The 245,848-nt window shown below is 36.2% G+C and overlaps 2 protein-coding genes across 3 annotated transcripts; both read left to right on the top strand.

The window, feature by feature from the left end:
- The first annotated feature begins 57,034 nt into the window (after positions 1–57,034).
- Positions 57,035–212,987, top strand: COBLL1 (cordon-bleu WH2 repeat protein like 1). Of its 2 annotated transcripts, none has more exons than XM_037848748.1 (15): positions 57,035–57,227; positions 57,923–58,040; positions 150,988–151,176; positions 163,925–164,126; positions 165,800–166,028; positions 171,988–172,085; positions 172,204–172,440; positions 189,882–190,035; positions 190,484–190,549; positions 191,714–191,788; positions 194,568–194,802; positions 195,875–195,969; positions 200,474–202,044; positions 205,004–205,180; positions 211,677–212,987. In XM_037848748.1, exons 1-15 carry the CDS (start codon positions 57,218–57,220, stop codon positions 211,761–211,763), a joined length of 3,543 nt encoding a protein of 1,180 aa, XP_037704676.1. In that variant the 5' UTR covers positions 57,035–57,217; the 3' UTR covers positions 211,764–212,987. The 2 variants fall into 2 exon arrangements, with proteins under 2 accessions (XP_037704676.1, XP_037704677.1); XM_037848749.1 differs by lacking the exon at positions 57,035–57,227 and adding an exon at positions 57,406–57,790.
- LOC119543900 (39S ribosomal protein L18, mitochondrial-like) lies at positions 78,665–79,661 on the top strand. The gene has a single exon (XM_037848751.1). The coding sequence runs from the start codon at positions 78,908–78,910 to the stop codon at positions 79,424–79,426; it is 519 nt and encodes a 172-aa protein (XP_037704679.1). The 5' UTR covers positions 78,665–78,907; the 3' UTR covers positions 79,427–79,661.
- Positions 212,988–245,848: the final 32,861 nt, after the last annotated feature.

Below are 245,848 nucleotides of genomic sequence, written 5' to 3'. Positions count from 1 at the left end.
CAGCCACACCAGGAAATCAATAGCCCTACAAACATACTGGGCCATATATGCCGTTTGCTAAAAACCCAAATATACAATATAGTTAAGTAATGTGGAAATTTACTAACAAAGTTACCTCTGGAAGCTTCATATACATACATGCATATGTATATGTATATGTGTATTTAGTTTGTATAAATACATATATGTATATTTAGTTTGTGTTTGCTTGTTTGCCAAGAAAAGGCAAGAGTCAAATGGGAAAGTATTATTAGCATCCAAACATAAGTATTCAAAATGAACTTAAAAGCCGTTTATTTTTTATTTTTTTTAATCATCATTTTATTGAGATATATTCACATACCACGCAGTCATACAAAACAAATCGTACTTTCGATTGTTTACAGTACGATTACATAGTTGTACATTCATCACCTAAATCAATCCCTGACACCTTCATTAGCACACACACAAAAATAACAAGAATAATAATTAGAGTGAAAAAGAGCAATTGAAGTAAAAAAGAACACTGGGTACCTTTGTCTGTTTGTTTCCTTCCCCTATTTTTCTACTCATCCATCCATAAACTAGACAAAGTGGAGTGTGGTCCTTATGGCTTTCCCAATCCCATTGTCACCCCTCATAAGCTACATTTTTATACAACTGTCTTCGAGATTCATGGGTTCTGGGCTGTAGTTTGATAGTTTCAGGTATCCACCACCAGCTACCCCAATTCTTTAGAACCTAAAAAGGGTTGTCTAAATTGTGCATAAGAGTGCCCACCAGAGTGACCTCTCGGCTCCTTTTGGAATCTCTCTGCCACTGAAGCTTATTTCATTTCCTTTCACATCCCCCTTTTGGTCAAGAAGATGTTCTCCGTCCCACGATGCCGGGTCTACATTCCTCCCCGGGAGTCATATTCCACGTTGCCAGGGAGATTCACTCCCCTGGGTGTCTGATCCCACGTAGAGGGGAGGGCAGTGATTTCACCTTTCAAATTAAAAGCCGTTTATTTTTAAAGCCTTTACCCTGTCCATCTCACCCACCTAATGTTGAAATTCTCATACAGGACATTCATCCTCTTCTAGAAAAACTCCAAATATCAGTAACTCTCCTCCACACTAGAAACCTCTGCCCATTTCAGATACGTCTTTTTTTTTTAATATTCATTTTATTGAGATATATTCACATACCATGCAGTCATACAACACAAATCGTACATTCGACTGTTCACAGTACCATTACATAGTTGTGCATTCATCACCAAAATCAATCCCTGACACCTTCATTACCACACATGCAAAAATAACAAGAATAATAATTAAAGTGAAAAAGAGCAATTAAAGTAAAAAAGAACACTGGGTGCCCTTGTTTGTTTACTTTTTTTGCTTGTTTGTTTCCTTCCCCCATTTTTCTACTCATCCATCCATAAACTAGACAAAGGGGAGCGTGATCCCCATGGCCCCCCCAATCCCACTGTCCCCCCTCATAAGCCACATTTTTATACAATTGTCTTCAAGATTCATGGGTTCTGGGTTGTAGTTTGATAGTTTCAGGGATCCACCACCAGCTACCCCAATTCATTAGAACCTAAAAAGGGTTGTCTAAATTGTGCGTAAGAGTGCCCACCAGAGTGACCTCTCGGCTCCCTTTGGAATCTCTCTGCCACTGAAGCTCATTTCATTTCCTTTCATTTCCCCCTTTTGGTCAGGAAGATGTTCTCCATCCCACGATGCCGGGTCTACATTCCTCCCCCGGAGTCATATTCCACGTTGCCAGGGAGATTCACTCCCCTGGGTGTCTGATCCCACTTAGGGGGGAGGGCAGTGACTTCACCCACCAAGCTGGCTTAGCTAGAGAGAGGGCCACACCAGATAGTTCTTAATGACTGAAGAGAAAGAGGGAGAATGAAACCACTTTCCCCGTTTACCAATTTCTCCTAAATTTTGTTTTGTGACATCCACAGAATAAGTATTTTACTTGGTGTTTTAGTTTTGTAGGCTGCTCAAGCAAATATCATGCATTGGGAATTTATTTGCTCATGGTTTTGAGGCTAAGAGAATGACAAATCAAGGCATGATCAAGGCAGTGCTTTCTCCCTGAAGACTGTGGTGTTCTGGGGCTGGCTGCTGGTGATCCTTGGTCCTCAGCTTGTCACATGGCAAGGCTCATGGTGGTATCTGCTGGTCTCTCCCTTCTCTTCTGGTTCCATTGATATCAGCTTCTGACTGCTCTCTCTGTGGCTTTTTCTCTATCTGTCTGAATTTCATTGCATTAAAAAGATTCCTGTAATAGGATTAAGACCTATTCCAACTGAGGAGAGCTACACTTTCAACTGAAGTAACCTCATCCAAACATCCTATTTATAATGTGTTCACACCCACAGGAATGGGTTAAATTTAAGAACATGTTTTTCTGAGGCATATACAGCTTCAAACCACCCCACCTGGTTTATTTTATTAATACCTAATTTGTTACCAAAGAAAAGTAAGAAAACCTGATGCAGAGCTAGATATGTAAAGAAAATGAGTGGCATTAAAGTGCTATCCACTTGCTAAATGTGGGTTAAGAAATTGGCTTGGAGATTTTGAGAATTCAGTGAACAGCAGGAGGCATAATTAGTTACATAGTCCATAAGATATCATGTATTTTTCAGGAAAAGAATATTCTTGATCCTGTGAGAAATGTTTCTTATGGTTACCTCTAGTAATGAAAGCATTCTCAATGTTTTCATTATAGGAAATGCATTTCAGGTTTTACAAGTTTATTTCATATATTGTAGCCATTGTTAGCTGAAAATATCTCTATGATGGATAGTTCAAGACAAGCAATTCTAAGTTAAACATAGCATTACTATATGACCCCAAAATTTCACTCACAGGTATCTATTCAAGAAAATGGAAATATATGTCCAAACAAAGACTTGCACATGAATGTTCAGAGCAGCATTATTCATAATAAAAATGCAGAAACTACTCAAATGTCCACCAACGGAGGAAGAGAGAAACAAAATATGGTATAATCCATACAATGGAATACTATTCCATAATAAAAAGGAATGAAATGCTGAAAGATGAACTTTGAAAACATCATATTAAGTGAAAAAAGACCAATTATTGCATGATTCCTTTTATATGAAATATACAGAAAAGTGGATTAGGGGTTTCCTGGGAATGGGAGTAGAAATAGGGATTAACTGTAGATAAACATGAAGGACCTTATTGGGGTGATGGAAATGTTCTAACACTAGATTATGGTGATGGTTGTGCAATTATGTAAATTTACTAGAAATCACTAAATTGTAAATTTTAAACAGGTGAATTTTGTAATATATAAATTATATCTCAAAAATGCTGTTTAAAAAAAAACAAATTATATGTCCAGGCTTAATTTATGGAAAGGTTTGAGAATACTTATTGAGGTGCTTTAATTATTAATCCTTCAGGCAACCTCCTTAAATACACTCTCTCTCAACTAATCTTTGTGTTGACCATCACAGAGTGTAAGCTTGTACTCCATTCCTAAGTAATTTGAGTGCAGCTATTCTGGGTGGCTGATTAAAAAATAGTTATAAACTCTTGTAGTCAGCCAGTATGCTAAATAGTTAAGTTAGCCAGTAAAATACCTTCATTTATTTATCAAATTCATTCAATAAATATTTATTGAACACTTACCAAGCATTTGTTCTAGGTATTGGGCATACAGAAATTAACTACACTGCAGATTTCCTATACTTTAAAATGCTTACATTCTGATAGGGAATGCATGCATTAAACGAGTAAATACTGCATGAAATAATTTCAAACAGTGATAGATGTTATAAATAAAATGAAATGGAATAAAGAGATAGTTTTCAGTTGTCTTTTATAGGGAAGGCTTTATAGAAGAGTCACTAGTTGAGCAAAGCCCTGAATGGTGTGAAAGAGCAAGCCAAGGGAAGATGTGGGGAAGAGGCCTCCAAGCAGAGTGCAAAGCCTCTAAGGCAGGAATGGACTTGGCCACATAAGGAATGATAAGAAAGCCAACAGCACTGGGGAGCAGTGAGAAAGGGAGAGGAAATGAGCTTGGAAAAAACAGTCAGAAGCCAGATCACAAAGAGTCTAGTAAGCCATGTGTGGTGGTTTGAAGCTGTACTCACCCCAGAAAAAAAACATGTTCTTAAATCTAATCCATTCCTATGGGTGTGAACTCATAAGTAACCTCAGTTAAGGTGTAGCCTGCGTCAATCAGGATGGGTCTTAATCCTATTACTTGAGTCCTTCAAAAGCAGAATGAAATTCAGACAGAGGAAAAGCCACAGAGGGAGCAGCCAGAAGCTGAAGTCAATGGAACCAGAAGAGAAGGAGAGACCAGGAGATGCCACCATGAGCCTTGCCATGTGACAAGCTTAGAGCCAAGGATAGCCAGCAGCCAGCCCCAGAACACCACAGTTTTCAGGGAGAAAGCATCACCTCGATGATGCGTTGATTTGGATGTTGTCTTAGCCTCAAAACCATGAACAAACAAATTTCTATTCTTTAAGAGAAACCATTGCATGACATTTGCAGCCTAGGAAACAAAACACCATGAAAAGAAGATTTTATTTTATTCTAAATTGATGGGCTTTGAGCTAACAGAATGTTTGTAAAATGTCATTCAGGCTGCTCTGTGGTATATAGAGTTTAGCGGGCAAGAATAGTAGTGAGGCGAGGAGTCCCTAGGCCATTGGAGTGGTAAGAGAAAGTGGCTTGGTTTAGGGTGCTGCCATGTGCAGAATGTCTATAAGAAAACAAGGATTCATTTTAGAAGAGTTTATCTGAAAACCTTCTTTGTGGCAATAATCATATAGCAGAGTTGGATACTAAGGCAACTTCAAGTACCCCCAAATCTAACTGTTTCATCTGTATATAGCTGTGTACCTATTAGCTAACCTCTCTGTGCTTGAACTTTGTCTTCCATAAAATGGGCCTAATAGTACTACTTATGGCTTGAGATGGTTTTGAGAATGAAAAGCATTAATAAATGTAAATTTCTTGAAACATAGACTTGCATATAGAAAGTATGAATAAATGCCAGCTATTATTAACTTTCTATTCTCTGTGTTTCAGAGTGGTAGACGGGAAGCACAAATAGAAGTCTTTCAGAATTTGCATTGTCATTAAGGTATTGTGTGAAAAGAAGGATAAGAAGATATCCTGTTTTACCCCACTGGTAAATATTATTTCATCTCTGATGAGCCACTCCTACTGACTCTGGTCTCACAGTATTAAGAATAATACTGTATTATTATTAAGAATAATAATGTCTCTACTGAGCTTAATTCAGTTTAGTTTGTGATTTTTGCCCACAGAGTGAAAACAGAGAGTCTTTAAACGATACAAGCAGAATTTTGTTATCCTAATAGATTTTTCCTCACAGGGAGACATCAGGGTATTTCCTTCCCTCTCCCGTCGCGCACTGAGGACTCTCTGACAGTGCCCATGTCTCCTCCATGGCTCTGGCTCCTGCTGGGCACCACCCATGGCAGCCCAGGGGTCGGCACGCACCCCCCCCCCCCCAAGGAAAAAGGTTGGAGCCTTGAGCACGCAGCAGCCTGCGTGACCACAGCATGGACACTGAAGGTCATTGAACCTAATCGCTGTTGGCAATCAACTTTCAAGAGACTCAGCTGAGGTTTCCTTGCAACCAAATCTCGCGAGGCTCTGCTGAGCTATATGAGGCACTCCTCTTCTCTTGTTTGCAGGGATCCTTGGCTTCCATTTCCTAGCAGGTCAACATTGAGAAAAATTCTCCTGTAAGTCAGTCCCTAATTAAAATTCATGGGAACTTTTTACCTGGCATGTTCTTTGGTCTTGGGGTTGAGTCGGGCTGGAGCACCACCTTCCACCTTGGTCCCAGAAATCACTGGGCCATCCCCGTCAAGTGTTAGTCCCCACCTGAGACCACCTGAGTGGTAACCACATACACTTATCTATTGTCCTTCCACACCTAGGGTGACTGGAGCATCTTGCTTTATAATCTCTGATTGCCTCACCGTGCCTTGTTTGGCTTCTCTGTTTTCCATCATCTGTGTGCTCAATTGCCTGTTTTCATTTCCCTCTATTTGAAAATAGAGGGGAAAACATCATCTGTGTGCTCAATTCCCTGCTTTCATTTCCCTCTATTTGAAAAATTGAGAGTTGTTCCTATTTTCCTGGCTGGACACTGAATGAGAGAATATCCATAGACTTGATAAAGTGGAACCTGACAAGGAGCAGAGCCCACTATCCTCAGCATTATGTAAACATTTGAAGGCAGAAATTTTTTGGGGGGGGTGGAGGTATGCTTTATCTACCATGAGCTTTCAAAAAATTTTAAATGCATAAACTTTTTAACAAAGATATTAGCTGCTTATTTTTAAAGAAAAACACAGAAAAGTATTACAAAGAAATCTGTAAAAAAGTATTACAAAGAAATATCACAAGGAATTATTACAAAAGTATTACAAAGAATTCTTTTTCTCTTAATTACTATGAATATATCTTTTATTGTACTTATGCACTTCACAGTTTTTTTTGGTTATTGTTTGAGGGGGAGATGGGGAGGAGCGGTATTCACATTTAAGCCGATTAATTTTCACCTTATTAGATTTGAGCCATTTAAATAACATAGATTCCAATTAAACATTAATTCTTTGAAAGCAGAGCTTGAGAGAGGTGGGAAGAAGAGCAATGAGAATCTATTAATCGAGACTCTCCTTTTAACTGAAAGACCGGCAGGAGGCAGTGACAGTTACTCAAGGGGAAGGAACAAGCTGCCTTTGTAATCTGAAGGTTTTCTGCTAACATGGAACAAAAAAAAAAGGAAAAGACAGGGAGAGAGTGGGAAAGAGAGGGAGAGAGAGAAGTTCCTTTGAAACATACTGAGACATCCAACCTCATTATTCTACCTTAATTCCCAACTCACCTCTCTTCAAAGGCATATCTCTTAAGCTTTCTCTTCCCTATCCTTGAGCACAAAGGAAGGTTTGTACACAGCAAAAGGGAACACTAGGCATTGTCCACATGATTTTAATTAAATCTTATCAAAATCATTTCTACACATTAACATTCTCTACTAGATAGGTCTTTCTCTTTTTTTCTTCTCCCATTCTTTCCCCTCTTCTTTCTCCCCTTAATTCTGTGTCTCTTCCTTTCTCTCCTCTACTACATCCTTCTTCATGTTTCTTCATTTAGCATAAACATGGTCCCCGATATTCCCTCAAGTTCCAACCCCAGTTCTGATAACCATTCCTTTTGTTCCCCACAAAATTTCTTCAAAATTTATCTACACTCACTTTCTAGCTCCTTACATCACTTGAAATCTAGTCATCATTGCCATATTTTAAAATTTCAATTGTTATTTGAAAATCAGTAACAATATTTCAGTGTCACCAAAAATTGACAGAACTGATAATAGCAATGCTATAGTTTTTTTAAGGAAAATTCTTCAGCTTTTAGAAGCAAACTATGATGTACAATATCCAAAATATAATTCATCCACTATACTCAGACCATAATGAGGTTTGTCTTAGTATAATACGGTTTCTGTAGATTATCAGAATAACTCAAGTTGAACCAAATTTGAGTTATGTTGTGATTGATTGACTTGTCAAGATCATAAACTCGCTATAATTGAGCTTTGGCCTTCTCCTAAAATAAATTCTTATTGCCACTGTCAGTCATTCCAAGAAGAGAACTTGGGGTGGGAAGTGAGTCTTAGGGGAAGGAGGTCCTATATTAGGGTGGGGAAAATCAATGTCCAGTCTTTCTCCAGAGCCTGCAGTCTGTGTGGGCTTAGAGAGCCACAGAAATCCTGGGGGTGAGGGTGAGATCCCAGGTCCTGTGGAGGCCAGGATAGAGAAAGCAGGAACCCAGTGGGTCTTGGCCAAACAGTTGTAAATGTTCTGCTTGTTTTCCTTCCATTGCCTTGCTCCCTACTCTTTTTTTTTTTTTTTTTTTTTTAAATCATCATTTTATTGAGATATATTCACATACCACGCAGTCATACAAAACAAATTGTACTTTCGATTGTTTACAGTACCATTACATAGTTGTACATTCATCACCTAAATCAATCCCTGACACCCTCATCAGCACACACACAAAAATAACAAGAATAATAATTAGAGTGAAAAAGAGCAATTGAAGTAAAAAAGAACACTGGGTACCTTTGTCTGTTTGTTTCCTTCCCCTACTTTTCTACACATCCATCCATAAACTAGACAAAGTGGTGTTTGGTCCTTATGGCTTTCCCAATCCCATTGTCACCCCTCATAAGCTACATTTTTATACAACTGTCTTCGAGATTCATGGGTTCTGGGTTGTAGTTTGATAGTTTCAGGTATCCACCACCAGCTACCCCAATTCTTTAGAACCTAAAAAGGGTTGTCTAAAGTGTGCATAAGAGTGCCCACCAGAGTGACCTCTCGGCTCCTTTTGGAATCTCTCTGCCACTGAAGCTTATTTCATTTCCTTTCACATCCCCCTTTTGGTCAAGAAGATGTTCTCCGTCCCACGGTGCCAGGTCTACATTCCTCCCTGGGAGTCATATTCCACGTTGCCAGGGAGATTCACTTCCCTGGGTGTCTGATCCCACGTAGGGGGGAGGGCAGTGATTTCACCTTTCAAGTTGGCTTAGCCAGAGAGAGAGGGCCACATCTGAGCAACAAAGAGGCATTCAGGAGGAGACTCTTAGGCATAAATACAGGGAGGCCTAGCCTCTCCTTTGCAGCAACCGTCTTCCCAAGGGTAAAACTTATGGTAGAGGGCTCAACCCATCAAACCACCAGTCCCCTATGTCTGTGGTCATGTTAGCAACCATGGAGGTGGGGTAGGCGAATACCCCTGCATTCTCCACAGGCTCCTCAAAGGGGCACTACATCTTTTTTTTTTTTTTTTTTTTTTTCCCCTTGTTTGTCTTTTTTCTTTTTTTTTTTTTTTTTTAACTTTCCCTTCTTTTTTCAAATCACCTGTATGAAAAAAAAAGTTAAAAAGAAAACAAACATACAATAACAGAGCATTTCAAAGAGACCATAGCAAGGGAGTAAGAAAAAGACAACTAACCTAAGATAACTGCTTAACTTCCAACATGTTCCTACTTTACCCCAAGAAAGTTACATAATATAGCAACATTTCAGTGAACTTGTTCCTACTACAACCATCAGAAATTAACAGACCATAGTCATTTCTGGGCATCCCCAGAACGTTAAATAGCTTATCTGTTCTTCCTGGATTATTGTTCCCCCTTCCTTAATTGCTCTCTACTGCTAGTTCCCCTACATTCTACGTTATAAACCATTTGTTTTACATTTTTCAAAGTTCACATTAGTGGTAGCATATAATATTTCTCTTTTTGTGCCTGGCTTATTTCGCTCAGCATTATGTCTTCAAGGTTCATCCATGTTGTCATATGTTTCACCAGATCGTTCCTTCTTACTGCCGCGTAGTATTCCATCGTGTGTATATACCACATTTTATTTATCCACTCATCTGTTGAAGGACATTTGGGTTGTTTCCATCTCTTGGCAATTGTGAATAATGCTGCTATGAACATTGGCGTGCAGATATCTGTTCGTGTCACTGCTTTCCGATCTTCCGGGTATATACCGAGGAGTGCAATCGCTGGATCGAATGGTAGCTCTATATCTAGTTTTCTAAGGAACTGCCAGACTGACTTCCAGAGTGGCTGAACCATTATACAGTCCCACCAACAATGAATAAGAGTTCCAATTTCTCCACATCCCCTCCAGCATTTGTAGTTTCCTGTTTGTTTAATGGCAGCCATTCTAACCGGTGTTAGATGGTATCTCATTGTGGTCTTAATTTGCATCTCTCTAATAGCTAGTGAAGCTGAACATTTTTTCATGTGTTTCTTGGTCATTTGTATTTCCTCTTCAGAGAACTGTCTTTTCATATCTTTTGCCCATTTTATAATTGGGCTGTCTGTACTATTGTCATTGAGTTGTAGGATTTCTTTGTATATGCAAGATATCAGTCTTTTGTCAGATACATGGTTTCCAAAAATTTTTTCCCATTGAGTTGGCTGCCTCTTTACCTTTTTGAGAAATTCCTTTGAGGTGCAGAAACTTCTAAGCTTGAGGAGTTCCCATTTATCTATTTTCTCTTTTGTTGCTTGTGCTTTGGGTGTAAAGTCTAGGAAGTGGCCTCCTAATACAAGGTCTTGAAGATGTTTTCCTACATTATCTTCTAGGAGTTTTATGGTACTTTCTTTTATATTGAGATCTTTGGTCCATTTTGAGTTAATTTTTGTGTAGGGGGTGAGGTAGGGGTCCTCTTTCATTCTTTTGGATATGGATATCCAACTCTCCCAGCCCCATTTGTTGAAAAGACCATTATGGCTCAGTTCGGTGACTTTGGGGGCCTTATCAAAGATCAGTCGGCCATAGATCTGAGGGTCTATCTCTGAATTCTCAATTCGATTCCATTGATCTATATGTCTATCTTTGTGCCAGTACCATGCTGTCTTGGCAACTGTGGCTTTATAATAAGCTTCAAAGTCAGGGAGTGTAAGTCCTCCCACTTCGTTTTTCTTTTTTAGAGTGTCTTTAGCAATTCGAGGCATCTTCCCTTTCCAAATAAATTTGATAACTAGCTTTTCCAAGTCTGCAAAGTAGGTTGTTGGAATTTTGATTGGGATTGCATTGAATCTGTAGATGAGTTTGGGTAGAATTGACATCTTAATGACATTTAGCCTTCCTATCCATGAACATGGAATATTTTTCCATCTTTTAAGGTCCCCTTCTATTTCTTTTAGTAGAGTTATGTAGTTTTCTTTGTATAGGTCTTTTACATCTTTGGTTAAGTTGATTCCTAGGTACTTGATTTTTTTAGTTGCTATTGAAAATGGTATCTTTTTCTTGAGTGTCTCTTCAGTTTGTTCATTTCTAGCATATAGAAACATTACTGACTTATGTGCATTAATCTTGTATCCCGCTACTTTGCTAAATTTGTTTATTAGCTCTAGTAGGTGTATCGTTGATTTCTCAGGGTTTTCTAGATATAAGATCATATCATCTGCAAACAATGACAGTTTTACTTCTTCTTTTCCAATTTGGATGCCTTTTATTTCTTTGTCTTGCCGGATTGCCCTGGCTAGCACTTCCAGCACAATGTTGAATAACAGTGGTGACAGCGGGCATCCTTGTCTTGTTCCTGATCTTAGAGGGAAGGCTTTCAGTCTCTCACCATTGAGTACTATGCTGGCTGTGGGTTTTTCATATATGCTCTTTATCATGTTGAGGAAGTTTCCTTCAATTCCTACCTTTTGAAGTGTTTTTATCAAAAAGGGATGTTGGATTTTGTCAAATGCTTTTTCAGCATCTATTGAGATGATCAATTGATTTTTCCCTTTCGAGTTTTTAATGTGTTGTAATACATTGATTGTTTTTCTGATGTTGAACCATCCTTGCATGCCTGGAATGAACCCCACTTGGTCATGGTGTATGATTTTTTTAATGTGTCTTTGGATTCGATTTGCAAGTATTTTGTTGAGGATTTTTGCATCTATATTCATTAGGGAGATTGGCCGGTAGTTTTCCTTTTTTGTAGCTTCTTTGCCTGGTTTTGGTATTAGATTGATGTTAGCTTCATAAAATGAGTTAGGTAGTGTTCCATTTTTTTCAATGTTTTGAAAGAGTTTGAGTAAGATTGGTGTCAGTTCTTTCTGGAAAGTTTGGTAGAATTCCCCTGTGAAGCCATCTGGCCCTGGGCATTTATTTGTGGGAAGATTTTTGATGACTGATTGGATCTCTTTGCTTGTGATGGGTTGGTTGAGGTCTTCTATTTCTTCTCTGGTCAGTCTAGGTTGTTCATATGTTTCCAGGAAATTGTCCATTTCTTCTACATTATCCAGTTTGTTGCCATACAGTTGTTCATAATATCCTCTTATAATTTTTTTAATTTCTTCAGGATCTGCAGTTATGTCACCTTTTTCATTCATTATTTTGTTTATATGGGTCTTCTCTCTTTTTGATTTTGTCATTCTAGCTAGGGGTTTGTCAATCTTGTTGATCTTCTCAAAGAACCAACTTTTGGTGATATTTATCCTTTCTATTGTTTTTTTGTTCTCTATGTCATTTATTTCTGCTTTAATCCTTGTTATTTCTTTTCTTCTACTTGGTTTAGGATTGGTTTGCTGTTCATTTTCTAGCTTCTTCAGTTGATCCATTAGTTCTTTGATTTTGGCTCTTTCTTCCTTTTTAATATATGCGTTTAGTGCTATAAATTTCCCCCTTAGCACTGCTTTTGCTGCATCCCATAGGTTTTGGTATGTTGTGTTCTCATTTTCATTCGTCTCTATATATTTAGCAATTTCTCTTGCTATTTCTTCTTTAACCCACTGATTGTTTAGGAGTGTGTTGTTTAACCTCCAGGTATTTGTGAATTTTCTAAGTCTCTGATGGTTATTGACTTCTAATTGTATTCCATTGTGGTCAGAGAATGTGCTTTGAATGATTTCAATCTTTTTAAATTTATTGAGGCTTGTTTTATGTCCCAGCATATGATCTATTCTGGAGAAAGTTCCGTGAGCACTAGAAAAGTATGTGTATCCTGGTGATTTGGGATGTAATGTCCTGTAGATGTCTGTTAAATCTAATTCATTTATCAGATTGTTTAGGTTTTCAATTTCCTTATTGGTCTTCTGTCTGGTTGATCTATCTATAGGAGAGAGTGATGTGTTGAAGTCTCCCACAATTATTGTGGAAACATCAATTGCTTCCTTTAGTTTTGCCAATGTTTCTCTCATGTATTTTGTGGCACCTTGATTGGGTGCATAGACATTTACGATTGTTATTTCTTCTTGCTGAATTGCCCCTTTTATTAGTATGTAGTGGCCTTCTTTGTCTCTCAAAACATCCCTGCATTTGAAGTCTATTTTATCTGAGATTAATATTGCTACACCTGCTTTCTTTTGGCTGTAGCTTGCATGAAATATTTTTTTCCATCCTTTCACTTTCAATTTCTTTGTGTCCCTGTGTCTAAGATGAGTCTCTTGTATGCAACATATTGATGGTTCATTTTTTTTGATCCATTCTGCGAATCTATATCTTTTAATTGGGGAGTTTAATCCATTTACATTCAACGTTAAAACCGTGAAGGCATTTCTTGAATCGGCCATCTTATCCTTTGGATTATGTTTGCCATATTTTTCCCTCTCTCTATTAATATCCTTTATTGTACCCATACCGAATCTCTTTAGTACTGAACCTTTCTCCAAGTCTCTCTGTCCTGTCTTTGTTTCTCTGTCTGTAGGGCTCCCTTTAGTATCTCCAGTAGGGCAGGTCTCTTGTTAGCAAATTCTCTCAGCATTTCTTTGTCTGTGAAAAATTTAAGCTCTCCCTCAAATTTGAAGGAGAGCTTTGCTGGATAAAGTATTCTTGGCTGGAAATTCCTCTCTCTCAGAATTTTAAATATATCGTGCCATTGCCTTCTCGCCTCCATGGTGGCTGCTGAGTAGTCACTACTTAGTCTTATGCTGTTTCCTTTGTATGTGGTGAATTGCTTTTCTCTTGCTGCTTTCAGAACTTGCTCCTTCTCTTCTATGTTTGACAGTGTGATCAGTATATGTCTCGGAGTGGGTTTTTTTGGATTTATTCTATTTGGAGTTCACTGAGCATTTATGATTTGTGTATTTATGTTGTTTAGAAGATTTGGGAAGTTTTCCCCAACAATTTCTTTGAATACTCTTCCTAGACCTTTACCCTTTTCTTCCCCTTCTGGGACACCAATGAGCCTTATATTCGGACGCTTCATATTATCTATCATATCCCTGAGGTCCATTTCGAGTTTTTCAATTTTTTTCCCCATTCTTTCTTTTATGCTTTCATTTTCCATTCTGTCATCTTCCAGGTCACTGATTCGTTGTTCAACTTCCTCTAGTCTTGTACTATGAGTGTCCAGAATCTTTTTAATTTGGTCAACAGTTTCTTTAATTTCCATAAGATCATCCATTTTTTTATTTAGTCTTGCAATGTCTTCTTTATGCTCTTCTAGGGTCTTCTTGATTTCCTTCATATCCCGTACTAGGGTCTCATTGTTCATCTTTAGTTCTTTGAGTAGCTGCTCTAGGTGTGTCTCTTCTGGTCTTTTGATTTGGGTGCTTGGGCTTGGGTTATCCATATCGTCTGGTTTTTTCATATGCTTTATAATTTTCTGTTGTTTTTGGCCTCGTGGCATTTGCTGTCCTTGATAGGGTTCTTTTAGGGTTTGTAGACCAGTTGAAGTCCTTATCTCTAATTTATCAGATCTACAGCTTCGTGGAGTACACTTTCTCTAACTAACCAGCAGGTGGCGTCCACGAGCCACCTGTTCTCCACAAGCCAGATCTCCCCTGCTTAGCCTTTTTGGTGAGTGGGGGAGTGAGTCTTGTGGGGCCCAACTGGTGTCCCAAGCTTGCGTGTGTAGTTGGTGTTGCCTGCCCTGTATGTGGGGCGTGTTTCTGGGCAGTCGGGGAGGGGGGGTGGCCCTAACAATCAAATCTCCCTGATGATCCTAGAGTTTTAAAGCTACTGCAATAGTCTAATCCTTCAGTTCAGTCCTGCCACAGTTTGTCTCTGCCACTGACCCACAAGTCTTTGGTATTGGCGTATGGCTCCTGAGACTTGCAAGTGGGCCCCTCTTCCAGGCTGTGCACCCCGGGTCCTCTGTTGAGGGATGACTGTGCTATGTCACAGGTGAGTGCCGTCCCCCCAGGGCAGTTCTGGGCTGCTGGGCTGTGTTGGGAGGCTCCCAGTCTGCTCAAATGATGGCTGAATGGGGCTCTGTTAATTCACACTGCTCCCCCTTCCCAGCTCTGGGACATTCAGCTGAGGTTGCAGGGAAGGCTAATGTCCACGCCCAGTTTTGTGGTGTGTGCCTGTTATTTGAAGCACTTCCATCACACTGGGTTGTCTGGGGCAGCTCTGGGCTATGGGGCTGGCGATGGGCAGGAGTGTTTCCTGTCCACCAGGATGGTGGCTGTGAGTGGACACCCCCCTTTTCTTGGGAAGTTGTGTTGTTTAGTGAATTTTCTCAGCCACTGGATTATTGCCTTTTGTCTCAGAGCTCTCTTATTTCTGCTCTTGACTTGACGTGCCCAAATTTCAATTCTTTGAAGCTTTCTGTATTGAGCTTCTTAGAGTAATTGTTTTAGAAAAAGCAAAAATTATTTAAAAAAAAAAAAAAAAAAAAAAAAAAACGGCCCTCCTCAGAGATCTAATGGGTTATTGAAATGCTAATAGACAAAGCAACCAGGGCCATTAAGGAAAGGTGCCCTGGGCAGAGAGATCAGCCTTGCTTCGGGATTTTCATATGCGCCTCAAGGCCTGATCTCCGCCCTTCCCCTTTCTGTGTTCACCAGAACTCCAAAAATCCTCTGCTTTTACTTTGGAGCTTCTCGTGTTGTTTTCCTTCTATGCCCGTCTCCTCTCTGCTGGGCTGGCTGCTCTCAGAGTCTCTGGTGTCTGGCCTCAGTCTATCTATGGTTGGAGTTTGAATCAGTAGAATGAGTTTCCGATGAGAGCAGCCACTGCAATTCTCCCTTCTCCTTCCTGGAGCTGACAGCCCCTCCTCCCCCGGGACTGAGCCTGGCAGGGAGGGGCGCGGGTCCCCTGGCCGCAAAAACTTACAGATTTCGCTGATCTCAGCAGTTCCACGTTTTCATGAGTGTTGTATGAAGTATGCCCAAAGACAGATTGCTCTGTGGTGTCCAGTCCACGCAGTTCCTGGCTTTTTACCTACTTTCCTGGAGGAGTAACTAAAACATACAGCTCACCAGTCTGCCATCTTGCCCCGCCCTCCCTACTCTTTTGATATGTTTTCTTTAAGGTCCTGATCTCAGTCGAACAATGGATAATTAGGAAAAGGTCTGAGCCTCTGTATGGAGTAGGGGGATACAGGTGAGAGGAGTGTCCCCCTGCTGGGTCTGGAATGGTGCCTGGCCACAGTCTCCTGTAGAGCAGCCGTGTCAGCAGCAGCAACTCAGGGGAAAGGTGAGAAGCTGAGAGCAGAAGAACCGGAGGGCCTTGTTTCTAAGCAGCCCTGAGGCAGTAAGCTGAGAAACTCTCAGAAAAAGCTGGGGGAGATGGTTTCTGGCAGACTGAATCGGAGCTCAAGTCACTGATGTTTGAGTTACATTTATGGCCTTGTCAAATTTAAAGAAAATTCAGAAAAAATCCACAGAAGACTCTGAAAATAGAAAACAATATAATGAATTATAGATATTTTAATTTTACATAATAAACATTAATTCAATTTTTTATTTATATATAGGGAAGGACAGAAGCTGCACACTGCATTCTTAAGGAATTTATAATCTACCCAAAATTTCCAAAGAAAAATAGGCAATCATGAGGGTCTTTAAAGTATCACAGAATTTTATGGTAGTACAGAAGAAATAACAAAATACATCTGATGGGGGAAATCAGGAATGGTTTCATGAAGGAAGCAATGTCAGTGTAGTCAAAAGGAGCATTAGGGAGACACAGACTTAGGTATGAATCCTATTTCCATCATACAATTCCAGGAATTGTATTCAGCTATGAGTAACCCATAGGTTAACCAAAGTGAGCTTCAGTATTTTCACCCAACAAGAACTTCTGGACTGGTGACAGTGAAGGGCAGTGCAGCAGCTCCCAGGGCTCTTTGTATCTGTTTTTTGCTCAGCCATCCTTCGTGTTTGTCTCTCTCAGCCTTATGGTCCTAGGATAGTTCCTGCTTCATCAGACATCTCAGCCCTGCTTCTTAAAGAATGAGGAAGGAAGAGACAAGGTGAAAGGTGCATCATCAATAACAGGAAAGCAAAGTGTTGCCCCAGCAGACTGCCATTTAAGACTCCAACTAGGACTACGTCACCAGGTCACGTACTCTTTGATATAAAGGATGCTGGGATTTGTAGTTTATTATTTTTTTTTCCTGTTGTTTTGTTTATCTAGTCGCACTGTTAAACTCTGCCTCCCCTTTACCCCCCAAAAATAAATATAATCAGCATGCTGTTAATGAAGAAGGGAAGAAAGAATATTACCAGAATGTGCCACTTATCAGCTGTGCAGCTTAGGGTAAATCACTAACAATCCCCAATGCCACTTTATTCATCTGTGAAATGGTTACAAAAATGTATGCCTATTAGGGATTTGGGTGAAGATTATAGATAATGTATGTAACTTGTTTAATATAGCCTTGACCAGTTAGGAGTACATGGCAAATTGTGTCTGCTATTATTATTGGTGAAGTTAGTTGATTTGTTATTTGGGACTTGAAGAATGAGTCAGATTTCAATAGGTGAATAATGGAAAATGATATTCTAGATGAAAGAAACAGGATGGCAAAGAGAATTACCAAAAAAAAAAAAAATACATTAAAAAAACTGTGTGTTCAGGAAATTTTGTACAGTCCAGTTTAACAAGACTGTCATCATATGTAAGAAAAGTGGATGGTAAAGCTAGCAAGTTAGGTTAGAACCGGGTGATAAGATGTGTGTTGCCAGAGAAAAGAGAAGGGAGGCATAAGAGCCACGTCAAGACATTTGAACACAGTTTGGCAGAAAATGTGGAACCACTGAAGTCTCAATGCAGGGTAAAGTGCACTATGCTTTATGAGGACACTCTGGCAGTGGTGCATAACACATACTTGGGAGCTGGAGAGAAACCAAAGCAAGGAGTGGAGTAGGGAGATGATTAATATCCAAGCAAAGCACAGTAAAGCTTTAAGTAAGATAGTGACAGCAGAACGGAAAAGAGAGACTGATTAAGGAGTCATTTTTGAAGCATGAATTACAGAATTTGGCATCCAATAGAATATTAAAGTTCAGGGAAAGATGATGCCAAGATTTTGAACTTGTATGACGTGGAGTTTAGTGGTGTCGTTACCCAGGGTGGAGGATAGAAAGGGCAGGGAGAAAGAAGGCCATGTAAAAAAATGGAAAGGGGGCATAGAGACAGAAAGTGAATTATAAGCTACTGGGGCAGAGAGGAGAGGACATGGGGAGTTAATGCATAGTGGGTGCAGGGTTGTCTGGGTTGAGGGGAAAGTTCTCGTAATGGATGGTGGTAAGGGTAGGACAGCATTGTGAATGTGATCATTCCCACTGAATCATATGCTTGCAAGTGGCTGAGATGGGAAAATTTGTTGAATATGTGTTTCCACAATTTGAAAAAAAAGTGAGAGGGAAACTCAAGAGACAAGGACAATTAAATGCAGTACATAATCCTGGACTGGATCTAATAAAGGAAGCGTAAAGGCCCCAAAGGACATTATTAGGACATATGAAAAAATTGGAATATAGACTGTAAGCTTTCTATCAATGTTAAATTTCTTGAAGTTGATAAAGTACTTAATGTCGATACATAAATGAATATCCTTGTTCTTAGGACTTCCATGTACATTAGGTGTTTACGCAGTATGATGTATAAAACCTACTTTCACATGTTTAGAAAATAGATAAATAGACAGACAGGTAGACTGACCAACCAATAGAATGCTATGGCAAAAGTAGCAATATGTTAAAAGTTGGTGTATCTGGGTATCTGGGTGGAAGTATGTTGGATTTCTATTTGATTTTTGTATTATTTTTTTCAACTGTCCTTAAAGTTTGAAAGTATTTTAAATTAAAATTTTTTAATTGAAAGGAAAGAATAGAGAGGAGAGTTGAGGGGACAGGGGAGATGGAAAAATACCAAGAAGCATTATTAAATGTAAAATAAGATATATAAAATGTCTACATTCTATGGCATTGTTTAGTCCCTAAAAGGAAATTTCTCAGGCAAATTAGTGTGTCTATGAATCCTACATTCCTAATCCTAGTCCTGCACTAATTTGGCTGTGTGGGGTGGCACCATCCATGTACATTTTAGAACACTGATTTGCTGTTGTAACTTTATTAACATAGAAACAGTCCAATAGTATGCAAATGGGTTCCTGATGGAATTCCCACTCCATAGATTTTCATTTCTGGTTAGGATGCAAAATTATTCATATGGAATTATTTGGGTACACTTTGCTTTTCCTAGAGGCAGAGGGATAAGTTAACTTGTCTCTTGATGTTGCTTGTAGTGTTCTAATCCTGTGACCATGGGCTCTGGGCTCAGTTTCAGCAGTTAATGGTCACAATGGGTAACCCGATGCTAAAGCAGATGGGAATCTTGGCTGGAATCAAGGCACTTTGTCACTCTTAGAAGAATGGAGTAAGGAACATTAACAGTTGTTTGCTTATCAGTTTTTAGTGCCAGACATTTAAAACTGAGCAGGAAACACCTTTTGAAAAATCAAAATTCAAGAACTCTAGAATTTCATAGAGTGCTTTCATCTCCATTTCTGGGACATTTGGTCATTTGGATTTTAGCATTTTATATAACCTTAAACAATCTAAATACATACTCAAGATGACAGAAAGGGACAATTAGATTCTAGAATCTTATTTTCAAATAATTATTCTATAAATGATTTTAATGAAGGCTTTTATACAAAATAACTCTTTTCAGTAAAATATTTCAAGTAAAATATTTCAGTAAAGTAATACTTCATTTTAAACCTCAGGAACTCCTTTAAAATTGCTGTATATATTTTCTCTATTATTTTGACTTTTTTCAGAGATAATCATTTCTCCCTTAAATGAAGTCACAGGAATTTGCTATATATATACACAATTTGGTACCTGTTCTACCTGATTCACATAATTAGCATTGATATAAAAAGGCACAGTTTTATTTATGCCGAATTATCTCAGTTGTGTGATTAGGACTAAATAGTTTCAGGAGTCAAACTCGTTGTAAAGAAATTCATATTAGAGGGCTGAATGAAAGATCATCTTTTTTCATCTTTTTGAATTTTATAATAATGTGAGGTTACAGATCTTATATGCATATAGCATTTAACCTAGAAGCAGTAAAAGGAAAGTGCTAAATTGGGCATATAATGATACTCATAACTCTTTGTGGAGATCCTCAAGTTAGCAGCTGTCTGAGAAAAAAAGCAAGCCATCCTCTTTCCACCCTTCATATTCATGGAAGTACTCTATTAGTTTTTGAATCTCACTCTAAGATTTTCAACTGCTGAAGTAACAATGCCTTGAATAGAACTCTTCTTGTAGAGTTCTTTGACATAAATATTACTGAAGGCAATAAGAGCTATCAGTTATAATCTTGTTCCACATTCCTATGGGCAAATATTTTCTAGACTTAAAAAGTAAAGGTAAAGTCAAGGGCATTCAGTTACAGATTAATTTTTTTAACTCTAAGTTCAATGTTACATTCATTACCTTTTCTTTACTAACTTAAAAGTCGTGCTCAACATGTATTAAAAGATTTGAGTCTGTAAAACCCAGGTTAGTGCCTCAATCAAGGTATCATACCTTACAAGCAGCTTGCTTAATAAACTCATTTGCTTAGCACATAGTGCCAAGTTAAAGGAATTTTAAGAACGTGGATTGAATTGCTTTAGTAGTTCTCATTACGACCTACTAAATTAAATTACACTTCAAAATACAGCTGAAAAAACTCTGTAACTGGGGCTGTTATAGCTAATAAAAAGGTTTCAATCTTTAATATCCATCTCTGGAAAATTTATTTTCATGAAAGTGAGCTCTATTTGCCAAGTGCTAATGAGACATTTGTAGGGCTACAAGTTTGTTTTTGGATTCTTAAGAAATTCACAAGAAAAACAGCAAGCTCAGAGCAGTGTGGAATATGGACAGGATTTCAATTAGTGTGTGTCCAATTAGTGCTATTGATCTTCAATTACAGGCCAGAACCTGCACTAGGACATTTAATTCCCCAAACATGGTGGGGTGTGAATGGTAATCCCTACTTCACTAATGATGAAATTTCAGGATTCTGAGATTTAATTAGATGTTTTGTCCATAAAGCTTAACAATAGCAAAATAAGTTGATGCTGTTTGCACCTTGCATTGGGGCCTAAGGATAAACTAATATATGATGAAATTTTAATATTTATCATGAATTGGTTAATGTATTTATAAATTGGTCTAACATTATTGGCAAACAAATGAACTTAAACTTGAGTAAAATGAAATTTTGGCTGTGAAAATGAAATAGATGGTGGAACTTCATATATCCCTATATAAAGTCATTTGAATGTTTGAGATCAAATACTACTTGTAACTAAAACAATTAAAATATTAAAAATGACAGGAAAACTTTGGTTATATTTTCTTTAAAATTGGGCAGCATATACTTATTTAATTTGTTGTGAGGTCTCCATGATAATATGCATGGGAAATATCCATAATAATAGTCCTAGAAAACATATATTGTACTTATTGCATGCCACATATGTCCTAAATGAATTAACTCATTTACTATAACAACCCTTTGGTTAGAGACTAATATTGCCCTAATTGTAGAGATGAGGAAATTTCTGCACAGAGAAATTAATAAACTTTTCAAATTTACACAACTAGCAAGTGACAAACCATCCAAAGGGCCTCCCTCCACAATAGAGCCCTTTAACTGCTACTATATATTGCCACACATTTGAATTCCCCACTATTTCAATGACCTATGAAGTAATTATCATTTTAATAGTTGCATATTGGCATTGCAATCCCAAATTCCTAATCCTTAACTGGCTACATAAATGGAGAACTGAATTATGGCAATTTAATTCAACACATATTTATTGGGATCCTGCCGAATGCCAGACACTCTTCTTGATTTTTAGGATATATCAGCCACCTTTACACGCTGAAGTGGTGGAAGACAGAAAGAAAAAAAAAAGATTCTTTGCCTGAATTCTCCATTAAGCAGAGCCTGAGACAAAGACTTAATTAAATATAAGTAGCTAATTTAGCAGTATCATCTCAGTGGACCAGAGTTATATCATCTAGGTAGATAAGAGTTAGGGACAGGGGGAATAAACGAGGAACTGTGGAAAAAAATCCATTAATAGATGCAATGAGTTGGGCATCACTATGGGTGAATAGATGTTCTGTCCCATGGGACCCATTGTGAGATGCATCCCAGGAACTTCTGTCTGAGGGAAGAAAGAGCCCATCCCGTTAGCTGATGATGGTAGACCTACAGGTTAACTCCCCCACTCAGGTTACACACCTCCCAAAGGCATTCTATAAAAACAGGGAAGCCCTGAGACAAGAGGCCGGCTCTGTCTGGTTGCAACTACATGAAGCTGGTCAAAACCTGCATGGAACTGGTGGTAACTGATAGCTGGAATCATAGCTGGAGCCAACAGGATTTAAAGTGGTGCACAATATGTGTTCAGTGCAGAAATGAGAATGTGATAAATGCTACTGATAAAAAATGCTACTGATAAAGCAGTTTCAGAGGGATTGGTAACGGGGGGGCCGGTGAAAGAAGTAGGAGGTCACTTAAACATTGGTGGGGGTAAGCTCATTAAGAAGGTGATATTTGAAAAATGACTTGAAGGTAAAGGAGAAAGCCATGCAGATATTTGAAACTTAAACAAAAATAATTTTAATAATTGATAAATTATTAAGAACTGACAAGTAACTTCATTCTATAATCTTTTGACTTTAATATCTCTGAGGAAGGATTTTAATTGTCTGTTAATTTTTTATGTTTGATTCTCAGGCATCCCATTGAGTTCTGTCAGTTTTCTCTGTGTGTACTCTGTGTTTTACTCTTCTGTCAAGTTACTCTGTGTTTGGGCTCCTGATCTACAGATCTAATTGTTGACTTAACATATCCACTTGGAATTATAATAAACATCTCAAACTTACTCTCAAAATTAAGTTCCTGATATCCCTCTCATTCCAAAGATGCTCATTTTGCTTTTCAAATTACTGGGACCAAAATCTTGGTGCAATCCTTGACTCTTCTTTCTCTTATTTTCTACATCGGTTTGTTAGCAAATCCTGGTGGCTGTAAGGTCAAAATATATCCAGAATTTAGCCACTCCCTCAAACCAAAGTCTTGGTTCAAGCCACCATCCCCTCTCACCTGTATTACTGCAGTAACTTCCTCTGGTCTTCTTACTTCCCGCCCTTACTCTTCTTCAGACTGTTAAAACTTATTTCAGATCATGTCATTCCTCACTTGAAAATTTTCAGTGGTTTGTGACCCACCCAGATTAAAAACAAAGTCCAGCTCAGTCCCTCAAGATCCTACACAATCTGACTTCTCATTACTTGTCTAACCTCATCTCCTACTCTTTTCTTGTTCAAAGCAGACACAATTCCTCCTCTTAAGCCTTTGAACTTGATATTTTTCTCTGCCTGAAATGTTCCTCCTCCATTCCTTAATTCCTTCAGATTTTTCGCAAAAGTCACTTTCTCAGTGAGGTCTTCCCCTATGGAGAATAGCACAACCACCTCCTCTAACACTCCTAATTGCCCTTCCTTGCTTCATTCTTCTCCTGACATCTGTGATCAAATACTTTTCTTATCTCTCTTGCTTATTGTCTGCCTCTAGCACTAGCATGTAAGCATCTGAAACTGTGCCAAGCACATAATATATGCTCAATATATTTTTACTGAATGAAAGAATAAACAAGTATTTCCAGAAGCATCAATTTGCCTCTGGGATGGTTGTGATGATTACAGTAGAAATCCAAAGAAAAAGAAAATGGGACAGGGTTGGGGGGAGGGGGAGTGGAGCGTTATTGCCTAATAAGTACAGAGGTTCTGTTTGGGGTGATGGAAAAGTTTTGGCAATGGTTGTGGTGATGGTAGCACAACATTGCAAATGTAATTAATACCAGGAATTGTATATTTGAAAGTGGATAAAATGGGAAATTTTAAGTTATATATATGTTACTAAAATAAAAATTGAAAAAAAGTAAGTTCAGCTTTTGACAACCAAAATGTAACTTTCAGTTACATAGCTAGTCAATAGGCTTAGTATCAAAATTTGTTGAGAAAAAAATGATTTTTAAATTCCTTTAGCTTCTGATAATGTATAAAGGACAAGGTTAAGCAAATTGTATGGCAGAGTTTTATTATAGACCAGAGGGAAGTGGAAAACCATAGTCTGGCACCAGCAAGTTCCTTTCAGAGAGAAAGAAGAACCAGAAAGCTTTCCCCCTTTCAGAACAGGTGATAGCAGGAAGGAAAAGAAAGCCAGAGAAAAAAGACCCTCAGATGTATATTATGTTCTCCCTATTTCTCTCATGGTTAAAATACTGGGCTAGTGGGATATCAGGTTGAGAGGAAAGCCAAAAGCAAAAGAGCTTTGGCCCCATCTCCCATTTGGTAACCTGCGAGTAGGCTACCAGGAGACCAGTCTCAGGCTGCTATTGGGGCTGAGGGAGTGGGGTTAAAACAGTGTTGAGGCAATGGAGGGAAGTAGTTAAACAGTTATTCCTCAGGCAGTAGTTCTGGCTCCCAAAGCCTACCTACAGATGCCATGAAAGGGACTCAAAATTTCACGCCTATTTCAAGAGGGCATTGCTGGCACTTCAGAGGTTAGATAGACGCTTACTCAAGGGGTTGCTTTGGGGAGTCAAGGCTGCCCTATAGCTGAGAACTTAAAGGTGGGTATCCAGGCCAGCAAGTCAAAACCATGTCCAAAACAAATGAAGCATCTGTAGTGCTGTCTAGAACCAAAGTGGGAAAGTTAAGAGAGGGAAAAAACAATGAGTTTCCAACTTACTCAAGATAAACAGACCACAATTTCCTAGCCACATATTTCATCAGTGAACACCAGTAAGACAACCATGGACCAGACTAGACTGACCACAAGTCAATGGATAGCATCCACTGCAAATCCAAGAGTCAGACCAGGCCAAAGACCATCATGAAAGAGGCCAGAGACCCACTCTGCTCCACCCCCTCCAGTGAGGACCCTAAACTTTTCCCTCAAGGGAAAGAAGCAGGCACAGAACCAATAGTCCCGATAAAGAATTGATCTTTGAATTGATCAAATGTTTACCTAATCAAATTGTTTTAACTAGAAGCAAATTGTCTAACCAGGAAGAAGCTGATTTACCTTTAATTGGCAAAATGAAGTTTTGATCCCTCTCTCAGTCATACCCTCTGAGTGAACTGAGGGCTCAGGAAAATTATATCAGCTATAGACAAACAAAAAACCACTCATTCTTTGCACATCTGTGTAATAATGAGTGAATTTTCAACTCCATGTCTGTAGCTAGTGCATCGTCCCTTCCCTCCCTAACCAGTTCTGAACTAAAATACTCATCTAGAACCAATCTAACCAATTCTTCATATTTTACTTCATACTAATCATTGTAGGGTCAGTATAGAATTTGAACCCAGTCCAAAAACTTAGAGTCTACACTTCTGAGAAAAGACATGTGGACAGAAAAAATAAGCTTTTATAATGATGGAAAATTTGGCTCTCAGTATAATCATGAGTGTGTTAAATACAAAAAAACATAGAAAAGATATGCACATAGTTTAGACTACTTTCTTCTTCTTCTGTAGTTCCAGTGAAATTCAAAACAGACTTTACTCCTTATTAAACATGCAGACAACCAAAATCCAAAGCAAGAACTGACACCCTAAACTGTTTCCAAATCAAACATTACCAAATATATTGCTGTTTGACTTCAGGCAAAAAGAATTAGGATATCTTTTAATAAATGTAATACCTCTGAATGAAAATATTTTCTTTGAAAACAATGTAAAATAACTTGCTTTAATTCTATATTCATCTGGGAAAGAGATGTTCAATTAAATCTATAACATAATCTCAGCTTTGCATTGATCTTGTAATACAGGAATTTAACCTGTCGTTTGCTGAATCTATTTGCTATTTTTTAAATAAAAATAGGGTGTTATATCCTGTTTTCATTTTTTTTTTTTCAGTAACTTATTAGGAATGGATTCTGGCTAAGCAATTAAGCTAATGCCATAGCAATTACTTAAATTATAGACTGAAGCCTAAGAGTCATTGGAGAAAATTGATGGTCATGAAGACTTAGTGACAAATGAAGACCAACTATTCTATCCAAATTATAAAATCTCTCTCCAGAATAAGACAGGCAGGAATAATTGAAATACATGTGACAAAATATAAGATGATCTGGGTATTCAAGTCATTTAAATATTGTAACTAGTTTTAATAAGTACTTCAAAACAAAAGGCATTCTATAAGGAACCCAAAGGTAAAGAAAGATACTGTTTTATTGTTTCTTCCAGGTGCAATTTACTGAAAATATTTAGATCATTTGTCCCCCTAAAATTTGTGTTTTTTACTATTACTCCTTACTAACCAGCAATGGAAAATACATTGTTATGTGCACAAACCCATTCCAGATACACATGGTGCTCTCTCAACTATATAATTGAGAATGACCAAATTGGTTTGATATTCACTAGTGTATCCATTAGATAAAACTCCAGTATAACAATGGAAGGATACATAATCTCTTTTTTGCTTCAATTCCAAGGTTTAATAATTGTTCCTAATAATTTTAAGATATAAACTTTGACTCAATAAACCTGGGAGTTCCCATGTCTTCAACTAACCCAATTATTAAAGATTTAATTCAACATGTGTTTGAGACAAATTCTATATTGTTTTTCAAAAGTCCATACTTACAGAAGCCAAGCTTTGGCTGTTGTCATTTGATTCCAACACTTCCCAGAATCTTAGAGATGAAGAGTAGAAATTTGGCCATAGATTTAGAGAGGGATCAAATTACTATGCGTAACATAGGGTGCTAAAGGGTGGGGTGAGCATTAAAAAATAAGGATTTAAGATTTTTTTCCAAAGGCCAAAATAGGGTACCAATCTGAGCCCAAGTTGGAACTAAAGGATAGCAGGTCATGCCTGAATTGTTAATTAGGCAGGACACACGAGCCGTTTGCCTGAGCCCTGGGGGTGAGAGGACGTCCAGATAGAAGCTGAAGGAGCTTCTGAGAAAGGCAGGGGAGACAAAAGGCATTCTAGCTCACTGGTGTGACACACAGCCTGACTCCAGGGTACTGAAGTCTCCAGGAATGGTTACCTCTCTGGCATCTTGAGGACTTTCAGATTTGAGACCACCAGCGATCAACATCCATGATCCAGAGATGTATGTGCTTGTGGTAGGGCTCTGAAGCATCATGTTGGAGAGCTCTTTTCGTTAAGTACCTTTGAGGGGAACAGAATCTATGAGAGAGAACTACAACTGAGCAACATAAGAAGACTATTCATGAGCTCATATTAGACAATCATACCTTTAACCCCAAGAACTCCAAGAAAAACCAGCGCACCTATTTGAGGGGGTAGACCTAAAGCATTAGCAAAGATAGACACAAATCAGCAAAATATGGGTTTTTAACTGTAACATGACCATTTGTACTCAAGGTTGTGGAATCTTGTGAAAGAAAACTATTAGGAGAAAGAATAGGTTGACCTATTTAGAGAATTTAGACCTAATGAAAAGGTAAACTTATATTGTTATATATTTTATAAATCTAAGCCTTTTCTTTTATCTTATGACCTATGGGGGACTGATTGGAATTTTGATGGGTATTTGTTTTTATTTTGTTTTGCAGAATATTTTTAAAAATTTTAAACAAGTAAACAATGGTAGCTTTCAGATGGCATTTTATTACATCTTCCTTCCCCCACTGCTGTTCAGAACATTAGAAGAAGGGGATAGGGGTGGTAAAGGAATTGGTATTTTTTCTGATTCTTGGCTTAGCATTAACAAAATTTAGATTTGCCCAGATGACAAAATAGGTTAGAGTGTTTTTGTTTTACTGGGTTCTTTATTAGGTGAGTCAGTGGTTAATAACAAACAGTGGATGTTCATGAAAATGTTGGGGTGAAAGCAGTCTGTGAAGCAGCTCCATTTTGAAGAGTCTTTCAAAGTTTTAATTCCTTTAGTTTAGAAAGTAATTCCTGGGGGGCTATTGTTTTCAGGCATTGGGCCTTCTATGAGGTTGTACCAGTTTGAATGTATTATGTCCCCCAAACGCCATGTTCTTTGATGCAGTCTTGTGGGGGCAGATGTATTTAGTGTTGATTAGATTGGAATCCTTTGATTGAGTGTTTCCATGGAGATGTGACTCAATCAACTGTGAGTGAAATGTTTGGATAATTTCCATGGAGGTGTTACCCTGCCCATTCAGGGTGGGTATTAATTGGATCACTGGAATACTTTAAAAAAGCCACACAGGCCCAGATACTTGCTATAGCCAAGAGGGACACTTTGAAGAATGCACAGGAGCTGAGAGAGGAGCTGCAACTTACAGAGACATTTTGAAGACAGCTGTTGAAAGCCGAGTTTTGCTGATGTTTTGAAGGTACTAGCCCAGAGTTTGCCCTGAGAAGTTGACACAGAGACATTCTGGAGAAAGCCATTTTGAAACGCAAAATGGGAGCAAGCAGACGCCAGCCACGTGCCTTCTCAGCTAGCAGAGATTTTCTGGATGCCAATGGCCATCCTCCAGTGAAGGTACCCGATTGTTGATGTGTTACCTTGGACACTTTATGGCCTTAAGACTGTAACTGTGTAACCAAATAACCCCCCTTTTTATAAAAGCCAATCCATTTCTGGTGTTTTGCAAAACTGCAGCATTAGCAAACTGGAACAGAGGATAAGGGTCTTCTACCCATTTGTCTTTGGGTCTCTGTACAATATTTTCTGAGCCCTGAGTCATCTGGTTTTACAGATATCATATTATAAAGAGCTTCTTGAGGCTACCAACTCAATACCTAAGACACATGAACATGTATGATGTACATATATAAATATTCTGACTATTACAAATAAATTACTCCTTCATAATTTCACACACAACACTATCCACAAAGGACTTTTTCAGGGAAGTTGGAATCATTAAAAATATTAGCAAGGGGGATTCTGACCTGTTTCACATTGCTCTCAAATCTCTCTCAACCCTGAAGAAGATGCTGGGTTCTGAATACCAACCTCTTCCCCAATTTACAGCTTCCCTGCTCGGGCCTCATGCCTGCCACCCCCATAAAAGATTTTAAAAGAGAAACAACAGTGAAAGATTTAGCTACACCCCGTTTTCTTTTCTTTTGAATTCTTCCTGTTATAGTCACACTAAATCATTGTTTTCTTTTGAAGAACCAAGCAGGTAATAACAATTTATGTTCTGGAGTAGCTTCTTTAAAAAAGAAAAGATGTAGCTCCTCTGAAACTCCTATTTTGTGGTTCTTTGTTCTCTTTTTTTTCCTTGTCAAGGTGTCCCATTTTTAAATTCACAATTGTATTATCTCTCAACATCATCCACAGAGTACAAAATGCCCTACATTAGCACGGAACAAATACTGTTGTACTATGTTTGGAAGATGGAAATAAACGTTTGAAAATGCTTGTATTTATTGAGAGCTCAAAAGGGAAGAGGCACTACAAAAAAGACATTTTTGTTTACGAAGATGATGTTATTAATCATTCTCAGTAGAAATATCAGCAATAAATTATTACTCAAACAGTGCTGATAAAATTACACAAATCCACCTACAGTTTCATACATTCTGTTTTTTGACTACTGTCCAGAATTCATTGTGATGTTAGTGATTCTAAAACAAAGTAATCCGTGCAGAGAAGAATCTGTTGCCTAGTAAAAGAATATATGTCACTGGACTTGTTCATTGCCTTTCCCCTAGAAATTTATACTCTAAACCATTATGCTATGAGATTTTTATCAAATTTACACAATATGAATATTAAAAGAAAGACAGTTTGGTATGGCATAATAATGTGATAATTCGCTACACCAGCGGTTGGCAAATTTTTTGTCTAAAGGTCCATAGAGTGAATATTTTAGGCTTTGCAGTCTCTGTGTCACAGCAGCTACTCAATTTGGCTGTAGCATGAAAGTAGCCATAAATAATCTGTAAACAAATGAGTGTAGCTGTGTTCCAAAAGACCTTTATTTTGGATACTCGATTTTATATGATTTTCATGTCACAGAGTATTAACCTTCTTTTATATTTTTCAACCATTTAAAAATGTAAAAACCACCCTTAGCTCACAGTAGCCCATTATTTGCTGACTGCAGCATTAACTCATAAATAAGGCAAACTTGAAGAGGACTTCTCCAGCTGGCATCTAGGAGACATGGGGATGGGGATGCTGTCATGGAACACTGCAGCCAAATTAAACACTAGCAGTTGCTATTACATTCGCTTTTCATTCGTTCCCAGGTATTCTGAGCACTTACTATGAACAGATCACTATGATAGGTTTTTTGAGTGTGTGACCTCAAGGAATATATAATATCAAAAAGAAATTAGAGAAGTGCAAAATAAAGACAGTACAAAGCAGAATGAGTAAGAGACTATGCAGTTAACAGGAAGGAGAAAGCACATCTGTTCAGGGGTGTGGTGTTGATATTAAAGAAACCTGCATAACGAAGGTAGGATTTGAACTGGGCTTATTGGAGGGCTACAATACCAACAAGAAATATTGAAAAAGGACATTCTAGTTAGAATTTGGCTAAGCAAGCCCTGTGCTTCTGTTCAGATCTCCTCTTTTCATAATAAATAATTTTATCCTCTAATAATCTGTGAATTCAAATTTCAGAAAGCACAAAGAGAACTACTCTAGGCACCCCCCCAAAGCCCTAAAAAGCCTCTGTATATTCACAAAAATTCTTTGTTTACTGATTGTTACACCCCCCAAGATCCGTCTCACTCCCTATTAAATTCAACCATGTCTAGACCAATGAATTTCCATTTTGTGCCTGTCTGCATAATACTTCCATAGTCTTCCAATTTGTGCTGTGACTTTTGTATGTAAATAATACTAGCTATATGGGGATGTTTTTGCCAAACAAAAAGAACATCATAAGTGCTGTTGAAATAGTTAAGATTTTTCATTTGTATATATTTGACTTCATGAATCACAAAAAACAAATATCTGGATATTATATTACATTTTCCCCCAACTTCTAGAACTTGTAAGATACTTAAACACTGAAGACAATCTATTCCAAAATATTGTTACAGCACATTTAATCCTAGAATTTACTTTAAAAAAGCCCATTTTGCACACCTATTATACTCATTTTCAAGATTTACCTGTATTTCCCCTGACATTATTCTTTAAATTAGAGAATGTAACTAACCTTTGAAACTCTTATTAAAAGCACTCACCCTATGTTATGCAGTGGTATGCAGTGATGTTAATTTCCCCCAAACACTGCGTTAGCTGCATTCCACACACTTTCAGGGGATGAAATTTTATTATCACAAAGTTTGAAATATTTTCCAGTTTTCCGTGTGGTTTTTCTTTTTACCTTTGCACTATTTAGAAGTGTGGAGTTTAATTTCCAATTATTTAAGATTCTCCTTAAATACCTTATTGTTACTGATTTTTAGTTTTATTCCATTGTGGTTAGAGAAGACACTGTATGATTTCAAATCTTTCAAATATATTGAGGCTTGTTCCATGGTTCAGCATATGTTCCATCCTGGTGAATGTTAACATGTGCACAGTAAAATGTGTTTTCTGCAGTTGCTGAGGATGGTGTCCTATAAATACCAATTAAGTCATAGTGTTTTTGAGTATTGCACAGGTCATCTATTTCTTTACTGACTTTTTGTCTAGTTAATTAGAACTAAATCTAATATATCTCTTTTCTTCTGTCCCTGTCAAGTTCTTATAAGTGTCACTTAAAGAAAATAAAAAATTAAAAAGGGAAAGGAAAGAAAGCAATGCAAGAAAACAATAACTAGTTTTAGAAGGAGTCTAGAATAAAAAGGAAAAAAAAGAATGATTCATATACACTTGTTTAAAAATGGCACTTTGGTTTTGTGGTTTGGTTTGCTTTTTTGGTAAGAAGCTGGAGGCTTTCTTAACCAAAGAAGCTTAAACAGCCAAAGACATCAAAGAGAGCTATCCTTGCGTTCTCAGCCAAACCTATCCCAGTTAACAGCCAGCCAAACTGTGTCAAGTTCACTGACAGCAAGACAAGTAGGAAAAGGATATGTACAAATGGAAGTGAGAATGGAAACAGCCGCTCAGAATCGGAGCACTGGGACCAACTTTCTACCTCTTTTCTCTCTCACAAGATGGAAACAAGCAGTATTGATGGCCCTTTCTCTGTTTTGCCAAGAACATGCATATTTAGTGCCTCTGGAAGGATAGCAACTTCATTCTAATCCCCATAGGCTCCACCCTGTGAGTGGCAAGGCAGGGAGTGGGATGGAGGGGAGGTGCTAAAGTAATCTTGCTGATCCATGTTTGTCTTTTGAATGATTCAGTCCCCTTCAGGTAAATGTTCAGTTTTTCAGATTTCTAGCTCTCCAACATGGACTCTAGGCATGCAGAGGCTGAGGTGAACGCATGGAGGAAAAGACAAGAAGGACACAGATCCCCACCTGTGGTGTCTTCTGATCCTTGCTGATCCCTGTACTTGTTACCACGGTGATGCGCCTGGGGCTTATTGCATCTTGGGGCATCCTCATATCCTGACCCCAGGCCAGGCTATTGGCACCCGGCTCTCTGGGCACCTTCTAGGAGCCGTGGCCAAGGAGGACTGCTGGAAGGCAGAAACACTGTTGGGCTCACTCATCTCACCAATCCCTTCACCAAAGCCAAGCTGGCTCCTACTAGAGGACTGAGCTTGCAGGCCACAAGCCTCAGTGTTCTCAGGTTCTCTTATAATGATTCGAGTGTTTCTAACACATTCCCCTTATGGGAATTTTCACCTTTGAAGAGGGAAGATGAGGACAAGTATATCTGACTTTCCCTTCTTCTTCTGTTTTCCTTACCCAAGGAAATTCCCCTAGGGTGGAATATCTAAGTTTTCTTCTTTCTCTTCCACTCTGGCAAACACTTTTAGGCACAGCTTCTTTCTTCACAGAACACTGCCTGACAGCTTAGTCTTAATGGTAGTTGTTGTGTATCTCTATTTTGATAGCAACTAAACTCCACTATTCTATTCTGAGGTAGAAACTTTCTGATATGAGGCTATCAGGCATGTGCTCAAAATTGCAGCTGCTATGTCACCAGGATTTGGAGATGACTAGGCAAGAAGATCAATGTATTATGCCAAATATAGTGTTTCCGTAATAGATGTTTAAAAGTTTCCAGTATTTGGGAATACACTTGCTTTCAAAAGTGGGGTGAAAATATTTATGGGGGAGAATGTGCAGTTGATTCTGTTTTCCTCCTAAAACATAGATGAGATTATGGAATATTTGAGAATGAGAACTATTTCAATAAATGCATATCAAAATGCCTCAAATACTTAAATTATATTTATTAGAAAGTCACACTTATAAACATTTATTCACTTATTTAACAAATACTTATTGAGCACCTACCATGCTCTGGGCAAGTTCAAGGAGCTGGACATAGAGCAGTGTAAAAAGCAATCAGAACCTCTGCCCTTACAGAGCTTTCATTTGAACCAGGGTGCTATACACTAAACAAGCATATAGGCATAAAATATAATAGCCTTAGAACTTAATACACGTTCATTAGAACCACATAGAGATGCTTTCCAAGGTAGTACTATTGTTTTGCCTGATAGGAGATAAGGTGATCTTTTTAGTTTTTTAGTGGAGTTTAGTTGCTATCAAAAAATATCTGCTGATGTCCTGCCTTATTGGCAATGGAGAGTCTAAAATGTCTTTCCTGGTCACTGATGATAATAAAGTTATTTCTTGTCCCCAGATGAAAAGATATACAGCTTTTCTTGCAAAAGCTTTTTCTTTTTTGGTTCAAATTTTGGTGAGCTACACTCTACTGCTTACAATAATAAGTGCTAGCTAAATGTTAGCTTGGATTCTTTATTCAATGCCGTCACAAGGAAGGTGATATGGACCAAATTACATTAATAGAGTTAAGGATTGAAGAAGTATTGCTGAGAATAGGCAGGAGTAAGCAAAAGTTCATGAGAAAATGAGATCATAGTGAAGGGATAGAAGACTTCAGGGGAGACAAAATTTATGAGAGAATGATTAACTATTGTTTTAAGGTTTGTTTTGTGCCTATTTTTATAGGAATGTGCAATAACATGGAAAAGAAGCTTATACACATGAGGAATTTTCATCCATCTGATCTGATAGATACTTTCCCACTGCTACTGGCTGTTTTTCTTTCATAGATTTTTTTATTATTTCATCTTTGTATACAATAGCAGAACCACATGGTTAACCACTCCTATGAGATGAGAGAGAAGTTATCTACATGGAAAGTCACTTCCTCTTGTTTTTTGTCACAAGACAGAATTTAAAAAGTGAGCTTAAACCAGTGTAAAGGATCTCAAAAGTTGCAAATATATTTCCATCATATATACAATATATATCCTTTATGTAAATATTTACGTATCTATGGTATAAGCTAGACACTTGTCTTTGGCTAAATAGCATCCACAGTATGATTCCTGGGAGAGGTAAATTAACAATGAAATTACATAGATGATTATCATGGAGAGATTATTATCCTAAACTACAGCTAAAATTACACCAAGGTTAGTCTTTGGCTGTATTAGTCATTTAAGTAGTAAACATTTACATAACTAGTAGACAAACAAAAGATAGGTTGTTTTGGTTACAGATTATACATATCAGAACTGGCCCGTTTTCATTGGTGACTTTTCACATTCTGAATCATGATTATTCATAATTATGTTAAATACCAGTAATCATAAATTGGCAGGTACAAATCAGTGATGGTGTGACTATGACTCATTTTCACATGTGCCTTGCATATAGCAAGAATCTTTTGGTGGAGAGAAATATTTAAGTTGGCAAAAAGAGGATATTAAACATTAGGGTCAGAATATCTACCTGAATTATCACAATTGACCTTTTAAAAATCTTATGATTAATCCTTGGAGTTAGAAAAGTTTGCTTATTAAGTTTACAACAATAAATATGAAACAATATTTGCACAACTCTCCCTCTCAAGTAGTCAAATACCTAATATGTTGTAGTACTATGTGAAGAAAAATTATCATAATCTCTCTAAAAGGACCTGCCTGTTTCATATGTATATAGGATGGTTGTACAAGTAAAGAAATTCACATTTTTTTTGTTGAATGAATATTAGTTTAGAAAAAAGGAAAATGTCTAATATTTCACATTTCCCTAATGGGAATAATAACAATTAAAATAGCAACAAGATATCTATCTGCCTTTTAGTTTGCATTAGGAACTTTTTAAGTATAGTTATAATATAAAATAACACAATCTCCTATAATGGTACAGATGCATTTTTTTTACACCAGTGAAAGAATTTAAGACAAATCTTGGTAACACAAGTCCAACAAGCCTCTATCTTATGGGGTAGTTGAAAAGGACCAGGCTGTGGGGGAGGGGGACATTACTACTGCCTAGAGAAATAAAAAGGATTATAATTACAATCTAATTATAAAGAAATTATGAACAATTGTATACAAACAAATTAGATAACCTAGATAAAATGGACAAATTCCTTAAAACAGACAAATTACCTACGTTGACCATAAGAAGAAATAGATCTCAAAAGATCAAGAACAATAAAGAAATTGAATCAGTAATCAAAAACATCCCATCAAAATTTGAAGACATCATCTTGAGTGAACTAAGCCAGATACAAAAGGACAAATATTGTAGGATCTCACTGACTTGAAATAATTAGAATAAACAAATGCATAGAGTAAGAATCTAGAATATAGGCTACCAGGAGATGCGATGGGGATAGGGAATGGGAAGTTAAGGCTTAAAATGTGCAGGGCTCCTATTTGGAATGATGGAAATGTTTTGGTAATGGATGGTGGTGGTGATGGTAGCACAACATTGTGAACGTAATTAACAGCACTGAAATATACATCCGAATGTGGCTAAGAGAAAAGAGGAAAGGTTGGATTGTATATATGGTAACAGAATAAAAATTTGAAAACAGACATAGAACTACACTACACAATCAGTGAACCCAAGGTTAAACCATGGACTGTAGTTAAAAGTGCAATTATAAAAATGTACTATCATCAATCGTAATAACTGTTCGACACCCATGCAAGGTGTTAATAATAATATGGTGGTATATTGGAATCCTGTATTTTATGCATGATTGTTCTGTAAATCCACAACTTCTCTAATAAAGAAAAAAAGATGGTTAAAAAAGAAAAACAAAACAAAAAACTCTCCTGTTTTGGTTTGCTAAAGCTGCTGGAATGCAATATACCAGAAATGGGTTGGCTTTTACAATGGGGATTTATTAGCTTACAAATTTACAGTTCTAAGGCCATGAAAATGTCCAAGTTAAGCATCAACAGGATGATACCTTCTCTGAAGACAGGCCACCAGCATCTGAATTCCTCTGTCACATGGGAAGGCACATGGCTGGCATCTACTTGTCCTGGGTTTCATTGCTTTCAGCTTCTGGCTTCAGTGTCTTTCTCAGCTTCTGTGGGTATGTCCTTGTATCTCAGCTTCTCTGGGGCTTCTGTGAGCTCTCTGGGATTTTTCTGTGTGTGTCCTTTATCCTCTTATAAGGGGATTAAGACCTACCTTGAGGGGGGTGTGACACATCTCAATTGAGTAACATAATCAAAAGGTCCTACCCACAAAAGGTCTGTACCCACAGGAATGGATTAAAAGAACATGGCCTTTGACTCCCAGGGGCGTAAATCTCCCTGGCAACACGGGACATGCCTCCCCGTGATGAGTCTGGACCCGGCACCGTGGTTTGAGAAAGACTTCTTGACCAAAAGGGGGAAGAGAAATGGAAAAAAAGTAAAGTTTCAGTGGCTAAGAGATTTCAAATAGAGTTGAGAGTTTACTCTGGAGGTTATTCTTATGTATTTTATATATACATAAGAATATACATATATATATATATATCCCTTTTTAGTTTTTAGTGTATAAGAATAGCAGAAGGAAATACCTGAAACTGTTGAACTGCAATCCAGTAGCCTTGATTCTTGAAGACGAGTGTATAACTGTATGGCTTATATGGTGTGACCATGTGATTGAGAAAACCTTGTGGCTCACATTCCCCTTATCCAGTGTATGGACAAATAAGTAGAAAAATGAGGACAAAAAAGTAAATGAATAATAGGGGGAGATGGAGGGATGGAATATTTTGGGTGTTCTTTATTACTTTTATTTTTATTTTTATTCCTATTTTTATTTTTATTACTTTTTTTTGGAGTATTGAAAAGGTTCAAAAATTGATTGTGGTGATGAATGCACAACTATATAATGATACTGTGAACAACTGATTGTATACTTTGGATGATTGTATGGTATGTGACTATATCTCAATAAAATTGCAGGGGAAAAAAAAGGAACATGGCCTTTTCTGGAGAATGTAACAGCTTCAAACCAACACTCCACCCAAAAAAGAAAATCCTGGTGGTTTTACTGGTGAATTTTTCCAAACATCAAAGAATTAACACCAATCCTTCTCAAGCTCTTCCAAAAGATTGAAGAGGAGGGTAGACTTTCTAATTTGTTCTAACAGGCCAGCATCACCCTAATACCAAAGACAGGTAAAAATGTGACAAGAAAAAATCCATTATGAATATAGATGCAAAAATCCTCAACAAAATAGCAAACTGAATCTAACTGCACATCAAAAGGATAATACACCATGGTCAGGTAGGATTTATCACAGGAATCTAAGGGTGGTGAAACATAAGAAAATCAATCAATGAATTACACCACAGTAATAGGATGAAAGAACAAGAAGAAAAAAAATGGTCATCTCAATTGATGCAGAAAAGGTATTTGACAAAATCCAGTTCCCCTTCTTGATAAACACATGCAGAAAACTTGGAATAAAAGGGAATGTTCTCAGTATGGTAAAGGACATACATGAAAAACCCACAGCTAACATCACCCTCAATGGGGAAAGATTGAAATCTTTCCCTCTAATATTAGGAACAAGACAAGGATCCCTCACCATTGCTATTTAATATTGTACTGGAAGTGTTACCCAGAACAATTAGGCAAAAACAAGAAATAAAAGGCATCCAAATTGGAAAGGAAGAAGTAAAACTATCCCTATTTTGAGACGACATGATCCTATATATAGAAAATCCCAAAGAGTCTACCAAAAAGCTACTAGAGAATCAATGAATTCAGGAAACTGGGCAGATACAAGATCAATACACAAAAATCAGTTGGGTTTCTATACACCAGCTAGGAAAAGGACCAGGCCTTTTGCCAATAAAGATAATAATTTTGGTAACAAATCACAGCATATAGAGACCTTTCTGAACTTTTTCTTTAGAAAATCTTTAAACTTAACAGAGTATAAAAGTATGGAGACATGGATAGCTAAAGAACTCATCTGATGGCACTAAGCCCAATATTACACAATAAAAGTTTAACTACATATTTAATTTAATGTGTGGCTGGAAAAGAATAAATATCATTCTCTTCTATTTTGTCTAGCTAATGCTTATTTTCTTTACATATCTTAGGTGAGGGTAGTCATGGATATTTGATGAAAACATTTGGATGGAGTGTGGGGCACAAGTTTAAAAGAAGATATGTTTTTTATTTGTGTATTATGGGCTGTGGACTTCTTTGCTTGGATGTAAAATGCTCTGAGTCAGCTATTACTCTCTCTCTCTCTCTCTCTCTCTCTCTCTCTTTCTCTCTCTCTCTATACATACATAAGTTCACTATTATCATCTTCTACTAAGAGGATATTATAGTGCTGTGCTATATCACCTCAAGTTTGTGAAAACGATACTAGTGGCTCATCTTTAATATACTATAATATTCCAAAGTTCTTTCTGCAATTGTGATGATGAGTTTTTATGACTATTAAAGGAGAGAATTCTACAAATTGCTTAACACAGTGCATGGAACCTAGAAGTCTTCAATATATTGTGGCAGTTATTTCTTAGCTTCTTTGCAGAAGACAGATGGCTTGAGATTGTTTAAAGATGTCCTAAACATTGCATATTAAATGACTGTAAAGAAGACAACTTAGAAGACTTAAACATTCTTTTAAGAGTCTTGTCCTTCCCAGCATGGGCTGGCATGATTTATTATAATTCATTATGTATTCATGTTGTTCATGGTTGCATCAGAGATGTCTGTTCCTACATGCAGCATTTAGTTCTTTCATGCACTAAATCTGAGTTTCTCTCAGACCAGAGTTCTCTGAGTGCAGCCACACACAGTCTGCCAGCACAGAGTTGGCCTAGGAGGACAAGTTTGTTTTTTTTGTTTTTTTTACTTTTTTGGGAGTCACAGCTTTCAAATTTAGTTGAACTTTTAAATTCTTAAATGGAAATTCTCCAGTATTTTTCCAGGTTTTCAAATATGATAAGGCCATGATATCAAAGAAATAAGATTTTTATGAAAATGTATATGCTTTTATCTGCCTAAAACTTTTCCTCTTTGGAATTATAAATGTATAACTTGAGTCAGAATCTAATATATACATGCTACCACCTGTCTTAGCCTCAAGTTCATTTCAACTCCAAGAGAGAAAAATCTTTGCATAGCTTACGACTAGTTTTGTTTTTTATTTTTTAATAACTAGAATTCATTAAGCTTGCTGTGTCAGGAACTTCCTGAGTTTCTTGTTTTGCCTTTTTTTTTTTTTTTTTTTTTTTTGAAATAAATTTCAAACTTACAGGAAAGTTGCAAAAATTTTACAGAAACAACACATAGAACTCCAAAGAACCACCCATTCAGATACCCAGATTTACCAACTATTAACACTTTGCCACATTTGTTACATAATCCTTTCTGTCTATTTATCTATCTACCATCTATTTACTTAACTATTTTCTAAAACTTTGACAGAAGTTGCATACATCATGCTTCTCTAACAACACTTCCAGAGAACATTTTCTGAGAGCAAAGACACTCATGTAAGTTAACTTAAGTACAGCTATCAAGTTCAAAAAATTTAACATTGATATAAAACTAACAGTCCAAATATTCATTAGATATGATGTAATTCTGATCTTGGTTTAACCCCACTAAACATTAGTGTACAGAGGTAAAGGGACAGCATCATTTCACTTTCTCCCCAAAAGTCTGCTTTGGGAAGCTAGCAATTTCCCTTTATCCTTTCTTGGGGTATATGTGGAACTCGTAAGGCTATTTCCCAAATATTTGCACATTACACATTTTAAAAATTATCGTTTGTTGAATGCACTGGCCTTTTATATGATATACACATCTGATATTTGAATTCAATGTCCTCCCTGCGTTTTGACAACATTTTTTTCTTCAATTTTCTAACAATGATTGCCCCTTTAGACTGGGTTCCATGTTGTCTCTTACATCAAGAGTTCATTTCAACTGCTACACACTGGTTCATGCTACTTCCAAATCCAGGAATGCTTTTTCAGCTGCATTTCATCTGTCCAAAGTTACATCCACTGAAGACTTTCTCCTTCTTACATTTCCACAGATTTCTTCCTTATCAGAGTTCAGGAGCACCTGCTTTCTGAGCAGCCTCTTGCACGTAAGAATTCATTGTGTACTGCTCTCATTTCATGTGTATGTCTCACCAAATCCATGTAAGAGCAAGCTGCTTGAAGACAGGAATCTTGTTTCATCTTTCTTTTATGTTGTCAATTCAATAAACATATGATGGATCTTATATACTTTAAATTCTGTGCTAAGCACAGCGGACATTGACATCCTTAAGAAACTTCACAATTATTCAGTATTTACCCCCAATTTCTATGTCAGGGTCATTTGAGGGGCATTGCAAATATTTTTTAATATGGCTTACCTCAGAAGTTCTCAAATTTTGAGGTGTAATTTACACCTAGGGCTGAAGGTCAAGGTGAGAGGGGATGTGAAGTCTAGGAATCAATATTTTAACATGTACATTAAGTGATTTTGCTGATCAGCTAGGTATGAAAACCTCTGCAATCGATAAAAACTAAATCCTAGAACATGTCACAGAATTATTAAATTTGATAATTGTTGCCTTAGCTATACTTCTCTTAACCACCTCTTTAAGAAGGATTTTATTAACATAATTATTGGCCAATGATAAATTAAAACATTTGAGCTTTATATTAAATATTAGGTTTACCCCTTACTCTGAGAATTTGGTCATGGTATATTCTCTTCAAGACTCAAAATGGGGATAATAATAGTGTAAATCATCACAGCAGGTGCACTTTTCAAATTCCATGTATGATGTTTTGTTTAGGCCTGGATATTAATATTTAATGAATGTATTTTTATTAAATATCTAAAAAGCAAATGCAAATAAATAGTAAATGTAAGTAAATAGTAAATATCTAATGTCTTAATACTGTACTACATTCTCTGGCAAGTAAAAATCATTACTAAAATACTTTCTATATGACACTAAGATAAAAACAGTTACCAGACCTTACAAATTTTCCCATCCCACCAAAACAATAGTCCCTTGGTGTATATACATTTAGTAACCAAAAACCCAATAAAGCAATGCATATTTAGTATAGTCACCTGTTAGTTTTACAAAATAAAAGTAGCTTTAATCAACTTGAATTAAAATAATTATAGACAAATATTGTTTGTCTAAATTTTCATCAACTTATTAAGACAAATAGTATGAAAATGAATAGCATTTTGTTGTATTCATTTTTTTAAACAATTAAGACATTTAATTTTCCACTTAAGAATTCAGTAGGTTCAGTGCTTCAATAAAGAAATCAAGGATTCAGTTTCTTTCATACTCCTGCTCTGCCATCTCCAGGGTAGGAGAGCTGTCCTCATGGTCACAGAATGGCTGCTGCAGCTCCAGACATCACATCTTCATAGTAGCCAGCAGTCTGACAGGGAGGTTATTGGTACGTAGAGCTTTTCATAGTCTGTCACGAAGGAAGGCAATGGTAAGACTGGCTGCTTCCTTCTGACACTAAATGAATGACAGGAGCAGAGATGGTGTCTTGTATGTAATATCTTCAATACTCACAATCAGCCCCACTCTACAATGATAACTGAGATGCAAAGAGGTTGAGTGACTTGCCCTATTTTACAGCCAGAAAATGGAGGAGCTGGAATCCAAACTCCAGGCCTTGAATTTCATCTTCAAGATTCATGGGTTCTGGGTTGTAGTTTGATAGTTTCAGGTATTTACTGCTAGCTACTCCAATTCACTAGAACCTAAAAAGAGTTGTCTATATTGTGTGTAAGATATTCCAATTCACTAGAACCTAAAAAGGGTTGTCTATATTGTGCATAAGAGTGCCCACTAGAGTGACCTCTCGGCTCCTTTTGGAATCTCTCTGCCACCATAGCTTATTTCATTTCCTTTCACATCTCCCTCTCGGTCAAGAAGATGTTCTCCATCCCACGATGCCGGGTCTAGATTCCTCCCTGGGAGTCATATTCCACGTTGCCAGGGAGATTCACTCCCCTGGGTGTCTGATCCCACGTAGCGGGGAGGGCAGTGATTTCACCTGCCAAGTTGGCTTAGCTAGATAGAGAGGGCCATATGTGAGCAACAAAGAGGTATTTGGGAGGAGGATCTTAGGCAGAATTATAGGCAGGCCTAGCCTTTCCTTTGCAGCAACAGTCTTCCCAAGGGCAAGTCCAATACCCCTGCATTCTCCACCAGCTCCTCAAGGGGGCTCTGCATATTTTTTTCACTTTTTTTTTAATTAACTCTTTTTTTTAAAATCAATTATATAAAAAATAAAAATAAATTTAAAAAATTAAAAAAAAATACCATAAAAAAACATTTCAAGCAGACCATAACAAGGGAGTAAGAAAAAGACAACTAACCTAAGATAACTACTTTACTTCCAACATGCTCCTACTCTTCCCCAAGAAAGTAACCTAATATAGGAACATTTCTGTGAACTTGTTCCTACTATACCCATCAGAAATTAACAGACCATAGCATTCCTGGGCATTCTCAGAATGTTAAATTTACCCACGATAGCTTATCTGTTCTTATTGGATTATCGTTCCCCCTTCCTTAATTGCTCTCTATCACTAGTTCCCCTACATTCTACATTATAAACCATTTGTTTTACATTTTTCAAAGTTCGCATTAGTGGTAGCATATAATATTTCTCTTTTTGTGCCTGGCTTATTTTGCTCAGCATTAGTCTTCAAGGTTCATCCATGTTGTCATATGTTTCACGACATTGTTCCTTCTTACTGCTGCATAGTATTCCACTGTGTGCATATACCATGTTTTATTTATCCACTCATCTACTGAAGGACATTTGGGTTGTTTCCATCTCATGGCCATTGTGAATAATGCTGCTATGGACATTGGTGTGCAGATATCTGTTCGTGTCACTGCTTTCAGATCTTCCAGGTATATACTGAGAAGTGCAATCACTGGATCAAAGGGTAACTCTATATCTAGTTTTCTAAGGAACTGTTAGACTGACTTCCAGAGTGGCTGAACCATTATACAGTCCCACCAACCATGAATAAGAGTTCCAATTTCTCCACATCCTCTCCAGTATTTGTAGTTTCCTCTTTGTTTAATGGCAGCCATTCTAATTGGTATGAGATGGTATCTCATTGTGGTCTTAATTTGCATCTCTCTAATAGCTAGCGAAGCTGAACATTTTTTCATGTGTTTCTTGGCCATTTGTATTTCCTCTTCAGAGAACTGTCTTTTCATATCTTTTGCCTATTTTATAATTGGGCTGTCTGAACTACTGTCATTGAGTTGTAGGATTTCTTTATATATGCAAGATATCAGTCTTTTGTCAGATACATGGTTTCCAAAAATTTTTTCCCATTGAGTTGGCTGCCTCTTTACCTTTTTGAGAAATTCCTTTGAGGTACAGAAACTTCTAAGCTTGAGGAGTTCCCATTTATCTATTTTCTCTTTTGTTGCTTGTGCTTTGGGTGTAAAGTCTAGGAAGTGGCCGCCTAATACAAGGTCTTGAAGATGTTTCCCTACATTATCTTCTAGGAATTATATGGTACTGTTTTTTATACAGAGATCTTTGATCCACTTTGAGTTAATTTTTGTGTAGGGTGTGAGGCAGGGGTCCTCTTTCATTCTTTTGGATATAGATATCCAACTCTCCCAGCCCCATTTGTTGAAAAGACTGTTATGTCCCAGTTCAGTGGCTTTGGAGGCCTTATCAAAGATCAGTTGGCCATAGATCTGGGGTTCTGTCTCTGAATTCTCAGCTCGATTCCATTGATCAGTATGTCTATCTTTGTTCAAGTACCATGCTGTTTTGACAACTGTGGCTTTATATAATAAGCTTCAAAGTCAGGGAGTGTAAGTCCTCCCACTTTATTTTTCTTTTTTAGTGTCTTTAGCAATTCGAGGCATCTTCCCTTTCCAAATAAATTTGATTACTAGCTTTTCCAAGTCTGCAAAGTAGGTTGTTGGAATTTTGATTGGGATTGCATTGAATCTATAGATGAGTTTGGGTAGAATTGACATCTTAATGACAGCCTTCATATCCATGAACATGGAATATTTTTCCATCTTTTAAGTTCCCCTTCTATTTCTTTTAGTAGAGTTATGTAGTTTTCTTTGTTTAGGTCTTTTACATCTTTGGTTAAGTTTATTCCTAGGTACTTGATTTTTTTAGTTGCTATGAAATGATATCTTTTTCTTGAGTATCTCTTCAGTTTGTTCATTTCTAGCACATAGAAACATTACTGACTTATGTGCATTAATCTTGTATCCCGCTACTTTGCTACATTTGTTTATTAGCTCTAGTAGCTGTCTTGTCGATTTCTCAGGGTTTTCCAGATGTAAGATCATATCATCTGCAAACAATGACAGTTTACTTCTTCTTTTCCAATTTGGATGCCTTTTATTTCTTTGTCTTGCCGGATTGCCCTAGCTAGCACTTCCAACACAATGTTGAATAACAGTGGTGACAGCGGGCATACTTGTGTTGTTCCTGATCTTAGAGGGAAGGCTTTCAGTCTCTCACCATTGAGTACTATGCTGGCTGTGGTTTTTCATATATGCTCTTTATCATGTTGAGGAAGTTTCCTTCAATTCCTACCTTTTGAAGTGTTTTTATCAAAAAGGGATGTTGGATTTTGTCAAATGCTTTTTCAGAATCTATTGAGATGATCATTTGATTTTTCTCTTTTGATTTGTTAATGTGTTATAATACATTGATTGATTTTCTCATGTTGAACCATCCTTCCATGCCTGCAATGAACCCCACTTGGTCATGGTGTATGATTTTTTTAATGTGTCTTTGGATTCGATTTGCAAGTATTTTGTTGAAAATTTTTGCATCTATATTCATTAGGGAGATAGGCCTGTAGTTTTCCTTTTTTGTAGCATCTTTGCCTGGTTTTGGTATTAGATTGATAATACCAACCTAATACCAATGTAATACGAAGATAATACCAATCTAATCTTTAGTATGAGATTGATAATACTTCATAAAATGAGTTAGGTAGTGTTCCATTTTCTTCGATGTTTTGAAAGAGTTTAGGTAAGATTGGTGTCAGTGCTTTTTGGAAAGTTTGGTAGAATTCCCCTGTGAAGCCTTCTGGCCCTGGACATTTATTTGTGGGAAGCTTTTTGATGACTGATTGGATCTCTTTGCTTATGATTGGTTGGTTGAGGTCTTCTGTTTCTTCTCTGGTCAGTCTAGGTTGTTCATATATTTCCAGGAAATTGTCCATTTCCTCTACATTATCCAGTTTGTTGGCATACAGTTGTTCATAGTATCCTCTTACCATTTTTTTAATTTCTTCAGGATCTGCAGTAATGTCACCTTTCTCATTATTTTTTTATTCATTTTTAAAATGATTTCTCCAGATATTCTTTCTTAAAGGATTTCAAAATATGTAGTTGATTTTAAGATCAACTGAAGGTCTGAAAGACTTTATCTGTATACTGTACTTTTCTTATAAAATAGTACTTTTGGAAAATGTCATTCTAGCATGGTTGATTATTGTTATAAGAGAAGTTTTATGAATATTCCAGTTCATGTTTACTCTATTTGAGTTTATCATATTTACTAAATCTAATATTATTGAGTACTATTAATTACTTAGAATGCTATTAATCTAATATTAAAATAACTGGAAAATCATGTGATATTCCTTAAAGCACTTACAAATAGTTCTTAGTAATAAATAAGCTAGTGCACTGTATTCTTAGTAAAAACATAGGGACTTAAGTACTACTGTTCCACTAATTTGTGTTTCCCTGGGCTAATCATATAATAAATTTGAGCAGCATTTTGGTCATCTTTAACATAAGAATAATTACACCTTTTTCTTGGCTTTATAAGAGGGTTGCAAGAATTAATTACATCCTTAATGTATATACAGCTCTTTAGCAACTTACAAGGAAATACAGTAAATACTAAATATATTAGTATCATTACATTAGTAGGAGATTTTCTCTTTCTTTATGGCTTATTGGAAGATGCCATGTGTTGGTGTTTTCATATATTTAATAAAATCTCCTTTATAGAATTTTAAGATCTTTTATTTTTGAAATTATTTCATATTTCTAAGACAAACTTTTATAAAAAATATAATTTGGAGTTATCTACAACTAGTACTCTTGCTAAATAACACAGGACTTAGCAACAAATAATCTCAGATTTGGAGAATAACTTAAACATTGATCCAACCTCCCATTCAGGACAAGTGTCATTTCTATCACTTTCCTGATCAATTGACTTCTAAACCCTACTTGAACTTTTCCCAAGGACCACTTTGCAAGACAATACACTGCTTTTAAAAAATCTGAAAACAAGCATGCAATGAAGAAGATTAACAAACCAAAAGTTGGTTCTTTAAAAAGTCTTATAAGATTGACATACCTCTGGCAAGAATAAAGAAAGAAGACATAAAGAAACAGTATTTGGAATGAAAAATGCAACATAATTACTACTTTTGTAGAGATTGAAGAAATAGAATATCATTATCAACTTTATGTTGTAAACTGATATGAAATGATTAAATTAGAAAACTTAGATGAAATGGATAAATTTAGTCAAAGAGTAATGGAGAAGCTCCACCAGGCAAGATGGACCAAGAGTCTCTGCCTAGTTTACCAGAAAGCCCCCAAAGTGACATTTCTGTCTGCCCCTCTGTGACTGAAGCTGGTCAGCATACTAGCACTTTAGCCCTAAAGTCTTGGATTTGTTTAAGTTACACACAAAACGGAATACCTAGTGATTGCCAGGGGCTGGAGGAGGGGAAAGGAGTGATGAAAATGACTTGAAACTAAACAGTGGTAATGATTGCACAACAATGTGAGTGTACTGAATGCCACTGAACTGTGCACTTTAAAATGATTAATGGCTAATTTTATGTTATTTGAATTTTACCTCAATTTTAAAAAATGATGGGAAAAAAAGACATTACAGGATGCATGCTAACAATCTAAAACTTCAAATTTAGATCAGAGTAAGGACTATAAAATGATTCTAATTCTTATTTTTCTTAGCTAGGATTTTACTACACTTAAAAAATGACTTTAATTATTGACCAGAAGTACTCTGAAAATATGTCTTGGGGAATAGCTGCTTTTCAGCTCTGGCTAACAATGGTGACCGACTGAGCTACATTTGTTTTAGCAAAAAGGGAGCTCTGATTTATAAATGAGGACTTTCTAAATTCTGAGAGAATAAAGCAATTCAGAGCCTAGTAACTAGATTCAGATGCTTCCATTTTAAATGATTAGACCTGCATCAAAGACTGTTTTGGTTTCTTATGAAATTATGGTTATGAAATATGGTTATTTTTCTTTTTTGAAACATGCCACTATAACTTATTCTTTCATAGGAGTAATCTGTATACTCTATAATTGTTTGGATTCAATTCCCATATTAGCCTGTAATTAAGTGTGTGCCTTTAGAAAAATAAAATGATACCTTTATGGGTAGGGTTGTCAGATAAACTACAGGGTGCCTAGGTAAGTTTGAATTTCAGATTAACAACAAATAATTGTTTAGTATAAATAAATGCTGCATGGTAGATACTTATACCAAAAAATATATATTCATTGTTTATCTGAAACTCAAATTTAAGTGGATAACCTGTATTTTTATTTGCTAAACCTGGAAATTCTACTTGAAAGTCTCAGTTTTCAAATAAATGGATGGTTTGAGCAGACATTCTCTAAAGTCTTTCTCAGATTTAATGTGGTATGTTCTGTTTAATGTATATTAAAGTTATTATACTTATTCTTCATTCAACCTCTGCAACACAGAATATCATACTATTGCATCACCATCTTATTGATGAAGAAATTAAAAATCCAAAATTATTTTTCCTTCAGATATGGGATAATGCATTCACACTAACAAAACTATGACAATTGCTGAATGTGTAGCTTCACTGAATTGACTTGACTTTGCAATTTAAAGGCATGCTAATGTTGAAATAACTCAGGTAAACTTATAGTTTTTTTTGCTAGATTCTGATAGCCAGTGTCAGCTGAAACATAGAACTCAGAAATGGAAGATTTGTATTAGCAAGTATCACCGACCTACTTTTTAAATTCTTCAACTTCCTGTAGCGCTATTTAAGAAAAAAAGAAGTGACAAATTTTAGAAAGACTTGGAGGGCAGCTATTGGGTGTTGAAATACTGTTAGCCATAGAAAGCTTGTTCTATGGCATTGACAGATTGCAAAATTTATAACATGCATAAGAGTCATGCCTGAAGCTATAAAGCAATACTTAATCCAATGCAGAATATATAGAGAAGAAAATAGCCTTACATTTACCATATGAAAAGCTATATTTTAATAACATCCCAAGTAAAATGTTATTGATTGTCACAAATAGTCTCAATGCAGCCAAGGGATTCAGAGCTTAAAAAATGATGTGGCTATATATTGTTTTCTTTAGCAAGAAAGAAGAACTTAATCAGAAAGAACATCTTAATCTCATTTTCATGGATTTGTTCTAAAAATAATTACATATTTACTCAGCACTTTCTGAGATCTCTGTGTGAAAATATTTGTTCCTTGATGTCCCAAATCATCTACTTTACTTATTACAACAGAAAATTATAAAGATCTGGGAAATATATATTACTATCCCCAAAATATATAAAGTAGCTCCTGTAAACATGCAATATATATAAACACACCAAACAGGAAAATCACCTTACTCAAGTAACTTTATCTTCCTACCTATTTGTCTTGTGATATCTGATAAATACTGTAAGCCCAGAAGAAAATACTTCAGTCAAGAATGTTCTGCATAGCACCTTCTAGGACATTTTTAATTGCAGATATAGACTGGAATGGTCAGACTGCTTCTAAATGCCCTCTATGCCAAACATTCTGCTATCTATGTTAAATGTGTTATTTCATTTAATTTCTCCAATGACCCTTTAAAATAAGTATTATTTTCCTGTTTGCTAGATGAGCTTCAACAAAAAGAGCTAAAGTTCACATGCTTACATATATACATTCAGTTTAAAACTCCATCCTTTTCTGCTTTCCTATAACATCTTTCCATTCTACTCCAGGCACTGCAGCAAAATAGCTAAAATAATTAATAGTGTTCTTAAAAAAACATGTCTGATATGTACTAGACACAGTAAATTTGTACACAAAACATGAACTTTTGGAAATGTGCTCTTTTTATCACACTATGTGTATTTCACATACCCATTTTGTGACTTCTTTTCCTTGTCTGGCTGCTTTTGATGTGCCCAGATAGTTTTTGTTGTTGTTATTGTTTTTGTTTGTTTGTTTGTTTGTTTTTGGAGAGGGGATGGAAAGTATAATTTACTCAGCTACAAATCTCACAGGATGGGCCTCAATGGGAATACAGAGGGGTCTGACTCAACTTACCTCTCTTCTGTTAGGTTTTCCGAGTGCCTGGGTTGTTCTGTGATTCCACAGTAGTACATGGACTATTAACAAGAATTCATATTTTACAACACCTCTGTTCTTGGCCTGATCAAGGATAACTCTTGGTGCTGACTGCTCACTCCAGAATGCATCTGAATTTCTGATCACTCCCCAAATTTTCTCCTATATCTTTTGCCTCCCAGAACTTTAGATTCCCTCGGTGAAACTGGAAACATCCAGTTTACCGAGTCTCCCCAGACTGAAGTAAGCCCTTTGGGACAAGGCAGTTTTAGGCAGCCTGTATCCTCACAGCTGACCCAGAATTCAGAGATGGGAAGAGATGTTCTGCAGGCTATGCACACAGTATTATTTATTTGCTGTGGGCAACTCTTTAAAAAGACAAAAGTGCTATGCTTGCAGCAGGTTATTATTATGTTACTGAAAAATAAAATGAAAGAAATAGCTTGTGATCCTACTTTCGCTACGTTACTAGTATCAGGGGCTTCGGGCTAGTCATTTGCTTCAGTTTCTAGAACTGTAAAACAGGAATATGAATGTCTATCTCCATGGGCTATTAAAGGGCTCAAATTAGATTCAGTAAATGGGAACTCTTTGCAAAGGGCTATAAACTGTGAAATCTTAAGATTCCGACACTGAATGACTTCCCAAGGTCAACACAGAGTATGAACTCCCAAGTTGGAGCAGGAAGTCTCCTGCATTATAGACTGCACGTTGATCAAGGTGCAGGTTGCTCGCTTTTGTGACATCTTTAAGAAAAGTATTTCCTTTATCCTTACTGGATGCTTATTCTACCCTTGAATTCTTTGCCAGGAACTTTCCTAATATCACCTAGATAGTGGCAAAACCAGGGATGTGAACCCCAAATCTATCTGGCTTCAGAACTCATAACCACCAGAATATTTAATTAACCACATATATGCTCAGGCTCACCCAGAAAGGGCCAAGGAGGGGGTGGGGAGCCCTGCCAGACTGGAATATGCTAAGACTTGTTAGGTTTTACGCCTGGAAAGTCAGAGTCAGTGGCCACCTGGCTCAAAGTTGCACATTTTGAGATACATGGAAGCTGACAAGCAGTAAAGAGCTTACCAGGCTCTTCAAGACTTATTTAAAAGGGAGAAATGCAGCTGCTAGTCATAGTTAAAATTTAATAGGCAAGGTTAAAAGGTTAAAACATCGAGGTTTAACTAATTGTGTAATTTCATATACAGTATAATTTGAATTAAAAATTTTTGTCATTAGCCTGGTTTTCTTTAGAAAAGAGGGGAGATATCTATATTTGAATGCTGTTTGAATTTCAAATCACTCGGATACTTTTAATAGAAGTAACACTTTAATGACTTAAAAGGGTTTATTCACTTTCAGTGGGTAAGCAAATTACTGCCAACCAGTAAGAGAATGATAGAATTCAGAAATACAAATTCATTTGGACAAAGGGACATCTTAAAGAGGGAATGAGAAAGTTGATTTTGATAACTTGATGATGCTATATCAGAATCTGTAGCTTGAAATTTTAATGGACACCGACAACTCTGTCCTTGTGTAAGGCCACAGTATTAAATGTTTTACACGTCTGCAAGCCTATGCACAATTCTCCAGGCCTTGCCTCTACCCTGGAATGTGTGTGTGTGTTAATAAGGGAGTCTGCCTAGAACTGTACAGGATAATATACAAATATAGCACCATTTATAAAGGACACAACTTACTAAACTCAGGTATTTCTGCTTTTGATAATTAGGATTGAATAGATGCTTAATTTAATTCACTTCTATTAGAAGTGAAGTTAAGGATCCTGCTCTGATTATTGACCAATTTCCTTTAGATTTTTACTTGATGAAATGCCACAATATTATTGTTGATTAAGCCCACTGGTCTGTGAACCTTTGAAGGGCAGAAGCAATATCTTTGCCACCTTTGTTTCTCTAACCTATTGCTTAGTACCTCAGGCATTCAATAAATGTTCTCTTTACTGAAATAAAATTTAACAAATACATTTAATAAAATGAATATATAATCTGCTTGGAAAATACACAGTGGTTTTTTCACTTTTCAAAATATGAAATCTGATGAGTGAAAAGACATTAAAATTGACAATAAATCATATTTGTTGGTTCTTTTAATCTCTAAAATGCTTGGTTGTAAATGAGCCCCCCCCCCCACGAGAGACAAAAAGCATACATAATGTGACACATTTAAAATCCTAAACATAGGACCATGAAAAGTGTAATTTACATTTTTACTTTTAAATTAGCATTGTTCTTATTTTCTTCAAACTTTGGTACAGGTAAATTTTAAACTTCTTAGAAGAAAAACAGGGATTTACTTTATAATTTAGGAATGACTTTTCTTTCTTTTGATTAAGAGTATAAAAATAGCTTGTAAAAAATGTAATATCCTCTACATTCAAATACTTCCAAAACATATTTTGATTTACAAATCTTAAAGAGTTACCACTTCATTTGAGTGTATCATTTAATTAATATATTCTGATATAAATCTGATGCGCATTCTTTATGTATAAAAAATGGCTACAATTACCATGGTTATTAAAAACTACATAGACAATATGGCATTTATTTATTGTATTTGTTTTAAACAAATTTAATTAACAATTGCTCTTGAAGTAATATCAATGAACAAAATTAATTCTGTCAGGTTTTTTTTATAATTACATACATTGGGCATTACATTAAACATGGAATCATTTAAGACTGTGCATGATTCATCATATTTTCTTTTGTATAGTACTGTCTTCAGTGCAAAGAGGACAAAATAATTTCCAATAAAAAAAATCAAGATGACTTTTCATAAAATAACTATTTCTGTATTAAGGGAACGATAATATTTCAACAAATGTTTATCTATTGGATTTATCTGTCCTCACCTATAAATGATTGTCAGTTTGAAAAAAATGGCATTGCAACCAGATAATAAATAGGAATAAGAAAGGGGAAGAGCAGGTATGCCAATGAGATAATAGTGACTAAGTAAAAATCCTGGCCCAGAATTTCTGGCAGCCAAGAAAATGAAAGATGTTCTGGTACTTTGGAATAGAGCTCTCTTGGGGTGTGTTTATGTAGAGAACACTGAACAACAGTGTTATGTTTTAACTCCTATAGAAGTACTGTGTAAATTATAAAAGCACTAAACAAAGATGAAATATTAAGCTATCATGTATATATTCCTGAGTTGGGAATAAAGTCATAATGCTGACTTTTAGCTTCCTGTTGTCATAAACACTTATAAATAAAGAATTTAACAGAAAACATGTTCACCTAATATTAAATAGCTTCTAAGAAATACAAAGCCTGAGATAAGAGATTCATTAGAATTGAATATTGCAGGTGCAACAGCTCTGATCTTCAACACAGGCACACACAATCTAGTAAGATATAAAATAAGCCCTTCCTTTAGGATCTAACAGGCAAAGGTGAAATACATAGGAAGATATTAACCACTTCTGAACTGTGATTTTTCAGTTTTAAAGGAAACTTTTCAATGTTATTTACATCTGAATAAAAACATACTTAAACAGTTTTTAAAATTTTCATTGTCCCAAGTACTTTACAAAAATATTTAGACAAACCTCAGTTTTACTTTTACAATTGCCTACTTTAACTCATAAAAAATATAATATCCTTTAGATTTTTGTTCGATTGATTGCCACAAAATTATTGTTGATGAGCCCACTGGTCTATGAACCTCTGAAGGGCAGAAGCAATATCTTAGCCACCTTAACCAGTGTACATCTGCTTCTTTTTATATAAGCACATACATATTTATTACATATGTAGACCGTCTTCCCTCATTTACACTCTCCAGCAAAAATCTGAGGACTAGATTATCATTTAAAGAGATATATAGCTAACCGGACCTTCTTTCTACCTGGTGTTTTTGACACTAACCCCATCAGGTAACCACATGGAGAATGAATCTCTCCCTGGCAGGACAAACTCACCTTTCATCTATTCAATTTAAAGTTGTCTACCGGCCCCTTTGGGTTGAAAAAGCCTTCCCTAACTCAAGGTCCCACATTCCTCTTAGGATTCTTCTGAGAGATGGAGCCCTTAAGGATTCCTACACTCCATTCCTTCCACAAATATTTGCAGAGAGCCTCCTGTGTTGAGACTGTGCTTTCAGGACACAAAGGATAAGATACGGTTCCAGTTCAGTATGCTCAGACTCCTCTGAGTCTGCTATTGCATGAACAAATAACCAAGACAGTGTCCTGTCACCTATACAGGGCCTATGGCAGGCTCAGGGAAGGGAGCTGCTAATTCTACCCATGCAGTCAGGAAATTGTTTCAGAAGAGATAATACCTAAGCACATGCATTAAACAAGATTTGGTGGAGGGAGGGAAGAGAAGATTTCCAAACAGAGGGAGGATTTCCAAACAGCAAAAGCTGGGAAGCCTTGGCAATTTCGCAACTGTTCAGCATAACTAGAGGAACTGATGGAGAGGGGACTGTTTTCTTTCTTTCTTCTTCTTTTTTTTTTCCTTTTTCATTTTATTGAGATATATTCTCATACCAGATAATCATCTAAAGTGTACAATCACTGGTTCATGGTATCATCATATAGTTGTGTATTCATCACCACAATCAATTTTTGAACATTTTCATTACTTCCCCTCAAAATTAAAATAATAAAAATTTAAAAAAGAACACCCCAAACATCCCTTATCCCTCCCTATTATTTATTTATTTATTGTCTTTATTTTCTTACTCATTTGCCTATACATTGGATAAACGGAGTGTCAGCTGCAGGGTTTTCACTATTATACAGTCACACCATAAAAGCTATATAGTTAAACAATCATCTTCAAGAATCAAGGCTACTGGATTACAGTTCAACAGTTTCAGATATTTCCTTCTAGCTATTCCAATCACTAAAAACTAAAAAGGGATATCTACATAACACATAAGAATAACCTCCAGAATTACCTCTCAACTCTATTTGAGATCTCTCAGCCACTGAAACTTTATTTTGTTTCACTTCTCTTCCCCCTTTTGGTCCAAGAAAGCTTTCTCAATCCCACGATGCCAGGGTCAAGCTCATCCCTGTGAGTCATGTCCCACGTTGCCAGAGAGATTTACACTCCTGGGGGTCATGTCCCACATAGAGGGGAGGTCAGTGAGTTTACCTGCAGAGTTGGCATAGAGAGACAGGCTACATTTGAGCATCAAAAGAGGTTCTCTGGGGGTGACTCTTAGGCATAATTATAAGTAGGCTTAACTTCTCCTTTGCAGGAACCAGTTTTGTAAGGGCAAGCTCCAAGATTGAGGTCTTGGCTTTCTAAATTGGTAGTCCCCAAAGCTTGCAAGAGTATCAGGAATTCCCCAGGTGGAGAAGTTTAATATTTCCACATTATCCCCAAGTCCCTCAAGGGGGCTTTGCAACTACATGTTTCTTCTCTGCCCCAATTATTCTGGGATGTATGGAGGCATTACACTAACTACACTGTACAAACTAAAAAGATCTCACTCTAGGGAAGTGTTTTCTACCATCATATAAAAAGATAAGTAGCAACTATGATTACTATTGTAGCCAATGACCTAAGTAACCAGCAGACTGCCGTGGGCATTGTTTAGTACCAAATGAGAAGAAAACAAGTCCTAGTGATTTTGAAAGTTGTCAGTACATGACTATACCTAAGGAAGACTAAGTAAAGCTGCGCAACAAACCACCCCAATACTTGAGCGACTTAACCCAAGAAAAGTTTCTCTCTTGCTCATGGAAATTCTATTATAGACCCTGGCACTCTCCAGGACAGCTGTACTCAGACTAACAGTTTAGCATCTGAGGATTCTTCAGGCTTGTGCCACCTCCACCTTAACATGTGCTTCCATGATTTCAAGAGAAGAGAACACGGAAACTCAAGCACTGGCTCTTAAATGATTACACCAGGAGATAACATACTTCATATCTGCTCATATTTCCCTGACCAAACCAAGTCACATTATCATACCTAATTTCAATGGGGATGAGAGTTTAATCCTTATCTATGTCTAGGACCAAAAGGAGAACTGGAAACATTGGTGAACATAGAAAACGCCTTTAGCAGTTATGAAACATTATGCAAATATTTTGCTTCAGATTAGCCTAATGGGGTCAATAATATTCTTATCATGTTATAAGCAAAGATTGAAACTAAAGTTTTCATCTTGATCTCGTGACTGAAAGTTATAGACTTTAAGTAGTTTCACTCTTACTCAATGTTTGCATCACTTTCTGTGTAAGCAACTGTAAAAGCTAGTCTTTCAGCAGAGTAACTGTGTCACAAAATTGTTTTACCTGAGTTACTGTTTAAACACTGAAATCCAAAAGTATTTAAATGAATTGATTTTATTAATATTATTAATTAAAATACTGAAAAGCAACTTTTCCTGATATAGTTCCAGTACTATAATTCAAATAAGCCATGTTTTTTTTGATATGTAAAGATGCACTGAAAGAAATATATTATACACAGAAAGGAATACTTAATGAAACCCCATAACAGACACATGATAGATTATTAGCTATTTAGTAATTACTTAATTTCAACAATTTTTTTAGTTGCTACAATGGATAAACAACTAAAGGAGCCTTTAGTCAAGCACTGCTTCTAGGTATCAATTTAAATTTTTACACCTACCAAATGTTCCCCTATCAGTAGGGTGAAGTGGCAAACACAGAGCTGTTACTTGAGGCTGTTACTACACTAGGGGCTGCCTTCAGAATGTTCCTTCATGTAACTTCTCTTCCTGTGTTCCAAATATTCAAAATAGTCTTATTTTTAAGCTGTAGTTTTAAGTTGATTAAATTAATTTCAGGTTATTACCTAAAATCAAGCTTTTGGACCCCTCCAAATGGCTTGCACCTTAAAACAACTGCACTTATTATAAATTTATTTATACGAGATATGCAGATATACCTGTTCAGGTGTAAAGAATCATCTAAAGAGGCTGCCTGTGGGAACTAAAACATACAACACATTCCTGTGTCTACGTCATTCTTTTATTCCTATAAAACTTCCAAGAGAAAAGGTGAAGAATATCTTTCATTCTATTCTTAGTTTATAGATCATCATCAGACATAACAATGTTACAAGTTGTAGTTGTTACTGGCCTTAGAAAATATTCCTCTGAAGATAGGGCAAGCTTAAACCTGTCACGATTAGAAAGATTAGAAAGATCACAGGGTCATAGGTACGCTTTTAACAGAGTAGCAAACTTAGAGGTCAAGTTAAAAACAAAAACAAGAACATCTGGACATGGAAGGTCAAACTGCTGGGAGGGCAAGCTGCAGGCAAGGTTCTGCGAGTTTCCCTGCCCTCTTCCGCAGAGGCCCGGGTCCTCGGCCTTCAGGTCCTAGCAGGGCAAGTGCACTGTCTCTCCCCACCTGTCAGGCTCGGGCTCGCCAATCTTCCCGAGGCGACGCCCTGGTGGTGGGAATGGGAACACTTCGCCAGCGAGCTTCCTTTCCGTTTGAATTTCCAGCTGGACCCCAAAGACTCCAAAGCCCTGGGGGAAGGAAATTCCAACCCGGTCCTCGCCCACTCCCGCCCGGATTCTCTCTTCGGCTCGCTGCCTCTCTCGCCTCGATGCCGCCGAGCTTCGTCCCCACTTCTGGGTGGCGGCTCGGCGGAGGTGGCAGCGAGGTCCCGGGCTCCGGGCAGGGAAATGGGGCAGGGTGAGTGAGCGGGCTTGGGGAGAGGCCCCACAGCGCCCGGCTTTAACGCTGGGGCACCCCGCCCACCGGGCAGAGGGAGGCGCTGACTCGGCCCGGTCCGCGACTGGGCTGGGCCACCTCAGGGCTGCCACTTTCTCCTCCATTCAAGTCCTGGCTTGAGAGCCAAACTGCTAGCGCGCAGAACGGGGGGAGGGAGGAGTGGGAGAGGAAGCTGCGGAAGAGAACAGGCGAGCCACTGTCTCCTTTTGAAAAGAAAGTAGGAGCCCTGGGTGGGAAAAGAGAGAGTCACACTCCCAGCTATTTCTCGGGAAAAGTTTTCCCAGGGCGTTTTGTTTGTGCAAACTCGGCCTAAGAAGCCCGAGACTGCGCTGTCGGCGTGGCGGCAGTGCCTCTGCGCCTTGCCCCGCTCCTCCGCCTCCTCTTCCCAGGCTGGGCAGCTCCTCTCCTTCCCGCACAGGAGCCAAATGGCTACCCAGTAAACCCCACCGGGCGGGGGCTGCAGCGCCGCCTGCGGCCGCGAGAACCTGTGGCGGCGCCCGCGGGCTGGGAGCCGGGGCCCGCAGGTGGGTGCGCACCGGGAGGAGGGCCGGCTGGAGCTTGGGTGGCTCGGGCGGGCTTTTGACGTGCGGCCAGCCTGGCTCAGGCCTCGGGAAGGCGCGCGTCCCGCCCTGACCCGCCGGCCTCTCCCACCCCAGCAGTGACGCGCCGACTCGGAGCTGGAGCTCGCGCTGCGCCCAGCCGGGCGATGGACGGCGGAGTTCCGCGCGCTCAAGACACCCAGGCGGCGTCTATGCCGTCCGCCGCCCCCGCAGGGTAAGCCCCGAGAGCCGAGAGCCGCGCAGCTGCTCACCCGGGAGGAGGAGGAGGTCAGCGAGGCCTCAAGCCGTTTACCTGGCTGGCGTCTTGCTGCCTTTTCAGGGGCCTGACTCACTGATCGGCGGGGCACGCGGGCGAGGAGGCTGCTTCGTCCTGGCCTCCTCGGAGGCTGCCTGGGGTGGGGGCTCTGGTGGTTTGGACTGCTTTAGTACCGGGGCTGTGCTGGCTTACTGAAGGCCAGCTGAATGCCAGGATTGGGTGAGGAGTCTGGGAGCAAAAATTTTAACAAAGGGCCCCTTGTTGGGGCTCTGGAGGAGCAGCTGACGATACCTGTAAGTGAGCTCCTGGGAAAGGGGAAAAAAAAAGTTTCCTCGGCCGAGCTTTGAGGCCCAGGAGGCGAGCAATGCCAAGGTGACTGTAGCAAGGGGCTTTCTGCGAGCGGGTGGAGGGCGATGGGAGGGTGTGCCAGCTGTCAGCCCGCGTGACAGTTCCGGGACCCGGCCGGGTGCGCGCCTCTGATTGGGGGTGTGTGTGCTTGTGGCCAATTGCTGGTGCCAAAGCCAAGCGCAAAGTCAGACTGCAAACAGCTGTACCTTTTAATGTCTCCTCACGTGTTTGAGGAAAGATTGGAGGGGAAGGGGCTGTCACATGGTGAGTTAATATTAAATGAAGCATGTCTTCCTGCCAGATATGCTAATAATCACAGTGCTAAGCTTTGGGTAAACAGTAATGAGAACAGGTAGTTCTGAGAGAGATGGAGAGAACCTGAAAATAACCTTCGTCTTGGTAAACAGTGAAGCTGTAACACGGGTTGCCGGTTAAGCTTTTGAAGTGGGAAACCCCTTTGATGTAGTGTAATTTTTCCTTCCAACTCAAAAGTTTCTTAACTTTCATAGTTCATCTGAGTGCAGAAAAGCCTTAAAGAGAACATGAACATGCTCGACCTAGAGAAGTTAAGGAAAACTCGACATGGTATCTAATGAATGCGAGTTGTACAGTTTTCCTGATTTAAGAGTGTAAAAGTCATTTTTCCCTCTAACATGACAGGCATTTCCTTAGGAGCAAGTTACAGCATGTTTATTCATCAGAGACCATGCAAACATTGGCAGTTGTCTAGAGGAAACGTGGAAAAGTCTCAAAGCAACATGACTAATTGAAAAGATATTTAGGATAATGCTTACATAGAGGAAACTTTGAGTGTAAAAATTAGTTCTTTCATTTTGCTCCAATTAGCTATCTTTTTTCTCTGCAAAGAGTGTTATCGCTGTTGACTTTTATGCTTTTCCCAGTTGTTTTTATTGTTTAGATATTATCATATATTCTTCCATATCTAGCCCCATTAGGATACATGAGTAAAGAAATATGTTGGTAGAAAGATATTGAGCATCAAGGAAAGCAAGTCTCAATGGAGCTGTAGAGTTAAGTAAATTGAGGATGAGAGCAATACTGAACTGTATTCAGGTACCACAAAACTAGATATAACAATTAAATTGGTGGATTTGACAATAGATTTAAAAGTAAGGATTAGGTTAAGATGCTATTAAAAAAAATGATAGTAAGTATATCCACATACACAAAATATACCCACAGGTATTGAGAAATCAAATGAAACTTCTGAGTAAAGTGTCATGTGAGACCTGTTGGCTCTGGGATAAGAAGTGGAAAGAGCTTTCTAGTGACAAGCATGATTGAAGTGAGGTACTTTACTTTTGAGAATTTAAAGGCTTAAATTGAAATTCTTTGCTTCAAAAGAGTATACAAAACTGCTTTACCTAAGTTCTCAAATAGGAAGAAAATGTTTAAGGACTTTGGCCCCCCCTCCCCAAATTTAAGTGTGGAGAGCATTTGGAAAAAAAAAGCTTCAGTGTCGTACCTAAAATAACACCCAGTCTGTCCTGTTACCTTACATTTTTCTGTTCAGAGCAGTAATCACTATCTGAAAAATATAAACACACAAAATTTCTTTACTTCATCTATCTTCCTCCACTGTCCAGCTGTCCCTTGGCCTATCCCCAGCTCTGAAAAGTGCCTTTTATGTAATATTTGTTGAATGAATGATTGTTTCTCTTTCTTGAAACATCCAGACCTTTAAAAAGGTTTTAATAGAAGGGAAATTATCCTAGATGTGATTATCTGGTAAGTGGCAGGGAGCAATCTCAATCATTATGTTATAGTAATTTGGAATTAAATTTCTTGCTTTAACTGACTCATAACTCTAATAGCCTGTGAGTCCTAGTCTAGTCCTTATCCTTGTATGTTACTGCTCTAAAACTTCCTCTGTAAATTTCCAAGTTTTATATTGTGGTAGCAGGCCATCTTAAAGAAACTTGGTGCAATTCTGTATTTTACAAATCAGACCCTGAATCCCAGAGACAATGAGTGACTTTGCTGAGGTCCCAGAGCAAATCAGTGGCAAAACTAGAAGGACCCAGTTTGTTGCATTAATTGCTTAAATCCTTTATTGACCACAGTACGATGTAAATAAATTAGACCCCTCTCAGTATCAAACAAAAATATCCATTTTATATGTGTTCCATCTTTCAAGGTCTTGGGCATTGAAATGAAACTAAAGATTCATCTCAAAATCCATTGACAGTCACAAAGTTTTGGTTGTCTTTTGACTGAGATTAAAATTTGCATGAAACTATATCTATAAAATGCATATATATGTATTCATATATAATACATACACATTCATATAAAATGTATATGTATTAATAATATGTTTTCAAATATAACTTATAAACATTGATTTAATTTGCATAGCTACCAAGATGTAAATCATCATAAAGCATTTTTATATTTTATATTAGTATCATTTTCCAAAGTGAAAATACTGTATTTTTTGTTCTTGTAAAATTTTGCGTTTTTTGGAAGAGAGCAACACTTTCAGAAACACTCGTTTGACAGCTGAAATTCTGTTTGTTGGGAGAGGGAGGTGGGTGGGAGCAACAGGCCCAAAGTAATTTCCCTTTCTCCCACGGATACCCAGTTAGTAAAGTTACCTGTTTCCTGTCTTCATACTTATCAAAGTGATGTTAATCTCTTAGAAGAAGCAACATGGTTGCTGAATTCAACTAGGTACTCTGTCTTTAGAACTACTAGTTCTTGTGCTTTTTACTCACCCAACCAGATTCACAGTTTATTTTTTTAAGTCTAGAAAATTTAAATGTGAAAGTTTAGTTGATCTTGCTTTGAGGGAGCTCAGTGTGTTGATTCTGAAGCAGACTTTCAGGAATAAACAGGAAAAACAAGCTCACTTCTTTGTAATTTGACAGCTTTAGGGCTATGGAGTTAATTGAGTGATAGTAAAAGTTAGGGAATTATTTGGAAGCTGCATCCTTTTTTTTTTTAAATGCAATTTTATTGAGATATATTCACATACCATACAGTCATCCAAAGTGTACAATCAGTTGTTCACAGTATTCTCATATAGTTGTGTATTCATCACCACAGTCAATTTTTGAACATTTTCATTACTCCAAAAAAATTAAAAAAATAAAACGTAAAGAATACCCAAAACATCCCATACCTCCATCTCCCCCTATTATTCATTTACTTTTTGTCCCCATATTCTACTCATCTGTTCATATACTGGATAAAGGGAGGTTTTCACAATCACACTTTTACACCAAATAAGCTATATATTTATACAATTGTCTTCAAGAATCCAGGCTACTGGGTTGCCGTTCAACAGTTTCAGTTATTTCCTTCTAGCTATTCTAATATACTAAACACTAAAAAGGGATATTTATATAATGCATAAGAATAACCTCCAGAATGACCTCTCAACTCCATATGAAATCTCTCAGCCACTGAAACTTTATTTTGTTTCATTTATCTTCCCCTTTTGGTTACTTTCTCAATCCCACAATGCCAGGTTAAGGCTCATCCCCGGATTCCACATTGCCCAGGAGATTTACACCCCTGGGAGTCATGTCCCACATAGCAGGGAGGACAGCAGCTGCTCTTAACCATTTATATGGACACATTATTGGTTCTAAGGTTTTACTGATTGCATAAACTGAGTTATTGATAGCTGTCATTTATAGAATTCTTGGATTTTGAATGACCTAGCCGAGGTTTCAACATTAGAATCACCTATGGAGCTTAAAAACAACAACAAAACACCAACATAATCATCATGGTCTCATACACCTACCCTTTCTGATTTTAGTTGGTCTGGGGTGGGTCAAGGGCGTGGGTAGTTTTGAAAAGCTGCTTAGTTGATTCTAATGTGCAACCAGAGCTGAAAACCATTGATTAATTAGATGTCAACTGAGATGGAGATAAAACCATAAATGGCATAGAGACTGCCATTAATCATTTTTAAGGAACTCAAGATTTTAACTTTCAGCATTTACTTTTCATTACTTTGTAAAAATGGGGATATTAACCCCATTTTTACACTTGAGGAAACTGAGGCTCAGAGAGCTTAATTAACATACTTAAGTCTACACAATTCATAGATACAAGAAATGACCCCAAGCCTATGTCCTTAACTGCTGGGTCTGCTGCCACCCAGTATGTTTGCTACCATGTATTATAATAAATGGCTAAAAAATATTTTTACTAATGCCATAAAACTACTTTTGAAAGTGGCTTTATAGATGCATTGTCTTGAGTCTTTTTATATTTATATTTTATATATTTGTAAAACTCCTACAAATTCTAACGCATATGAAAGAACGCAATGCCTAGCATTTAAAAGGAACTCAATCATTGGTTTGTGTCCTCAAGATCATAGTCATTGGTTTAATGCATTTAGAGCAATTTAACTTAACTTATAGTAAACTGGCTGCCTCCTTTTTTTGTATGACAAAATCTGTACTTACTTTTGCTACTAGACGGCTATTAAATGTATTTATAGAATAATTTAAAAAGTAGGATTTTTGATTACCAAAAAAGAAAAATGAAATTAAGTCAATGCTAACTTCTTCAAAGTCTAATTTCCTCTGAATGAGTTAAAGGATAATTGAATAATAGTATTATGACCTTGCTTTATAATTGAAATGGCAGGTATATTTATATAATAATAAAAGCCAACCTCCATGTTATTGAGACAATTGTTTTTCATTTAGTTAGTTATTTAAAAATTTGCAAGTCCTTATCATAAATAAAGCACTTTTCTCTAGGCTGTAGGAGATTGGTTCCTGATCTCAAGAATTATACTGATGAAATTATCTGCAACTATGCAGGAAAAAAAAATGAAGGGACGTGACAGTGTAGAACTTTGACACTGGCTTAAAAATGTGATATTTATGCTTATAACTTAAAATTCAGTAACTTGGATTCCTCAAGAAGTTAAACACAGAACTACCATATGACCTGGCAATCCCACTTCTAGGTATATACACAAAAGAACTGAAAGCAGGACTTGAACAGCTATTTATACATCAATGCTCATAGCAGCATTATTCATAATAGCCAAAAGGTAGAAGCAACCCAAGTCCAAATGATGAATGGATAAATGAAGTATGGTATATCCGTGCAATGGAATATTATTTGGACATAAAAAGGAATGAAGATCTAATATATGCTACAATGTGGATGAAACTTGAAGACATCATGTTGAATGAAATAAGCCAGACAGGTATTGTTTGATTCCACTTACATGAAATAGCTAAAATATGCAAATTCACAGAGACAGAAAGTAGAGTACAGTTACCAGGGGCAGTGAGGAGGGGGAGTGTGGAGTTTAATGCATAAAGGGTACAGGATTTCCTGTTGGGGTGAAGAGGTAGTTTTGGTAATAGACGGGGTTATGGTAGAACAACATTGTGAACGTGATTAATGCCACTGAATTGTGTGCTTGGGAGTGGTTGAGATAGGAAATTTCATGTTGTATAATATATGCTATTTTTAAAACAAAGACTAAAGAAACAATGGCAATTAAATGCAATACAAGATACCGAAGTGGATCTAATAATGGAGGAGAAAAGACTGAAAAGGACTATATTGGGACAATTGAAAAAATTGGAATATGGACTGTTTGCTTTATATCGATGTTAAATTTCTTGAACTTGATAGCTGTACCTAAGTTACATTAAGTGAGTGTCTTTGTTCTCAGGAAATGTTCTCAGGAAGTGTTAAGTGTTAGAGGAGCCTGATGTATGCAACCTTCTCTCAAATGTTTAGAAAATAGATAAGTAGATAGAATGATATAACGAACGTGGCAAAAAACTAATAGTTGGTATATCTGGGTATCTGGGTAGGAGGGTACATTGGAATTCTGTGTATTGTTTCTGTATTATTTTTGCAACTTTCTTGTAACTTTGAAATTATTTCAAAATAAAAAGTTGAAAAAATAAAGAAAAAAGAATGCAAAGGCCTGACTCTCATGGATCAGCAAATTATAGTCTGCAGACCAAATTGAACTCTCCACCTGTTTTGTAGAGTTTTATTGGCACACAGCCACACTCTCCATTTACATATTTCTATAGCTGTTTTTACACTACAGCTGAGTAGTCTGGACAGAGACCAAATGGCCTGCAAAGATAAAAATAAATACTCTCCGGCCCTTTGCAGAAAAAGTGTCAACCCACTGGCCTATCTTATGAAATCAGTAAGTGATATAGTGGTTATTAAATTAAAAATTTATTTAGTGCAGTAAGTAGACTTTCTAAATATTGAATTTAAATATAAATTAAAACAAAGTGATTTATATTCTGTTAGCATTCAGCAAGATATATCTTATAGTAAAGAACTTAGCAGAATGGAGAAGAGTGGTTGTTTTTTTTTTTTTTTTCCAAGTTAAAACTGGTTTTGCCCCCTTGACAAAAATTTAAGAATTTTGACATTTATACGTTATTGGGATTTTAGTTTAAAGAGAAGTTTTAGACTTCCATCCTAGAAAAACTTTTACAAAACATGACTGATATGGTTGAGATATCTAGAAATAAATCTGTCCTGGAAGAGATGGACCAAGCAAAAAGTAGGAGTTCCTATTTAGTTTTTTGAGCTTATACCTATTTTATAATTCAAATTGTCTTTATAATTTCTAGCAAATGTTTCTGTTAAAGATTTTTCATATCCTTAAGCTTTTAGCATTTTAAAATTAGTATGATAATGGTAAGTTTTTTTTGTTGTTTTTTTTTTTTTAATGGCTTTGCTGTGGTAAATTTTTCCCCATCTGTTAGAGTAAAAACAAACTGAAAGTATGGGAGAAAGAAGTTTCCCATGACTATTTATAAAGGGCCAAATGTCTTTTGCACACAAACTTCATATCTAAGGAATGAATCCCTTGGAAAAGGCTCTCAAAGACCAGTCGTTTTGATCACATTAGAAAAATGCTAGGGTGAGCTTGGGTTATCATTTTTTCCCACATAGTTTAAGTTCAAAATGCTATTTATAAACGTAAATAAGGAAAACTATTTATTGACTTGAGGAGTAAGACAGCTATGGGGTTGAATTGTGGAGCAGCTGGGCAACAAAATGCTTTATTTGGGTAGGTCATCCTTAAGTATAAGACAGTAAAGAATGTTAAGACAAGGAAATCATCATTTAAGCTCTATCTATAGAAAATTGAAAATTTAGGACTATTTGTAACTTTTAATTACATTTTAAAGAGATATAAAGCTTTACAAAGATCAGATTTGCTGAATTTCACAGGCATTAAATTAAGCTATGTGCATGCCTAGTATTTGTGTTGGTTAGTGCCCTGATTAGATCTGTGTGTTTCTGCACCATTATGTCCTCCTCAGAGATAAAGCTCAGAGGAAGGCCTTCAGGAATTTTGTGAAGGAAAAGCACAGTAGACTAGAATTGGGTTGGTTTCTTAGCTTTGCCTACTCTCTAGCAAGAGTAGCCCCGTTAAGGCTCTCAAGAGTGTGGCTGTGTGTAGTGAGCCTGGATGGCCGGATGGCCAGGTGACCAGAAAGAACTGCCTTCTGAGTCTCTCATCTTAATTTCCTCTAGTTTACCCCTCTTCCCATTGCAACCCCCAATTGCAATCAGAGCATTAGGAATAATATTAAAAAATGTTTTTTAAAGAAGCATGTCTTAATGGATCGGAAGTTTTCCTTTGTAATCGACTCAAACTTGTAGAAAATTACTTTAGACATTCTTAAAATGGTGTAAATACCAGCTTTTGGGGGGATTTGATTCATGAAGATAACTGAAGTGTTTCAGAGGCAAGCCCAGCAAGTTGGGCTGAATATGAACCCGAGTTATTAATAGCTTTGGTCCAAATTTTGGTTGTGCCTGTAAAATGTTTGAGTTTTTTGGGTGATAAGTTGGTTGGCTTTAAATAGGGTTAAATGGCAAAGACATCTGAATATGTTTTTTAAATGGCAGCGTCACTGGTAAAAGGTGCGTACTTTCTCAATGTGATTAATTTGAGACTCAACACCAAGTAATTTGTTTGCATTCTGGTGTATTTGTTAAAACTAAGTGCACCATTCATTTCACTTTGTAGCCTGCCATCACAGCTTCTGCTTTTACACCAAGTTATATTTGTAAGGAACTAGAGTTAAGATTATCAAACCTAAGTGGGACATTTATATCCATTCCTTGAGGATTTCCAGCTCGTTAACCAACCTTTACACGCATATACACATACTATTATTTCTGGAGAACTGGAGGTTAGGACATATTAGATGAGCCCAAGGGGAGTAGCGATGATAGGAGCCAAACTTTTAACAGCTGCTACAGTGATATATCAGTTCATATGAGCTGGAAAAACAGGAAATTGAGCTGCTAGATATGAAAATGGCTACCACCCTTCCATTCTCAGCCTGGACGGATGTGCAACATTTTTTAGACCCATTGAGTCAACAGTAGTCAAAACAATTATTGGAATCATTGCAATTATTTTCTTCTATGCTCTAAAGTGGATGTTGATCATATACAAGGTGGAAGTTCTTTGTTTCTCTCCTTTTCTTTTATTCCCGATAGCCCATTGCTTTACTAGAATTGGGAGACTGGATTACTGCCTTATTGGACAGCATCTGTATTTCTGTGTCTTGTGGCTTCCCAGTCAGCTCCCGTTGTTTCATGGTTCAATATTCGGTTCTTCATTGGCAGCAAAACTCCAGGGCAAAGTGTCCTACTAGACTATGGGAGTGGTTTATTCCCGTCTCTTGCCCCTATGTAAGATGTATTGCTTTCCATTTCCAGAGAGCAACAAGATGCTTTCACTTAAAGCAAAAATTGCTTTTGCCACTATTTGGGAATGCAAAGCTGAAAATGGTGGAAAAGAATGTTAGCAGGTAAAAAGAAACTAATTTAAGTTGTGATCCTATGCAACCAGTATTCCATCTGTAGTATTCTTGTTCTCTTTTTCTCTCTAGTAGGATAAGTTTTACTGTTATGGTTTATTACCTATGAACTTTTTTCCTTCTAGAAAAGTTAGGTATGCCATTGTTTGAATGAAAGAGATTAAACAATTGTGATCTGATGGGAAACACACTGACATTTTAACTGAGACAAACTTTGTGTGTATACCCTATTACAACTGTAATTTACTCCACTTTACCATATACCATTTTTGAAGTACCATCTGATAGGAGCAATGTTCAAGAGTAATTCACACTTTTTGTTATGTGGTTTGTGATTCTGTATATAAAAATACTGAAAGCTGGAAATTCATTCTTAAGGGATACTGAGAAAAAGTAGTCCTGCAGTTTGTGCTGGTATCCTCATGAAGACCGGGAACACATTTCCAACTAATTTAGTTCTGTGGTAATAAATAATATAGCCTTGAATTTATTTAAAGAAAATTTAGAGTTTGCCAGCCAAATTCAAAATTTCATATACATGTTTGGCTACACTTTTTGGAATTTTCATTTTTTGTTAATTGTAGTTATATATGACACTTAGCAGATAATGCAAGCTTGACTTGGTGGCAATTCTCGAAGTTATCTGAAAGTGTTGAGTAAATACTTGCTATAATTTCTGGTAACCCAAATTCCCTTTTTTTTTTTTTTTTTTTTTTTTTTATTCCCCCAAATATCAAGCACATCAAAAGTTGAAATTGGCAGTAATACAGGATTTAAATGCCATGGATTGGGGGCATACAATTTCCATATCACTGTAAAACCTAAGTAAGTTAGAGACCAGGTTTCTGGAATCCCACAGATTTCTGGAAGAATTCTAAACACAGCAGTATTCCAAATGTGTCTGATATTAAAGAAACAGCCTGAAGGCACCAAGAAATAATGTGCCTTGCTAAAGGTATTCACAGTTTAGGAGGCAGGAAGCAGTTCAGTGATAGTTTTTCAATTCCATCCTATTTTAGCACCTATCAGTCTGTATGTACAAGGTATTTCATAAGATTTCCTATCAAAAAATTCTGAAACTTGGCCATTTTGTTTTAATAGTTAAAGGCTATCCAAAACGCCTTGTTCTCTGAATCAAATATAGTCAAAACCTTCTGTTTATCATGATGATCATTCATTTTTACTCTGTGGGTGCAGCATGATTTGTGTGAGGGGTAGTTGGGAGGGATGAGTGAGGAACACATCTCAATTTACTTACCACTCTGTGCTGAGGCATCATGGAAGGTTTTGCACACATTATTTCCATGGCCTAGGATTATTTCTTCAGAATGATAGTCACCAACTTGGACCTCTGTCAAACAGTGAAAATGAAAGGAAAGGAGAATGAATAAAAAAAGGTTGAGGGTAGGGGGTGGAACATTTTGGAGTTGAGAATGGAGGCTTTTTCTTCCTTTATCTTTGAGAACCAGCCAGCTTCTTAAATTTAACACTGCTAGTGAGGAAATAGTTTTCCTAGATCAATATATTTAAAGCTCTAAAATTAGCTATGTCAAAGCAGAAATTTTTTGAAAGTGTTTATTTTTTAAAAAATGTGTTAAGGTAAATATTTGGGAGAGATGGTATTAGCCTGTTCATTGCAATTTAATTTATTATTTTATGTTTAAATACATTAAGTGTATTTCAGTTGTGTGTATAATACGCATTTCCTCTCTTTCCTGGGCCATTTGTGATCTGCTTACATTTTTACACTACTGCTTCATGGGAAAAAAATTAAATTTCATGGGTTATAAAGGGGAGAATTTTCCTGGGCCTTTTCCTTCTTTGATTAGCCAATTAAGTGCATGCTGTGCTAGATGGAAATGTAGAGATGATTACATTTTTTACTGGAGGATGTGATAAAGAAAGTTCCAGAAATCATGCAAAATATCTGCAATGAATGGGAAACGGGAGAACAGAACAGTCCCTGGATGGTGGAAGAAAAGGAGATTGTGCTAAAATAAAATGCAAAGTGGCACTGCCACTGAATTAGCAGTTTGAGGATTGACAGCTTAAACCTATTATGTTCACTTTGAAACTCTGGTACTGTTAGCTTGTAAAATACTTCTGCGATCTTAGGTTATTAGAAAGTATTTTTTGCCAAGGACTCTAACCTATTCAAAAGTGCCATGTGTGCTTTATTTCTTTCTTCCTTTCTTCCCTCCCCTCCCCTCCTCTTCCCTCCTCTCCTCTCCCTCCCTCCCTCCCTCTTCCTTCCTTCCTTCCTTCCTTCCTTCCTTCCTTCCTTCCTTCCTTCCTTCCTTTTCTTTCTTTCTTGAGATTTTCTGTCCTAAAGCAAATTGATAATCATGCCACTGACAATAATTCTTTACAGTAGTGTTTATGGGTTATTTCATTCATTCATTATTTTTCTAACAGGTAATATATTCTTATGACACAAAATTTAAAAGATAAAAATGACAGGACTGTGAACAAACTCTTTCTAGCCTCTGACTCCTGCCACCCACATTTTCTTCCTAGAAGTAATCAGTGTTACCTGTTCTTGAGAATCCTTGTAAGATACTCTGTACCAGCACACCCCAATGGAAATATGAGTCACATATGCAATGTTAAATTTTATAGGAGCCATATTTAAAAAGTAAAAAGAATTTAATTTCAATAATGTTATATGGTGCAATGGTTAAAATGAATCTAATCCTATCAAAACAATAGTTGTCTTTCACAGAAAAATATTTTTCACTGTGTCAAATTAGGTTCTAATGAATTGGAATAGCTAGCAGTAAATACCTGAAACTATCAAACTACAACCCAGAACCCTTGAATCTTGTAGACGATTGTATAAAAATGTAGCTTATGAGGGGTGACAATGTGATTGGGAAAGCTATGTGGATCACACTCCCCTTTGTCCAGTGTATGGATGGATGAGTAGAAAAATGGGGGAAGAAAACAAACAAAAACACCCAGTGTTCTTTTTTACTTTAATTGTTCTTTTTCACTTTAATTTTTATTCTTATTATTTTTGTGTGTGTGGTAATGAAAATGTCAAAAATTAATTTTGGTGATGAATGCACAACTATATAATGGTACTGTAAACAATTGAATGTATGCTTTGTTTTGTATGACTGCATGGTATGTGAATATAACTCAATAAAAATGAATTAAAAGAAAAAAAGAAATTCAGTTCAAGTGCCTACTGACTACTATTTTGGACAATGCATCTTGATACACACTTGAGAAAATGGGTATCTATGTGTATGTGTTCCCTCTCTTTATACACAATCAGTGCTGCTTTGTACTTTGCTTTTTTAACTTAATGTATCTTGGTAATCATTACATTTCATTACATTTAGGGTTTTGGTTTTTACTAGTGACATATTATGTTCTGTAAAGATGAACCATAGTTTATATAACCAGTCTCCTATTGATGGATACTTAGGCCTTTTGCTATTATTAGCTGATCATTTTAGCATCCTTTATGCAGTTTGAAATCTGTGCTAATACTTTTTGGTCAAATTCATTAGTCTGGGAGCCGTAAAAGACAGAGGCCATACTCTCGACTGCTTCTTTTCTGTATATTGCTGGGTTTAACTCAGTGCCCTGTGTGTACCCAGACACACAATGATCAGCGTTTGGATGGGTGTTATTTGAGTTTGTGTGAAGGGAAATGCATATCTGGAACTTGAGTGAGAGGTCTGTCTTGGAGATGGAGACAAGTGAATTACTTGGCAGCTGGAGTGTTAAAAGCTCGGTTCCATATTTTGCATAACTAAAAGCTCAGTTATGCAAAATATGGAACTGAGAACTTTGTATTCATTTTTGTGGCAATTACCAATGAATTGTTGCTTAGACACCATTAAATGCCACATCCTTACAAGGGCTGTTGTAAATCTCTCAGCACTCTACTTTAAGATTCCATTCTTGGTTTGAGTTCTTCTTTTAACATTATTCCCTGCAGTGGTATTTATGAAAGAAATATGAAATTCATTAGTAGTATAAGTGAAAATTTTGAGTTATGTTCTTTCCATCTCATGCTTACAGAAAACAGAAAGCTCTGGTGGTCCTGGGCAGAGCTGTTTGCGTAACAGGACTTAAGGGCTGTATTATTATTCATAGCCTAAATATTCCTATTTGAAAAATTACAGCAGAGTAACATTTGATTTATAGAACAGGTTATAGGGGTTGAGAGAGAAATAATTAGACATTCGTTGTGCAAGTGCATTAGAATTTTACTCATTTGTGCCAAAACCCTGAAATTGAAATTGTCAACAGCCATGCTGTTTTGAGTCAGGACTTCTGTATATAGAGGAAATTAGCCTTTTGATGTGAACAATAACAGGCTGAAGAGTAAGCCCAAATAGTGAAGGGTGTTTTCTACCAGCTCATGACACAAGAGACTGAGAATTTACAGGTACCATGAATGGAAGGAATTAAATTGTCAAATAAGTGCCCAGGAAAGAAAAATCCCATATGAATGCTCCTTTATCCTAGTATTTTTGGGTGTTACACTTCGAAATGAATACAAAACTGCAAATATTATAGTGGCAAATAGGTTTTTCCACTGTTTTTGTTTTCTGAGAATGTTTTTGGCAACAAATTGGCATTTTACATTGTCCCAAAATAAGATGAAACTCCAAGCCAGAAAAAAGCTTGAAGAAATGATAATGTGTGTGCAGCTCACCCAGTGCTCCACAAAGTATTTAAATGAGCCTATACATTGAACCCTGCAGCCTACCTTACAGTTGTCTGATGCAATGAACCACTGCACTTGGCACTCTAGCATTTAACAGCATTTTGGATTTGGTTTCAAATAAAACTGGTCCAGCCAGGAGTGAAACTAGCACTCTACAGCAGCTGTGGTAGAGTGGGCTTCTAGAGGCTCTGCTCTGCCACTTGCTGGGTTAGATGCTTTCACCTCACTGAACCCTGGTTTCCTTTGTGGTGGAGGAGTATAATATTACAAAATTAAATGAATTAAAGTGTGGCAGCCACACTAGCACATACCAGGCATCCAGTTTATATTTGTTAAATTTTAAATATTATCTAAATTTTTGGAAAATAGCATATTGTTATGCTGGCATCCTTATTACACTTAGTCAGAAGAAAGGAGGGAGGGGACACTCCCTGTTCTCATTCTCATCTCCTGGTAAGTGGAGGATGGGCTTGGCCAGAAGGTTCATAAGTTCACTGTGAAAGTTCCCATGCTAAATGCAGCTAACTTATTCTTGGCATGCTGGGTATAAATATCTACTGATCTTAATGAAAATCACATTCCCTTTGAAAGGAGAAAAATGTCCTTTCTGAGATTAGGAATATGCTACCAAGGTGATCGTAATTTTGATTGTTTCCTCACTTCATTGTGTGACTTGTCTTACCTTTTAATAATTCACTTTTTTCCATTGTAAAATGAGAGTACCCCTGGCTGCATTTCTTTGATTTTGTTAGGATTGATAGGCAGTGACTGAAAATTTTCAATTGTAATGTCATATACAAAAACATCATTATTCAAAAATGGGTGTCAGGATGTGAGACACCATTCTAATCATAGGCTATCATGTTTTGAAGAGAATTTTCTTTTACACAAAGATTAAAATCACATCTTCTACCCTCAACAAACAAGAAATTGATACATTTTTCCTTACCACAAATGCTGTAGAATTAAGTGGCAATCTGGAAGCTGACTCCTCCTCTCTTTAGTTGACTGTGACCACTTTATTTAGTCCAGGGAAGAGAGTGGGCAGCACTTCTCCAAAGTGGTTTAAAGCTGTAACCCTTTCTGGGCTGGTAGAAGCATGATGGCACTGTCTGAAAATTAACCCTGCATGCTCTTCACTGAAAGCCTTTAGTGGGGCAAATACAGTTAAATAGATTTACTTATTTATATTTTTTGGATTAGCTCTTTGTTGTAATATAGGAATATTTTCCATTTTCTTGAGGTAATTTGGATGTCAAAGAGGAAAGAGTAACTCAAAATTTCTTAACATAATTAAGATCTACTTTTTTTTTTTAGTAATAACAAAAATTTCCAGACAGGAAATGAATTATACCCATGCATGGACTCTGTACTTGTAAAGTTTTTGAGCATTGGGGTGCCCTTGGTAAATTAACCTTTAAATAAATGTGTTTTACAACATAATATGTAAAACAATATGGAGCCTTAATTGCATCAGAGATTGAATGGATATTCAATAAATTCAGTACAATGTCTATTAATGAAAAAGACCTGGGCATAGTAATTTAAAAGCAGTGGCCAGTGACTTACCATTATTGACCACCGACTATTTGCAGGAACTGTGCTAAATGCATGACACACACTATTGCATTTAATAGTCACAATCACCCTGTAAAGTAGATGTAGTTGTTATCCTAATTTTACAAACGAGGAAACTGAGGTTTAGAGAGTAATTTGTCCAGGGTCTTGTGGCCAGTCAGTGGTAGATAGGAGACTAGAACCCAAACCTTATTTGAAGTCTTCAATCTTGACCACTTTGTATTCTGCCTCCAGGAACTACCAGGGGTGACAAAGCCAATAATATAAATAATCGTGGGTGGGACCTTAAATGGGATAACCATTTTTTTGTTGTTGCTGTTTTTATTTTATTGTTTTCTTATTACAGAATTGACAATTATCACAGAATATTCAAAAGTGGAGAAAAATGTAAAGAAAAATCATTATCCATACCACCTGGAGATAACCATGTTAACAAGACTTTGCATTTTAACATGTCCTAATATGGGTTTTGAATAAGATAGAATTAACTTATTTTCTATAAGAGCAACATTCGTGGTCAAATATTCTGGGAAATGCTGGGTTAAACAGAGTTAAACTGTTTTCTCCTCTAAAGGACTTAGAGGTTTTAATATCTGGGCTACTAAATTGGAAATATGAAAGATAATATTTTCCAAATTTATTTGTCAGAACAACTCTAATTTATATTTCAAAACCAGTGTTGTATCAAATAAAGTTTAGGTAATGCTGTGGAGAGAATACATTCTTCTAGATTTTTTTGATAAGCATTTAGATTTTTATTTCTATATAATATTTTTAAATTTCTTTTCTCCAGGATTATATGGTAGGTCTTTTCAATTATTTAAAACTCATTTAAGATTACTTTTTGAAACAGTTGTTTTGCCAGTTTGGATGTATTATGTTCCCCCAAATGCCATTATCTTTGATGCAATCTTGTGGGAACAGACCTTTAGTGTTGATTAGATTGGAATCCTTTGATTGAGTGTTTCCATGGAGATGCGACTCAATCAAATGTGAGTGAAATGTTTGGTTGTATGATTTCCATGGAGGTGTTACCCCGTCCATTTATAGTGGGTGTTAATTGGATCACTGGAGTCTTATAAAGGAATTCACAGACAGAGGGTCTCAAAGCAACTGAGAGTGACATTTTGGAGAAGAGCTGCAACTAGAGAGACAGTTTGAAGATGACCGTTGAAAGCAGACTTTTGCTCTGGATAAGCTAAGAGAGGACAAACGCCCAAGAGCAACATTTTGAAGAATGCACAGGAGCTGAGAGAGGAGCTGGAACTCAACCAGGGATCAGCAGATGCGAGCCAGCTATGTGCCTTCCCAGCTAACAGAGGTTTGCCAGATGCCATTGGCCTTCCTTCAGTGAAGGTATACTTGTTGACGCCCCAGCTTGGACACTTTTATGGCCTTAAGACTGTAACTTTGTAACCAAAGAAACCCCCTTTATAAAAGCCAATCTATTTCTGGTATTTTTGCATAACCAGCAGCATTAGCAAACCGTAACAGTTGCATAACACACCATGGGTGTATATATGTCTGTTTACATTTTCTTTGTAACCTTTCACTTGTTATTAAACATTTGGACTGTTTCCAGTGAAATTATTAACTGTAAAAGGGTTATGAGTTTTAGGTTTGGGTGAATGTGGTTCCAGAACTGATTGCAACAGTGAGGATGCCAGCCCCAGGGTTTGTTATGCAGCTAGCAACTGAAAGCCATTACAAGTTTCAGAGCAATTTGGGATGGACCTGTGAATTGCTGTGAGGAGAGAGACATGCCAAAGAAAGACTTTGCTTAGGGAAAATAGGAGTCATCAAGCTCTTACAATGTGCTGTCAAGTAGGGGTGTGTGTGGAATTACCTAAATGGTTGGGTTAGTGCAGCCAGTGTGGTCCAGTGGCTAGGAGTGGTCTCTTCCCAGCAGCTCTGGGGAGGCCTGGAAGCAGGGGGAGGTCTGGTTGGTTATTAATCTTTCCTGTGGTCAAGGGAGGTGAGAGGGTTGGGACTTCTCAGGCTCCTTTTAGAGGTGAAGAAGCTGGGCCTCTGGACAGATGTGAATTTTGAGAAGGGGAGCTTAATTTGGATTATATGGGGAGGACTGAATTTGAAGCTACTAAATAGATACTCCACTGTAACAAGAACAAGAAGTCTTCCTGAGCGAATAAGCAATTCATTGATTTCTTTTTTCCTTTTCATTTAACAAATACTTATTGAAAGCCAACTATGTGTCAGGCACTGGGCAGAGCCCTCACTTACCAGCGAATTCTATTGAAAATATTACTACATAGTGCAGGGAAATTATATTCATGGAATAAAATCACTGGCTAGAATGAAAACATGGGCCAATCTTATTAAAAATACACATCTTTTAAAAACCTCCAAGGCAGTATAAACGATACTTTCTCTGTGCAGTTTCAAATACTTTTTTTTTTTTTTTTTTTTTTTTGCCTTGGGATACATTGTGGCTGGTTCCTCAGATGTCTTAATGAACTTTTGCAGCAAGTTCATATTAATATAGAATGTGCAAATGTGTATGTGCCATTCTTCCACCTCCACAGAAGCCCCCTCCCACCCACCACCCACCCCTTACCCCTCACCCCCATACACACGGATTCGTTTTCATTGAACTCAGGGAACTTGGAGCAAGAGGTGCTAGGCTCTGGCCTGTTCCTTCTTTGCCTGGGGCCCCAGGGCCCTCAGCTCAGCAGGCAGAGGGCAGAGCTGCCAGTTTTAAATCAGGCAACAGTGCAGTTATTCTTCTCCTGACCAGACACCATCAGTCATCTCTTTTGTCGTAATTATGATTTTTTTTTTTTGTAATGACAGTCAGGAGGTGCTGGGAATAGTCTAAGGAGACAGGCTTGGCATTTCAGAGAGCCCTAGGTTTGAATCCTAACTCAGCCATTAATGGGTATGAAACTTTGGACAAATTATCCTCCTTGCAACCGTGTTTTTGTCATCTGAAAATAAGAATAACCCACTTATCCTATAGGCTTATAGTTAGGACTAATTGAAAGCATTTATAAGTAAAACCATTAAATAGTGACAAGTAATAAACTAATTTCCATTATTGTAATTTAATGATTAAATGTAGCTCAATGATTAAAGTTTTTGAATATCAGCCACATGAAAAGTGCACAGGATTGGGTTAGCTGCCCACTCTCATTTCTATGCAGTAAGTTAGTAGTTGATATTTGGTTTAGGATCAGCATATTTCAAACAAAAACAATGCTGTTTTGTAACTCATTAATTAATTCATAGAATGTGATTCTCTGTAAGCAGGTTTTGCAGCTTTTAATCATTAGGAAAGGCTCTACCTGGTAAGATGTGGAGATAGTGAGCGCACAATGTGTATATTGTAAGCCTTTATTCCCTTTTCCTCTATGGAAGAAAATAACTAACTAACCAAATCTGTTCTTTCACTGGACTTTATTCTTAGCGAAATTTCCTAATGAAAAAACTTTATATATTAGCCTTCAATTTAGTCCCCTCTTGTATATGAAGGCTAGACTTCATTTTGTGCCACCTATATCTGCAGCAGGTGTTCTTTCTATTAAATACTGACAAAGCAATAAAATTCATTGGTCATGACTCATTTTATGCCTTGTGCAGGAAGATGCAGTAGCAGAACACGGGTGGGAACCACTGACTACATAGTCTTCCAGTAGTCACATAAATTCCACATCTGCAAACTAGAAATAGTCTCTTTACATTACAAACGATATGTAAGGTGAAACTCACTTACCTTGATGATATGTCTTTGGTAATGTGTCCTGAAATGATTTGGTTTGCATAGGTTATTCATTTCCTTTCTAAATTCTTGGTAAGGTTAATTCTCTTGACTGTACAGATTCTCTTGGGTATGGAGTATGGTGTGACATCTGCATGAAGATATGCTTTCTCACTGAGTTTTGTCGCACCATCTTCACGTCAGGCCAGATTCATTTCCACATGCATATTCATCCAATTAAAAATCATCAGTGCCATTTCTGAAGGAGGACAGATTATGAAGTTGATCATAATGTAGAAAGCTGCAATTTTTCTCAATTAAAGCTGCCCAACCAGGTACCATTGGTCATAAACTATTGAAAATTGGTGAGAACCCTCAAGATCATGGAGAAAGAAGGTATGATTGTGGAAGAAAGTGTTCACCTTTTGAACTGGTGTGTTTTCTAACAAAGGCAAGAATTCTCCTTGAAACTGGCTTTTATTTGAATAGTATGAACCCTTGTCACACATCACTATTTTCTTTAGAGGATTAGGTCATTTTAAAGAATTGTAAAGTATCAGAAAGTTACATGAGAGTACTTGAATATTTTAAGAACATAACAGTATTTTGCTGATTTTAGGGTCCATACAGTTAAAAAAAAAAAGTCAAGTACTAAAACTAGCTATTCATTTCCCCCCTCTCTGAAACAACTAAACAAAACCCTTTAAAAATCTTCCAGCTTTTTAAATCAAGGATGTACTTTAAATAAAAGTCATTGAAAATCTGGCCTCAGGACTATAGGCAGTAGAAACATATCAACTTCCTGAACAACTGTTTCCTTCTCTACTTAATATTCACTTTGTGTTTGACACTTTGGCATGTTTCCTGGCATGCCTGAGCCTTCATCACATTTTTTCCATTTTTTAATTTGATTGAAAAATCAGTTTATACATTTTCAAACCTTGGTTTCTAATTTGATGGGGGAAATTATATCCAGTTGTTTTAAATTTGCATTATTAGATGATTGATGAAGTTTGGGAAACTATTAAGATATTTAACTTTCATTTTGTTTTTCTCCTACAGATTCACTTCATACCCTTAATTTTATGTTTGTATGTGCATATTTTTATAATTGGTTTCTTAAAAGCTCCTAATATGTAAAACATTGATTTTGTTTCATATGTTCTAAATATTTCTCCAGTTTTATCATTTATCTTGTAGCTTGGTTTATGGAAGTATTCTTCTGCATTCAAGTTACATTTTATTTTAGACAAAATCTATGTATTTTCCTTTGTCTTGCTTAGAAATGCATGTGCGTCATGAGATATTTAAACTATTCCCTTATCTTAAATTTATGATAGATTAAGTATTTGACTAAAACAATCTGAAGTTTTTTCTTTTATGGTATAAGATAGGGTCTAAATTTTAAAAAAGGCAAATGCCTCAACATTATCTGTTGAATAATTTGATCTTTTCTCAACTGATTTGAAAGGGCACCTTTATCATATACTAAATTAATTTTTTCCATGGATCTGTTACTGCTTTTTCCACTGCTTTTAAAAATCAGTCCAGGCGAGCCTAATGCATTTTCCCTGAGTTAATATGTCTGCGCCGGGGGAGACTCTGAGACACCCTTGAGGAACAGGAGGCCAGGCTTTCCCGAGGCTTTGCCTGAGGTCCCCTGGTTATGGCGCTTCGCTCGCGGCCCTGGAAGTTGTTCTCGGTTTGCAGAAACCCCGAGTTTGGGTGCGCAGCCCTCTCAACCGGTGGCAAACCAGCGGTGAAGCCTGACGTGGACTCTCTGGAAAATGAAGCTGTTGCCTCAGAATTCACCAACCGGAATCCCCGGAATCTGGAACTCCTAGCTTTAGCCAGGAAAGAGCGGGGTTGGGGGACAGTGTGGCCCTCCCGTGAGTTCTGGCACAGGTTACGAGTTATAAGGACTCAACATCATATTGAAGCATTTGTTGAGCATCGAAATGGCCAGGTTGTACTTTCAGCATCCACTCGTGAATGGGCTATTAAAAAGCATCTTTATAGGACCAGAAATGTGGTGGCTTGTGAGAATATAGGAAGAGTCCTGGCAGAAAGATGCCTAGAGGCCGGCATCAACGTCATGGTCTACCAGCCAACTCCTTGGGAGGCAACCTCAGACTCGATGAAACGGCTACAAAATGCTATGACAGAAGGTGGTGTGGTATTATAGGAACCTCGGAGAATCTATGAATAAAACAGCAACATTAATTGTTTTGAACTTGTACAAAACTTCCAGCCATTACAGTCATCAAAAGAGAACATCTGGAAAAACAGCCAGCTTGGCTGTTTTATGACAATACTGAAACAGTGGGATATAAAGAGCGTGTGGCCTTCTCTTGGTGGTGGTGGTGGTGTTTTAATCAAGGGACCCTCTCTTGGACCTGAAAAAGCTATTTGAGCAAAGTAGTAACCAATTATAATTAGCTTTTGAAGGACAAATGAGAAGTTGTTTACAAATTTAAAATAAAGGCCTATTATGGAAAAAAAAAAAAATCAGTCCAAAAATTTTACTTGCAGTGTCTTTATGTTTCAGTGATCTGGTAGGGTAAGTCATAACAGTAAACATTCTTTTCAAAATTCTCTTGGCTGGTATCAGGCATTCTTTTTTCCAAGTAGAATTTAGAATTGAGAATGCAAATTAGGTAGTTCTATTCAATCTCTACATAGTGGAGAGTTGTTATTTCTACAATATTGAACCGTCTTATCAAGGAACATGTTCTTAGCACTATTTTCTGCCCCCAGGGTCTCATTTCTCTTTCATAGTACAGCATATTTTACCATTAGGAAAGTATTCCTTCATGGGTATCCTTGGTTAAGAGAAAACCATCTTGAGGACTATGGAATTAACTGGATGTCTTTAAGTTACTTTATCAACGTGGTGTAGTGGAGTGCTTCTCCAAGTATGGTTGGTCCCCAATCACCAGCATTAGCAGCACCAGCAGCACCTGGGAGCTTGTTGGAACTAGAGATTCTCTGACCCACCTAGACCGACTCACTCAGAAACTATGAGTGTGGATCCCAGCAATCTGTTTCAATAAACTCTCCAGGTGATGCTGATGTATGTGAAAGGTTAAGAACCATTGGTCAAGTGGGCAAAGCATAGGCTTTGGAGTCATGCAGTGTAAAACCCCACTTGACCCCTTTATAGAATGTGATTTTTGGCAAGTTGCTTACATATTTAATCTCAGTATCCTCATCTGTAATGTGAACTTTTATGAGAATTATCTCTTGCAAATAAAGGGTGTAGATGCTCAGTAGCCATCATTGTTGATTTCCAAGAAGCTAGGACTGAAGTAGTGTACAGTTTAAGTATTAGGCAGTGGTGGAGGTACCTAGGGGGTGGAGGGAAAGGTCTGGAAAATGAGGGCTGTTTGCAGGTTTTGATGGGTTCTAGATAATTGGTGATTACAAGAAGGGCATAAAAATCCCTGGTGTGGGGCAGTGAGGAAAAAAACACTTTTGTTCAAGGTTGGCACTTTTTAAGTGGGCACATGCGCAATAGCATGCTATAATCCAAAATCCTGGATTCCATATTAAAATGCATAGGATTAAGTTATTAGAGTTCCATGGTTGCTGTGTTGAATGAAGTAAAACATTTCCTGTATTTCTTTAGTTTTAAAAAAATCTGTCAACATACATTTCTAAGAAAAAAATTGAGAATACCCCAGAGAAATAAGGATTAGTCGTCATTTAAATGATAAAGATGAATAGGATGCAAAAGTAAATATGTTATCAGTTATTGGGAAACAAGAAAATGTTGATTTTATTTATTCAGCATATGTGTTGATAAATTACTTCATGGTGGGATTTAGGTGTGGCTCATGAGCAGTTCATATTTGGGTGCTATATAGCCAAATGAGGTGGCACTGTCTCTGGCAAGACCAGGAATAAAAGCAGCCACCCATGTCTGTGGGAGCCTTGAGACTTCCTGGAAGAGGGGATGCTTGAGCCGATCTTGAAGGACAAGTAGATCCTACTCTTAGAGAGGTATGTAGAAAATGCTGTAGGAACTCAGTGATTAGTTCTGCCTGGGGCACCAGGGGTCTTAGAGTAGAGGTGACTTGGAAGATGTACAGCAGTTGTCAAGCCAGAAAGTGGAGAAAGGTCATCTAACATCTAACCAGAGGCATAAACACACCAGTGTGCCAAGAATGTTGAAGGATGTGGAGTAGTCCAGCATGAGAGAATTTGGGCTGATCAGGAACAGGTGAGGCTACAGGTGAAGTTGGTCCAGATTGTCCAAGTTCTTCTTAGGTGATAATGGAAGACATTTACATATATATATATGTGTGTGTGTATATGTATAATTTTGTTTTGGAGGAACAGTATTTCTCAGTTTATGCTGGATCTTCTCTTTTTGTAACCTATGCCATTACATTCATATCTGATAAGGAAATTTAGGTTAGGAGTTCAGTAAAGCATTTGTGTTTCAGGTTCATGAAACACAATTTTAGTCTGGGTCCTGTTCAGCCTTTCTCAGCATGAAAAACTTCCAACTGTGTGTTCAGCTCTATTTGGTTGTTAAATTAATCCAGACAAAGCCTCTCTTTCCCAGTGGATGTAGCCTGGAATTATTCTTGCTACCTGGAACCTTGTTGTTTATGGTACTGTCAACATCTGTGTGCCCAGGGATTCCTCTCTTCCCCACTGAGTCCATGTGTTTGCTCAGGCTTTGTGGTAACTGTGTTTTGGACCCCTTGGGCTAGCTTTTTCTAATCTTTTCCCCTTGGGACCTGTGACTGTGACTTTTCCCTTGGGAACTATATTTCTGTGTCCTCAATAACAGGCTGTGAGCCTTCTGTGATTCAGAATGTCCCCCATCTGAAACCTTGGAAACATCACCAACCTACAAATATAAGTACGATCAGTGCATGGAGACCTTGGTTATTGTGTTTCATATACCAGATCATACCCCTTGGAAATTGATGGTAGCTATTACTGAACCGAATCTGCCTTTATCAACCCTTTAGGGTTATTGGAATTGCTGATCACACAGGCTGCTGATCAGTCTCTCTTGTTCCAGCCCCACTCAGCCTGCCTTTGACTTTCTTGAATGGAAGAAAAGTGTTTGTACGTTATAAGGTATACACATTTCTAAATCCTTGGGGTTCTTATGATATAATGTCCTTTCTTCTTTCCGTTTCGTGATGTCCTCATTTAGGCCTGCACTATTTTGATACCCACTTCCTGCCCCAAGTTTTTATTTTTTAAGATTTAATATACTACAGGAATATTTCCAAAGCCTGTGTCAGTTCACATCAAATTGCCCTCCGTCCCTAAAAGTCTTTGCTGCCTAAACAATAAATGCCAGGTTCTGTAGCAGGCACTGAGAATGCATGGATGCCTGCTCCTAACTTTCCATTCTGACCTGTCTTCCTTGACAAACTCCACCTCTCCGCTTTTCAGACCAGGAGGACAGACTCTGGCTTCCCCTGCAGACTGGGGAGTTCCACACCTCCTTGCCTTTGCTCAGTATTTCTCCAGTGTGGAATTCTACTGACCCAGCTCACTGCCCAGAGGAATCCACATGTTAGTTAAGGCCCCATTCCAAATTCTTCCTTCTCCTTGAGCTTTCACAGATCCTGAAGCTGTGTATATTAATTCTTCTTCACTTTTGCTTTTATACTTGCCTCTAACTCTATCAAAGCATATATGACTTGTCTTCCATGGTAATTTTGTTTATAAGCTCATTTTCTCACTAAATTGAAAACTTCTTGAGAGCGAGATTCATCTTTTTGTCCACAGTAGCACTTGCTCACATTGCTTCTTCCATAATAAGTTTTCAGTAACTATGTCAACATTAGGACTTTGATGGTCTAAGAAACTGCACTTTCTGCAGAGAGGGGTAAAGTGGAGGAATTTGATTTTCAAATAGTTGTCTATTTCTTCCAGCCCTTTCTACCCCTCTTCTCCCTCTTGTACATTTCAAGCAGAGAAATCAGGGTGATCACCCCAGGATGTATGAAAAGGAATGATTTAGGGAGATTGAATCTTCACAGGCTTTAAAACAATTAGAGTAGTTGGTAATGCTTTGTTTGAAGATTGCTTGAAAATGGATCGTAATCATTATCATTTATTGATGTTATTTACAGGAAGTACTAGGACAGCATTTTCACGTATACTGGTTTACCTCATCCTCTCAGCAATCCCATGGGGGTTCATGTTTTATCCCTTTTTTGCAGAGGAGGAAACTGAGGCTCACACAATTTTTAACTGAGGTTAAATAAGGGATTAACTTCTGAAAAGGTACTTTACTGTCATCCCTGGGATTTTCTTTCAAGTTGATAATATCCATTATGCAAGTTTTGATGTTACCATGTTCTCATTTGACAAACTTAATGTGTTATATTTTCTCAATTGAGAAACATATCACTGGAAGTTAAGCAGCTTTTGTTCAGAGTTAGTGGGAACTTTCTGCTAAATTAATGCTTGAACCTTAATATCAATCCTGCTGGAAACATGAATGCATTGATTGGTTTTATCGGCAGTTTTTTAGTTAAAAATATCTTCACATTCTACAAGAGATTTAACTGTTTCTTTGCCTTCAGTTATTTTGCTTAATGGGCAGTACCAACAAGTGTAGCAGTAATGATGCACATAATGCCACTGGAGCGTTGTTGCCATGTACGCCTGGGACCATGCTTGGGCATGTGAGCAATGACAACCGTGTAACAACTGTCAGCTGGCCAACAGCAATTGTAAGATGTCATTGATTATAAGACATATCAGGATTTCAGGTGTATTAAAATTTGGAAAAATGTGGTTTAGATTTGGTAAATTCTGGTATTTAGGGCCACCGTTGTACATTTTGTGCATGAGGAGCTCAAGGTACAGAGTTTGAGGTAGAGACATAGAGCTCTTTGGGGTCAAAGCTGAGAGTAGACACTGGGTTTCTGTCTGCTGGTTTGAAGTTCTTTTTATAATATTCCTGGTTGGAGATGTGTTGCTCTTAAGAGGAGGTGTTGCATGGTAGAAAAAGCATTGGCACTGTGGTTAAACACACTGGTGTTTGCATTCTGGTTCTGCACTTACCAACTAGTGACTCCGGGAGTTACTTAACATTCTCTGCATCTCATTTTTCTCAGATGAAAGATGGGATGATGATACCTCCTTCAAGGGACTGTTACAATGATTAAATTAGCACTCACATAAAACATTGGGCACATTACTTCTCTTCCAGTCAGTCTTTAAAAATGTTTTTCTCTTTTTTCCACCCTTTCCTCTTAGCCACTTTAAACCTGAAGTTCTTCCTTCATTCCAAATTAAATCTCTTGCCCAAAGATACATAGTTATAACTCTTGACATTTTAAAGATTCTCTATCATCTTCTGAAATTCTGTGGTCCATGAATGTGGAGTAAGTGTCCTGGTATGATCAAAAAGTCCAACATGAGTTTGATCATTGTCATGTGCTCTCTTTCATACGTATGAAAATCTATCTGGTGATATTAATTTGATGTTTTATTTTTTTCTAAGATAAGTAATATTTCTGAATATCTCAAAGTAAAATGAGATATATGATTTTTATTATTAATTTTGCCCACCCTCCACAAGCCTGAGATAGATAATTTTTAATGAGGTATTTGGCATTTATTTTAATGATTTGATTTTTTTTTTTGTTAAAATTGCTTACTAGAGAATTCAAATGGCTATTACCAGAATCATGTAGTTCTTTAAATTCAAAATCCTACTTCTATTTTATGATATTAATATCATGTGAATGTATTTCTTGCATAAAATTTCGAGCTGAAGTGTGTACTTATATTTGTAAGATTATATATCATAATCGGCAATTCACAATATAAGAATGATTCTAACTCTGTGTATTTCAAAAGTAAAACATAATTTTGTGGTATAGCTAGTGAAAATAATGGAGTATTACAGTCACCAAAATTGGGCTATTTATTCAGATACTGTTAAATAATAAATAGTATTTGTATATAACATTGAAGTAAAATTATATAGCAGCCCAAGAATATGCTGTCTCCTCTTTTCTTACAGGGACATCAATACATTTCTATTTTAAATTAAGTGACAGATCTCTGAATGAAAGAACCACAGGTTTTTTGGCTACTTTTTATATTCTTTAGAACCAAACATCTCAAATACACTAAATGATAAGCTTGGGTACTTAGAGATTAAATATCTTTTGGTCATTGTTATCTTTGGAATATTATAATACTCAGACTTGGCTTTTACTTTTTGAAAGACGAATTCTATAATTTTGAAATATTTTACATTTAGCTTAGGCAACTAACTGTAGTTAGACCACAAAATGATTTTTATATTCATCTCCTGATTTTACAGATGAGATATAGGGATGCCTAGAATGACTCTTTAGGAGCCAGTACTTTGCAGTCAATGGATATTTTATCATATAATGTAGAAATAAGAATTTATTACAAGATTTTATATTTAATGGGGCATATTTATTTCCTTTGTAGTTGGGTATTTTAAAAATGATTATATGACTGTTGTTTAACATACCTATCAGAATATTAAAGTATAAACTACAAATATAGCTTTCAACTTTGTGACTTTTACAGAGTGTGAGAATAGATTCCGGCTTTAGTTTCTTAAAAATTCATCAGGTATAAATTTTGATCAAGTAATTTAAATGATGGACTTTTTCCCCTAAGTTAACAAACACTGTTTTAGACAAGAATGGGAATGTTTAAACTATTTCATGTATTGGTATTTTTTGAGGATAACGTAGCCTAGGAAAGAATTACTGAGTGTTGCTCTAGGGCTGTTTTCTAATGTACATTGAGGATATTTATTGAATGTTGTAGAAAGTTTTACATTGTTTAGCTATAAAAGAAACATTGTTCTTACTTTTTAAGAATATGTGAGTGGGGCAACAAACCAGCTCTTTCTGGTCAAAAAGACTTCATTTTACTTAGTGTTAATCTCTCTCAAATGTGGTGATGGGGAAGAAACTCTATTTTAAAGTACTATGGACTTGTGTATTATTTACTTAAACACAAAAGTTTAAACATTATTTCTAATGCAATAATATAGTTTTTTGCCTTTTCAGTGGACTTTAATACTTCTAAAAATTTTTGCAAAAATGCTGAAGTTATACTGTACCTCAGAAATGAACTGAGAACAAGTAAGTAGATAATATAAGGTCAGACCAGTTTAAACAGGTGCCAGAAAGTTCAAGCATTTTTCTCAAATGGTGCTAGCAAGTCCCTGTCAGATTTTATTTAACATTTATTCTTAACAGATGTGGCTATTTGGCTCATCAAACCAAAAGCAGATGCTGGAAGTAGTGATTTAGTATAGTGGAAGACTATTACAAATGTGACATAATAGCAGCAAGTAGTGATGGCTGAAAAATAGGAGATAGAAGATAAACTGTTAAAGCTAGATTCAAGGATTCCGTAAACCTAAGAATAACAGTCTGTACATATCAGTAGGTTCCTAAGGTGTTAAATAATTCAACAAGGATATAGGATTAAAAATATTTACCAAGTTAAAGAAACCATAAAGAATCAAGCTAAGGTAAAATTATGTTTAGTATATTTCGTTTAAGAAGGTTGTAAAACTAATTATTCACTGTGCTTTAAAATGTTAATAGTTAGCAGTGAAATATTAGGAGCTTTATCATTGAACTTAGGAATGAGTCAAAATGTCTGCCATCACTCACTGTATAACTTTTTTTCTTAAAATTCTAGATCATGCTATTAGATAATAAATGGCAGTAAGAAGTACACAGATTTCAAAGGAGTATTTTCTTTCTTTTCCTTTTTTTGTTTGTTTGTTTTTTTTTTTTTTTGGTTGTTTTTGTTGTTAAATAAACTACCTAACAACACATAAGGAAATTAAGATGATATTTTTAAAAAAGATTTAGGAAGTTGTCTAGATATAAAAATTAACATGGAAAGATCTCTAGCTTTGCCTCTTTTTTAAATGTAATTTTATTGAGATATATTCACATAACATACAATCATTCAAAATGTGCAATCAGTTGTTCACAGTATTGTCACATAGTTGTGCATTCATCACCACAATCTTTGAACATTTTCATTACTCCAAAAAATAAAATTAAAATTAAAATAAAAAAGAACATCCCAAACTTCCCATTCCCCTCTTCCTCCCATTGTTCATTTACCTTTTTTTTAAAATACAGTTTTATTGAGATATATTCGCACACCCTACAGTCATCCATAGTGTACAATCAGTTATTCATAGCACCATCATACATTTGTGCGTTCATCACCAGAATCAACTTTTGATCCTTTTCCTTACTCCAAAATAAAAATAAAAGCAAAAAAGAACACCTAAATCTTTCCATCCCCTCCATCCTGCCCTATTCATCTAATTTTTGTCCCCATTTTTTCACTCATCTGTCCATACAGTGGATAAAGGGAGTGTGAGCCACAAGGTTTTCGCAATGACACAGTCACACTGTGCCAGCTACAGAGTTATCCAATCATCTTCAAGAATCAAGGTCACAGGTTGCAGTTCGACTACTTCAGGTATTTCCCTCTAGCCATTCCAACACACTAAAAACTAAAAGGTGATATCTGTGTAGTGCATAAGAATATCCTCCCAAGTGACCTCTTGACTCCATTTGAAATCTCTCAGCCACTGGAACCTTATTTTGTTTAATCTCTCTTCCCCTTTTTGGTCAAGAAGATCTTCTCTATCCCATAGTGCTGGGTCCACGCTCATCCCCAGGAGTTGTTTCCCACATTGCCAGGGGGATTCACAACCCTAGGAGTCATGTCCCACATAGGGGAGAGGGTAGTGAGTTCAGCTGCCAAGTGGGCTGAGAGAGAGGGGGCCACATCTGAGCAACAAAGAGGCTCTCTGGAGTGGGGAGAGGAAGGGGAGACTCCTAGGCACTGTTGTAAGTAGGCTTAGCTTCTCCCTTGCAGTAACTTCCAGCTTTGCCTCTTAACCCACTTTATGTCATCAACATCTGCCTTCCTGATCAGCAGGATCTATAAGGGAGGAAGGGTAATATAAAATGATTCACTGGTATGAGGAAGAAAATATTAGTACCTCTGTTAATATGCAGTTTTCAAAACAGCGAGAGGTTAAGCTAGTTTCTGATATTTGAAATGTGGATAGGCACTTGGAACCTGAGTTTGTGGGTCAGATAATCCATGGGTGGTGTTGGACTCATGCAATGGGAAGAGAAGGTGATCTGGAGTGCAACTGAATTTCATCTTGCTATATGCTTATAATAACCATATAATGGTTACTATATTTCAGCCTATTGCAGTTCACATGTGGCTGGTGATGTTGAGCAAGTTGTTTAAACAGGTCTGCAAAGAAATTGCTACTTGAATATAAGGAAAATACATGCACAAGTGAACAAGAAGGTAGCAAAGCTGACAGTTGTCATCTTAGTATAACCTTTTTGTGAGCCAGGGTGTAAGAAACAACAAGATCTCATAAGAGGTAGACCTAAAAAAACAGGCTATTTGAAATACATTTCCATCCACTTTTACTAATAATATATGATTAATAAATAAAACATTAAATTTTTTTATTTTATCATACTTTTCAATTTCATTTTTAAAAATGTACCCATGAGGAGGGTTGAGCCCTCTACCACAGGATTAGCCCTTGGGAAGACTGTTGCTGCAAAGGAGAGGCTAGGCCTCCCTATAATTGTGCCTAAGAGCCTCTTCCCGAATGCCTCTTTGTTGCTCAGATGTGGCCCTCTCTCTCTACCTAAGCCAACTTGAAAGGTGAAATCACTGCCCTCTCCTCTACGTGGGATCAGACACCCAGGGGAGTGAATCTCCCTGGCAACGTGGAATATGACTCCTGGGGAGGAATGTAGACTCGGCATCGTGGGATGGAGAACACCTTCTTGACCAGAAGGGGGATGTGAATGGAAATGAAATAAGCTTCAGTGGCAGAGAGATTCCAAAAGGAGCCGAGAGGTCACTCTGGTGGGCACTCTTATGCACAATATAGACAACCCTTTTTAGGTTCTAATGAATTAGGGTAGCTGGTGGTAGATAACTGAAACTATCAAACTACAACCCAGAACCCATGAATCTTGAAGACAATTGTTTAAAAATGTAGCTTATGAGGGGTGACAATGGGATTGGGAAAGCCATAAGGACCACACTCCCCTTTGTCTAGTTTATGGATGGATGAGTAGAAAAATAGGGGAAGGAAACAAACAAACAAACAAAAAGACAAAGGCACCCAGTGTTCTTTTTTACTTTAATTGCTCTTTTTCACTTTAATTATTATTATTGTTATTTTTGTGTGTGTGGTAGTGAAGGTGTCAGGGATTGACTTTGGTGATGAATGTACAACTATGTGATGGTACTGTGAACAATCGAATGTACGATTTGTTTTGTATGACTGCGTGATATGTGAATATATCTCAATAAAATGAATAAAAAAATGTACCCATGAATACAGTTGTATATGTTATTTATAATTATGAATTACTATACTAAGTCTTTTTTCTTTTACTGATAAGAGTTATGTGATCTAGTAAGTTTAGAGCATTCTCATATGTATTACTCCAAGTCTGTCTCATCTGGTTTTCCTGCCGCCAGTCTTGCTTCCTTCTAATCCTTTCTGTATATTGCAGCCAGGGAAAGCATTCTAAAATGCAACTTATTATCTAAAATGCAACTGTCACTATCTTGCTTAAAACACTCATTTCTTCCTTTTTATTGTAATGCTAAGTCCAACAGTGGTCCTGCAAGATATGCTGATAGGAGTTCTGCCTTTCTCTCCAGCCTTACCCCATCCCATCCTCATCCCTAAGGGTCTTTTTCTCATCTGTGCCTGTAGCACCTTCATCTCTCCCTTTGCTGGCTGGGTGTTTCTTATTATTCAGGTCTGCTGAGCTGTAACTACCTGCAGGAAACCCTTTCTGCCTCTTGACTCTAACCGGAGGGGGGTGGGGAGGGCAGTGTGCCCTCATGTCGCCCATTGCCCAGCATGCTTGACTGAATTGACTGAGACTATCGCTGTTGCTTGTCTCCCTTGTGATAATCTTCTGCAAGTATCTATAGCACTTACCACTGTGACTGTCCTATTGTGTGTAATACATATTTGTGGTTAAATAAATTGATTAAAACCATGTTTTATAAAGAAAGTGATATGGGAAAAGAAACATTATACAAGGTTAATTGGAAAAAGATACAATCATTTAAAATAGTTAAAATAAATGTTGCTTTCTAACTTCCTTCAAAGGTTTTGGTCCTTGTTCTTTGATCGAGTTTACTAACCACAATGATAAGATTGCTAAGGCTTTAAATAGAGAAACATTTTAAATTGTATTTGAGGAAGTATTTATGCCATAAAAACTGACTTAACTATATTGTAACCTATCTTTAAGTGGCAACTTTTTTTTTTTTTCCACAAAGAGAAGGACCATTTAGTGCCGATCTTATGTTTATTGCCTGATTATTATTTATTTGGTTTTGGACAACTTTTAGTCATGACTTCCATTAATTCATTTCTCTGTTTTGCTTCCTCTTTTCTGCCCTCCATTCCTTTCACTTATATCTACAAGAGTTTGGGGAGATACAGCTTATTTTACATTTGAGTATTATTTTATATATTCTTCCCAATTTGTTAGTAGTAAATCTAATAAAATGTCTCTTAAGGAATTGTGTAGACTTTAAAAAAAGTTATATATCAAAATAGCAGCCTTTCAAAGAATAAAATCTCTTATTATTAAAATAAACTATCTCAGAATTCAATTTTAATTTAATACAAATTCCCTATATTCTACATCACAGAGCAGTTATATTCTCACTTTCTCCAGTGCATCATCCCATGGCCCTCACTTGGAAAGCTCCTACTAAACACTGACTGATGAATGATGCAATGGAAGCTGGACTCACAAACCTTCTCTTGACTTCTGTAAACTACCTTTCCTTTGCTTTTTTCCTGCTGTATTAGGCAAAATGACCTCAGTTTTTCCACATTTAGGTCATCTCTCACCTTCAAATTTATTACTGACAGGGGCATGCACACTTTGCATTGTGGGCATTGTTCAATCTTAACCTACTTTTTAGAGGTACATGTTTGACCTATTGCCCTTATGTTAAATATTCCTGTGTTAAGCTGTTATCACAAGACACCTTATAGGATTATGATGGGTGCTTACCAGGTGTCAGGTACTGTACCAAATGCTTTCCCTGAATGTAACATTTGTTGCTTACTGTGGGGTTTACAAGTATAGAAGTCTTCTAAGTTTTTTTTTTAAGATTATTAATAATTTTAATTTCTCTACAAATATGCTGGTTTTTTTTTTGGTTAGCATTCATTTATGAATAATCTGCTATCTAGATAATTGAAAGTTGACTGTAAATAACATAAGTATAAAGAACATTAAATAGTTTACCTCTAGTTTTTTTTGGCATACATCTTGATATGTACTTCCAAGTTCTAAGCTAAAATAGACTTTCACATTTACATCAAGTATAACTACAAAGAATCAGGGAAGTACATCTTTATTGTGTTTTTTTTTTCTTTTCCTTTTTGATCTTTTTCTAAAAATACATTTTACTGAGATATATTCACATACCATGCAGTCATACAAAACAAAGCGTACATTCACTTGTTTACAGTACCATTATATAGTTGTGCATTCATCATCAAAATTAATTTTTGACATTTTCATTACCACACACACACAAATAATAAGAATAAACATCAAAGTGAAAAAGTAATTAAAGTAAAAAAGAACACTGGGTGCCTTTTTTGTTGTTGTTTAGTTTTGTTTTGTTTTTCCTTCCCCCATTTTTCTACTCATCTATCCATAAACTAGACAAAGGGGAGTGTGGTCCATATGGCTTTCTCAGTCATATTGTTACCCCTCATAAGCTACATTTTTATACAATTGTCTTCAAGATTCATGGGTTCTGGGTTGTAGTTTGATAGTTTCAGGTATTTACTGCTAGCTATTCCAATTCATTAGAACCTAAAAAGGGTTGTCTATATTGTGCGTAAGAGTGCCCACCAGAGTGACCTCTCGGCTCCTTTTGGAATCTCTCTGCCACTGAAGCTTATTTCATTTCCTTTCACATCCCCCTTTTGGTCAAGAAGATGTTCTCCATCCCATGATGCCAGCTCTAGATTCTTCTCTGGGAGTCATATTCCATGTTGCCAGGGAGATTCACTCCCCTGGGTGTCTGATCCCACGTAGGGGGGAGGGCAGTGATTTCACTTGCCTCCTTTTTAATCTTAAGGGATAAAACTGTTATTCAAAGGAATAGATGACTGTAAGAGTTTGCACTATAGCATACTTAGTCTCTGGAACCCATTGTTCTGCTAGATATAAATACAGTATGTTCATAGGTGTGCTGGTTTGAATGTATTATGTCCCCCAGAAAAAGCCATATTATTTGATGCAATCTTCTGGGGCAGACACATTAGTGGGGATTAAGAGAGGACAAACACCCCAAGAGCAACTCTTGCTCCGAAGAAGCTAAGAGAGGACAAACACCCCAAGAGCAACTAGGAGTGACACTTTTGAGGAACTGCAGCCCAGAGAACATCCTGGGAGAAAGCCATTTTGAAACCAGAACCTTGAAAGCAGATGCCTGCCACATGTCTTCCCAGCTAACAGAGGTTTCCAGACACCATTGGCCATCCTCCAGTGAAGGTACCTGATTGCTGATGTGTTACCTTGGACGCTTTATGGCCTTAAGACTGGAACTGTGTAACCAAATAAACCCCCTTTTATAAAAGCCAATCCGTCTCTAGTGTTTTGCATTCTGGCAACATTAGCAAACTAGAACAATGGGTAATGGAAATAAACATTATTTACGTGTGCAATTTCCTTCTCCTTTCATGGATACTTTCAGTTTAAAATACAGTAGGGGCAGGAACAAACAGGAAATAATGTAGCAGTCTAGAGATCAGTAAAACCCATTCTATGTTTAACATTTGATTTATTAAATAAAATACAGTACAATTTATTTTTTTGTATGTACAGTTGTATGAATTTTAACACTTGTACAGTTTCATGAAAACACTATCACAGTCATAATATAGAACAGTTCCATCATTGCAAAACCTTTCTCTTGCTATCCCTGTGTACATATCCTTCCCCATCACTAACACCCAGTGACCATGGATTTATTTTCTGTCACTATAGTTTCACTTTTTGAGAATGTCATAAAAATGGAATTGAACAGTATGCAACCTTTTGAGACTATCTTCTTTCACTCAGCCTAATGCCTTTGAGATTCTTTCAACTTCTACATGTATAAATACTTCCTTTTTATTTCTAAGTAGTATTCCATGGTATGGATGTTCCATAGTTTGTTTATCCATTCAATCATTGAATGACATTTGGGTTGTTTCCAGTTTTTGGTGATTATGAATAGAATATTCATACAGGTTTTGTGTGAGCATAAGTTCTTATTTCTCTTGTATAAATACCTAGGAGAGGGATTGCTGAATCATATGGTAAGTGTATGTTTAGCTTTGTAAGAAACTGTCAAACTATTTTCCAGAGTGGCTGTACCATTTTGTATTCCATGAGCAATGCACAACAGTTCCATATGCTCTACATCCTCGCCAGCACTTTGTATTGTCAGTGTTTATTTTAGCCATTCTAGTAAGTGTGTAGTAGTGTCTCACTGTAGTTTTAATCTGCATTCCTCTAATAGCTAATGATGTTGAACCACTTTTCACGTGCCTACTTGCCATCTGTACATCCTCTTTAGTGAACTATGTTGAAATCTGTTGCCATATTTTTAATTGGGTTGTTGGTTTTCTTGCTGTTGAATTATCAGTTCTTTATATCTTTTAGATACAAGTCCTTTGTCTGATATGTGATTTGCAAGTATTTTCTCCCAATCTGTGGTTGGTCTTTTCATGCTCTTAACTTTGTGTTTTATAGAAAAAAAAGTTTTTAATTTTGATGAAGTCTAATTAATCAATTTTTTCTGTTATGGATTGTACTTTGGTATCTTCTCTAAGAAGTCCTTGCCTAACTCCAGGGAATAAATATTTTCTCCTATATTTTCTCTAAAACTTTTATAGTTTTTCAATTTTTATTTAGAACTGTTATCCAATTTGGGATAATATTTGTTTAAGGTATAATGTTTAGGTCTAGGTTCATTTCTTGGCATACAGATGCCCAATTATTGCAATATCATTTGTTAAAAGACTATCATTTTTATATTGAGTTGCCTTTGAACCTTTGTAAAAAAAATCAGTTGTGCATAATTGGGTAGGTTTATTTTTAGACTTTTATGTTCTCTATTTATATTTATGTGTCTGTCCCTTCATCAATACTACACTGCCTGGAAGTCTTGAATTCAAGTAACATGAATCTTTCAACTTGTTCTTCTGTTTTCAGAATTGTTTTGGATATTCTAGTTTCTTTGATTTACTATATAAATTTTAGAATCAGCTTGTTTATAGGCACAAAAATGTTGCTGGGATTTTTATAGGAGTTGGGTTAAATCTGCAGACCAATTTGGAAAGAATTGCCATTTTTACTGTATTCAGTCCTCTAATCCATGAACGTGGTATGCCTCTTCATTTATTTAGATCTTTTATTTATTTCATCAGTGTCATGTAGTTTACAGAATACAGACCCTGTACATATTTTGATAGAGTTATACCTAAGTATTCATTTCTTGTGGTATTTTTAAATTTGTTCATTGCTATTATATAGAAATACTATTGATTTTTCCAAGGGATTGGGGAAAACACAAAAGGGGATTTTTCCTCTTCTCTCTGTGCTTTGGGATACCCCTTTCTGGAGCTTTGATGGTGAACTACAGATGGTGAACTACAGAGCTTCTCCTTACAATCTCTTTTTGTCCAGTGCCCACTTCTGAGTTTTGAGGCTGCCTTGAGTGCACACTAAAGTATACTGGAAGGAAAAAAAATGAGAAACTAGCTGCCATTTAGGTGGTACTTTGAATTCTGGTCTTCTCCAAACTGCCTGCTCCAGTTTACTTTTCACAGTCCTCAAATTTTGCTGCATGCATTCTGTCCAGGTTTTATAGTTACATTTAGCTGTACAGACCGGATGGAGTGTGCTTACTCCATCTCACCTAAAATTGGAAGCAAGACCAATCTCTTTTCCTGTGTCTGAAACTAAATAATTTTAATCCCATCTCAAATTTATTTTGTATTAGCAGGCAATCCATCTTTGTGTTAAGATCTTGTGACATTTCTCACTGTTCTGCTTCCTGTCAGGAATATTATAGTACAACTTTTTTCCCAGCTCTGATTACCAAGCTCTGATATATTGTCTTGAAATTAGGGAAAAATTATAACACTTTTGGCTTGAGTAGTTGTAATTAAATATGTAATGTCAAAATAATATATTTGTGTCATTTTCTGTTAAGAGAAGTTATGGTTGTATCTTAAAAATTATGTTCTAGTTCCTTAAGACTGTTTCTTCTGGCAGCATTGGCAAATGTTGAAGAATGACAGACTGATATTTAAAAAAAACCTTTTTTTTGGTAAAATTGATATCAAACATTTTTCTTATATCACAAGGTAAATGAGATGTAGCAGAAAATATTTTAAAGAAGGAATAATCTCCCTTAAGTTTCATGGCAGTATTAGAGATTTTATTTTTCTCTTCATTACTTTAAACATTTATCTAGCTAGAAATTCTGCATTGAGATAATTGGCAGCTTTTGTGTTGCAATTGGGACAAAAACATTTTTGAAAGTATGTTGGCACTGTGTTTCAAGCATGTTTTAGGTATGCCAAGCACAAGCTCATTTAACTATGGATTTCTGACCTAATCTCCAGCAATAACTGATTCCTTTCCATTTAAGTTGTAATAATGCTCTAGCCCAGCATAGTAATTTTGAGAAAGAGGTATATAGTTTTGTTCCAACCTTACTTATTTTATTACTGAAAATATTTAGTAAAATTTGTGTTTGCCATTGTACCTTCTTACATGGGGAAAAAGACAGCAAAGAAAAAGTCAATTTAGTAGTAGAGGAAGAAAGAACTCATCAAATTTTTCAAAATTGATAAAAAGTGTTCCCTTCTTGCATTTATGTGAAGAAAAATGTCCCACAGTCCAGAAAATATGATCAAACCTGTTGAAAAGACTAGCTGATAAAATATTCATTATGCCTTGTTTTAGTGAAGAATAGGATCTGAAAGGAGAAACGAGTACAGTCATGATGAAAGAGCATGGTCTTCGGAGCCAGGGAGAAATCCAAGCTCTGTCACTAAAATGGTGGATAATTTGCTTAATAACTGGGTTTCTTCTCTCTTTTGTTAGGTACAGTTGATTTACTTACTTAATTCATAGGCTGTTAGGTGAATTTAACAAGAACATTTATAAAGGGACCCAAAACTATGCCTGAATGTACTGATACATTCGTTAAGAAATGGTGCCTTTATTGCAAAATAGTTAGAACAATAGAGTCAGTCACTCAGAAAGCTCAGTGCTTTTGGAAAGATCACCTGCTAATGTTCAACCATGCTGAGTAGTAGCAACAATGAATAGTTTATTTAATAGGGTATATAATTTTTGGCCAGAGTACTTAAGCTTGCATGTATTTCCTTAAAGCTGAGACACAGATGAGTAATGGGTTTAGAGTAATGGGTTATAGTAGCCTTGCATCTGTGATTTAGCAGGCTCTTTTTCATCTTCCTTTAAATTTTCTTTTTGATGTACATGAATGTTATCTCAGAGTGACATAGATGTTTTAGGGTCCATCTCATCTGATCACGTTAGTATCACTGAAGGCTCATAGAGGATTGTTTGGGCCTTCTAGTCTATAAAGTGAGCCTATGAAGATATTGAGTCAATAAGAGGAGTGACAGAATAAAAAGAAACAGACCAAGTGGTGGTTATATGGATTCCTCATGGCATGTGCCTGAGAAAACTGACCATATTATTTGGCATCTTTAGCATTCTGGGTCCAATACGGAGATAGAAACTGCACAGTCAGTTAAATAGAATGTTTAGTATAAAAAATTATTAACTAAGGTAAAAGAGTATAAGATATGAGGAACTCTCATATGGTACCTTAGGGTTGAGAGAGAATAACCAAGGAAGGACGAATATGCAAAGGGTTCAGACTTCCTTGGAGGTGTGGTTCAGCCCACTGGAGAACACAGGAATTTGCAGGTTTGGCCAGGTTGGATCTGGTCTGGAGTTGCTGGACAAATAACCTACTCTTGAGCAGGTGGTCAGCAACTGATGGCATGGGCATGCAGTAGGAGTCTGAGCACTGGAAGGTATAAAAGTCCTTCAGAGTGCATGGACAGTAAAAGAGCTGATGGTACTGTTTGAACTCCCTGGCCAGGGGAGGTTGTGTGCACACTACACAGGACATTCCTAGGGAGTCTGCCCACCAACAGAGGCAGGAGATCTCCAGAGTATGCCATCTCTGGGGCTTTGGTTTCTTTATGTAGTTCCCACTCCATTTTCACATTGGCTCAATTGCTCCTCAAACTTTATTCTAATTAGATACTTTGTCCTAATTATAGGATCCAATCTGGAACTTTGCTTTGCAGTTGGTTCAGTGTCTTCAAGGAATGCCCACTATGACACTGACTTTCTGAAAAACCAGTTCAGTTGCTCTGCAAGATACTGCACCTTTTGGATTTTTCTGGTGGCTTCCTTGTGGTAACATTAGCTTGTTTTTGAATCTGTATACAGAAAAGTTATATCTGGGCAACATGGATTTGAGTGAAATGGTTTTGGGCTAGAATACCTTATAGGTGAGGTCATGTATTGCACAGCATGTCACATTAGCACAATATCCAGAGTGGCCTTCATCAGTGTGGCGTACTCCTTTGACCATGATGTCAAGACTGCTTTTTAAGTCATCCAACCCTCTATTTCTTACATTTGATATCACCACATATTGAAGAATCTTAGTTTTTCAACCTGATAAAAGCTGTATAATTTTCCTTTAAAAGTTGGTTTTAAGTGTCTTTTGAGTTAAACGTTGAAATGAGAGCCTTAATTTTTAAAGGAGACATACATTTTAAGGTTGTCTGTACACTATTTGCTTATCAGGGCTTTTTCCAAGATCAGACATATTATTTTAGGCTGCTTATTATAGGGTCTTTGGTCTCAAGAAAATAATAGATATTTTGGATGTACTTTCTGTAAATTGTTTTAAAAAATATCTAGTATAGCAATTTGAAGCTTGTAAGAGTGCAATATCTGTAATGAAGATAGTTGTATACTTCATTTAACTAGAAGGTGGTCATTGGTCAGTCTAACTACTGCAGGAGAAGAAAGTTACATTTGAAATGGTAAGTTTAATAACTATAATGAATAAATAGAAATGATTAGTAGTAATGCTATAAAAAACAGTTTTAATGACATTTTGTTCATTTTAATTTACTAGAATTTGAGGAAATTGCGTATTTTTATCAAAAGTGAAAAAAGTACCATTTTGCTACATTAAGTGTTATAAAAAGTAATGCATAAAGATATCCTTAGTAAGGATTAAAAATCTCTCTCTATATATGTATATATCATATATATATGTGTGTGTGCAGATGACACACATATACATAATATTCCTCTTCTGTTGCAAAATTTTCAGTTTATATTCAAGCCTTTTGAGTGCTTGAAAATAGTGATTTTTAAAAACCTAACTCTAAAGGATCTCTCCTCCTTAGAATGTTATTATAAACTAGTTACTTTAAAACATCTGGGGTGGTTTCCCTTTCAAAATAAACATATTTGATTACTTGATATGTGCAACCAACTTTTCTCTAGGGATGAAGATGAGAAGAGTCTGGAAGGAAGTGAACTTAGTGAATACTGGTAACTGTGATAATATTTCTCACAATTCACTTTTGTTTTTATTGGCTCCTGCTGTTGGCATTGATTTAAAAGGTTTACAAATTCATATTCTTTGCTTTTCTTAACAATACTAAGTCTCAAACACTAGTACTTGTTGGGTGGGGAACATATTTGAGAGTTGAACAATGTCTTTTAGTCTTATATGTAAGTGGTGTTGACCTAATAGGAAAGCCCTAGAGCACTCCAGGACACTGGGCATGCCTTTGAACCATCAGCCTTTGCATGGGAGCATGAAATTGCCTTATGATTCCTGGGGAGGTCAAGTTCAAGAGCTGCATAGCCCTAGTTAGCCCTGTTTTTTCTCTTCCCTTCCTCTTTCATGGCATGGTTCTTCAGAAGGGTGCACCTGACTGCACAGTGGAATTTGCCAAATGGTATGAAATTTGCTGTGCCATCAACCTGCCTAGTAAAGGGTCACCGAAATGTCAGAATCTAAAAATAGTATTGTGTAATTCTTCAAGGGTGTGCCTGCATTTTTGCTCATCTGATTTTTGTGTCCCCCCCCCACAAATGCCTTTATTCTCTGTACTTCTGACAAGCCTTACTAGGGACTCTTGAGACCTAAGATAGCCCCCAAACTCAAGGACATTCTTTTAACATTTAAGAGGGAACATTTAGACCAACATAGTTTGCTTTTATCTTACATCTATGGAATGATTTACAGTATGCCTATTTTAAGCCTCCAATAATGCTGTAAGAATAGGTACTGCTATTACCAGGATACAGATGAGAAAGCTGTGGCTTAGCTTCCATTCCTTCAGTTTTAAGGTTTGCATTTTTCCTTTCAAAGGAATTGGTACTTTAAAAAGACTGATAATTCTTTTGATAAGCAAAGAGTTCTGCTTGTTACTTCCCTCAAATTCATTCTGCTTCTCCTAACTAGGTATTACTTATGCTTGTAAATAGACCAGGTGACTTTCGGGGCTCTAATCATGATTAAATAATTAATCTTTGAAATAACCTATGTAAAAGCTGTTTTAACCATCTTGCAAAACTTTGCATAGTATGAATTTTCACACATGTATTTTTAATCTTTAATTTAAAATTTCTTTTTTAATACATAATCTTAATGATTTTCATATTTCATAAGTTTACAAAGGAATGTACTTTTGGTCTTACAGGTTTTCCAGATAAGCAAAATGATACTGATCTCAGCTTGCTATAAAATAGGCACTTAAGCTTGGTTTTGAATTACTGAATGCTCCCCCATTCAAATGTGTTTCTTACTCTGTGACATGCTAGGATGATTTATTTGTTTATTTTTTACATTTTATTCACTATCACACTTAGACCCATTGATATTGGAAAGGAACTTCACCTAGAGTTTAACATGAAAACAAAAGCCTCTCCAAGTAGAACATGTTTCCAAATCTCTAGGGATTTCAATCATTTAGCTTTTAGAAGATGACAATAATGATCTGATGCAAGAGCACAGGTAACAGGTCAAAACATCATAATGTGTGTGAATATATCTCAGTAAAACCACATTAAATTTTTTTTTAAAAAGTAGTACTTCATCCTGAAAAACAAATCATAATGAGCTCTCATCTGTTTTTCTCTAGTATTTTTTTTCAGCAAAATAAAATGTATATCATAATTACATGTGAAAATATTTAAAGTTACAGTTTAAAACTAAATTTATCAAATTTGTTAAGTTCCACTTTTTTGGTAGTGCTAGAAATCTAAGATGGTATGAGGTCCCCCTTTCTATTTTTATTTTTATTTTTATTTTTATTTTTAAAGAAACAGCTGAAACATTTCCTTAAAATAAACTATCAGGTAACTGCATTTTGTTCCGTCTGGAAAACAGTTCATTTTCACAAGTTAAATGGTATAGAAATCACTCCTGAGGAATAAATTGTGTTTCAGAGTTGTGAATCATATTGTATTGGGGGTGGGTTGGGTCCACAGATTAAATTTAATTTCTGCTCCTTGGTGGGAGTCCTAGGTGTTGACCATCTCAGGACAGATGTTTGAAAGTAAGAAGATAAGGTTGGGTTTCTTCTACGTCTCTTCTGCCCCTCCCCCTCTCCTTCTTCCTTGAAGTTTGGTGACGTTTTGGGTTAGGGATGTTTATGGTCGGAACTGTAGGGTGTGTCTTCCAATGGAATGTCCACTCCAAGGAGAAACTCCAGGATATAATGAGCCAAGAAAGCAAATTAATCTCAGGGTGGAGCAGCAGTAGATTACTTAATCTTCCTAAATGTTGATTTTAGGGCAGGTGTGTTTGAGGGGCAAGTTCTTCATGGGGAAAGAGTCTAGATGTAAAGAAGTAAAAAAGTGATGTTTCACAAATTTAGATATTGCTAGTAATTTTATGGAACCATAAAAGCTTTTAAGAGGCTTGAAAAGGGAAAAGTGTTTTTGTTCTTTTTCTTTTTTTTTCCCCTCATAACATCTAATGCTTGTTAAGATACTTTACATGTATAATTTAATGTAAACACAATGTGACTGCTACTTTTCAATTTGAAAGTTGAAGACATTGAGGCAATTACTTGGGTTAAGTAATTTGCCCAAGGTCACATAGTGAATAATCGAGTCTGATATTTGCCCCAGGTCTTTTGAACTTAGGTTATTTCTAAATCATGATCCTACTGGTGACAAGTTGGCCAGTTCTAATTATGTGATAGCCAAAGCCAACTGATTTCTTAGGAGTCAGCAGGAAGGAATTGGTTTAGGATGTATAACTACTCCTTAATTAAAACACCAAATCATACTTATTGATGAAGGCATGGATTAAAATAAAATAAAACAATTGAGCACATCACTTTTTTTGATATTTTAATATAGATAACATGTTATATTTAAAAAGCTAGCATTTTTTAAACAGAAAAGAATTTAATATAGGGAATTTGATGCTTACAAAAGTGTTGGTTGGCAGTTGGGGCAGCAGGACATAGGCTAGTCCTTTGTGTGTGGTGATGCCATCTGTCTGGCTTAACAGGTGAGCCGCTGCTTCGCTGCTGTCAGGGAGGTGAGGAAGCTACCCAGAGAGCTCAGCTGTGGTCCAGGGAACACTAAGACATCTCTACCACAAATGGTGGTCAGAAACCACCCTGTGCATGTTGGATTCATCCCAGCAAAAACTGAGTGTCCCATGCTCTGTTTCTTTATACCCATTAAATTAGTAATGGATAGTGGAAGAGTGTTGTTGCAGCAAGACCCAATCTCTCTGTGACCTTACTTGTCTCCCTTCTTCCTAATCTCATGCCTTCGAATCTAATTAGCAGCCTCCTACTTGCTAGGGAACCTGGAAAGAGAAGTATTAGGCTCTTGGCCTCTTGTCGTACAGGAATGCACACAGGAAAGAAGTTGGTATGGAGGTGGAGTAGCAGTCTGCTATACCCACAACACACAAAAAAAATCATACCAGTGGGGTGAGAGCTTGCTTTGTTTTTCTATGGCCACATTTTCTGATCTTCTCACCCCTAGTCCTCATTAAAATGTCACCTTCAGCCTTTCTGGTCATGTGCCATGTGCCAGATTTTTCAACTTCCTTCCTGGTGTTCAGAGTGGGTAGATATAGAGGTGACCAGTTTTTTTGTTTGTTTGTTTGTTTGTTTTTAAGTATACCATTACAGAGTTTCTCAGTGGATAAAATACTTTGAAGGTAAGTATTAGATTAATATATGCAGTTATACTTTTTTATTTTGAGGAAATGTGTTTTATAGCAAGTGGGGCAAAGGATGCTAGAGCTGTTAAGCTCTAGCTCTCAATCCCAAAATACTAGAAAAAAAGCAGTTAACTGTTAACAGATAGAATAATGTTCTAGAGTCTATTATGGCTTTGGGAAAATATTCTGCAGAGTGCTTTTTCAAAAAATAAGCTGCAGAGAATCAAGTATACTCATAAAAATGCATATTTTCTCTGAATGAAAATCAATTTTGATGTGGGCTTTACTGGAGATTTCTGATAGGAGTTATCCTTTGCTGAGCACATTATAAGTTGATATTTTAAGTGATACAGAAGTGTGAGTGAAAAAGAAGGAAGCTATGTCTAAGCTAGAGTTGTGTCCTTTGACATTGTTTTTCAGTCAGGTTCCTAAAATAATCAAACATTTAGTTGGTTTCTAGAAAGACATAGATAATCCCTCAAAGCACATTTTCTCAGTAATCGATGATATACTGTATAAGCTATGTTTTCTTTTCTGGAGTTCCTCCTGTAGTCTTTCCATTTTCTTCTTTACTTATCTTCCTAAAAGCTTTTATATTTAGTGGTCAAGTATAAGATGCCAGTGTATAAGCTAAGGGAAAAGATTGAATAAGGAGGCCCTTTGTTCATGCTTAATTATAAAGAGTATTTGTATTTCATGTCTTTATCCTGATATTTATAGTGTTTTTATTTCCCTCATCTGTTTCCTCTCAATGCATTTGAGTATGGGGCGGGGGGAAACTGTGGTAAACTAAAAAAACGCAGCTGGCTGTTTTGGGTTTATTCAGTTATGTAATCGGCCCAATGTGTATAAAACATCGACCAACTTAAGTGCAGAAGTAATTATATTATAAAGCATTCACACTAAATTACCCATCAAAGTCTTCTTCTCTGGGTAAGTCAACACAGGGCTGAGAAGCAGAATATTGAGGTTAGAGGAAGGGGGGAGAGGTAAGGTTTGTCTTCTCAGAGGGATTAGCATTAGAACTGCCCCTTCAAAGAGAAAGAAACACAATGCTCTGGGCAGTGCGTGGGTATGAACACATCACCACGAATTCACAGGTTCAACCATGAGAAATAATTACCTACGAGGATGGAGCCCCTTTTATATTCTTCAGCAGTTGTTAGGGACTTGGGGGACTAAAGATGTATCTATGAACTCCACCTTAAAGCAAGTTACAATTTAGTTAGAGGTACAAAATAGAATAATAAGACGATTTAGAATTGTATATGTAGCAAGTGTCCATTTAGTGCTATGTGCCATGCACTGGGTCATATCACGACCTTCAAGGGTCTTAAAATCTATTAGAGAATATAAAGCATGGGTATAAATGAAAACTTAACATTTTAGTCCGTTTATAAAAGTAATGTGAATGAAGTTAGGGGTAAGTGATATGAACACTGTGAAATGAGAGCAATCACCATGAGTTAAGGAAAGAAAAGTCAAGACTGAAGATAAGATTGTAGTGGTCACCTGGGCCTGCTGCTCTGCCTACCTGGCCTGCCTCTGACTCTCCCCCTTGTGACCTACGCCTGAGGTGTGGCTCGGTGCCTTTGGGGAGAGTGGGACAATAGCTAGGCCCATCATTAGTGAGTGTTTCATGCTTTCAACTTCATTCTTATCTCTTGCTTACAGTATTAAAATATCTGAAGCTATGACTGCTAGATCTTGGATATGATTAGAATGCCAGGGGGGAGAAGGAGCTTTCTCTGGAGTTCTGAGTTTGGACCTGGCCAGCCCAGCCAAAGAATGTGCTCTTGACACTCCTGGTTCACGGAACTGCCTACGTCAGGGCCTCACCATAAACTGGCTCAGCGTGAGAAGCACACATCCTGATATTCCAGGAGACTTGTGCTGTTTTAGCATTTATTATTGGATTATTGCTGTTGAAATCCAAAAATATGTGGTTGTCCTGATCACATACTGAAAGCTTAATCTACCCTTGACATAATATATGAAAAATATTGGAAAACCAGGAAAACTACTGAACTATTGATATTATAACTTCTAAATGTGAATTATTTTATTTTAAGACTTATTAATGTGAATAGTTTTATGTTAAGTGTTTCTTTCCTTGGGGAGGTTAAGAGAAATTTTTTGGAGAAAAAAATATTCTTGTGATGAATTTTTAATACATTTCAAAACATGTTAATATTTTAAACATTCACTAAATGCCATTAAACAAGAAATGTATTGCTAGATATATTATTTTTATGTCCTAATTGTTATTTTTAAAGTATAAGTCTTTGACCAGAAGTCTACTTGTTATATAGCTTTAAAATATCTGCCTGTTACTTTACCATTAATTTTTATTGTGGAAAAATATGCATATCATAAAATTTACCATTTTAATTTTTTTAATGTTCATGACTCATTGGCATTCACAGTGCAGCTGTCACCACTATCTAGTTCCAGAACATTTTCATCACCCAAAAGCAAACTCCATACTCATGAAGCAGTCACTCCCTATCCCTCCCTCCACCTCAGCCCCTGGCAACCACTGATCTGTTTTCTGACTAGTTTTTTGATGTGACTTCTTTGATATGATAGCCTGCAAAATAATTGATATAAGTTGGTTTGATTTTGTTGCTCATTTTATATAGTGTTATAATATTGCTGTTCTGTTCAGTTTGTTTGACTAATTTTCTGGTCAGAGAAGTTTTTCTTTTTTTCTTTTTTTCTTTTTTTTTACTAAGTGACAGATTTCATTTAGGAGTGAGTGATTCTACTTTGAAATTTTTTTATTTAATATTAAAACATTAGTAATTTTATTAATGGAGTAAGCAAAGCTCACAAAATTAAAAATAAGCAGTTGAATAAAGGTCAGGCATTAGCTTAAGCTTTTATAATATTGAGAATTAACTGCTAGAATCAAGCTAAATTTCAAGATTATTCACACTTGTAATCTGGCAATCTAAAATTGCAAAACATAAAAGTAAAAGGCAATTCAAAGTAATGTCCTAAACTACCAAGATAAAAATCCCCCTTTTCCCGCTAGAAAAAATACCATTAAAAAAAAAAAAATCATGTGTGGCTTTGATCAGTTTTAAAAAGTACCTATGTTGAGAATTAATAATGTTATTAATTATTTAGGGAAGATGTTTACAATTGCTCTAAAAGGCAGTAGTGAGGCTTGCATACCTTGTTATCTTGAGAGCTGTTGAACATACATTTTATTGGTTTTTCTCTGTGCATGCAGTTCCCTTCAGCTTTTTTTTTTCCCCTTCAGCTTTTAAAGAAAATTTGTTTTCAGTACAGAATGCTTATAGGTAAGCATTTTCCCGGATAAGGCCTCTGAAACAAAATCAGTGTGGGGGCTTTAATTTAGAGCTCATTTGAAATTGTTACACTTTTCGCATAGTAGGTCACATGTTGGCTCTGGAGTCAGACTGCCTGGGTTCAAATCCTGTCTCCCAGCTTGCTGCTTTTTTTGACTGATCTTCCACCATATTTCTCATCCTTAACTTATCCTTAAGTATCTTGCAAATAAACAGTACCTCTTGGGTGGGGTTGTTGTGAGAAGGAGCAAAAGAGAGTCTGATAAGCACTGTGTAAAGTGCCTGGTCTGCAGATAAGTGCTCAGTGAGGGTTAGTTAGTGGCTGCTTATGACAATGATGATACCAATGCATTCTTTTATCTAAAAATTAAAATGTTACCCCAACAGCTACCTCTACAACTTGTCATTAACAATTTATTTTCAGCCACCTTTCCCAAAACTTCCAACATTTCTCTATAAGTATTCACAGTTTTTTCTTTGTACATGGTCAATTATTGTGCTGTTTTGTCATATGAATAGAAGCACCTAAAATAAAAAGAACCTTTTTAATAAAAGTTGTCTAATAACATAAAAGTATTTTAAAGAAGATAAATGTTTATTTTCTCTATGTGGTATTCATTGTGATAAGCTATTGAGTCTTACTTTTGGGCTTTTGATTTTGACGTAGTGAAAATCACTTTTACAATTAAAAATGCAGCATTATGAAATTCAGAATATTACTGGTGAAATTCTGGAGGGGTGTGTGTGTACGTGTGTTTAAAATTTTCCCAAGGTTAAGGAAACACCCAGAGGAAAATGTGCACAGGACAGGCAAGGTATTCTTAAGGGGTGTCGGTTCTAGAGTTTGACTAAGTGGAGGAGCAAATTATTGACTGTGAATTACATTTTCCCTTTGCCCAAAGACCTCACAAGCATGTCTCCTTGAAAATACAGCATCTCCACTGTTTTTGGTTTTCTCTCAACCCAGCAAAGGCACTGGCTGCACCACCCCAGGGCAAACCTCATATGGTTTCTAAATAAGGCACAAAGCTGAAAATACATACAAGTGGAGTGGTGGCTGAATAAATAGGAATACTGCAGCTCCTGTCTGTATTTTCTGGTGATTATTATGTCTATGTTTCTGTAAAGTTTGTAACCCAGTATCCTGAGATCCAAAGAAAATAATAAATTAGGTCTTCGATTAATGTTTAATTATCCTTATTTTCTGAGAGGAAACTACACTAAAAAGGTCTAGAAAAAGCACTCATCAAAAATCTCAGAACTTTTCCATGTGACTCATAAGCATTACAAAAAATAATCCTTTATGTAAACCTTTTTTTCCCAAACTGATTTGCCTTTTTTTGTAGGGAGAGGCATTGCATAGAATGAATTTCATTTGCATAAAGGTTTACCACAAAGGCCTACTTGTGTTCTCTTTTGGAGCATTTTAACATTTATTAAGTTTTTAACATTTATTAAAAAAGTTTTTAAAATTTATTAAGTATTTCTAAACTGCAGGCACTCTGCTGAGGACTTTCTTTGTATTAACTCATTAAATTCTGTTTTAATCCCCTGGGATATTTATTATCACTACCCCGTTTTACAGATGAGGAGCTCAGCTAGAGTCAGGTTAAGTGACTTGCCGTAAGTCCCACAGCCAGGAGATGGTCAAGCCAGGAATCAGGCCCTACAGTCTATACTTCTAGCAGTCTTGCTAGACTGCCTTACATTTAACAAAAGTGGTCCTTTTCTTGCATTGTAGGGTGAGGAAGAGATGCTGTAATTATTAACCTAAAAAAAAAGTAAAAGTAAATCACTGCATATTTTTACCTTTCAAAATACAAAAAGTACCTGAGGCAAACTGTGTTCTCACTGTAAGAGAGGCCTAAGTGTGATAGGAAAACCACAGATAGAGGCCAGCCCACATTTCATACTTGCACATCTCTTACTCTCCTTTTAATTTTGCATAATAACTAGTGGTGCTCCATTACCTTAACTTCTCTTTCCTACTAGACTGAATTGTTGGACTTGTTGGGTCAGTGACTGGCAGAAAAGATGTGAGGGAAAGCCCTAGTCTTTGTGGTCATTCTTCCTTGCTGGAACTGACAGGCTTTGTTTGTACAGGGCTTTCAGAGAACTCACCTTCTCCAGTGTGACAGTCCCACCTGGGCATGAGCACGTAGGAGGCTATGAGGCTGCATCCTGCAGTGCTGGGCTCGGGCCTCTGAGAGGTGGCACACATAGGAAGGGCTGCTCATGAAGAACTAGGAGGCTGAACCCTCCATCTCCTCTCAGCTCAGAGGTAGTTTTCCATGGGATTCAACACTTCAGGCTCTTTATTTTTTCTGCCTTAGTTATACTAAGGCAGGGGTTAAATGAGTGTTGGTAAAGGCTCTTTAATGTTGTTACTACCCCTGCTTTACTCTCTTCAAATCACCTGTAAGATAAAGTTTAGTTCCTCAGCAGGGCCTGTATGGCCTTCCTTGGAAAGCTCTCTTCTCTGGAGCTTTAAGAGCTCTTTTCTTCTCTTACATTTGCTTTTCCTCCATGAGGGTTTTTCAGACACTCAGGAAGGGAGTGAATCACTTTCCCTATCCGCTGGGTTGCCCTTTTGTTTCTTCACAGCTTAGCATAGCTTCCGAATAGTAAAGCATCAATCAATGTAGAATAAATTCCTGTTAGAAGCATCCTATTAGGAGTTCCTGGAATTACCTTTTGGTGTCTGCTGTTGGCAATGCTGGGCTTCCATGGATAAGAGCAACTACCATCAGTGGTGGGATTCAGCCCTGGGTTAGAGGTTTCAGGGCTCCTCTTCCTGGGCCATGTAGAATACAGTGCTCAGCAGGGTAACTCATTTGTCAACATTGAACATGTAGAAAATTTCATCTAAAAATCCAGATTTCTTATTTTTCTGAAAAACTGGAAAATTCGATAGCACTGATTCTCAACCCCCGGTGTCCATTGGCTATATCTGAGCATCAGTTACTATCAATGGCCTTCTCTGCAGTTGATTCCAGGACGCCTTTTGCACATATTGTTTACACTTGACTTATTTCATTCATATTGCTGTGCCTCAGGGAGCCCTGTGTTAAGGAAGTTCTTCAACACCCATTAAAAAATTGCTTAGGAAACCAAACCTGCATTAAGCTCGTTCAGGCATAAATATCATCCACCTTGGCTTAGAAGAGTATGTTCTCACATTTCCTGAGAGAGTGCCTATTACAACATTCTTGCTATTATCTAAATTCAGGTACATAGCAGCATTCCCATATCTCTCTCCTTTTCCCTGCCTAGAGCTCCAGGACATATATGCAAAATGTCTCAGGAACAGCCTGGGGCAGCTTCCTGAGGAAGGCATGCAAACAAAAGTTAAAATTGATCTTTGCTTGTCCTGTAGTGGTCTTTTAGGTTAATCTTTCTTTAGCAATATTCTCTGTGTGTGTGTGTGTGTGTGTGTGTGTGTGTGTGTGTGTGTGTGTGTAATTCATAATAAATGACCTTTTTTTTCTATTTCCCAACATATACATACAAAATGCCAGATGGCATCTGGAACATACAAAGAACATTACTGAACAAACTGCTAAAATCTTAATAAAGTTGGAGTTAATAATGTACCAATTTTAATTTAATTTTGAGAATTGAATTTTAATATTAGGGAAGACTGGGTTCAGAGTATATGGGAACTGACTATCCTTGCTACTTCTCTGTAAATCTAAAATTATTCCAAAATAATAAGTTAATTTAAAAAATTAAATATGTAGCATAATTAATTTCTTCTGTTTTTTTTCCTAAGGGTTAGTAGTATTGTCCTTTTATATGTAAAAGTTAATCATAAGGTTTCCTCAAAGACACTTAGCCAGAACTTAGGTAAGTATTTAAGTTGTACAATTAATGAAAAATATATTCCTCATAACTGACTCATTAATTTGACAACAAAGATGTGTTGATTGCTTGCAGGTGCCAGGCACTGGGATACAGTCATGAAAAGACTGACAAAGTCTCTGCCCTTAGAATTTAGATTCTAATAGGGGCAGAGTTTGGGGGTATAACAAGACAAACAAAATAAATTTAAAAGGAAAATAATAGTGATAAATGCTTTGTAGAAAATTAAAATGAGGTGATGTGATAGAGAACTGCTGGTTATTGCCATATTAAACTAAATGATTCCTGAAAATGTTTATGAGAAGGTAACATTTAAACTGAGATATGAGTGATAAGGAAAGAAATGGGTAAAAGAATGCCAGGTATAGGGAACCAGGAAGGCAAAGCCCCCTAAAAGGGGGAGGGTTTATGGTTAACAGATTTAAAAGAATAGTCAGTGTTTCCGGAGCTCTGTGGGCTAATGGAAGGGGTATGAGAACTAGATAGGACCAATCTTTGTTCACTAGGACAGGGAATTTGAAGTACATTCTGAGTCATGGGAAGCCATGGGAGGATTTAAAAGAGGGGATAAATTGAGAGAGTTTACATTTTGAACCAATCCGTGGAAGGGAGCGGGGAGCCTATAATGGTGGTGTAGATGGCACAGGATGGTAGCTTGACCTGTGCTGGTTGTGGTGGGGATGATGTGCATCGATTCAGAATCTGTTTGGGATTTAATGTGGGAAGTGAGGAAAAGAGAAATCAAGGTTAATTCTAAGAATTTTGGCTTTAGTGGGGCTATTTATTGAGATCGAAAAGACTAAGGAAGGGGAGTTAAAAAGTACAGTTTTGGCATAAACTTTGAAATGCCTAATTAGACAGCCAAGAGGAGGTGTAGGAAAATGGGTAGTAACACCCCAGGAAGGGTGACCATGCAGTTAATTATCCAACTGGGACACCTTTGGGAGTGAAAGTGCTGGGGGGCAAAGGAGGGTATTAAATACTAAAGTGGGGACAACAGAGGAAAGTAACTTGGGACTGTTTTGGGCAAATCAGAATGTATCCACTTAGGAGTTTCAGAATTGGCAATAGCAGATGTGTAGAAAGCTGTTAAGAGGCTAAGTGAGATAAGAACAGAAAAGAGTCTTGTTCTTCAGTATCCAGGGCAGCATGAGGGCCATTGATGATAATGAAGAGAGAGTCAGGATCCTCTCAGTGGGATTAGGGGATGGCAGCCAGATTCCAGTGGGCTCATGAAAGGATAAGAGGTAAAGAAGTGTAAATAGAAACTATAGACATGTTTTAAAAGAGGTTTTGTTATGGATAAGAAAAGGGAGAGGAGCAGGAACTGGAGAGGCAAGTAGGTAATAAATAGGTAAAGCTAGATCTGTATAAGAGATTGAGTGCCATTACGGCTGGAAAGGAAGTCCCAGAGGAAATTCTTGTTTTATTTTAGATTATAGCTGTATTGGTCAGTATTTCACAAGTGGAAGAAGAAATATGGCTTCCATTAGTGAAAGTGATGGGGCATGTAATTTTGGGTTAAATTTAAACTGCTCTTATAGAATAGTCTGTATTTGATTTTGAACATCTTGGAAATACGTGAATTGTTGTAGAGATGAGCTTTGATTTATATAAGAACTGACTCTAAATTCCATCCTTATTCTTCTCCATTCACATCAGCACTATTATCCTTCAGGACTAGTAGGAGTGAAGCCATGGAATTCAAATATCAGCTTCCACTGGCTCTATTGACATTTGTGTGGTAGAAATTGTTTGCCTTTTAACTGATTGGGAGAAGTCATAGGACGTCTTCTGCCAGGAAATTTACCTGCTTCCTTTTCATTTTTACAGAATTAAATACCTGATCTATTCTCTGAATGCTATTTTTGTATACTCACCTTTTATTATCCTACAAATAATTTTGTTTTCTCTTTAATGTTAACAGATACTCTTCTTAAAGCTAAAATCCAATGATTAATTAAAATTATCTAGTGAGATGTAGCTTTGAAATTTAAAAAAAATTTATATATGTTGAGAATTTGCAAGCAGTTATTAGTTTATAAAGGAGAGCTTAATAACTAAAACATTGAATTCTGAAGTTTAAAAATTGCTAGATAAGAAGCTGCTTGTCAAAATTACTGTGTAAAACAAATTCTCTTCAGTAAAAGGGCCTGTGAAAATGTTACATGACCATTCCTGGAATGATTTTGTAAGACCAGTGAATTCCTTCTTTTACATATTCGCCAGAGGTAAGAAGTGCCTGGCACTTAGACACATGATAAACAGCAGGGTTAATAACAACAGGACAGTGAGATTAGCATTCTGAATAGCCAGAGGAACAGTACCTTTCCAGAAGAACTTTCTGAAAGAATTGTAAGTATTCTTTTTGTAATTATGAAACTTGAAAAATAATTTAAGATTTTCTAATCATCTGCTTTTAAACATGTCTGACAATTTCCTTTGAACTATTGTTACTGTTTAACACTTTAAAATGTCTGACTCCTTTTTTTATTCTCAGCGTGTTTGTAAAAAATAAAAAGGTGAATAACCTATGGTTTTGTGAATTGATGTTTTAGAGAGTAAATTATATAATTTATTTTTCTTGACACATAACATGTATTTGCAATGATGTAATTTATGCCTCTTGGAGAAGAAAAATGTTTTAAATTATAACAATCTGTTAAGCTCTGTGCATATGTAAAATCAATTACTGCTGTTCATTGTATTCTTACTTGAAACACTTTCAAGCTTTAAGACAAGATGAAGTTCTTTTAAATGATGGTGAACAACTCAATAAGGAACCTGATAAATTATCTAGGGCTTTAACTTTTACTAAGCATCGATTACTACCTTTTCAAATACTCAGAAGAACCCTATAGAGCAGTCTTTGGATATTTCCTTGATTCGACATAAGTAAGCAAGTAAACTGAGATTCAGAGGAGTTAAGTTACTTGACTGAGTAACTCTCCTATCAAATCATGGAGCCAAAACTAGAATTAAGTATTTCAGTCCCTACATCAGTGCTTTCTCCCCTATACCACTATGGCATAAGGCTTTTCTATACTAATACCCGTTTAAGTAGTGAGTAAAAATATCTTTTAGTCAAATTTACCGGAATTAAATAAAAAATCTTAACATATAATCCTTAGGTCAGACTCCAAGTGTAATATTAACTCTGTCAGTGTCAGTGTGAACCTTAAATAAGAAGTTGCTAGTAGAAATTCCGACTGGGCTTGTACTTGATTACATACTGCTTTGCTAAACTAACAGACTGAAAAAAACAGCCTGACTCATGTCTTTGTTTATAATACTGTGCTTGTGTACAAATGTGTGTGCTAAAACTTCATGATCTTTTTAAAGACCAGACTAACTTCATCCCTTAAATAGATGCCTTGCATTATGCAGTATTAGATGAAATGTGAAAATGAGTCCTTTTTATGCTTAAATTTTGGTGTAAAATATTTATGGGTAGTCAAAATACTCTCTTTAATTGAAACTCCAGGTGTTTCAGGTGAAGGTATAGGGAATTCAAAAAAGAAATGAAAAGGTAAAGGGAAAAAAATGGGCTATCTTGCCATGTAAAATATTTCTTATAAAATAGCTGATTAGTATTTAGAGAAGTATTCTTGGAAGTGATAGGATTATAAAAAACTTACAGATTGAGCAGAAGTGTCAATTGTTTGTACCTAATATTCTAAAAATTCACTTACTATTATAAAATATGTCTAAAACCTGGAAAGTAATTAGTTCAATAGTATGAGAGTGGTTGTTTTTTTGTTTTTTTTCCTAATAGGGACTATATTTCTAAATAACTTGCAGAAATATGACTTGCATAATTCAAATTTACTTTTCCTATAGAAATAACTATAAATGAGATTTACATTTTTCAAATTTTGCTGACAAAGAAACTATCACTTTTAAGGTTCACTTAAATCAAATCAGCAGAAAGTGCAATCACACCGTATTGTATTTTAAAGGTAATAAAGATAGTATCCAGTTACTATCTGTCACTGGTTAATTGCTGCTAAGCACACACTGTGAAGATTAAAAACTAAACAAATCCATATATCCAAGTAGGCCATAAGGTCCCATGGTTCAGACTATAAATAGGAAGATTTATTGGTGTCATTAATAAGAGAGAGGAGAATGCACTTCTGGGGTGTCCTGTTTACTCCCACTAGGCATATGTTCTTTAGAAAATAAATTATTAACTCAGATGTAATAAGGAAAAAACTAAGGTAATAGAATTATTTAATGCAAACTCATTATACATTCAAAGAAAAGAGTATAATTATATTCTGTTTTCACATTTGAAATAACCACAATTTATAGAATAAAATTTGGTTGATTTTTTTTTTATAGAATCTTGGAATTATATAGATATTATTTAAAATGGAGTATTTGGATGTCTTCCTATCACTATTTAACCTTGTCAAAGGAAAGAGGACAGTTATGCATACAAAGGCGAAATCAATAGTTACTCCATAAATTATATCTATAGCTCTGTAAAATTAGAAACTCAAACTCAACTTTCCACAAAGTTGTGTCTAGTACTGATTCTTTTTTTTTTTTTTTTAATTCAGTTCTATTGTCAATCATATCATAGAAATCTGAAGTCATATAGATAGTCAACTGATAATTCTGTTATATTTTGGGGGGTATCATGGTTGTTAAAGGTTTTTACTTTTTGAAGAAAAGTACTTTAATTCAAGGTTTTTGTTTTTATATTTTGTTAAATAGGAATAGAAGCACTAATCAAAATGCTCTAATGCACTGCTGTGATGCCTGAATTACAAAAAAGATTTTTGCTTTCAAAGAGAAACTCTAGATGACAATGTAAATCTGTAGTTTAAACCAGAAGAAATTTGTATGGTTTATTAAATTGATGATCTGTTATATTTGGTTCTTTTCTTTCTCTTTTTTTTTTTTTTTTTTTTTTTGAGAATTGCTCTTATTGAATCATTCAGAGATTTTCAAATGTTCACAATGAGCTGGAAAACAGTTAATTTGCTACTGGTCAAAGTAGGATGTAATTTCTGGAAGTGCACATACATTAGTTAAAGGTATCTCATCAGGTTCATGAAAGTAAGCAATAGTTCAGCAAAGAGAAATGGCTAGAATAAGGGATTAGTTTTGATTTCAAGATAAAATATAAATAATATTCTGTATCTTTCGTAGTCTTTTTTAAAGTTTAGAAAAGTGGTAGAAGGAGATTAAGAGAAGAGAGTAAGACTAACATGTGAACAGTGCTTATGAAATTTTGGGGACAAATAGAATTTAATGATCTTTTTGTGAGATCATTACAAATAATACTTCTGATTGTTTTTCATTTTAGGGTCAAAGAGTAAATACTTCAATTATGATTTTAGTTACTGCATTTTGGCATTCATAATAATTGGGCCACACCTGTTATACCAGAATTCTTGAGCTAGAAACATTGTTTTGATGACTTTGATAGCTAAGCTTTTTTTTTTCTCTATTTTGAAATAAATTCAAAGTTATAGGAACAGTTACAAAAGCAATACTAACCCCATAAACAGAACTCCAGCATACCCTGATCCCCCTCCCCTGATACCCCAATCCACCAACTTTAACATGCTGTCACACTGCTATTTCTTTCCCTCCCTCCCTCCCTATCATCCATCATCTATTGCTCTGTCTTCTGAACATATGAGAGCTAGCTGCACACATCCTTGAACAAACACTATAATTCACATATACAATTCCCATGAACAAGAACATTCTTTTATGCAATCCCATTAAATGCAGCTAAGATGTACAAGAGATTCAACATCGATACAAAGCTTACATTCTGTATTTCCTTTTTTTTTTTTTTCCCCTTATGTCTCAACTGTGTCCCTTTGAGCCTCCTGTCCTCCATCCTCAGATCCCATCCAGGGTCATCCTTGGCATTCAATTTTCGTCTATTTAGACTTTTTTTTTTTTTCCTCTCAATTGTGGAAACATATATACAGCCTAAATCTTCCCATTCCACCCCCTCCCTAGCCTTCCATTAGTGTGATTAGTCACATTTAGAATGTTGTAATGCTGTCTCTTTCCCACCATCCATTACTAGAAATTTTCCTTCACCTCAGACAACAACCCTACACTCATTTCTTAACTCCCCATTGCCCCCTCCCCCATTTCTCTTAACCCATACTCTACTTCTCATCTCTGTGGTCATGTTCTCTGATAATTTCTTTGTGTTTACTGTGGGGCTTAAAACTAACCGCTTAAATTCATAACAATCTGGTTTTTCTTTGCTACCAACTTAACTTCAATAGGACACAAACTATGTTCCTATACTCCTCCATTCCCCCACCTTTATATAGTTCTTGTCAAAAATTACATAGTTTACATTGAGTTCAAAACCACTGATTTGTCATTAGAGTTTGTATTTCATATCATGTAGGAAGTAAACAGTGGAGTTACAAATCAAAAATTATTCACTTCTATTTGTATTCCATTGTGGTCAGAGAATGTGCTTTGAATAGATTCAATTTTTTTTTTATTTTTATTGAGGCTTGTTTTATGTCCTGGCATATGGTCCATTCTAGAGAAAGATCCGTGATCACTAGAGAAAAATGTGTGCCCTGGTGATTTGGGATGTAAGGTTCTATATATGTCTGTTAAAATTCTCTATATCTCTTTCTCCTTTCTTTGTTTCTCTGTTGGTAGGGCTCCCTTTAGTATCTGAAGTAGGGCAGGTCTTTTATTGGCAGACTCTCTCAGCATTTGTTTGTCTGTGAAAAATTTAAGCTCTCCCTCAAATTTGAAGGAGAGTTTTGCTGGATAAAGTATTCTTGGTTGGAAATTTTTCTCTCTCAGAATTTTAAATATGTCATGCCACTGCCTTCTCGCCTCCGTGGTGGCCACTGAGTAGTCACTACTTAGGTCTTATATTGTTTCCTTTGTATGTGGTGAATTGCTTTTCTCTTGGTGCTTTCAGAACTTGCTCCTTCTCTTCAGTATTTGAGAGTCTGATCAGAATATGTCTCGGAGTGGGTTTATTTGGATTTATTCTATTTGGAGTTCGCTGGTCATTTATGCTTTGTGTATTTATATTGTGTAGAAGGTTGGGGAAGTTTTCCCTAACAATTTCTTTGAATACTCTTTCTAGACCTTTACCCTTCTCTTCCCCTTCTGAGACACCAATGAGTTTTAAGTTTGGACGTTTTATTTTATCTATCATATCCCTGAGATCCATTTCGATTTTTTTGATTTTTTTCTCCATTCTTTCTTTTGTTCTTTCACTTTCTGTTCTGTGGACTAATAGGACACTGAGTCGTTGTTCAACTTCCTCTAATCTTGTATTATGAATATCCAGAGTCTTTTTAATTTGGCCAACAGTTTCTTTTATTTCCATACGATCTTCTGTTTTTTTATTTACTCTTGCAATGTCTTCTTTATGCTCTTCTAGGGTCTTCTTTATGTCCCTTATATCCTGTGCCATGATCTTCTTCATGTCCTTTATATCCTTTGCCATGTTTTCGGTCCTTGATTGTAGTTCTTTGATTAATTGTGCCAAGTACTGTGTCTCTTCTGATATTTTGATTTGGGTGTTTGGGATTGGGTTATCCATATCTTCTGGTTTTATCATATGCATTAAGATTTTCTGTTGTTTTTGGCCTCTTGGCATTTGCTTTGCTTGATAGGGTTTTTTCAAGTTGTAAAAAAAAAATACCAATCTAATTTTTCAGAAATTCAAGTTGGTGGCGTACACTTTCTCTAGCTAACCAGCAGATGGTGTCTGCGAGTCACCTATACCCCTCAAGTCAGTTCTCCTCAACTTTGTCCTTGTGGTGTGTGGGGAATGATTCTTGTGGTGTTCAGTTGGTGAACTCAGTTTGGGTATGTTGCTGGAGCCATCCACCCTGAATGTGGGGCATGTGTCCGGGTGGCTAGGGAGGCAGGGCAGCTTTAATATTCGAATCCCCCAGGTGTTCCCGGAGATTCAAGGCCGCTGCAAGAGTCTAAGCCTTCATTTCAGTTCTGCCCCAGACCCTCTCTGTCACTGACCCACAAACCACCGGCATTGACATAGCGTCCCTGGGTTTTCTGAGCAGGCCCCCCTCTCAGCTGTGCTCTTCCAGGACCTCTGCTGAGGGAAGGCTATGCTACGTCACAAGTGTGCGCCATCCCTCAAGGGAAGCCCCGGGCCACCGGGCTGTGCAGGAGCGCTCTCAGCCTGATGCAAAGACGGCTGAATGGGGCGTCTCAACTGCCTCCCCCCCATACACACACACAGTTCCTCCTTCCCAGCTCCGGGACAACTGGCGTGGCTCTGGGCTGTGGGCATGGCCCTGAGCAGGAGTGTCTCCAGCCCACCAGGGAGCCAGCTGCAAGCAGCGGGGTTTCTTTCTCCTTACGGTTCTCCCCTCCACTCCCCTGGCCCTGGGGGAATCTGCAGCAGTCTATCCTCCACACCAGACACCGAGAGGCTGGCTCAGCCCACTCCTGCCATGCTTCACTGTGCGGTTCCCACCGTTGCAGCTGCAGCTGCTCCTGGGTTTTTCCCTTTTTTTTTTTTTTAAAAAAAAAGAACCAGTCCATCTCCAAACGCCACCCTCCGGCTTCCCCACACTACAACGCGGCCCTGGATCTTTCAGCTGGCTTACTCATTTGTTTCGGAATGCAGACTCCTGGTTTCACCAAGTGTATGCCCCCTGTGGTTCTAGCAGACCTTGTCCAGCTGGTGCATCACTGAAACCGGTATTCTGGGTCACCTTCTGGTTATTATCTAGTATTTTTCACCAAGGTGTTTTTTTGCCTTCTCACCTAGCCACCATCTTAGGTTCTCCCTAGGCTATTTTTGAATAAAATTTTTGCTGAGACTTTGTGCTATATTGACCACAAGTACTTGGCATGTTATATACATCTTTGTTTATAGGTACACCTAATTCCTCAAGGAGAGTTTGTATAAATGAGACTACTGTATATTTCTTTGTAATTTCCTTCTGTTTTTCTAGGGAGGAAGAGTTGCAACGGATTTTACAGGATTTCTACATGTAAATTAGCTGACTTTCTATGGAACTAAAAGATACTGTGTAATGGGGAATGCCACAGGGATATTTTAGGTTGCTTAAAGGCAGGCAGATGGTACGTAGTTTGGCTTTTAGAATGTGGGTCTTTTCCTTTGTTTGAAAAGATTTAATTCAGCTTTATAGATTATGAAAACATGGTTCTAACGAATTAGTCTTTAGCATGCTTGTCTAATGGTTTTCTTCTAGTGAGTCAGTGTTTTTCTTGATGTTATTTCAGAGAAAATTATAATAAATTCTGCATATTGGATAGCGTCACAGAATTTTTTTCTTTTTTTGTGTGTGTTTTTAATCTTTCACTCCAAACAGAATTTTAAGAGATTGGACTGTTGTTCTACCAGGGCTAGACATACAGGGCAGGGAATACAGCATGGCATGGTGGAAAGATAATAAGCTTTGGAAATGGAATACCCTAGGTTTGAAACCTCGATGTGCAGTGACCAAAGACAAGTTAATTACATTCTTTGGAACTTGTTTCTAAAACAATTGTTTCTAAAACTTTATCAATGAAGTTTTAGTTAAAAAAAAGTTTTTTTAGCAAAATAAAATTTCCTTAAATTTTATCAGTAAAATACTTATAACAACACATTGAATTGTATGAATTACCTAAAATGCATAATAGCTTCCTATCCATTGTAGCTTAATAAATTGCACTATTGATGTTGTGAATGCTTCATGTCTGTTCATTGATAGATCAAACTAAAGACACCTAAAGAAAAAGGCAGAACAAGGTAATATTTGGGACTTTTCAGGAGTAGTTGAGTAAAATTGTAGGATAATAAAGTTTCTGTTGCTATAAAGAAAAGAGATTAAATCTCATGTTATGTGACTTGCCTAAATGTCACATAGCTTGCTAATGACAGAACAGTAATAAAGTGCTCTTTGTAGTCCTTATGACATGTTAAATGATTATGCATTGCTTAATAACAACGATGATGACAATAGCTAGCACTTAAATTTCACTTACTATGTACCATGAACTGTCCTAAGTGTTTTATGTAGATAATCATTTAATTTGCACAACTCTGTGTTGTAGGTGCTATGTAGGTGAACAGATTGGTGGTGTTTTAGTTTCCTAGGCTCCTCCAGTATGACCATGAAATGGGTCAGCTGAAACCATGGGAATTTATTTGCTCACAGTTTGAGGCTGGGAAAAAGTCCAAATCAAGGCATCATCAGGTGATACTTTCATCCTGAAGACCAGTGTTCTGGGGCTGGCTGCCAGCGATCCTTGGCTCCTTTGTCATATGGCAAGGTACAAGGCAGTATCTGCTGGTTTCTCCCTTCTCTTCCGAGTTTCCTTGATATCAGCTCCTTGCTTCCCTGGCTTTCTCTCTCTCATGTCTGAATTCATTCCATTCATAAAGAACTCCAGTAATAGGATTAAGACCCATCCTGATTGAGGTGGGGTCATACGTTAACTGAAGTAGCCTCATCAAAATGTCCTACTTACAATGGGTTCACACCCATAGGAATGGATTAACTTTATTCTATTTGGAGTTCACTGGGCATTTATGATTTGTGTATTTATGGTGTTTAGAAGATTTGGGAAGTTTTCCCCAACAATTTCTTTGAATACTCTTCCTAGACCTTTACCCTTTTCTTCCCTTCTGGAACACCAATGAGTCTTATATTTGGACGTTTTATATTATCTATCATATCCCTGAGGTCCATTTCAATTTTTTCAATTTTTTCCCCCATTCTTTCTTTTGTTATTTCATTTTCTGTTCTGTCATCTTTCAGGTTACTGATTTGTTGTTCAACTTCCTCTAGTCTTGTACTATGAGTATCCAGAATCTTTTTAATTTGGTCAACAGTTTCTTTAATTTCCATAAGATCATTTATTTTTTTATTTACTCTTGCAATGTCTTCTTTATGCTCTTCTAGGGTCTTCTTGATGTCCTTTATATCCTGTGCCATGCTCTTTTTCATGTCCTTTATATCCTGTGCCATGGTCTCATCATTCATCTTTAGCTCTTTGATTAGTTGCTCCAGGTACTGTGTCTCCTCTGATCTTTTGATTTGGGTGCTTGGGCTTGGGTTATCCATATTGTCTGGTTTTTTCATACGCTTTAAAATTTCCTGTTGTTTTTAGCCTCTTGGCATTTGCTTAACTTGATAGGGTTCTTTTAGGATTTGTAGACTGTGCCAGTTTGAATACACTGTGTCCCCCAAATGCCATTATCTTTGATGTAATCTTGTGTGGGCAGACGTTATCAGTGTTGATTAGACTGTAATTCTTTGAGTGTTTCTTTGGAATGTGCCCCACCCAGCTGTGGGTGATGACTTTGACTGGATAATTTCCATGGAAGTGTTGCTCCACCCATTTGAGGTGGGTCTGAGTTGATCAGTGGAGCCATATAAATGAGCTGACATAACAGAGGGAACTCAGTGCAGCTGTGAGTGACATTTTGAAGAGGAGCTACAGCCAAGAGGGACACTTTGAAGAAAGCACAGGGCTGCAGATGAGAGACAGTTTGAAGATGGCCATTGAAAGCAGACTCTTGCTCCAGAGAAGCTGAGAGAGGACAAATATCCCAAGTACAACTAAGAGTGACATTTTTGAGGAACTGCAGCCTAGAGAGGAACGTCCTGGGAGAAAGCCATTTTGAAACCAGAATATTGGAGCAGACACCAGCCGCATGCCTTCCCAGCTAACAGAGGTTTTCTGGACACCATTGGCCATCCTCCAGTGAAGGTACCTGATTGCTAATGTGTTATCTTGGACACTTTATGGCCTTAAGACTGTAACTGTGTAACCATATTTGGTTATCCCCTTTTATAAAAGCCAATCCATCTCTGGTGTTTTGCATTCCAGCAGCATTAGCAAACTAGAACATAGACCAATTGAAATCCTTATCTCTAATTTGTCAGATCTACAGCTTCATGGAGTACACTTTCTTTAACTAACCAACAGGTGGCGTCCACAAGCCACCTGTTCCCCTCAAGCCAGTTCTTCCCCACTTTGTCTTTGTGGTGAGTGGGGGAGTGAGTCTTGTGGGGTCCAATTGGTGTACCAAGCTTGTGTGTGTAGTTGGTGTTGCCCACCCTGTATGTGGGGCATGTGTCTGGGCTGTCAGGGAGTGGGGGCGGCTCTAACAATCAAATCTCCCTGGTGTTCCTGGAGTTTTAAAGCTGCTGTAATAGTCTAATCCTTCAGTTCAGTCCTGCCACAGTTTGTCTCTGCCGCTGACCCACAAGTCCTTGGTATTGGCATATGGCCCCTGAGACTTGAGAGTGGGTCCCTCTTCCAGGCCTTGCACCCCCAGGTCCTCTGTTGGGCCTTGCACCCCCAGGTCCTCTGTTGAGGGATGACTGTGCTATATCACAGGTGAGTGCCGTCCCCCCCAGGGTGGTTCTGGGCTGCAGGGCTGTGTAGGGAGGCTCCCAGTCTGCTGAAAGGATGGCTGAATGGGGCCTGTTAATTCACACTGCTCCACCTTCCCAACTCTGGGACAACCAGCTGAGGGTGTAGGGAAGGCTAATGTCCACGCCCGATTTTGTGGTGTGTGCATGTGTTGTTGGAAGCACTTCTGTCACACTGGGTTGTCTGGGGCAGCTCTGGGCTATGGGGCCCGGCGATGGGTAGGAGTGTTCCCTGTCCACCAGGATGATGGCTGTGAGAGGACACCCCCCTTTTCTTGGGGAGTTGTGGTGTTTAATAAATTTTGTCAGCCACTGGATTATTGCCTTTTGCCTCAGAGCTCTCTTAGTTCTGCTCTTGTCTTGACCTGCCCAAATTGCAAGTCTTTGAGGCTTTCTGTATTGGGCTTCTTAGAGTAATTGTTTTAGAAAAAGAAAAAAAGATTAAAAAAAAAAAAAAAAAAGGGCCCTCCTGGCAGATGTAATGGGTTATTGAAATGCTAAGGGACAAAGCAATTAGGGCCGTTAAGGAAAAGTCCAAGGGGGCAGAGAGACTGGTTTTTCTTCTGGATTTGCATATGAGCCTCAGGGCCTGAGCTCTGCCCTTCCCCTTTCTATGTTCACCAGAATTCCAAAAAGCCTCTACTTTTATTTCTGGGTTTTTCTTGCTGTTTTTGCTATCCTTATTTCCTCTCTGCCGGGCTGGCTGCTCCCGGATTCTCCAGTGTCTGGTCTCAGTCTATCTATGATTGGAGTTTGGATCAGTAGAATGAGTTTCCGATAAGAGCTGCCACTGCAGTTCTCCCTTCTCATTCCCAGAGCTGACGGCCCCTCCTCCCACAGGACTGAGCCTGGCAGGGAGGGGTGCAGGTCCCCTGGCCACAAAAACTTACAGATTTCGCTGATCTCAGTAGTTCCACGTGTTCATGAGTGTTGTATGAAGTATGCCCAAAGTCAACTTGCAAATAATTTTTTATTTTCTGCCCCCAATACTCTGGAATGTATCAGGATATTAGATTAACCTGTACAGAATAACAAGATCTCAGTCCCTATTCTAGGTTCCATGTAATTAGGTTATTTAAATAAACTGGCCAGACAGGTTAAATTAGAGTGCTACAGAGAATCTAAATTCTGGACAAAATAAACATGTCTTCCTTTGGTCTCATACAGATGTTGAAGTTTTAACATACATATGATATCATAGACCATACAATATTTGTCCTTTTGTTTCTGGCTTATTTCACTCAACATAATATCCTCAAGGTTCATTCACGTTGTTGCATGCCTCACGACTTCATTCCTTTCTCTAACCACATAATATTCCATTATTACATAAACTTTTAATTTCCCACTTTAACTGTCTTTTTTGATATCCTACTGATTAAAAAGAGTTTGAAGACTCAATTACAGTGCCACCTAGGTGGCAATACCTTGTAGAGCTGGGGCAGTGTTCTCCTGGAGGCTGTGTGTGTTCTAAATCAGCATCCACTCTATGGTGCTCTTTCTCCCATAGCCGGGATTCATGGGTTCAGGAATCATGGGATGGAAATGGGAGCAGCACCACTCACTATCACCCTTAGTGATCCACTAGAAAAAGTTTTGCTTCCTGTCCCTGCAACCATAAACCCTCCTGGTTCCAAAAGGAGGAGTGCTTCCATTAGGAGACACAACAATACTTCTGTTGCACTGGAAGTTAAGACTGCCACTTGGCCACTTTGGGCTTCCATGCCTCTGAATCAACAGGCAAAAAAGGAAATTACTGAACTAGCTGGAGTCATTGATCCTGACTTTCAAGTGGAAATAGGACTGCAACTACAGGATGGAGGTATATAAGAATTTTCCTGGAATACAGGAGATCCGCTAGGGTCTCTCTTATTGCTACCATGCCCTCCAATTGAAGTCAATGGAAAACTGCAACAACTCAATCTGCAGGACTACCAATGGCCCAGAAACTTCAGAAATGAAGGTTTGGGTCACCCCACCAGGCAAAGAACTACGGCCAGCTGAGGTCTTCTTGAGGGGAAAGGGAACATGGAATAGGTAGTGGAAGGAGAGATAAATATGAACTGTTACCACATGGCCAGTTACAGAACAAGGACTGTAATGGTATGAATATTTCTTCCTCATTTTGTTATGAATATGTTTGTATATGTACATAAAGCAAATATCTTTATTTTCTATCTTTTCCCCTTATCATGTGGCATAAGTTACATTGTTCATGTCTGTATTTAAGTTATAGGATATCGAGTTTAAGAGTGAATATTATCCAAGGACTTGCACCATATTCTGGAGAGATTTAGTGTGCTTCCAGTTGTATGCAGGACAGATTTGTTAGATGAAAAATGTTGGTTACTGCTTTTGTTTTAAATTCAGTTTTATTGAGTACCCTGCAGTCATCCACAGTGTACGATCAGTTGCTCACATTACCGCTTTATAGTTCTGCATTCATGACTAGAATCGATTTGGGAACATTTTCATTACTCCAAAATAAATAAATAAATAAATAAATAGTAAAGAAGAACACATTTTCATTACTCCAAAGTAAATAAATAAATAAATAAATAAATAGTAAAGAAGAACACCCAACACATCCCATCCCCCTACCCCAATTATTCATTCAGTTTTTGTCACCATTTTGCTACCCATCTGTCCACTGGATAGATGGAGTGTGAGACACAAGGTTTTCACAATCACACAGTCACACAGTGTAAACTACATAGTTATACAATCATCTTCAAGAATCAAGGCTAATGGGTTGTAGTTCAACAGTTTCAGGTATTTCCTTCTAGCTATTCCAATATGATAAAAACTGTAAAGCAATATCTATATAATGCACAAGAATAATCTCCAGAAGGACCTCTTGACTCCATTTGACATCTCTCAGCCACTGAAACTTTATTTTGTTTCAATTCGCTTCCCTCTTTTGGTCAAGAGGACTTTCTCAATCCCATGATGCTGGGTCCAGGCTCATCCCTGGCAGTCATGTTCCATATGGGGGGGAGGGCAGTGAATTTATCTGCCAGTGGGCTTACAGAAAGAGAAGCCACATCTGAGCAAGAAAAGAGGTTCTCTGGGGGAGACTCTTAGGCACAATTATAAGTAGGCTTAGCATCTCCTTTGCAGTAACAGGCTTCATAAGGGAAAACCCCAAGAACAAGGACTTGCCCTTTTAAATTAGTAGTCCCCAATTCTTGTGAGAGTATCAGTAAGTCCCCAGGTGGGGTAGTTTAATATTTCTGCATTTTTCCCCAGTCCCACAGGGGTGCTTTGCAAATACTTTTTTATTCTCTACCGAAATTACTTCGGGATGTGTCAAGGTTTCACATTAACCTGTACAAACCAACCAGATCTCACTCCCTATTCAAAGTTCCTTGTAATAATGGTGTTTGAATAAACTGACTATACAAGTTAAATTATTTAGTGTGCTACAGAAAAGATACATTTTGCTCCAAATAAACATCTCTTCCTTTGGTCTCACACAGAAGTTGACGTTTTAAAACACAATCAATATCGTCTTTTACCCTTTAGTCTTATTTGCCTTAGTCCTAAATAGATCTGCTTCATTCAAATGTCTAATTGAAGTCTGAACTCTTTTCCAGCTTGTTTAACAGTTGCTGTATGGGGTAATGCTGACATTCATAGCTGCCCAACTCTAGTTTTGAGTCTCGGGTGTCACAAAGATACTTGAAGTTATACACAAAGAGCTCCGCATCTCAGAATTTAGGGGTAATCATTACAGTTCAGGAATAGATGTGACTGCTGTAAGAGCTTATAATCCAGGGACCTTTACAATAAGCCTTCCCCTGATAACCTGTGCTCTAAGAATCAATTCTCAGAGTTTGTACATTATAGTTAGTCTGTATTATGAGGCATTATAATGTTTGTCTTTTTGTTTCTGGCTTATTTTATTCCATCTGAGAACAGGAATACGAATGGACATTTGCACACAGATATTTATGGTGACAGTACTCATGATTTGCAATAGATGGAGGTGGCATGAGGATACATTGACTGATGTACAGAATGGTGAACTGTGGTGTATGCATACAATAGAATATTGAGTGGCTGCAAGAAGGAATGATGTTGTGAGGCATGCAACTAAGTGAGTGGATCTTGAGGACAGCATTTTGAATGTTAGTGTTTTTTACTTAGAGATTTTGTATGGTTTAAGGTGATGTGGATAGCTGCCAAGTTGACAAAAGGTGGACTGTGATGGTTAGGTTCATGTGTCAACTTGGCCAGGTAATGGTTTTCAGTTGTTTGGTCAAGCAAGCATAGGCCTGTTTCTGCAAGGGCATTTCGTGAACTTAAATCATCAGCAAGTTGGTTGCATTTATAGCTGATTACATCTACAATCAACTAAGGAAAGTTTCTTCAGCAGTGAGAGACATTTCATCCATTCAGTTGAAGGCTTTAAATGGAGAAGTGATGACTTCAGCAGTTAGAAGAGAGAATTTGCATCTCTATCTCAACCAGCCAATGTCTCCTGGAGAATTCATTGGAAAACCTTTATTGGAGTTGCCAGCTTGCAGCCTGTCCTATGGAATTTGGAATCGTGCATCCTCACAGTTGTATGAGACACTTCTATAAAATCTCGTAATATTTATAGATATCTCCTGTTGATTCTGTTTCTCTAGAGAACCCTGACGAAAGTTCCAATAAAACTTGAAAAAAAAAATAGGTAAGGGGCTGGATTTGGTCCAGAGGTCAGAGTTAGCTTACCTCCCTGATTTATGACATCTCCAAAAAATGAAGGCAGTTTAAAATGATACATACTTTTACTAGACTAACTGGTTGATCTCATGAACAGAGTGTGCATTTAATAATTATATTAAATGAGAGACCTGAGATTCAGAATGTAGAAGATCAAGACTAGAACTGAAGTCTATCCATAATGCAGTATTCTTTCCTTATTTCTCTACTGTTCCTTCTCATCTGCCCTGGACACTGTATATTGGATTGTGTTTTTTCCTTGATATAGGAGGTAACACTCCTGGCCAACTTACATTGAGCAAATTTTTTGAGTAGTCACAGACTCATCCTTCTTCAAACATAAATATTCAGTTCTCTTTTGTTTTGCCCAGTGATGATTGTTCTTTGCTGACTCTGTGTTTGTCATTGTCACCTGTGACCAAGGGTCATAGAAGGTTTAAATATCCTCATCGGGAAGGGCTAAGCCTATAACTGAGGAGTAACTTGAAGCTGGTGCTAAACAGCTCACTCTGTGTGAGCTTAATCAGAAAATGACCATAATTTTTCATCCAGAAGGATTTATTTTTCAACAGAGTTGAGAACAGGTGAACTAGCATTTAACAACTTGTAGCATATGTTTAATATGGGAATTAACAGCCTTTCAGAAATGGTGCTGCAAGGCTTGATTTCTTCTCTAGTTACATTGTTTTATTTATTCTAATAATGAAATGGGAAAACTGTGATTCACTCCTTCCTGAGGAAAGGTAAAAGGGATATAGTAAAATGCTTGGTCCAGAGACACTCTCTGTAAATGAGAAAACCATGGGCTTTGAGTTTGAAACTTTGCCACTCTTACCTGTTCATGTGAACAGCCTCATAGGAAGGAATGAGTGAATGGAGATGTGACAGACTTCTTGAGTTTTAACGCTTACTATGTTTCACTGAGTAAATAAGTTTTTAAATAGCAGTTTTATTGTGTGTAATTCACACACCATAAAAAAGACTGTATGTATCTTATATTTCACAATAAGAAAATAATTGAAACTGTGGAACTGTAACCCATAACATTCTTTGAAATTACCTATATAACTACTTGTTAAATCGTACTTTGAAAGTTGTCACCTTTCTGTATATATGTTATATTTTACAGTAAGGAAAAAACTGAAATTGTGACATTCTCTGAAATTTGCTTTCTAACTATTTGTTAAATTGTACTTTGAAAGTATTCACTATTCTGTATACATGTTAAATGTCACAATAAAAATGTATTAAAACTTATGTTTTCTATAACTATTGCTTAAAGTGTTAGGTATTAAGTATTCTTACTTGTCTTAATTTTTAAGTTGAAAATTTCTTAGAGGTACAGGGGGGAAAGGTCAAAATGAGTGAGAGAGAACCCTATGCAGCCTGAGATAATGCCTAAAATAGTGAACTAGCCAGACTGTGGAGGAACTCTTTGCATTTTGTAACATTCACCTTGAATAAACTGCTTTTTCACTGTTAATAGATGTGTATCCTACAAAAAAAGAAAAAAAAAAAACTTAAAAAGAGAAAGTTCCACTTCTCCTCCTATTAAAAAGGCATTAACATTTTCTCTGTTTAAGGGAAAAAAAAGTTTTAATTTTGATGAACTACAATTTATCTATATTTTTCTCTCATTTTTTTGGACTTCTGGTGTCATTTCTAAGAAACCCCACTACCTAATCCCAGCTCATAAAGAGTAACCATTAGGATTTCTTCTAACAGTTTTATAGTTTCATCTGTTACATTCAGATCTTTGATCCATTATGAGTGAATTTTTCTATATTGTGTGAAATAGAGTTCCAACTTCATTCTTTTACATGTGGCAATCAGTTGTCTTGGCACAATTTGTTGAAAAAGGCTATTCTTTCCCCATTCAATTTTCTTGGAACCCTGGTCAAAAATCAATTGACTGTAAGTGCAGGGGTTTATTTCTGGATTCACAGTTCTATTCCATTGATTCATATGTCTATCCTTATCTATTGACCTATATATCTATCTTGCCTTGAATACTATAACTTCATGGTAAGTCTTGATAATAGGAAATGTGAGTCTTCTAATATGTTCTTTTTCAAGATTATTTGGACCATCCTGCGTCCCTTTAATTTTTTTCTTCATAAATACAGGATTCTCATATACTATCCTACCACTGACACTTTGCATTGGTGTGGAACGTTTGTTACTATTGAAGATAGCACCTTTCTGTAATTGTACTATTTTTTTAACAGTAGTAAACTTTGATACAATTGATGAAAGATTTTTAAAATAGTACTTTTCAGAAACTATGGTACTGTAACTCATAACATTTTTGGAAATTTCCTATATAACTACTTGTTAAACCATACTTTGAAAGATATTACCTTTTTTTGCATATGTTATGTTTCACAGTAAGGAAATAACTGAAACTGTGGAACTATAACTCAACATTCTTTGAAATTTACTCTCTAACTACTTGTTAATTTGCACTTGGCAGGTTATCACTTCTATGTATATATGTTTTATTCCACAATTTAAAAAATGATTAAAAAATAGTACTATTAACTTTTGTTCATAGTTTACATTAGGTGTTTTTTTCCCATACACCACCCTATTATTAATACCTTGTGTTAATGTTGTACATTTGTTATAATTCATGAAAGAATATTCTTATAATTGTACTATTTTCTATAGTCCATCATCTACAATAGAGTTCACTGTGTTATACAGTCCTGTTTTATCTTTTAATTTTAATTTTACTAACATGTGACCTATAGTTTCCCCTTTTAACCACATTTACCACTGTTAATGACACTCACAATAATGTGCTATCATCACTACCAGCCATTTCCAAACCTTTACAATCAACCTAAATAGAAAGTCTGTAGAAATTAAGCATCCACTCCTCATTCTTTAACCCCAATATATTCCCTGGTAACCTATGTTATGCATTCTAACTCTATGAGTTTGCTTATTATAATTAGTTCATATCAGTGAAAGCATACAATTTTTTGTCCTTTCGTGTTCAGCTTATTTCACTCAGCATAATGTCCCCAGGGTCCATCCATGTTGTCACATGCATCAGGACTTCATTCCTTTTTTACGGCTGAATAATATTCCATTGTATGTATATACCACATTTTGTTTATCTACTTATCAACTGATGAACATTTGGGTTGCTTCCATCTTTGACAGTTTTGAATAATGCCTCTATGAACATTGGTGTGCAATTATCTGTTCAAGTACCTGCTTTCAGTTCTTTTGGGTATATAACTAGTAGCAAGATTGCCGGGTCATATGTTAATTCTATACTTAGCTTCCTGAGGAACTGCCAAATTGTCTTCCACAGCAACTGCACAATTTGATATTCCCACCAGCAATGAATGAGTGTTCCTATTTCTTCACATCCTCTCCAACACTTGTAGTTTTCTAGTGTTTGTGAAATGAAATCTCCTTATGGTTTTGAGTTGCATTTCCCTGAGAGCTGATGATGTTGAGCATCTTTTCATGTGCTTTTTAGCCATTCTCCTCTTTGGTGAAATGACTATTCAAGTCTTTTGCCCCTTTTTAAATTGTGTTGTTTGTCTTTTTCTTGTTGAGTTGTAGAATTTAAAAAAAAAATACATTCTGGATATTAAACCCTTATCAGATATCTGAAAAATATCCAAATATTTTCTCCTATTGAATAGGTTGTCTTTTCACTTTCCCAACAAAGTCTTTTGATGCTCAAGAGTTTTTAATTTTGAGTAGGTCCCATTTAACTATTTTTTCTTTCTGTGCTTGTGCTTTGAGTGTAAAGTCTAAAAAGCCATTGCCTACCACATGATCCTGAAAATGTTTCCCTACATTTTCTTCCAGGAGTTTTATAGTGCTAGTTTTTAAATTTAGGTCTTTGTTCCATTTTTAGTGAATTTTTATATATGGTGTGAGATAGGGGGTCCTAGTACCTTCATTTTCATATAAATATCTAGTTCTCCCAGCACCATTTGTTGAAGAGACTATTCTTTCCCAGTTGAGTGGACTTGGCAGCCTTGTGAGAAATCAATTAGTCCTAGCAAACTCTGATGTTAAAGTTAAGAACACAAGTTATCAGGGCAAACTCTGAGAGTTAAAGTTAAGAACATAGGTTATCAGAAGGTGGAAAGAGGGTAGAGATAGGGCATTCGATGCTAAAGAAGTACAGAAGGTTTAACAGGATTGATTGTAAAGATCCAGAAATGGATACGACAATAATATCTTATGGTAGCACAATATTGTAAGTATAATGAATAAAGCTGAGTGTGAGTATGGTTTAAAGAGGAAGGCTAGGGACATATATGACACCGGAAGGAAAGATAGAGGATAAAAACTGGGACTGTATAATGTAGCAAAATCTAGAATGGACAATGACAGTGATTAAATGTTCAAATACAAGAAAGTTTTTGCATGAGGGAGAACACATGAATGTCACCATTGCAAGGTGTTGAAATTGGGGTGGTAAATGGAAAAAATACAATCAGTGCAAACTAGGGTCTATAGTTAACAGTAACATTGTAAATTCTTCCATTAATTGTAACAAAGGCAATGTACCAAGGCTAAATGTTAATAAGAGGGAGATATAATGGAGAGGTATGGGAATCTTGTTGTTGTTGTTCTCCTCTTTATTTTTTTATTCTTTATTTTATTATTTATTAAAATTTTTTTTTCTCTTCCTCTTCTTTCTTTGTAGAAGTAAAGGAAAGGTTCTCATATGGATTGTGATGATGAATGTATAACTATGTGATTATACTGGGAGCCCTTCATTGTTCACTTAGGATTGATTATATGGTTTGTGAATAAAACTGTTTAAAAAATAAACAGAAAGGTACAAGTGCTGGAGAAGATATGGAGAGAGAAATATACCTATTCACTGTTGGTAGGGAAGTAGAATGGTGCAGCCCCTCTGGAGGGCAGTGTAGTGGTTCCAAAGGAGGCTGAATATAGGGTTGCCATTTGATCCTGCAATCCCGTTATTTAATATATACTTAGAAGATCTGAAAGCAGTGACATAAATAGATGTTTGCACTCAGGTATTTATGGTGGCATTATTCACTATTTGCAATGGATGGAGGTAGCTCAAGTGTACATCGACAGATGAATGGAAGGGTGAACTGTGGTATATAAGTGCAAGGGAATACTGAGTAGCTGCAAGACGGAATGAAATTGTGAGGCATGCAGCTAGGTGAGTGAAACTTGAAGGCATTATGTTGAGTGAAATAAGCCAGAAACAAAAGGACAAATTCCGTAAGGCCTCACTAATATAAACTAACTATAGAAAGCAAACCCTGAGGATTGAATCTGAGCATAGGTTATCACCCAGAACCCATGAATCTTGAAGATAATTGTATAAAAATGTAGCTTATGAGGGGTGACAATGTGATTGGGAAAGCCATAGGGACCACACTCCCCTTTGTCTAGTTTATGGATGGATGAGTAGAAAAATGGGGGAAGAAAAAAAAGAAGCACCTAGTGTTCTTTTTAACTTTAATTTGTTCTTTTTCACTTTAATTTTTATTCTTATTTTTGTGTGTGTGGTAATGAAAATGCCAAAAATTAGTTTTGGTGATGAATGCACAGCTATATAATGGTACTGTAAACAATTGAATGTACACTTTGTTTTGTATGACTGCATGAAAAAAAAAGAGCATAGGTTATCAGGGGATAGAATGTGGGCAGAGATGGGGCAATCAATGATTAAGGAGTACAGAATGTTCAATAAGGCTCATTGTAAAGGTTCCTAAGTTGTAAGCTTTTACAGAAGTCACATCTGTTCCTGAGTTTTAACTATTATTTCTAAATTCTGAGATGCTGAGCTCTTTGTGGATAACCTGGTATTTCCCTGGAACTTTGGGTATCTGTGTGACACCTGAGACTTGGAGTTAAAATTCTGCAGCTTTGAAACTGCATTGTTCCATACAGCAACTGTTAAAGAAGCTGAAGAAGAGATCAGACTTCAATTAGTGATATGAATGAAATGGACTTGGTTAGGACTAAGGTAAATCAAAATACAGGGTAATGGATGATATAGACTATAGTTTAAAACTTCAACTTCTGTGTGAGACCAAAGGAAGCAATGTTTATTTGGTACAAAATTTATATTTTCGGTAGTGCACTATCTGATTTAACCTGTTGTATGGTCTGTTTATTTAAACAACATAAATACATGGAACCTAGAATAGGGAATGAGATCCTGTTATTCTGGCCAAGTTAATGTAATATGCTGGTACATCCCGGAGTATTTGAGACAGAAAATAAAAAAGTATTTGCAAAGTCTCCTTGAGGGACTGGGGAAAAATGTGGAAAAATTAAACTTTCCCTACTGGGGAATTCCTGATATTCTCATAAGCATTAGGGACTCCCAATTTAATAAGTCAAGCCCTTGATCTTGGGACCTGCCCGTATGAACCTTATGCCTGCAAAGGAGAAGCTAAGCCTACTTATAATTATGCCTAAAAGTCACCCTCATACAGCTGTACATCCATCAACACAATTAATTTTTGTTCAATTTTTAGAACATTTCCATTACTCCAGACAAGAAATAAAGACAAAGAGAAAAAAAAAAAAAAAAAAGAAAAGAAAAGGAAATTCAAATCCTCCCATATCCCTAACCACCCCCCCTCCATTGTTGACTTGTAGTATTGGTATAGTACCTTTGTTACTGTTTATGAAAGAACGTTGAAACACTACTAACTGTAGTATATAGTTTGCAATAGGTATATATTTTCTCCCTATATGCCTCTCTATTATTAACTTTTAGTTGTGTCATACATTTGTTCTGGTTCATGAAAGAGATTTCTAATATTTGTACAGTTAATCACAGACATGCCCACCACAGGATTCAGTTTTATACATTCCCATCTTTTGACCTCCAGCTTTCCTTCTGGTGACATGCATGACTCTGAGCTTCCCCTTTCCACCACATTCACACACCATTCAGCACTGTTAGTTATTCTCACAATGTGCTACTGTCACCTCTGTTCATTTCCAAACGTTTAAGTTCATCCTAGTTGAACATTCTGTTCATACTAAGCAACCACTCCCCATTCATTAGCCTCATTCTATATCTTGGTAACTTACATTTCATGTCTATGAGTTTACGTATTATAATTAGTTCCTGTCAGTGAGAACTTGCAATATTTGTCCTTATGTGTCTGGCTTATTTCACTCAGTATATTGCCCCCAAGCTTTCGTCATCAACCCATTTTTTTGTTTAAGATGGGCTTTTTCACGTGCCGCACATTCCATCCTAAGTAAATGATCGATGGTTTCCTGTCTAGTCACATATTTATGTGTTCATCACCCTCACCACTATCTATATAAGGACATCTACATTTCTTCCACACAACATGAGGAACAGTCAAAGAAGGTAGAGAGGGAAAAGGAAAAGAAGAGAAAGAGAAAAAAAAACAAAACATGACATCTAGGAAGTAGCAAAAAGGAAAGATAACCTAAAATCAAAGTAGAATAAAGAGTCAGACAACACCACCAATGCCAAGTGTCTCACACCCCTCCCCTATGCCCCCCTCTTATTTGCATTTACCTTGGTATATTGGCTTTGTTACATTAAAGGAAGCATAATACAATGATTCTGTTAATTATAGTCTCTAGTTTACGTTGATTGTATTTTTCCCCCAGTGCCTCCCTATTTTTAACACCTTGCAAGGTTGACATTTGTTTCTTCGCCCTCATGAAAAAAACATATTTGTGCATTTTATCACAATTGTTGAACACTCTAGGTTTCACTGAGTTACACAGTCCCAGTCTTGGTCTTTTCTCTTTTCTTCTGGTGTTCCACATGTTCCTAACCTTCCTCTTTCAACCATATTCATAGTTTGTTCAGTGTACTTACATTGCTGTGCTACCATCACCCAAAATTGTTTTCCAAACCTCTCACTCCTGTCATCTCTTATCACTCTGTAGTGCTCCCTTTAGTATTTCCTGTAGGGCAGGTGTCTTGTTCACAGAGTCTCTCATTGTCTGTTTGTCAGAGAATATTTTGAACTCTCCGTCATATTTGAAGGATAGTTTTGCTGGATATAGGATTCTTGGTTGGTGGTTTTTCTCTTTCAGTATCTTAAATATATCACCCCACTTCCTTCTTGCCTCCATGGTTTCTACTGAGAAATCCACACATAGTCTTATCAAGCTTCCTTTGTATGTGAGGGATCACTTTTCTGTTGCTGCTTTCAGGATTCTCTCTTTGTCTTTGACATTTGATAATCTGATTATTAAGTGTCTTGGCGTAGGCCTATTCAGATCTGTTCTGTTTGGGGTATGCTGCACTTCTTGGATCTGTAATTTTATGTCTTTCATAAGAGATGGGAAATTTTCATTGATTATTTCCTGTATTATTGCTTCTGCCCCTTTTCCCTTCTCTTCTCCTTTTGGGACACCAGTGATACATACATTCTTGTATTTTGTTTCATCCTTAAGTTGTACATTTTTTTTCCATTCTTTTCTCTATCTGTTCTTTTGTGTATAGGCTTTCAGGTGTTTTATTCTCCAGTTCCTAAGTGTTTTCTTCTGGCTCTTGAGATCTGCTGTTGTATGTTTCCATTGTGTCTTTCATCTCTTGTGTTGTGCTTTTCATTTCCATATATTCTGCCAGTTGTTTTTTTGAACTTTTGATATCTGTCTTATGTATGCCCAATGTTTTCTTTATAGCCTTTATCTCTTTTGCCATATCTTCTCTAAACTTTTTGAATTGGTTTAGCATTAGTTGTTTCAATTCCTGTATCTCGGTTGAAGTGTAAGTTTATTCCTTTGACTGGGCCATAACTTCATTTTTCTTAGTGTAGATTGTAGTTTTCTGTTGTCTAGGCATCTGACCTCCTAGGCCACCCCAATCAGGTTTTCCCAGATGAGAACAATCTCAGGTCCCAGAAGGAGGAAATATTCAGTATCTGGTTTCCCTGATGGTGTGTCTTAGAGGGTTGACACATCCTGTGCTTTTCTGCCCAGCGGGTGGTGCCTGTCAGCCTGTAACTCTGGGCTGGTGTAAGGGGGTGTGGCCTGTGGCTCTCCTCCCCCAGACTCTGGGGTCTGGTTCTGAATGTAAGGCAGGTAGTAGAGCTGGGCCCCTCCTCTTTCCTTTTGGGAAGCTGTGCTCACTACAGAGAGGTCATTTGCATATAAATAGATTCTTTATTTCTCTAATTCTGCTACCTCCACCCTTGTCTGGGTCAGAGTGCTAGAGTTTAAAATGGTTGAGGCTTTCTCTAAGGCAAAGCACTGTGAGATGAAAATGGCTGACTCTTTCTCCACTGAGCTGCCCAGGTTGAGAGAGAGAGAAAGGGACAGAAAACCCCCAGGTTCACCCGTTGGCCAGAGATAGCACCCGATCCTCTGGGCTCCCCATCCTGAGACAGATATGTCCCCTGACTCTCCCAAGGTCAGTCATCACCAAGAGCCTCTGTCTGCTTGTTGGGGATTTGCTTTCTGTATTGAGCAGTTAACATTAAAACCCCAGTTGGAGCTGGGCTGAGGTGTATTCGCTTGTTCAGAGAGTGCTGCTCTCTAGCACTGGGAGGCTTCTGTGAGGGAGGGACTCTCCGCTCAGATCCACAGTTTTTACTTACAGATTTCATGCTGCCTTCTTGGGCATTCCTCCCAATTCAGATTGGTGTATGAAGAGTGGACAGTCATGTTTGTCTCCTCGCATTTATTCCAGGTTATTTACTAATTTTCTGTCGATTATCAGTTGTTCCAGGGGGACTAACTAGCTTCTACTCCTCTATGCCACCATCTTAGCTTCTCCTCTCTATTGGGATTTTGATTGAGATTACATTGAATCTTTAAAACATTTTGGGTAGAATTGATATGCTAATGATATTTACTCCTGCAATCCATGAATATGAAATGTCTTTCCATTTGTTTCAGTCTTTTTTTATTTCTTTTAGCAATATTTCATTGTTTTCTGGGTAGAAGTCCTTTACATCCTTGGTTAAATTTATTGCTAAGTATTTGATTCTTTTAGTCATTATTGGAAATGGAATTTTTCCCTTGATTTCTTCCTCAGATTGCTTATTACTAGCGTATAGGAACACTACTGATTTTTGCCTGTTGATCTGTATCCCACCACTTTGTTGAATTCGTTTATTAGCTCTAGTAATTTTGTTGTAGCTTTTTTTGGGACTTTCTATATATCAGATCATGTCATCTGCAAATAGTGAAAATTTTATTCCTTTCTTTCCAATTTGGATGCCTTTTATTTCCTTTTCTTACCTAACTGCTCTGGCTAGAACTTCCAGTACAATGTTGAATAACAATGGTGACAGTGGGCATCCTTGTCTTGTTCTGGGAAAGCTTTTGTTCTTTCACCATTGAGTATGATGGTAGCTGTGGGATTTTCATAGATGCCCTTTATCATGTTGAGGAAGTTTCCTGCTATTCCTATTTTTAAAGTGTTTTTTTTATCAAGAAAGGATGCTGGATTTTGTAAAATGACTTTTCTGCCTCAATGGAGATGATCATGTGACTTTTTTTCCTCTGCATTTTCTTAATGTGATGTATTAATTTAATGGATTTTCTTATGTTGAACCACACTTGCATACCTGGGATAAAACCCCTAGACTCTTTTAATGTGCTATTGGATGTGATTTCCAAGTATTTTGTTTAGGATTTTTGCATTTATATTCATCAGAGAATTTGGTCTATAATTTTCTCTTCCTGTCATATCTTCATCAGCTTTGCTGTTAAGATACTATTGGCCTCATAGAATAAGTTAGGTAGTGTTCCCTCCTCTTCTATTTTCTTGCAAGAGTTTGAGCTTGATTGGTATTAATTCTTCTTGGTATGATTATAGAATTTAGTTGTGAAGCCTTCTGGTCCTGGGCTTTTCTTTGCTGGGAAGTTTTAATGACTGATTCAATCTCTACTTGTAATTGGCCTGTTGAGGGCTTCTATTTCTTCTAGATCAGTGTAGGTTGTTCATATGTTTCTAGGAATTTGTCCATTTCATCTAGGTTGTCTAATATGTTGCATATAGTTGTTCCTAATATCCTCTTATCCTGAGGCATCTGTTCTTTAAGCTTCTTTCCAGCTAGTGTTATGACAGAGCTTTCCTGAAATGCCAGGAGCCAAGAAAATGAGTGAATGAATGAATGAGTGAATGAGTAAGTCTTTGCAGATTGAGCTTTGGGAGTTTTCTCCTTCAGGGCTTATCCATAAAATGAGTTGAAAGAATAGCTCCAGGCCAATCTTAGGGGCCTACTTGGCATGCATCTTGTCTTGATCATGCACATGTGGCCCTAGGAATTCTATTATTTTACATGGATAAAAATGTCCCCTCTTCCCTAAGAAGTAGTTTCCTCATGTTTCTGGGCCCTGTACCATGTGTTCTACAGCCAGAAATCCCTTGCTCCAGGCAGCAACCTGTCTGCTTTCAGTTCTGCGGGAGAGCCCTGTTTGCTGTCTTCTGTATGCAGGGCAAGTTCTGGTATAGTGAATCCATGAAGCTACCACCATGCAAATTTGGCCTGACATACATGCTCTTAGCATTTGCACTAGGGTTACTCTGTGCCCTCTGGAAATGAGACCAAGGACCCAAACTGGCAGTGCAAGCTAGCTCTGAAGCAAGTTGTTGACTGGGGAGATTGGGGAGAGGTCAGCCAGGTTGCCAGGAAATCCTACTGCTTTTAAGTGAACTTTTTGTTGATTCAGTGCTCACTCTGTTACTGCAGTCCTTTATGTGTTTTCTGGGGTTTTGAGAAAGAGTTTTTGCCAGTTCCTACTAGTTATTCATAGGTTTTTGGGGGGTGAGGGGACTGAGTCCTGAAGCTTCTCACTCTGCCATCTTTATTGGAGTGGGCTCTGTGGATTGTACTTTCATGCTCTTGATAAAATCTTCCATAGAGCAAAAGTTTTTAATTTTAATAAAGACCAGTTAAATGATTTTTTTTCTTCATGGATTGTGTCATTGTTGTCATGTCTACTGTCATTTCGCCTAACCCTAGATCCTGAAGATTTTCTTCCGTGCTTTCTTCTAAAAGTTATGTAGCTTTATGTTTTCCATTTAGATCCATTTTAAGTTATTTTTGTAAAAAGTGCCACTTTAGATTTTACTATTTCTAAACTATGTTTGAAACACTGTTTCCAACTAGTTCTTCTAGCTCATATTTGGCAAAAACTATAGTTAATGGAAAAATAGTTTGGAAAATTCATTTCAAGGAATTTTCCCTATCAGTATGCAGTGAATGGTACTCTTGAGTATGGTTTACCATGACACACACTGCTCCCCAAGGCAGATTTAAAATTTAAAATTTAAAACCTGGAGGTAATAGCTAAATGCTGTTTAATATTAACCAAAGTTCATACTTGAGAGTGGATTGGGACTGACTTGAAAGTAATTTTTGCTTTCATTTTATGGCTGGTTAATCTACCAATGTACTTTCTTGGCTGGTATATACAAGCCCATTATTTGATATGCAAATGTGCAAATATTTTCATAATTGTAACTTCCACATTTAAAATTTTAAATCTCCTACCTAGCATGCTTTGAAATTTGGTAAACATTTCAACTAAGAATTTTTTCAGCTTCCTCTAGTAGTAGAATTTCTTTCTTTACATTTATTATTTTATTGCTTCAGATAATATAATAGAAAACAATTTGTGATTAAGTTTTTGTTTCAAATTCTAATTCTAAAACAAAGTTTTTGTTTTGAAGAATGGAAATATGTCTTTATATTAAAACTTTTTATTCTTTATTTTTAAGTTGGAAAGAAAAGAGAGGTGTAAATAAGTTGTGTGCAGTTTTTTCTCTCCATGCTTTGTTAATAATTTCTTCGTTTATTCGTTGTAGTATCTATCAGATTTTTATTACTTTTTGGACTAGTTTTCATACACTAAACTTAGTCTCCCATATGCATTGGCTGTAAGACAATAAACATAAAGTGAAGAGGGAACTTTTAGCAGAGCATGCTGAGCCCAAGTGCTGTTGCGCTTTGATACTGGGCACAAGGCTGGCACAGTTCATAGGGGCTGCAGGTGAGCGGGTTTTGGGATGTTGGTTATTGAGAGAAATTATTTGGTATTTTCTATAACTGTTTATGAACCATTGTAAGGTACTGTTCAAACAAAGAATAATGTGTGTTAAGAGGGGGTACAAGAGTAAAATACTTGGCCCAGTTATTGGACCTGGATTCAGGTAATGTATATTTTTGGAGGGCCCATTCAGGTTGTCTTTGCCACTGTTGACTCAGTTCATTTGCAGGGTGCTGGTGTCTGAGCACCTGCTCTGGTCTTTCTTTGGTCTGTGCATCATTTCTTTATATAGAACTGAGCACACAGTTGGTGCCCAATAAATGTTGTTGACTGTCTTGTAACTTATTGTTTATATTGCTTTCAAGTCTGCTTTTTAAAGTCTGCTCATTTTTTTTTTATTAATTTTATATCTCCTCCTTTGGCTTGCCCATTTCTACTGGAGGCTTCCTTCCTTTCTTCTTGTGGATGTTTCACTTTCTTAACTGCGTGTAAAATAAACAACCTCTGTAAGATATTTAGGAAAACCCAGAGACAAATTCGATATGCAGTGACATTTTGTGGGCATATATGAGAAATTTAACATTTAATTTTTAATTTAGAGATACATTTTTCTAATAATTGAATCAAGTTTCTAATAACTGAATTAAGTGTCCAATAACTGAATCAACTGAATCAAATGTATACTTAAATATACATTTAAGTATATTTTAAAATTAAACAAACTAAAAATTTAGTCCCTCAATCACAGTGGTCACATTTCAGGTGCTCAAAGGCATATGGCTACCACCTTGGACGGCCAAGTTCTAGAAGTTGGGATGCAAAAGGAAAGTGAGACATAAAATGGTACTTTAAAGGAACAGGGAAGTAAAAATTTTATTAAGAAAATAGAAATCTGTACATTCTTTTTGGTGTGTGTGCCTTGTGAAGAAGGAAAGAGATTAAAGATGATGGAAACATATAAGGTATAATCAACATGGGTCTGGATTGCTGGTCAGATTTGAGTGGAGGTGCAATGGGGCAAAAAAAAAAAAAAATGAGGTGATTATTGAGCTCATAGAAAGGATCTGGTATACGGAGTGGTGAAATTAAGTGTGGGCGATTGAAACCAGAATCCTTAAAAACTTTTTCTTTTCAATTTGTCACTCTGTTCATTTTTTCCTAGCATGTATGCCAAAAGAGAGAAAAGGCAGTTGGCAATGGAATCCATTTTCCAGGCTTTCGTTTCCTGTGAGCCTCAGAGGAGACCCTTTCCTGACCTGGACCAGAAGTGTTCTCAGGATAGGAAGCAGCCCCTGGGAATGGGGTGTCCTGCCTATGTTACTCTTTCAACCAAATGTCATTTGTAAATTAGCTCAGCTACCATGCCATGCATTGCACCCAGTTCTAAAATGTCTTGTCTGAGCCCTCCATGAGAACAAAGTTATCATGCACAAATCTTTGTATATTAGAGGTGAAAGGATCTGGGACCATCTAGTCCAATACCTTCATTTTGTGAGTGAGGAAATGGAGGCCCTGAGAAAAATTAAGTGATTTACTCAAGGTAACACAAGTGGTCATTTAGGACACTACCATGTCTTTTGGTTTACCAGTGCATTGTTTCCACAACTGCATGTAGGGAAGTCACAGCCTCTGTTGGTGAGACGGGATATTTGCACATCTGGCATTTGCATCCCTATTTAAAAATGAGGGCTTAGTTAGACAGCCCTTGTTAAAATAATTGGGTGTGTTTTAAATCAGAGTTATACCATATTCTGGGTGTTTTGGTGCAAGTTTCTTACACTGTGTATCCCCAGTTAAATATGTGTGACAAATGCCTCATGGAATTAAATGTGGGAGGTTTGCAAAGCATCTGCATAGTGCTTAAAATAGTAGATATTCAATAACTGCCCATATCTTTCTCCTCTACCACTTGGATTTTGCTCATTCTTTTTTTGTTGTTTGTTTATTCTGTATGAATGTTTCTGCTCTTGAAGGAACAATACAGTGTGGGAGTTAGGAGCACTAGCTTTAGAGTCAGAAACCTGGGTTTAAATCTCAGTCCTACCACTTACTAGCTAATTGACCTAAGGCAAGCCCTTTAACCTCTGTGACATCAGTTTCCACTGAATGAGGAAATGGTAGCACGTGTCTCATATAATGCTTGTGAATATGAGTTAACACACATAAAGATTTTAGGACAATTTCTAGCACATACTTGATACTCAAGCATTAGCTGCTATTGTTGTTGATATTGGATAAAACAAGGACTATTTTATTTTTCATTTGTATCCTTATTGGAACTTACTTTGGGGACATGAAGATACTAGCATTTAATAAATGCTTACTTTATGTGAAGAATACCAACTGCCTCTTTATTTGGTACATCACACCAAATGTGACTGAAGATGAATCCTATTCTTAAGAGGGAAAAGATAACAGAATTAGGTTATTCTTTCTTGCTGTTCATCTTGACCTTCTCTGGTCAAGGGAAGCCAGTCAGTGTACAGTGTAAAGAGCAGTGGATGTGATCCTGGACCATGAGCCAGGAGGACCAGGTTCAGATCCACAGGATTTATTACATGATCTCATGCAAGTTACTGAACATCTGGGTAAAATGAGGGAGGATTATTTCTGCTCTAGAATTTGATCAGCCGCAATTTAATCCACCCCTCCCCACATTTTTTTCCAATAAGCAGAGGATTTAAAAACTTCCTGAGGATTGAGTACTTTGATCTATATTAATCTCTCTGGATCCTGAATGACTTCTTAAACCTCTGACTGGTCATTATGTGTTACAAAATAGTTTGACTCTCAGCCACCAACTAAATTCTCCCTCCCTCCTTCCTTCCCTCTCTCTCTCAATTAAATCAACAAACACATATAGACCACCCTATCAGGTGCCAGCTAAAATGCTAGGTGCCAGCAATAAAGTTGAGAATGAGACAGGGCAGATCCCAATTCTCATGCAACTTTCAATCTCCAGACTAATGTCAAATAATAAACAAATAAAAAAATAAATGAAGAAGATGATTACAGGTAGTGATAAATGGGATGAGGACAAAACAGGGTTATGTGGAAGATAAACTAGGATGGGTGGGGTTAGGTATTGGCACCTTTTTTGAGTGGTCAGAGAGTACCTGTCTGAGGAGGAAATATCTTATCTGAAGCTTAAATGTGCTCAGGGGACAGGTAATATGAACTTCTCTGGTTAAAAGCATTTTGGTCAGAGAAGACAACTGTGCAATGTTCAGCTGTGAAGGAACTGGGTCTACTTAAAAAGGGAAAGAGTGTCAGTATGAATTATATAGAGTTGAAACTGAGAGGAATAACAGGTGAGCTTAGAGGTAGGAGGAGACTAGCTCAGAGGTTCTCAGACTAGCATTCATCAGAATCACCTAAAGGGCTTATCAAAATGTGGGTTGCTGGGTCACACTCCCAGAGTTTTCAATTCATTAGGTCTGGATTGGGATCTGAGAATTTGCATTTCTAACCCAAAGTTAGAAAATGTGGTCTGAAATCCCACCTTGAGAACTGCTGGGCTCGCTTTGTGTGCCAAGGAAAGGAATTGGAGTTTTATTCTAAATGCATTGGGAGGCCACTGAAGGGTCAGAAATGTGATATAATCTGACTTACATTTTAAAAGATCACTCTCGACTACTAGTGAGGAGAATGGATTTTAGGGGATGAGAGGAGAAATGGAGAGACCAGTCAGGAGGGTACTGGAGCAACCCAGGCAAAAGATGATGGCTGAAGTACCAGGGTGGTCGCAGAGGAGCTGGTGAAAAGTAAACAGATTCAGGATATGCCTTAGAGTTAAGAGCCTAGAGGACTTGATATTGGATTGGAAGTAGGAAGTTAAGGGGTAGGGAGGAATCAAAAAGTGCCTAGGATTTTTGCTTGATTTAACTGGGTGGTTAGTAGCGCCATTTGCTGAGATGGTGTATACTGGGGCAGTTTTGGCAGAGTGAGGAGTGGTGGTCGAGAGGAAAATTAAGATTTGGGGTTTCATCAGGTTTGAGATGCCTATTGGACATCCAAATGGAGTTGACCATGAGACTGTTCAGCAGGTCAGAGTTTAATGAACAGATCAGGATTGGAGATGTCAAGTTGATATCCATTGACATATAGATAGTATTTAAAGCCATGTAGTTTGATAAGAACATCTTTGGAGAAAGGCTATAGAAAGAGAAAAGGACAGAGAATGAGCCCTGGGGTGCTCCAACATTTAGGATTCAGACAGAGGAGATGAGGGCAGTGGAGAAGACCTAAGAGTGGCAATAAAGAAGGAAGAAAATGGTAGATTATGTTGTCACATGAGAAAACAGGGAAGAGACTTTTGGAAGGAAGGGCTTGGGTAGGTGTGTGAAATTGGTGCTTAAATGTGGCTGAGAAGAGTTGGATAATTATCTATTCAGTTTGGACCCATAAAGGTCATTGGTGACTTTGACAAGAGAAATATTTCAGTTGAATCCTATAATGCTTAGGGGCATTTTTATTATTGACTATTTTTTAAAGCTACTTTGATATGTTCTCTCTAATTTGAAATTAGGCTCATTAAGAAAAGGGAGCTTTCGTTGTGCTTAATTAGGTTCCCTTAAGCAAAGCAAAATGTTACTCCCTTCAGGGAAACTTTTTTTTTTAGTAAAAATTTCTCGTTTCATTAAAACCAGAGAGAGAAACTGAGAAATTATATGGAATTGGTTTCTACTTAATATTTTAAATGCATAGTTTAGCAAGCATCAAAACATTGTCCATTATTTTGAAAGACTGCCTCATAAACATTTGTCACAATACATCTATGTTTGATAGTCCTCTATTCTTAGGGTGACTGTTAAATTTAATTTTGGTGGTTAGAGCTTAGTATTTAAAAAAACCTATTGTTTTAAGATTTATATTTTCATTCTTATATTTTTATCTTTAATATTTAAGCTATATTTTTGTATAAGGATTCTCTGAGTGAATATGTAAGAATACTGTCGAATTAATTTGTTGAATTATGGAAATGTGGGAACCCTTTGGACTTGAGTAGTTTATTAAAGATGTAAGTAAATCTAATAAAACAATTTAAAGCTTTCTTTCTTTCAAACCAAGAAGAGGGTTTGAGTAGAATTGTTTTGCCAAGCTGTTCTGTAACTCTGATTTCATCTATTTTAGGGATATTAATATTGACAGGACTAGAGTAACTGTTACAATGGGCACATGTTTTTGAAGTGCTTTGTAAGTCAAAATGATAAAGAGATACATCAGTAGTACTAGCAGGATGCCAGTTGTATTTTGTGTTAAAATTATGTTTTGATGTTTTCAAAATGTATTATTGAATAATATGAAAATAAACTTTAGTCGTCACTGTGAAAATTAGTGAAATACTTTTTCTTAAAAAGAGTTAATTTTAATATAATAAAGCAATTATTTACTTAAGAAGTATGTTACTGTGACCTGTTCTTGTTAAGGCTTGATTAATGAATTTTTGCTCTAAACTGGGGAAGTTTTCTGTGTCAAATATCTTTTCAGCATAACCTCTTCTCTACCCACCCTTGTGTGAAATTTGCTAATTGTTGTTTTTGAATGTTGATGTGTTACTTTTTTTTTTTTTTGGCATTATCAGGAATTTGTATATTTAGATTGGTTAAAACTGTTGATTATTTTTACTCTATCTTTGGCTTTGGATAATGTTTAATTTAAATTTATTGCTTCAAAGCATTTCATTGACAGATATATGAGAAGGTAAAAGATATTTATAAAATTTTACTAGTGAATAAAAGGTCAAATAAGTTAGAATTTTAAATTACTTGGAATTCAGTTCAGTTCCTCTACCTGGTATTCTTTTCACTAGACTAGACTATGCACTAAGCAAACTTTCGATAAACACATTCTTAAATTTAATGTAAATTGATAACGATTGGGAAGCAATGTATAATTAATTCTACAGTATCTACCTATCTAAATTCTACTTTTCATTTAAGAACTGTCACATGTCTCTTTGAAGCATGCTTTGATACTGGCCTTCCCACCCCCACAAAGCTAGTATAAGCTGGCTGTCATTTCTCTGAATTAACCAAGTTTTCCATATGTCTTATGACACTTCTTTTTTGCTTTGTGCTGGTTGTTTGAGTACCCATTACATCTTCCCTACTGGGTTTCTAGTTCATTGTGGGAAGGATCTTGGACTAATTCATATCTTTCTGTTCTAAAGGACCAAAGGTGATAAGTGTTATGTTTTTTTTTTTAATTGAAGTAACAATAGGGAACATTGAGTTATTTTTAATAGAAGTTATATGTAAATAATATTTCAGCTAGTGCTTTGTTGTGCTTTCCTTTTTTTTTTTCCTTAAAAGTTTTTCTTTAGTAAATGAAGATGGGTTTTCATCACAGATGAAGTATGTTAGAATATAACACTTTCACACATAAATCTTTTAAAACTGTGAGTGAGAGGAGTTCATTGCAGGTTGCAGTAGACAGGGAAGACATCATAAGGAATTGGGGCTCAATCTGGACCGTGAAGCATAGTTAGTATATGTAAAGGAACAGAGAATGGGGAGGGTATTCCAACTATAGACCAGCAAGGGCAAAACATGGAGATGGGAAGGTACATAGAATGACAAAAGTGAGTGATGGGAAGATCACTGGCCGCAGGAGGTAGTTATCATACCTTCCTTTATACTCACTTTTTTTTTTAATGAATTTTATTGAGATATAATCGCATAACATACAATCATTCAAAGCATACAATCAGTTGTTCACAGTATCATCATATAGTTGTGCATTCATTGCCACAATCAAACTTTGAACACTTTCATTATCCAAAAAATAAAATAAAGACAAATAAAAAAAGAACATCTGAAACATCCCATTCCCCTCCACCCCCATTGTTCATTTCCTTTTTGTTACTACAGTTTAACTGAGATATATACACACACTTTATAATCATCCACAGTGTACAGTTATTCACAGCACCATCATACATTTGTGCATTCATCCCCAGATTCAATTTTTGAACCTTTTCCTTACTCAAAAATAAAAGTAAAAGCAAAAAAGAACCTAAATCTTTCCATCCCCTCCATCCTACCCTATTCTTCTTTTAATTTTTGTCCGTATTTCCCACTCTTCTGTCCATACCCTGGATAGATGGAGTGCAAGCCACAAGGTTTTCACAATCACACAGTCACACTGTGCAAGCTGCATAGTTATACAGTTGTTTTCAAGAATCATGGTCACTGGGTTGCAGTTCACCAGCTTCAGGTATTTCCCTCTAGCCATTCCAACACACTAAACGCTAAAAAGTACTCACTCTTCTTGAAAACCAAGTCCACTTTGTACAAAGTTGTTCCTACTGCTTTACCTCCCTGCTTGTGGCTTGTCTTCTTGCCTCCCCAGTGAAACTCTTGCTAAGCCCTAAGGTTCTCAGTTAGCCCTTACTAATAAAACCAATGTGTATTTTTCAGTACTTGTTTAAAAAAAAAATTAAAATAGAGTCAATTAAAAGAAACAACACAAATGCTTCTGATATAAAAATTTATTTTCTTCTTTGGGGGTAAGATCTTTTTTCCTCCCTAGTTATATAATGCTTAGATACCTCTTGTTTTGTGGGAGGTATTCACTGAATTCATTCATTCAATTAGTATGCATGCCTACTATGTGGCAGGCAGTGTTCCAGAGATCATGTGCATTTACAAATATGTGTGAACATGGCAGAGAAGAGAAGTCCCTATTTCCATGGAATAATTCCCTTTTAATGGAAAGGGACATGATAAACAAGTGTGTTGGTTACTAAGCCCTAAGGTGAAAAGTGAAGCACGGAAAGAAGAGGTGACAGGAGCAGATACTGTAGACAGCTCCGCGTCAGGATTGTTCTAGGTGTGTTCAAAGAAAAGGCAGTAGTCCTAGGACTAGAGCGCAGTGAGCCTAGGAAGGAGGTGGTAGAGAGGAGGTCAGAGAGGTTGGAGGTAAGGGAAGACAGATTATGGGACCCTAGCTTTTATTCTGGATGAGCAGAGAAGCCATTGGAGTGTTGTGAGAAGGGCAGTGATCGGATTTATTGTTTAAAAGGATCACTCTGGCTGCTACATTGAGAATAGTTTATAAAGTAATAAGGGTGAGAGCAGGGAGACCAGTTAGAATCTTGAGCAGAGGTGTTTGGTGATTGAGGTTGTTGGTGGATTCTGGGTCTATTTATAATATAGAGTTGAAGAATGTGCAGATGGGTTGGAGGTGAATGTTTATGACCCAAGGCACTGAAAGAATTGTGATTTACTGAGATAGGGAAAACTTGGAGAGGAAAAGATTTGCTTCAAGGGAGCTGGGGAGAGGAATCAGGAGTTAGGCTGGAGATTCCAACTAGTCGTCTGAGTGGAGATGTCAAGAGATGTCAAGTAGGTGTTAGTTTTACAAAGCAGGAGTTGAAGGGAGAGACCTTAGCTGACTATTCAGTGTTTAAGATTTTTCTTCATATCGATTTTGCATTCTTCTTATATTTATTGTAATAGTTTTAAAATGCCTTTTTATTGCTGTTCTAAGAGGAGTCTTTCATTATACTCTCTGACTAGTTTTTGATTCTGTTTCTGTAGGCTGTTGACTTTAGCATATTAACTTTGTACCATGCCACCTTACTGAACTCTCTTATGTGTAACAGTTTTTCAGCTGAACTGATTTCTCAACTTTGACTTTTGTGTGAAATTTTACCGAACTATTCATTTCTAAGAATCACCGCCTTCTTTCATAGCTCCATTTGCTTTCCTCTGCTTGAAATATCAATTATTTCTTGTCTTTTCCTTTCAATTTCTATTAATTCTCCCAAACCCAACTTGTGTTTCCCAGCTGTGAAACATTTCCCAATCCTAGGAAAGTTACTTTCTCTTCCTGTAAGCTTCAACTGCACCATCTGCCTACCTATATTAAAGCAATCATCAAAATTTATAATTTTTTATATGTCTGTCATTCCCTTTGGAGTATAAACACTTTAGGGGTAAGAATTGGGTCTTATTCATCTTTATAGCCACACTGTTTAGGTGAATTTGCTACATAATTGTCTGTTTCAGGATAAATGTTTTGTTGAATACATGAATGTTTCATGTAAACATTTTTAAAATTCAGTTTTGTTGCTATTATAAACGAAGTCTTCTCCAAAGAGCAATATATTTCTGTAATTATACTTCTAAAATGTGAGGGCTCGTTACTTCAGTAAATTAATGTACAACATAAAAACTTTGCTTCTGTCTTTTCATGATGCTGAGTACACAAAGATTCTTGGATTTGCAGGACCTTAAATTTTGAAAATACTGAATAGTTGAATATTATGTATTTCTTACAAAGAAGCTCTTTTATTTCTGTATTTTAAAAATAATAATAGCTAATTTATTAAGCATTTCCTATGACCTAGGTATATATAAGCCCTTGGCAAGTACTAACTCATTTAATCCTTAAAACAACCCATTTTACAGCTGAGGAAACTGAGGCCCACAGAAGCCAGATACCCTTCCCAAGGTCACACAGCTGGTAAGAAATGAAGCCAGAGATCAGAGATGACCAGACTGATTCTAAGAGCATGCACTCACAATAACAATCCAGACCATGGAAGCAAGAGAAAAATTAATACCCATATTAACATCTATTGCTGTGTGACAAATTACCCTCAAACATAGTGGATTAAAACAATAAACATTGATTATCTCAGCTTCTGTGGGTAGGACTCTGGGTGAAGCTTCGCAGGGTGCCTCTGGCTCCAGGTCTCTTGTGAGGCTGCAGTGAAGTGTTGGCTGGGGCTGCATCATCTGAAGGCTCGGGTGGGGCAGGCTCCACCTCCACGTCACTCTCCTGGCAGCCTCAGCGCCTCCCCATGTAGCCTCTCCATTGGCTGCCTGAGGGTTCTTTGACATGGCACCACAGCCTTTTTATTCCTAATTGGAGAAGGGACATACCATCGTTTCTGTTGTGTTCTATCCATTGGAAGCAAATCACTACGTCCAGGCCATACTCAGAGAGGCTTGTACAAGGGCATGAATGCCAGGAGGCAGGGAGAAGCCCTTTTATTTTATTTGTTTTTTTATTTTTGCCTAGATAATGGGAAGGAGGAATTAAAATTTATATTTTCCTCAGCAGAAAGCATTAGTATTCTTTCAAAAGTAGTCTTTCATAAAGTTAAATTTTCAAAAGTTCTAATTTGCAGTCTTTTGTGAAAAAAAAAACCCAAATGTCACTAATTGTAGTTACTTTGTATTTTCATGTTTCATTTTTTAAATCCGTCAAATCACTGAATTGGCTCATTGTGAGTTTTTTTCAGGGTGTCTACCTGTTCCAATTATAAATCAGTTACGAGACTGTCCTTAAGTAAAACATATTTATTAAAATAATTATTTGTAACATTTTTCATTTATGCGGAAATATAATTAATTATATAATGAATCACAGTTCATTGTTTGTTGTTAGGGGCAGGGGGAAATAAAGCATGCTTCTTTCCTGCAGGGAGTAACGAATCTATGCAGAGAAATGAAACAGATCCCCAGGAAAAATTTAGAAAAACATGTTATATTTATGGAATTGATTGTATTTGCTATATTAATTCAAGGAAGGGAGAAACTTTGGGTGTATGTGGCAGGGGAAAGGGTGGATTCAGTTAGACCTTGAAGGATAGGTACGTTTATCTGGATGGAAAGGTAGAACATACTGCCTTGGAAACAAACAGAGTGAAAGTTACAAAAATAGGAGCTGTTACGAGGTGTGGAAGTGAAATACTGATATTCATCCTAAGACATTAAGGATTTTTATAATTTATCTCATCAAAGAAAAAGAATTATACATTTGCTTTGCTATAGCTAACAGTATTTAACTTAATGGAAGCAAATATCAAATCTGTTTATGTTGTAATATTTACTTTTATTGCCAAGTAATGTAGCCATGTTATTGAACGTTAACTGAAAAAAATGCTGTTTGGGAAAAGGAAAAAAGAATTCCCTTAATTCCTCTTATTTTAGTAAACTAACAGTTACCATTTTGGTGCATTTTTTTTTTAGATGTGTGAAAAAAATATATATAGACGTACATTTTGTGTTTTATGAAATTAGATCATATTATAAAGTTACTTTTTAAATGTGTGTTTTATTTCCAGTGTCTTGTTTTTATTTTAGGAGAAAACCCAAAGCCAAAGCACCACTTCCGCCAGTTGAGACCAAATGTGTTGATGCTTCTTCAGTTGATGATTCTGTAGAATCTTCTGCTTTCATCATGGAACAGAAAGAAAACATGATAGATAAAGACATTGAACTTTCGGTGGTTTTACCTGGGGATATTATCAAATCTACTACTGTTCATGGCAGGTATGCTGGAGCAAATAAAATATCAGGAGCTCCCTTTCTTCTGCTGCTGTTAAAACCCTATGTGCTATACCTCTTGATTTTTTCTTTGACAAAATTCATCATCACTTAGTTTAATTATGTATTATTAAAAAAACACCAAATGCTAAAAAGATATTAAAATTATTTCTACTAATGTTTTAATATCCATGCTATAAATTGCACAATGCTTATCAGGTGACTGTAGAAATGTAGAACTATTGAACTATTTCCTGTATTTTTGTTATTTAATTTTTTTTTTTTTTTAAAAAAAAACACCTTTCCCAGAGAAATGATCATCAATTATTCTGATTTTGTAAATCAAACTTACAAAGCAAAACCCTTTCCTTTTTTCCCCAAATTGTTTAAGCTGCTTCTTTGGATTTAATTGTGCAGAAGTTACTAACCATCTTAAAATGTAATCCTCTTTTTGTTTATATAAAAACATACAACTCTGCCTGTAAAAGAAGCAGGGTTTTTTTACTTCATTAACTAATTTGATTAATTTAATAAAAACGTGAATAAGTTAAATAGAAATCTATCAAACTTTAACCCACCAGTAAGTGAAGATGTGATTTAGGACCCTGACATTTTCAATACCTGCATAAAAATTGGAAAAATGGGATAAAGCTGAATGTAAATTTCCATTTCCTTCTGAAGTGGAAAGTTACATGAATTGTATACTTGGTTTCGTTCCACCTTTCAGCTTCAGCTGCCGGGTTGTTATCAGAAGTCCCATTTTAGAAATTTAAGCTGTTTTGACCTTAGTATAGTGTGTGTGTGTGTGTGTGTGTGTGTGTGTGTAACAAAAAAATGCCTAAGCTGTGCATTAGTATTGAATTCTTACAGTCTGGTTTTGTCTAGAAGAAACTCACTTAAGATAACCTTAATTTTGAGATTTATAGTCAAGATTATGTGTAACTTTTAAGTTATTGAAAGTAGCGAAAATAGAAAAGTTTGGCTTTTAGTGAATAATGCATGGTATTATGTATTAAATTCTCATTAAATTTAAGTATATTGCATTTTGCCATCATTTTGTATTGATAGTAGTTTTAGAGATCACACATTTGAACCCAATTTACAAAGTTGAGAGACCCATGACCCCCCTTGGTGGGTTCCTACCTAATACAGAGGCAGTCACTCTTCTGGGAGAGGAAGGCCAACTTGGGCCATCATTTTCAATTCTTGAAATAATGCCTTTACTCTGGTTTTAAATAGCAATGTTGGTGGTGGATGGGGTGGGTGGGTAATGAAAGCATGTCCTCTTGTTTCCCCTGAAGTAAGGAAAAATAAAAGGTCAGCATTCTTCCTAGTTGCCTACTGATGTCCACAAGTGACAATGGTTTCATCACCAGTATTCCTTAAAATTTCAGTCATCTGTTTATTTTATTTTCCTCTGTCTTTGCTCTCAGCCTTCTGTATTCTTTGGATTTTTTATTTTTTAATCTCAATGACTTGAATGCCAGAGTCATGGTTTTCCTCTCCCTACTCTGTCATCCATCATAGTTATTTTAGACCCTTCCATATACCACCCGAGCTAACTTTTCTTAACTCAGAGAATCTATGTGAGTATTCCACTTCCACTGTCTGCCAGATGGGTGGGGACTCATCACTTTAAAGCTGTCCCATTACTTAGATCTTAGGGTTCTCCCTTTGAATACAACCTTTTTTAACATTACCTATCCACTCTCTTTCTCTTAATTGAATTTGCTCTCCACCCTGATTCTTAATTCTAATTACTTTATGTCTGCTCTTTAGGTTGCTGCATTTTTCTTCATCTCTAACGTGGCTTGTGCCTTAGTCATTTTTACTATGTTTGTGCTCACAAGGACACTAGATTTCTCTCATCCTCTTGATTTTCCAACATATTTGCCTCTCCAGTTCTTAAACCTGAGTAATTTTCCATCAATCAGTTTTTTGTTCACAGGCTACCAACCATTGTTAAATTGCCCTAGTCTCCTTATCTATAAAAATATATTACAACAGATTGGTTGTTAGGATTAAATAAGATAACATAAATCACTAGGATTAAATGAAATACCATCAGGGTCTGGCATATGTTGGTTTTCTCAATTTTCTATTGGGAACTGCTATCCCTAACCCTGGGCCCACTCCATTTTACTCTCCACCCTCACGTAAATCTAACTGCAGCATTTCTCTCTGTGACACTACCTTTGATAAAAGACTGCAGGAACAGCAATTCAATACCAAAGTTAGGAAGTCCAAACTACCAAGCCTGCAGTTGGGATACCTTGTTTTCTTCTCTTCCCAAATTAAGTAGGCTTTTCCTTCACTACTCGCCTTAGTATATCTTAAGCTTCAGCACATGAATCTTTGCCCTTCTGTAGATATTCTGCTTTTTTTTCACCTTCACACTTTATGAAAGGTATTTCACCTGGAGTGCCTTACCACCCACATTTTCTCCAGTTAGCTTACATAGCTCAAATAACACTTTATATCTAAAGCCTCCCAGATCACCCAGAATCAACTGTTTGCTTTCTCTTCTAAACTCGTTTAGAACTTTATGCTGCTTAAGATTATTATGTATTATCCCATGCTGTAATGTATGTGTATGTCTTATCATCTTGAATAAACCAGAAGATCCATGAGGGTATAATTACTTTTCTTCATAGTGCTTAGCACAGTTTCTTATAATGTAGTAGATATTTAATAAATTCATTAAAGTGAATACTGTTTCCTTAAACTCTTAGAAGTAGCCAGAGGTAGCTACTTAAATGGTGTGCTTTGAAGAAGCATTTGGAATGCACCCTAGGGGCTTTCCTAGGATCTTTTGAATAGATATTTTCTCCAGGTAGAGAGCAAGGTAAGAATGTCCATAGTGGAATGCCCCAAACAAATTCTGATTGCTTTTGTAATTTTGCTTAGTACTGAAAAATATTTCTGAAATCAGAATTTATTTTTCTTAGGGTTTGATTTAGGAATGTTATTTCATCCAGAAATGACTCAATTTTTTATAGTAATGGTGTTTATGGTTAAAAGTAGTTGTGTGATTTGGGGTATCTTAGGTGTGTGATTAAGGATATCTTAAGAGAGTAATATGGGATATCTTAGGAGTGTGGCGGCGACTGCTGGCTCATTGTTTCAAAAAAACAAAAGAAAACAAAACAATGTTTAACAATAAGAACAAAAAGAAATGTTTGAATAGAGAAATATTTTCTATTTCTTAAAAAAGTTAGTTACCTAACTATAGAGACTCCATTAAAAAGATCACTGTGACTTTGTTAATATAAAATGACTTTGTTAATATAAAAGGAATAGGAAAAATTTCAACAGAATGATGTAAGAATTTGGTGGAGGACTAGGAAAGGGTAATTTTAAGTACGTTTAAGTACATAGGCTTTCTTAGGTAAATTGGAGTTCCATATACCACTAAGAAGGGTCTCTAAAATGTGATTTTTGAGACCATCTTCTCTGAATTTGTCTAAATATTCCTTATGTATTATATTTATTTTGCCAGTATTATTTACATGCCTTTACTTTGAAGAATAGTATCAATACTAGACAGACATAAATATTTAGAAAACATATGCTTCACTTAACTTTTCAGAATTCAAAACATATTTTGGGGGAAGATTTTTAGAAAGGCTCCGTCTCATACAACTCAGGCAGAGGTATGCCCAGAATGTTCCATTTGTGAGAATGTGAGTGCAGAGCTTTATCTTCAGGAGAATTCACTTGCTTATTACATTGATTTTTACCAAAGATTTAGTCAGAAGGGAACACATTAAAGTAGGACGTGGCAGCAGACTCAATGCCCAGGGAGGAACGGAAAACTTATCGTGAATTAGCCTATCACTGCCTCTTTAATGAGTGAAGGTCCCTCTCTGCCATCTTAGCTCTGTGAGCCTTTGCTTTCAGTGAGGGTGGATGCAGTGCCAAACCTGAAAGGTCTTAAGCATTTCCATGTATCCTGATGCCATGGATTACTGGAGGAAAGGAAGGAGGAATTAAAGTGTTTTTGTTTATATGTGATGTGGAGTATACTGTAGTATAGGTGTATATATATATATATCTGTGTACACACACCGGTGCACACACATGCACTGGCAAACTTTCTCACAGGGCAGCGTAGCTCTTTGCTTTACTAAAAGCAAGCATTAAAGGATACCGCTGTTAAAGACAGGCTACCTTGGGGCTGTTCTCATCAGAAAATTGTTACACTATGCATTAGTATAAGTGGTGGTGCCTACCCATACTTGGAAAAAGTTAATTTAATGAAAATGAGCTTATAGCCTAAACGTTACAGACACTACAGAAAATAAGGGAAATATATAGGTATGTTTGTGTATCACTCTAGGTCCTTGCCTGACAGTCAAGTGTCTCAATAAATATTAGTTCGTTTTTCCTTTTTTCTGTTTCTCTTGGATACACTTTAAAGTTAAGTCTTTAATTTGGGAAATTTGCTAAAAAACTGACAGTAAATTTCTTTGTCAGCCTATGGTGAGAGCATGCTATGGCTTTACCAGAACATTTTCTCTCCTACGAAAGAAGAGAAATAAAATCAATGTCATTTATAACAGAGGAGAATGTTTCTCTTTTTCATGCCCATCCCATAAATAGTAATTCGTTTTGATTTGAACAAATCCAAGAATGCCATGGATGAAAACAAAAATAAAGAATGCATAGAACTAGAAGTTAAAGTTCCAGGCCCTAAATTTGGCTCCATAACAAGCTGTAGGGTAGGTCAGCTAACTTAGGTACACTTTACATGGAGCACACCGCCACCTACTGGAAAAAGTAGACTGAAAAATGACAAGATAATACTGGACCAATGTGGTTCATTTTTGTTAAAAAAACAAAACAAAAACAGTAACACAACAGTATGAATGTTAGAAGAATTTCAAAGGCTCACTTCCTACTTAACGTTTATTGAAAGGTGTCAAATGATGAGAAATGTGTGGTAAATACATATATGTAATCAGTGATATGCTTTCAAAACATACTGCTGAAAGACAATTGCCTGGCATAAATTGTGGAGAATTCCACGAGAATGCTTACATTTGGTTGAGATACTTATTCAGCTGTAGCTGCTTTTTTTAAAAGTTGGGATTTAAACTTGTAAAGTATTTAAGTGTAACAGCACTGTTGAGTTTTTAACTGATGGAGTTGCAAAGTCCTGCAAACTAGGTTCTGGTGCTGCCCTCCACAGTACTGAGCAGGGAATCGCTGCAGTTTTTGTTGGCCAGCTGCCCTCTCAGGTGGGGAAGGGGTGGTGGACTACTGACAACTGCCCCCTTCCTCTTGTTCCTAGGAGTTCCACCCTCTTCCCTGACCTCTCTTGACATCTACATCTTATAACAATGACCCTTGTTGCTATTATTATTTTTTTTATTAGAGAAATCATGCAGAAAGTACAGAGTTCCCATGTACCGCTGCCCCCCCGCCTTCAGTTTCTCTCGTTATTAACACTTTACCTTAGTGTAATACTCTTGTTACAATTGATGAAACCATATTATTATAACTATACTATTAACTATAAGCCATAATTTGCAATAGGGTTCACTGTTGTGTTGTAATTTCAAGGGTTTTTAAAATTTATATTCTGGTAACATATATACAACCTAAAATTTGCCATTTAACCACTTGCAGATAGACAGTATAGTGTTGTTGCATTCACAATGTTGTGCTACCCTCACCACTATCCATTACCATCACCCCAGACAGAAACTCTGTACCAATTAAGCATTAACTCCCCCTTCCCTACCCCTACCCTAGCCTCTGATAAGCTGTATTCTAGTTTCTACTGCTATAAATTTGCATATACTCCTTATTTCATATCAGTGAAATAATACAATATTTATACTTTTCTGTCTGGCTTATTTCACTCAACATGATGTCTTCAAGGTTCATTCATGTTGTTGCATAAGAACTTCATTCCTTTTTATGGCTGAAAAATATTCTATTGTATCTATATACCACATTTTGTTTATTTATTTACCTGTTAATTTAAAAATTTTCATGAGTGCAATCACGGTAATTTTACATGATAGAAAGTTAGAAAATAGAGATTAAAAAAAGAAAATAGTAACATCATTATTATGCAGGCAGGCTACAAGTATTAACATCTTGAGCTATAACTTTTTATATACAAACATGCACACAAATATGTGTGTACATACCTACCTTTATATGCACTTTGCCTTTAACAATATGACATCATATTGCACATTCTCTTTTAACTTGCTTTTTTTTTTGGTTAGTGATCTCTAACTTTCATGTAAATAAAATTTTATCTCACTTTGTCCATATTCACATTACTCCAATTGCAATGAGTGGAAAAGGTGTATGTGTGTGTATTTAATATGGTATGTTTGTAGATCACAGTTTTTATAAAGGTAATCATTTATAATTAGCTCTGAATATAACATTTAAGATAAATGACCAAGTAGAGTTCAGTCTAAAGCAGTGAATTTTGAAAACAGTACTCTTATAATTTCTGTCTTTAATATTTGATATAAGAACTTTTGTCAATTTAGTTCTGATAATCTGCTCTATTTTTATCTTCAATTTTGAATTCCCTCTTACATTTTTGAATTCCCTCTTACATTTCTTAATGTTTCCTGCAGCCTAATTCAATAAGCATTCTCAACCTTGAGATTAGGTGTATTTGTTTTATGTACCTGATCCACTTAATTACATGCACACAAACAGAGAGCATTGCTTCATTTCTGAACTCATTACTGAGCAAAGGTGGATAAAAGTATCAGTAAAAATAGAGACTGTTCTGAAAATTCCCATTTGCCTCTTTATACTATCATTAAGTGTAATTGTGTTGTTGGTATGCATTTTAAAAGGATCAGTTAGAACCAGTTAAACCCAACTCCATTTAATTTTGAGGATTTATTGGATATGTAAAAAAATATTTTGTTAGATACTGGGGCCTATTTTCCTGGGACAGTCCCTGTTTGCACTTATTATCCTGGAGTAATTATTGATAGTGCCCCCCTTTTACTCTCAGGTCTCCCTTATTAGATGATAAACTAAGCACTCTTTTGGTAAGTGTTTAAACACCTCATGGCAGTTGTTGGACAACTTGCTGATCTGAAAGCTCTTTAGTGAGCCATGACCTGCATGTTTGCTACCCAACTGGATTTTTATAACACAGAAATGGAAGTCTTGTCTTATCTAGCAGCTAGCAAAATTAGGAAAAGATCACCCCTAAAATGGGCACAAATACAGAGACTGTCACCAGAGAACGCAGAAATGATTTAGTGTTGTCACCAATCTGTGAAGTAAAACTGCAGCAGATAGCTGTGTCCTCTTCCAAACCATCTGTCCCATCCTGAATCCTGACTTGTGGTACCATGAGCTAAAATGTAGCTGAAGATTCTAATGTAGCTGGTGGATTCTAATCCTAACTGCTCCCTTGACTCTGTATGTGCTCAGTATAATCTAGTCATATAACCTTTCTAACATCAATTTTTTTCATTCACAAAGTGGCAGTAGCCTTTGGGCGTGGTTTTGGGTGCAAATGAGAGAATGGATATGAAAGTAATACAAGGGATTGTAAATGATTTCTAAAAAGAAGTGGGAAACCTCATAGGAATTTCTTCATTTCAAAGAAGAGGTTTCCAAAAAATACGAATCTGTCCTCCAAGAAATCAGTGTCTTAAAAGAGAAAAAAAATAGTATTTAATATCAAGGCAAAGCCGATGCTGTTAAGTAATATAGTAAACAAAAATTTAAAGTGCTGTGGTAGTGTAGAGTGAGAAAGATACTAATTCTTATCTGAATGAGGAAGTGGCGATGAAGTTAATCCAATCCTTTCCAATTTTAATAATTTGCCTCAGGTTTCAGGCAGACTGCTCACACGTGCCCCTACCTTTCCAAGTAGGAAGATAAGCTTCCTTCCTGGGGGCATCCTGTGGCTGAGCCTGTTAGCCAACTGCTGGCAGGTGCATCAGCTCAGGGTAATTATCCCCAAACCAAAACTGTTGTCTTTGGCAGAAATGATTTGGCATCCAGATGGATAATTCTAAACCACTACATTTAAGAGATGATTTCATTTTCTGTGGGTGCAATTTGTGACTACTTATTCTGGCAGCAGCCCTTTGGAAGCAGGGCCTGCCTGAAAGTTAATGTCAGATTTTTCTAGTATTATGGTTTCTTTATAGGAGAGTTTGACAGTAATTTCCACCCTCAAAACCTCCTAGCTCAGGTCACCTCTCCCATATTTTCAGTGCTGGAAGCTGTAACTTAAATACTTCAAGCATTCAAACTAGTCTGAGGCTGTTTTGTTTTGTATGTACTCTTATGTCCACCACAAATTCCATGCAGGAGCTCCTTGGCAGTCACTGGACCTCCAAATCAAGAATGCTTGCAGGCTGATGATACCAAATTGACGTCTATAACCTGGGCCTTTCTCCTGAACCCTGACTTAAATAGCCAACTGCCTACTCCGCTTGATGTCTTATAGATATTTCAGATTTAATTTATTTCAAACCAGACTCCAACTTTTCTCCTCCAAAGCTGTTCTTCCCACAGTCTTCTCCATCTTAATAAATGGTAACAATATCCTTCCATTTGCACAATTGAAGAAATTTAGCTTTAACTCCTCTTTTTCCTACGTGGGTAAATCCATCAGCAAACCCTATCATACTCATACACAATATATCTAGAATCTGACTAGTCTATGCCACCATGACCTCCCACCTAAATTTTTGGAAAAACCTTGTGTTTCCTGGCTTCTTCCAATGTTGCTTCCTCTTCCCCCTGCCCCCAGGCTATTCTGAATACAACAGTAGAATAAAAGTTTAAAGAGATCATATCACTCCTCCTCAGCACTCTTCAATGGCTTTCTATCTCACTCCGTGAAATTGCCAAATCTTTACAAGTTCTGTAAGTCAGTACAAGTGCAAGATCAGACAGTGGTACCTCATCCCCAGAGTTTCTGATTCAGTGGTCTGGGCTGGGGCTTGAGAATTTGCATTTTGAGCAAGTTTTCAGAAGATGCTGAAGCTGCTCCTACAGGAACCACACTTTGAGAATCAGTGCACTAGAACTGCTCTGTCCAATACAGACAAGTTCACATTTAAATACATGTGACTATTTAAATTGAATTAAAATGAAATCAAATTAAAAATCCATTGCCTTCAGTCCACTAACTCAATGTATTTCAAGTGCTCAATAGCCACATGTGGTGAGTGGTTACCATATTGGACAACCCAGATATAGAACATTTCCACCATTGTATAAAGTTTCATTGGACGATGCTTTAGAATACAAGCGACATAAAGATGGAGATTTCCCTCTCTTTTCCTTCTGTTATATCCTCATGTTTAGATCTTTTAGTCTACCTGGAGCCTACTTTAAGGAATAAGGTATATTCTCAACTTTTATTTTTCTTCGGATGGCTAGTCAGCTTTCCAATACCACTTATTGAAAAAAAAAATTCCCCCCAAATTTGAAATAGCATATGCAGCATTAAATTCCCATATATATTTGTGTATATTATAGAACTTTCTAGTCTGCTGTGTTCATCTGGGAATAAGAATATTTTTAAGAAAAAACTGACTTCTGGGAGTAAGAGAATAAAATCATTAAGAGTTTCTGATTTTCAGTTGTCTTTCAAAGGGCCTTTTTATTAGAAAACATTTAGGGAGCTTTGGGTTCAAGGATCATAATATAGCTGTAGTAAGCATGTAGCCTTTTTTTTTTTTTTTGCCACAAAATCTGGTATAAATAAAGATTATAGTGTGACAAAATTGGCAAAATTGATTAAAGGAATAAGCCATTATTATGTCCTTGACCTGTTTTCTACCTAATTTGTTGTTAGAAAATTAATATGTCACATAATTTTAATAATTCATTATTACAATATATATTAAAAGAAGGGTTAAATTGTTCTTACCTTTTAACATGGAAAACATTTTTTTTTCCTTAAATGTCTTTGTGTGTACATAGGAGGACAAAATGGGGATTAATTAAACAAAACCAAGCCTTCAATAACTGTCTTTTGACTGTCGTGAATTTAGACATTTATGAAGTAATCATACATTTATGAAGTAAAAGGTGTTTGAAGTGTAAGCTTTAGTGTTTTTATATTTACTACTTGGCACATTTGTATTTAGAAAGAAAGAAAAACGTCATAATCTGCATATGTCATCAATTACTCACAGACAAGAGTGGACAGCTATCCATTTTGTTGGCAGGAAAGATTCTCTTTTTTTCCCAACTTAATTGTATTTGATAATTGCATTTTATTTACCTAGACATTACCTAATCCCTCATAACTTTATTTACTATCAGAGAAGCTACCATTTCCAAGTCTGGAATTGCTTGCATAGAATACTATATTACCAAAAAATATACTTCAGTGAGACCATTACGCTAATCTCTCTCTTGATGAAACTTGAAATATACTTTCCAAGGCCTCAATTTGGGATATCATGGACAAATTTACATATGAGCATACTATATAGCTCAATTAGAAGGATATAAAATTACTAAATATTGTGCAAGCATCTAATAAAGACACAGGGAAAGCATTTTTGAGGACTGAAACATATTCTAGAGAACACTTTTTTTTTAATAATGTAGCAACTTGTATGGGAGGAAGGGAGCAGAAAAGTGGTGAGGATACCATTAAGAAACATACCTCTTTATCCTAGAGATTGGAATGGCAGTAACTACAGAAGGTGAAAGTGAGGTAGGGGGCCTGTAGCACAGGTAGATTTGAAAGTCTATGTGAAGTGTTGTTTGACCTCAAGTCCACACAATGCCAGACAACTAACCCTTCCCCACCCCTGACGGAGATTCCTCCTCTGGATAAAAATGAACAAGAGAAGCTCTGTACCTGGGATCCCCACTTAGGAGAGTGAAGGTGAGGTGCCATATGAAAATATGTATTAAATTAAAATTGCATAGAAAATAAAGATATTAACTTACTGTTAATGTATATGAAGTTAAGAAAAGAGGTAAATCCTTTAAAGGGATTGCTTCACAGGGAGAACCTTGGGAGTAAACTTGCACTATAGCTATAGGTCAGAGCTAGACACAGACCCCGAGATGATTATGATTTACCTGCAAGTTTGAAAACTGATACCTTAGTTAGCCTAGCCTCCTCTCAGCTGGAGTGGATGAACTCTTCCTTCTGGCAACTCAATCATAACCAGTTCCTAAACACATGCCATGGAAGAGGAAGATATTAGTAGTCCCAAACTATATTATGATGGTCTCCAATTATTTTTAGTCTTATAAATCCATTGACTTTCTGCGATAATGATATTATCTGTAGGGGAGTCTTTTAGGGATGAGGCAAGTAATGAGTGACATATGTGCATAAATAAAGTATTAACTCAAATTTCATTAAAAAAAAAAATTGTATACTGAATTGTGGGATTCCTGGCCTCATTTCCCTGTCAAGTTCCTGCAAGCCAGTAGCCAGTTTCCTATCTCCATTCAAAAAACTAAAGAATTGTTTTTACTGACATTTACATTTCCCTGTTAAAAAAAAAAAACAAAAACTGACTGGCAACCTGATTAACTTTAAGTGAGGCCCACCTCACACTACATCTCCATCCATAAAAATATGATTTGCACACAGTGACTTAATGCCTTAAATATGAACTAACATCTTAGGATCGACAGGCATTTGAGGAAAGCACTGTACAAAAGATCTTCTAGCATGTTTTCCTTAAGGACTGATAATTAAGTAAGATTGAGAAACCACATAATCTCCTCTGTTGATGGTGTGAATAAAAGCACAATTCTGGGTCAACCATTGGAGTCTGTGGAAAGGGAAAAAAAATTGGGAAGTGTCCCTGAGTCTCAAGTTGGTTATGTGATTTCTTATAGAAATAGGCCCTGTATTACCGTTAGTATTTAATGCTTAATGACTATTTGAAATTATCTTACACACTTAGTTTCTTGTTTATTGTCTAGAAACAAAAGCCCATACTTTTTTTCTTTCAAGGGCCAGACAGGAAATATTTTAGGCTTTATGGGCCATTTGATCTCTGTACCTTGTAGCACAAAAGCAGCCACAGGAGATAGGGAAACAAGTGGGAGTGGCTATGTTCCAATAAAACTTTATTTACAAAGTCAGGATGTGGACCCATTTTGATCCATAGGTTGTAGTTTGCCAACCCTTGGTCTAGTCCATCTAGTATAGTGTTAGATCTGTGGGAGCAGGTATGCCTTGTCACTTATACTGTGTCTCCAAAGCCTAGAAAATATTGAATAAATACTGTTTTCATGAGTTAAGAAATTTGTACTACATTCTTCCTTATATACATTCTAAAGCCAAAAGGATTTTTTGTAGTTATTTCTGTTGTTCAATTGCTTCACTCTTATTAGAACTTTGGAACATAACCTATTCATAAGCTAAAGACTACCAGTATTCCAAATAATGCCATGAGGGGGCTTCTGCTAAACTATTTGATTATTCTTAGGTAAGGAATGGACTTTTCCTCCTCCTTACATTCATAATATGAAGATAATTTGGCAGATAAAAAATATATAGTGAATTGTTAAAGTAGGACACAACCTACTGAATTCTAGAATTCTACCCAGGACTTTGTAACTATTTTAATTTTACCTGTTAAAATATCTGGTAGTTAGATTTTTTTAACCTGTTCTCACAAATACTATCTTATAGCCTTGTTTATTCTATTGAAGGCATGAGCACTTTAAGACATGTCCTCAAAACAATAACTTTAACAACGAAATTGTTTTATTGACCTTTCTGACCACCGTTACTCTTATTTTACAGCAAACCTATGATGGACTTGTTGATATTCCTCTGTGCACAGTATCACTTAAATCCATCAAGTTACACAATTGATTTGCTGTCAGCTGAAAAGAACCCCATCAAATTTAAGCCTAACACACCAATAGGAATGTTGGAAGTAGAGAAGGTAATTTTAAAGCCAAAAATTTTGGATAAGAAAAAACCTACACCTATAATACCAGAGGTAAGAATTTCATTACAGATTTTTATATCTTACAGTTCAAATATTGTTGATATTTTAGTCATTATCTGCAGCTCGTTATAAATGAAATAAAAATGGGTTTTCCTGGTCAAATTTGCTGCAAATATGGCTATAATATTTTCCTTTCTTTAGGATGCATTTGGTTATTGATCCTTGGATTAAGTAGAATTTAGGAAATAATTCAGATTTTAGATGACCTCAAGTGATGACTGTATCAGAGACTGTATCAGACTCTATTTTAAGCTACTCTTTTGGAAAAGCATTTTATATTGAAAGGGTTTAGAATCTTTTAATGAAAGGTCATTTAAGAATTTATTAAAATATGTTTTTGGCTCCTCTACACTTAGTAAGATAGAGTTTTCATTTAATAACTTCTAAATTATTAATTTGAGATACACAATGGCATAGGAATTTTTAGCAAAATTTCTAATCCCAATGATTCTAATATCATTAGTTCTTTTTGCCATAAAATTGTTCTAGAGGCTATTGGGGTAGAAGTTTTTGGATTACAAGAAATGTTCTTTCATTTGAACAGTATCACCTGTTTTTACCTTAAAAAATACATAAAATTTTGTCTATTTAATGCTCATTCATTTACATTTGATTTGAATGATATATTTATCCACATTTTCTTCATTACATTATGAAACATTTACAAAACAGTTGACAGTTTTTTTTTCAAAATTAAAACATTTCCTTTCTACAATATGCTATTGAACATTAAGCATTAATTAGGATATTGGACTGTTTTCCAATTAGATATGTATGGTCTTTATCTAAATGGAAATAGTTTTATTTATGCTGTAGCATAGGATTATATGTGGAGTTTTAGTTTTATGAATAAATGTTTAGTTTTGAGGCTCTGCAAACTGTAGATTTCACTTTGTATGGTCATGGTTCTAAGCTTTATTTATAGACAGGATTTAATTAAATTGCATTGAAAGTATAAGATACTTAAATATTCTCAATAATGTTGAATTAGTAGTAATAGATATCTGAATAAGCACTGTTTTGATACTGCTTAATATTATATCAGAAATTGCCAAAATAATTATAATAATAATAGCTAATCATGATAGCTGATGTTCGTGGATAATTTACTAAGTGCCAGATGCTATGCTGAGCCCTTTATGTGGATTATCTCATTTGTCCTGTTTTAAATAGACAGAAACACAAATATTTTAGCTATTTAACCAAAAACACATCTTTTCATTAAGACAACCAATAAACCATTAGAAATATTAACATTCCTTGACTAAAAGATAGAATAAAACATGTATACTTCTGTCTTGTTATGTAGGTTTGCTAATTTTATAGCAAACATTTTAAGGAAAAATAAAAAATCAGTAGTATTGGTTATGAGACTTTTTTTCTTTTTTGGATTTAAATTTACTCAATATTTCACTACACAAAGGTTGTGAAATTAGTCTAGATAATTTTACTAAGCAAAGTTTGTTTTTAAGAATTTTCTTTGGATTTAGGAAGTTATAATTAATCAGAAAGGAATTTTACACCAAAGTAGAAAATGTTGTTTCTTTATTGTGTGAACATGTAATTGTAGATTATCTTACTATTTGAGATTCAAGAGAACATTGTATAATGTCTATTTCAATAAATAAATTGTGGTATAAATATGGCTTTAACCTGTGTTTCAGAAAACTGTGAGAGTAGTGATCAATTTTAAGAAAACACAGAAGACAATAGTGAGAGTTAGTCCACATGCATCACTTCAAGAACTTATCCCTATTATATGCAGCAAATGTGAGTTTGATCCATTACATACCCTGTTGTTGAAGGACTATCAATCCCAGGAGCCCCTCGACTTGACAAAATCTCTTAATGACCTCGGTCTAAGAGAATTATATGCTGTGGATGTCAGTAAAGGTAAACAAGGATTTTTGTTTTATTCATTTGATAGGATGTACATGTAATGATTGTGGTTTTTCTCATTTGACAGGATGTGCATGTACAATTATGTATGTGTTTATATATACTGTTCTCAAGTTCTTAACTGCAAGCTAACAGAGCCTGTGTATAGAAGTAAATACATGTCATTGACAATAAGAAGAGAAAACAATATATAATAAAATTCAACTTCAATTTGGTTTATGAATTTAGAATGAAAACAGTTTTTTGAGCTGTCATCTACACTTTACATTTTCCATCTATGTATGCATTTTTTTGGTGGAATTTAGCTTAATTTTTGTGGCTTTGAGAATAAAACAAAGTAAAAGTTTATGGGTTGTGAATTCTTTGTTCTACTAACCAAGTGTGAATTACTGTAGACTGACTGCAATTTTATCGTGAGTCTTAATTATCATTCAAGTTTGGAAATTTCTTGCCAAATTTTTCCTAAGGTCAGCATCCAAAATAAACTCACTTAAGAATGGAGAGTCTAATTGCAAAAATTTTCTAAATAGAAATAGTTTACAGTTTTAATCTATGGAAAAATAATTTAGTGTATTAAAATTTGGAGGTATTAGAGAATGTTGGTTTGTAGGTTATCTGATAGATAAATGCAAGCTTTTTTCTTCAAAATGAATCTGTTTTACTAGGAGAAATAAAAGTTTAGTGCAGGAGCAAGTTACACACTCTGTGCTTAGAGAATTTCAAACTTTTCTGAGTCTGTGGCTTTATGTAATCCACAGACTACTTTTTCAACTCAGTGATATTTTATAGTTGAACAAATATCATCATTACAGTCAATTTACCCTCTGTTACCCCCTCCTATCATAGCCACTTCTGTTATTGCCTTCAGTAAGTCATCTTTACAAGGTAAGACTTGTCAGTAAAAATAAATTATGACATAAAATCGCTCTATTGGGTAAATTGAAAATAAACTTCTAATTTTACCTGTTTGCCTGGCATTACTAATGCGTACATTCTGTAAGAGATTTTTAACTTAGAAAATCTTTGGTTTTATTTCCTAAAAAATAATTCATAGGTTGCCCATTGACTTCAGAATTTAATTATAATTACATTTCAGTAATTATTTAGATATTATATCCCCATAAGAATATGAGAAAACATTATTCCTAACTCTCAGACAAGAAAAAATGATTTTTCTAGCATCTTTATAAGGTACAAATGTTAATAGTTTGGTGATACCATTGAAGGATCTCAGTTGTTTCCACTGAAAATTATTCAAAAGAATAATGGTATGTTCATCATATGAAAATTTTTAAAGTGTTTGTGGATATTTGGTAATAGCATGAAAATGTTTGTGCTAAAATTAGCTTTTAAAGCATATAAATGTGTTTAATACTATATGTTAAAAAATTTTATATGAAATTTCTGAAGGGAAATACATCAAAAATTTTAATAGTGGTTACCTTTGGGTGGTAGGGCCATGAGTGATTTTTTTTTATCCTTTTCTTTGTATTACAGAATTTTATAATGGACATATATTACTTTCATAAAGGCAGGAAAGCTTTATTAAAAATTATTCAATAATAAACTCTGGAAGACTTTTTACCCCATTAAAAAAGGATAGGCTCTGATAATTGATTACTGTAATAATTACTGCCCTACTAAAAAAATGGAATAAACTGAACATGCTGAGTGTTATTGGAATCTTTTTTTTACTACTTCCAATTTTTCTGAAGTATACTGACCCTTTCAATTCCAAGAATTAGCCCACAAAAGTAAAAGTATGATTATTTATTGTTGGTGGCTGTGATGACAACCAGCCTAATCAAAAAGATTTGAAAATTCCTGTGACCTTAAAAAGTATATTATAGCTAGGAATCCTAAAATAGGCATTTAAATTCTGATGTTGCCTTAGCTGTCAAGCTAATTGGGGAAGTTGATTGTGCAAATTGTTTAATCTGTCTGTACCTCACTTTCCACTTCTATAATAATTAAGGAGTTGTTAAAAGTGGTTTCTTTGGTTCTTTTCATGACCAACATTTTGCTACATGTACTTAGTTTTTGTTTCTAATTTAGCCACTGTCTGTATTTGTAACTGTGAGCAAATTCTGTAGTCTTTTTGGCCTCTGAGGGTGTTGACAACATTGATTTCTAAGATTGCTCCCATAAAAGTATTAGTTTATTCAAAGTATTAAGTATTGTGAATAGAACCTTCTGAGACAGGAAAAGTAAAATTAAGAAAGCTTCTTTTAGTGTCAGCATCTACAAGGTCAATCCAAATGCTATAAATGCCTCTGCCCCCTTATTCCATCTGATATTATCAGAAGGCTTAGAATTTTTCATGTGCTTGTTTTTAGTCTGTTTTCCGGCAATAGGAAACTACAGTATTTGAGTTGCTTTTTCCAAGTAAGCTTAAGCTCACTGCTGTCTCAGTCTTTAACTCTGTATTCCTGTGATCACTGACATAGACCTTTAAGTGAAGACTGTGGGGGTTGACTAGGGTGGAGGATGATAGGGTGCCTGGAAATTGCTTTATTAAAAATAACATATGAAATACTCTGGTTATATTTATTGCACCATACTAGCTACTGTTCCAACCAAATTTAATTGTATACATATGTTCATTTAGTGGGGTGTTCTATCTTAAAATTAAATAATGGCATTTCTAGGGAAAAAAAAAGTAAGAGTATTATAAATCATCTTTAAATGGATACTAGTATCAGCTCTATCAATTAATGCCTGGTGTCTCTGTGCAAGTTAATTAATCTGCATGGTCTTGTAGCTCCTCAGCTGTATAATGCAGTGTTACCACTTACTTCTTTTTCTTGACACCCAGCAGGGTAAATGATACCATCCTCCAAATTAGAAAAAGGACTCAGAATGATAATTTGTTATGAAACCTACCTCACAGGGTTGTTATGAGAACTAAATTTAGCATGTGAATAAAATATTTACTATAAAGTGCTATTCACATGTTCATTACTATTAGTTGTATTGCCAAAAGATAATTGTACAGAATACATATTGCTTATTTAATATTTGAAGCACCAGATATAGGACCTTTTTTTATTAAGATTTATTCACATACCATATAATCATCCAAAGTATATAATCCATTGATCACATTACCATCATATAATTGTTCATTCATCACCCCAATTTTTTTTAACATTTTCCTTGTACCAGAAAAAGTGAAAGCAAGAATAAAAAAAAAAAAGTAAAAACAGAACACCCAAATTGTCCCCCTTCCATTCTTCCTTTAGTTTTTTTGTTTATTTGTTTGTTTGTTTTGCCCCTTTTTTTCTACTTATCCATCCATACACTGGACAAAGGGGAGCGTGATCCACATGGCTTTCCCAATCACATTGTCACCCCTCATAAGCTACTTTGTTATACAGTCGTCTTCAAGATTCATGGGTTCTGGACTACAGTTTGATAGTTTCAGGTATTTACTGCTAGCTGTTCCAATTCATTAGAACCTTAAAAGAGTTGTCTATATTGTGCATAAGAGTGCCCACCAGAGTGACCTCTTGGCTTCTTTTGGAATCTCTCAGTCACTGAAACTTACTTCATTTCATTTCACATCCCCCTTTTGGTCAAGAAGATGTTCTTCATCCCACAACACCAGGTCTAGATTCCTCTCCGGGAGTCATATTCCACGTTGCCAGGGATATTTACTCCCCTGGGTGTCAGATCCCATGTAGGGGGGAGGCAGTGATGTCACCTGCCAAGTTGGCTTAGCTAGAGAGAGAGGGCTGCATCTGAGCAACAAAGAGGCATTCAGGAGGAGATCCTTAGGCACAATTATAATCAGGCCTAGCCTCTCCTTTGCAGTAACAGTCTTCCCAACAGCAAGTCCTGTGATAGAGGGCTCAGCCCATCAAACCGCTAGTCCCCAATGTCTGTGAGCATGAGGTGGGGAAGCCCAACACCCCTGCCTTCTCCCCCAATGTATTCTCCCTTAATGTATTATTGAAACATACTGGATTAATATAATATATTTATTGGTGTTAACTAATCTTTGCTTTCCTGGAACAGCCCCTATTTTGTCATAATTTAGTATTTTAAACATCCCTTGTAAATAAAAGCATTTAGGATCATACATATACCCCTGAGTTCTGCTTTACCTGTAACCCACAAGTTTTGATATGCAGTACTTTATTTCCAATATCATTGAAATTATATCATGATTTATTACTAAACCCATTTGATTGATGATATGAATGTTTTTAATATCTATAGATCCCCACTCACTCTCTTAGTTTTTTTTTTTTTAATTTGCAATTTATTTTTTGAAGAAACTGGATTATTTGTCTCATGGAATTACCCACATTCAAGATTTTACTTTTTGCATCCTGTGCTATCACTTAACATGTTTCTCTGTACTCTCTATTTCCTGTAAATTGATTTTTAAACCCAGAGACTTGACCCAATTTGGGTGAGATATTTCTTGGCAAGAATACTTCATAGATGGTATTGTGTACTTTATTAGGAGACACACAAATGACAAATTGTCTTTTTTGATGTTAGCCGTTGATGATCATTGCCTAAATCTTAGTTAATTAGGGATTGAAAAATGGTGATAATCTATTGCAAACACTCATTTAATTATTAGTTGGGATATTTATAAAGAGCAAATGTCCCATATCAGCTATTTCATTGCCTAGTTAGAATCCATTCAGAAAAGGCAGGGTAAACATGTAATTCTTTCCCTTTATCAGTGTTTAAAATAATGGTTCGGTTCCTTAGTACTATACCAAGGTGAACAATAAAGAGCTGTTATTTTTTTATGAATTTATTTAAGATATGAATGCATATGTTAAACATATGTTACGTGTTTCAGTCTGTTATTAATACTATTAATACTATTAAAACACTGGGTTTTTCTGGTAGATGTCTAATCAAGTTTTATTCCTACTGTACACTTTGATAGCTTTCTTTAGGTTGTGATAAGATGTTCCAGACTCATCTTGTATATTCCTTGATACAAACTAACAATCAACTGTTCTTAAACATTTATGGTTCCTTTTAGTGGGAAATGACATTTAAAGACAGCCTGGGCCAGGATGGCTCAGTGCTACTTGATTTGTCATTGTTTTTAGGCCCTTTTATTGGACACTAGGTAATAACCTTTTGGAAAAATTTAAAGAAATATGTATGTAGCCTTCAGGTTTGACATTTGCCATTCTAATTAAAGTGGGGTTTCTCACCCTTGGCACTACTGACATTTAGGACCATATGATTGTTTGCTGTGGTGGTGGGGTCTGGGGGAGGGGGTGTTAGCACTGTCCTGTATATTGTAGGAGGTTTAGCAATATCCCTGGCCTCTACCCACTAGAGACCAGTGACACGTGGCCCTCACTTGTGACAATGAAAAATATCCCTAGATATTTTCAGGTGTCTCCTGGGTATAAAATTGCCCCCAGTTGAAAAATCACGGATTGAAATAATATTTATAAAAATGGTTAACAATTTACTAAGTAATTATGATGAATCATGTTTTAGAGAATGAAATATTTCATGATAGTTTAGTTCTGAGGCAAAATTATAATCCAAAATTAACTAAGGGACCAACATCATGGACATGACTTCACATCTCAGTTAATTCCAAGATGTCTTTTTTTCTTTTGAAATATTGGTAATTGTATATAGAACACAAACTATTGAGTCACAAAGAACTGAATCTGTATTCTGTCACTTCCTTGGTGGCCCTGAGTATGTTTCAGAGTTTCTGTAAGCATTGGTTTCCTCTGCTGTGAAGTAGGAACAATACTAAACTTGCTTGTTGCTTGGAATATGAAATAAGATACTGTATATAAGATGCCTAGCAGATTGCCTAGCTCATAGTAGACTATAAATAGTAACTTTTAACGTTACATACATTTCTAGAGGGAAGGTAATAGAAGGAAACCTTGGAAAGGAACATACTACCTTGTTCTATGCACAAAAGTAAGATGCTTTTCTTTTGTTTTAGAGTCTTGCCAAATTTCACAAAACCTAGACATTATGAAGGAGAAAGAAAATAAAGGGTTTTTCAGCTTTTTTCAACGTAGTAAGAAAAAGCGGGAGCAAGTAAGTGTTTTGTTTTTTATGTAGCATTTTATAAGATTCTTCAAATCTTTTTTTTTAATTGTATGTACTTTTTATTTTGGAATTAAATGTAGGTTTTGCCTTTTTCATTCTTTATTAGACAGCAAGTGCCCCGGCAACCCCTCTCATAAGTAAGCCTCGCCCGACTTTTACAAGGTCCAATACCATTTCCAAACAGTACATTTCAAACACCCTGCCATCAGATGCACCCAAGAAGAGGCGAGCTCCATTACCTCCAATGCCAGCGTCACTGAGTGCCCCGCAGGACCTTGCCAACACCCAGAAGAGGCCAGCTTCCTGTGTAGTGAAATCCATGAGTGTGGATGAAACAAATAAGGTTTGTAGCTTGTTTTGTTTTGTTGGGGTGGGGTGAGAGGAGCCATCTATTTTTCCTTTTACATAACTTGTCTTTTTTCTCCTACTAATATGTAATAAGCTTAATCACTAGTTACTATAAGATTGGTAATAGAAAGAGATTCTATACATATGTATAGTTCTGTGATGCAGTAAAAAAATGTATGACAAGTTTAACTAAGTTTTCAAATTCAAGCACACAAATGATTCCATAAAACTTTAAGTCTTGGTTCACTCAGGCCCAGCCAAGGGCTCTTGTGTAATGATGTATGCTCATAGCAATTTTAGGAATGGAGATACTTATTTTGGAACAACACTTTAAAAAGAAACACAATGGCATAGTATTTGTGTTGCCTTCATGAGTTCCTAACTAGATATATCTTCTTGATCTGACTCTGAGATTCTCAGGGGGGTTTCTTAGGGATTCTTGGTGTTTCCCTGGTACATACTTGGATGTTCAATGGTAAAATGAAAGAGTGTTTTTATTTAGAATATATTGCAATTACTTTTTTAAAAAAACTTTTTTAAATAATTTCAAATTTATAGGAAAGTTGCAAAAATAATGCAAAAACAATACATACAACTCCAATAAATCCCCATCCAAATACCAAATTTCCCAGCTTTTAACATTTTGCCACCTTTGCTAGCTCGTTCTTTCTTTTCCTTCCTTCTCTTCCTCCCTTCCTTCCTCCCCTCCCTCCCTCTTTCCATTATATCTATCTATCTATACCTATATCTATCTATCTATCTTCTAAACATTTGAGAGTAGATTACATGTATCATGATCCTTTAAAACAGTACATCCATGTATATGTCCTAAGAACAATGGTATTCACTTATGTAACCATATTAAGTACAGTTATCAAGTTCAAGAAATTTGAAATTGATATGAAACATATAGTCTACATTTCAATTTTTTTCAAATGTCCCATAATGTTCTTTGGGGCCTTTTCTCCTGCATTGTTAAATCTAGTCCAGGATCATATATTGCATTTATAGAATTACTTTTCTGCGGTCCCGTCTTCAAAGCTCTGTTCTAGGTGTACCTTTTCCTCAAACTTTCTTATTATTGCTTCTCTTTAATCCCAAATTTTCCCTGAGTATGCCTTTTTGTGAAGACCCACTTGTAAACTACCTTTCATGCCTATACAATCTGTACATTCCCTGCTTTAGTCATGTGGAATGTAAATGAATTGAGTACATGTTATTGAACATGAGGCCATATATTTTGTTGCTTGTATTCAGGTAAAATACGATTTAAATAGCTTTGAGAGCAAATTTTATATTGAGATATTTGAGATACTGAGAAGTTTTCTTGTATCTAGTTGAAAAGCTTTATTCCTCCTTTGGAAGCTTGGTAAATTCAATGCTCTAGTAAATTAACTCACCCCAACCACCTGATACATGTTAATCTGCTTGTTTGACTTTTTAAGATTTTAATTGTAGATTTTAGCTTTAGTTTACAAACCATCATGCATGTCTTTAGAAAATAAATAGTAACTCCAACAAAAATAGACAAAGAATGATTAAACATAATAGTGACTGTAAAATCATCTATTAAATGACCTTATTTCTATTGATTCTTTTTAATTTAATGTCTTAGGTATAAATCTTTTACAAATGATAGAATTGTTTACTGACAAAGTTTTTCCCAAGTAACTGTGAGTTGGGCAAATCTTCAGAAAAGAGTGATTCTTGAGTCAGTCTTAACATATGTGTGCGAGTGCAGTTATTAAGCAAGAGAGGGACCCTGTTCACAGACATGGGGATGTGAAGACTATGGCATATCTGGGCATAAGCAAGAAACAGGAGATTGAAACTAAATGAGATAATCAGAGGCCAAGTTACTGCCCCATAAGACCCCATTTTTGTGTTGGTAGTTCCTTTAAATTCCTTCACAGTAAATCATTAAAAAGTAGCATTTTCAGAATTGTTTTATATTTTTAATTACCATACAAATGCATTATAAGAATGTAAATTATTATGCTCTTGAGTAGTTCCCAAAGGCCATCTTTTTTCTTTATTTAGAAATGTATTTTAGCCCCAGCTTCCAAATCTTTATTCCAGCTATCTTCATCCAGTATTTTCCCAGTAAAGTTCCTTTGTCTTTTGATCCTCAAGAGGTCTATGTTGTCATTCTAATAGTCTGTTTTTAAAATTCTAGGCTGAGCTAGCAGTGACCTCATCAAAAGCTATTTCTTTTGATCCTCATCTTCTGCTGTATGAGCAGTTGGTGCCCCCATGTTAGGTAAAAAAAAAAAAAAAAAAAAAATTGTATATTGCCTTTGGCAAGTTACACATCTTTATGTAATTTTTAAATTATTTTTTCTTTTGATCTGGGCATCTGGATGGGTCTTTGATGTATTGTTAAGTAGGACCCAGAATTATTTGTTTTTTCCTAGACAAGATGAAGAGTCATTTTTCACTTATTCATTACAAAGATGCTTAACGGTGAAGCTGGGTCCTATTTGTGAATGTGAATGTGTGCCTGCACGCTCATGTGAACTGTGCCTACATAGGCATCTCGGCACTTACTTCCTTAACTTCTTGGCAGTGTTTGATGTGATTGGTTTCTTCTAGGTCTTGAGATTTCTCTCTCACTTGGTCTTGATTCTCTTCCTATAGCTCAGTTCCTCTTTCTATTTTTTTTTTTTTTTTCCTGTTTCCATGTCCTTTACCCATTTTCTAAATTTGGAGGTACCTGAATTCTTGCTTATAGCCTATTATATACCATATGCCTTTAGAGAAAACATCTGTTCTTTGCTAATACATGTGTTGATCGTTCACAACTTTGTAATTCCAGTCCTATTATTTTTCCAGGTGCGGTTTGAACTCACTGTTGTGCATCAACTCTTCAATACCTGGAACTCAATATATTTAAAACCAAACTCACTTTATTTCCTCTCAGACTAAAAAGCTCAAGATCACCATTGATGTTTTCTTCTTTTTTTCTTCTCACATCTAGTTAGTGACTAATCCTTTATTCAACGCCCTTCATAATGTTTCCCTCTTCTCTATTTTCCATTTCCCCTCTTGTAGTTGTGACTAGAGAAAATACAGGGCAAAGAGTAAAGAGAATCCAGACTTAACTTGTCTCTCCACTTCTTGCCTTTAGAATTGGCTGAATGTGCCAAGCTGCCACATTTATATTTCCTAATTATTACTTCCCAGTTCAGAAACTTTGCATAGTTCTCTGTTATTTGCCTGGCATTCAAAGTTCTCTACAAAACTCATCACAATTTTACTTTAAATTTTAATGCCGCATTATTTTCAGGACACTTCTAACTCGAACCCGAAGACTTGACTCATTGTCTCTCATTCAAAGTCCTGCTTCCTATCCGTTTAGAATGGGTGACCCCACCATCATCTTCTAAATCCAGATTCCAGCAGAGTGATCTTTACTTTCTTTGAATTTGGTCTATCTTGTGCCTTTTAATTTTTTATTTGTGTATTTGCATATGTAGTATATTGATATGATACAAAATTCTAAAGATAAAAAGGGAAATACAGTGAAAATCTGTACTGGTTCTCCTCTCCAGAGATAACCACCAATAATAGTTTCTTATGTATCCTAGAAATAATATAGTTATATTCAAGCTGATATTCATGCTACATATTACCCCCACCCCTCACCACTGTCATATGCTGTATGTATTATGTTATACCTCACCTTTTGGTACATAAAGAAGCCTCCCCTTTTTAAAGGCCACATAATATTTCATTAATAGATGTAACATTTTTTACTTACTCCATCCTCTAGGAATAAAAACATTAGTGTTATAGTATTCTTTAAAATTTGTAGCACTGTTAAATTTTTCCTTTTTTTCCCTCCCAGCCAGAGGGCAGGAATTGTATTCTCCAGCAATTCATAATAGGTGTTCAAGATAATTGATCAGTAAATTTAAAACACAGCTATCTCATAGCCAGGTACAATATATACAATGAGAATAATTGTCACACTCATTAAACTATAACAAAATTTCAGTGTTTTATTTGTATATCTAGTAAATTTTCAGAAGTACTTGGGTAATTTAAACATTACTTACATTTATTTTTTATAATAATTGGTCCAGGTAATCCTTAGAGATATTTTCTCTTAAATAAACTTTTACAGAAAAGCCAGAGTCCCAGGAAGGTTTTACTGAGAGCTTCCAATAACTAAAATGTAATGCATGTTAACATAGTGTAATATAAAAAAATGACTCAAATTTAAATTGTTTTTATAGAAAGATGCAGATATCCAGAAAATTCAGAAAAACATATAAATTTATGGGTGAATTTTGTTTATTTTACTGCTTACTTGTTTTAAATTTAAGATCAAAGATAGCTATGATAACTATATATTTTTTATCTATCTGAATTTAATTTTGAACTTGATATTTTAAAAAGGCACAATTTCTAATGATAGAATATACTGGCATGCCAGGAAAATATATAATTGGAAAAGATAAATATGATGGAATCAGTTCTAAGTCCGTAAAGAATTTTAGATACACTCTCATCCTGTAATTTTTCTGGTTTAAGGTATGAAATAAACCACAAGGGTGTGCTGTTTAACAGAAGTAGAGCACTCTGATTTTTCCAGTTTTTTTTTTCCCCTTTGATATAGCAGAAAGAAAATGCTTATTTGATATGGGCAAAGCAATAGAAATTGGGGCTAGATAACAGTAATACATGACAAAGTGATTTCTAATTAGCACAGTTGTATTAATCTTGAGGTATGGGTATTCTTCAAAGTAGCTATTGATTTAATATTATGTTTGCCTTAGTCAAGGCTTGCAGATAAGTCAATCTATCCGCTCTTGGAAAAAGTTTTGTCAAGCAAATATAATTTTTGGCTGTCCACATGAATAATTTGCCTCATTCTTTTAAGACATTTCTCAATATTTACAAATTAAGGTATTCAGATAATGACTTTGTAACTTAAGCTGCACATACTCACCTAAAAAGATTTTTATTTCCTCAGTTAATTTCCGAAACTGAATGTGTGATTTCCAAAGAGGATTCAAGAAAGATCCAAGTTAGTAAAATAACTTACCCTAATCTTTCTTTGGAATAATTCTACATCTAAAATTATTTTCTCCATATAAAAACTACATCTCAAAGAATAAATATCTCACTGTCATTTCTAGTGTCCTTTTCATGTCCCCAATTTTCTCTGCACTCTCACTTGATTTCAAACCACTTGTCATTTTCCTTTTAAAAGGTGAACATACTATCCTCTACAAAAACGTTCATTTGTAAAAGAACACATAGTAATTAGAATTTTTTTTGGCAGTTTTTCTTGGTACTTTTCTAGCATTTTCTAAATATGATCCTCCCTAAAGATCTGAAATGCCTTTTTTGTAACAAGATATATAATGGCTGGCTTATGCTGTTATTGTATGAACCATGTCACATCTATCAATGTATAAAATGTATACAGATATTTACACAAAGATTGTCATTTATGAAACTCAGAAATTCAAATGACACTGATTCAAATTAAAAGTGACTTAGAATTCTGGGGTTAAAACTAAGTTTAGAAATCCAGTTTCTGCACTTTAACTGCTGACCAAATGTCTATGAAGAGCACATTTAATGCAATCAGTGGCCCAAAGATGCCCTGGTCTTATTGACAAATGACACTTTTAAGCATCTTTTACATTTGAAGAAGAAAAAGAGTTGGCTAGAAGTTGTGGGTATTCTTTACCAATAGAATTCACAGAGCCTCTTGGGAATTCATCTTTGCATGTGTTCAGTGAAGCTCTGTTGCTTATAATTGTATATGCAACAGCGAGTAGGTTTTTCCCTGACTACTAGCATGGTACATCATTTTCTTTGGGGTTTTGGGTTTTGGCTAGAAATATAGTAAGGAAGTGATCTTGACTGGACATTTTATTTGGACTCAGTTTGCATTCTTCTGCAGACAAGTGAGTCAAATATTGAGAAATTGCATTTCTTTGCCATCCAGTATTAAGCAAGTGAAATTTAATACTTAGATTGTTACTTTTTAACAACTAATGTAATTTTCTTTCAAAAAGTTTTACATTATTCATTTTTTAACTCAATTTTATCTTTTTAATATACATGGTTTACAACTAGGTTTATAAGCATATTCATGAAAAATACAAGTATATATTTGATTTTATTTTTGTTTAATGAATTTTGCTCATATTTATTTGACTCAGTAATTAAGGTTGTACTGCTCAGTTGTAATGGAGCATATCTTTTTAATCTTTAAGAAATACACTTCATTTTAGTTTTTTTCTCCAGATTATCACCAAACATTTGCCTTTCCCCTCCACTCTCCTCATATTTATTATATAGAAAGTGGACCACACACATAATTCTACAATTGCCTAGGAACAGTGGTTACCATGGCACTTGCAGTTTGATATACGGGATACAGCTGTCTGTACTTCCAAAAATATGACTGGTTTCATTCAGCGGAAAGACACACACTATAATATTTAATCTGCTTCCGTTTTAGAGCTTTCCCAGGCATAATGCATACTTTACCATTGTATTTTTCATCAGATTTTCCAAGGGTCACAATCACAATAACAGAAGTAATGGCTAATGCTTATATAGTGCTTACTAATATGCCAGGCAAGGTTCTAAGCACATTACTCATTATATCCTCATAAAATGCCTCTGAGCCATTGGTTTCTGCCAGCTTTCCCTCTGACCTAAAAGTAAAGAACTATACTTATTATAAACTTATTAAACTTTAAAGAATTAATACTGTTCAAAGAACAATAGATCATTTATGGAATTAAGGTGAATTTCTCTTCCTTATTTTTAGTGTACAAAATTTTGAAGTTCCCTGAAGTTGCATACTGAGTTAGAAAAATGGCATTGAAATTAATCAGTGATAGGAGACTTCCTTTGCAAGTACTCATGGTATGAAGTTAACGTAGCCTCTCTACCACTGTGACACATGGGACCTCATGGTGAGACTTGCCCTTCTCTGGAACCAGCTGTGTTAGCAGAGGCCAGGCAGAGAGAAGCAGGCTTCTCTCCTGCTGTCCTGGTGTAAGCCTCCCATACTGCCTTGACTCCCTGTCTGGGGTGAATTAAGTCAGATCAGGTTGTTCTCTTGGTTGCTACTTTACTCTGTTATTATTTTTAATCCCTCACACCATAATTCAGTCAACCTGTGGATATTTGGTATTCTCACACCTCTGTCTTTATCACTGTGATGACCACAGAGAAGTATGGTTACCACCATCTTCTGTCCTTCTAATCAGATTCTGGACTCTGCTTTCTATTGGCTCATCTTTCCTTTTTAATCTAAGAGTTATTGCTGAATTAGGCCCTTGTCTTTGAAAAATCTAGAAATTTTAGTGGTAAAATATTAACACTAGTAAGATGCAGTTATGTGCTACATCAGAGTATTGTAGAGTTGATTAATTGAAAACCAAGATTGCCTCAGAGAGAGAAACATAGAATCCTTATGCTCTGGTTTGCTAATGCTGCTGGAATGCAAAATACCCAGAATGGATTGACTTTTAAAATGGGGGTTTATTAGTTCACAAATTTACAGTTCTAAGGCCATGAAAATGTCCCAATTAAGACATCAATAGGACAATACCTTCTCTGAAGAAAGGCCAGTTGCATAGAGGCTTCCTCTGTCACATGGGAAGGCACATGGTGAGAGTCTGCTGGGCCTCTCCCAGGATTAGCTTCTCATTTCCTTTGCTTTCTCCAAAATGTCTCTGGGCTTCTGTCTTAGCTTCTCTCTCTCACCTCCTGTGCATCCTTGCTTGTTCCTCCCAGGACATTTCTCTTGAAGTGTCTGGGGTCCTCTCTTAGCTTCTCCAGTGCAAACCGTGATTTGCTTCTCTTAGCTTCTCTCCTGGTTCTGGTTGCAGTGGCTGTCTCCAAAATGTCCCTGGGCATTTTCTCTCTAAGTGTCTTAGTCTGTGTCAGCTCTGAGCTCTTTTCAAAATGTCTCTGCCTTTTATCCTCTCATAAAGGATGTCAGTAAACTAATTAAGACCCACCTTGAATGGGCAGGGTCACATCTCCATGAAAATAACTCAATCAAAAGGTCCTACTCACAATTGGGTGGGTCATATCTCCATGAAAGCAACCTAATCAAAAGATCCCACCCACAATAGGTCTGCCCCTACAAGAGTAGATTAAAAGAGAGTAGCCTTTTATGGGGTACATAACAGATTCAAACCAGCACACCTTACAAGGGTAAAACACAGGTTTCTAAATTGTTGTTCTCTTTTTTCTCTAATCTGCATGGAAGAGGGCCAAGAAGAAGGTCTGATGGCAGAAGAAGCCCTGGTCTGGCTTGAGAGAGAGTAGTTCTGTTGGGTTCTTCTTGTCATTGTCATCTTCATTGTCATCGTCTTCTACCTTGAGCAAGCCATTGACTTTCTCCATCACTTGGTTTTTCTCCCCTGTAGAGTAAGACTTTGTAATTAAATTTCCCAAAGTCTGTTCTGTCTCTAATATTATACAACTGTTTTATTATTTTATCTTTTAAAATTGGCTTTTAACAGGTGAAAGTGCTTTGCAGGACCTTTGAATTGATCAGATAAACCAGATAGTGATGTCTAGTCCTGGTATTATTCCTCTGAGGATTTTTGGACCTTAAAGTACAATAGGAAAATTAAACATTGAGTAACTGATATTTTATCTCTCCCTGAACTCCTGACTATAACACAAAAGTCAACACAAGTGCTTTGGACATCATCACTAAATAGAGGAACAAGACATAAAGTTTGATGAAGACATGCTCAGATTAATGAGTTTTTTAACCAGAGGATACAAATTTTATCACTGACCAATGATGAATTTAAAACTAGATTACTTTTGAGAGAAATCAAGGCAGGATTGGCCACTTAGCATCCTCAGTGGGGGTTTAATTTTAGTTAATAATCAAAAAAAAGCACAGATCACTAGTGCTGATGGTATTTAGCACAGCCATAAGTGAACCCAGCTCTAATCTTATTGCTTCCTCTCAGAATATTTATTTCAATAGATTTACAGAAACAGCCTTAAAATTGGCAGAGTAGATGACTATTTACATAGGGTGAATTAAGAGCTCTAGATGCTGATACTACTGCCTTGCATCTTCTTTTCTTAATTCCAGTTGTCTGCCACTGGAAATGTTACCACTATTTCTTAAGCTCCTTTGCTTTTATGTGTTATGATTTTTATTAATTTAAATTGTCCTGGACAGGCTAAGATTTTCAGTGATGTCAATGAAGGATTTCATGAACAGCTTTATATAGAGAATAGGAAAATAGAATATATGTGTCCTAGATTTTTGGGAGTGGGGAGAAATTGCCTATGAAGGGGGAAAGAGTTTAGAACAGGGAGATTCAGGGCGCTGAAAACAAATTTGCCTGCCCACCACCTAAAAATAGCATTTTGTAAAAAAAAAAAAAACGAAAAAAAACAATCATCATAACCAAAGAAACTAAAAAATGGTATGCATTCTATTATGCAATACAAACCAGATTGCGCGCGCGTGTGTGTGCGTGTGTGTGCGCGCGCGTGCACGCACAGGTATAAAAGGTATGTGTAAGAGGCTGGACACCAAAACTTCTGTGCGGGGAGATGACCTACATTTGTTGGAATTTAGGGTGATTTTTCTTTTTTTCCTCCTCGATGTATGTGTTGTTTGCATCTTATGAGATTGTGCTAATTTTATGATCACATCAGCAATTTAATTGATTTCTTTATAATAAAAAAATCTTGCCTTCACAGCTTTGCCTATATCATATAGCTTCCTGTATTATAGTCATAATAGTATAATAATTATATTTATAATAATATTGAAGTTGAATTAAACAGACTTGTTTTCTAAGTTGTAGAATTATTTTGGAAAGAATTCATCCATCAAGGGTTAAAAGAAAAACTACTAGGTTGATTTTCTGTTATATAGAAAATTTACTCATTGGGACATAATTTATAATAAATTTGGATATACTTAATGTTAATTATAAGATATTTGATAATATTTAATAGTGTTTATTGGGAATGTCCAGGTTCGAGAAGAAAATGTGAACCTTTCTCATAAGAAGAAAAAATATATTAGTTTGAAGACAACTGTTGCTTAGATTCCCTCCTCTAACTCCAGTCCCCTCATGTGGAAATTATATTATAAACAAGAAATAAACAAACCTCTAATAGAAGCCTTTAAAATGTCAGTGAAGTTGGGTTACTATATTTCTAGCCCTTAAATGATTTTTTTTTAAATTTCTCCATTTGTATTTTCATTTAACTCTTCTTTTTATCCGGAATATATTGATTTCATTGACCAAAATCTTAATATTAAACTATGATTAATAGGTGCTTTAATAACTAGTGCAGAACTCTGGTACTCAGTACATCTATTAAATGCCATTTAATTCAATTTCTTCTGCTAAATTTAGTTCCATTTTGAACCAGTGAATTCTGATCTGTGTGTGAATTCTGAAGGATTAACTATCTGGCATTGCTTTCAACTTGACCTTGTCGCTAGTGTATTCTGTTTCTCCATGCAGCATTTTCCTTTTCACAGACCATAAAATTTGTTGGTGTACATTCCTGCTAGAGGAGCAGGCAGACTTATCAGTGACTAACTAAAGTAAACAATTGAATATCTTTAATCATTAACCAAAGCATTTTTCCCCATGCACATAGAAACCCCTCTGTTTTCTCATTTTGAAAAGCCTTTTGGTTTAAAAATAATTTAATCTCAAACCTCTTTTAAAAATTTCTCTGAAAAATTGGCCAAAGGAAATATTGGTGATAAAAGCTAAAGACAGTTGTAAAAAATTATTTAAATTTGATTTTTCACATTAAATTTGTTTATGAAATATTTCAAATTTATAAACTGTAACACACATCCTTATACCTATTACCAAAATGTAATATACTGATGTTAAATTTTTAACTTTCATTATACTCTTTTAAAGGTATAATGAAGCTAACTTAAAGATGGAGTTTTTAGACACACATTGAATTTGTTTTTTTGTTTGTTTGTTTTTTTATTATTAAATTCAGTTTTATTGAAATACATTCACACACCATACAATCATCCCTGGTATACAATCCACTGTCCACAGTATGATAACATAGTTATGCGTTCATCACCACAATCTATCTCTGAACATTTTCCTTACATCAGAAAGAACCAGAGCAAGAATAAAAAATAAAAGTGAAAAAAGAACACCCAAATCATCCCCCCCATCCCACCCCATTTGTCCTTTAGTTTTTATCCCCATTTTTCTACTCATCCATATACTAGCTAAAGGGGGTGTGATCCACAGGGTCTTCACAATCACACAAGACACACATTGAATTTGACTTACGCAGTGGACTAAGCACATAAGCCTGATCAGTGGACACTGTTGAGATTTTAAGGTTGATTATAATTGAAACTGAATCCAAAGGGATCCCCTCACCCCCACCACCAAAGAGAAAGTACAGTTTAGGAAAAAATGCCTTCTTTTATCGGTATTTTTTACTTTAACCTCCATATAATAGTCATCATTGTCATCTGTATGTTTTATTTACAAAATACTTTCACGTACTTTGAAATAGACAAATTACATGAACTAATATTTGCTAGCATTTATGGAGGATGCATTGTGTGTTAGCACTGTGCTAAGCATTTTGCATATGCCATTTCATTTCAGTATCCTAGCCACCTTCGGAGAGAGGTACTATTACTTTTCCCATTTTATAGATGGGGTGGGGGGCTGAAGTTTGCAGAGAAAATAAATAGCATGCTTCCTGGTTCAAACCCTGGTTGTTGATTCCAAATTCCATTTGTTTGCTTACTATTATACTGGGCTGCATTCCAACAGACTAGAACTATTGAGAGTCTATTAGGAGCATACTTCTGAAGTGCACAGAAAAATAAGGCTAAAGAATGGTTAGAAAGCAGCTATCTACTAGCTTTTTTTTTTTTTTTTTAACACTTTATATGGGAACTCAGGTATATTACTTAAATAACAAAACGTAACTTATAGTAGTCTCGTAAGTCTACTTTCTAGTGTTAGTCTTGTGTGTTAGATAACATATCCTACGTATATATCCCATAATACACAGCAGTGTTCTTGGCTACCATCTATTTAGAAGTACCGAGGACTTGTAACTTAAATGCCGCATCTTTTCCTTCAGGCTTTCAGTCAAGCAAAGGATTACTGCAGTGGATGTGGAGTGCCCCTTCCTCAGGGCTAAGGGTTCTTCTATTTTAATCTTAATAGTGATATTTTAGTTAACACCAAATAACTCCAAGTTTGATTTTTATTTCTTTCCTTGTTTGCTTCTTAGCTGATTTACATTCTTTTCTAACAGCCTCTTGCCTTTCTGTCTCATGGGACAATCAAAACTATATATTAATCTATTTCCTTGAACAGTAGCACTATTATCACTCATTTCCCAACAACAAACTTGTATCGTTGTCATTAATCTGTTATTGATTATTTAAACTCACTGTTCTTATTCCTTTGTAACTTCTGCCTTTGGACCATCTTACACCAGTTGTTTAATTTACAATTTTACCATAAATTTTAATAAATTGTAACCATTAATCACAGTATGGAATCTACTGACGACATGCCCCGTAAATATGCCTTCACATTCACTTATGACAATCGTGTTCCCTTAATGTTGTCTGTCTTAGTCTTTCTTAGTCTCTTTGATCCAATTGCAACTCTAGAAATGTACATCTATTTACCTTTAAAATACTCCTGCACAGTGAGGGTAGGTTATGAAACATGTGTTCCTTCAAAATGTCCATGGCTTTGCCCTCCCAATATACATTTCCTCAACAGTCTTCATAAATGCTATTGAAGTGTTTTTACCTTGTATAAAACTGAAATCTGTCTATTTCTATAAATTTCATATTTTTTATCCATAGAAACATAAATATTCTGTACAAAAATGTTAGCTTATTCTGATAGGTTGATTGCAGACCTCTAGGTTGATAAATGATATATGTATTATTTGGTTTTTCTGTCTTTGAGTTAAGGATAGATTCATAAAAATTTGTGAGTCCAGGTATATGAATTCCACACTTTAAAAATTTTTATGTTGTCTGTTTTATTAAGGTTTAACAAAAATTTGAGAGCTCTTTCTCACTTCTTGTTGGGGAATGAATCATGTCGCAGAAGGCATGTTCAGGTCCGAACCCCTGGTTTTGTGGGCATGAACTTCTTTGTAAATAAGACCTCTGAAGCTGTGATTAGGTAAGGTGAGCCCAAACCGAGTGAAGGTGGGCCTTAATCCAAAATGGCTGATGTCCTTGTAAGCAAAAGAAATTGGACACGGAGAAAGAGAAGCCACAGGAGAAGCAAGAAGCTGGAAGTCAATGGAACCCAGAAGAGAAAGGAGAAGATGCTGCCGTGTGCACTGCCAAGTGACAGAAAAAGCCAAGGAACCCCAGAGATTGCCAGCCAGCCAGAAGATAACAACCAGGAGGAAGCAAACTTTCTAGCCTCTCAAGCCTTGAGCCACTAAATTCCTGTTGTTAAGCCAACCCCTTGTATGGTGTTTGTTTTAGCAGTCAAGAAACTAAAACACTCCTAAAAAATTAATGTCATAATGGCTTTTATCAGGTAATAGAAAAGATCACTAAGTGACAGTGATTGGGAATCTTACCCAAGGGGAAAACAGGTTTTTATCATACCCCTCATGAAAGCAATCAGTAAAAATGTGGGAAACAGGAACTAGGAGGAAAATCAAATGCTGCCATTACTTCATGCATTCAGCAATTACTTATTGATCATCTTTTGCCTTCTTACTGGTAAGCTAGGCCTGTGATAGGAGTGTGACATGCTCTGATAGGGCTTTACAGAAATAAATTCATCGAGAAATAAAATGACATCTTCTAGTGCTTTTGAGTAGTTTTTTTTTCTTTATTACAGAAGTGTGGCTTTACAGAAAAATCGTACATAAAATACAGGATTCTGGTACACCATGGCACGACCAACAGCTTACATTCGTGTGGAACATTTGTAACCATTGATGATAGCACTTTTTTATAGTTGTACTTTTTTTTAACAGTAGTTATCTTTGTTAACAATTGATGAAAGAGTATTAAAATAGTACTATTAACTATCATCCATATATAATCACAGTTTACTTCAGTGACTCTAGATCAAAGTCTGTGTTTGGGTGGCAGTCTTTAACTCTTGTCTTGCTGTATCTCAGGTTTGTTCTGGGGGAAGGGCCAGAGTAGTGGGGCTGCGGGGAGGTGTGTTGGTGGCTGCAGCCATTTGCCAGCTGTTGCAGAAGAATTTAGTATTTTGACTGCTGGAAAAGTCAGCCAACGGTCACCCTGCCCCCTTGTTAAAAGGAGCAGTTAGCGAGAGTCAAGTTCAGTCAAGTGTCTGCTAGGGACCTAACTCTGCTTCTGTCTCTATGACATGACCTGCCTTCTTCTTTAATACCTAACACAGTTGGCAGTGATGACAACAAATTAAAATTTTTATTTTGTCTTTGGGAGCAGGCTTTTCTTCTCTGGCAGAAATATTACAGAATTACAAAATACTAAATTTGCTAAATGTTTCTTGGCATGTAGTAAGTGGAAAGACTGTAAAGCAGCTTATAAGTTAGTTCACTTCCCTTAGATGTGCTTACATATATTGCTTGTAAGATTGGAAGGACACAAGCTTTACATACTGTCCCATCCAAAGTTTATCAAGGCCTTTTATTTGCAAATGAGAAAGGTAGTATTTTATTCATTCTTTCTTTCAATTAACAAATATTTCTTGAGAAACTTGTATGAACTAGACATTGTTCTGAAGATTAAGCAGTGAACAAAATAGGAGAAAAGCAATCACTTCCTTTATATACTCAACCCAAGTGGAAGCAGACAAAAAACAAGATAAATAAGCCAATATTATAGTTTTAGAGAGCTATTAAATGTTGATAAAAATAAAACTATGAAGAGAAATAGGAAGCATTGAAGAAAAGGATAGGGCTTATGGAAAAAGTGTCATGTGCTAAAGACAATGAAAATAAGGAGGGAGTAAGATATTAAGTTATCTCAAGAAAGAGCATTTCAGACACAGGAAATACCAAGTGTGCCAGTTTGAAGGTGTTATGTCCCCTAAAACACCATTATCTTTGATGTAGTCTTGTGTGGGCAGATGTATCAGTGTTGATTAGATTGTAATTCTTTGAGTGTTTCCATGGAGATGTGCCTCACCCAACTGTGGGTGATGCCTCTGATTGAATGGTTTCCATGGAGGTGTTGCCCCACCCATTCAGGGTGGGTCTAAATTAAATCACTGGCACCATATAAATGAGCTGACAAACAGAAGGAACTCAGTGCAGCTGAGAGTGACATTTTGAAGAGGAGCTACAGCCAAAAAGGGACACTGAAGAATGCACTGGAACTGAGAGAGGACCTTCAGCTTACAGAGGCATTTCAGAGACGGCCTTTGAAAGGAGACTTTTGCTCCGGAGAAGCTGAGAGGACAAATGCCCCAAAAGCAACTAAGAGTGACATTTTTGAGGAGCTGGAGCCTAGAGAGGAACATCCTGGGAGAAAACCATTTTGAAACCAGAACTTGGAGTAGACGCCGACCACGTGCCTTCCCAGCTAACAGAGATTTGCTGGACACCATTGGCCATCCTCCAGTGAAGGTACCCAATTGTTGATGCATTACCTTGGACACTTTATGGCCTTAAGACTGTAACTGTATAACCAAATAAACCTCCTTTTATAAAAGCCAATCCATTTCTGGTATTTTGCATTCTGGCAGCATTAGCAAACTAGAACACCAAGTATGCTGACCCTGAGATGGGCATAATCCTGGCACCTATGCAAAGAACAGCTGGAAGGCCCAAGTGGCTGGAGTAGCATGGAGTGGCGTGGAGAAGGAGGTGGTCAGAGAGGTCTAGGCTGGTGGTCATGGATGGTCTTATAAGTCAATGGGAAATCACTGCTGAGTTTAGAACAAAGTGACCTAATCTGACTTAAGTTTTAACAGGATCCTTTTAGCAGCTGTGCTGAGAAAGGACTATAGAGAAGCAATGTGGATGCAAGGAATCCCCTTAGAAGATTCTCAGAATCATCCAGGCTAGAGAGAATGGTGATTCGGACTTTGTGGTAGCAGTCAGGTGGGTGGCTGATGCCTTTTAAGGGATGAGTCATCAGGATAGACTTGGTGAGGAGTGTGAGAGAGAGAAGAAAGGGAAACTCCAAAAAGTTATTGGCCTGAACAAATGGAAGAATGACTTGCTCTTAATGATCCATGGAAGATTGTGAGCAGAGCAGTTTTTTTTTGGTTGTTGTCGTTGTTTTGTTTTTTTGTTTTTTGCAGGCTTGCAGGTGGGGGCTGTTCAGGGAGAATAATAAGGATCTCAGTTTTGGACATGTTAAGTTTGAAGTGGACTTAGACAGCTGGAAATTGGAACATGGGTCGAGGATGGAGACATTAGTTTGTAACTCATCAGAAATACAAATATTATGCAAAACCAAGAGACTAGATGAGCTCACCAAGACACTGAGCACAGGAAAGAGAAGATGTCCAAAGACTGAACCCTGGACCACATCCATGCCAGGAGATGAAAAGGAACCAACACAGAAAACTGAGTAGGACCTGTGTAAAGTAAGGAATGTGGTATCCTGAATGTGAGGAAAAGACCATTTTTAAGAAGAGGGTGGTCACTCTGTTTAATGCTACTAATAGGTCAAATAAATTAATTCTGAGAAATAGCCACTGATTTAGTCATGTGGACGGAGGTCATTAGTGACTTTGATCGGAATAGCTTCAATGGAGCAAGTGATTAGGAAAGCCTGGTTGGAAGGGTTTAAGTGGGAGAAGAGAAATTGAAGACAAAGAACAATGGACAGCCCTTTCAAGCAGTTTTGTTGTCAAGAAAAGTGCAAGGCGACCTGGCAATTTGCCAGGTGACACCAGCCAGCCTGCTGAAGCAGAATTGTCTTAGAGTCTGCTAATAGTCACATGCTATGAGTGTGAGTGTTAGTCCTTTGTAGAGTCAGTGACCTCAAATGATCTTGCCATGGGTAGATATATAGATTTTTGAAATGTTTGTCACTGATGCATTAGTGTCAAAAAGAGATAGATTAATCAGGCCAGCTGTCTTAACACACAAGTATCCTTCCCTTGCCTACCTCTTGCTTTACTTCCAGTGTTTTCTCCAGGTTTTCCTTGGAAAGTTAGTTTTTAATTGTATTGCTTATGCATCCTCTACTTTACATTATAGTTAATTGTCTGCTTGTCAGACACTTAACATAGCCTAAGTTTCTTGAGAAGGACCATATTTTATTTTCCTTTATATATCCATCCCATAGCCCAGCTACTGGCCTGTGGCAGACACACCACAATGCTACTGAATGAGTAACTATTATGTTCCATTTTGGTATACAATGTGTTTCACATAAAGGTCTGCATCTTCCTAAAATTTATTTATTTCTAAATAAAAAAATGTCTTTGATCATTTTGTTTTCCATAGATTCCCTGTGGACCAGGCATAGTGAGGACAGGCTCGCTGCAGCTCAGTAGCACATCCTTAGGGAATTCATCTTTGAAAAGGACAAAACGAAAAGCACCCTCCCCACCCTCCAAAATACCCCTGCAACAAAGTGATGAAAATAGTAATATGACTGGTAATGTTACTCTTCACATTAATATCAAATTTATTTTGTGTTTTGTTTAATCTAGACAGTAGAAATGATAACGGTCATAAATTATGTCTTTTTATTAAATGGTAATTTACTTAAGCTTTTTATAGTCTCTGATTATTTTCACTTAACTGCTTTTTAAAATCTGCCACATAACAAAATTAAATGAAAAACTGTGCGGATCCATTATCCTAAAATAAGGATATTGGTGAATTTATTCAGAAGATACTACCATTCCAGGGTTGACTACACGTAGGAACAGGAAGCTAAAATGGATTTTAGTTGTATCGGAGCTGAACTTTAAAATGGCTTCTAGGAAGGTTAGGGTTCATTGCTTTCTGAGTTATATAAAAATAACTAAATTAAACTGTTAAGAAATTGTTTCATATTTGGATTTGACTGGTTTGTAAGTTTCACTGTTTCTCTCTTGTAGCCCTGCAGTCATTAGCAGCAGACAGTGTTTCAGAAGCAAACTCTACCGAAGGACCACCCAGTACAGGTATGAAACCTGAGCTCCACATTGTGTAATTACTGAAAGGGAAGAGCTTTCATGACAGTTGAGGATTGAATCCAATATAGTACTGTGAAATGAAACAGAACCACATTCTTTGGTCCCATTTCCCAAATTTTATATCATGAAATGATTTTTTCACCCTGAGATTAGAGTATGAAACTAAAAGAGCTCAAAATTTCAGTTCTGGAAGTGTATCTTGAGTACTTCCTTTATTATGTCTCCTGTTTTTCCTTAACATTTCTTAACATTTATTGGCCTTCTTCCCCAGCAAAATGACCCATCATAATTAGAAATGTATTTTGTGTTTAGAAGAAAACTTACATTAAGTCATAAATCACCAATTCTTTAAGTAATTGTCCCAGGTATGAATTCAACATACATAGCCTCTTATGCTAATGATATAAATATTTTATTATAATAAAAATATTTTCATTATATGTCTTGCATTTTAGATTCCCTCCAAGTAAATGAAAATCCAGTAACAGTAAAATAATTCAATCTAATATTGGTTTCTAGTGTTTTCCACAATAGTTGTTTAGTAGCTATTGTAAGAATAAGTATGATAAAACTTCTTAATCATTAAAGTAGACATAACTGAATATGGTAGACTAGTAATGTCATCCAAAATAGATTATTCCAGTACTTTAGCATGGGGATAAATTGATAGGTATGAATTTTATAATGCTACCTATTTTTTATACTTTATATTCAAAAATATAGGAAGAATTCAGGAGCACCCAAGTACTCCCAAATCTATCTTTAAGTGATATTTAGAAATTTGAAATTTGAATATACCTTATATAAAATTCCCCTTTCTTCTGTTCATGATTAAAAATACTACAATTAGATAACTAGTAATGATTTTTCTCAGCTCCTACCCTGAATATCAACGAAACAGTTTTGTTCCACAAAAGAGGTTTATTGGATAATGTTAACTTAAACGGTGTAAGTGAAACTAGAAATTGGGAAAAGGTGTGACTGTTATTCATCCTTTGCTTGATAATTGTTTCTCTTTCTCTTCCCTTTCCCCCTTTGGACTCTTCTTGTTTAATGCATGGATAATTGTGAGCTAACAAGTCTGATTTCTTCCGAATTGCTTCCTGGTCTCCGCTTAACCGTAACTCTATTGTCTGAGTGTCGTTTCCACAGATTCTACCTCTTTGGCAGAAGCCTCGCAGGGCCCTGGGCTCCCCCAGGAACAGTGCACTACACCCACGTCGACAGGTGAGCGCCCTGGGACGCCAGAGGCAGCCGTGGCTTCCCTGAGGTGTGGGTGGGAGGCCTTTCTTTGCTGGTACTTTGTTCAATGCAGATTAAGATGGCGTGATGTATGGATATGGTTACTTGTTGAACCCTTCTGTAAATACAGCTTATAAAGAAATCTTAGTTTCCCTATTTTCACTTGAAATTTTATAAAAATTTAGAGTTTGATATTTTTCCTAACCATGGAGATGAATATGAGAAGAGATGAGATGAATAAAATCAGTGGCTCTAAAGGATTTCACCTTCACTTTTATTTAGCTTTCTACTTTTGGGGGAATTGCTTGATCTTTTATTATTTTCACTGTGTGGCACTGCATGTGTATGTGTGTGTATATATATATATTCTTTATTGAGCTACATTCTTGTTATTGAGGTATAACATATTTTCTATGGTATTGTTTTTTAATTTTTTTTTTAATTGAAATTATTTTGCTGGCAGGTAAAACTTCATAGGTAATATTTGAATTTTTGACATAAATAATCTTACACAATTTTTCAGTGACTCAGAAAAACTCGTTATCACTTCAAACCAGTTATTTAAAATTAGTATACTATCACATACTATGGAGGGAATGCAAAATCATGTGACTCCTTTGAAAAACAGTTCGACAGGGTTGTTTGTTTGTTTTTAATAATGTTTAAACATTCATTTTTCATACAACCCAGCAATCCCACTCCCAAGAAAAAATGAAAACCAATATTCACCAAAAACCTGCATGTGTGTTATGATAGCATTTTTATTCATAAATGCCAAAAATGGGAAAAAATCCAAATGTTCCTAAACCATGGTTCATCCACACTGGAATATTCCAAGACACAAAAAGAAATGACTAACTTATACATGGAAAACATGAGTGAATCTAATGCATCATATTAGAAGAAGGAAGTCAGACTCAAACGGCTACATACTGCATGATATCATTCAGATGACATGCTTGCAAAGGCAGAACTGTAAGTTCATTGGTTGCCAGCAACTGGGCTGGAAAGAGGAGTTGGTTACAAAGGGATAGGGGAAGTTTTAGGAGGTTATGGAATTGCTCTGTATCATGATTGTGGTAGTATAAAACCTCAAAGAATGTAATTATGCCTCAGTTTTTTAAAAATGAAAAAAAGAGAAAACAGTTCTGCCTGGCAGAAGCTACAACAGTGTCTGACACAGAGTGAGCATTTTTCGAATTAACAAATTTTTTTTAAAAAGGTAATTTATTAGAATAGATCTCATTTAATACAATTGTATTTTAACAAAGAATAATATTTCAGGCAATTTTACCATTTTTGTCATCTACAGAAAGATATACAGGGTATCTCAGAAGTCTTAGTGAAATTTTAAAATTTAATAACTTTACAAGTAAAATGTTACAAACTTACAAAAGAACATCTTTTGAGAGTTTATTTTGCATTTCTTTATCACATATTACATTTTGCAAATTTAAATAAATTTTGAATTTTATGCTCTTATTTCAGTCATTGCAATCTTCAGAAAGACTGAAAAAATTAAAATAAAAGTATTCAAATTATATAAAATTAAATCAGTATAAAATAATTTTACATAATTTTACTTTCAAAAGATGAAGTGTTTTTATTTTTGTAAGTTCTTAAATTCATACTTCTGAACTTAAATCTTAAAACTGCACTAAAATTTTGGATACTATGTCTGTGTTCTTTGAAAGGGAATATTCTTCCCTCAGAACTTACAGAGTTGAAGTACCAATAGTTGTAATATAATGTTTGTCAAAATTATTTAGCTACATTGTTCACAGACCCTGTTCAATTTTTTTTATTATTATTATAGGCCTAAAACATATTTGAGTCAATATTTACAAATCTTGGGAAAAACTTATAGTCAACACAACAAACTGTCAAAGTTCTCTTGGATAATTAATTTTTTTTTTTTTTGAGTAATCACTGCCTTTTCTAAAGCTTTTCTAGTAATAGAGATGTTTTTCATGCTAATGTAAATATAAGTTAAGAAAGTCTATATGATGCTTCTAGTGATGAAATTATAAAATCCCACAAAAATTATTTGGAAGAATTACCTTTGAAATAAGTAATCTATTATTCATACTTCAATTAATTGAAGCCAGTTTCTCAGTGAGGGCCCCGTGTTTAACAAAAAATTTTGTATTTCTGAAACATTTTTGATAGGCTAGAAAGAAATAGGGATAGCAATGATTTGCCAAATGTTACCTCAGTTCATGTAATCCACAAGAAATTAATATCTTAAGTAATCATTTATAATATATATTTATATCTAAACCAGCATGACCTTTCAAATAAACTCATACTACATAGATGGAATATTCCAGCATGTACACATAATATTACACATTAGCATCATAGTGATTATTTCACATTTCATGATAAAGCAAGATTCACCAAAATACTTATTTGAAAATTCACTTAAACTCACATCATTTAATATTTTTTTCTATTGAGAACCTGATTTTCTTATTTTTAAATAAAATTCTTTAAAATTCCCACATTTGTTTGTTAAAGAGTACAAATAGCATGCTTTTCTGTCTGTACACCTAAAGATAATATTAAGAAAAGATGTCTCAGACAATCTGACTATATGTTAACATGATTATTCTCCATTAGAAAAGTATTTCACTCTAAGTTTTGAATCAGAATTTTAAGAAACTCTAGATAATTTTTATTTTAAAAATCACTTCCTTGCTAGTATTGCATAGGATAAGTGAAGGAAATTAATATTGAGAATTATATCTGCATTTTTTTGTAGGTGGAATAAGCTCTGATTTCAGCCTTGAAGAGATAGATGAAAAAGAAGAACTGCATGAAGTGCCAAAAGATCAGGCTGAAAATATTTCTCTGAAGTCACAAGATATTCCTTTTGTATCTTCTGATATAATAAATACACCAAAAAATGATCCTGACTCAGCCCTTGGCAATGATACTGTAGAGTCCTCACAAAACTTCAAGGAAGGAAAACAAGAAACTAGAAACACAGATGGACAGTAAGTTATCTGTGTGCCAGAAGTGTTAGTGGTGCTTTGTTTAATTAATATTAGTCTTCTGAAATATAGATCTGATATTTTATACACAAATATAGTCAGCACTTTGCTTTTAGAGTCCATCCTTTTTATCATCATTATAAAAATGTTTATCAATAAAGTATTCAAATAAAACCAAGTTTGACAGTTCTGATAACCTCTGCATCAGTTAAATCATAACACGTACTTAATTTGTATGACTCAATAATTAAGGTTTTGTGGGGTTTTTTGTTTGGTTGGTTTTTTGTTTTTGTTTTTTGCCTATTTTTGATTTGACTTCAATGAAAATTTTCAATTTTCACCACATTGTTCTCACAGATTTTCATTGACTGATGTATATAAAAGCAGTTTTTTTTGTTGAGTATGATACTAAATGGCCAATATTATTTTTATAGTCAATTTTATGATGCAGAGAATATACTTCCCACTAAGTGCTACATGTATCATCTTAGAGAGTTTTGGAAGGCATCTGATACCTATCTTGATGCTAGAAATTGAAAGCTATAGTAAAGTCCACTTATTCTTTGTTTGAAATGCCACACCACAAATAAAGATGAAATCAACTAGGCAAAATAAACCATCTTCATCAAAGTTTTGCTGTATTTTCAATGGGATTGCCTCCAAATTAAACTATTCCATCACCAAAGAAGACATCAGTGAGGTCAAACCACATCCTTTCTTAAACAGTTGACCTTGCCAGATGCAAGACTAAAATGTTTCATTTAATTTCCTTTTTCTTTAAAAGACAAATAACCAATAGTAACAAAATAAAGATACTTTTGGAAAAGTGTCCATTTTTACTAAACTTTTTTACATCTTGCTTTTTGTAATGGAGCCACCATATGAAAGCTAATGTTGCATAGCAGCAATTCCTCTGTTATATTTTTTCTTTGCTTTTAAATTTCCAGAATTTGGCAGAAAAAGATGATTATTTCAGTCCATCTGTCTTTGGAAATTATTGCCTGTTCTCTCATCGTGTGTGCATGTGTGTTTTAGAATGGCATCGATATATAACATACAATATCATATTTTGCAGAGAACCAGGTATTATGGTATACAATACAAGCAATGAAGAGATGGCAGTTGACAATGTAAGAAACTTGAAATCATCAAGCACAAACCAGGAAAATGGTGAGTTATATAAATAATACCCAATACATTCATAGTATTTATTATGTACCAGTACCTGTTATTCACACTTTACATATATTAGCACATTTAATTTTGATATATTAACTCATTTAATACCTACCTCATTTATCACATAGGTATTATTATTTTTAGTCCCATTATAAACATGGTTGAGCCACAAAGATATTAGGTAACACCTTAAATGAGTCCAATTTGTGGACTTTTCAGGCAATATTATTCCAAAGTCCGCTTTTAACCACCTGTGTACTCCTGTTGTTTATTTATTTTTGTCAAATCTTAAAGGTTATCTAACTTAGATCTTGAATTGTAAAGATGCATACTCTGTGCATTTATTTGTGATCTATGTTTCTCTTTTCCTCCTAATAACTCCCTAGTCTAAGCTTGATTTACTTTATAGTCACATTGCAACACCTTGGTTGAAACTTGTTTGCCTGATTTTCAAGGCCTAAACAATCTCATTAGGTAACCTTATTTACCATTATTTCTCAATACTCATTCTCAAATCAAGGCTGTTTTTTCTCTTTCTCACATATAGTTCACTCAGCTCTATCACTAGGCCTATACTCATGTTGTCTTTTCAGGCAAAACAGTCTTCCGTCTGTCTTGACCCATTCCAAATCTAGCACTTCATTTATTTTGTTATTTGATGACTACAGTCCATGAAGTTCTATAGTCTTGATTCCTCAACTAAATTGGACAGTCTTGGATCAGAGAAATGACATCTGATACTTTTTTATTTTCTCATAGGCTTAGCAAAATACTGAACACAAGTAGATACTCATAAAACATATACTATAAGACTGAATCCAGAAAGATTATACTACTCAAATACAGAATGCAAGGAATGCATAATGGTATTTTAAGGGGATAAGAAGGAAGTGGCTCATGAACTCTTACAGTCCAATCTATTATATTAGTATACAAAACTAGGTTAAGATTTTTAATAACAGAAAATATAGGGATATAAATTTTCATATTTAGATAAGACATAGATAATTCCAATGCCAAAAACAAATATATATATATATATATATATATACATATATATATATATATGTATATATATATATATATTGTTTTTCATATGTGGTATGTATTGGTTAACTTGAATGTAAATGTCCCTGATTCATTTGCCCCCATGTTCAGTACCATACTAAGACATCATACTGAAAAGGTCGACAAGTATATAATTTCCCTACTGAAAAGGTCTACAAGTATGTAATTTCCCTATCTTTTCCTGTTGATTCAGTTTTCACAGAATATTCAATGATAACAATAGCATTCCTATTGAAAAGTCATGATTTAAAAGCTGCATACTTCTTTTTAAAATCATAATCACATTAAACCATTTTTGCTAAGATTTTGCCATCAGGTTAGAGTTAATGACCTGTTTTAGTTTCCTAGTCCGCTCAAGCAAATTCTGTGTGCTGGATTGGCTTACACAATAGGAATTTATTCACTCGTGGTTTTGAGGCTGGGTAAATGTCCAAATTAAGGCATCATCAAGGCGATGCTTTCTCCCTGAAGACTGTGGTTTTCAGGGGCTGGCTGCCAGTGATCCCTGGCTCCTCGGTCACATAGCAAGGCACATGGCAGCATCTCCTAGCCTCTTCCTTATGTTCTGGGTTCTGTTTCAATAGCTTTCTCTCTGTGTCTGAATTTCCTCCTCCTATAAAGGACTCCAGTGATAGGATTAAGATCCATCCTGATTGAGGTGGGACACACCTTAACCGAAGTAGCCTCATCAAAAGATTCTACTTACAATGGGTTTACACCCACAAGAATCAATTACATTTAGGAACATATTTTTCTGCTGTATGTACAGCTTCAAACTACCCCAGGTCCCAAGTACATTTACATCATAATATTTAATTTAGTTTGTGCTTTATTTGCAATGACATTTGTCAACTCTATGCAATTTTTAAAATAAGATATAATTTCTACTGTCTTTAACATAGTTTTATTCCAGTTTCCTTCTTCTTTTTACTTACACTATACACATAACTAAATCATCATCTTGCCAGGTTATAGATATCAGTGTCAGTTTTGAGGAGGGAAAAGACAGAATAATATAAAACCCACCTTCTCCCTCTACTGGCCACCCTTCAAAAATGGCCTTATTAATACCTACTTTTACATTTTGTTAGTGTCCTTGCCAGGTAGGTATAAGAATGGACTAGCTAATAAATTTGGTTGTGATTCCAGGTTTCCAGGGCACAAATCTTGGCCTGACAATCATTGCAGATAATCTTGCAATGTTAATGAGAAATTCAGAGTTAGAAAATTGTAAATTAGGTATAACCCAGTGAAAATATGAAAAACTGAAGTTTATACTTCTAAAACCAATAAATTAGGATTGATTATAGGGGATTTAATTTTAAATATTTATTTTACATTGACTTACTTTCTTTTGGAAGATGTTTCTATTGTGTAATCCAGGATATGCCTATGTTCAGTGGAAAATGAGAAATAAGCAAGAGAGAAGGAAGTATATTTAAGTTCATTTTCTGGCACCAATGACCATTTCTTACTTTCTGATTTTCATACAGATATTAAAAAAAAAATACTTATGAACTAAGAGAATAAGAAGAGAAGCAGAAATATTCCTGTCATGGTTTCTGATCACATGAGTTCTTAATTTTATAAATCACAGTGGTTAATATTATTAGTCATTGAGAAAAGAAGCCAATCATCTGGACAATGCATATTCAATAATTGCATTTTATTTTGAAACTGTAAAAATAAATCCCATTTTAAATTTATATATTTAATATAGGAACCTTGTAACATAATATATAATGATATTAACTCCCATGACTAAATAATTATGCAATTAGGCAGGGTTCAAAAATGGGAAGACATTTTAAATATTATTTGTTCACAAATTTACCTGGTAACATAACTATTTTGCATGCATATTTTTTTTCCTTTATTTTTTAACAGAGACCTCTTTTTTTTTAATTTTAAATTCAGTTTTATTGAGATATAGTCACATACCGTACAGTCATCCATGGTGTACAATCAGCTGTTCACAGTACCATCATATAGTTGTGCATTCGTCACCACAATCTATTTTTGAATATTTTCCTTATACCAGAAAGAATCAGAATAAGAATAAAAAAATAAAAATAAAAAAGAACACCCAAATCACCCCCCCATCCCATCCTATTTTTCATTTAGCTTTTGTCCCCATTCTTCTATTCATCCATCCATACACTGGATAAAGGGAGTGCGATCCACAAGGTTTTCACAATCACACTGAACGCAGACCTCTTTAGCTACCTCGTTACATTTCAGGCAAGAACTTGATCTCATGCTCTAACAGATAAAAGTAGGGGATGATAAAACTACAAAAAATTTGACATCCTATCAAGATTTGACTTTAAGGTCCACATTTCACGTAAGCTATGCAAATGACTATATCTAAAAAGAGAGGCCACTAAAGGTTTGAAGATGAGGGCTGGTGGTTATGTATAAGAGGTGATTCTTTTGGGCGTTTGAATAAAGGAGCAGCGCATGTAAATCACTTAGTTCATTACTAGGAGCATAGTGCACACTCATACCTTTGTTTCCTTCCAGTTGCCTCATTCCTGTTCTTCACCGTCTTGTTATTGACTGCCAGCTGTTGCTTTGTTAGCCTAGAAATGGGCTAATCTAATTCAGAATTAGATTCTGAATTAGAATCAAGAAGGAAAGCAGCTCAGGGGAGAGGGAGGTTGTTTTCTCCACTTGAACTCTGACTCTAGAAGAATAGGGATACTGTTCTCCCATACAGAAAAAACAAAACACCGTGATTGTTTTTATGTAGTTGAAATCACCCATGTGATAACTAAAAACAAACTCCTCCTAAAAGTCTTGGCAAGGACACCTAATTACCATGACAATCAACTTAGATTTTGTTTATACTTCACATCTTAAAGGTCATCTCTCTTAATTAAAACTGCTAACATTTGCTGGGATTGTTTCCTTGTTGATATAAGGTATGGAATATAAATACACTAGGCACTAAAGAAAAACAGTCAACTATAGAAAAGAGAGCAAATAGAAGAGAAAAAAATATAATGTTTGAATTTGTTAATTTCTTGCCTTTGTCATTATTAACTGTGACAAAAATATGAGGTCTTTACATATAGGAGGAAGGCATGCCACCTTCTATGGAGTGATTGTTCTGGAAAATACCCTTTCACAATAAGCATGCCATATAAATGATTTTTAAAATATAATACATGTTTTCATCTTGGTGCACATGAGTGAAGGGGTTAAGTAACATCTAGAAGTCACACAGATTATAACTAGTCAAGGCAAGTTCGAAACTCAGGTCTCTGATTCTAAAGCCCCTGTTGTTTCCTCTACATGCCACTACCTGCCTTTGTAAAATTAATCAGCTGAAAATTATCTGTAGAATTTAAACCAAGCTATTTCAGTTTGGGAAAGGCAGGCAATAAAAATTTGAATCCTTTCTCACTTTTCTTTCTCTCAATAGATCAAAATGAAATCATTGTCCTTCCAATGAACACGGAAGATAATATGAAAAATGGAGTGAGGAGAACAGTAATTAATATAGGAGATATTGCCAAAAATGATGATGTGGACATGGAAGTTGACAGATTATCAAACTATCAGGCACAGAAAACTGATACTGCTATAAACTACAATGCAAATCATCTAGCAGCTTCATCAGTACCAGATCAAAACTGGAATCAACTCAGCGTAGAAAAGATAAAAATGCATGATGCAGCAATTCAGACAACCCCTTCCTGCAACATTTTTTATAACAATCACCAAGATCATAATTTGTCTGACATCAGAGTTGATGAAGGTGTGCAAACTTCAAATAACAACAAATCAACTCAACGTTCATCCTTAAGCCCACAGGATTCTGTAAATACTTTGAGAGAATTTAGGTGTGAGGGCACAGTAACTGTACAAGAAGATCAACTCACCATAAAAGAGCCAATTGCTGTACATTGTGATCTGTTGACTCCTGTAGATGGGATTGATAAAAATTCAACTGCTTTTTGTACAAAGAATTATCCACTTTACAGACCAAACTATAAACCCAAGCCAAAACCTTCAAATGAAATTACAAGAGATTATATACCCAAAATTGGAATGACTACTTATAAAATAGTGCCTCCCAAGTCCCTGGAAATATTGAAGGACTGGGAATCAGAAACCATGGGATACAAAGAGGATCCGGAGATACACATTTTAGGAAGAAAACATACTTACGAGAATGTAAAGGAAACTGCAATCCAAACGGAAGATCTTAGTATTTCTGAAGGCCCAAAAGAATCACCACCGGACCTTAAACAGAAACCTGTCCTGGGCATGGAGCATCAGGTGCCCAGTGCCGTGAAGTCAGTCCGTAGTGCGGTGACCAGTCCTCTGAAAGCTGCTCCCAGAATGACTGGAGATACTGGTATAGCTCCATTTGTGCCAAACTTAGAAGAAATAAACAGTGTTTTGGAGTCAAAACTTAAATCCAGAGCCTCAAATCCCCAGGCTAAGCCAAGTTCCTTCTTCCTGCAGATGCAGAAAAGAGTATCCTCTCATTATGTGGCATCTGCAGCTGCCAAAAGTGTCCACGTCACCCCTAATCCTACTCCAGAAGAACTAACAACTAAAGAGGTGGAAAGGAGTCCACTGCCTCCTCCAGAGCAAACTCCTCGTACCATAAGTAAAACAACCGACTTTCCTCCACAATCCCATTTTAAAAATTCTGACGATGACGTCGTCAGTCCGAAGCCTACCAACACCTCTCCTCCTCCGGTAGCTCCCAAGCCTGTGCCTCTTCTCACTAGCCAGTTAGCAGCCCTGAACCTGAAGACCTTGAAAACTTTTGGTGCCCCACGACCGTACTCCAGTTCTGCTCCTTCGCCATTTGCCCTTGCTGTAGTGAAGAGGTCACAGTCTTTCAGTAAAGCACGTAGTGTCCCCGACGAGTCCTTTAGCGACAGTATCTCTGTCCAGTCTCCAACCAAAACAGAGGATGGGAAGACTAATTCTGTAAATAAATTTGTGGGCATCCCACAACTTGGTGAGGTCAATAAGGTAAATACTAATTTCTTTTAAAAAAAATATGTATTCAGATTTTTATAATACATACATACAAGGGGAGTTAACAGGCATGTTGGTGTTTGTGGGTTACTGTGTTGGAATTCATGTTAATCTGACCCCAAGCTGCTTTTGGAAAAAAAAGTGATAATATATAGAATCTGATTATTTAATCTGAAAATTATTGTAAGTCATACAACTTGATCAGCTATTACTCTAACGTCATCATTGTATAACTATCATTAGCAAATGTTTTATTTTAAATTTTCTTTGTTCATGCATTTGTATAATGCACAAGTTTATAATTCTGCATCTATTTTCCTGTGATTTTCTAATCTCCTTTTCCTTATAACTTTTTTGGATCTTCTGGTTCACTTTATTCTCCAATTCAATAGCAACTACACAATAGCAAAATAAATATCTTTAACTAGATTGAAACATAAGCAGTATCAAAGGCTAAATAAAACAACCAACCATCTCTCAGCCACGCATTCCCATCATATAAATGCAACCTTAGCTTACCAAACATTTTTACATATAAATAATTTAAATTGAAAGTAGAGTTATAAAACAGTTTTTGTCTCCATTTTGCCAATTCAGTGTCAACTATCCAATAACATGCACACTGACCAAAATATCATCTAACCACTACCTAACCACATTAACTTACCAAAAAGGGGAACCATTGACTTCGTGTTTGATCAACTGAATGTTGTAATGTGTTAGGTTCAGATAGGTCAATGTAGTGGCTGAAATTTACAGCATGGATCATGATAATCCACATGGAATTTTAGAAAAAGTTACTTGTGTACTTTTACACTGATAATATTTAAAGAAGATTTTCCTACTTCTGTGGCAGTTCCAAAAGTATTTTATACTACTTTTTCAAACATTCCTAGAATAACAGAACATTAATCATATTGCTAAGTGAAGATTTTTCCATAATTTTAAAGTAATATTTACCTTGAAGAATATTTCTTCATATATTTCACATTTATGTTTATTTCTTTGATATAATGTCAGGAAGAGATGTGATATAGAGATTAATTTTTACTTGGGAACAAAGTCTGTGTTTTTTCTTGGAATGGAATACCATTCCTAAACAACAGATGCTTGATTTAGATAATACATTTTTTGAGTTATTGCCTGAGCTCTGTTTAGATCTTTTGTAAAGATATTTATTTGGCAGTTTGAAAAAGAAATTTTAAAATTAATTTTTAAATAACATTTGCCAATTAAATCAGTGACTAAATATTCCTTCCTAAGAAGTTTAATTAGATTTCTGGTTCCTTAATGTGGAAATTCCTAATTTTGTTTCTTTTTTAGTCTCATGGAAAAAGTAAAGAAAACATAGTTAGCATGTAATCCCTATAGCTTCCAGAAAGACAACATAAGCTATTATGTGTAGCATAGTAATTAATGATTCCTTTAATAGAAGATATATTAGATTCAACCAATAAGAAATTGCCATAGTTGACAATTTTATATCTTCAAAAAATAACCTAATATTTCAGAATCATGAAAATGGATTATCTTTTAGTTTGTGGAATTTTTTGATAGTAAACTTGGCCATTCTAGTCAGCTCCTTGTATTGGAGAAATCTGTATTATTTAACTCAAGCACAATAAACTTACCACTGTACTCATGAAACAAAGAGAGGTATCATTTTTCTTCCTCAGTTTCCTGATATCAAGAGAAGTGTAGGGAATGTCCTCATCTTCCAACTTAGCTCTGGCTGCAGAGATAATTCAATGGGTAAGGAAATGGAGCCTTTAATGAGCAATTAGTAGATGGGAAGTGATGTTATCGTCCCTTTTTCCTTGACTGTTGTCTCTGCTTTCAAGCTTCTGGCAAAAATTTATCTTTACTTCAACACCCAGTGTCAAGATGTTTCTTCTTTCCTTAGTCCTTAATCTTGAGTGTATCTCTTCCCAGTTAGTGCTATCCTTATTGGGTGTAATTGGGTGTCAGAGACAGTCTTTTTCACTCCTCCAGTACCTTCCATGAAGCAGGATTTAGTATTTTGTTATACGCACTAGTATGTAAGGTCCACAATGACAGGAATCTTCTCTTTCTCATTCAATGCTGTATCCTCTATGCCTAAAACAGAGCCTGGAAAAGTTCCTGACACTTGTTTCATATTCAGTAAATATGGGATCGGTGAGTGAAGACAGAAATCCACAACAAGCATATCCTGTTTCTAAGCATTATAAGTAAGAGAGGGAGACAGAGGAGAGGGTACCTGCATGCCACCCAGAAAAACATAATTTAAGACAAAAGTAAATAAATAAATAAATAAATAAATAAATAAATAAATAAAATATCCCCAAGAGACATCTTGGACCTTTTCTCATGGAACCTCCAGGGCTTCCACATCGTCACTGTTCTCTCCCATCCTCTCCTTTCTTAGGCTGTGCAGTATAGCTCTCTCTTGGTTTCTCTAATCCTGCTCTTCATACTGTTGTCCTCCCCACTACCATCCATCATATGAAATCTCCCCAGAAAGCAGTAGAGAATTATAACATTTGTCTTCCCATTGTGTTTTTTTCAACACTTCTGTTACCCTTTGGAAGACTAGAGTAGAGGACTGGATTCTGAATTTTTGTATATGGATTCATGCTGGAAAGAATGTGAAATGGTATATTTGAGGAGCTACTATTACCAGAACATATGCAAATTAAAGAATAGTATAGTATAATTTTATTCCTACTAATTTTTCATCTTCCTTTTAAATAACTATACAAAAATCTTAACTCTGTGATTGTCTTTAAAAATTAGGTCTATTATTTATTTTTCACACAAAAAAATTTATTTTGGTTTTTGGTTTAAAGGCATGTCTACAACACCAGTGTGGCCAATGGCAATTCTTAAAGAACTAGTGATGATGAAAATTTTTTGCAAAAATAGCCTATGCTTCTCTAGGTGTTCATTTAATATTTTGCATTTATTTTTGTAGGACAATGACTCTGCACTTAATGAGCAGAATTCCCAAATACCATCTCCAGTAGACTGCCCATCATTCACCCTTAAGAGGCAAAGTTCTTTAACGTTCCAAAGCTCTGACCCAGAACAGATCCGGCAGAGTTTGCTGACTGCAATCCGTTCTGGAGAGGCTGCTGCCAAATTGAAAAGGGTAAGTTTTCTTTATCAGATGGGTGACAGTGGGTTTATTTTCAACATTGTCAAACTAATACTTAGGAGAAACTTTTTTTTTCTTCTGGCATTTAAATCTGAGTAGGGAAGATGCCAGAAGTTACTCTTTTATGTCAGGAGTCATTTTGAAGTATAAGCTGAAAAAGTCCAGAGTCTCACACATACTTAAAAAGATGTCAGGTCTATTTTCCAAAACATGGGCCAGGTGCAGAACACGGGTTTTGTTCATTATTTTATCACTATATATAGAAAGTACCCTGGACTCTGAGTTTAAGAAATTGTGTTAGCATAGGAAGAAAGATTCTTTTGAAAAGAAAGTACCTCTCTATGCCAGAAAAGATGCACTAGAGATGAGAGATGGAAACCTGTAAGTTTTCAGTCATAGTTCCTGCAGTGGTCAAAGTTACTACCATATGTGGTGTTTTTTTGGGAGGAGTGGGGTTAGGGGGTGGGGGAGATTTTAGATTAAACAAACAAACAAAATTAGGCAAAAGATGGAGAATTTAGAAGAGGCCTAATGCAGAAATCCAATCTTAATAGTACCCTACCAAAGTTCTCTGGCTCTTTACCAAGGTGCAGAGAGAGTCAGGAGAGGAGGTATATTTCTCCTTGAGCCAAACACCAAAGCAGTGTTACAGGGAATTACTTTTGTACTCTTCATCCACTGAAAGATGATGTGGTGAAGCCTTGAGCATGGCATCGTCACTGGGACTTCCCAAAGGATGTAGTTTCCCAAAACATCTTCCTGTTCATCCCCCATTCCTCCTGGTGGCAAATACTTCATTTCCAAGAACAGAAGAGTACCCATTATTTCAGAGACTCCCTGGGCATTTTGTTTTGTGAATTCCTTCTCTAATCATGTTTAGAGGGGAATAAGAGATTTGTTGAGCAAAACATAGAGCTCAAAAGAAAATCAAAATATCAAGTTCAACAGAAATTAAATCTGCAAAAGAATGGGAATGCTGCAAAGATAGAATAAAAAGCTGGGAGGCATCCTGGGTAGTGTATGTACACTGACCGTCGGACTTGACTGCTCGAGCCAGTTACCTTGGTGTGTTTATGTGGAGCGATGAGGGAAAGCCATTCCCCTCAAAGAGGATTGTGTTCTCATCTGGGCAAACACAGAGACAAGGCAAAATATTGGGTGTTGCCAGGAGTGGAGGAAATGTGGAGTAATTCTTAGGAGATTAGGTTTGAGTTTTGTAGATTGATAGATAAGTGTCTGAATTTAGGTGCCAGGTGGCATACAATTTTGGTATATCTTTGAACATTGAAAAGGTAAGTCATGACAAACGTAGTTTTGTGGGTAAATATGCCCATTTAATAACTTGTACATTCTTATTTATGAAAAAATTTCTATTTCTAATCTTGTAAATTGTGGATGAATTTCAAATCAATCACTACTGACTTAAGGCTTTTTCAATTCGATACATTTGGCAAACAGTTTTTAAGCCTGTTAGTGCTAATAAGCATTGTACTCAGTATTGGAGATACAAAAATGAATAGAATGAAGCCTCTCCTTTCTGGATGTTCACAGAGTGGGCTAGAGAAAGAGCAGGACATCAGGCCCTCAGAAGAACCAAGCAACTACTCAGAAACTGATTGTACTGCCATTGTATAAAGTCAGTGGACATACTATTCACTTTCAGTGAACTTATTGCAGAAAACTGTGTGTTAAATTGGAAATGCCTTTTAGGCCATCAGATTTGTACAGCCAGGCAGCTATACACTGGTCGTGTTATAGGCCCTGCTACAGTCCTTTCACATATAAAACTCTCATTGCTTCCAGAATGAACTGGATGCAAATCAATATAGAAAACAGGCTCTAAATGATGATTCTGTAATTGTGTCCTGTTTATTACTTTAGGTTCTATTGAGTCTAAAATTCTATCTTTTTCAGCAGGAGATTATTGATAGTTCTGTTGAGTCTATTTAGTGCCAGCTCTTAAATATTTTTAAATGAAAGTTCCTTACAGACATTAAAAATGGACACAGGGTCTAAAAAATTTACATAGCCCATGCTCTCTGAGCAGCGTTTTCACTTCTAGTTATGTATCCTAAAAAAATATGTGTTTCTGTGTACCAGGACTCACATAAAGGAATGTTCATGGAATATTGTTTGTAATGGTCCCAAATAAACATAGCCTTAATTCCAATAACAGCAGATTAAAGAGTACTGTATCAAAGAATGGGATAACATTTAGCAACAAAATGAACAAACTACAGATAAACACAAAAATGTGGATAGAAAGAAGACAGACATACATAGAAACACATAGTATAAAGTTTGAAAAATGCAAAAACCAATTATATTTAGTGATACATGCATAAGTGGCAAAGGTATTTTTTAAAACAAGGAAGAAATTATAAAAATCAAGACCGTGGCTACGTCTGGGGTGCAGAGGAGAGGGACTTTTTGCTTTGTGGGGTTGGTTGGGACAGGGCTGGGACTGGTGTGAGACAAGAGGCACTTTCCTTAGGCACACAATTTAAGGGGGAGTGAAAAAAACTAAGTACTCAAGAAAAATGTTATTTTAATGTAAAAAATTTTAAATATTCAAATTAATGCAAAAATCGATGATAAAGGAAATGTCAAAATTTTAAATAAAGAAAAGATGAGTAGAGTGCTGGAGTATTCTTTCTCTTGACCTGGGTGGAGGGTTATATGTGTATTTTTTTTCACTGGGCTGTGTATTTATGTTCATGCTCTTTTCTGTACATGTATAATATTTTTTAAAATGGCAAAAGGTAGCAAAATGGTCATAGGCAGGCTCTGATTTCTTGTGATCTTTGCTTAAGTGCTATATTTCTGTCCTGTACAGAACATTTCTCCTAGTTTGTTTTAAATACTCACATCTTTTTTACATAGCAACAATTATATTGCCAAATAAAATCTCCAGTGATTCTGATAGTAGGTTTAGATTGTTCAACAGAAAGTTGACTTCATACTTGCCTATGTCTTGGCATACAAATGTTTAATTTAACTCTAGGTAACGACCTGCCTCATGGCTGTGGTTTATACCAGAGCAATTAACCTTCATTTTACTGGTTGGTTCACATTAGAACAATTATCCAGTTGGTTGGTCTAATGTAAATGTAGTTGTGAACATGCCATGTTTTGTTTTTTTTTTCCATGTTTCTTAAAACCCAACCCTCAGGTAATCATAGAGATTTGTCTTTTCTTCTTAGGGAGTTAATAAATCTTGTTCAGTAGTCTATAAATTGAATTTGAGGTTAAGAATTACATATGAATCAGAAAACTATTTACAGAGACTAGGACAGATTAAGTAATCCATTATTGTTGAAATTTTGTTCTCACAGGGACTTTGGCTGCTTTTGGTACTTGATGGTTATTGAATCATTAAAAATCTAGTTATTATACTATTACAAATGTAATATAGATTTGTAAAAATAGAGTCTGAAAATAAACTGACAGATGAGACTTAACACTTGATATTAAGTGTTTCCTCAGAATGTAAAACTAATCTTTGGCTAGACAGAAGCCTGGAGGGAAGGGGAAAAATTGGACTTTCTGGGTTGTTTTGTTGGTTTAATTTGTCTGCTTTTTATTTATTTTTCCTTCATGTGAATTTGAACCATACGATATTATGTTGGCAGCTCTCTCCGTAGATTTTTAAAGTAAAAATAAATGATAGAAATTTTCATAGTTGGCTCCTTAAGGAAATAAGAAAGCAATGTGATCAATATGAAAATTCTTTAAACTACAATGGTAAATTGTTAACAAGTAGATGTTCACATCACTAATCTTAAATGTTGATTTTTAAAAATTCCATGTGTAACATGCTCATTGTTAAACAATTCAAACAGTACACTTTTATTTTATAAATATTTCTAAAAAGCGGCCATATTCCATTCAACAAGTATTTATTGAGCAGTACACTATACCACACGTTAAAATAAACAAGTGTACAAGGTGGGTATAAAGACTTATTAAAATAGACAAGGTCTCTGACCTCATGGAACTTATAAAATAGTATTCCAATTATGTATTCTCATGTATAAATGTTTAGTAAGCAAATTTTTAAATACCAAAGGAAATATTTTCCTCAGAGATAACCACTATTAATAGTTTGCTGTGTAACCTTCCAGACCACTTTTACAGTATGCAAACATAAATTTTTTTTTTACAAAAAAGCAAAAAAGGAATACTATGCAAATCATTCTAAAACATACATCTCATTGTAGCTTTCATTTCGTTATGTATAGATCTATGACATGCTTTTTAAGATGACATAGTATCTGACCATATAAACGTACCACACATACCCTATTTGTTCTTTGTTGGTGGGCATTTAACTGGATTTTATTATTTTACCCTATAAATATTGCAACAATGAACATTTTTTTCTTATAGACATTTAGAACAATCAGTATGTTTTTTAAATGCCTAAAACAAATGTTCTCTCTTTGACAAGGAATCATGGGAACCACAATTTTGGCAAGAATTATAAAAATCATTCTCCCCCTCACGGAGACTTTTAGGACCAAGATTTTTTAAGGAAGAGTCATTACCTGTCTGTTGTTCCATGGCTGTACTTGGAAAAAAATCTGTGACTTCCCATGTCAATACTGAACAGAGTACAGATGTGTTTTTTCTTCCCCTGTTGGCAGCTCTTCTTCGTAGTCATTTTATTTCAGTTGGATAGTGTTAACCACTCTCCTCCACCCTGAACACACAATGCAATCAAGACAATTCTTTAGGTTTAGTTGACTAGTCTTCATTTAGTAAAAAGGCAAGAAACGAAGCACAAGAAAACCAAATTCAGACTGTTTGCCAATTTTACTTTCCTTTTTATTAATTTACTCTTACTAGGCAGAATCTGCAGACTTTTGTACTGCCCTCCTCTTATTATGAGAAGATGATAGTGTTTGGTTATGAATATAAATTAGTCAAAATATAATCTAGAGAAAAAACCATTTCTCTTAAAATATCTTCATTATATTGTATGTGTAATATTTCAAACTATTATACATATATACTCAGAATCCATGACTTTTCTTTACATTCTTCTAAATCATGCTGGAATTTTGTGCTATTTAGGAAATTGATTTGTTGTTTTCTATTCACTTATATTTGCAAATAGGAGACTTTGCCATAGAGTTTTTTTTTAATTAAATTCAGTTTTATTGAAATATATTCACATACCATACGATCATCCATTGTGTACAACCAACTATTCACAGTACCAGCATATAGTTATGCATTCATCACCCCAATCTATTTTCGAACATTTTCCTTACATCAGAAAGAATCAGAATAAGAACAAAAAATAAAAGTAAAAAAGAACACCGAAATCATCCTCCCATCCCACTCTATTTTTCGTTTAATTTTTGTCCCCATTTTTCTACTCATCCATCTATACATTAGATAAAGGGAGTGAGAGCCACAAGATTTTCGCAATCACATTGTCACGCCTTGTAAGCTACATTGTTACACAATCGTCTTCAAGCATCCAGACTACTGGGTTGGAGTTTGATAATTTCAGGTATTTACTTATAGGTATTCCATTACATTAAAACCTAAGAGGTGTTATCTATATAGTGCATAAGAATGTCCACCAGAGTGACCTCTCGACTCCATTTGAAATCTCTCAGCCACTGAAACTTTATTTCTTTTCATTTTGCATCCCTCTTTTGGTCAAGATGTTCTCAATTCCACAATGCCGGGTCCAGATTCATCCCCAGGAGTCATATCCTGCATTGCCAGGGAGATTTACATCCCTGAGAGTCGTGTCCCACGTAGTGGGGAAGGCAGTGAGTTCACTTGCCAAGGTGGCTTAGTTAGAGAGAGATGGCCACATCTGAGCAACAAAGAGATACTCAGGGGGAGACTCTTAAGCACAATTGTATTTTGCCATGGAATTTTGAATTTAGTACTTTATTTACTGAGGAAAAACAAGCTTCTTTTCATCCTGCTATTATGGCATAACAGTCATGGAGATTTGACTTTTTCAGCCTTTCACAAAATGCTTCACGAAAGCATCTCAAGACCAAAGGCTGTTTTTTATAAATAAGGAGTCACTGAGAGGGGAAATTCAAGCTAATAAATATATACCATCAATTCAAAAATTGAAGTGTGGAATTTGCTTGATTTTTCTACATTCTCCAAGGCAGTTTTGGGGAGCCAGAATTAATCTAGCTAAAAATTCCCTTTAACAGCTTGGCCTGCAGTCTGTGCTCCTGTCCTTTGTATTGATTTGGTAATTTTGTAAAGACTATGATGTGTTAATGGATTATTTAACTTGTTTGTTGTGGAAATAACAACTCTCTTGCTTTTAATTTCATGGTAGAGTTAGCATTTATTCTTGATGATTTATAATTTATTGGATGATAAATACTAAATATTAACATTTACAATTAGACAGAAGTTAAAATGTGGTAATTGTTGAAAATTGAAAATTAGACAGCTGTCGTATTTTAAATTGACGGGTGCAAAGTGTGTTTCTTTTTCTTAGGTTACTGTTCCATCAAATACAATATCAATGAATGGAAGATCAAGACTCAGCCAATCCATGCCGCCTGATATGCAGGACAGCCATTAAGTGCTGCCCTCCTCTGAGGCACTTCATCACCTCCCTTCACAACCCAACTTCAAACCAATGGAGAATGTCTGCAATTGTATATTCAGAAGTATTCTAATATATTATCTATTAAAGTATAAGAATTTATGCCATGGCTTCTAATGCCAAACAAAGAATGACCAGAATTTATAATATATAATAATGTGCTTTTGGGGGTCTTTTTTGCCTTAAGAGCTGAATATGTTGCTTTAGAACTTTAAGACAAGGTGTAAATGACTTTCCTTATTGTGAATGAGCAATAATCATCTTTTGTTGATTTCACGTACTTATTGAAACATAGTCTACAATGTTGACTTAGACAAAAGGATAAATTAGGATTCATAGACTTATATTTGTATGATACATAAATAACTAGGCAAACACATCTGACATTTGCTGCCTCAATATTACTGTTTAATTGGAAGCATTTATAAATTATGTTTAAGCCTGTTTTGTGCTGAAAGAATGATTTTGAAAAAATAGTGATATCCAATAAGTGTATTCAGTCCAACCGTTATTTTCAGTGATGAATCACTTAGTGTGCAAGGCTTATCTTGTATATTCTTTATGTAATTAGAAAATCAGTGTCAAATTCATGGGAAGCTCATAGAATTTTAATATTTTATTAACATGGAACTTTTCGTTTTTTAATCTTTAGAACTTAAATTGCACAAGGAGAATTTTAAATATTTTCTGTATATAATTATGACATTATCACACAGATATTATACATTCCATGTGCCAGAAGCCTTAAAAATCTTCCTGTGAAAATGTTAAGATATTGTGATGGCTATTTCACATACGACATGTAGAGAGAAATAGGGGTTAGTTTATGTCCATAATGGAAAATTATAAGAACTATTTGGACATTCCAGAAATACTGACTTTAATTCAAGTACAATGATAAAAATAAAATCATTATGTAGTTCAGATGCTAATATTCTAAATAATAATATATATTTACATTAAAGATAAAACTACTAAAGAAAACAATGCCTAATTTGTTGTCTTATACCTTATCTGGGATCTAGAGCTTGTTGGTGTTCTGCCCCTATTTAAAGAATTTAATTGTTCACTATGCTAAGAGCTTTGGTCAAATTAAGCAAACTGATGGTCAAGTTAAGTTGGTTTTCACTAAAGCTACTGGGATATTTGCCTCTTTGGAAAATGTGATTTCTTTCCTGTTTAATAAAAGTAAGTTACGTATTTGGGTGTTTTATTTATTTTTTTTTAAGGTAGTTTGTGTCAACCAGAATATTTGAGTACCTTACCTGATGAATGTGTATCTATCAGCCAGTAAAAAAACAACTAATAGCAAGGCCTATGATTTATCAGGGCCCTTCAGTATACTGTATTTTCTCATTTGAACATCTAAAATCTTTGACATTAATCCCAGTTTCTGATGCATAAACTGAGGGTAAGGGAGTGTCAGCATTGGTCAATAGCAGTGGTAGGAGGGTCATGTCTCAATAGTGGCCAAGTCGGGCTTTAAGTCCAGGCATTCCAATTCCAAAACCCATAGTCGAAACATGTAGGATGCTTAGCATAGTTTCTGACACGTAGCAAGTGCAGGTTAAATTCTGAGTGCTGCTGCTGTTACTTTGAATCAAACTTGGAGGGGCCCTCATAGAGGAAAACATTTTATAGCCTTATAAGCCAGTGGGGAAAGGAGTAACTTTTTGAAAAATGGTGTCTGTACAATTAATTATCCACTTATTTGGATCTCTTCCTCTAACTAAAAATATATTTGAGGTGGATTAAGACTTAATTTTCCAAAGCAGTACTTTAAAACTTAGAAGAATATATTCTATATTTTCAGACTTCAACATGGGAAAAACTTGTTTAAATAAGACACAAAGGTACAGTTAATAAAAGGCTGATATGATAAATTTAAATACATTAAAATTTAAAACATTGAATTTACATTAAATTCTATAAAAGTAAAAAGATAAACCACAAGTGAGATGTTTTCACTATATAAAATTTAATTTATGAAAATATAAAAATTCCTATAGATAATTAAGAAAAAGTATACCCAATAAAAAAAAATGAGCACACTGGAATAAAAAAGTTGTTTCTTACAAGAAGAAATCTGAAAGGCTAAAACATATGGAAAAAATACTCTTCACTAATCAGGGAAATGCAAGTTAAAACCACAAGAACACACCAAATCACACCCATCAAATTAACAAAAATCTAAGTTTTAAAATAGCAAGTGTTGTTAAGGACATGAAGCATTTCGAACTTGTACTGTTGGTGGGAAAATACACTGGCACACCATCGATTTTGTAATATTTGGAAAAATTAAAGCTCTCTTGCCATATTACCTTAAAGAGTTGTTTTTACATAGACTAAGGAGATGTGTACAAAAAGTGGTTATGGCAGCCTTATATGTAACAGCAGAAAAGGATCCTAACCGGCCCTTATTATTGGAGAATATTCATATGATGTCAAAATGAACAAACTAGAAACACGGACAAATTTCAAGGGTTATGTTGAATGAAAAAAGCAAGTTGTAGAACAATATATATTTTATTCTATCAATTATATAACATATAAAGTATGCACTATAAAGTATATTTTATGGCTGTATATATAGAAAAAATAAAATACATAGGTTTGCTGGCGGTTACCCGTAAGGACCAAGAAAGGGAGATTAGCTTGAGGAGAGATACACGGGAAATGTTGATTTTATTTGTAGTATTTTATTTTATAAAGTGCTTTTTCTATAAGCTGTAAGCTTTTTTATTTAGTTAAGAGGTAGACAGATGAACATGAAAGGCTGTTCCATTTAACTTCTCCAAATTCATATTCATTCATATCCCAGTTCATTCATCCATCCCACACTACTAGGAACCTTAAAAGAAATAACCAAGACTTTCTTGCTTATAACCAAGGCTTTTTTTTCCTACTTTTTCTTAGCAATAGTGGTCGATTAATTGCTTACAAAGAAGTTGCTACTAAAATTTTCAGTGTCCAAAGAATCATGTCCCTCTCTGAAGTTCCCGCATATCATAGAACCTGCCACCACTTTGACAGGGAGCAGAGTACAATAACTTTTTCTAGACGAGGCTACAAGGAGAGCTTCAGTTAGATTTTTTTCTTGTTAAATTCCTGTGCATAGATAAACTGCTTTTTGAAAACAATACTTGCTATGCTTCAGATTTTAGTATTCTTAAAATCATTTGTAATAATTAAAAACTTTAAAGATCGCATGGGACTTAGGAGTTAATTCACATGAACCATTAATGCCTTTACGTTCTGAAAAGTTACCATTTCCAGAGAAAAACGTGTGCTACCCACTTTTCTCAATTGGGAACAGAAATTCATGCTATGTAGTTTTCACCAGTCATATCCTTAAGTAACAGCAGAGGCAAGATATAGGAATGATCGAGAACCAACTTTGGATTTTCATAATTAAGTTTTGGCATCTAAGCATTTTGATTTTGCTTTTTTTCCAAATCAAGTGAATTTTTTATAATATATATTTAAAAATTATGATCCAGATTCTATATGATGTATCTATATGATGAAATACCCTCTTTATTGTGCCTAGCATCTAACTCCCTTCTTCAATGGTAGCCACTGTTAATATTTTGATATGAATACCCCTATAATGTTTTTATATCTAGTACACTTCTATAGGTTTGTGTTGCGCTTTCTGGTGTTTACTACACATTAAAAAAATCACACTCTAACACTATTTAGCAACTTGTCTTTTACACCAGCAATGTTCTGGAAGAGGCGTTTTGGTTTTTTTTTTTTTTTTTTCCCACATATGGATATGTCCTAATCCAGTTAGCCATTCTATTAATAGTGCTTTGTTTTTGTATTGCTATGGTACACAATGCTGGCTAGCATTTGGGTTCAAATCACAGGTCTGCGACTTTCAAGTCGAGAGATCTTGGACAAATTACTAATTTCTCTATGCCTCATTTTCCTCATCTGAAAAATTGGATTAATAACAACCTGTCTTATGGAGTGGTTGTAAAGTTGTAAAAATGAAATGAATTAGAACTCATTTTAAAAGTTACCCTATTTTTAATACCATTATTAGTGAACAGGTGTTATTTAATCTAATATACCCCCCGTTCTTCTGAGAAGTGACCCTCCCTCCCAGTTCCCATATATATGTACTGCCAAATCTGATCCTAGCCCCTGGGGATTGATAACAAAATACACTCTCTTTTCATCCATGTTCTTGGAATGAGGACAATCTTTTCCCTGATACCTCAAGTTGCATTCACTTGAAACTGAAAGAGTCCTAACAGATACAATTATCCTCCTAATACTGGTTCATTTTTTTTTACCCATTATCAGTAGATAAAATAAAAATTAAAAGAACTAAGAATCAAACTCATCATTTTTACCAGCTATTGATTTTGATAAACGAAGTAAAAGGAGACTTGGGCTTAGAAGTCACGATGGCAATTTCCATGGTCAGAGTAGTTTCTCTGAGATTTTTATTTAAAAATAGCTCATATTTATTTGGTGCTTTAGAGTTTACAAAGAATTTTTATATCATTTATGTTGTTTGATCCTCATATAGAAAAAAAAAAAACAAAAAAAACCTACACAAAGAGATTGCTACTTTACAAAGGTCACAACCAGACCAGGTGTCAGAGTCCCACCCATGATTCCAAGTGTGCTCTTTCCAATGATCAGACTTCACAAGTGATGGTGATGAAAATGAGGCTAGATTTCAAGAACAACCAAAATAGTAATCTGCTTGTTCTGGATCCTCAGTTGGTCTTCCTTTTCTCTTAAATGTTACCACTTTCCTGCAAATTTTCATCCTTAACACCTCAGACTCTTCATATGGATAGATATACTTTGTTTATGGCAAGAAAAAATGCCACCATGTGCTCACTTGAAAGAACTTTCTGACAGGTATTTCAAGAAGAATTATGAAACATTCTGGTAATTTGTATAGAACTGTTGGCATTTCTGCTTCATAAACTGGAAAAAAAATCATATGGAGGCCTTAAGTTACTCATCTTAGAGAAGAAAAAAATGCTGCAATTCTAAACAAGTTTATAGCTTTCAAAACCAGCAACTTCTTTACTCCCCTAATTTAGTCTTATCTTCCTACGCACAGTGATGGCCCCAATTCTTTACCTCTCCTGCAGCTACACTACTTGACATTTGACTTTGAAGTTCCTGTCACTAAAGAGGCAGAGTTTATTTCCCCACTAACAGGAGCAGGTTTTGTAAGTAAGATAGCAGGAGGTGAAAGTGATGCTGTGAGAGTCCTGAGACCAGGTCTCAAAGATTTGTTTGCTCTCTCTGGTGCCTCAAACATGCAAGGAGCAAAGCTCCCAGCCAAGGCCAACTTAGATCATTCAATATCCAGCCAACCCCCAGACATCTGAGCAAGGCCATCCCAAATCACCAGGGACACATACCAACCCCCACCTGATTCTGATGTGTGAGCAATAAAGGCTTACATCCAGGTAAGCCACTGCGCTTTTGTGTTTGGTTGGTATACGGCGTTAATGTGCCAATAGATGAGATATACCCTCTCAAATTCACAAAATATGACTAGCCCTAATAAATTCAATCTGTTCAAGTCCACACACCCTGTTTCATCAGAGGTGCACATGATGCTAAATACACCACAGATACACCTCAAACTGTCTAGCTCCTAAGTAGCTAAAAGCAATTTTAACTTAATATTCTTTCTTATTTGCAGGGCAAAAATATTGTTTCTCTCCCTTTCTCTATCCTTATCTCTCATTTTTAATTCGGACCTGAGAACATGAGACCCCTAACTTTAAAGAAGTCTTCAGCCTTCTCAGAAGCTCTTAGGATTTTTCTGTTTCATAGGGTTGCCAGAAAAATTACAGGATGCCCAGTTAAATGTGAATTTCAGGTAAGCAACAAATAACACCTTAGTTTAAGTATGTCCCATGCAATATTTGGGAAATACTTATACTAAAATGTTCATTGTTTATCTGAAATACACATTTAACTGGACATCCTGTGTTTTTATTTGCTAAATCTAGCAATCCTACACTTTCATTGAAAATCTGGAAAGAATAAAAGGAAGCAAGAAACAAGCATCTGACATGGAGAAACGAGAAGAAAGCAGGCCCAGGTCAAGCAAAATCAAGAAACCAAGAGGTGATACTGTGGAAAAGAGCAACTCAGCTTTTGTGCTCCCTGATGAGAGAAATACTCGTGATGAATGGGGAAAGGTTTACTGAAGATATCACACAGTGAAGAAACTCTTTAGATGACTTCTGTTAAATTGTTTTAGACACATTGAAGACACCAGAAAACACATAAATTCTGCTAATGTCCTCATTAACTTCAGAATTATTAGAATAGAAATTATAATAATTGGTAAATCTAGGTGGTGGACATATGAGTTGTAATTGCATGTTATTTTTTAACTTCTCTGCATGTTTGAAATAATTCATAATAAATTTGGAAAATGAATTATTGAGGCACTCCTATTATAGTAACAACTGCACTACATCCATGAGGGGGAGCTTTAACTTGCGGTCATTTATTCCCCTCTGCCAAGTAGGAATTTTAGGCAATTCAGGGTAGATGACATGATGTAAGCATCAATTTGGCAAAAGCAACACCCTGTTAACAAAATTTATCGAGGTGTTTTATGGTTCTGTCTTAGGATAGGAATAACCGAAAAAATGTACTCCAAGTTCTGCTTGAACATAGCATTATTTTTAAGAGGCAAGAGAGAAGTAGGAAAAATAAAATTTGTTGTGTACCACCTATGTACCATTTACTGTGCTAGGTGATCTTTGAGGTAGGTTTTGTTATCCCATTTAATATCAAGGCTCTCAGAAGGTAAGGAACTCACCCAGGGCAATGCTGGTATTGAACACAGATATTTGATTCCTTGGCCCCATTCTTTCCAGTATACTTTAATGTCCTTTTCCAGCCATAAATTCCTATTTGGACAATAAATCTTAATGAAAAAATTTTCTTTCTTTGCCATGAATAGAATACCTATAGACCACAAATCTAGCCTTTGTGACTTTATCTCAATTGCTTGAACCTGGAAAAAATCACAGCCAAGTGACCAATATTTTCTTCAGAGGGCAGTTATTCTGCCATTTTGAAACATGACCGATGGCTGGTAATTTGTTCTAGGTATCATGACACAGCTCCAGTTAACAATAATTGAGCACCTCTATATGGATAGAACCGTGCTAAGTACTTAGAGTAAACTAATCCATGGCTTCTGCCCTCAAGGAGTTTAGAATTGAAGTTAGAGAAGAGACACTGTGGAACTATGGTGTGACACAATTCAGCAGCACATGCAATGTCCCAAAGCAACATCTTGTGGTGAGTAACAAGTATTTTGAGTACAGTAGAGTCACTGAAGACTTTATGATGTAAAGAAGAATTGTGATCTGGAAATTCAAAGATGGGTAGGAGTTGTTCATGGGAATATCAAAGGAAAGATTTAAAAAATGAGAATATGAGCAAAGGCTCTGAGGGTGGTGTGCATAGGGTGAGTTTTGTTAACAGAGTATGCAGTTTTTTGAGTGGCAGGCTTGGTCATTTATTCAATGAACATTTATTATGTTCTCTCTGCCAGGCACTCTGCTGGGTGATAAGGAACCAAAGATAACTAAGACACAATTCCAGTCCTCCAAGAACTTACAGACTAGGTTGTCATAGAGGAAAAGTATGCTAGAAAAGTAAGTTGCCCATTTTTCCACTAGGTCTTTTGTCTTTTCTTATTGATTTTTCCAGAGTTCTTTATATATTCTTGATACTAGCTTCTGTTGGCTATATATATTACAAACATGTTTCTAGCTTGTTATTTCCCTTTCTTCAGTTTGTCTTTTTCTGGTCAATTCTTGTTCATTGATTTATTGATCTTTTCTTTTGTGATTAATACTTTTTGTATAATATTTAAGAAATCCTTCCCTAACTAAAGGTCAGAAAGGGTTATTCAATGATATTTTAGTCTGAACATTTTAAAGTTTTGCTTCTTAAATTTAAGTTCTGAATCCATCTGAGGTTGTTATTTTTTAGATGGTATGAAGTAGGAATTTATTTCCCTTTTGACCACCATTCCATAGGAATGGCCATGTTTTTTAGCACAATTAGTTAAATAGCCATGTCTTTCCCCAGTGATCCACCACATTTCTCTCATATTCTGACGTTCCATAAATTCACAAATCTGCATTGAAGCTCTTTTATCTGTTCCATATGTATTACTGAACCATAGTATACATATAGTCTTAATTAATATAGCTTTATAAGTCTTTATATCTTGAAGGGAAGTCACTCCTCTTTTTCCTTCACTAGAAATATCTTTGCTATTCTTGGCTCTTTCCTCTTTCATATAAATTTTAGAATAAACTTGTTAAGTTCAATAAATACACTAATAAGAATTTTACAGAGTTAATGTGTATGGCTAATAAACATGAAGAACAGCACAGCCTCGTCAGCAATCAAGGACAAATCAAGACTACAAAGAAATGTCATTTTAACTTATGGACAAAAATTCAGAAGTCTAATAATACTAAGTGTTGGAGAGAATGTGGACCAACAGAATTTACTGCTGATGGGAGTATGAGTTGGCACAAATACTTTAGAAACTAATGGATAACATTTGCCTATCCATCTGCCTCTCTAGATTCATTCCTCTTCCTTCTCCACCTGCTCTGTGTTCCAGAAGGCTGACTTTTATAGACTCCTTAAATGAACTCCCTTGCCTTCTGGCTTCTTTCTGTTTGGGTTCAGCCAATGAGAGACATGAGCAGGACATCAAAAAGGAGGTAAAAGAGTGAAGTCAAGGTTTTTAGTGTGTTCAGCCTCTCTCTGCCAGGCTGCTGTTTGGATGAGTTCTGCTGAAAGCTAGATCTCTGTTGAGTAATCCTCTCCTACAGCTGCAGCTGCCCTCTTTATGTTCCAGTAATTGCTCCAGTAATCCTTATCTCTTCAGGGCACAGGATGGTTATGGTTCCCTGCCTTTAATAATCCTAGCATGTTTCATTAACTCTTATATCTTTTAATAATTCCTTTTAAAATTTTTCCTCAATTACACAGTTTGATCTTGTTCCTGCCAGGGCTCTTACTGGTATAACCTCAGCAATTTCATTCTTAGGCATATACACAAGAGAAGGCAAAGCAGTTACGTTTGCCAGGAGACATGTTCAAGAATGTTTTCAATACACATTTTGATAATAGCAAAAAAAAAAAAAAAAAAGGAAATAACCCAAATGCCAATTGACAAGAGGATAGCTATATAAATTACGGTATATTCACCCAACATTATATTTTACAAAAGTGAAAAAATTGATGAGGTATAGCCACATGAAACAACTCCAAATGCATCTTAGCAACCAAATGTTAACAGAAAAATTTTTATGCATATCATAGAAGGCAAAATATAGTATGATAACTTTTAAAAAAATTAAATGCTATATTGTTTAGGCACATATATGTATATATACACACACATACATATACATGTATATATAAAACATAAAAAGTGCGGCATGATTAACATGAAATTTAGGAGAATGGTTAGCCTCTGAGGGGGATGGGAATAGGAGTAGGATGGGCAAGGAACACATAGGTAAGATGTTGGTAATATTCTATGTTATGAATTGGGTGGTAGATTCGGGGGTGTTCATTATACAAGTGATTAAATAAAAACAAATATATAATTAATAATTACTTTTAAAAATGAAAAGCAGATTTAGAGACTCTGGAATTCCAGGCTGAAGTTTGAAATTTTTCCTCTAAGTAATCCTCTGAAGGTTTTGAGCAGAAAACTGGCAGTGATCATTTTAGATTAATCTGCCGGAAGTGGACAAAAGCAAGCATCCAGGAGAATTTAAGGATCATTTGCCAATATCCAAATGTGAACTGATGAGGTGCTGGCCTAGAGTCATGGCAGTGGCAATTGAAGGGAAGGGGAAAGGAGAAGCAGGGTTGAGAGTTGATCATATTCTTGGTTGAAAAACAGAAGGCAAAAACAAGAGAACTCAAATATTAGGCCAAGAGTTCATAATCTGGTACAGGTTTTCTACCACAGAATTTTTGAATCCAGCATTCAAACTCTAGCATTTTGGGGGGATACGAAGAATGTTAAAACATTCGATGTCGTCTCTCCCGTTGCTAAATTTGTACCAAGTGATACTGAATGTCTCCATTTGGGGAGCTTCTACCACCCCAGTCCTTACTGGGTACTGGGGTTGAATACAAGACCAAAGCTGTGACCCTCCAAATAATAACTAAGTTTTAGCTATATCGGCAAGATCAATGATATGTAATTTAGCTGATATATATTATCCAAGTTTGTGTGTGTTTTTTTGTTTTTATAGTGAGAGGAGTATCATTAAAAGATATAAAGGGGCATCCAGATGAAAAAGGTTAAAACAAACTCCCTTCCAAATTATAGTCTAAGTTTTCACTGTTTGAATGTTAATCATTCTTAAATACAGAATGCACTTCTATAATCAACATTTCTCTTAAATATTTAAATGGTATCCTATTTCCTGCATTCAATAAAAATAATAAATCCTACTAGTGAATCCAATCCTGTGGGGTGAGTTGTTAATCCCAGTACTCTATTTATACAATTATTTTTCAAATTTATTTCCTATTTTTAGCTTGTCCTTCAACTGCAGTATAGTTCAGGGCTGCCTATTTTTAGTGCATTCAAGTACCACACAGTAGAAATGCTTTAATACTTCACTATATAACCACAGCAGTCCTGGCCTGCAACTTCCCAGGTAGCAGGCTGACAGTGGTTATGTTAAGTGTGGCTTCCAATTTACAGGATGTCTCAAAATTTCCTATTTACCATCATAAAGAATATCCATGTTGTTCCAAAAAGAAAATTGCAATAAAATATTGTGATTAATCTGTATTTTAGGAAGAGCCTTAAAAAACCTGTCTAAAAAAATATTTGAAATACAATTGCCAGAGATACAGTAAATCATTTTTAGTAGCCCTAGGAATTTTGGCTCACTCTTTGTCCAGTCTCAATTTTGGGAATCCTGGTGTGAAAATCATTTTATTATTTTTTTTTAAGAAAAAAATTCATGAAATGCATTTGACTTCTTGAAGATTCTTTGATAGCATTCTTTTCTTAAATTCCTTGTCTTGATGAGCTGTCTGTGGAACAAGCCTACATTCTTTAAATATGAATTTATAGTTTGTACCTCAAAGTTCTTTGCTATCTGAGTTGGCACCAAAATGTCTAGTATGTTTAGGAATATCTGGCTAATATTTTCAAAAGATTATCCAAATCAACCCACTTGTAGAAGACTGAGAAGTGGGATCAGAAAAAAGGATGAAATGAAAATGGAGTTATGACACAGTGTTGTGGATTTCTATACCATGGTTGGGGAAATGGGGATGTGTATGTCCTGCTTCCCAACCATTCATCTGCCAATGCCATCTGTTGCACAATGTGAGGAACAACTGAGCTCCTCTTCAGCAAACAGGCAGTTGGTCTTTTCATTTCTTCCCGGATGTACTTGTCTTTATCAAGACAAAGGTTCTGGAGCATCACACAGGTTTGTGCCTTAAGAAGTGTAGTGCAGGATCTTCTCTGTGGAGCTGTGCTCTTCCACCTCCAGTGCTGGCTGAAGAGACCCTGCGTTGGTTCCCCAAGATGCACCACGACCGTTTTGCTGTTGGAGACATGGATCCTATTTGTGGATGGAAGCCGCTTTGAGTCCACTGTTGGAATTCACCTTCAGACTCAAAACCCTGAACTGTATCTTTTTCCATGTCTTGGAATTTTAGGCCTCCAACCTCCTTATGAAGAAATTCTAAAAACAAGCCGATTTTGGATCTGGATCATAAGTTGAAAGCATTAGAAATATTTTTAATTCCAAAAACATCAAATTTTGGAATAATTCTTTCATTTAATGTGGAATTCCCAGAGATCAATTAATATAGTGAGAAAAAAACAGACAGATGAGGTGATGGAGGGAAAGAATTTCATCATGGAGAGGTTTAGATAGTGGATTCGTGGACCCTTCATATTTTACTGCTGTGACAGAGCTTTTATGCTACACAACAAAATTAATGCTTCTTCATTAGGATCCAAATAGCAAATAATTAGCTGCTAGGAGAAGCCTCAATTGTAAAGTTTAAAATTCCACTCCAGTACAATTTCTCAGCCTCAATATTTCTATTTTAATTTGATCTCTCCTACGAAGTCAAAAAAAATTATCAAAATATAACAAAGGCCCAAATCAAGACTCAGACATGTTTAGACCTATAACCAGAATTAGTCTGTTTGAATTAGAAAGCAGGGAGAGAATAGGAAGAAGGAATGTTGGAGTTAAAGAGGAAGATTCCACGACTCAGCACAAGGTGTGGAATGTCTCAGTCTGAGTGGCAAGGAAGTGTACATCGAAGCTGAAGTCAAATACTTAAGACTTGGGGACAAATGTAATGTCAGTCTAGGAAGAGGAGGGCCCCATTTCACCTGGGTAAATGCAGGCTTGGTTTTTCTTGGTGCACCCTTGACATAGATATCAATGTTCTCGCTGAGGACTCACTGCAGAAGTAGCAGTGAGGCATCCTCAAGTGGCTTTCTGACAGTGATCATCAGCAAGCAGGACAGGAAAAGAAAAACCTGGCAGACGCCATATGCTCATTAGCTGACCAATTTGTTTAGCAAAACAATTGGCATCTGCACTTGGTTGTCTAATAGACATCTCAAACCTATGTCCTAATGTTCTTCTCTGAAGCCTGCCTACTTCAGCTGATGGCAAATACAACCTTCTAATTGCTCAGGCCAAAGAACCTGGAGTCATTCTGGGTCTTCTCTCGGTGTTATGTCACTCATCCAGTTTGTCAGGAAATCTTATTGGCTCGACCTTCAACATTTTCCAGATTCTAAACAGCCCCTATCTTAACTCTAGTGTGAACCATTCGCTGTCTGTTCTTACCTAGATTACTGCAATAGCATCAAATCTGGTCCATTTGCTCCCACCTTTGCCCTCAAATATTCCATGCATAACACAACAGTTGGTGCAATCTTTTACCACCATTAAAGGAACTCTAAATTGACCTTCAGGCCCTGGGTTTCAAAACGGCTCCCAGAAAGGAGGCGCACAAGCTGGACACTGATGCTGACGCAATCAGACCGCAGGAATGAACAGCTTAGAAAGCAAGACTCACAGGAACTAGGACAAGAAAAAGAGGCCTAAGCTCTGACCAATCCGTTCCAGACAAGTTTTCTTCTGCCTCGATGTCCCAGTAAGCCTCCAGGACAGAACTCACCTGACAAGGAACATTTCTCCTCCTCTTTTTGGACCATAAATTCCCAATTCCCTACCCCGCCCCTACTTGGAAATATCTGCTTTTACTTGGTGTTCCCCTATTCAGAAATTGTTATACTGTTAGTAAAGCTCTCCTCTTTCTAAAAAAAGAAAAAACTGTAGTGCGACAAAATTAGGATTACTTCCTTGAAACTTTAAGTGATTATAAAGAAATGGGAAAATTAAATTATTCCAAAGGTGCCTGCCTAACACAATGTTTCTGATGTGAAATTCCACTTGCTATTCACTTGGAAGGATATGAATAACCCCAGATATATCAAAGATTGGGAGGCTCAGTCACCGGGGAGTGGAATAGCAATGGGAAGTGTGGCTTCCCTCAGTTACAGTAGCAGAAGGAAATTCACATGGACATTTAGAGAGATGTCAGATCCGTGTTATATTATTTATATTGTACGTTCCCTTAGCACTTAATGTAGTTCAAAAGTTTTTTATCCAATTATTTACTTAATGACTATTTTCCCATTAAGCTTTATTCTCCACAAGGGCAAAGACCATATCTATCTTGTTTATCCTCCATCCTTAGTCATTTATTTTGCCTTTAGCATTTGTTCTTCTAAATGCTTTATTGATATTAATAATTTAATCTGCATAAAAACAATAGGTATTATTATTACCCCATCTTACAAATGAGGAAACTGAGGCATTGAGAGGCTGAAAAAATACCCAAGGTCACATATCTAGTAAACAGCAAAACCAGAACATGAACCCAGAGTCCACATTCTTCTATATTGTCTGTCATGTTAGGCATGCAATAAATATTTGTTGAAAGAATGAACAAGATAGTAAATTACAGTTTGTTTGTTTGTTTGTTTTAGCTTGGCCAAGTGATAAATAGTTAATTTGAATTTTTCTTCTACCCTCTCATTATAAGTACTAATCCTAAACAACATTTTTCTTTGCAGAAATGTCTGAAGTCCTTTGCCCACTTTTTAAATGGATCATTTACCTTTGTATTAAGTTGTAAAATTCTTTATATATTCTGGATACTATGCCCTTATTAAATATGACATGCAATTTTGAAAAATTTTGTAAGTAAGCAGTGGAATTGATAGTACTGATAGCACAATAATATGACAATGGCCAAGCTTCTATCTTGATAAGATTGTAGAATTCCCTCAAATTATAAAGAGACATCAAGGAAAATTTGGTCATTTCAATTTGATTTGTTCAAAGTTGTCTTGACTTCCATTTAAACATAAATGGCCATAGAAACACCAAAAATACATTAGAAACTATGGAACTCTTCCATAGTCCTTGAAAAGTATCTTAACTTAGAAATTCATATCGTGAATTTATTAATCAGTTTTAAAAACACTCATTAAATGACTCCCCTGTATAAAGTACTGTGCTTCTAACCAATTCCCTGCCTCCCCTTTCCCACCCCACTCCCAGGGCTTTCTTACCTTCTATAGAGGAATGGCTACAATCTCTGAGTTTGTGTTCATTTTATATATTTCAGTTTGGCTTGACTATTACTAGTTTCCATTTTAACAGATTTCCACAAAGGAATAGACACATTTTTCTGTTCCATTAATAATAAAATTCTTGTAACAATCAAGGAATAATAGATATTATGTGTCCTCATAAATACAATTTCTTGTCCCAAAATTCCATTTCATGATAAAAATTCAGTAATACTGACTATAGGAGAAATCTTATTGTTTTTGCCATAATCAGTTTCATTCAGGAATGTTTGGTGTCTCGAGTCAGGCAGTGGGGGGCTGCATTTGGGACCAGGATACCAGAGATCTGGGTTCTAGGCGTGATGATGCCAACAGTTTCCTGGGAGACCTTATCCAAGTCATTTAAACTCTCAGGGCCTCAATTCCTCCACTTTAATACTAATTTTCTTTTAAATGACCCTCATCTCTTCCAGAAAACCTACATTTTAGTGAATCATCACACCAGTACTGTGAATTGAATAGTGACTTTTTTTTTTAAGTAGGCATTTTTAAGGGAAGTGAAAATGACCCTTCTCAAAATCTAGATTCCATCTGAGTGATGCTGTTTCTCTGTGAAGAAACAGAATGAGGTATGGTGCAGTGACTTGTATAAATGATATCATTCAGAAGGCACCGAGGGGCAGAGTCTTGTCATTGCCAAGTAAGTCACATTTAAATTCCCTCAAGCCTTGAGAAATAATGTGAGGGAAAGTGCAAAAATAGCACAGTCATTCCTTTGGACCAAGTTGACTCCTAGGCCTCCTGAGAGCACCACAGCTGTGTGTTTATCTATATGCAAAGAGAAATAATAAGAATCATCTATATTTGGCACATGGCACTTTTCTACATCCCAGTGTGCTCATCTATCAATATGTTTTATGCTGAGCCTTTCAATAAGGAAAGATCCACCATGCACACTGCCTTGTGCATAGCTACAGACACAGATTGAAGATGCTTTTTTTCCCTCCTGCAATACAGAAAATTGCAAGAGCACACAGCCACGCTAAACCAACCAGAATGAAACTGGAGGCAGCTGTATCTGATTGAAACCGTGGAGAGAATTGAGATTGACAGAGTTGCAGGGCTAGGAGGTTAATGAGTCCATAGTCCTGCCTCCAGGCAGAACTGTCCTGAGCCATTCCAGGCAGATGACAGCTCAGCCTCTTGGAAAAAAAAAAAAAATCTTCATAACGTGCTTTGGTAACATATTCCATTGTCTAAATGTCCTTATTCTCATAAAGTTCTGAAAGCAATATAAGCCCACATTCTCCTCTGTTTAATCTCCATGCTGACAGATATATCGAATAATAAATTGACAGAAATGTCAAAGATGATGGGAGCCTCAGAGATGCTCACAGGACTGTTTATCGCCACCTTTCCGGAGACCTCAGAAGAGAGAAGAAATAGCAAGCCTGTGGATTGTGGTTCTGGCTACAGTAATATTATGAGTCCAGCTATTTGATTTTATAAATAATGTCTTCTACTATTTACCATAAGTCACTAAATGAGATTTTGCTTCATACTTCATAACTGGACCACAGGTTCAGCGAGCACTATCCCATGTCAAATAGGTAGACGAAGAATAGTTTCTTAAATAAAAAAGCAAAAGAAGTGCAGAACTGTTGTGCAACAAAACGATACTTTGTTTACTAATTTTTTTGTTACAGTACTCCGATTTGTGGACACTTTCTTACGTACATTACTTCTGATAATAAATCACTACTAGCCTTTTATTGTGATGAATGGTGAGATAATGCAGAGAAAGCACTCAATACTGTATGTTACGTAATAAGCATACAGTAAACCTCAGCTATTATTATTATATGTATTACATTCTAAATGGAAAAATGATATTTCAAGGAGAGGAAATGAAAGTTCCTAACAGGCTATTGGGACTTGGGATCAATAAGCCAGTTTCCCAACATAATAACAACAACAGAAAGTCAGTTTTCACACAGAACAATAACAATAATGACAACATAATAGACAAATTATTGAATGCTAGACACTGTGATATCATAACTTATTTAATCCTTACCACAATCCTATAAAATAGGTATTCTTATTATTTATTATTATCCCCATTTTACAGATGAGGGAAGTAAGTCAAAGATTAAGTTACATGTAGTGCCTCAGCTAAGTGGCAAAGCTGGGATTTGAGTACAATCAAATCTCAGCAAATCTATTTCCAGAGTCCATGTCTATAAACCAAGATACAGAGGAGATTAACAGGGAGCAGATATATTTGTAAATATTACAGTTAAAGGCAAACATTCTAAAAAGCATGTGATTTGCAGTAATAAAAGGATCAGATAGATAAACATCAAGAAAAGAATTAGATTCTAAATATCCTATCATTTTAGATAGAATGTTTTGCAATGTTCCCAATTGGCCCACTATGCCCATCCTGCAGTTAGAGGGCCTCACATTCAATTTATTTCTTCTGAACTTTGTAGATAGCTAAAAGTGTTTGGGCAGAAAGCAGTGTTCTTAGTAAAAGCAGAAAGTTTGTTTTTGAATACAGATATTTTAAGCAACTAATGGTTGAACATTTAGAATTTACCACGGTAGACTAACTGGTGAGTGTTAAGGAAATCCTTGAATATGGCCATAGGTATGTGTATTTATGCTTCCAGATGTATGTGAATAGGATAAAGAAATTGAAATGTCCAGGTTACCCCATGCCCTCAAAAATTAAACAAAAGATAAGGAAACAAGATTAAAAAAAAAAAACAACAAAATAAAAGTTACAGATTTTTACAGACAGACTAAAACCATTCCCTGAAAAATTCAGTGCATACCTTGAATATATCTAATCCCATGATACTGAGATAAAAAGATGGTCCCATAATATTATACATTGATTCTTCAGAAAACACAATATTAAAAATTCTAAATGCATGAAAAAGTAAATGTATCAGTTCCACATTACACAGGGAATCACCTTCAGGTTTTCTTTAAATGGAGCTATTTATAATTCCTTCATGAGTACATTTATAACTTGATTCCATTTGCAAAATTTGCAAAATTTCCATTTCCACACAGTTTCTTAGTAACAAATCTATTGTGTAAAGCATGGTCTACTTGTAATCTTTGTATACCTTACTAAGCAAGGCTGAGTAGCCTCAAGGTCATTCAGACGAGTTTTTGGCTTCTGTGTGAACACAGCCCCAAGCTATTTAAGGAATATCTGACTGCTGGGAGAGTTTGGAGCCAAATCAGCTCATCACTAGCAAGTATAGGTTTTTTCAACATTAACCTCACTCCTGGCTCCATCTAACTTTTCCATTCTTATTTTTTCTTTACCTTGTTTAAAAGCTCTTATTAATTTTTAAAATATTTTTCCCTGTCTGTATATTTTTTAAAATCTCAGTAACCTGCCTTAAACTGGGGTGCCTATTTGGATATAAATAAATAAATAGAGGATGTATAATTTGTGTGATTATCACAAAGCCCAAAACACCAAAATTATGAAATTGCCTATTGCCTTATTTTTATGCTATAATACAAAATCATAACAAAGCATGATTTCTTAACAGGCAATAACTTGAGTGTTTGATAAACGCAAAAAGCTATCAGGGGAAAATGACTTGATTTAAATATATGGTTTTACTTGAAGTCATTCTAATAGTATTTTTTATAACTAAAATTCCACAACAGTGTATTAGTCTGCATAGACTATGACATTTTGAAAATTCTATTTCAATTTTTAAAATGGTGCATTAAAGTTGATTTACAGTGTGATCCTCATGAAAATACCTATGACATTTACATTAATACAGAATGAAAGGACAGTAATCAGTGAAAGGAGTGTGGTTTCCACATGAAGCAACAGCAGTGCTTAGCTTAAGGTAACATTGAATTATATCAATTTTAATTTATGTGGTAATATTTGGATATGCTTAAAATGTCTATGGCAAATCATTTTGGGGTTTTAATTGAACATTTTTCTGCTATAAATTGCTCTGTAAATACTGAAATAATGTTATATAGCCACCATTTTATTTGAAAGACTCTAACAGCCCAAATAATTATATTATTTTCTCTATATGATCTAAAGATTGTATTCTTCAGGAATTTATTTTCCTACCCTGTGGCAAACAGTTGTAACATTTATAAAATGCTTATTTCCATTCCATAGCTATCAATTTTTAAAACTCAATATGTTTACATTTATTTTTAAAATATTAAATATCATAATGAGCTATAGTTTCTCTAGTAATGGCAAATACTTAAACATCAACTTTGACTCTTTTTTTGCCAGTAGTAAATACTGAATATTAAAGTAGTAATGCTTTATTTCTAGATCCAGTTATTTAATTATCAAGAAAATTTAAGAAAGTAATTTAATTTCATGGTGGAGACTAGCTGAAATGTCATTCTTTGGTTGGCACAGGAAAGCTTTTATGTGAAGTCCAGAAATAAATGGTTTTAATTTAACAAGTGCTATCTAAAAATCAATAACTTTCAGGTGCAGTCTCTACAACTATAAAAGCCAGGAATGAGAACATCTCCAGGGCTTAACTCACTACCTGAAGAAAAAATTCAATCAAATAAACTCTATTTTGGAGTTTTTTTATATGCGCATTTACTTAAACACTTCTTCTAAGAGCTGTATGTTTGGTCTAGGTGATGTAATTTACTTTGCAAAGATGCAAATTTATATTATTTCAATAAATTATAAACTTAAAATTGGACTTTTGTGTTTAACATCATTTTCCAGCAAAATGAGACAACAAACAAATAGGATATTGTACCAGCCAAACTTCTTGGTTGCAAACAACAAGCAACAACAACAAAGCCAACCCGATGAAGCAGAAAGGAAATATGGGTGCTACTGGGCTTGTTCTTTAGCTGGTCAGGAGACCTGGATTTTATGACTCCCCTCCTGTCTTACCCTTTCATTTACCTTCATATGGAAACTCAGTGGGCTGGAATTCTTTATCAATGTGATGAGGGATCTGAGCCCCAGGTGGCCTTGCCTGAACCAGGTTGCAATAAGCTCTCCTTGACATTTATTGCACATTTACCATGCACAGCAGGAGGTAGAGGCAAAGGGCTCTCCTGTGTTCTACTCTGACTTCCTCCTTCCCTTAAGAGTCCCAGTAACTGCTTCCCCTTGAGGCCAATCTCCCCAACAAACACAGTAACAGTAGTAACAACCTTTCCTATTTTTCTGTTTTTATTTTCTGCTTACATAGGGCATGAAGAACCCAAGTTGATCAGGTCAGCCTTAACTCTCATGTCACCGGAATAGTATTGTGTCCTCTGGTGAATAAATTCCTCCTCTTTTGATGCTATTCTATCAGAGTCCAGAGTCAAAAGGACAGAAAGAAAACAATTGGCAAGTGAGTCAGTAAAAGTTATTCTGAGAAGCTTCATTCCAATTTCCAACCTTAGGATTACAGAACTGTATATTTTGGCCAAGGGGAAAACATAATTCAATTTGTGGTCATCTGTTCAGAGCACAAAGCCCATCCTACAGTACTGTACCTTAAACGGTCAAGTTGTTGACCCTCAGGTAGGGTTCATCTGAAACTTCAATGACCAGCTGCTTTTGAGTAATGGGGTACACAATAATACCATCGAATCCCTTGAACATTAGCCTATTGCCTTACTTGTTTCTCTAGAAATGTGTTCCTTAAACTGATGTGTTTTGCATGGAATACTAGGGTCCTGGGTAAGGCAATCAATTAATTCTATAGATAGCATAATGACAGAGAAAAATAGTCAAAGAAAGCAAAAGCAAATCCAGAATAAATATAAATTGCAATAAGGAAAAATTGCTGCCATCCCCCAAATGATGGTAGGCATCTTGTGTAAACAACTTGACACCAAAGAGTATAATGTTTATTAGGGGCTCATGTAAGGTTACTGCTGCTAGGAAATGGAGGATTCATCAAGGCTGTAGCCAGATGGCCATTGATGAGAACTCCATGTTGTTGAAACTGTGAATAATATTCAACCCCACCATGATGAACATTTGGGTCATGAGTCCATTGAGCAAGGACTGGAAATGCTGATAAAGACTGACTGATATCCACTAAGGGGACTTATCCACACTAGAGGCATTGTGGTGAACATATACTTTCCCAAGAAATATATTCACCTTCTGGACTTATTCTGAAAATACCCCTTCTCCAAACTCCTTCCACAGTCCTCTAATGCTGCTCTTTCCAAGTGGCCATCCAGCTAATCCTGACCTGTTATGGCTTCCTGTTCTGGTTATCTTTGCTGTGTAAAAAATTACCCCAGCTCGAGTTTAGCAGCTTAAAACAACCATTTTGTTATGCTCAAGGGAATTCAGCGAGGGCACAGTGGGGCTGGCTAGTCTCTGCTCCATGATGTCTGGAGCCTCAGCTAGGAAGGCTTGAAGCCTGGGGATGGCTTGAAAGCTGGGGTCTGGAAACATCCAAAGGCTTATCCACTCCCATGTCTGGTACTTGGGCAGGACTGATTCAATGACTAGGACTGGAGACTGAGCACCCACATGTGACTCCACTCTTGCAGTGGCTCCCAGAGTCTTCCTGTGTGAAATGGCATCCACATTGCATGACTGCACAGGGCAGGACCATGACTGCTCAGAGTAGACTGCACAGGCTCAAAATTGCAAGTGTTCCACCAAACAAGGTAGAAGCTGCATTCCCTTTTATGACCAGTCTCAGAAGTCACACAGCATCACTCCACCATACTCTACTGGTCGAGGAAGTCATAAACCTGCCCAGCTTTAAGGGGTGGAGGGGGATGTATACACTACCTCTTAATAGGGCCTTGTTTTAAAAACTCTGCAGTCCCTAACAATGAGATGTAGTTTAAATGTTTGTCTATTTCCTTGGGCAAACATATTCTTAGTCCAATGCTACTTTTTATACTCTGAATCTTTGCTCATATAAATTGGGAAAGTTCTGTGATTACTTTGGAAGGTGGGCTTCCCCTTCCTCATTTTTAAATGCTCTCATAAAGTATGCTGGGATCTGACCCTAGTTATAGGTCTTGAATGGAATAAGATGTGAGAATTGGCTTTGTTTTATAAGAGAAGTCTTCAAGCAAGTATGGAAGAACTTCATCAGCAAGTTCCAGCTGGAAAAGCAGACGCTGTGGGAATTACAATGTCCTCCATGTCCTGTAAGTCCTCTAAATTTTCTCATATAGCCACATCCCAATTCTTAGGATGCCACTTTTTACTAAACTAGGCCCTATGAAGCCTGGCAAGGCTATGAATTCAACTGACATTGTAATTCAACAACTCAAGGATTAAATCTTGTATTTAGTTTCAATGATCAATAGCTACAGATGTAAGGGAGGAAGTTCCTGTTGTCTTTCTGTGCTATGAGATGAGAATTTAGGGGTCTGAGCTTGTTGGTGTGTTCTTTAGGCTATCTGGTGCCATTAGAAGCAGCTACACTACTTGCATTCCTTGAATTCCTTGTGCCCTTCATTCTATTCCATGAAGTGGCGACTGGATTCCCTCCGAGCTTTGTTCTCAATGAGCATTTCATTCCAGGTGACCACAAGAAATAATTTAATTAGATGTTTCACTTTTTGCATACTAGGATTGGGCAGATCTAAATCCCATCCCTAAAATGTTTAAGAATTTAAATTCCTTTAGCATCAGCTAGGCCAGATACAAATTCTTTTTTCTTCCAATTTCACTGAAGTCTTGCACTGCACATCAATACCAGTAACAGTGTCTATTTAAATCAGGGTCTTGGTTGCTCAACAGAAGCTGACTGATTCTATTAAACAGAAAAGGATCATATTGGAAGAATATGGGTTGGCTCAGATCATTCATAGAAAGGCTGAAGAACCAAGCTCAGTAAATGGACTTGAATGAGAGACTGTGTAGTTCGTATCTCAGGAAAAGCCTGGATAGGATATTGCCAGCAGCAGTGCCACCACTGGATCCTCACTGCTGCTGCTGCTGGTATGGACACTGGACACAACTGTGACTGGACCTAACACTTCACTTGTCACCAAAACAACCCCAAACTGCACCTGATTCTGTCACTCCCTACAGATCCAACACAGAGCATACATTCCTACATAGAGCTTCGTGTTGTGGGCTTAACCTAAGGCATATGCCTGCACCGTAGCTCTTGTGGGTGAGGAGAGGAGACGGATGCTCCTTCCAGTTCCCTAGAAGAAGTGGGGCTATGCCTCACCACAGTTACACAATAGAACTCCTCCCAAACAGGAAGGGGGCTTAGATTGTGGGCAGACAAGGATAAAGCACATACCTGTTGAAGATGCTCTATCTGATTATTTGACAATTAAAATGACTTAATGGGTGAACTAATGAACAATAAGATTTAGTTAGTCCAAGAAACTACTTTAATAAAAAGAGTCCCAAGAGTCTAGCCTTGTCATTATGTGACTTTGGTTAAATCATTTAACCTCTCTCATTCTTTTTTTTCTCATTTATAAAATGAAGGGTTTGGATCTCTGATCTCTGTTATTCCTTATAACTTTAACTTCCTCCTCCTTCTTCTTTTATTAAATTATTGTCAGTGTCACTTGTAGAGGCTCATCCACATGGTGGAGCCATATGCCTAGGACTTGGCAGTACTAGCTGCACTAGTTTTATAGTAAAGAAACTCTTCGTAAACCAAGTTGCTTAATTTTTTTGAAGTTACATGGTTTGTTTTATGTGTGTAAATAAATAGACATTTAAGTTTTATGGAACAACGTTGATTGAATTTAATGGTTCTGCATTTTCCAGTGGCATGTGTGAACTGGAATTTTGGAATTTTTTCGACCTAGTCTTATTTTGCCTCCTGAACTCCAACACAGACTGATTGTCTGGAAATATCTTATAGCCTGGAGAACAGCAAATTCAGGAGATACCCTTTCCAATAAAGTATGAGTTGTTGGTACAGAAATCCTTTCATGAGAGACTTGCTCCAAGGTTCTCTAGAAGGAAATTTGGGGACTTCCCACTCAATTTACCTCATCTGAGATATTTTTTTCAATGGCCTGGATGTCTCCTCGGAGGGTGTTCCAAACTTTTCAAGCCACACAGGCTCTTTTCTCTCATCTTTGGAAAAGATCACAAAATCATTTGGAGGAAAATATGATGACATCCCAGAGTTGGCTGGCTTTCCCTTTCACAGTGAATCTATTATGGAACTTCCCAAGGGGAATGTTTGTGGGAAATCTCTCTGGATCTCTCTTATGGGCAGATAATCTTGTAACCAATACCAAATCTTGCAGACAATACCTTCAGAGAAGATTTCACTTGCAGTGGTTCCCAGAGTCTTCCTGTGCACCTTCAAAACCGAGCGATGTCTTGCTCATTCAGAAGAGCAAGTTTATTTTTTGGACAAAAAGACATTTTGCCAAAATTCTGCTCCAAATTTGCTATGCAGTTTGCTCTAGGATGGACCCACATTTCCAAACAGGGTTAAAAAGGGAAGTAATGCAATTGGAATATGCATTTAGAAATGGCTGTTCATCCAGCAGCACAAAATTCCTTTATTTGGGGACTTTGGGTTATTTGCCTTACCAGAGTCATCCTTGTCTTAAAGGGAAATTCCCAGCAAGTCCTGGATGTGACCATTAGGTGTGCTCCAACGTCCTCAAACCAACACCAGATCAAAATAGTGGTCTTCAGTAAGGCTGGCTTCCACAATCTTGCTATGGGGTGGCTCCATGGTCACAGGGTAGTTGACACAGTGGGACTATCCATTCAGAAGATGCTTTTCAACCAGCAGCACTAAATCCCCATAGTATGGCAACCAATGGTTGTTGCATTTTGTCACATAGGCACAAGTAAACATTACTGATTGATTGATTTAATGGAGATAGTCGATGGGTAAATTTCATAAGTGACATATTGTTTTAAAAAATCCAATTTTCTCATAACATGATTACATTACCAAAAAAAGTCACAACTGACTAATCATAATCAACTTGAGCTGATAGAGGGAAAAATGAAGAAGATAGTAAATGTTCACATTTCCATTATGTTAAAATTTTTCATACATGGCCTGACATAGAATGATCATCATAGCAATGAACTAACATTTATTGAATGCATTTATTTATTGAATGTATTTATTGAATTATCAGAGTAACTCTATGGCATTCATATATTGTTACATCTACTTTATATAGAGACAAACAGAGATGCACCAAAAAAGAAAAATTAGTTTACATTGCCCAAGTATGCATAGCTTGTGAGAGATGGAGCTAAGATTTGAACTCAGGTCTTTTCCTATCAAAGGCCATGTTTTAAACAGAGCACTCCCTGCAATGGATGCAGGCTATATAAATAGTTTTTATCTTTACTAAATAAATAATTTAAATGCATGACTAAAAGAACACAGAACTACTTTAAACCTCTTTGCCATTCCTATGTAATTCTTATTTATTTTATTAGTGTCTCTTACATTCAGCTTAGCAAAAGATATTCTTCCTAAATTTTAATAAAGTTTGTTAAGTAATATAGACATGTTTATCTATGATGTGTAGTTGTTTTAATTCCTCATATGTAAACAAAAAATCTCTTGTATTTTTTTAAGTTAAATGAAGGTATAGATTGCATGAGTGACTTATGTAAGCACACGATATCTGTTGAAGGAACTGTTTCATATTTTGGAGTCCCATTTATTGCTTAAGGGACATTATTGCTGTAAAAATCTCAGTCTTTTTATGTAGATCCTTTATCCATTTGTTACTACTCTGTGTTCCTTTTTAGGATTAACAAAAAATTTTAAAACCCCTGGTTTTTATATAGAGTGGTAAATAGGTGATATGATTATCTGCATAGGAAATGGATTGTTTTATTCACCTTCATATTATCTTATGCTATTATATAGGCATCCATTGCTTTTGGGAATGAATACTTGGAAAATATGTTGGCCAAAAATAGGTCTTTGTCAAACAAGATGAAACTTATTTTAGTCAAAAAATCAGTGGTTGGCAAACATTTTCTGTAAAGGATCAGAGACTAAGTAATTCAAGCTATGAGGGAAGTATGGTCTCTGTGGCAACTACTCAACTTTGCTGTTATAACACAAAAGCAGCCATAGACAGTATGTAAACATATGAGTGTGGCTGTGTTCCCATAAAACTTTATGGACACAAATGTTGAATTTCAGATAATTATACATACTAAATATTAATCTCCTTTTGATTTTTTCAACCATTTGAAAATTTGAAAAGCATTCTTGTGAGCTGTACAAAAACAGGCAGTTTTTCCTTGTGGGCTTATTAAATGTATGGTTATTAAAATATGGTTACATATTTTGAGTATTTTAATAACAATTTAATTTAACATGAGAATTAATGGACATTTAAACCATCAGCTCTGGACACTGGCCCTGAGCTTTGGTTGGAATATGGAAGATCAGAGCCAAGAATAGAGGCAGAACTATAGATTGGGTGAAGTCCTGAAATACAAACACACAAAGATAGTTAATTTAAAGATAAGGAGGTAGAGATGTGCTTTTGAAAGAGAGTTCAAAGTTTGGCCAGTCACCCAAGAAGAAAGAACAGGCTGATCATGAGAATCAGTGAAAAAAGTTCTAAAAGTGCAAAGGTGTCTTTTCAAAAGAGATGGACCAGAGTATTAGATACAACTAAAGAATACTGATTAGTTGATCATTTAATACAGGCAGAGTATGGGTAAGACTCATAAGAAACATAGTGTTTGAAAGACTTTAATGTTCTCATAACATCATCAATGTTAACAACAAAACAACAAAATTCACAGCGGAATGGTCAAGACCCCCATGTATGAACAACTTCATGAGCTGATAGGGAGGTTTGGCGGTTGGTAACAGGAATCCCGAGCTAGGGAGGCCAAGGTTCAAAGACATGTGGATGGCAGGCACTGCAGGGTGGGAAGCCCATACAAAGTAGGATAGAGATAAGGTAGGGTGAGGGATAGAGATCAAGTCAGGTACTCACAGCCTGGAATCCCAGTTATTAAGAGTAGACTGAAATGTGCAGCAAAACCTCCTGAAATTTGAGTCCTTGCCAGCTTAGGGAGAACACAGTTACAGATGAGGTTCTTTTGCTGGGAGATTAGAACAGGCAGGAAAAAAGAAGTTGAATATAAGCAATAAGAAGATAAAATCCTCTTTAAGATGGAAGAAGTAACACCATAGTTAGATTACATAGTATTGTTTATAAAGCAAAACCTAGGTGTTTCAATATCTTCATTGAAATGATGTCGCTATTCAAATAAATTGATAAATGTCATCCACTAGAGATTAGTTGACCTTTATTTTAGTTATTTAATTAAAAATATAGTCATGGAAAATGTGCATTTGATTACACATGCCTTAAAACCTTGCATGCATGTCCTGTTTGGAGAAGCCTGTCTGGTCATTTACTTGGCCTCATACATGGAGTCATTGACCCTTCACACCTTATCGACCCTTAGGATCACTCTCCTCTTCTCTCCCCTTAGTATCGCTCTACTCATCTACTTCTTTCCTTTCTATTGCCTCAACTGAGTTCAGGCTTTCAGATTCTCTCACTTAGATTATTGAAATGTCCCCTTAAATTCTCTGTTCACACTCAAGCCAGAATGATCTTTACAAAACAAAAATTACAACGTGCCATATCCTATTGCCTTTAGGAGCCCCCTCCATTACTGTCTAGCTGTGCAACATTGGGGAAAGTAGGTTTAATCTCTGTGCTTCACCTTCATTGTCTATAAAATCGGGGAGCACAGAGCAGTTGTGAAGAGTAAGTGAGGTAAGTTTCAAACAGTGCACAACCCATGGCAAGCACTCAAAATGTGTTACAAATTACTCTTACTATTTAGAATGATATCCAAAGTCCCTTACAGGACATTCAGCACCCTTCATGATCCTGCACCTGCTTAACTGTCCAATTTTATCCTTCACCAATCTTCTCTGGCACCAGCAACTCTCTGCTCTAGCCATACTGAACTATTTAGTTATTTTTGAACCTTCCATTTGTTCTCTTGGATTAGGGCCTTTGCACTTACAGCTTTCTCTCTGCTTGAAAGCTTCCACCTTACACAATTTGCTTGGTCAAATTCTGTTCATTTTTTGGAACCCAGTTTTGTGATCATCTTCTTTGCAAAGTCACTCCTTGTCTTCCAAGCCTGGCCCATTTACTGTTCCTCAAGGCCCTTTGGGACCCTGTGTTTACACCTGCCTTCATAAAAACCTCTACTGTAACTGCTTGCTTCTTTGACTTCCTTTGTAGATTCCTGGAGGTGGAGGTTCCTGAAGGCAGTGCCTTTCACATGGTATATATGCAATAAATATTTGTTGCCTTCATTAATGAACAGATCACTCATTTGGAAGTAACTCCCCAAATCTGAGCAATCCTATCTTGGAAGAACTAAAAAGCTTGGAAAAAGAAGAAAAATGTTCTATAAAGCATCATAATCAATTAAACTAGCTTTGAAGAGGCAACAGCCATATTATCAGAATCATTCTGCTTCAAGCTGTGAGATTAACTGAGGTTCTTGAAATCTTGAATAACTTTTATGGGATGAAAATGGTTGTTATTTCACATCTGAAATAAAGCAAAGCAAAACATAATGGTGGGTAATTATATAGAGAAAGAATTCTATTTGTTTACTGCTCAAAATAATCAAGCACATTGGAAATACAGAAATAAATTTGGTATCTGCAGTATAACTGTTTCTTATTTAAAATGGAAATTTATAAATGCTATAAATCCATCATTTAAACAATGACCATAAAAATTCACTTAATGCTACAAGTTATAAATTATTGCATCAGATAGGAAAAATCAAATAGGTAACTTGACTAATTATATTTCTATTTATAATTATTTTTCTTACTCTTCTTTTTCCAGTTGGTATTTCTGCCTTAGCCTTGAGATAAACATGTTCACTAAGCCTGGTTTACTGGACTGTAATCCAGGACTTACTGAATTGAAGCACACTGGTGCAATACCAATATATTTTCATTAATCATGGCAGATGCTCTTTGAAACTTGAATTGTGAGAGCAGAAGTTCAATTAATGTGTTTCCCATTTGTTCTTCTGACAGATAGAGGCCAAATGACACAGTGGAAAGATCCTAAACCAAGTGTTAAGAGTCCTCTTTGCCACTTAAAATAGCCTTGTAACTATAAGTTCTTTGTTGAACATCTCTGAGATTTAGAAATAGAAAAGAAAGACATTTCTAAGTAGTATAGGATGGTATGGTAGAAAACACTCTGGGAGATGCCCAGGAGTCCTGGGCTTGCCCCTACTACGAGGGTGATCACTGAACCTTCTGCTCACATTTTCTCTTTCACTCATTTAACATATATTAGGTGTTGTTCAATGACTCACAGTTTGAGGAGCAAATGCACTGAGACATAAAAAGAGATACTATAAAGCACAGAGGAAAGGAAGACTCCAGCATGAAGTGAGATGAGGTATGGGTAAGAGAAGGCAAAAGCAAACAGGGAGGTAGCAAATGCAATTAAGTGGTGGGAGTATTTTATATAGGGCATGGAAGTGTGAATGGCCATGGTGCGGGTGTGGAAAAAGGATCACAAGTAGGGGGAGGAATGTGGTACACAGATTACTTTCCAGGAAGTACAATAGTCCATGCGGGGAAAGATGAAGTCCTGAATTTCTTTAATGTATTCAGCTGATTACTCATAGCTGAGTGTTGTGAAAGGTGAGGGTGGAGGGGTCCTAATGAAGGCAGAGACAGTGAGAATGGAAAAAAGGGAATCGATTTCTACCAATATATTTGAGGTAAAAATGATAGGACCAGATGCCTGATTGCATGGGGGTGGCGGTGGGTTGTGGGTGGGTAAAGGACAGAGGCAGGCAGGGATGTTTGTAGCTCATGTAACTGGATGACAGCATTGTTTTTTAACTTGCGATAGGGAATGCAGCAGGAGAAGCAGGTCTCAATTGGGTAAGGGAGGTGAAAAGTGGAGATGAATTTTGAACATGTAGAATTTAATGCCCTGAGCAACAGATCTTCGTGACGGATCTTCATGGCAATTCTAGGTATAAAGATTCACTGTTTCTCCCCTATTATTAAGTCCTTTGCCTTGAATGCTGCATAGAGTTACAACTTTTTATTTAATAATAAGTTAAAAAAAAAAAAAAACGTTAAGAAAGAATTAACATTTTACTCTTGTGGCATTAGTCCCTTCAGGGATTTTCTTTTTCTCATTTATAAATTCTCTTTGTGTATTCCTTAAAAGTTGACTGTTATGAGTTTTAATGGTACTAAATAATTGTTTTGAATACAGCATTTTTTCATCTTGCCCACGGATGGGTCATACAATACAAATCATTTTCTTTGTCTTTTCCTTTTAATTATTGCCTACATCATTAAAGCTGCTTTTGTTGAAAACTGATTTTTTAACCTTATTTTCTTCTTTGATACTGTCCTTTCATTTCTCATGGACTATACCTCATTATATTTCAGGCACTTTAAATAAGTCGTTCTGAAATAGTTTGTCATGAATAACATCTTTTTGGAAGTAAAGTATATTGTCACTCTTAAAGAGAGATCACAAAATAAATGAATTTAGTATTTCTTTTTTCTCTATGTGTAAAGGTGACTGTTTTTATAATAAGAGCTGCAAAACCACACACTGATGGGACCAGAGAGATAATGAATGCAGTGGAGTGAAGCAGGCTGGATGTAAGAATTCTGGCATTTAGATGTTGTCATAACTAACATTCAATTTTGCAGTTGAAACTTGGCTTTGGTGCCAGGGACACAGTAGAAAGCAGTAGAGACTATGGCAAACTGGGGAGCACAGGCCCACATAAAGGGACAGTTGTTCCTAAGTTCCGGGGGAGCAATGCCATGTGAGAATAGAGATCCCTTCTTTCAAGATCTTCAGATTTTCTAAGAGAAGTCAGAAATCTGGGGTTTTTTAATTGGAAAACTGATCTTTTCTAATTGGCTCAAATATTTTAAAATAGCTTGTGAGTTTTATATACAGTTTGTTGCCATGCACTATTAGGTAATTCTTATTGTGGATAAATCATGAATTTGTAAAAAGACATACTTTTGGCTATGTTTTTCTGGATGATGACAAGGTATTTGGTGTCACTATCAACATCCCTACTTTCTTCTGATTAGAAAATTAAGTATTTGAATTTATTCTCTCAATAAATATTAAGCAGTTCCCAGGTACTGGACTAGTCATAGAGGGCAAAACTGTGAATAAAAATAGCCATTTCCCTCAAGAAATTTGTCATCTAGCAGGGAAAAGGGACAAGTAAACATAGTTGCAATATAGTAACTGCAGTGTGAGGTTAGTAGCACAGATTACTATGGGAAGACAGAGGAGGGGCACAGAACACTAACAAGAGGTCAGGAAAAGCCTCACACGAGTGACGTGTCAGCTAATTTGCCTTATAGCTAGTCGGTAGTTCAACTGAGATTCTAACTTTGCATCTCTGACCCAAAACTCTTTGACCTCATCAACTATTTTGGTTCTCCCTTCTGTGAAATGAGGATCACATTACTCCCTAAAGCTGCTATGAAGATTAAATAAATTATATGAATCACCTTGACCCGATGCCTGGTCACGGATGTGATTAAACAAGTGCTCACTGGAATCTGGCTCTCCTACTGCCCTGGATTTGTGGAAGACTCCATTTCCCAGACCCCCTTGCAGTGGGGTGGAGCCATGTGACTAGTTCTGGCCAAGGCTTCCAAGCCTATAAGAGCCAGCATGTGATTTTCCATGCTCTCTTCCCCTGACACAAGGTCAGAGGAGAGCATGTTTGCCAGTTGGTGGAGCTGTAGATGATGAAGCTTCTGTCAGCTGGGGTCCCTGAGCAACTAACTATGTGGAGCAGAACCCCTGCCAACCCATGATGGAAATAAACCTTTGTTTTGTTAAGCCACCAGGATTTGAGGGTAAAATTTTTTCAGATACTTATCCTAGTATCTTCTGACTAATACACTGGTCCATAATGCTTGCTCTACAAATGTTAATTTCTTCTTTCCTTTGACAATAATTTAGGCCACAGGGTGATAGGAATAAATACCTTTTAATTTAAAAGAGATGTTGATGTTTCAGCCATGTATTAGCCAGTTGCATATAATATAATCTTTGATCCCGACACAAACCCAAAGTAGCTTATTGGTCGTTGAGAAAACAACTGTGTCCTGTGACACACTGAAATGAAAAAAAAATCCATTAGTTGTCAGAAAACAGTTACCTCTCATTAAAGATTATTTCTCTCATTCCTCCAAACCAAATTATTTAAGTTTAAAAATAGCAGAAGGACCTTATGAAAAAACATATAAATGCTAAATATCCCAGCTGAGGTTTCAACCACTCTTCTTAACATACCTTCAGAGAGTTTTGACTGTCATTGCTACAAATAGAAGACTTCCAGGAAGGAATTATTCAAAGAAAAGAAGTCTTTTATTTTCTCTCCAGAATTGGAACATGGGGAGAAAGATGAGAGTAAATATAATTTCAAGTTTTCTGCTTAAATAAATCTAAATGCTTCTGCCTAGCACTCAAAGTCTTGATGATATGTTCTCATTTGCTAACCAACCTCATTTCCCACTCTTTCCCAACACAGACTCCAATTTAACACAGTCTCCTCAGAGTTCACATACAAGCCACATTAATCCTTTCTTTATGCCTTTATCCATTTGCCTGAAAGGCCCTTCTCTCCTATTTAGAGAATGAATTTTTGGTCTGCTTCATGTAGTTGTATTTTAGCTTCTTTGATTACACTGTATTTTTTTTTTTTTTTTAAATGCCTAGTAATCCTGCCTCTCAATTGGACTATAAGGTCTCCCAGACAGGAATGATTTCTTACACTTCACCTGCATGTCTTCAAAGTCCTGGCACTGTACTGAACACACCACGAGCAGTAAATATACTTCTGGGTTGACTGTGCTATGAATATGTGGAGGGATAGATAATGTAATGTGTGCAGGAAAAGTAGGAAATTAAAGTGATTACAGCAGAAGGGACAGTGACTGAAGCCAGAATCAGTCTCTTGGAAGGGAGGACTTGAAAATCATCTTCCACAGTTTTCTAAAGCTGAGTATTACCAATTAGTGACCATTTAACAGTAGCTTGCCACATCTGCTCCATAGAGAATGAGCATGCACCATGAGGTACATCAAAAACTTTCTGGTTTGGGAATGACTCCACGTGGCCAGATATTGTTCACATTTTAAATATTAGACTTTGCATTCTCGCTATTGCCTCTATTTTTGAGAAGCAAAAAAATGACCACTGGATACAATATATGTATTATGTCATTTCCTCCAAACTCTACCGAAGTTACAGATGAACATAATGTGTATTTATGTAACAACAGAGTTCTAACTCATTAATAATGTGAGCACCAATAAGTGAAATGATTTAGGATGTTGGGTAGGTTTCCTCAGCTGTACTATATATATATAGCCTGTGGAGACTATTTCCTGATATATCAAGTAAACTATGTATTGAATTAGATTTGGTTTTCCTAAAAAGGAATGGTCATGTGGTAGAGTCAGTGTCATGAACTGCACTGCTTGAGTAGAAATAAAGGAGGGAGGGATGGAGATTGCTGTTAAATTGAACTCAATTCATTCAGTAAGTGTTCATTGAATGCTAGGCAACGTTCTAGGCACTCGAGCTAGATGTGAAGAAGATACGCTCTTTGCAATCTTGGAGCTAACATTCCACTTGGGGAGATAGGCAATAAGCAGATGAATAAATGATCAAGATGGCCTCAGATAGTGGCAAATGCTCTGAAGAAAATAAAACAGGGTGATGAAGCAGAGTAGCAATAGGAGGAGTGTCGAGGAAAGCCCCCCAGAGCAGGTGACGTGTTAGCAGGGTCCTAAATGACACAGAGAGACAGCTGTATCCCAATGTAGGGAGAAAGAGTCCCAGCAGAAGTTTTCAGGCTGAAGAGAACGTAGTGTGTTAGAAGAACAGTAGGAAGGCAGTGCGATTAGAGTGACACACAAGGAGAAATTAGGAGGAGTTAAGATGGGGGAGAAATGTCTGGGGCCAGAAACATATAGGCTATGGGAAGGAGCCTGGATTTTATTGAAACAGGTATTGGGTGCCTGGGCACTGCCTGTCTTACTTGATTCTGTAGTACCTGAGCATCTTCTGCCTTTGTTGTCCATATGTTCCTAGCTTCTATTTTCAGGTCCGTGTCCTCTCTCTTCTCTTGTCCTGGCTGCTGTTCTGAGATATCCGCCATCTTTCACACTGGGAGACTTGGTGTCTTTGAGGGAGTAGTTAGAGCAAACACACACCCTATGGCACATTAGCTGTTCCTATTTTGCAATAATAGCACATTGGTCATGAAACTGAAATCTAAATGTACGGATGGGTCAAATGATGTGCCTTTTAGAAGCTTTACTTAATC

The sequence above is a fragment of the Choloepus didactylus genome, chromosome 9 (assembly GCF_015220235.1).
Source record: "Choloepus didactylus isolate mChoDid1 chromosome 9, mChoDid1.pri, whole genome shotgun sequence".
NCBI classification, from domain to species: Eukaryota; Metazoa; Chordata; class Mammalia; order Pilosa; family Megalonychidae; genus Choloepus; species Choloepus didactylus.
This window is presented reverse-complemented; position numbering and strand designations above follow the sequence as displayed.

Excerpts from the sequence above, each read along its gene's own strand:
- COBLL1 (XM_037848748.1), top strand. Across the intron at positions 58,041-150,987 it reads CCGTCCGCCGCCCCCGCAGG|GAGAAAACCCAAAGCCAAAG; the intron begins GTAAGCCCCGAG and ends TTTTTATTTTAG. Across the intron at positions 205,181-211,676 it reads CTGCTGCCAAATTGAAAAGG|GTTACTGTTCCATCAAATAC; the intron begins GTAAGTTTTCTT and ends TCTTTTTCTTAG.
- LOC119543900 (XM_037848751.1), top strand. The coding sequence starts at position 78,908 with ATGGCGCTTCGCTCGCGGCCCTGGAAGTTGTTCTCGGTTTGCAGAAAC.